The sequence below is a fragment of the Cervus canadensis genome, chromosome 2 (genome assembly GCF_019320065.1).
Source record: "Cervus canadensis isolate Bull #8, Minnesota chromosome 2, ASM1932006v1, whole genome shotgun sequence".
Classification (NCBI taxonomy): domain Eukaryota; kingdom Metazoa; phylum Chordata; class Mammalia; order Artiodactyla; family Cervidae; genus Cervus; species Cervus canadensis.
In genome coordinates, this window is record NC_057387.1 from 17,728,211 (window position 1) to 17,961,122 (window position 232,912).

A 232,912-nucleotide genomic window follows, 5' to 3' on the forward strand; every position below is an offset into this window, starting at 1 on the left:
AAATGTGGAGGAGAGACCATAAATGTAAAAAACTGTGTAAGCACAGTTACCTAAACAAAAATCTTAAAATCCAAACTTGAATCAGTAATCAAAACAGAGGGAGATTTCAATACACACATGGTGGGTAAAATAACGCTTCTCGTGTGACCCAGGATATCACAAACAGCGTCACCTGTACCTCTAACCTCACAACTGATCCCACATGCAACTCTTTTCAACCCTACACTGTAGCCCTCCATGCTCTGCCCATGGGATTTTCCAGGTAAGAAGACTGGAACGGGTTTGCCCTTTCCTACTCCAGGCGATCTTCCCGATCCAGGGATTGAACCCGAATCTCCTATGTCTCCTGCACTGCAGGCACTGTTAGGGAAGTGGTCTTTTTCAGGCTTCAGAGACAAAGAAAGCAGAGCAGGCCTCTGACTTGTCCCTGACTTGCCTGCCTTGCACATACACTGGCTGTTACCAGCCCGCTGGGCAGCATCAGAGATAAGATAGGGAGTGAGTCTTGGAATTCTCCTGAGCTCTGGAGATCCAATCTCCCAGGCCAGAGAGTATCAACACTCACAAGATAAAACATACAGCATTGTGAAAGATTAACGTGACATCAGAGCTGCAGTTTGCTCACAGATGGATGATAATATCAGTTTGCAGCCTGGGATTATAAACAGGAACCCCCAAACTGCAATTTCGAAGTCTCACCTGTGGAGTGGACACTGCCTAGCACCTTTTCCCAATTGGGGTTTCAGATTGCTGCTGTTACATGGAACTTCCCCGCGCTGTTTTGAGTCTGGATGTTGGTAAAAACCCAATTTTGTTATGTATCTGCTCTTTTGTTTCTCTTTCCTTTTAATGATTGTTTATTGAAAGTAAGTTAGATGATTCTCTATTAAATATTGAAATTATTTGTGTATGACAAGTGGTTTCTTTTGTTAACAAATCTTTCAAACCTGAGACGAAAGTTTAAACTTTGGGCAAAACACAGATTCTTTTACCACTGCACCACTTTGTATCTATCTTTTATAGCACATTTCTTTTTAAATTTTTATTACAGGTAATTTGGTATATGTGTTACATTCCTTTGTTAGTTGAGCCTTTTCTGATTCATTTTTTTCATCTCTCTCCTATCACCTGATTTCTAATTTCTCAATAAAGACATTCAATAATTAAATTAGATGGATGAATAAACAGCAAGTATTCTAAACCTTGAAGAAATTTTTCTAGAATTTAGACTTAGCAATACATTTTACTGGCACATGGCCCCCTTCAAGTATCTCATATACTTCCTCTTAGAATCTTTTCTTATTCTTGCAGTATGATTCTAGAAATTCTTTCAGGGAGGGCCTGAAAAGTCAATCCACACTTAGATGATAGTTTCGTTGGATATAGAATTTTAGTTTCAAAATTATTTTCCCTAGATTTTAAAAAATACGAATTCATTGTCTTCTTATATCCAAAGTTGTCCAAATGAGAACTCTGACATAACTTTATTTCTATTTCTTTGCAAAGAACTTTCTGTTTCTGGAATTTTCTCCTTAACTCTTGTGTTTTGACATTTTATCACCATGTCTATAGATAAAGATACTTTTACTTCATCTCTGTATACTCTGCATTTAATGGAAAACTTACAGTCTGAAGATATAAATTCTGTGAAAGTCTCCTTTTCTTTACTCAGGACCGGCACGTGTGACACTTGAGTTGTGCACTGCACTCTACTAACACACTGTACAATGGCACACTCGGAAGATTTTAAGAGTACATTATCCCACACTGTCACTTTGACATCTCTGTGCTGCTGTGGGGCCCTGCTACATGGTTATCTGACAACTCAATCTAAAAGACTCAGTCATGCTTATAATCCATGTACATACTACTATTTTCTCCTGTCAGAAAAAATAGCCACAGCTGTTTTGCTCTGTTTTGTTTTACTCTTCTAATACTTGGGACTTTACTATTTCCCATTATAAATGAATTTACATGCACTAATCCAGAAAGATTTATCTAATATGCCCCTTCTAGCCTAAGCAGATTCCACAATCATAAATACCATGAAGTTCCCTTAGCCAAATGAAAAGATTTCTTACTTTTTTTCTCTAGTCTAAGAATTGAAATTCAGATTCTGCCTTGGTTAACCTTCCTAATTCTAAAATTGTGTTCTCTAGGCATACTTGCTGTTTCTGAAAGAAATTCATTTAAGAATAATTTCCGTCACCCAGTTCCTCGATATTAATGTGAAAAAATCAAACATTTACAAGACATTACAGGAAAAGGCACCTACAAAACAGCTTGCATAAGCAAAACGATTCTTATTCGATTTTCATGTTGCAGCAGGGAGAAAAGGGAAAAGCCTATGAAAACAAGGATATGCTCCCTTGCTGGAAGCAGTCTTATGGTTGATATATATACAAGTTAATCAGTATGACTTTCTTCTGCTCATTATTCTCCATGTTATAATAGGGAGCGTGAGTAAGTGGGCATGCTAAACTAGATGAAATCTACATCTCCAGAAAGATATTCAAGTGGTTTAAGGCCCAACCCTAAAGTTGGAAATTTTGTTAAGAACATTGAACAACCTTTGCCCAGGGGTGTGGTATGTCTGAATCCTGTTTCACATTCCCTCTTGGACTAAAGAGTTTTCCTTCAATGCATTTGAAAATGATAATCCCACACAAATCTCCAACATCACTGCCAACAACAACAAAAAATAAAGCTGATAGCTTTAGGTATTTTGTCTTCCCCTGAACGTTAAAAACGCTGATTAAAAAAACAATGAGACCCAAAGGGATGGGATGGGGAGGGAGGTGGGAGGGGGGGATCAGGATGGGGAACACATGTAAATCCATGGCTGATTCATGTCAATGTATGGCAAAAACCACTACGATATTGTAATTAGCCTCCAACTAATAAAAATAAATGAAAAAAAAAAAAAGAAATCCATATTGGATTTTCAGACACTGAGCCTACCATAACCTTTTCCTGCCCACCAGAAGGGCTTCCTCAAGGAAAAAAAAAAGAATGATAAGGATTTTCCCCTACCTTCTGGCAATTTAAAATTATTGCCTTTGATCCTGTAAAACAACAGAGAGAAATTGTTCTTTATTTCATTTCACAAATCTGCATCCTCCATTTTTTTGCCACAGGAAAAAAATGGGTGGCTCGTGCTGCCTCAGTCCCAAGACCAGTTATCATCTCAGTCTGGGTCCTCTGAGGGAAAGTGGTAAAGAACTGCTCAAGCTCAATTAGTTCTGCTACTTTGCTCTCTGTTTCTGGCTTTGGCCATTCAAAGCAAAGTTCCTTGGGCTGGTTGATAATGATACTCTCTAGATTCTTATGATGCTGTTTAGTAAAACCACCTGAAATATTTATTGTATAATGAGTTCGCAGTCAAAGAAAAGAAATAATGAGGATTGGGGATTATCATCTTCTTGTCTGCCACTCCTCCGACTGCAGTTTGAATAAGAAAGTCTTGCTTATATTCTTGGGGAAACTGGGTTCAGAATAGGTGACAGGAACAGGAGGTTCATCTTGAAAATACTGAGAAGAAAAACATTGGGTACTTTAACAAGCAGAAATGAAGAACTCAGAAGTCATCAACCTGACTCCACCAAGCGAAGTTTTGAATTTCTAACTAAACATTTCCCAATTATTCACACATTCTCCTTTCAGTTATAAGGTGTGTCCTTCTCTGTGCTACCTGATAGTATGCCCTAGATCACTTCTATTCATTTGGCTTGTTCTTGTGTTAAATCCTCCAAATTCAGAGATTTCAACTCAGAAATCAGAAATAGGAAAGAAGTATTTAGAGTATTCCATTTTTTTTCCTGAAAGTACTGATGGAAAATCTGATTTATTTTTTAAAGGTATTTGTCAAAGATTATATCGGTCTTTATACAGCATTAGTAACAGACATTAGAAATAAGGACTTTTGTTATGTCATTCGTTTTTTTTTTCTATTGAGACACATAGCAGATAACTTAAAGATTCTACAGAATCATAGGCCCAACAAGTAAACTGTGGCATGGCCTTCTTGGATGTTTTTAAAATAAAGAAGTTCTTATTGCTCTAATGCAAGATGCTTAGGGAGTTGACTGGCAAGTCTCTAGGAATCTCTTAAAGCACAGCTTGTTGGGAAAGAAATGTGCTCTGGAGGTACAGGAGTGCCCACGCAAGTCCTTCCCTGTCACAATAATAAAGGGAGAAACACTGATCAAGTGTCTGCCAATGTTCCAGCTGCTGTACTACGTGCATTAAGTACATTATCTCATTTAATCTTCACAACAAGCCTGGAAGGTACATTCCATTATCTTTCTCATTTCACAGAAGAAGAAATTGAGGTTCAGAGGAGCAAAGAAACTTTCCTAAGGTCATTGAGTCCTTAGGTGGGGAAGCTGGGACTCAAAGCTAATGCCCATCACTACTACAGTACACTGCCTTTCAGCCAGTGTCTTAACTTTTATAACTGGTTTGTTATAAGGGGTCCATGGCCAGAGACCATGGCGTGGACTCTGACATAATAAATGTATATTTCGTCTCTTTCCGCAATTACTGACACAGAGTTCCTAAAACTCTTTGTGACAGTGGTGCTAAGAACATCTTTTGTTCTAATATTTGGTCTTTGATCCTAATTCCTGACACAGAGCTCCTAAACCCCTTGGGATTTTCTGGGTAATAGGAGCCTATTTTGTTCTAATGATATGACTCTTCTTGGACTCCTGGGTAGCTTCAGGAAAGGGGCTGATCACCAGAAAGGCTGGGTATAGATTAGAAGATTGAAACTGTTAACCCTACATCCTCCAGGGAAGAGAGAGGGACTGGCTGCTGCTGCTGCTAAGTCACTTCAGTCGTGTCCGACTCTGTGCGACCCCGTAGACGGCAGCCCACCAGGCTCCCCCGTCCCTGGGATTCTCCAGGCAAGAACACTGGAGTGTGTTGCCATTTCCTTCTCCAATGCATTAAAGTGAAAAGTGAAAGTGAAGTCACTCAGTCGTGTCCGACTCTTCGCGACCCCATGGACTGCAGCCTACCAGGCTCCTCCATCCATGGGATTTTCCAGGCAAGAGTACTGGAATGGGTTGCCATTGCCTTCTCCAGAGAGGCACTGGAGACTGAGTTAATAATCCATCATGCTTACTTGACAAAACCTCCATAAAAATCCCTAAATATGAGATTCAGAGAGCTTCTGGGTCAGTGAACATATCCACATGCCAGGAAGCTATGTGGACACCCCAGTTACACAGGGACAGAAGCTCCAGCACTCAGGACACTTGCAGATCTTGCCCTGTGTACGTCTTCATCTGGCTGGTAGCCTGGATCCTTTATTATATATCCTTTATAATGGTAAACATGTTTGCCTGAGTTCTGTAAACTGTTAGAGCAAATTACTGAAACAGAGGAAGGGGTTGTGGGAACTCCTGATTTGTAGCCAAGACGAACAGGGATCTACTACTTGTGATTGGCATCTGAAGTTTGTGTGTGTTCGGGGTTGGGGGGGGCAATCTCCTTGGCTGAGCCCTTAATGTGTGGGAGGTCTGAGCTAACCCCATGTAATTAAGTCAAAATTGCTTGATGTAGAAAACCCACACAACACTTGCTGACCAGAAGGATTGAAAGTAAGTAAGTAGAGGAAACAAAAATTTTCCTCTTATGCTCTTATGGCTTCTGAGTTAACTGTAGATAAGTATCCTTAAATGCCCAACAATGTACATTATGAAGCTTCTAAAGTGACTTCTGGACCATGGAGGCTGCAACTTCACCTAGACTCACTCTGTATTGTGCCATTCCCCATTCAGAGAGCAAAAGATTCTAAAAATAATTTTTTGTTAAATCCAACTCTTCAGACGTCTGCATCTCATAAATGCAATTCCTCTCCCCTCCCTTCTCAACTACTCCTTCATTCATCAATCGATTCATCCCATCAGTATTTACTGAGTGCCCACTCTATTCCAGATATAGCTTGAGAAGATAGGGATAACAGTGGCAGTGGCCACAGGACTGGAAAAGGTCCGTTTTCATTCCAATATCAAAGAAAGGCAATGATAAAGAATGTTCAAACTACCCCAACAAGCTGGGGTAATTTCACACTAATTACATGCTAGCAAAGTAATCGGAGAAGGCAATGGCAACCCACTCCAGTGTTCTTGCCTGGAAAATCCCATGGACAGTGGAGCCTGGTAGGCTGCCGTCTATGGGGTCGCACAGAGTCGGACACAACTGATGCGACTTAGCAGCAGCAGCAGCAAAGTAATGCTGAAAATTCTCCAAGCCAGGCTCCAACAGAACCAAGAACTTCCAGATGTTCAAGCTGGATTTAGAAAAAGCAGAGGAAGAAGAGATTAAATTGCCAACATCCGTTGGATCATCGAAAAAGCAAGAGAGGTCCAGAAAAATATCTACTTCTGCTTTATTGACTATGCCAAAGCCTTTGACTGTGGGGATTACAACAAACTGTGGAAAATTCTTCAAGAGATGGGAATACCAGATCACCTGACCTGCCTCCTGAGAAATCTGTATGCAGGACAAGCAGCAGCAGTTAGAACAGGACATGGAACAACAGACTGGTTCCAAATTGGGAAAGGAATAGGTCAAGGCTGTATACTGTCACTCTGCTTATTTAACTTCTATGCAGAGCACATCATGTGAAATACCAGGCTGGATGAAGCACAAGCTGGGAAGCAAGATTGCCGGGAGAAATATCAATAACCTCTGATATGCAGAGGATACCACCCTTATGGCAGAAAGCGAGAGGAACTGAAGAACTTCTTGATGAAAGTGAAAAAGGAGAGTTGTAAAAGTTGGCTTAAAACTTAACATTCAGAAAACTAAGATCATGGCATCCAGTCCCATCACTTCATGGGAAATAGATGTGGAAACAATGGAAACAGTGGGAGACTTTATTTTCTTGAGCTCCAAAATCACTGCAGATGGTGACTACAGCCATGAAATTAAACAACACTTGCTCCTTGGAAGAAAAGCCATGACCAACCTAGACAGCATATTAAAAAGCAGAGACATTACTTTCTCCACAAAGGTCTGTATAGTCAAAACTATGGTTTTTCCAGTAGTTACTTATGGATGTGAGAGACTATAAAAAAAGCTGAGCACTGAAGAATTGATGTTTTTGAACTGTGGTGTTGGAGAAGATTCTTGAGAGTCCCTTGGACTGCAAGGAGATCCAACCAGTCCATCCTAAAGGAAATCAGTCCTGAATAATCATTGGAAGAACTGATGCTGAAGCTGAAACTCCAATACTTTGGCCACCTGATGTGAAGAACTGACTCATTGGAAAAGACCTTGATGCTGGGAAAGATTGAGGGAAGGAGGAGAAGGGGAGAACAGAGGATGAGATGGTTGGATGGCATCACCAACTCAATGGACATGAGTTTGAGCAAGCTTCAGCAGTTGATGATGGATAGGGAAGCCTGGGGTGCTGCAGTCCATGGGGTCACAAAGAGTCCAACACAACTGCGTGACTGAACTGAACTGATAGGGATAGAACAGTGAATAAAGCAAAATACCTACATTCATAGGACTTACTCTGAGAAGGCAGCAGAAGAGTCAGACAACGTATTGGTCACAAAGCAGCCTAAATTATTGTACCAATTTTTTTTAATGGCTTAAACAAGATACAGATTTATTCATCTCTCATGTGATAGTCCAGGGCTAGTAGCGAAGTTCTGCCATTCTCATCACATGGCTTCCATTTCTGGGCCCAGAGTGGTTGATGTAGTTCCTGCCATCATATCTGCAACCCAGTCAGAGGAGAGGGTAAAATGGCAAGGGAAGCACATATTTACTCATTTTTAGGGCACAAACTAGAAATAATATGTATCACTTCTATTCATATCTCATTGGCTCAGAACTTTGTCTTATGGACAAACCCAGATGCAAAAAAGTGGGTAAAGTAGCCTTTAATTAAGAAGCTATGCACCCATAAAGCAGGGAGTGAAAGTAAGGAGGGCATCAGCAGATGAATGGATAAGGAAGCTGTGGTACATATACACCATGGAATATTACTCAGCCATTAAAAAGAATTCATTTGAATCAGTTCTAATGAGATGGATGAAACTGGAGCCCATTATACAGAGTGAAGTAAGCCAGAAAGATCAAGACCATTACAGTATACTAACACATATATGGAATTTAGAAAGATGGTAACGATAACCCTATGTGCAAAACAGAAGAAGAGACACAGATGTACAGAACAGACTTTTGGACTCTGTGGGAGAAGGCGAGGGTGGGATGTTTCGAGAGAACAGCATTGAAACATGTATATTATCTAGGGTGAAACAGATCACCAGCCCAGGTTGGATGCATGAGACAAGTGCTCAGGCCTGGTGCACCGGGAAGATCCAGAGGGATTGGGTAGAGAGGGAGGTGGGAGGGGGGATCAGGATGGGGAATACATGTAAATCCATGGCTAATTCATGTCAATGTATGACAAAAACCACTACAATATTGTAAAGTAATTAGCCTCCAACTAATAAAAATAAATGAAAAAAAAAAGAAAGTAAGCAGGGAAGAATAGCTTTCATGGGTAATGGTCTCCGATTCAATAATAAGTAAATATATTAATATTCAGATGGTACATGGAAGGAAATTTAGCACTTTTTTTCATCTCTGGAATGCAACTTCCACCTCCTTGTTTGAAACACTGGAAAAGCAGTACATCAAGCCAGGCTAAAAAACTTTACTCTAACCTCATCATTTTGGTTACAAAGACACATTCATCAGCTGAAGGGAAGGTATCAAATGCAGTACTTATCTTCTCTTTTAGGATTTTTAAATCTCTAACAGTCATTTTAACTGGGTCAGTAATTATTAAGAGCAATTAAAAAAGCATCCAGGTTAAAGGAGCAAGGAAAAAAAATAGGAAAAAGTAGAGGGGAAAAAAAATCTCATGGGAGCACCTGAATCTACCATCATTGCATCATTTTCTAGTGTTCTACAGTCTGGGCAGTTAGTCAACAAAATTTGAGGAGCTATTTTCTATCAGGCACTGGGATAGCCCTTGCGGAAGAAGACAAGTAGTATTTTAAAATGATAGATCCTACCCTCTAGCAGAAGATAAACACAAGAAAATGTAAAAGCAATGAAAAAAATTTAAGGACAATACTACACAGTTCACAAAGCTACACAGTTAATTGTTAATCCATTGTGCAAGGAATAGAGCCTTAAGAGTCAAAAGGAAGAAAACCTCCCCATGAAATAAAATAGGATGGAGAGGCTTCACAGAGTGGGATCTAAGTAAGAGTTTAAAGAACTGGGATAATGATAGGTTTGTGTAGTCTAGAGAATGACAGAGTACTTACTACAACTTAGAAGAGTGATACCACAAAAGCAAAAATGAAGAGAAATTTAAGATGCATTAAGTGAAGAAGAACTAAAGAGCCTCTTGATCAAAGTGAAAAAAGAGAGTGAAAAAGTTGGCTTAAAGCTCAACATTCAGAAAACCAAGATCATGGCATCCGGTCCCATCACTTCATGGGAAATAGATGGGGAAACAGTGGAAACAGTGACTGACTTTATTTTTCTGGGCTCTAAAATCACTGCAGATTGTGATTGCAGCCATGAAATTAAAAGACGCTTACTCCTTGGAAGGAAAGTTATGACCAACCTAGACAGCATATTAAAAAGCAGAAACATTGCCAACAAAGGTCCATCTAGTCAAGGCTATGGTTTTTCCAGTGGTCATGTATGGATGTGAGAGTTGGACTATAAAGAAAGCCGAGTGCCGAAGAATTGATGCTTTTGAACTGTGGTGTTGGAGAAGACTCTTGAGAGTCCCTTGGACTGCAAGGAGATCCAACCAGTCCATCCTAAAGATCAGTCCTGGGTATTCATTGGAAGGACTGATGTTGAAGCTGAAACTCCAATACTTTGGCCACCTGATGCAAAGAACTGACTCATTGGAAAAGACCCTGATGCTGGGAGGGATTGGGGGCAGGAGGAAAAGGGGATGACAGAGGATGAGATGGCTGGATGGCATCACCAACTCAATGGATATGGGTTTGGGTGGACTCTGGGAGTTGGTGATGGACAGAGAGGCCTGGCCTGCTGCGGTTCATGGGGTTGCAAAGAGTTGGACATGACTGAGCGACTGAACTGAACTGAACTGAAAGGATAGTGAGTAGAACATTTTACCTAAGCTGGAGGACTGGGGGAAACAAGTAATTGAAGAAGGTACCTTTTGGCAAGATGATAGAAGGCCTTTAGTTTCAGGATAAGGAAATGAGGTTTAATCTTTTAGTCACTGGATAAATAATGATGGCTTTTGATTAGATGAGCCAACTGCCAATGCTTTAACAACTTCAAAAGACCATAAGAAACATGGTCCCTAGTCCTCAGGGAGAAGAGAGCCCCTGAACTTTAGGATTCTAGTTGAGGAGAACAAATATACTATCTGATGGGTAGAAGACAGACCACCCTGGCCTTTAAACGTATAGTGATTTTTTCTACCATAAAATGTATTGTATAATGATTTTTTTTCTTTCAACTGGAAATTTTAGATTCTCAGTTGACTCATCTTTCCCTGGCCTCTTTGATAGTCTCTGGGGAAAGATGACTCACTGACTATATTTCTACATGAAAGAGAGAAATCACATACAGCCCACTTTATTCAACTTTTAATTAGATGTAAATTTGAACTCCTACATTATAAATTAATAAAATTCACTTTAAGCACAGTCATGTAAATTCCCCCGTTTGATTAATATAAAAACTTGACTGTCAAGTGAATTGGAAACTAAGATTTTGTCCTTTTGCCTTTGGTAAAATATCCAACCTTTGTCAGGATTAGTCTTGAGTTTTGCAAATTCTGAGAGCGCCTTAGAAATTCATCCCACGTTAACTGTGCCCTTTTATACATCATGCCCCCAAAATCCATTTAAAAAAAAAAAAAGACACCTGAGAATACCAAAATCCACCTCCCCAGTCCCCACCCCCAACCTGACTTTATCAGGGAACTTCAGGACAGGCACCTGGATGTATGTTTAGCAGGCTGGTAAGTGGTTCTTGCAACCAGGGAAGTTTGTTACAAAACTAAGACAAGGTCCTTGCCCTGGAGGAGATTATTTTCCTGTGGAAGAATGTAGGCAATCACAGTAAATTATGTGGTCAGTTTTCACCAAAAGCAGAGGACAGGTGAAAAATGTTTGATCTAAATGAGGACTAAATCCTAAAAGGGGCGGGGGGGGGGGGAATACAGTCCTGAAAGAAAGGAAGCCTTTGGGCACTGGGTCTCTCAACCTTATCACAAGGATCAACGTTACGCACAAGAGGTAACTCTTGGCTGTGGGGCGGTAAGCTGCCCTATATAGGATGTACCCACGGAACACCGGTAGCACCCTCCCAAGTGAGGTAGCACCCCTCCAAGTTCCCTGGAGTCCAAACGTCTCCAGATTTGCCAAACGTCCCATGGTTGGGGTTGGGGGGCGGCGTGCGAAAACTTATCTGGTCGAGGGTCACTAGGCTAAGAAGTTAGGGGAGGATGGCTAAGTTGGGATTTGCTGATAGGCCAACATACTAAAACACCTGGCTATGTTGGCAAAAGCTTGGGACAGATACCCGGAGATGTACGTTTAAAAAAGACTGAAATATTAGTAAACAGCGAGGATTGGGGAACTCAAGACACTATCTGTACGTTGAGAGTAAATCCCAGCTCGTTTACTAGATAAAAGAACAAATAAATTTAGCAGGTTAGCCCCCCTCCCCCCATACCTACACTCCACTGAGGACCCAGACTAGGCAGGTAGGGATCATCTTGAACACCCCTTATTACCAGCAAGACGACACTTACCATCAGGTGGCACCACTGGACCATGGGGCGTTTCGAATTTGAACGACTAGGGCAACTTTTAACACACATTGACCCAACCTAGCCCCACATGTAAACGCGATCCTAATTACGGACGCCCCAACGCAACTAATTCTTAAGTGTTTACAGCCACTTTCTCTGGTAAAGTAAGTGGCTCTGAAAAGAGCCTTTGTGTATAACGAAGATGTTCGATTTCGTCCTCTGAGCGCCCTTACTTTGAGCTGGTGTACTTGGTGACCGCCTTGGTGCCCTCGGACACGGCGTGTTTGGCCAGTTCGCCGGGCAGCAGCAGGCGCACCGCCGTCTGGATCTCTCGGGAAGTAATGGTCGAGCGCTTATTGTAATGCGCCAGGCGCGACGCTTCCCCAGCAATGCGCTCGAAGATATCATTGACGAAGGAGTTCATGATGCCCATGGCTTTGGACGAGATGCCGGTGTCCGGATGTACTTGTTTCAGCACTTTATACACGTAAACGGAATAGCTTTCCTTGCGGCTGCGCTTGCGCTTCTTGCCGTCCTTCTTCTGTACTTTCGTGACAGCTTTTTTAGAGCCTTTTTTAGGAACAGGAGCGGATTTTGCTGGATCCGGCATTTTTGCAGGAACACACACCACACGCTTGTGCTAAACGATGCCGACTACTTCAGACCTGGCCCCTTACACGTTATTTATAGAGCCTTTATGCAAATGAAGGCTAACAGAGTACTGCATTTTTATTGGTTAATATACAACAGTGTCGTCATAGAGAGGCAGAGTCCATGTAAATAAGGTTCCGCTGGCGTTTTCTTAGTGGTTCTTACAACAAATGTCTTGTTAACCAATCAAAATGTTCTGTTCCACACTAAATTAAGTAAATGTAGTTTCACCTGTTTGGGGTCTTTTGTTAAATGATTTTCACTTTTTCTCGTTGACTTGTATATAGTAGCGATCTGAAGCGCGTGCTAAAGACAAGCTAACTTTCTCTTATTTTTGCATCGTTTTACTCCTCTGTACTATTTTGTGGAAGTTTGATTCTGGTTTTCGCAACATACCTTAGCCGCCCACCCCCCCCCCCCCATTTTTTTTACTGTTTGCACCTTCTGTCTCATGCAGTTAGGAAGATGGGATCCTACATATCTCAGGGCTCTTGTCCCCATTCTTAACAGTTGAAATACCGAGGAACTACTTGGGGATCGAGGATTTATCTAACACCTGGCCTAATTCTAGTAACTGTAGAATCGAGCTGAAACCGATTACCATTCCTACAGTAACCACATAATGGCGGCCTTCTTTAGTATTCAGATTTGTGCTAACGTTTTGTACTAGCAGCTTGGAAAGCGCTACAATTGGCAGAGAATTTAGCTTCTTGCAGTTTTCTCAGAAATCTAGGTTGGAGCTCTGCGCTAAGAAATCAAACCGGCTTGTAAGCGCAGTTAACAAAAATGACCTAAACCTCGCTTCTGGGGCTCCCTCTAGCGTCTGTCAGCTTTAATTCCATAACCTCACCACTCAACGCGTGTTAAACTCCCCTACCCACTTTACCCTTAACATTCGTGCATTAAGAGCTCACCGACTAAAGTGAAAGCTGGTACAGCTGCTTTTTATGAAAACGTGGGTGGCTCTGAAAAGAGCCTTTAGATCGTCTACTTTAAAATGTACGCCTTAAGCCCGCTCCCCGCGGATGCGGCGAGCCAGCTGGATGTCTTTGGGCATGATGGTCACGCGCTTGGCGTGGATGGCGCACAGGTTCGTGTCTTCAAACAGCCCCACCAGGTAGGCCTCGCTCGCCTCCTGCAGCGCCATCACGGCCGAGCTCTGGAAGCGCAGATCGGTCTTAAAGTCCTGCGCGATCTCGCGCACCAGCCGCTGGAACGGCAGCTTCCGGATCAGCAGCTCGGTCGACTTCTGGTAGCGCCGGATCTCCCGCAGGGCCACGGTACCCGGCCGGTAGCGGTGCGGCTTCTTGACGCCGCCCGTGGCCGGCGCGCTCTTGCGAGCCGCCTTGGTAGCCAGCTGCTTCCGCGGGGCCTTGCCACCGGTGGACTTGCGGGCAGTCTGCTTCGTGCGCGCCATGGTTTCTCACAGGTTTTATTCACCGGCCCTCCTAGGCAGTCTCATTTATAGACATAGCCTCGTCTTGATTGGGCCAGAAAAGCTAGCAATTTCCGAAATTGTAATTTCATTGGCTAGAATTCAATCCTATTTGGGCAGAAGATTGTAATGCTGGTCTCTTCACTTACGACCTCCCTTTTCCAGCCCTTTTCTATAATCTTATCACAGATTTCTTTTTAAAGACCTTGTCTTTATATTGCTGTTAACTTTCGTAAGAACAATTTATGAAGTGTTTTTGCACGCTTGGGATTTATATTTTAGCAGGTTCTTTCAAAATACAAGCACGCCCTAGGTTTCAGCCTGCATTTCCGCTTACTAATTATTGTAACTCCTCTCCCGTAACTAACAAATTTATTTAGCTCCTGACAATGAGCTAAGCGACAGTTACATTGCGACTGAGGTTCAACAAAACAATATGTAGTTGAAGGAACCAGAAATTAAACTTCACCGTTACCTGGTTCGGAACTACACCCAAATTGTGTGCTGATGGTTACCAACTCAGTTAGAGCCATCTGCCTTCCCCACCCCGAAAGAGGTTTTCTCCTCAATCCATCAATGTGTAATTAGGTCCTATGGACAAACCGCTTTAAGTAAGGGAAGATAAGACCGGAAATATTCATTTCTCCCTTACAATAGTGAATAGCTTTAAATAGTCAAGTTGCTTATCAGTCATTTAACGTTAAAGGGTCAAAGCACATAAATTATTTGTTGATTACTGAGCTGCTAGCATATTTTCTTCAATAAAGTGTTTCCTAATGCTTACAGTTTCAAATCTTTTCTATTCTCTATACAGAAATTGAAGATCTTTTGCCTTTTATTTCCTGGGCTCTGAAGAATTTCTCAGAAAATTGCATGTAATAAAACAAAAGTTATGTAAGGTTACCAATGCTTAAAATTGCAATAACTAACAAACACTTTTAATGACATGCTTATTTGATTGGAAAAACATCGCATATAAAAACTCGAGAATAAAATCAGGCCCAAGAGGCTCAAAACTTAGCTCAAAGGTATGATGATCACTCTCCTGAAGTTAAAAGTAATTTTGAGAGTTTTTCCTGAACATTAAACACAAGGTAGAAACAACCCGTGACGTATGGTTGCCTTAGAAGTCACCTTTAATAACAGAATTCTGATTCATATTAGAAGTCTCCTTAGGCAGCAGCAATCTCCTCCTATAGGGAGAAGATCTAAAATGTCAGGGAGAAAGTGTTGCTGATGTGAACAACTGTTACCATCTCCTGTGGTTATTTTGTAATAATATCTTGCATATACAGAGCACCGCTCACTACTTTAAAATTTTCTACATATATTATTTAATTCCAGCTCTGTGAAATAGATGTTATTTAACTCATTTTACAGATAAACTGAGTCTCAGAGATGTTATAGCTCATCTTGGATAAGTAACAAAGCCTACATAATATTCTAAAGCACAAGAATGAAATCACAGTGGATTTCCAGTTTCTTCAGACTTGGGGTATATCTTAAAGCACTGAAGAATTTTCCCAACATACAATCGAATTACTCAACTCAGTTGTTACCGTCAGAAGAAGAAACTACCCCACGGTAGGTGTCTGGGTTACAGCCCAAAGCTGCCTACCCAAGTGTCACATTTCTTTGAAAAACATTTTTTTAAATTTGTTTTCATGTATCCACTCTAGGCCAAGCTGTATGGGATGTGTTCATTTAAATGAGAAAAAGATTCTCAAGCTGTCTGTTTATATAGAATCCAACAGTAATGGGATTTGCATTACCTTTATCAACCAAAACTTGGCACTTGCCACAGGTGCTTGCTGTCTACCTCTACAAGGATTAAGTCATGGGCTGCTGCAGCTGCTGACCTCCAACACTCCTTGAAGGAGTTCAGGGTGGAAAGCAGAAATTAGGTACTCTGTGCTCCGGAAAACTGGCAGGATGGGTCTTTAGATAGTTAGATATTCTCAGGAGCTGATTTCATGAGCCCAATTCTTATAAGAAAATATAGATATAAGATATCTAGAAAAACACTAAAATCCTTCATGGTGATAATTGTTTCTTGTGACTAGCAGAAGTTTCATAATGCCAGCAGAAACTTTCTATAAAAAATATGTGCTTGATTGCATGTGCTCCCTTTTTGCCAAAATCAAGTATATATTGTCTTTTCCCTCTACCTCTTTGGAAGTTTCTCAGAGCTATCTGAGGTGCGGTCTCCCAGGCTGCAGTCCTCATATTGCCCCAAATAACTTAACTCACAACTCTCCATTTTTTGTTTTTGTTTTTTAGTTGGTATCTTTATAACAGAGAATGAGAAAATTCTGAGAGTCTTCCTCTGGCTTAATAAAGAAGCTGAATAAGAATTTCTGCTTCTCAGAAAACAGTGATGCCAACTTAAATGTTAACTCTGAGACAACAAATCAAATAAGATAATCAGAATAGTACATTATTATGGGTCATACATAACATTTCTCTGAATATAACAATCTGTAATATATGGTCACCTTAGAAGTCATCTTTAATATGATACATGATTGTCTTAGAAGTCACCTTTAATAAGAGAATTCTGATTCATATAAGTTCAATTTCACCTAGTCTCCACATTGGACAATAGAGTAATAATCCTGTCAATGTTCTCAATATACCACTTTATCAAAAGCAAGTTTATAACAGAAGAATCTGTGCTTTGCTGCAGCGGTGAGGAAGGGGCAATCTTTTTTAATATTTCTGAAGTTTCTTTCATTAGAAATAACAAGAATCTTCAGTTTTAAGACTGGGCACTAAAATTTCATTATTTAGTACTGAGTAAATGGCAACCCACTCCAGTATTCTTGCCTGGAGAATCCCATGGATGGAGGAGCCTGGTCCTCCATGGCTTGCTGTTGGGGGAACAGGCTACAGTCCACGGGGTAGCAGAGTCAGACATGACTGATCGACTTCACTTCAGGGGAAGAAAACAGGCATGAGAAGCTTAAATTTTACCATAGGAAATAAGCAGGCAAAACATATAATGTTTTGTATGTGCATGTGTTTGTTTTTAATACAAAAGTAATGAACTAAATTATAAGTTCTAGGAAGATAGTTTGTGTCTTGTTTTTTACTTCAAGTACCCACGAGGTTTCAAGTATCTCAAATTTGAGACTAAATCTTCGTTCTGTGGGTTTCAGGCCACGTGCCTGCTTCTTTTCATCTTGAATGGTTTGCAACCCTGGACCAAATGGAGAGAAGGCAAAGGATTTGGAGTTTCCTTTCTTATCCCATTCTGAGCTAAACTCTTTCCCCCAACACTCTACTTATTGGATAAACACTTCCCCTTTCCTGCCTGACCTTAACACTGCTGCCTGTACTGGGAGGAAAAATTTTCCTTGACCCACTTAGGGTCCCTGGCTGAGTCTGAAAATTAAACAAAGACAGATAAATAAATGTGTGTGCTTTTTTCCTGTTAAAGTTTTACATGATGCAGGAACATTCATAAGGAAATGAAGATCTGAAGAAAGCAGCCTGAGCATTTTCATGCTAGATTTAATGAAGAGCAGGTGTTGTGTAGAAATATGAGCGGTCAATGAGTATGAAGTAAACGTACTAAACTGGGGGAACAGCAAGGCCTGCTTATTAGGATTCTTCTATGTGTCCCTTTGTCTTCAGAGATAAGGGTGCTCTTTTTCTCTGGGAATAGGGAGGGCACCTCTCACAGAAGAGTTTTATGACCTCTTTCAGGTGAGAAAGTCTGGGGACGGTCATAGTGACCCTCCTTCTGTCATTTTTTCAAAATTTCTTCAGCTATTCAATATGCTGAGGTGCCATATTTTGGAGCAGCATGTCTTGAAACCCATCAGTGGCAATATATGCCACCCCTAAAATATGTCATTTTGATATAAGGATTATTTTAAACTAGGGGACTTCCCTGGTGACTCAGATGGTAAAGAATCTGCCTGCAATGCAGGAGAGCTGGATTTGATCCCTGGTTCGGGAAGATCCCCTGGAGAAGGGAGTGGCAACTCACTCCAGTATTCTTGCCTAGAGAACTGCATGGACAGAGGAGCCTGGCACAGGCTACATCCAAGGGGTGGCAAAGGGAGATGTGGCTGAGCAACTTTCACTTTCATTTTTCGCTTTTTAAACTGAAGGCACTTGAAAAACAGCACATGCAAGAAGGGCCCTCTGATAACCCCTTTTCTTCCTTAAAAAAGGAGATTAACCCCCCTGCCCCATATGGTAGGTGTCTTCTCTATACAGGAGCGTGTTCCAAGACAGGGAATCCTGGGAAGCCAAGAGGAATCTGCTCAAACAAACCTTATTAAACTAACCCATATATTCCTAGTTACTTCTCTACCTAGTTAACTCCCCTAGTTAACTTCACATAGTTAGCTACCTTTGTCCAAACCCTTTGGTCTTGTCACATCTCTAGAATTCATCGGGTTTTTTATGTTTTAAAAGTTTTATATAAGCTTGGAGCCTACCTAGGTCTTCATGTTCCTTTTGAAGACTCCTGTATACACATAGAAATATGAAATTACATTCTTTTTTCCTTTTGACTGGATTTATGTCAGTTTAATTTTCAGGCCCAGTCACAAGAATCTAAGATGTAGAAGAAAGTTTTCCCTCTGCTATAAGTTTATACAATTTCTGGCTTTCTAGTATAACATGTCCCTGTGGACTGTAGTAGATTCAAGTAAAGTTACACACAGTATTTTAAAGCTATTCAAACAAGAACTTTGTTTGCTTCATTAACCATCCTCATGAGATTTGAGCTACATATTGCAGGGATTTTATGGGCTATTATTTTTAACATTTATTTGACTGTGTGGATCACAACAAACTGTGGAAAATTCTTCAAGAGAGGGAAATAGCAGACCACCTGACCTGCCTGCTGAGAAATCTGTCCTGCTTCTGTAGGACAAGAAGCAACAGTTAGAACTGGACATGGAACAGCAGACTGGTTCCAAATCAGGAAAGGAGTACATCAAGGCTGTATATTGTCACCCTGCTTAGTTAACTTATATGCAGAGTACATCATGCGAAATGTTGGGCTGGGTGAAGCACAAGCTGGAATCAAGATTGAAGGGAGAAATATCAGTAACCTCAGATACCCAGATGACACCACCCTTATGGAAGAAAGCAAAGAAGAACTAAAGAGCCTCTTGATGAAAGTGAAAGAGGAGAGTGAAAAAGTTGGCTTAAAACTCAACATTCAGAAAATTAAGATTATGGCATCTAGTCCCATCACTTCATGGCAAACAGATGGCAAACAGATGGGGAAACAATGGAAAGAGTGGGAGACTTTACTTTTGGGGGCTTCAAAATCACTGCAGATGGTGACTGCAGCCATAAAATTAAAAGACACTTGCTCCTTGGAAGAAAAGCTATGACCAACCTAGACAGCATACTAAAAAGCAGAGACATTACTTTGCCAACAAAGGTCCATCTAGTCAAAGCTACGGTTTTTCCAGTAGTCATGTATGGATGTGAGAGTTGGACTATAAAGAAAGCTGAGCACCTAAGAATTGATGCTTTTTGAACTGTGGTGTAGAAGACTCTTGAGAGTCCCTTGGGCTGCAAGGAGATCCAACCAGTCCATCCTAAAGGAGATCATTCCTGAATATTCATTGGAAGGACTAATGCTGAATCTAAAGCTCCAATACTTTGGCCACCTGATTCGAAGAACTGACTCATTTGAAAAGATCCTGATGCTGGGAAAGATTGAAGGTGGGAGGAGAAGGGACAACAGAGGATGCGATGGTTGGATGGCATCACCGACGTGATGGACATGAGTTTGAGTAGGCTCCAGGTGTTGATGATGGACAGGGAAGCCTGGCATGTGGCAGTCCATGGGGTCACAAAGAGTCAGACACGACTGAGAGAATGAACTGAACTGCAACTTAGAAAAAAAATTCAGGCTACAGTTGTTAGCAGGACACTTAATATTTCTGGTCTGTGGGGAAAATTAGAACAGAATGCTCACAAGTCAACCTACATATAGCCTGTCCAGAAAAAAAAAAAAAAGTATTTTTTAAACATATCCCCTTCCTCAACATTCCTTTCATTTAATTTTTGTAACAACAGTGTACATACATTATTTCATTTAATACAGCTGCACATGGATTGCTTTCCCAATCTGAATTTACTTGCAACAGAGAAAAAGAGAATTTATTTTGGAGAGAATTTTGTTTAGGTAATAAGTGATTAGTCCCTTCACAGGTGGATAAAGCGTACTGAAAGTTTGTACTCTCTCTGAATCTGCCTAGGGTCCTGTTCCCTCTGACATCAAAAATCATCACTTCTATCAGCCTGGGGAAGAGATACATGGACCCCAGGCTGAACAATTTCTTTCAGGAGACTGGGCTCTGCCCAGATAAGAGATAAAAGACCACATATTTCTTATTCATGAAGTTAAGGAGACCTCCCTGAATACACATATGCAGACAGGCTCCTTGGAGGTAAAAAAGGGAGGGGGCATCACCTCATAGTAATTGATGTCAACTACCTATAAGCCTGTTCACTAGAATCCATTTTGGCTAAGAGATGCATGTGCACACGTGGAAAAATCCTGAGATATACCAAATACAGACTCAGAACCAGGCAAACTGAAATGACTGGCCAAAGGAAACCTGGAAGCAATGCCCCAAAAAATGATTCAAACCACCACGAGAGTGCTACTCTCTCTCAGCCTGCCTTGTGTGTCTATCTGCACATACTGGACTCTTTTTCCTCCTAACAAATTCTGGTTTCAGTACTTTCCATCTTTGTGCAAATTCTTTTCTGCAAAGCCAGAGAGCCAGGGCCTTGTCATTGACCTCTGGTCTAGTGGCTAGGATTTGGTGCTCTCACTGCCACGACCCCAGCCTCAGCCTGGCCAGAAACCAAAGCCCCGCTTCAAGCTGCTGCAGTCTGAGAGCACTTGAGATCAAATCTTGGCTTGCGGTTGTTTCATCATGTTACACTTTGGTTGTGTCTTTCTTTCCTAGTAGTGTTTGAAGCAGTCAAACGGAGGAACTGTTCATTTTATAAACAATTATTGAGCTTGTGCTAGATACTGAACAACATGTTGGTTTACAAAGAGAAATAAAAACCACTGCCAGGCACTCAAAAGGGGGGGATATATAAGATGCAAAAGATACATAAAATAATGTGATAGATTCTATAAGAGTTGCTAAAGAGTCAGAAAAAAGCATGTGTTTCTCTGCCCTGAAGCAGCAAATGGAGAGGAAGATATTACAGGGAAGGAAAAATAATTTTCCCCCCACCCTTCTGAGTTCTCAGCTGAGACCTCTGTAATAAAAGACAGATTAACAAGAGAAAAACAAACAAATTTATTAATAGGTATACCTCAGGTTTATGTGAGAGATACAGGGCAAAATGAATAACTCCCCCAAATGGCTTAGAATACAGACTTAAATACCATCTTAAGAGGAAAGAGTGGTCAGGTAGGCCTTTAAGGGAGAGTAAATGAATTTTAGGAAAGACGAATGGGCCCCTAGAACAGATGAGTGGTGTGATCATTTGTGACATTTGTCTGAATGTGGTAGTGATGTACAGTTTCCTCTCCTGTGTTGCGCCAATCTTCCCTGATTGATAAAATCCCACAGAAATGGGATTTCTATCCACTGAGTTCCTTTCTGAGGATCTGTCTTTAGGTAGGTAAAAGAGTTCAAAGTAAGTCTATCTCTATATTAGCTGTTTTTCAAAGTATTACAGCTCAAAATAATCAATACACCAATGCCACATATTTTGAGGTAGCATGTCCAGAACACTCAGTCATATTCTGAAGTGGCATATGCTACTACCCTTCAAGATCTACTGTGAATTCCAGGTTGCTCATTTAGGCTTGTGATGCATGATAGCGCCATCCAAAGAGCAGAGTTGTTCAGTCGCTCAGTTGTGTGACTCTCTGCAACCCCATGGACTGTAGCCAGCCAGGCCCCTCGGTCCATGGGATTCTCCAGACACAAATACTGGAGTGGGTTGCCATTTCCTTCTCCAGATGAGCAGAGAGAGAACCTCAATTTTTATAGGGTGGAGGGAGAATATATTTCCTCAACCCCCACAAGAGTCACACCTTGGAGAGTTTAAACATTTTGATTTGGGGAGATTTTGAGTTTAAAATGACTGAAGAATAATCAGGAGAATCTCTGTGCCTGGAGCCTAGAAGTTTAGATAAAGATATAGATTTAAGATTCATTAGCACACAGAAGTGGAAAATCCCATAGACGGAGGAGCCTGGTAGGCTGCAGTCTATGGGGTTGCTAAGAGTTGGACAGGACTGAGCGACTTCACTTTCACTTTTCACTTTCATGCACTGGAGAAGGAAATGGCAACCCACTCCAGGGTTCTTGCCTGGAGAATCCCAGGGACGGGGGAGCCTGGTGGGCTCTATGGGGTCACACAGAGTCGGACATGACTGAGGCAACTTAGCAGCAGCAGTAGCACACAGAAGATAGAACTAAAGGAGAGATGAAAGAAGGCAGATAAGTTGTTTATTCTTTTTTTTTTTTTGGTCTGTTATGACTTATTTCCCACCAGTGACTAGGCTAATACAACATAATTTGCAAATATATTAGTTAAAATTATAATTTCTAATATTCTGGACATAAATTTTTTGCATCTTATTTAACATTGCTCTATTTAGCCATTAGCTTTTTTCTTTTTTTTCAAGTTTGTATGTTTTAGACATGAAAAAAAATAATAATAAACATATCTCAGAAAAAAGATAATTCTTTTTGAGGTAGAAACCACATCTCTTTCTATATTCTACAGAAGACCCTGGTTATGAACGTGCTATCAGTAGAACCCCAATCAATTTCATAAGGCAGTTTCTGATAATGACTCTCAATATGGAGCAGATGTCCTCTTGTGTGAAACCCAATTCAGCAAACTTTGCTAACTTCATGTCGGGCTTCAATTTAGGCACTGAATTCTCGCTGAAAACAAGGGTCAGATGTAGAGGATCTGTAGGAACTGAGGTACAGAAACTCTTCAGTCTTCTTTTTGTATGTATTGCTTCTTTCCGCAGTTTAGGACGACAGTGCGTTGGATTCACTGACTTCCACGTAAGAAGCCTTGCAGTATAGAGACCAATTTTCCTAGGATCTGATTTCTCCTGGGTGAGGTGAAACTCCATGCCTCATACGCACAAAATAGAGACGAGACTCGGGAATTACTGTGCTCTCTCTCCTTCCCGCTCCCCACGCCTGCCGGGTGCAGCTGCACTAGGGGTCGCCTCCTGGGTCTGTCCGGCTAATCGTGGAAACCGTGTCTGCTGTTTTATGTAACCGTGGTTTCGAAGCCTAGGATCTCTCTGTCGGGGTTAGATCCGGCGCTGGAGCTCGCTAACTCCTTTCTGTCTCTGGATTCCATCTGCCCTTCCCCTGGTTTTTCTCCCCATTCCTTTGTTCTTAGCCTAAATCTAATGTCTTCTGGGACCTCACAGACGGCGCGAGACAGAGGCGAAAACATCGGCAGGATCCGGAAGCTTGGATCCGAATTCTGCCGGGAATTCTGGCAAATAGATCTTTTAAAAGGGCACAGTCCACAATATTGTAAAGTATTAGCCTCCAACTAATAAAAATAAATTAAAAAAATGACTCATCCATTAAATTATAAAAAATAAATAAATAAAAGAGTACAGTCCGAGAGGAGAGGGGCAAGATAGGGGTAGAGGATTAAGGAATACAAAGTACTATGTATAAAATAAATAAACTAAAAGGGCATATTCTACAGCACAGATAATGTAGCCAATATTTTATAACTAAATGCAATCTGATTTATAAAAATATTGAATCGTTGTTGGTACACCTGAAATTAATATAAAATGTAAATATACTTCAAAAATAAATTAATAAACATGAAAGGAGAGGATCCATTAGAGGGCCCTGTGGAGGGTGGAGGAGGATAGGGAAACAGCAGAAACAGTTGAGTGGGCGGGGACAACTGGGACCGCTTCCCGCCCGCGCGCTTTCGGTTTTCAGTCAGGTCCGCTGCTCTTGTATATCTGGGGTAAAAGCAGCCCTTTCTGTCTGTAAGGTTTTCTGACCAGCTTAGTCATGTCTGGAAGAGGCAAGGGCGGCAAAGGCTTAGGCAAGGGTGGCGCCAAGCGTCATCGCAAAGTCCTGAGAGATAACATCCAAGGTATTACCAAGCCCGCCATTCGGCGCCTAGCTCGGCGTGGGGGAGTCAAACGCATTTCCGGCCTCATTTACGAGGAGACCCGAGGCGTGTTGAAGGTGTTTCTGGAGAACGTTATTCGGGACGCCGTCACCTACACGGAGCACGCCAAGCGCAAGACGGTCACTGCCATGGACGTGGTCTACGCGCTAAAGCGGCAGGGACGCACCCTGTATGGCTTCGGAGGTTGAGCTGCTGCCCCTGTGCTATGTGTGACAATCTCAAAGGCCCTTTTTAGGGCCAACCACACGGTCATCTGAAGAGCTGAATACTTAAAATATAGGTAACTTTGTATTTGACTAGAGTGGAGTCAGAAGTAGTGAATCCAAAAACTGCCAACGCTCGGAAGACAAGTCATTTACCAAAAGCTGCTCTTCACTTGTCTGCTTCGACTTGTTTGTTTTGGGGCTCGCTATCAATTGTAATCGTTGGACCAGGCTGTGGAAAGTAGTTTGTGTGGGCTTCACTGCCCAGCTATGGTGATCACACTGGGTGGTGGTAATTGCCATTACAATCTTCTCACCTGGGAAGGTGCAAAAGCACTAGCAAAGAAATAAATCCAGTAACCGGCCATTCAAAAATGAAACAAATATGGGGTTGTTAGGTGAGAGGTGGGTTTATTGAATTTTAAACATTCGGAGATTATCTGGCCAGTATATGGAAGGTATTTTGGTGTCCTGTGTTTATGCTAGAGGGGCCTCACAGCCGCTGAGAGCAGTGTGTGTGTACAACATTCAAGGGAGAATTTAAAGATTTAAGAGATGTGTTTTTCGGTGATAATATTACAAAGATACAAATGCAGAAACAACTACGAATTTTCAATAAAAGCTGAGCAGACTATAGAACTTTAATGTGAAAGCATGTCTTCAAGAAACAAAGTTCTGGTATGTGATTTTTCCATTAAGGCCTGTTGCAGCTTACAGTAGGAGACTGTCAGAAACATACCATCAATACAGAAAGCAAAGTTTAATTTTTAATAAGGCAAAAGCAAATTCTTATATATAGTCTTTCTCTATACTACCACTGCTAAATTGCCCTAATTTGAATTGAAGCGTAGGTCCACGCCTCTTGTCTAATTGTAGTTTTGCAGCTATTACGTTTGCAAGTAAAAGGGGTTTTTTTGGTGTTTCAGGCCTATGATTCTAGAGGTTTCCAACTCTTTGCAGCCCCAAGCACTAGGGGAAAAAAATAATACATAAAATACATACATATACAGCCCAAAAGTACATGGGTGTCACATATTTGGGATGATGTGAAATGTAAAAGATGATTATTATAGGAGTCCTAACAGCAGAGGTCACTGGCTGCTGGAAAATGATCAGGCTTGGCTTTAGAGATCGGGCTTGTATTGGGCTGTTAAGGAGCAGAATGCCTGGCTTCCTGATAAGATATACAGTCAAGGGGAGGGGTAGGATCAGGGAGGGAGAGGCAAGAATAACATTTGTGAAGATGTCCAAGTAAGAAGTAAACAAAAGGATTCAATGTTCAAGATGTTTCATCTTCCCTTCAAATTAAAATCTCAACAGCAACTGATGACATTTCTATTTCAAACATCACTATGATTTTTTTTTTTTTCATTTTAAAGGCAATACAGATTGAATATATGAGATCCTCTGAAGAAGGAGATTATCAAAAGCTTGAAAAGAAATCAAAGAATAAAGGAAGGAGGATGCGACATATCCATTATCTAAACTAGTGATTCCCAAAGTGTGGTATCTAGTCTAGGAGCATCAGCTTACCTGGGAATTGCTAGAAATCCAAAATCTTGGACCCAGATTTCGCAAAACCCCAGACCTGTTGCATGAGAAACTTTAGGAAGTGAGATCTAGCAATTCGTATTTTAACAAACCCTCCAGTTGATTCTGAAACACATTAAAGTTTGAGAACAACTGATTAAATAACAGTTTTTCTTTAAATCAAACAATATTTAGAATCGGAGTATATGTTGCCCTAATTTGTTTACCATATGTTAAATTTTGCATCTTTGATACCAAAAAAGAAAAAAACTTTAGGTGAATGATTCTAATAAAAAAAATTTTAGGACAAAATATTACAGGAGGAAAAGGTACAACTGCTTATTTCCTTAAAGCATTTGGGGCAAAAAAAAAGAAAAGTATGAATAAAAAATGTAGTCAGCTTCTTTTACTAAATACCATTGGTTGTGTTTTAACAGTATTTAATTTTGTTATGAAGGGATATATTTCTTTTTTTATTCTTAAATTTCTTTAAGAGCTTACAGTTTAACCATTAATTATACATCTTATTTACAGTGATTTTAATAGTGACCCCTCTTCCCAACTTGTCTACTCCACTAAATACTTAAAATAAGGCCTGACTGATACATCTTATTTACAGTGATTTTAATAGTGACCCCTCTTCCCAACTTGTCTACTCCACTAAATACTTAAAATAAGGCCTGACTGAATCTTCTGTTAGCCATATCCAGGCTCTGAATTTTGTCGAATTACAGAGTATACATTATGCATAGTTTTGTGTTAATAGTTTTGTTTTTGTCGTTCTTAACCATCTGTAACAGTGAGGAATATAATGCTATTTCACCTCTAATTTGAGAACAAAATAATTTCCTTCCCGTTTCTACCTCCTGAGTGGCTCAAGTGCTCTTGAAGCCAGCCCTGGCTGTCAGCTTGTTCCTCCCATGGCTGATTCAGGACTTTCAGTACAATACATGTGTACAAATGACTGTTTAATCTGCATGTCTACTTCCATTACCATGATGATAGAGGCACTTAAGTGTCACTGGCTAATCAGACATCACACTGGACCAGTTCGAAGACTTACCTTATCTTTCCAGACTCCCAACTTCTCTGAATAGCAGCATTATCCTCCTGAAGGCTAAATGTGCCTGTCATCTTTCACAATGTTCTTCCTCTGAAACATTCGACTCCAAACTTTATATTGTAGCAATTGATGTACATTATTTCTCTGTGTGAGCCAAAAGGATAGAATTATCATTAATACAGAATATTACCAGTATATATAAATATGTATGGATATATAGAAAACTATCAAGAAGAATGTTCACAGAAATTTGAGTGATTTATAGGTGTTGGTTTTTGTTATAATCATTGAACGTTGTAAATTGTTCCAATATCTTAAATAAGCACGTACAATTCCAGCCCCCACCCCCACCCAGATAATCAGAAGATGTGGGGTGGATGGGGAATGAGGGAGAAAGGAAAGAGATTCTGGATTATAGGGACCATGGCAAATCTTAACTTTGCCACAGTCCCATTTTCTCGTTGTAATGTTGCTGAGAATTCCTGACTTTCTTACAGAAATGATTCAAGGATCAAGTGAGAAGATCTCTGTGAAAGATTAAAGTGAAATCTTTCTATGTGAAAGTCTTGTAATGAAATAGAAACCTAAGCTGATGTATTTACTGCCTATTTCACCCAATGTAGGTCTTCTATGCTCCATAATAACTGGGGAAGCGGGAGTCAGTGTAGTCAAAATTTAAAGAGCAAAGAAGGGAGGAGGTGAGGGTGGGATGTTCTGAGAGAATAGCATTGAAACAAGTATACTATCAAGGGTAAAACAGATCACCAGCCCAGGTTGGATGCATGAGACAAGTGCTCAGGGCTGGTGCACTGGGAAGACCCAGAGGGATGGGATGGAGAGGGAGGCAGGAGGGGGGATCAGGATGGGGAACACATGTAAATCCATGGCTGATTCATGTCAATGTATGGCAAAAACCACTACAATATTGTAAAGTAATTAGCCTCCAACTAATAAAAATAAATGGAAAAAAAAATAAAGAGCAAAGAAGACAGTGGGTAAAGGTGGGTATGAACAAGTTGGCAGGTCAAGATTTTTCCGAATTAGAGCAGAAAAATGTGAAATCATCTTAAAGAATCAAACTTGCCAGCTGACTTGACTGTTAAAATGTGTATAAAGAGTAGAAAGTTATAACAAGTAGGTAACACAGCCTGTGAGAAATGTTAAATATAAATAGAGCATCTTCCTACATAGATATAGGAAAGGGTAGAAGTACCAAGTAAGCACCATATCAGATATTCATGAGATACATGAAGTGCTGAGTATTCATGGCTTCTATTAGCCATCCACTGGTGACAGCCACTGTTGCCCAAAATGTCCTCTGCATGCTAAACACAGAGAAATCCATAGCTGCTCAGCAAATTATTGGTGAATTACAATGACTGCCAGACACACTTGCCCCTGTATCTCACTGACTGAACAAGCTTAAATTAGGATCAAGCACCTTCTGTCTGCTGAGTCCCCTTGCCCAGTCTCTAGTCCTTTTAACTGCAGCATAAAGGGGAAGGCTGATGCCACAGAGCAAGACAGGACAGAAAACTGTGTAACTCAGCATTGGATACAGTGTTGTACTTCCCCCATCATTGAAGCCTGTTCTACTAATATGTATGTTAGTTTACCCTTGCTCGTCATTTTCCCTTGCTCTTTGTTTCATGTTTTAAATGGATTCAATTAACTGTGATTTGAACATCTTTATTTGGCCTTTCTGTTCAGTGAACTCTGGGATTTCTTATCTGGTAGTAGAGTAGAAGACTATGATTACAAGAAAGTAATTTCTTACCCACAACCTTATTAGAGAAGAGGGCTGGAAACGAGGGAGGAGAGGAGGGAACAAGGGGGTTGCAACCATCAAAGTACCCTCCAAGGCAGATGTACCCTGACTCTCTAGTGAGCATTTCCAGTTCTTGTCATGAGGCAGCCTTTAGAGTGAAATGGTACCCTGGTTGAGTAATGGCAGCCACTGAAGTCATCTGCCTCCAGGCTCTTCCAGTCTTTCTGATTGTAGTTTGGCTTCCCATATAGATCTGCCTGCAGGGAGCTAATGGACAGATCAGTTACACTTCTTGTTGGAAATAATTGTTCCAATTCTTGTTCCATGAGTTCTGAAACCAGATTATTCAAGTTAGGATCTTTCCTTTTGCTGTTGTTGTTATGTAACCCGCCAGAAATGCAAAAAAGGAAAATGCTGTCTGAGGCGGCCTTACAAATAGCTGAGAAAAGAGAACCTAAAGGCAAAGGAGAAAAGGAAAGATATACCCATCTGAATGCAGAGTTCCAATGGATAGCAAGGAGAAATAAAGCCTTCCTCAGTGATCAAGGCAAAGAAATAGAGGAAAACAATAGACTGGGAGACTAGAGACCTCTTCAAGAAAATTGGATATACCAAGGGAATATTTCATGCAAAGATGGGCACAATAAAGGAGAGAAACAGAATGGTCCTAACAGAAGCAGAAGATACTAATAACAGGTGGCAAGAATACACAGAAGAACTAGACAAAAAAGATGTTAATGACCCAGATAACCACAACGGTGTGATCACTCACCTCGAGCCAAACATCCTGGAATGAGAAGTCAAGCGGGCCTTGGGAAGCATCACTACAAACATCACTACACTAACTAAGCATCACTAGCTTAGTGGAGGTGATAGAATTCCAGCTAAGCTATTTCAAATCCTAAAAGATGCTGTGCAAGCGCTGCACTCAATATGCCAGCAAATCAAGTCACTCAACTGAGAATTCAAGCTGTACCTCAGAAAGCCCTATGTCTGTCTGTCCCTGAAAGTTTTACCATGAGGATGGATGAGCTGATGGGTGCAAAGGTGGTGCCCCACCACACCTTAAAAGTTACTACTTCTTAACTCAGAGTACTGACACAGGTCCTGGATCCACCCTGCATTGAGGACCTAAGCAGGTAATCAGGGTCTAGGCAGAGACCTGGAGGCATGCTCTGGAAATTGCTGTGACCCTGGAGCAGAAAGAAGTGGCAACCTTGCTCTTCTCTTTTCTGATACATTTCAAAAGTAAGTAAAGCTTAAGAAAAAAAGGAAAAAAAAGTATCTTTCCTTTTCCCTCTGTATTCTCACTGACTTCCATAACAAATGCTTTTTTATCTGTCTGTGCTGAGACAGAACAGGTCTTGGCCTCTTCCAAGTTCAGATAGATGACTGAGAAGGTTAAGAAAAGGTATCACATAAGACCTGTACAGCCTTTGTGTCTGATTATCTGTGAAGTGCTGTGCAAGACCTTGCCCCCACTCTGCTGCCCATTAGAGGCCTTGCACTTCCATCCCCCGCCACCCCGTTCACGCCCCCCACCCCCGACCCAAATGGTACAAGAATCTTCTCAGGCTTCCATTCTATTTCCTAACGGCGGGGGTGGGGGGTGGGGAGACGACGTCATCTCCCCAAAGGAAGACCATGCTCTGCCTGTTTGATCTCTTCCCCAAACTTCAGCTCAGAGCCCCGTTTCTTTCCTTTCACTTAGTAACCCAAAACCTGAGAAGAGACTTCCCACATGTCTGAGTAAAACAGGTATAGACACTACCAGAGGTTGAAGCGATAGCCTCACGGAGTCTCTTTGTGCAACTGGGCAGGAAAGCAATCCCTTTAAGACGCAGCTCACCAAAGTGGCTTTAGGATCTGTACAAGCACCCTGTCATTCATCCCCGGTTATGAGGGGAGGGAGTGAGGCCTCAAATTACTGGCACTTAGCGATAAAATGCAGCACTTTACTCGGCAGAAGTGGGCCAGGCCCCGGGTGGCGGTATCCCTCCGGAGCGGGGGAGCCAAGCGCCCGGAGGGGACCTTTCCGGCACCGGTGACGAAGTCCAATCTGTACGCGGATCTCAACCGCCTAAAACCCAAACCCCGCGCCCTTTGACCCGCGAATCCCGAGCGTCTCCAAGTAACTCCGCTGTCTCTCAACCCAGCTCCCCACACCGCCAGTCGCCCCGCACCTACTCACAGCTCATTATGCTCCCGGGAAAATTATAATGGTGGCCTAGACTGCAAGACAAAAGCGCTAGAAGAGCCCCAACCTACGAGAAAACGCAGGGCCACATCTAAGCAGCGAAGTTGGACGTTTTAGGGCGCCCAAGGAAGCGGCGGCAACCCGCCAGCCGAGACAAGCACACTGACCCAACTCTGAAGTTACTGACACCCGGGAAGGCAGCAGCAAGCAGGGGTTTAGACCGTACAACTGGCCTCTAGCCTGTTGATCTGTTGGGAGTCCAGTGCTTGGCGCGCTCTACGGTCCTCCCGTCTTGAGCGCGCCCTACGCTCGCGGAGTATGCGAAGGCCTGCCAAGAGAGGGCGGACAAGCGACACAGCCTCTTTCAAGTGTAGTCGTGGGTGGCTCTGAAAAGAGCCTTTGGATTTGATGGAACCTCGAGCCGAGCGCACACTTCTTAAGCCCGCTCCCCGCGGATGCGGCGAGCCAGCTGGATGTCTTTGGGCATGATGGTCACGCGCTTGGCGTGGATGGCGCACAGGTTCGTGTCTTCAAACAGCCCCACCAGGTAGGCCTCGCTCGCCTCCTGCAGCGCCATCACGGCCGAGCTCTGGAAGCGCAGGTCCGTCTTGAAGTCCTGCGCGATCTCGCGCACCAGCCGCTGGAACGGCAGCTTGCGGATCAGCAGCTCGGTCGACTTCTGGTAGCGCCGGATCTCCCGCAGGGCCACGGTACCCGGCCGGTAGCGGTGCGGCTTCTTGACGCCGCCCGTGGCCGGCGCGCTCTTGCGAGCCGCCTTGGTGGCCAGCTGCTTCCGCGGGGCCTTGCCACCGGTCGACTTGCGGGCAGTCTGCTTCGTACGAGCCATAGCGAACCAAGACGCGAACTTACGGGAGCAGCGCCGCGCAGGGAGAGTAACCAGGGGTGCGGCCGCTGCAGCAGTCTTTATAGGCACAGTCTTTTCCCAGTTGGGCGGGACAATACTTGAAAGTCCCGCGCTGGCTATCCATTGGCTGGGGCGTCATCCTCTTTGGCGCCACTGATTGGCTTGGGCCGACCCCTCCCTACGCCGCCCCGCCGCCCCACCCCCCCGGCCCATCCGCCTCCCTTTCTACTTTCCAGTTTGTCTAGTTTTTCCCCTCCTCGGTTTTCATTAACTTCAGGGTGAGAGTCGTCATATTTGAGAGCAGCTGTGACAATGTTCCTTCTCAGTCCCTTAGAACACACTACCTGCGATACCCTCTTCTTTTCTACGCTAACTCCCAAACTGAAGCTCGACCTTCTGTTTGCAGCACCCCCGCCCCCAGCACCCTGAACGCATTGTTACTTTTTCCAGAGGTCCCCTGGCCTGGCTGGCTGGACGGACGGATCTTGTTTTCCGCCTTTCGGTGCTTCAAAGGTCGGAAAGTTATCTCCCCCGCGGCAGGGAGCGAGATCCCGTTTCCAAAAGCCGAACTGGGGACCTGTACCTCCACCGCTAAGGCATCTTTATCCCTTTAAGACAGTAGACTAAAGTCAAAAGCCCAACCGCCATCCTTTTCAAACCTGCCCGCTTCCTTAACAGACCGGGGTGTCCCAGATGTATGCGTGTGTGACGGAACATCCCGCTGGTACGTAGACCGCCAAGTTGGGCAAAGGCCTGGGGAACAAGTGGTGTCGAGCACTAGACATCCGACTCCAAATACAAGCCATCGCGGAGCACTTAGAACTGAAGCGACCGTGGCGCGCTCAAGTCTCCTACCTTCACCTGGCTTAAGCCCTAGGTTTTACGATCGACCACAGCCCAGGCTGGGCTTCCCCGTTTACTAGCGGCATGGTTGGAATCGAGAAGTTACTGTTAACAACTCTTTATTTGAAAGCGTGGGTGGCTCTGAAAAGAGCCTTTTTGATTTTACAGATGCCTCTTCGGCAGGAGCGCTAGGTAGGGCTTCCGGAGACCGGCCTCACTTGCCCTTTGCCTTGTGGTGGCTCTCGGTCTTCTTCGGGAGCAACACGGCCTGGATGTTGGGCAACACGCCGCCCTGGGCGATGGTGACCTTGCCCAACAGCTTGTTCAGCTCCTCGTCGTTGCGGATGGCCAGCTGCAGGTGACGAGGGATGATGCGCGTCTTCTTGTTGTCTCGCGCCGCATTACCCGCCAGCTCCAGGATTTCGGCGGTCAGGTACTCCAGGACCGCCGCCATGTAGACGGGCGCGCCGGCCCCCACGCGCTCAGCGTAGTTGCCCTTGCGCAGCAGACGGTGCACCCGCCCTACCGGGAACTGCAAGCCTGCGCGGGACGAGCGCGACTTGGCCTTGGCACGGGCCTTGCCGCCTTGCTTGCCACGACCAGACATGACAGCGTCACCAACTAACAGATGCTCCCGCCAAACGCCCGACACAGTCGCCCTCCACGGCCTCGCTTCACCCTTTTATAGGCAGAACGGCGATTGTCTACGAAGCGCTTTGATTGGCCACAGCACATCCTCGGCCTCGTGACCAATAGGATAGCGCAGTCAGAATCCACTCATTTACATAACCTCGTCTCCCTCGCGAGAGAGCCACTGAAAACTCGCCAATCGCAACGGGGCGTGATCAGAACCTTAATTTGCCTGCAGCCTCTACAAGTACCGAGTCGCTGCTGGGCAGCCCGGGTGCTGCCTGTTTCCGCTAGGTTCTGCAGCTTGTGCTTGCCGTGATGCCTGAGCCGGCAAAATCCGCTCCCGCGCCCAAAAGGGGCTCCAAGAAAGCCGTCACTAAAGCCCAGAAAAAGGACGGCAAGAAGCGCAAGCGCAGCCGCAAGGAGAGCTATTCCATCTACGTGTACAAGGTGCTGAAGCAGGTGCACCCGGACACCGGCATCTCGTCCAAGGCCATGGGCATCATGAACTCGTTTGTCAACGACATCTTCGAGCGCATCGCGGGCGAAGCGTCGCGCTTGGCCCATTACAACAAGCGCTCGACCATCACGTCCCGGGAGATCCAGACGGCCGTGCGCCTGCTGCTGCCCGGCGAGCTGGCGAAGCACGCCGTGTCCGAGGGCACCAAGGCGGTCACCAAGTACACCAGCTCCAAGTGAGTCCCTGCCGGGACGCGGCGCTCGCACGAGTCGCCCAGCCACTTGACGTTCTAAAGGTTCTTTTCAGAGCCACCCACCTTCTCAGGGGAAGAAGCTGTCATCTTTTTACTTCATTTTTGTTGTCTGTTACGGTACTTTTTTGTACCGCCGATTCTTTTTCTAGTAAGAACTGGCCTTTCTCTTAGGTTGAAGAGGAAGAACTCCGGATAGGACCGAGTTTTGTCGATCGGTCCAGAACTAGCTAGAGGAACCAATCGTTCACTCATACAAGTAACTTACCTTTTCCAGTGAAACCGTGCGAGATGGGTGGTCAGTGTAAATCTACTAGGGGGAGGGGCTGGTGGAGTTAAGCATTAGTTACTTTACAGTAGATCCAGTGGGTCAACTCTTGAGCTCAAAAACCAAATTTAATGTTACTTTAAAAAGCGATATTTTGATACCATGCCCCAGCATGAATAGAAAACTGACAGTGCACCTGGTTATCTTGATTCCGTGTGTCCACTGAAAAATGCACAACCTGGGTTACTAATTGTGTTTTATTCAGTAATTTGTTGTGGACAACAACAAAAGTCCCCGTAGATGGACTTCCCTCGTGGTTTAGATGGTCAAGAATCCGCCTGCAGGGCAGGAGACCTGGGTTTGATTGCCTGGGTTGGGAAGATCCCCTGGAGAAGGGAATGGCTACCCACTCCGGTATTCTTTCTTACGGAATGCTATGGACAGAGGAGGCTGGCAGACTCCAGCCCACGGGGTGGCAAAGGCTCAGACACAACTGAGCAACTAACACTCCTAAGCCCGGGAGACAGCCTTTCAAATAGCGAGCACTGAGGGGCTGTTTGGAGGAGGTAAGGGAGGAACCAGAATATATAGCAGTTTTGCAAAAACAAACCAGGTAGTTGAATATTCATCAGAAACTTCAGCTAAAGAAAAAACCTCAATGAATTTAGCAGTTCTTTATTATGTGTATGGAAAGTTGGAAGAGCAGGCTGACTGACATCATTCCTTGATACACACTTTCACTATCTAGGACCAGTATCCTGTTTTTCTCCATCCTGAATCCCAGGATGACTAGGGTGGCTGCAGTGGCTGATGGCTTGATGGCCACATCCTTTGATTACAGACATGGCAGGTGACATTTTTCATCCATAGTTCACGTAATTTTTAATCTACACACACTTCTTGTCTCACTTTGCCGTTCCTTTCAGATGCCTACACTGAAGTCAATATTTTGCCCAAATTCTAGATATTAAGCAATACTGTCAGAATAAGGTAATACAAAAGTCACTGTTACCCATAGTAATTCCCCCCCGCCCCCCCCCCCCCCATAAGATGTTGATACCAACACAATTCCCTATAGTTGTAGTTTTGCTATTTTATAATTTGGGTAAAGAAGCAAGAAGGAAAGAGGCTTTAGAGTCCTGGATTTCAAGAACCTGGGCCTGCCAATCCTAAAATGTGCTCCAGACAGAGACTTTATCCAGCAGCTTTTTTGTTGTTGTTAAACCTACTTAGCCTTAAAAATACTTGCCCCTTCCCTGGAACCATTCCCTCCTCTGAAAACAGAGACACCAAAAATGAGAGAATAAAGGCCCTCATCTTTTTTTTAGACTAGATGGTTAAAAAGCAGTGTTTCCTAAAAACAGTTCAAAGGCCATTAGATCTTTAATTTATCTACTACCCATCAAATCCTACATACTTCCACTGAATCCAAATCTCCAGGCCTTGGTGGGGGGGGTCAGGGGTGGGGGGGGCAAGGATGAACAGTCTACGGAACACGTCAAGTAATTCAAATGTTTGATAATCACTGACAGATTAGTTAGGAGATTCCCATATTGCTTGGGAAGAACTTGTCCAGTTTGCAGTTCCCGTCCAGTTTGCAGTTCCCACCCTAGACATTTTCTTTTTTCCTAATTGTCCTTTCCCAGAATTGTTTGTAAAGCGACATGCACAACTAGTTTCATTTATTCCCTCATTAATACAGAGTACCAAATATTGCATAGAACTTAACATTTTCTGCCTTTACTAGGGTTTAAAAACACATTTTAAGGAGGTCAAATGAGAACAGAAGATAAAGTACTGCAAGGTATAAAGCTGAAACTTCCTGGGGGGCCGGGCATGTTAAGCACACTGCAAGCACCCTTTTGTTCATTTGTTCTTATGTGTGTACATAAAATCCCAAATACTGTCTTCCATCCAGCATGATTTTCATTACCTCTCATCTGTCCCACCCAATCAAAAGCAGGTAACTGGTGTCCTAGTTATTGTACTAAATCCCTACTTTCTTCCATCCCAGAAAACATTTCCTTGCTTTTGACCTGCCTTGCTTGGATCTACTGAGAGATGAGGCAGGTTGCCTGGAGCTTGAAAAGTTCAGGTAAAGCACGGCAATGTGGAGGAAAGACAGAAAGATGATAGGGGAAAGTTTGAGTTTACAGGATAAAAATAAAACAAAAATCTTCTAAGAGGCATGCAGGATGTTGGGTAGATAACCTAATTATAAGTGGGTGAGATAATGGTCAGTATTTGGTTCTGAGGACTCAAAATATGAATAGGAAAGCAGAATACAACTGGTCTGAAACATGGAGAAATCCAAGACCCAGTGCAACTTTATTGCCCATCAATCGATAGTTCCCTTTAGCACCAGCATGACACTTAACAAGTGTGAAAGCAAAACTGACACATTGTCTAGGTTCCTTTATGAGTATTTGTGCATATCACGTCTCACAATATGGGAGAGGGAAAACATTCATACTGAGATAAATATTAATAAAACAAGCGATAAAATAGCAATAAACAGAAAACGTCCCTGTCTACATAAAACTACATTCTAGTTGATGGATGCTGAGAATAAGCGAAAGAAGGAAAAGTATAATAGTATATTTAGGAGGTGATCTGTACAGCAGAATATTGAGTTTGGATGACAGATCTGATCAGTTAATATTTGAACAGAGGCCTGAATGAAAAAAAGTGAGCCATAGAGTAACTTAGAGAGATGTATTCTCAGAACAAAGGCCCTGAGGTAGGTATAAGTCTGAGAAGTTCAAAGAATAAGCAAGGCCACTGAGGCTAAAGCACAGTGAGCAAAGGAAAGACGTGCAGGGAGATAGGATCAGAAAGGTAGTTGAGGGTCAGATCGTGTGTGCCATTGAGAGGCCTCCTAGGCCATTGGGAAGATTTTGTCTTTAATTTGGAGTTAAGTTGGAGTGCCTTTGGAGAGAGTTCCATCATGAGAGAGTTCCATGACATTATTTGACTCATGCTAAAGCTCACCCCAGGATACTATGTTGAAAAACAGACTAGAGGAGAGCGAGAGTAGAGGCAGGAAGGATATCAAAGAGGCTACAGTAACAGCTCAGGAGAGAGATGGGTGGTAGCCATGGAGATAGTGAGAAGCAGTCAAGATATATATATTTTTTTCATTTATTATTATTCATGAGAGTGGTAATTTTTTTTTTCATTTATTTTTATTCATGAGAGTGGTAATCTTTCTTTACTTCTTTCATTCAAGATATATTTTAAATGAAATTGATGAATTGTATGTAGGTTATGACTGAGAGAGAGGAGTCAAGGATTAATTGCAGGTTCTTGGACTGAGCACTTGGAAAGAGCTGCAACTTACTGATAAAAGGGGCAAGTAGGTTTGGAGGGGGAAAGCCTGGAGTAATATCTTGGGCAAAATGTTGAGATTCCTGGTTGCTATCCAAGTGGCAATATCAAATAAGAAATACCAAATTCCCAAGTTGGGAATATGAAATATGAGAATCTGGAGTTCAGGGAAGAGGAAGGGGTAGATTCTAAACTCCCACTTCTTGCTCATTTATAGTGTTCTACCCTTTCTTTCCTGGAGTAGGAAATGGCAACCCACTCCACTGTTCTTGCCTGGAGAACGCCCTTGGACAGGAGCCTGGCAGGCTATATAGTCCATGGGGTCTCAAGGAGTCAGACATGACTGACCAGCTAAGCAGAGCACCCTTTCTTTCGGGATGCTTTTAGAATCAACGTAACATGTCTAGATACATTTTTTCCCTTCACATCTAACTTTGGTCTCAGTATTTCACTAAAACTTGGGCGTATTTGGGAGCCCTATTCCACCTACCCCAGCTGCTGACTGTTGTTATGGATTGAACTGTGTCTCCCTAAAAGATACCCTGGAGTCTTAACTCCCTGGTGCCTTAGAACGTGGCCTAATTTGAAAATGGGATCTTTGTAGATGTAATCAGTTAATAAGGTCCTTAAAGTGAAGTCGCTCAGTCGTGTCCAACTCTTTGAGACCCTGTGGACTGTAGCCCGCCAGGCTCCTCGGTCCATGGGATTCTCCAGGCAAGAATACTGGAGTGGGTTGCCATTTCCTTCTCCAGGGGATCTTCCCAACCCAGGGATCGAACCCGGGTCTCCTGCATTGCAGGCAGACACTTTATCCTCTGAGCCACCAGGGAAGCGGGGTCTAATCCAATATGACTGATGTCCTTGAAATGTAGAAATGCACAAGAAGAAAACTGAGACAAATGGGGTTACGCTCTTGTAAACCAAAAGATACCTGGGGCTACCAGAAGCTGAAAGACAAGGAAGGATCCTGGCCAAGAGGGAACAGGGCCCCGCCAACGTGTTGACTTTAAACTTCAGAATGATGACTGAGTACATTTCTGTTGTTTCAAGCCACTCAGTTTTGTGGGGCTTTGTTACGGCAGTCCTAAGAAACCAATGCAAACTAAAAGTTTTAGTAGTAGAACTATATTATTTAATTTTAAATAAAATTTTACATTTTTAAAAATTCCTAGACATTCCTTCTTAACGTTAGTATTAATCTCTGGCCTGGTCAAATACTGGTTTTAAAACTGGGACATTTAGTGTAAATGTATAGTTCTATTTTCCCTTATCTGCCTCATTTGGCCTCTCTGAGACCTTCCAACATAAAAGGTCTGTTGTCTTTCCTTTTGTTCTGGGGAACTATTTATTACTATTTCTCAAATGGTTCAAGATCCCAGCTAGTTTAAATAGTATGTCGTACAAACTGGCTTCACGGGATGTCCAAAAGTACAGCAGGGCTCAGAGGGTGGCTGAACTCCGTGAACGGCTCAGCTCTCCAATTCTCCCCCTCAGCAGTTGCGCTCCTGAGTGCTGTCTCCAGTTGTTCTCGCCTTCATACCCACATGACCTTCCATCTTGCTGCTGCCTCTTGAAAGCTAAGGACTTTCTTATCTTTAACAAAAGATAAGAGCAATCTACATCCCCCTACTCCAGGGTACCTCTGGGCCACTATCTTATCTGCAGTGGCATTAGATTAGAAATACAGTGCAAAATGAATGTAATGCACTTGAATCATCCCCAAACCATCCCCCCTCCACCACGGGTCTGTGGAAAGATTTTTTGTCTTCCACGAAATTGGTCTCTGGTGCTAAAAAGGTTGGGGAACCCCTGCCCTACTCAGTCCAGTTGCTGAAATGTTTGTGCTAACCAAACTGGTCTACATTTTTTGAGCTAATCAGTGTGGAAACTGGTTGGGACTATGGTTAAACGAATCAGGCCAAGGTTAAGGACTGAGATAAGATCTCTTTTGGGGGGAACACACACTGGCAGTGATTCTCAAACCTGACTGCTCATTGGAGTCACCTGGGGAGCTTTTTAAAAATTCTAATGGGTGAAAGTGAAAGTTGCTCAGTCATGTCCCACTTTTGCGACCCCATGGACTATACAGTCCATGGAATTCTCTAGGCCAGAATACTGGAGTAGGTAGCCTTTCCCTTCTCCAGAGCTCCCAACGCAGGGATCGAACCCAGGTCTCTCACATTGCTGGTGGATTCTTTACCAGCTGAGCCGCAAGGGAAGACCTAAGTGAAGTGAAAGACGCTCAGTCGTGTGCGACTCTTTGTGACTATACAGACCACGGAATTCTCCAGGCCAGAGTACTCGAGTGGGTAGCCTTTCCCTTCTCTAGGGGGTCTTCCCAACTAATGGATGGCTATATTCTAAATCACTTAAGTCAGAATTTCTGGGGATAGCACCAAAGACATCAGTGTTTCTAAGAGTCCTCCAGGTACAATGGGCAGTTGTTTTTGCCAAAAGTTTTCACTTTTGTCTCAGGTTCAAAGGATTTGTTAACAAAAAATTAGAGAACTATCTAGCTTGCTTTCTATTTTTCCTTACATTTAATGTTAGCATATTGAAAGAGCAGAGGATACACCCCCAAATTGGGTTTTGACCAACATCCAGACTTAGTCAGCGCTGGGAAGTCCTGTGTCACAGAACATCTGGAGTCCCAGTTGGGAAAAGGTCCCAGGCAGTGTGTCCACTCCGTGGGTGAGACTGCAGTTCGGGGTTCCCACTTATAATCCCAGGACAGATATCCTCATCAATCTGTGACCAAATTGCAAGCCTGGTTTCATGTTAATGCTCTTTGTTTGCTTATTTAACTTATATGCAGAGTACATCATGTGAAATGGGTCCAGGTTGGAATGGGTCCATCCATCCAGGCTGGATGAAGCACAAGCTGGAATCAAGATTGCCAGGAGACAGACAAATGGCTAAGAAAGTTGTGGTACATAGACGCAATGGAATATTTCTCAGCTATAAAAAAAAATAGTGCATTTGAGTTGGTTCTAATGAGGTGGATGAAACCGGAGCCCACCCATTTCAGAAAGAAAATCACCAATACAGCATATTAACGCATATATATGGAATTTAGAAAGATGGTAATGGCACCCTATATGCAAAAGAGATACAGATGTAAAGAACAGACTTTTGGACTCAGTCGGAGGTGAGGGTGGGATGATTTGAGAGAATAGCTTTGAAACATGTTATTCCCATATGTGAAATGGATGACCAGTCCAAGTTTGATGCATGAAGCAGGGCACGCAAAGCCAGTTCACTGGGCCAACCCAGAGGGATGGGATGGGGAGGGGGTTTGGAGGGGGGTTCCGGATGGGGGGACATATGTACACCTGTGGCTGATTCATGTCAGTGTATGGCAAAAACCACCACAATGTTGTAAAGTAATTAGCCTCCAATTAAAATAAATTAATTAAAAAAAAAAGATTGCTGGGATAATCTCAGATACCCAGATGACATCACTCTTATGGCAGAAAGTGAAGAACTAAAGAGGCTCTTGATAAAAGTGAAAAGAGGAAGAGTGAGAAAGCTGGTTTAAAACTCAACATTCAAAAAACGAAGATCATGGCATCCGGTCCCATCACTTCATGGGAAATAGATGGGCAAAGAGTGAAATCAGTGACAAACTTTCTTTTCTTGGGCTCCAAAATCACTGCAGAAGGTGACTGCAACCATGAAATTAAAAGACACTTGCTCCTTGGAAGAAAAGCTATGACAAACCTACACAGCATATTAAGAAGTAGAGACATTACTTTGCCAACAAAGGTCCATCTAGTCAAAGCTATGGTTTTTCCAGTAGTCATGTATGGATGTGAGAGTTGGACTATAAAGAAAGGTGAGCGCTGAAGAAGTGATGCTTTTGAACTGTGATGTTGGAGAAGACTCTTGAGAGTCCCTTGGACTGCAAGGAGATCCAACCAGTCCATCCTAAAGGAGATCAGTCCTGAATATTCATTGGAAGGACTGATGCTGAAGCTCCAATACTTTGGCCGCCTGATGCAAAGAACTGACTCATTTGAAAAGACCCTGACGCCAGGAAAGATTGAAGGCAGAAGAAGGGGACAACAGAGGATGAGATGGTTGCATGGAGATGAATTTGAGCAAGCTCCAGGAGTTGGTGTGCTGCAGTCCATGGGGTCACAAAGAGTCGGACAGGACTGAGCGAATGAACTGAATTGAACTAAACTCTGTCTTGTAAAAGTTGGAATGTTGTTAAGTCTGGGGCTTGATTGGCCAGGCCCCCTCAACAATCTCAAAATTCTTTCCCCATCTTATCTAAGGTGCTGCAAGTCTTGCACTCATAGCAGGCAGTCACCTCCAGTCACTCCCAGTCAGGGAAGTGTCCAGCCAGGTTAGAAGCAAGATCAAAGGCCTGCTGCTCTGCTCTTTTGCCTCTGAAGCCTGAAGAAGACTACTTCTATTTTATTTCTGTAACAGCAGTCAAATTTGGGAACTACATACATAAGGGATTAGGTGAGTTCCTTAATGAAAATCAGCATGCAACTAGAGAAACAGAAGAAAAATGCTACATAGTAGTTGACAGGCCTATAATGTATATTATTGACTAAGTTATACTTCATAATATAAGAAATCAAGTCTTGAACAATACTTTAAGGAAACACATAAGAAGAAATGAAAGTCTACAAGAATACTTTCAACTAAGAGTTTGAGTGCCACAACAAAAGATCCTGCATGCCACAACTAAGACCCTTGGCAGCCAAATAATTTTTTAAAGAAGAATACTTTGAGGTGATAGCCTTCATCTCCATTGCTGTATTTACAGCATGCACAAAGACTGTAACCTGCCATTTCAGTAAACAAAGGATGTTGTGGCCAAAAAGTCATCAGCCTCAGCAGCTGTCCCTTTAGTGCAACCTGAGGGAATTCAGGACAGAGCAAAACAAGATAATGTCCCTACAATAGTTAAGCCTTAGTGTTAGTCACTCAGTCGTTTCCAGCTCTTTGTAATGCTATGGACTGAGCCCGCCAGATTCCTCTGCCCATGGAATTCTCCAGGCAAGTATACGGGGGTGGTTAGGCATTCCTTTCTCCAGGGGATCTTGCTGAATCATGGGTCGAACCCGGGGTCTCCTGCATTGCAGGCAGATTCTTTACCATCAGACACACCAGAAAAGCCCCAAGGATATATGCCCATGTATACCCATGTATTCCTTCAACAAAAACTCCTATATATCCTGACTCCTCACTTGCCCCTTTAGAACAGTTCCTCAGAGCTGAGAGGTTTAAGTCCTCAGCTAAGTCTGCCAAATAAAATATAATTCTCAACTTTCAGGTTGTGCACTTTTTTCCCAGTCAAAAATAGGTACTCTTAAAGGCAAGTTTATGTTTTCTTCACGGAGCCCTAGATGTCTCTCTCACACTGCCAACACCATATATCCAAATGAATATCAAAAACCTTCTCAAACTTAAATCAGAATTCTGGATCTCAAACATTGTAAATCAACTATGTTCACGTCAATAAAAAATTAAATTAAAAAAAAAAAGAATTCTGGATCTCCCTTCAATCTACCAAATCAACAGCACCACTTGAGCAACCACCCAGTTGCTCAAGACAAAAACTTAGGGGTTTTGCTTCTATCCAAATCCTACTCTTCAAACAGACCTGTCACTTCTACCTCCCAAATACAATCTCAATCCCATCATCTCTCACCACCTCCACAATACTGGGCTCCCCTGAGAGCTCAGTTGGGTAAAGCTCCGCCTGCAAAACAGGAGACTGTGGTTTGATTCCTGGGTCAGGAAGATCTCCCAGAGAAGGGATCAAGCTACCCTCAGAGTATTACCAGTATTGCTGGGCTTCCCTTGTGGCTCAGCTGGTAAAGAATCTGCCTGCAATGTAGGAGATCTGGGTTTGATCCCTGGATTGGGAAGATCCCCTGGAGAAGGCTACTAACTAAAGTATTCTGGCCTGGAGAATTCCATGTATAGTCTGTATAGTCCATGGGCTCGCAAAGACTCAGACATGCATTAATATGCTGTATTGGTGTTTTTCTTTCTGACTTCATTCTGTGTAATGGGTGGGCTCCGGTTTCATCCACCTCATTAGAACCAACTCAAATGCACTATTTTTTTTTATAGCTGAGAAATATTCCATTGCGTCTATGTACCACAACTTTCTTAGCCATTTGTCTGTCTCCTGGCCATCTTGATTCCAGCTTGTGCTTCATCCAGCCTGGATGGATGGACCCATTCCAACCTGGACCCATTTCACATGATGTACTCTGCATATAAGTTAAATAAGCAAACAAAGAGCATTAACATGAAACCAGGCTTGCAATTTGGTCACAGATTGATGATGATATCTGTCCTGGGATTATAAGTGGGAACCCCGAACTGCAGTCTCACCCACGGAGTGGACACACTGCCTGGGACCTTTTCCCAACTGGGACTCCAGATGTTCTGTGACACAGGACTTCCCAGCGCTGACTAAGTCTGGATGTTGGTCAAAACCCAATTTGGGGGTGTATCCTCTGCTCTTTCAATATGCTAACATTAAATGTAAGGAAAAATAGAAAGCAAGCTAGATAGTTCTCTAATTTTTTGTTAACAAATCCTTTGAACCTGAGACAAAAGTGAAAACTTTTGGCAAAAACAACTGCCCATTGTACCTGGAGGACTCTTAGAAACACTGATGTCTTTGGTGCTATCCCCAGAAATTCTGACTTAAGTGATTTAGAATATAGCCATCCATTAGTTGGGAAGACCCCCTAGAGAAGGGAAAGGCTACCCACTCGAGTACTCTGGCCTGGAGAATTCCGTGGTCTGTATAGTCACAAAGAGTCGCACACGACTGAGCGTCTTTCACTTCACTTAGGTCTTCCCTTGCGGCTCAGCTGGTAAAGAATCCACCAGCAATGTGAGAGACCTGGGTTCGATCCCTGCGTTGGGAGCTCTGGAGAAGGGAAAGGCTACCTACTCCAGTATTCTGGCCTAGAGAATTCCATGGACTGTATAGTCCATGGGGTCGCAAAAGTGGGACATGACTGAGCAACTTTCACTTTCACCCATTAGAATTTTTAAAAAGCTCCCCAGGTGACTCCAATGAGCAGTCAGGTTTGAGAATCACTGCCAGTGTGTGTTCCCCCCAAAAGAGATCTTATCTCAGTCCTTAACCTTGGCCTGATTCGTTTAACCATAGTCCCAACCAGTTTCCACACTGATTAGCTCAAAAAATGTAGACCAGTTTGGTTAGCACAAACATTTCAGCAACTGGACTGAGTAGGGCAGGGGTTCCCCAACCTTTTTAGCACCAGAGACCAATTTCGTGGAAGACAAAAAATCTTTCCACAGACCCGTGGTGGAGGGGGGATGGTTTGGGGATGATTCAAGTGCATTACATTCATTTTGCACTGTATTTCTAATCTAATGCCACTGCAGATAAGATAGTGGCCCAGAGGTACCCTGGAGTAGGGGGATGTAGATTGCTCTTATCTTTTGTTAAAGATAAGAAAGTCCTTAGCTTTCAAGAGGCAGCAGCAAGATGGAAGGTCATGTGGGTATGAAGGCGAGAACAACTGGAGACAGCACTCAGGAGCGCAACTGCTGAGGGGGAGAATTGGAGAGCTGAGCCGTTCACGGAGTTCAGCCACCCTCTGAGCCCTGCTGTACTTTTGGACATCCCGTGAAGCCAGTTTGTACGACATACTATTTAAACTAGCTGGGATCTTGAACCATTTGAGAAATAGTAATAAATAGTTCCCCAGAACAAAAGGAAAGACAACAGACCTTTTATGTTGGAAGGTCTCAGAGAGGCCAAATGAGGCAGATAAGGGAAAATAGAACTATACATTTATACTAAATGTCCCAGTTTTAAAACCACTATTTGACCAGGCCAGAGATTAATACTACCGTTAAGAAGGAATGTCTAGGAATTTTTAAAAATGTAAAATTTTATTTAAAATTAAATAATATAGTTCTACTACTAAAACTTTTAGTTTGCATTGGTTTCTTAGGACTGCCGTAACAAAGCCCCACAAAACTGAGTGGCTTGAAACAACAGAAATGTACTCAGTCATCATTCTGAAGTTTAAAGTCAACACGTTGGCGGGGCCCTGTTCCCTCTTGGCCAGGATCCTTCCTTGTCTTTCAGCTTCTGGTAGCCCCAGGTATCTTTTGGTTTACAAGAGCGTAACCCCATTTGTCTCAGTTTTCTTCTTGTGCATTTCTACATTTCAAGGACATCAGTCATATTGGATTAGACCCCGCTTCCCTGGTGGCTCAGAGGATAAAGTGTCTGCCTGCAATGCAGGAGACCCGGGTTCGATCCCTGGGTTGGGAAGATCCCCTGGAGAAGGAAATGGCAACCCACTCCAGTATTCTTGCCTGGAGAATCCCATGGACCGAGGAGCCTGGCGGGCTACAGTCCACAGGGTCTCAAAGAGTTGGACACGACTGAGCGACTTCACTTTAAGGACCTTATTAACTGATTACATCTACAAAGATCCCATTTTCAAATTAGGCCACTGTTCTAAGGCACCAGGGAGTTAGACTCCAGGGTATCTTTTAGGGAGACACAGTTCAATCCACGACAACAGTCCGCAGCTGGGGTAGGTGGAATAGGGCTCCCAGATACGCCCAAATTTTAGTGAAATACTGAGACCAAAGTTAGATGTGAGGGGAAAAAATGTATCTAGACATGTTACGTTGATTCTAAAAGCATCCCGAAAGAAAGGGTGCTCTGCTTAGCTGGTCAGTCATGTCTGACTCCTTGAGACCCCATGGACTATATAGCCTGCCAGGCTCCTGTCCAAGGGCGTTCTCCAGGCAAGAACAGTGGAGTGGGTTGCCATTTCCTACTCCAGGAAAGAAAGGGTAGAACACTATAAATGAGCAAGAAGTGGGAGTTTAGAATCTACCCCTTCCTCTTCCCTGAACTCCAGATTCTCATATTTCATATTCCCAACTTGGGAATTTGGTATTTCTTATTTGATATTGCCACTTGGATAGCAACCAGGAATCTCAACATTTTGCCCAAGATATTACTCCAGGCTTTCCCCCTCCAAACCTACTTGCCCCTTTTATCAGTAAGTGGCCGCTCTTTCCAAGTGCTCAGTCCAAGAACCTGCAATTAATCCTTGACTCCTCTCTCTCAGTCATAACCTACATACAATTCATCAATTTCATTTAAAATATATCTTGAATGAAAGAAGTAAAGAAAGATTACCACTCTCATGAATAAAAATAAATGAAAAAAATATATATATCTTGACTGCTTCTCACTATCTCCATGGCTACCACCCATCTCTCTCCTGAGCTGTTACTGTAGCCTCTTTGATATCCTTCCTGCCTCTACTCTCGCTCTCCTCTAGTCTGTTTTTCAACATAGTATCCTGGGGTGAGCTTTAGCATGAGTCAAATAATGTCATGGAACTCTCTCATGATGGAACTCTCTCCAAAGGCACTCCAACTTAACTCCAAATTAAAGACAAAATCTTCCCAATGGCCTAGGAGGCCTCTCAATGGCACACACGATCTGACCCTCAACTACCTTTCTGATCCTATCTCCCTGCACATCTTTCCTTTGCTCACTGTGCTTTAGCCTCAGTGGCCTTGCTTATTCTTTGAACTTCTCAGACTTATACCTACCTCAGGGCCTTTGTTCTGAGAATACACCTCTCTAAGTTACCCTATGGCTCTCTTTTTTTCATTCAGGCCTCTGTTCAAATATTAACTGATCAGATCTGTCATCCAAACTCAATATTCTGCTGTACAGATCACCTCCTAAATATACTATTATACTTTTCCTTCTTTCGCTTATTCTCAGCATCCATCAACTAGAATGTAGTTTTATGTAGACAGGGACGTTTTCTGTTTATTGCTATTTTATCGCTTGTTTTATTAATATTTATCTCAGTATGAATGTTTTCCCTCTCCCATATTGTGAGACGTGATATGCACAAATACTCATAAAGGAACCTAGACAATGTGTCAGTTTTGCTTTCACACTTGTTAAGTGTCATGCTGGTGCTAAAGGGAACTATCGATTGATGGGTAATAAAGTTGCACTGGGTCTTGGATTTCTCCATGTTTCAGACCAGTTGTATTCTGCTTTCCTATTCATATTTTGAGTCCTCAGAACCAAATACTGACCATTATCTCACCCACTTATAATTAGGTTATCTACCCGACATCCTGCATGCCTCTTAGAAGATTTTTGTTTTATTTTTATCCTGTAAACTCAAACTTTCCCCTATCATCTTTCTGTCTTTCCTCCACATTGCCGTGCTTTACCTGAACTTTTCAAGCTCCAGGCAACCTGCCTCATCTCTCAGTAGATCCAAGCAAGGCAGGTCAAAAGCAAGGAAATGTTTTCTGGGATGGAAGAAAGTAGGGATTTAGTACAATAACTAGGACACCGGTTACCTGCTTTTGATTGGGTGGGACAGATGAGAGGTAATGAAAATCATGCTGGATGGAAGACAGTATTTGGGATTTTATGTACACACATAAGAACAAAGGAACAAAAGGGTGCTTGCAGTGTGCTTAACATGCCCGGCCCCCCAGGAAGTTTCAGCTTTATACCTTGCAGTACTTTATCTTCTGTTCTCATTTGACCTCCTTAAAATGTGTTTTTAAACCCTAGTAAAGGCAGAAAATGTTAAGTTCTATGCAATATTTGGTACTCTGTATTAATGAGGGAATAAATGAAACTAGTTGTGCATGTCGCTTTACAAACAATTCTGGGAAAGGACAATTAGGAAAAAAGAAAATGTCTAGGGTGGGAACTGCAAACTGGACGGGAACTGCAAACTGGACAAGTTCTTCCCAAGCAATATGGGAATCTCCTAACTAATCTGTCAGTGATTATCAAACATTTGAATTACGTGACGTGTTCCGTAGACTGTTCATCCTTGCCCCCCCACCCCTGACCCCCCCCACCAAGGCCTGGAGATTTGGATTCAGTGGAAGTATGTAGGATTTGATGGGTAGTAGATAAATTAAAGATCTAATGGCCTTTGAACTGTTTTTAGGAAACACTGCTTTTTAACCATCTAGTCTAAAAAAAAGATGAGGGCCTTTATTCTCTCATTTTTGGTGTCTCTGTTTTCAGAGGAGGGAATGGTTCCAGGGAAGGGGCAAGTATTTTTAAGGCTAAGTAGGTTTAACAACAACAAAAAAGCTGCTGGATAAAGTCTCTGTCTGGAGCACATTTTAGGATTGGCAGGCCCAGGTTCTTGAAATCCAGGACTCTAAAGCCTCTTTCCTTCTTGCTTCTTTACCCAAATTATAAAATAGCAAAACTACAACTATAGGGAATTGTGTTGGTATCAACATCTTATGGGGGGGGGGGGGGCGGGGGGGAATTACTATGGGTAACAGTGACTTTTGTATTACCTTATTCTGACAGTATTGCTTAATATCTAGAATTTGGGCAAAATATTGACTTCAGTGTAGGCATCTGAAAGGAACGGCAAAGTGAGACAAGGAGTGTGTGTAGATTAAAAATTACGTGAACTATGGATGAAAAATGTCACCTGCCATGTCTGTAATCAAAGGATGTGGCCATCAAGCCATCAGCCACTGCAGCCACCCTAGTCATCCTGGGATTCAGGATGGAGAAAAACAGGATACTGGTCCTAGATAGTGAAAGTGTGTATCAAGGAATGATGTCAGTCAGCCTGCTCTTCCAACTTTCCATACACATAATAAAGAACTGCTAAATTCATTGAGGTTTTTTTCTTTAGCTGAAGTTTCTGATGAATATTCAACTACCTGGTTTGTTTTTGCAAAACTGCTATATATTCTGGTTCCTCCCTTACCTCCTCCAAACAGCCCCTCAGTGCTCGCTATTTGAAAGGCTGTCTCCCGGGCTTAGGAGTGTTAGTTGCTCAGTTGTGTCTGAGCCTTTGCCACCCCGTGGGCTGGAGTCTGCCAGCCTCCTCTGTCCATAGCATTCCGTAAGAAAGAATACCGGAGTGGGTAGCCATTCCCTTCTCCAGGGGATCTTCCCAACCCAGGCAATCAAACCCAGGTCTCCTGCCCTGCAGGCGGATTCTTGACCATCTAAACCACGAGGGAAGTCCATCTACGGGGACTTTTGTTGTTGTCCACAACAAATTACTGAATAAAACACAATTAGTAACCCAGGTTGTGCATTTTTCAGTGGACACACGGAATCAAGATAACCAGGTGCACTGTCAGTTTTCTATTCATGCTGGGGCATGGTATCAAAATATCGCTTTTTAAAGTAACATTAAATTTGGTTTTTGAGCTCAAGAGTTGACCCACTGGATCTACTGTAAAGTAACTAATGCTTAACTCCACCAGCCCCTCCCCCTAGTAGATTTACACTGACCACCCATCTCGCACGGTTTCACTGGAAAAGGTAAGTTACTTGTATGAGTGAACGATTGATTCCTCTAGCTAGTTCTGGACCGATCGACAAAACTCGGTCCTATCCGGAGTTCTTCCTCTTCAACCTAAGAGAAAGGCCAGTTCTTACTAGAAAAAGAATCGGCGGTACAAAAAAGTACCGTAACAGACAACAAAAATGAAGTAAAAAGATGACAGCTTCTTCCCCTGAGAAGGTGGGTGGCTCTGAAAAGAACCTTTAGAACGTCAAGTGGCTGGGCGACTCGTGCGAGCGCCGCGTCCCGGCAGGGACTCACTTGGAGCTGGTGTACTTGGTGACCGCCTTGGTGCCCTCGGACACGGCGTGCTTCGCCAGCTCGCCGGGCAGCAGCAGGCGCACGGCCGTCTGGATCTCCCGGGACGTGATGGTCGAGCGCTTGTTGTAATGGGCTAAGCGCGACGCTTCGCCCGCGATGCGCTCGAAGATGTCGTTGACAAACGAGTTCATGATGCCCATGGCCTTGGACGAGATGCCGGTGTCCGGGTGCACCTGCTTCAGCACCTTGTACACGTAGATGGAATAGCTCTCCTTGCGGCTGCGCTTGCGCTTCTTGCCGTCCTTTTTCTGGGCTTTAGTGACGGCTTTCTTGGAACCCCTTTTGGGCGCGGGAGCGGATTTTGCCGGCTCAGGCATCACGGCAAGCACAAGCTGCAGAACCTAGCGGAAACAGGCAGCACCCGGGCTGCCCAGCAGCGACTCGGTACTTGTAGAGGCTGCAGGCAAATTAAGGTTCTGATCACGCCCCGTTGCGATTGGCGAGTTTTCAGTGGCTCTCTCGCGAGGGAGACGAGGTTATGTAAATGAGTGGATTCTGACTGCGCTATCCTATTGGTCACGAGGCCGAGGATGTGCTGTGGCCAATCAAAGCGCTTCGTAGACAATCGCCGTTCTGCCTATAAAAGGGTGAAGCGAGGCCGTGGAGGGCGACTGTGTCGGGCGTTTGGCGGGAGCGTCTGTTAGTTGGTGACGCTATCATGTCTGGTCGTGGCAAGCAAGGCGGCAAGGCCCGTGCCAAGGCCAAGTCGCGCTCGTCCCGCGCAGGCTTGCAGTTCCCGGTAGGGCGGGTGCACCGTCTGCTGCGCAAGGGCAACTACGCTGAGCGCGTGGGGGCCGGCGCGCCCGTCTACATGGCGGCGGTCCTGGAGTACCTGACCGCCGAAATCCTGGAGCTGGCGGGTAATGCGGCGCGAGACAACAAGAAGACGCGCATCATCCCTCGTCACCTGCAGCTGGCCATCCGCAACGACGAGGAGCTGAACAAGCTGTTGGGCAAGGTCACCATCGCCCAGGGCGGCGTGTTGCCCAACATCCAGGCCGTGTTGCTCCCGAAGAAGACCGAGAGCCACCACAAGGCAAAGGGCAAGTGAGGCCGGTCTCTGGAAGCCCTACCTAGCGCTCCTGCCGAAGAGGCATCTGTAAAATCAAAAGGCTCTTTTCAGAGCCACCCACGCTTTCAAATAAAGAGTTGTTAACAGTAACTTCTCGATTCCAACCATGTCGCTAGTAAACGGGGAAGCCCAGCCTGGGCTGTGGTCGATCGTAAAACCTAGGGCTTAAGCCAGGTGAAGGTAGGAGACTTGAGCGCGCCACGGTCGCTTCAGTTCTAAGTGCTCCGCGATGGCTTGTATTTGGAGTCGGATGTCTAGTGCTCGACACCACTTGTTCCCCAGGCCTTTGCCCAACTTGCGGTCCACGTACCAGCGGGATGTTCGTCACACACGCATACATCTGGGACACCCCGGTCTGTTAAGGAAGCGGGCAGGTTTGAAAAGGATGGCGGTTGGGCTTTTGACTTTAGTCTACTGTCTTAAAGGGATAAAGATGCCTTAGCGGTGGAGGTACAGGTCCCCAGTTCGGCTTTTGGAAACGGAATCTCGCGCCCTGACGCGGGGGAGATAACTTTCCGACCTTTGAAGCACCGAAAGGCGGAAAACAAGATCCGTCCGGCCAGCCAGCCAGGCCAGGGGACCTCTGGAAAAAGTAACAATGCGTTCAGGGTGCTGGGGGCGGGGGTGCTGCAAACAGAAGGTCGAGCTTCAGTTTGGGAGTTAGCGTAGAAAAGAAGAGGGTATCGCAGGTAGTGTGTTCCAAGGGACTGAGAAGGAACATTGTCACAGCTGCTCTCAAATATGACGACTCTCACCCTGAAGTTAATGAAAACCGAGGAGGGGAAAAACTAGACAAACTGGAAAGTAGAAAGGGAGGCGGATGGGCCGGGGGGTGGGGCGGCGGGGCGGCGTAGGGAGGGGTCGGCCCAAGCCAATCAGTGGCGCCAAAGAGGATGACGCCCCAGCCAATGGATAGCCAGCGCGGGACTTTCAAGTATTGTCCCGCCCAACTGGGAAAAGACTGTGCCTATAAAGACTGCTGCAGCGGCCGCACCCCTGGATACTCTCCCTGCGCGGCGCTGCTCCCGTAAGTTCGCGTCTTGGTTCGCTATGGCTCGTACGAAGCAGACTGCCCGCAAGTCGACCGGTGGCAAGGCCCCGCGGAAGCAGCTGGCCACCAAGGCGGCTCGCAAGAGCGCGCCGGCCACGGGCGGCGTCAAGAAGCCGCACCGCTACCGGCCGGGTACCGTGGCCCTGCGGGAGATCCGGCGCTACCAGAAGTCGACCGAGCTGCTGATCCGCAAGCTGCCGTTCCAGCGGCTGGTGCGCGAGATCGCGCAGGACTTCAAGACGGACCTGCGCTTCCAGAGCTCGGCCGTGATGGCGCTGCAGGAGGCGAGCGAGGCCTACCTGGTGGGGCTGTTTGAAGACACGAACCTGTGCGCCATCCACGCCAAGCGCGTGACCATCATGCCCAAAGACATCCAGCTGGCTCGCCGCATCCGCGGGGAGCGGGCTTAAGAAGTGTGCGCTCGGCTCGAGGTTCCATCAAATCCAAAGGCTCTTTTCAGAGCCACCCACGACTACACTTGAAAGAGGCTGTGTCGCTTGTCCGCCCTCTCTTGGCAGGCCTTCGCATACTCCGCGAGCGTAGGGCGCGCTCAAGACGGGAGGACCGTAGAGCGCGCCAAGCACTGGACTCCCAACAGATAAACAGGCTAGAGGCCAGTTGTACGGTCTAAACCCCTGCTTGCTGCTGCCTTCCCGGGTGTCAGTAACTTCAGACTTGGGTCAGTGTGCTTGTCTCGGCTGGCGGGTTGCCGCCGCTTCCTTGGGCGCTCCCAAGACGTCCGGTAGGTTCGTGCTCTTCTGGGGAGTCTTGGAGCTGGGTTGTAGCCCAGAATTGGAATTTGTCCCGGGAGCGTGGGTGGGGGCCGGGGAGGCGAGTTGAAACGAGGCGGAGTGACTCAGGATTCGCGGGCTAGAGTGGGCCGGGCTGGCTCTTTAGGCAGCTGAGAGCCGGGCGCAGATCTGACCTCTCCCGCGCCGGAAAGGGCCCCTCCCGCCGGCGTGGATCTCCCGCTTGGGAGGGAGGGAAATCGTCTCCTCGGTCCAGGCCCATTTCTGCGGCGTAAAGTGCGGCATTTCTGACCCTGGCTGCAGGTTGAATGTCAGTTATGCCAGGCCTTCCCTCAGGGAAAATATTAGCGGATGCTATTCATCCCCTTACCCCACTCTCATGATTCCCGCGCAAGCCTGAACGATTTTGCCTGGTATTTTAAGTCCTTGACCTTGCTCCTTTCAAATACCAACCCAACTCAGACAAGTACCACTAGCTTTGTGCTGGAATAGACCAAAGGATTGAGAAGGATCTTATGTCTCCGGCCGGGCATGCAGTTAAGACAGTCTAGTGGGTTTGACCTGCCCGAAGGAACAGCGGGGGGAAGAGGATGAATGGACCGGGGTTCGTGGGCCACCGTAATCTAGGTCACTACCTGACCACTCGGTCTTGTCGGTACTTTTCTCCACTCCACAGCAGGAGACTGATTCTTCCTGGAGACATCCTGAGGTGCACAGGCCTGAGCTCTGTTTAGTTATTTGAGAAGTTATTCAGCTCAAGGTTCTCGGAATTGAAGCTTACGGCAGCACTGAACCAGTGGAAGGCAGAACAGAGCCTCTCCCTTCCACCCATCCCCCGGCCCCAAGATTTGAGAGCAGAGATTTGACGTTGCCTCAGAGGAGTGGATTCCTGCACCACATGACAGCAGAAGTCTAAGGTCTCTTACTGTCTTTTAGGAACAAAGCTGTTCACCTCGGGGGGTGGAGAGCAGAGTCCATACGAGACTCAGAAGCCACCTATTTCTAACCTTGAGTATGGCCTGTTTGCACCTGAAGAGGTCAGAGTTCGGGGGTTTTGTGTCTCAGCACAGTTGGTAAAAGCATTACCAGAGATGAATGAAAATGCACTGAGGGGAATAGAAATTGAAGTAGACACACTGTTGAAAACTTTTGCCCCTTGCAAGGAGTTGGAGGGGGGCGGCGGGGGGCAAAGAAAAGCAGAGTGGACTGTAGCTTCTGACAGCAGGTACCCAGTTTTTAGCCCCAGGCTCACAAAGATTTTCAGAAAAGGCCCTGTTGTGGGCTGAATTGTGTCCCCCACCCACCCATTCATATGTCGAGGCCCTAACTCCTAGTACCTCAGATGTGACTCTACTTGGGGATAGGACCTCTAAAGTGGTGATTAAGATTAAAATGGTGTCATTAAGATAGGTGCTAATCCAATGATTGGTATCTGTATGAGAGATGGGGATCAGGACACAGCAGAGGGACAGTCTTGTGAGGACACAAGAAGGCAGCCATCTGCAAGCCAAAGAGACACATCTCAGAAGAAATCAAGCCAGCTGATCATCTTCTATTAATTTGTTCATTTATTTCATTTACTTGGTTACATTGTGTCTTAGTTGTTGCAAAGCGTGTGGGATCTTAGTTCTCCAACCAGGGATCAAACCTGTATCCCCTGCATTGCAAGGTGGATTCTTAACCACTGGATCACCAGGGAAGTCCCCCTATTGACATTTTGATCTTGGACTTCTAACCTTTTGAACTGTTAGAAAATAAAGTTAAGTTGTTTAAGGCACCCAGGCTGTGGTATTTTGTTATGGCTGCCCTAGGAAATGAATACAGACACAGGGTCTCATTCCCTGCTCAGACCAATGCTGCAAGACGGGTTCCTCGGGATCTGTAAGCAGAAGCAGCAGTGACTCGGGGCTGGGCAGGGGTGACCTGTGTGCACCCAGCATCTCATCCACTGACATTTGTTTGCAAAGTTACAGCCTGAAGTTCTCAGACAATGAGTGACTTTCCAGCACGTCTGAGCCATTAACGGCTGAGCAGACCCCTGAGTGTATAGATGTCCATGTCAGGGCTTTTCCTCCCAAGGATCATATTTCCTGAAGTAATACTATTAATATATCAGATTTTAAAGCAGGTATCTAAGATCTCCCCGTGGACCTGACATTTGGGGTCAGTCTGGGGGCATCTCTCATGGCTAAAGCAGTTCAGGGGTTCCTAGCTTCTCAGAAATGTCTGTCCTGCCTTCTTCATTTTTCTAACAACCTCTGTTACTTCTGCAACAACAGTGGAGTGCTCACTGACCAAACTCAACAGTTACAGGGTGTGAATGGAGAATGGTGAAAGAGAGAGAGAGAGGAGCACTGGTCTCTTGCTGGTGGAAAAGGGGAGGCCCTCCCTGGTTGGTGTTTCCTGGCTTCTTGTCACACACGTGAACTCCTTAAGGGCAGGGTCTTGCCTGAGTAATTGATCTCTCTTCAGGGCTGCTACATAATGGGGCTCTGGGCCTCAACTCTGGAAGTGTACTCTGTTCAGCTCTCTAAGGCCCCTGTCCTCACATAAGGCCAAGAAACAACAGGCAGTGCAAACTGATGTCTGCACACTCACTTTCTGAGAAAGCGAGACCTGTTTGACCCAATCCTTTTCACCCAGTGGAGGGTCAGGCCTCGGCAAGACACTACGGCCTCACCAATCAGCAGCCATCTTGGGGATTTGCCCCACAAGCTTATGACAACAGAATCTGGTTCTCACCGTGAGCATGTTCTAGGAGGACTGAGGAATTCTCCAGTGTCTTCAGGGCTTCCCAAACTGCCACATTTTAGTGACAGCTTTGGCTCAGTAGTAAAGAATGCACTTATCATGCAGGAGATGCAAGGGACACAGTTTCCATCCCTGGGTGAGGAAGATCCACTGGAGTAGGAAATGGCAACCTGCTCTAGTATTCTTTCCTGGGAAATTGCATGGCCAGAGGAGCCTGGCGGGCTACAGTTCATGGGGTTGCAGGACACAACAGCCACTTAGCAAACATTGATACCTTTTGGGCAGTAGGACAAAGTTGACATTCCTACCGCTATTCTGTGAAGGTCAAACTTCCTAAGCCTAATAGAAAACTTTTGGAATGTCTTCATTGTTTGCAAAACTAGGCTGAAGTAGTACCCAATATTTTTAATGGCAATATCAAAATTTGATTATTTTAGGTACTTAAATAATTTCCCAATTTCAGATGACAAAAAAGAAACTCAAGCAAAAATCAATTCACATTATTTTTAAAAGTTTCATCATGTCCAGCATGTTTTCAGAAAAAGTTGGCCATGGCATTGGCTTGTTTGTTGGACTTTGAGGCTCAGAGCTGACGGTGGCCTCAGCTAAGGCAGTGGCTAAGAGTGGACAGAGATAGCTAAGGCAGTGGCTAAGAGTGGACAGAGATAAAATGATGGACTTCAGGGAATTATAGAAAGTAAATTTGATAATATTTGGTGATAGAGGTATTTGGAGAATGCAAGAGAGGGAGGAGCCTCTCCTTGACTTGAGAAGCCAGGAGATAATGGTAGATTTCACTAAGGTGGAGAATTTAGGGAGAAGAAATTGCTTTTGGAACCAAAAAGCTGCAGTAAGTCCTATGCTGCGATTAAAGCTGAGATTCCGGTTATCCATCTAGAGTACATTCACCAGGAGTTAGGAATATTAATTTAATCAGCAAAGGGGCTCAGCTGGAGCTACTCTGGGGGAAGTCCTTAGGAGATAAATAAGGATAATAGGAGGAAGAGAATTAGATGAGATCTACATGGACAGAAATAAGGATAATAGGAGGAAGAGAATTAGATGAGATCTACATGGACAGAGGAGCCAAGTAGGCCACAGCCCATAGGGTTGTAAAGAGTCAGACTGACTTAGCACTCATGCACCCAGGAGTCAGAAGAGAAGACAGGCAAGGAGGAGCAGTGATGGGGGCTCACAGATGAAGAGAACATCAAGAGACAGAACAGCCAGAAAAACAAGAGGGCCACAGGAAGAGAGTGTCCCAAAGAGGCAAAGATGGTCATCACAGGGACTCTGACCATGCTTTATGTTTTGTATCTCTTTTAATCACCAAGACAACCCTGCAAGGGAAGTAAACAGTTTATTCTCATTTTAGACTAGGCAGCTTTGAGTATTTTGCCCAAGCTCTCACAGCTAGGGCAAGGGATTCTGACCAAGGCACTGGGGCTCCAAAGTTCACATGAAGCAAGAAACACCAAGTAAAGGGCACATACTGGAAGCTGGGAGGGGAAATGCCAGAGGGTGCATGATTGAACACCAGGTTTTTGGCCCCACTACTTCAGCGGAATCTTCTCTACCTGCTTACCCAGTCTCCACCTGTCTCCTATCATCAAGTGGAGAAAAATCTCCACTCAATGCCAGAGCTGAGCTTGTCCCTCATGTGCTGTACAGTCTTTCCATGCCCTCCACCCCATTACCTTCAGAATGGAACCCACACATCAAGAGTCAGTACAGAGAGGCAGAGGCTAAGGGCAAGGCCCCAGACGTGACTTTGAGTCCTGGTTCTACCTCTTACTACCTGCATGATTGTGGCAAGATGCTTCATCTCACCAGGCCTCAGTTCCTCATCTGTAAAATGGAGATAATGGGACTAGCCTGGTGGTGGTGGTTGGAATTATTTAAAGAAACAGTTCCCGTAAAGTGGCAAGCAGTGTGTGAGTCAAAATAAACCCTAGAAAAGATTATAATGCTATTATTAGCAATTTAGAAAATTGAAACAAAATTATAAACCACCTTATATATAGGTTTAATTAGATGTTACCTAGCTATTTGCCTAGTGAAACCAAGCAGGACCCTGTAGGGCCTTCCTGAGCCGGCCACCCCACCCCCACCCCGCCGCCCCTGACCTCTTGTTTGTAGGAAGGCTTTAGCCTCCAAGGCTTTCCCTGAGTTCCAAAAAACAGTTTTCCCTGGTTCAGTAAGCAGAAGTTGCATAAGTTTATTCTGGCCCTGTCCAGTGTCTTCAATTCCCAGCTACTTCCATGACTTGGCAAAACCCTTTCTCTGTCCAGATATGTGCCCCTCCTGTGTAAGCCTACTGTTTAGTCTGTAGACTTCAGCCTTGTGACGTTTCCCTTCTGTGCCCCGCCACCACCACCCCCAACAACAACCATCTCACTCCTTAAGCCAAAAGGCAGCATTCTCCTCGGGTTCCAATAAGCATGTAATCAAAGTCACTCAGGTGTGTCTGACTCTTTGCCATCCCATGGACTATACAGTCCATGGAATTCTCTAGGCCAGAATACTGGAGTAGGTACCTGTTCCCTTCTCCAGGGGATTTTCCCAACCCAGGGATCAAACCCAGGTCTCCCTCATTGCAGGTGGATTCTTTACCAGCTGAGCCACCAGGGAAGCAACAAGCATACAGGTTCTCCATTTTGGCAGGTCCTCTAGGATTAGTTTATCATTCTAGTTCCTCACTAGACTCTGAGTTCCTTCAGAGTGGGCATTTGGTCCTTTTCATCTGTAGGTCAGCATCCTGACAGTGCCTACATAGTCAAGAAATGTTTTGTGTCATGACGGATCTAAAACCCTGGCTTCTGAATCCTCACTCAAAAGGACCTAGTATCCTTTCGAATGCTCTAACTACCACTACAATTGCACTCACCTCACACGCTAGCAAAGTAATGCTCAAAATTCTCCAAGCCAGACTTGAACAGTATGTGAACCGTGAACTTCCAGATGTTCAAGCTAGTTTTAGAAAAGGCAGAGGAACCAGAGATCAAATTGCCAACATCCGTTGGATCATCGAAAAAGCAAGAGAGTTCCAGAAAAACATCTACTTCTGCTTTATTGACTATGCCAAAGCCTTTGACTATGTGGATCACAAAGAACTGTGGAGAATTGGGAATACCAGAGTTGGGAAGATATGGGAATACCAGATCACCTGACCTGCCTCTTGACAAATCTGTATGCAGGTCAGGGAGAAACAGTTAGAACTCGACATGGAAAAACAGACTGGTTCCAAATAGGTCAAGGCTGTATACTGTCACCCTGCTTATTTAACTTATATGGAGAGAACATCATGAGAAACGCTGGGCTGGAGGAAGCACAAGCTGGAATCAAGATTGCCGGGAGAAATATCAATAACCTCAGATACCCAGATGACACCACCCTTATGGCAGAAAGTGAAGAACAACTAAAGAGTCTCTTGATGAAAGTGAAAGAGGAGAGTGAAAAAGTTGGCTTAAAGCTCAACATTCAGAAAACTAAGATCATGGCATCTGGTCCCATCACTTCATGGCAAATAGATGGGGAAACAGTGGGTGACTTTATTTTGGGGGGGGCTGCAAAATCACAGCAGATGGTGATTGCAGCCATGAAATTAAAAGACGCTTACTCCTTGGAAGGAAAGTTATGACCAACCTAGACAGCATATTAAAAAGCAGAGACATTACTTTTGCCAACAAAGGTTCATCTAGTCAAAGCTATGGTTTTTCCAGTAGTCATGTATGGATGTGAGAGTTGGACTATAAAGAAAGCTGAGCACAGAAGAATTGATGCTTTTGAACTGTGATGTTGGAGAAGACTCTTGAGAGTCCCTTGAACTGCAAGGAGATCCAACCAGTCCATCCTAAAGATCAGTCCTAGGTGTTCATTGGAAGGACTAATGATGAAGCTGAAACTACAATACTTCGGCCACCTGATGCAAAGAACTGACTCATTGGGAAAGACCCTGATGCTGTGAAAGATTGAGGGAAGGAGGAGAAGGGGAAGGCAGAGGATGAGATTGTTGGATGGCATCACCAACTCAATGGACACAAGTTTGGGTAAGCTCCGTGAGTTGGTGATGGATAGGGAGGCCTGGCATGCTGCAGTTCATGGGGTCACAGAGAGTCTCTGCATATAAGTTAAATAAGTTAAATATGCAGGATGACAACATACAGCCTTGACCTATTTGGAACCAGTTTGTTGTTCCATGTCGAGTTCTAACTGTTGCTTCCTGACCTGCATACAGATTTCTCAAGAGGCAGGTCATGTGGTCTAGTATTCCCACCTCTTTCAGAATTTTCCAGAGTTTGTTGTGATCTATACAGTCAAAGGCTTTGGCATAGTCAATAAAGCAGAAATAGATGTTTTTCTGGAACTCTCTTGCTTTTTCGATGACCCAGTGGATGTTGGCAATTTGACCTCTGGTTCCTCTGCCTTTTCTAAAACTAGCTTGAACATCTGGAAGTTCACAGTTCATGTACTGCTGAAGCCTGGCTTGGAGAATTTTGAGCATTACTTTACTAGCATGTGAGATGAGTGCAATTGTGCAGTAGTTTAAGCATTCTATGGCATTGCCTTTCTTTGGGATTGGAATGAAAACTGACCTTTTCCAGGCTCATAGCCGCTGCTGAGTTTTCCAAATTTGCTGACATATTGAGTGCAGCACTTTCACAGCATCAGCTTTTAGGATTTGAAATAGCTCAACTGGAATTCCCTCACCTCCACTAGAGCTTTGTTCATAGTGATGCTTCCTAAGACCCACTTGACTTTACATTCCAGGATGTCTGGCTCTAGGTGAGTGATCACACAATAGTGATTATCTGGGTCGTGAAGATCTTTTTTGTACAGTTCTTCTGTGTATTCTTGCCACCTCTTTTTAACATCCTCTGCGTCTGTTGGGTCCATACCATTTCTGTCCTTTATTGAGCCCATCTTTGCATGAAATGTTCCCTTGGTATCTCTAATTTTCTTGAAGAGATCTCTAGTCTTTCCCATTCTATTGTTTTCCTCTATTTCTTTGCACTGATTGCTGTGGGCCCTAAATGTAACCATAATAGACCTTATTAGAGGGAGGCAGGAGGCTAAGTGGGGAGGAACTGATGTAATGACGGAAGCCGAGATGGGGTGATGAGGCCAGGAAGCAAGAAATGCCAGCAGCCTCTAGAAACTAGAAGAGACAAGGAATGGACTCTTTCCGCAGAGCCTCCAGAAGAAATCAGTCTTTCTGACACTTGATTTTTGGCCCCTTAAGACTCATTTTTTACTTCTGGCCTCCAGAACTACAAGAGAATAAATGCATTGTTTTAAGCCACTAAATCTGTGGTAATTTAAGAATGGGAAAATAATACACCATCCTGTCATTCATGAAAGACTAGGTTTTTTTTAATTTGTGGGAAGGGAGATTTGAGTGTGATCAGGAACAGAGTGTGCAGTACACTTAGAAGAAAGGTGGGAGGGAGGGTAGGAAGATAGTAGAGGAGAAAAACAGGCTTCTGGAATGGGAGTCTTGGTTTCCACAGCAAACAGATTGTCCTCTTCATGAACCCCTTGACCAGCTTAACCCAGAGTTCCTCAGGGCATCGCTATCTTCACAAGTGTTACCAAAGGCCCCTAGACAGTGGTTGACCTCTCCTAGCCATGGACAGCTATAGAGCTCCCTGAGGCCACGCCAGGGCGGAAAGAGCCCAGGTTGATTCTGCTGTGGTCTGTAGCAGTGGCAAGCTCTTCTTGCTCTTCAGGACAGCTCACACTCAGACTGCTGCCAGGATGCTGTACTTTTTCCCTTAGGGCTGCCAAGAATTACTAGAGAGTTGGTATCTTAAAACAATAGAAGTTGATATTCTCACAGTTCTGGAAATCAGGAGTCTGAAAACAAAGTATTAGCAGAGCCATCCTCTGTCCAGAGCTTCTAGGGGAGAATGCTTTCTTGCCCCTTTCAGCTTCCATGCTTTCTGTTCCTTGACCTCTGGCAATATAACTCCAGTTTCTCCCTTTGGCTTCCCATGACCCTCTTCCCTGAATCTCTGTGTCCAACTCTGCCTCTTCCTTTCACTTATCACATCCTCAATCCAGGATGATTTAATCTCAAGACCCTTAGTTATGTCTGCAAAGACTGAATTTCCAAATAAAGTCACAGAGTTTCTGGGTGGACTTGAACATTTTGGGGGGACACTATTCAACCCACAATTGATGCTGAGTTCTGAGCTCTATGGACCTCTGGAAGCAGGCCCATACTTCCCCTGGTTTCCCTCTCTAGGTGCCCATGAACCCTTCACCTCCAAAAGGCCCTCAGTCAGTCACTTACACCTGAGTATTAAAGCTAAGAGTGAGAGTCTGCATTTTTACTAATTCTCCCTGTGTCTATGAGTGTAGAGGCTAGAGAGAAGGCTGCATCTCCACTTGGGGAAGCCCAGGTTTGAGGGGCAGTACAGGGAGATGTCTTTGGCCCGTGGCTAAAGGCCTCTGCTAACCAGGAGATGGTCTTTGGCCCGTGGCTAAAGGCCTCTGCTAACCAGGAGATGGTCTGAACTGTCTGGGCAACAGTAGATTGTTCCCTGGATTCATTTGTCTGGGAAAAAGCTGGAAGAGAAAAGACACGAAGCTAGAATAAGAATTCAGGGCCTCAGTTTCAATATCTGTAAAATAGTGACAATAAATGTATACACGTCATAGAATTACCACAGGAATAAAATGAGATAAATACAGTTAATGCAAAATACATACAGCAGTTTCAACACAGCATTGAATTAATAATTATTACTCAATTAGCATTATGATGAACAATATTTGGAACACTAATTGATAAATATTCCCTTTGGCAAGAGTACAATCATGTTGTGGAAAGACTAATAATACATGGGAAACAATTAGTACATTAGCTCATCTCTAGATAATTAGCATCTTGAGATTCTGCTACACTGCAGCCAACATTAAGAATATTTGGGTTCTTGGGTGCCTTATGAATCACAGAAGCCATTCACTTATGTCCTTTCATTTGATTCCACAACAACCCAGGAAAGGAAGAAGAGGGTTTTTTTTTTCTTACAGAAAAGAAATTTTCTGGTGAAGACGAGACACCTAGGAATGTGAGTCACCCAGCTAAAAAACGGCCAAGATGGAATTTGAATCTAAGTTTTGTATTTTACCTTTTTCTTAGTTTTTTGTATTAGAGTCAGTGTTTCAGGGAAAAGTGATATACACAATAGCTACAAATAACATCAAAACATGTACTGTAGGGGAGGAAAGTTAATTTGCCCTTTTCAATTTTTAGGTGAGACCCCATAATAAAAGAGATTAACCAGAAAAGAGAGATTAACCAGAAAAAAGCAAACAGAAGTTTGCTAACATAGGCACAAAATAATCACCAATAGTAGCGTTGCATCTATAATGTTTGTTTGCTTTTTAAAACCTTTATTCTTGATTTCTTGTCCTGTGAACATCGAGTGCACTGAGTCTTCATCATTCCTTCCAACAGCCCTGCAGCTTGCCTTTGTAACCCCTAATGTAATGTGGAAGCACAAAGAACTTAAGCTCGTGACACCTCAAGGCCGTCTCCCACTTTTTTTGTGTATTTTCTCATCCTAAAAGCAGCCTAACTGAAAGTAATGCTCCACTAGACCAATAGAAATGGGTGTGGGAGGGTTTGTGGTATAGCAAAATACTCTTATTGTCTGTGAGGCTGCCCTGACCTCTTCTGTAATCCTTCTTTTCACTCTGTAAACATTTGTTGAGGGCCTGCTTTGCTTGTAAAGGCAAGCTGAGTTCGCTGTAGCTGAGGAGCCCTGGGAGCACAGCTGATGAATCAGGGGTGCCAGTGACGGCGACAGTCCTCCCAAGCAGAAAGATCCAGTGGATCCTGGTGATCGGCTGAGGCTTGTGGGCCTCTTGAACAAGTCTGTTCTGTTCTGGAAACCAAAAGTGCCCTTCTTCATCTTTGGAGACATTTACTGTCACATCCTCTGTTTCAGACTGTGCTGTCTCTACTGCTTTAGAGGTTGGAAATCCGATCCAAAGTCACTCTTGATTAGAATTTGGTCATCTGCATTTGTGTGAGGTGGATGTGGGGATTTCTGTGGGTGGGGAGAAAAATGGTCATCCCTCTAAAATAACCTATCATGAAGAAAACAGGACAGAAACAGGCGACAGCCTTTCCGAAAAAAGGAACAGAAGAGGTGTGAACAAGGCTCATTTATGTCAAAAAAAGTTTGCTAACATGTATATACCTCATGTATACGTATACCTCATGTATACGTAAGTACTCAGGAAAAAAAAAAATTGAGTAACACCCCAAGATGACTTAGAATTCAGACTTAAATATCATTCTTAATAGGGAAAGGGGATGGGAGATGTAGGCCTCTTAAGGGAGAATAAATGCCTTTGAGGGGAAAGGAATAGGCCACAGAATAATAGATGGGAGGTATAATGAAAGCGAAAGTCACACAGTTGTGTCTTACTTTTTGCCACCCCATAGATTGTAGCCCGTCAGGCTCCTGTGTCGATGGAATTCTCCAGGCAAGAACATTGGAGTGGGTGGCCATTTCCTTCTCCAGGGGATCTTCCTGACACAGGGATCAAACCCGGGTATCCCACATTGGGGGCAGATTCTTTACCATCTGAGCCACCAGGGAGATGTGACGGTTTGTGACAAAGTTGGTCTGGGTATGGTCTTGACTTCTAGTCTCCTCTCCTGTGATGAGTCAATCTTTCCCGATCAGTCTAATTCCTGGGGGAGGGCAGTTATGACAATCAAGTTTCTTTTGGAAAATCTGTTCTTTGGCAGCTAATGGGAGTTCAGAAAGTCGGCCTCTACATATCCTCTTTTGCAAGTGACTACAGCTCAAAATTATCAATATGCCAAAGTGGTATATTCTGGAGGGGCATTTTCTGTGACCTTTCAGTACAGTAGAAGAGACCTCTTCTAACCTCAACCCCCAGTAAGAAACACTTTTACGTTGCTTCTTAGTCACATTCACAAAAGAATATGAATTATAATAGGTTTCACAAAGTGATATTTACTATTTGTGACATACTCTGATATTTTTCTCTTCTCTTCTTAAAAAAGGGGAGGAAAAAGGTGATCTCTATCAAAAACCAATTTCATAACCCACTAATAAGTTACAACCCATAGCTAAAAAAACAATGGCTAGAGAACACTACAAAGGATAAAGTAAAAGTCATCTTATGTTTTAAAGTCAATATTTCTCTGAAACATGCCTTCTGAATTTCTCTATTCTTGTACACAACCTGATGCCTGTCTTTGTGGGGAAGTGATACCCTTGTGAACAGCAGGAGTGGAAGGCCTATTGTGGAGGATGATAAAGAGAAATGCAGGTTGAGCTTTTGGAAGCCGAGAGGGAAAGGTCAATTCCAGCTGAACAAACAAGGGAACCTATCCTGTAGGAGGTGATATTTGAGGTGCGTTCTCAAGAATATTTAGGATTTGAGACATGTTCAGATTGTGGGCTAAGGAAGGTGGTGTAATCCAGGCAGAAGGGGCGGTGAAAACAAACATGTAGCACAGACAAAAGGCAATAAGGAGAAGTGAGCTTTTCATGCTAGGGACATTAAGGACCAGTTTCAGGGACCTCAAATGCAAAATTAGGGATAGGCTAGGTTTATATAAGGGAATGAACAATGATGTTTATAACAGCATTTTTGTGATGTTGGGGAATTGGAGCAAATGTGGGTGCTTTTCACTGGGAGAGAGGGGGATAAAGTGTGCTGTTTGTACTTCTTGAAGTTTAGTGCAGTACTTCAGTCAACAGAGTGCACATTTATATCACAACATGGATAGCAAAGAGAGATGCAAATGTCTTGTGGGAGTAGAGAGGCAAAGGTCAATGTTTAAAATATAGGTTAGAAAGGGAGAAGGTAAAAAATAGAATAAAATATAAAACACAATACCACTTACATGCATTCTGAGAAAGTAAAAAATCTGTTCTGCCATTCATCAGGCTGGGATAATCTAGTCAAAGAATTAGAGGAAACACAAGTCCCAAGGACATATAACTGTAGCTACAAAGAATCAGAATCCCCTTGAGTGACCACAGCTTTCTTACTCACTGAGAAACCATGTTCTCTTAAAAATCCTAGATTAACAGAACTTTTTTTGTGTGAAATCTTATCAGTAAGCATGAAATATCCTCTTCCTGCCCAGACAACCTAAATCATTCTGATGCAGAGAAGCAGCCTTGGTTTTCAATCCAGGTTGTTGTTTACTTCCTAAGTCGTGTCGACTCTTTCGTGACCCCATAGCCCGTCAGACTCCTCTGTCCATGGGATTTCTCAGGCAAGAATACTAGAATGAGTTGCCATTTCCTTCTCCAGGGGATCTTCTCCACCCGGGGATTGAACCCAATTCTCTTGCGCCTCCTGAATTGGCAAGCAGATTCTTCACCACTGAGCCATCAGGGACTAGATAATAATTATTTATAAAATAAGCAGATACAGATTTTCAATCACCTATACTAAATGAATGATTAAACCCAGTCTCCCTAGTCACAGGGATAGTCTTTAAGCTAGAGGTCAAGTTTGCAACCCGAACAGAGCTGCCCCTCAGGCTTACTCCCTGTGCCACAGTCACTGATTAGCCATATTGTAATCAATGTTAGCCTCCTTTTTAAAGGACCAGAGTTATCCAGACTTCCTTTCTTTTTTCTTTTGAAGGCCAAACTATGGCTGTAAGGCAGGCCACTGGAGGTTTGTGAGCAGGTAGGTGATACGGTCAGGTCTGTGCTATAGTCTACGACTTTAGTCACAGGACATAAAATGGATTAGAGAGATTTTGAGCCTAGGATAACAGAAGTGAAACCCTAATACTTTGTCCTACTTGAATAGAATAGCTATTTGTGTATATGCCTTATCCCCCTTCTGAATTCCTTCCCATTTGAAGGCAGAAATTTTACTGTGGAACCATCATGACACAAAGTTGGAATGCATTAAAAAGTGGAGGAAGGTGGCTTCCCTGGCAGTCCAGTGGTTAACACTCCATGCTTTCACTGGAGTGGGCACAGGTTCCATCCCTGACTGGGGAGCTAAGATCTCACTTGCCATGTGGAGAAGCCAAGGAGGGGAGAAAAGAAAAGGTGAAGAAAGGACTGGAAACAACACAACTATCCATCAAGTGACTGAAATTATCAATTGAGGCCATAAAATGGACTACAACTCACCAATACAAAGGAATGAACTACTGATACCTGCACCTAAATATGAACGAATCTTACGCTGAGTGAAAGAAGCCAGATACAAATGATACCCACTGTATGATACAAACTATAATGATATAAAGCAAACCAGTGGTTCCCTGAGGGCAGGAACAGAGCCAAAGGAGGACACTGATGAAGTGGGCAGGAGGGAAGAATTATAAAAGGAGCATAAAGAAACCTTTTATGGAGGGTGGGGGAGGGGGGGAAATGGAATGTCCATTATGATGATTGTAGTGATGTTTTCATGGGTATATACATATGTCTAAACTTAAATTGTATTTTAAACATGTACAGTTTATTGTATGCCAATTACTGTAGTAAACAGTTTGTTACTATTTTTAAAGAAGAGATGAAGGTAGAGAAATTAATTGAGAGGTGTCATTTGGGGTGGAAGATTATGGCCTTGGCTTGAAAGAAAGCTCTGGCTTGGCCAGAAAGAAAGAGCAGTGCAGTATGGTCCCGGGAAAGAGCAAATGGGTTTAGGGGAAGGTGATAGAGCAGAAAACCTGTATGTATAGCAGTAGGAGATAAGAGCTGTGAAAGAAGGAAGAAGCAGATTATGGAGGGCCCTGAATATCAAAGTGTACATTGGGTTGTAGTTCCACCACTTACTTCTGAAATGATCCTGGACAAGTTATTTAATTTCTCTGAGATTCAATTTCCTTTACCTATAAAATAATAAGAACAGAACCTATCTTAAGTGGTGGCTGTGAAGATTAAATGAGGCAATGCATGTAAACCACTCAGCAGAGGACAACTAAACAGTTTAAGTGCTAAGTAGAAGCAAGTATTTTTATAACAAGTATTGTTACTAACTCCAACTTGGGCTTCTCTCGTGGCTCAGCTGGTAAAGAATCTGGCTGCAATGCAGGAGACCTGGTTTGATCCCTGAGTTGGGAAGATCCCCTGGAGAAGGAAATGGCAACCCACTCCAGTATTCTGGCCTGGAGAATTCCGCCGACTGTCTAGTCCACAGGGTGGCAAAGAGTTGGACACGACTGAGTGACTTTCACTTCACTAATCAAATGTATAGAGATGTTTGAGAAGGAGAAAGAAGAAATCAAAGAGGATCTTTAGGAGGATAAATCTGACCATCAATAATCACCTCCTCTCCAGAGTTAAAATATCAACTATAACACTTCTTTCCCCTTCCTCACTTTATAACTTCCTTCCTAGTAAACATCATGCCCAGGAGGAGCCTACAACCAGTTACCAAAGCTCTCTTATCTCAGTAAAAGTATTTCAGCTGGTGAGCCTTATGACTCCGCTGCTGCTGCTAAGTTGCTTCAGTCGTGTCTGACTCTGTGCGACCCCATGGACTGCAGCCTACCAGGCACCTCCATCCACGGGATTTTCCAAGCAAGAGTAATGGAGTGGGGTGCCATTGCCTTCTCCATCCTATGACTATGGGGACAAACTAAACAGAGTTGAGCTATGGCCTCTGGAATGGAAAATGAGAGCCCTCCACACAGAGACTTTCAGCCACCACTACTACCACCTCAAGTCTTTCAGCCACCACCTCCATCATAGACTTATACCCACGGTGCATCCTGAAATTAAAGTAGGTGATATAATTTTAAAGCATAAGTATTTCGCCACAAATACAGGTTTTTGGAGAGGGATCTTACTTTGGATCTTACTTTCTCAAGTCCCTGAAACATTGAACTAACTATTCTTTGAGAGTTTCTGAGAAGCCTTTCTATGCCTGTTTCCTCATCTGTAAAGTGGGAGACAATAGTGGTAACTATTTCATAAAGTTCTTGTGAGGATTAAATGAGTCAATAGGTGTGAAGGACCTAGAAAAACATCCAAGAGACACATACTAAATGTGTTTTCTAAACTTTGTTAGTAACTATTTTTTCTCTATTTATAGTGCTTGTTTGTGGTCATGACCTTTGTTTCATTTTGTGCTCATGCATTTTTCAGTTACTAAGCATTAACAGTGTCCTCCTAAAAGACTATTTCACCCCAATACCCTTCTGTAGTAAAAGCAAATTTGGTTGATGGTTTATAAATATTCACCTTCCAGGTCAGAGGCAGTCAAACATCTCTATACATTTGCTTAGACCCAGTAGTGATTTTACCTATTTAGTTAGAAAATATATTACTGATAAAAGAATACAGCCAAGCTTTTAAATTAACTGGTAAATTTATTAACAATAATAGCATATACACACATTTGAAAACACACATGTAAGAAACATTACGATTTATTTAGTCTCTGATAATGTCTGGAGTCCATTTGGATTCATGAAGCCCCTGCAATCAACTCCAGGACCCCTTATCCAAAAGCAGAGTTGAATAGCTGATTAGGCCATCAGTGCCATTATCAGCAGAATCAAGGCTTGGACAGAAAAATACAACATTCCATAATTACAATAAAATAAAACTAAAATGCAATCGTCCTTGCATCTGAGGGTACAAAGTTGGACAATGTTAGCTGCATGACCAGTGACCACTCAACTCTCAACCTGATTTTTAAAGGAATATTAACATTCTCTATTTTTTTTTCCCTCTCTGGGATCTTCCTGGATCAGGGATCGAACCTGTGTCTTATGCACTGGCAGGCGGATTCTTTACCAGAGCCACCAGGGAAGCCCCAACCTCGTCTATTTTATAGGGCCGCCTGAAGAGCAAATCAAACTGAATGTAAATGAAAAGTTCATCTCAGTGGGGAACAAAAGATCAGGATGGAAGGAGGGTGTCATAAATGAAGAAAGGAAAAGGATTTTCCAGGGAGCAATGTTCTGAATTGAATGAAAATCCAGAAGATTAGACCAAACTGAAAAGCATAAAGGAAGGACTGCCACCTCCTCCTTAGCATAAACACACACACAAATACAGCCCTCCTCCCAGCTGTTGCCCTGAGGTGACCATAGCCAACTTGGGAAAGCTCAGAAACATTTCCATTTTCATCATGTCTTCACATACATCTAATGGAAATGAACCGCATCCATCCATCCATGAAAGCGATTTTTAAAAGAGGGACAGAAAAATAAATTTAATACTAATTCAGTAAGTACTTAAGTGTCCACTGTGTGCCAAGCACTCGTTGGCGGGGACGATATAGACGAAAACTAAACCAATAAAGTTTGTTAAGGTCTTCAAGAAAATGGTAAACAAGGGGAAAAAAACCAACTATTAATAGCAAAACAATTTCTGACAGCTGCTAGGAGGAAGATAAAATAGTGAGGGACCAGAGACAGGAAGGAGAGGCGCAACTTCCCGAAGGTGTCTGAGAGGTGACGTTTGAGACCAAACTAAAATGACTAGCGCCTTGCAGTGACTTGACGCCTAAATATGTCGAGAAAAGAATTAAAAGCAAAAATGATTCACAAACCAGGAAATAACAGGAATCTCACAGCGCCAAAGTGAGCGGAGCAAACCAGAACCTATGAATTCCGGAGCGGCGGGAGATTTTGAATATTCATGTCCAATCAGGGGAAGGCTGAGACCAGGCAGCGCGGGCTCAGTACGAAGTATCCCGAACCGCGGTGTCCACAAGAAGCCTCATCGCAAGGGCCTAACTGGTGATCCGGCTCCCACGCAGCTGCCAAACTCGTGTAATTCTTCAGGGCTGTGACGCAGTGTTCGGAAGACCCGGGCTTGGTCGTGTCCTGGGGTTCTTTCTTAAACGTGGATAGCTAAAATCACTCACTTCGTTTTGGAACACCGGTGAAACGTACCCAACAGAGCCACCAGGACACAAGTCTAGGAGCAGTCTCAGTATCCTAATTTAGAACTGACTCATACGAAAGCTAAGCAGCAGTGAGGGTTAAGACGCGCCCTAGATTCAAAAGCAAAGCCAGTCACGCGCCAGGAATCTTAAGTCATAAGGGCTTAAAAAGCTCCGTGTGTCATCTTCCATTACTTTTAGCCAACTAGAGTAACTTACTTTGTGAGGAACTGAGGAAAAAACAAGTGAACAAGGCTCTTTTCTGGTGATTAGGTGGGTGGCTCTGAAAAGAGCCTTTGGAAAATCAAGCGGCTTTGCGACTCGTGCGAGCGCCGCGTCCCGGCAGGGACTCACTTGGAGCTGGTGTACTTGGTGACCGCCTTGGTGCCCTCGGACACGGCGTGCTTCGCCAGCTCGCCGGGCAGCAGCAGGCGCACGGCCGTCTGGATCTCCCGGGACGTGATGGTCGAGCGCTTGTTGTAATGCGCCAAGCGCGACGCTTCGCCCGCGATGCGCTCGAAGATGTCGTTGACAAACGAGTTCATGATGCCCATGGCCTTGGACGAGATGCCGGTGTCCGGGTGCACCTGCTTCAGCACCTTGTACACGTAGATGGAATAGCTCTCCTTGCGGCTGCGCTTGCGCTTCTTGCCGTCCTTTTTCTGGGCTTTAGTGACGGCTTTCTTGGAGCCCTTCTTGGGCGCGGGAGCGGATTTTGCCGGCTCAGGCATTGTGGAACAACACCGTTTGGCAAAAAAACAGGTATGAGGATGGGCGGGCCTGATCCATTTATAACCACCGCATGCAAATTAAGGCTCCAAAAGTCTTACGTTTCCATTGGTCCGCGGAGAGACCTTACGTTATCAGTAATAGCTACAGAACAACACCGACTCTTTAACCTTATTGGCCGTTTCAGGAGCCAATTTGGGACCAATGAAAAGCTCGTTCCTGACCCCACCCCTCGGGAAACTTATAAAGGCTTTCCAAGCGTTGATATTTTAAATCGTTTGACCAGGGGATCTGATCTTTAACTGTACTACGTTTATCTTTAGCCATGTCTGGTCGCGGAAAGCAGGGAGGCAAGGCCCGCGCAAAGGCCAAGTCGCGTTCGTCCCGCGCAGGCTTGCAGTTCCCGGTAGGGCGGGTGCACCGCCTGCTGCGCAAAGGCAACTACGCTGAGCGGGTGGGGGCCGGCGCGCCCGTCTACATGGCGGCGGTCCTGGAGTACCTGACTGCCGAGATCCTGGAGCTGGCCGGCAACGCGGCGCGAGACAACAAGAAAACGCGCATCATCCCTCGTCACCTGCAGCTGGCCATCCGCAACGACGAAGAGCTGAACAAGCTGTTGGGCAAGGTCACCATCGCCCAGGGCGGCGTTCTGCCCAACATCCAAGCCGTTCTATTACCAAAGAAAACCGAAAGCCATAAGGCCAAAAGCAAATAAAGCCTTACAAAGTAAACCAAAGAACAAAGGCTCTTTTTAGAGCCACCCAAGTTTTCAAAAAAAGAGCTAATGCGCTGTTTTGTGATCAGCCCTTTATTTTGACACTTTGGTGGTGGCTCTTAAAAGAGCCTTTGGGGTGAGTGGGGATGGTATCAAGCCTCTTAATTACTTATTCTTGCCAGGCTTGTGACTCTCCGTTTTTTTGGGCAATAAGACTGCCTGGATGTTGGGTAAGACACCGCCCTGGGCAATAGTGACACCCCCGAGTAACTTGTTGAGCTCCTCATCATTTCTCACGGCCAGTTGCAAATGGCGAGGGATGATGCGCGTCTTCTTGTTGTCTCGGGCGGCGTTGCCCGCCAGCTCCAGGATTTCCGCGGTCAGGTACTCCAGCACTGCCGCCAAGTACACCGGCGCGCCGGCCCCCACCCTTTCGGCGTAGTTGCCTTTGCGCAGCAGGCGGTGCACTCGCCCTACGGGGAACTGAAGGCCAGCGCGGGATGAGCGCGACTTAGCCTTGGCCCGAGCTTTGCCTCCCTGCTTTCCGCGGCCTGACATTACTGCTAAAACTGCAGTTACAGCTTCTTTTTCAAGGAGAAGGATATGGCAAGGATAACCAATTTGATGTAATTTATAAGAGCTACCGGGAGGGGTGAAGGGAAGTGGTTCGATTGGCTAAAAGCGGAGTCCGATCGAACAGCCAATAGGAAAGCGAAAAGCAGACTCTTCGTTTGCATCTTGCGCTACGAGGAAATGACGGCTTCTATAAGTACCTACCAATCGTTGTGAGCCACATTAAAGCCCTTTATTTGCATGCCAGTGTTTTTAAAGTGAAGGCTTTCAAACAAAACGCTCTTCTGTTTTGGTTTATTTACTGAGTGGTAATTTTTTTCTAGCTTAGGGATGGTAGGTTTTTTCCGGTTTACACCAAGGGAAATCCCAGAAAGGATCCTAAAGGGCTGCGGAGAGCCTTTAGCAGATGGCAGTTACTCCCACTCGAGGGTCCCGAATTCTGAAGCTAATTATCCCTTGAAACCTTAAGTTACTAAGTTCCTCCTTTTCTGGCTTGTCAAAGCCAGACTACCTTAAAAAATGTAGAACTACTGAGGCCTCTTCTTTCGATTTTGTTGCCTGAGGTGTGGCTTCGCCCCACCCCCACCCGTTTCTGTACCTCAGACTCCGGTTTAACCGAGGGCCATTTCCTTCTCAGGGGATCTTCCCGACCCAGAGATCGAATCCGGGTCTCCAGCATTGCAGGCAGGTGGATTCCTTACGGTCTGAGCCACTAGGGAAGCCCACAATAGGATGTCATCTTCCTCTTGATCTCCAGGAGGCGTCGCGAACCGCCCTCAACTTGAAGGCGTCTTTCCCTTGGCCTTCAAAACGTCGCCCTCCGTCTTTCCTTCTTTTCCTCTGCCCGTGTTTAAATCCCAGTGTTCAGCTCGGCTCTGCCTCCCTACTCGCCTTTTCCGCGCACCTCCATTCTTCAGTCTTCCTGAAGTCGTACCCAATTCCGTGCTTTCAACTAGTACTTGTTGCAGAAGCTCAGGCCTATATACCTGTTTACTGGATACTTCAACTTATCTGTACCAATAACTCATAACCTACCCAAAACCTAGCCAAAAGCAAACTCATCCAGTCACACACACACACCCCACCACCACCCGCCCCCCCCCGCCCAGCTCCCCTCTCTTTGTTCTTTTCCTGAATTGCACCAACAGTCTGCCCGGTACCTGAGCTAACATCTACAGTTTCCTGTATCTTACAGCATATATTCATGAATATTCCTGAGTATTCATTGGAGGGACTGATGTTGAAGGTGAAACCCCAATACTTTGGCCACCTGATGCGAAGAGCTGACTCACTGGAAAAGACCCTGATGCTGGGAAAGATTGAAGGCGAGAGGAGAAGGGGACGACAGAGGATGAGATGGTTGGATGGCATCATCAGCTCAATGGACATGAGTTTGAGTAAACTCCGGGAGTTGGTGATGGACAGGGAGGCCTGGCGTGCTGCAGTCCATGGGATCGCAAAGAGAACAGCATAATATGCACGGTTATTTCTTTAACTTCAGCCATTTCCTCCATGATCTTAGACTCAACAACAGTCCCTAGAGACTCCTTTGCCCAATCCTCCACTTAACCTTCCAGAGAAATCTTTCCTGAAAGTTCCATTTCTTCCTCCTCAGCCTCCCATGCCTGGGAGTTCTACATCTGCACACCATTTTCACTCTTTTCTAAATATCCCACAAAGTTGAAACCGCTGAAATGTCTTTGGGGCTCTGCAGAGCTTCCAAGCTTCCATTCTTTGTCTAAGTGCAGAAAGAATTCAGCAAGAGGCAAATTGATAGATTAAAAGGTGATTTATTAAAATAGGGCATTTATGAGGCTTACAAGTGGAAGGATGAGAGGGTGCCATGCCCTGAGAATTTAAGTGGGTTGCAGTTTTATAATCAAAGAAAAAGGGGGGCAGGGAGACTACCTTCTTCCTCATTCTTGAGTGGATATCAAGCTTCCATAACCAGTCCCTCCTCCACATCCGCAGGGGCGTTTTCTCTTCCCTACATGGTCAACCTGGGACTGTCACGGCATGATAAAAATGAGCAAAAAGGCAGTTCAGTTCAGTTGCTCGGTTGTGTCTGACTCTGGGACCCCATGAACTGCAGCACACCAGGCCTCTCTGTCCATCACCAACTCCCGGAGTTTACCCAAACTCATGTCCATCAAGTCGGTGATGCCATCCAGCCATCTCATCCTCTGTTGACCCCTTCTCCTGGCATCAGGGTCTTTATCAATGAGTCAACTCTTCACATGAGGTGGCCAAAGTATTGGAGCTTCAGCATCAGTCCTTCCAAAGAACACCCAGGACTGATCTCCTTTAGGATGGACTGGTTGGATCTCCTTGCAGTCTAAGGGACTCGCAAGAGTCTTCTCCAACACCATAGTTCAAAAGCCTCAGTTCTTCAGCGCTCAGCTTTCTTCACAGTCCAACTCTCACATCCTTACATGACCACTGGAAAAACCATAGCCTTGACTAGATGGACCTTTGTTGGCAAAGTAATCTCTCTGCTTTTCAATATGCTGTCTAGGTTGGTCATAACTTTCTTTCCAAGGAGTAAGCGTCTTTTAATTTCATGGCTGCAATCACCATCTGCTGTGATTTTGCAGCCCCCAAAAATAGTCAGCTGCTGTTTCCTCTGTTTCCCCATCTATTTGCCATGAAGTGGTGGGACCAGATGCCATGATCTTAGTTTTCTGAATGTTGAGCTTTAAGCCAACTTTTTCACTCTCCTCTTTCACTTTCATCAAGAGGCTTTTTAGGTCCTCTTCACTTTCTGCCATAAGGGTGGTGTCATCTGCATATCTGAGGTTATTGCTATTTCTCCCGGAAATCTTGATTCCAGCTTGTGCTTCTTCCAGCCCTGCGTTTCTCATGATGTACTCTGCATGTAAGTTAAATAAGCAAGGTGACAATATACAGCCTTGATGTGTACTCCTTTTCCTGTTTGGAAAAGACAGTAACATATACTAAAAGTGGTGAGTCATCTCAAGTTTCAGTTTAATGTCACCCTTTCCTTATATTTTTTGTTTGTTTTTAATATGTGCAGAGAAGTTTGTCCTAAGAATCAGTTTGCTGAGCTCACTGGGCAGGATGTGGGTCTCATGCCACCATTGTTTTATTGTTTGGGGGTTTTTGTTATGTGGTTTTGTTGCTAAGCAAGCCTGCTTGGTTTTGAAGTTAAGCAAACCTGAATTCTTGCATGATCATTAACTTACAGGGGTTTCCCATACATTTTTCTTTACTTACAATCCTCTAGTGGGATTAATTTGTTCCTTTACTTTGTCGCTATCAAGGCCAGAAGGTAGAATGCTATAGAGAAAAGAATAGACTTAAATTTTTACTTCCTGAGCTCTTTTATAGTGTTCCTCTTTTTATCCTCAGCTTTGCCCAACTGACATTTACTGAGTACATGCTAACTATCAGGCAATGGCTACACAGATAATTGAGACTGATACAAAGACATCTGTAATGAGATGCCTCTAGAAAATGGAGGAAAGCTGACCCTGTAAGTTAAAACAGTTAATATCAGCTATCTGTAGAGCTTACCCCTGGTAAGAATGCTAGTGTAGATTTATGAAACCACCAAGTCGAAAGTAATGGGAGTGCTTCCTCAATAGTAGGATGTAACTGAAGATAATTCTAACCAAACTGATTATAGCATTTCAGAAGATGCATATATTAATGGAAAGACATGGTCCACAGAGCATCTAATGGGGCGATTACAGTGGGAATGTGTTGCGTCTCTCTAATACTATGTGTTTGCTAGACACAAAGGTTTAGTTATTATACAGAATTCCTTGGTGAAAGCATCAGCTTGTTCTCATAGCTGGGGTGAAATATTTCCGAAGATTATTCAACTCTGTTAACTCAGATTCTGCTCTCAATTAACAACTTTCAAATTATTCTATTTCAAGGTTAAAATATGAAACTGAGAAGGGAAGAACTAGTATGGGAAGATTTATCTATCACTAAAAGTTAATTTGCATTCTGAACTCATCAACTTCTTGTGTATTTTGTTAGTGTAACTTTCTCCCCAAGAAGCCAGTCAACTCTGGAAGTTCTAATGGTGGTGGTTTACTCGCTAAGTCATGTCTGACTGTTGCAACCCCATGGACTGTAGTCTGCCAGGCTTCTCTGTCCATGGGATTCTCCAGGGAAGAATACTGGAGTGCATTGCCATTTCCTTCTCCAGAAGTTCTAACAGTGTCAGCTTTTCAGGCCTACAGAGCACAGAACGAAATAGTACAGACCCCATAACAACTCTGGTACCAGTACCTTCAAGGCCCTGCTTGAGGGGCCAGCTGACCTCCCACTCTCTTTGATCTCTGAACTGTTTTTACTTCCATTACAGTGACACTGTGCTACTTGGAAGGATGAAGGGGGAAAGAGATTACATTGAACCCTTGTTCAATAAGATAAACCCTGTGCTAGGGGCTACCTATGAAGTATTTAGATATACAGTCATACTTCGGTACCAGGACCCCGCAGGGGATACTAAAATCTGAAGATGTTCAAGTCTCTACATAAAATGGTGTGTGTGAGTTGCTAAGTTGGGCTTAGCTCATAGCTCGGTTGGTAAAGAATCTGTCTGCAATGCAGGAGACCCCGGTTTGATTCCTGGGTCAGGAAGATGTGCTGGAGAAGGGATAGGCTACCTACTCCAGTATTCTTGGGCTTCCCTTGTGGCTCAGCTGGTAAAGACTCCGCCCACAATGCGAGAGACCTGGGTTTGATCCCTGGGTTGGGAAGATCCCTGCTTTAGTCGTGTCCAACTTTGCAACCCTATGGGCTGTGGCCCGCCAGGTTCCTCTGTCCATGGGATTCTCCAGGCAAGAATACTGCAGTGGGTTGCCGTGCCCTGCTCCAAGGGATGAACCCAGGTCTCCTTCATTGCAAATTGTTTACCACTGAGCCAACAGGGAAGCCCTATAAAATGGTGTAGTATTTGCATATAACCTACACATATTCTCTCAGATAGGTATTAAAAGTAATCTAGACATACTTTAAACTAATACAACGTAAATGTTATGTAAATAGTTGTAAACAAAATGTAAAACTACATACATAGTTGCCAAGGCAGGGCAAATTCTAGTTTTGCTTTTTGAAACTTTCTGGGTTTTTTTTTTCAAATATCTTCTACCCACAGTTGGTTGAATCCTCAGATTCAGAACCCATGGATACCAAAGGCCAAACGAAATTGTTTCACAATTAAGGAAACAAAGGCTCAGAGGAATTTAAGCACTTGCTGCTGAAGGTCACACAGCCACTTACAAAGACATGATTAGAACCAAGGTCGGCCTCACTCAAAGTCTATGCTCTTCATCCCTCCAAGTCCATTGCTTCACTAACGAGATTATGGTCTTCATGAAGTCACTGTGCCCAGCCTTGCTTCCTCCCTCTGTTAGGGAGAGCTGGAGAAATAGTTTAGAAAAGTTTATTACCCTTCTAAGAACCAGGTGGAAGGAATAAAGGACTCCTGATTTAAAGGTGAAGACGACATGGTCTCACCCTTGAAGTGGTCCCAGAAAGGAAGTGAGACCAAGGTCAAAGCCCAGGACAGAATGCTTTAAGTCTATCAGCAGGACATGAACAAAGAGATGTGGATACACTGAGGCTATATGTGTGGGAGTAGGGAAGCTTCATGAAAGAGGAGGTGATATCTCATGGAACCATTAGGACGACTTTGTGGGTCAAGAGGAGACCGAAAGCATTCTTGCTAAAGGCAACTTTATGTGCAATGGCAAGGAGCTGTGGGACGGCCTGGCTGTGCCATGAATGATGTGCAGCTCAGCATGGGGGTGATAAGGGTGGAGTTGGGGAAAAGTGGAAAGGAGTATGGTTGGAATGATGGAGTGGAGCTCGAATGCACTAAATGTTTGATTAACTAGATTGCCTCCTTAGGAATTCAGTTGCTTTCAGTTAAAAATCCCAGAGGTGTTAAAGGGGCTAAGATCCAGTCTATTTGTGAAGGTGTTCGGCTTTTATAAATGGCCTACTCTGTTATATATTTTAATGGCTCTGGTAAGAATGCTGGGAAAGGAACTCCAGGGAGCAATAGATAGTAATTGAGGCTGATATAATTTGTAGGGTATTGGCCTATCTGGACTTATCTAATAAGGATTTATAGCTAGATAAAATCTAAAGTGTTAAATCTAATTCCACTCCTCTCATATGCTCTGTAGCTCTCCCTCTATTAGGGAGGAAACAAGGCTTGCTTCATGAAGCCCATAATCTCGTTAGTGAAGTAGTGTGCTTGGAGGGATGAAGAGCACAGACTTTGAGTAAGGCCGACCTTGGTTCTAATCATGTCTTTATAAGTGGCTGTGTGACCTTCAGCAGCAAGTGCCTAAATTCCTCTGAGCCTTGGTTTACTTATTTGTGAAACAATTATAGTTGGCCTTTGGTCAACAAACCACTCTCCAGATGCTAGCTATCAACAGTAGACTATGGTAGCCAGAGTGACAGAAGATACAATAGAAGTTCATCAATTAAAGAAAAATAATATACCCTACCATAATAGAGTTGTTAGAATAAATGAGAATTAAATATAAGGAGCCTAGTACAGAGCTGGAACCTGAGAGGCCAAAATGCTGGATTAGGAGGCAGAATAACTTAGTGGTTAAGAGTTCAAATTCTGCAGCCTGACTCCTGAGTTTGCTTACTAGATCTATGACCATAGACTGACTAATTAATTTGTTATCTAACCTGTAAGGGTCTCTGCTTCCTCAAAATGGTAAAGCGAGAGTAATAACAGTAGCTACTTCATGGACTTGTTGCAAGAATTGAGAGTTCATTTAGAATAGTACCTGTCACCAACGAAGCATCCTCCCACCATTCCCCACCACTGTCACTGGATTAACAAATTACAAGGCACTCACCAAAAACAAGTGCTAAAGATTCCATCTCTTTAACATCATTCTAATTGTTTTACTTCTCTCTCTAGCCCATTTCCTGTCTTCACTCAGATTATCTTTCACCAGACTACTGCTAAAGGCTCTTTTCTTTTTGCTTCAGTTCTTTTTATTCCCCTAATATAGCCACTAGCCAAAGTGTTCCTCTAAAGAAAATCTTATTTTCTCTCTTTATACCTTTTCCCAGGTGATTTCACTCCCCTCCTTCCCACTTTCCCACCTCCCCTCCACTGCCCATGATCTCATTTCAACTCTTGCTTCTCAGATGCCAAAATTAATAAACAAAATCTTAATGACAAACAGAATATTACATAGACTCAAAAATCTCCTACAATTACAAATGGAAAATATTTTACAATTTTTTCTGAGAGATACCTTAATTAACTGATCAGAATTATTAACAATAGGACAAAGCAAATTATATGCCTCCTTACTAGCTCAGTGAGAAGGATTCAATATCACTTCTGCAGTTTTCCTGCCAAAAGTGTATATACTAAATCTGAATCAGAAAGAAACATTAGAGAAACCCAAATTGAGGGATATTCAACAAAATAAATGGTCTGTGTGTGCGTGCTAAGTCACTTCAGTTGTGTCAGACTCCTTGCGATCCTATGGACTGTAGCCCACCAGGCTCCTCTGTCCGTGGACTTCTCCAGGCAAGAATACTGGAGTGGGTTACCATGCCCTCCTCCAGGGGATTTTCCCAGCCCAGGAATCAAACCCTGTGTTTCCTGCATTGACAGGTGGGTTCTTTACCACTAGCACCACCTGAAAAGCCCAGATGGTCTGTACTCCTCAAAAATGTCAATCATGAAAGACAAAGACTGAGAAACTATTCCACATTAATGGAGGCCACAGAGACATAACAACTGAATACAGCATGTGATCCTAGACTAGATCCTGGCCCAGATTTTTTTTTTTTTTTTCATTTTCTATAAAGGACGTTATGGGACAATGACAAATTTTCAGTAAAATCTGCAGTACTGTATCAATGTTAATGTCCCAAATTTGACAATTATACTGTAGTTATGTGAGAAAAAAATTTTTGTTAGAGCTCTTCAGAGAAACAGAACAAAAAGATATATATAAGAGCAAACAAGCAAAAGAGAGAGAGAGATTTATTATAAGCAGTTGGCTCACATGATAATGGAGGGTGACAAGTCCTAGATCTGCAGGGTGAGTCAGCAAGCTGGAAACCCAGGAGAGCTGATTGTGTAGTTACAGTTCAAGCCCGAAGGTCTGAGAACCAAGAGAAGCAGTGCCGTAGTGCCAGTCAAAAGCCAACAGGCTGGAGACCCAGGAAGTGCCAGTGTTTCAGTTCAAGTCTGAAGGCAGGAAAAAAGCCAGTGTCCCAGTTCAAAGGCAATCAGGCCAGAAAGAACTCTTTTTCAGAGAGGGTTAGCCTTTTCTGTTCAGGCCTTTAACTGATTGGATGAGACCCAGCCACAACAGAGAGCGCAATTATATATGTGCAGATAGAGAAGAAATAAAAGCAATCATGATAAAATGTTAGTATTTGGATAATGTGGGTATCAGGGTGAGCAGTATACAGAATTATTTGTATAATTTGTAGTTATTTGTAATTTCTGTAGCTCTGAAAGCACTTTAGAAAAAGTTAAAAATAAAATGCATACACACACACAACCATATATCCAACATGACATATCTTCTTGGATATCATAAAGACATTTTGAACTCAAGTCCAAAAAGAAATGGACACCTAGTCTTCCCCTTCCCCACCCTTCCAACCCTTCTTCTAAAGTTCTGTATCTTAGGAACAAATGCCATCCATCTTGATGCACAAAGCTGATAATTATCCTTCATACTTTCCCTCCCATAATTAGCCCATCACCACACGCTATGGGTTTTACCCTCCTAATGTATACCTTGTACCCACAATTTCTTTCCATCTCCACCTCCTCCACCACCACCACGGTCCAAGACATCAACATTCTCACCTAGACTGCTACACCAGACTCCAAACTGGTCTTCCTGCTTGTGCCATTACCTCCTTTACAGTTCTCACACTGAAGCCAAGGAGCTTTGCAAAATACAGATTTAAAGATGGCTAAATGCAATGCATGATCCTTGATTGACTTTCAAAAAATAAAGGCTCTAATGAGACAACTGGGGAGATTTGAATATCAACTGTATATTAGATAATAGTATTGAACAAATGTTAAATGTCTTAGGTGCGGTAATGGTATTGTGGTTATATAGGAAAATGTCCTTGTCTCAGAATATATATGCTTAAGTATACAGCAGTGATCCACGTGATTATCCTGGTAAGAATACTGGAGTGGGTTGCCACTTCCTACTTCAGGGTAGCTTCCCCAGCCAGGGATCGATCTACAAGATCTATTGGCAATAAAACGGATCAATCCCCATTGCGCAGGAATTCTCGTTTTCTTCACAACGTCTCAGGTTCAGAACCTCCTAGGACCCCAAGAGGGTCTTCTCCAGCTGCTCAGCGGTAAAAGAATCTGTCTGCGCTGCAATGCATAAGACTCAGGAAACCTGGATCTTCCCTATAGCTCAGATGATAAATAATCTGCCTGCAATGTAGGAGACCTGGATTCGATTCCTGGGTCAGGAAGATCCCCTGGAGAAGGGCATGGCAACCCGCTCCAATAGTCTAGCCTGGAGAATCCCATGGACAGAGGAATTTGGCGGGCTACAGTCTCCTTAGGGACGCAAAGAGTCGCAAAGACCACAAAAGTGACTGAGCCTGCACGCACGCACGACCTCAAGAGACAAGCAGAGACTACAGTTCCCGTGAGCCCTCACCTGCCTGTTCTATCGCGTAGCGAGGACTCCATTTCCCAGAGTGCCTCTGTACGCGAGATCTACATTCGCCCGGGTTGTCAGGAGTTCCGTCCCAGAGGGGGAACTGCGGTAGCCAAGCCTGAGTGCGAGGTAGAAAGGGTCCAGTTTGGGGTTCAGGGAGGGGGCACAGGGACAGTGGCTCAACCAAAAGCCCGGAGTTGCATACACCCTACTCTTGGAACCTCCAGCTCATTCTTTGCGAATCCCCTTAGAAGCGCGGGCTCTCTCTAATCATCGCCGCCCTTCAGCTGCTCTCGGCGGAGGGCACAATCCCCCACGTCACACAGAGGAAAGGGGCAGTGCCTCGCATCTCACTGTCTGTCGTCTAGACGGGCTCCCAGGGTGGACGCTGGCCGGAGGCGGGGGCTGGGGTGGTTGAGACTCTGGTAGTAAGAGCGAGGTCCTGACCCTCACTGCCCCCGTCTTTCTCTCTGCCGTAGCCGATGCTGAGTGGGCAGCTGGTCGTACGCCTGTTCTCCATGGCCAGCCGTGTCTGTATGTCCCGGGGCAGCGCGGGATCAGGGGTCATCGGTCCCGTCGAGGCTGCCATTCGCACGAAGTTGGAGCAGGCCCTGAACCCCGAAGTGCTGGAGCTGCGTAATGAGAGCGGCGGCCACGCGGTCCCACCGGGCAGTGAGACCCATTTCCGCGTGGCGGTGGTGAGCTCTCGCTTTGAGGGACTGAGCCCCCTACAAAGGCATCGGCTGGTCCATGAGGCGCTGTCAGAAGAGCTGGCTGGGCCAGTCCACGCCCTGGCCATACAGGCGCGGACCCCCGCCCAGTGGAGGGAGAACCCTCAACTGGACACAAGCCCCCCCTGCCTAGGTGGGAGCAAGAAAAGTCGAACCTAACCCTGGACCTGGAGAGAGGGAGGACCAGGATTCAAACGCGTTGCGTGAGAATAAACTACTGGGGCTTTCTTCCATTTAATACAGTCTGGTATTTGTTGGAAACGAGTAATGTAATATGCCCATTTAACTGGCATATGCGTATTCTCAGGAGAGAGTAATTCATTTCACATTAAGGTTAAGCTAAGGAGGGCAGACAAAAGCTGCCCTGTTGTTTCATTTTAAATTGTGATTAAGGAATCGCCCGACTTTATATAAGTTACTAGTAATCCTGTACGTTAAAAGAGAAATTATCATATGAGATGAATTGCAGTGGTGTTAATGGCTTGCTGTCAGTGCTACAGATGTTCTTCGGAAAAGAAAGATACTTGAAGCCTAGGCATAGTCAGAAAGAGCTTCGTTAAGCCAGAAAAGAGAGGAAAGTTGTTGCCAACAGGGTAAAGAGCCCAAGCAAGGGCAAAGAAGCTGACCTGGGCAGAGTTATTGGACAAAACAGCAGTTACGGATGCATTTGAACTTCAGACTTGGGGGATGTTTGGCTTTCTAACAACCTGTCCATTTCCAAAAGGATTTGCATTTCTTGTGAGGAAAAAAAAATCTTTAAAAAACAAGCACCAAAGCAGTGAAAAGATCATAACCTAGGAAATGAGTCTAGAAGATGGAGAAAACTTTACATAGCCCTTTTTCTTATGAGCCTTCCAAACGTTGTCATAATTCTGAGGGGAACAAGTAATGTCTAGAGAAGCAATTTTCTGATGATCTCTGTGTGGGGATAGAACTTGGTAAAGAAAAGGCTTGGTTAACATTTATCTACTGTTTCCGGCTAAAGAGTTTAGACTGCATCTGGTTAGGCAGTAGGGAGTCATCATTGAAGAGTTTTGAGAAAAGGATGGCAAAGAGCATTTTGGGGCAGTGATGTTAGTGGGTTGTCATAGGAAATTGGAGGTATGGAGAGTAACCAAATGGTGAAGGCAGAACTTTGGCCGAGAGCTTAGCTGTTAAAATGGAAAAGAAGGAGTTGATTTGAGAGCTATTATTTTTAAAAAGTCAAAAGGATTTGATTAGAACTGAAATGGACTAGTGAGAAGGGGAGTCAATGGTAACCCTCAGTGAGAAGGGGAGTCAATGGTAACCCTCAGGCAGGGTTTTTAAATTTCCTCACAGATAAGAATTCCCAATGGAGCTTGTTTAAAATATGATTCTAGGTCACCTCTTTTCCAAAAAAAGGATTCTGAATCCACAAATCAAGAATGGAATCTGGAATCTATATTTTAAAAAAAACACAGACACAAAAGGATTTGGAGTGAAGTTGGTTCTACTCTCAAGAAATATCACTCCCAAGTTATTTGTTTTCATTTGCGGAGTTTTTAGATTTTTTAAATTTGTTTTTGTAAATATTATTTCATTATGGCAAAACTTAATATGAGATGTGTATGATACATTATCACTGACAAGTACAACGTCATACAGCAGATCTCGAGTTTAATCATCTTGCTCAGCTGAAACTTAAGGCCCGTTGATTGATAATTCCCTACGTCCCTCTCCCCACCCCACCCCTGCCCCAGCAGCCAACATCCCACTGATTCTATTCAGCTATTATAGATAACTCATATAAGTAGAATCGTGCATATTTATCTTTCTGTGACTGGCTTATTTCACTTAACATAACGTCCTCATGGTTTATCACAGCGGAATTTCCTTTTTTTAAGGCTGGCAAGTATTCCATTGTATGTATATATTAATTTTTTTTCATCCAGGCATTTGTCAATGAACATTCAGGTTGTTTCTACGTCTTCGCTAATTGTGATAATGCTGCAATGAACATGAGAGTGCTAAAACTTCTCCAGGATCCTGATTTCAGTTCTTTTGGGTAAATACCCAGAAGTGGGATTGCTGGATCATATGGTAGTTCTATTTTTAATTTTGAGAAACTTCCATATTTTCCAGAGTGGTTGCACCATTTTGTATTCCCACCAACAGTGTGCAGGGGTTCCACTATCTCCCCATCTTCATCAATACTTTATATAATATATATATATATTATTTGGAGGCTTCTCTGTTGGCTCAGAGGGTAAAGCATCTGCCTGCAATCCTGGAGACCCAGGTTCAATCCCTGGGTTGGGAAGATCCCCTGGTGAAGGAAATGGCAACCCACTCCAGTACTCTTACCTGGAAAATTCCATGGACGGAGAAGCCTGGTGGGCTACAGTCCATGGGGTCTCAAAGAGTCAGACACGACTGAGCGACTTCACTCACTATATATATATATATATACACACACACACACACACACACACACACGTATATATAAAATAGCTATCCTGACAGGTATGAGGTGGTATCTCATTAAGGTTTTGATTGCACTTCCCTGATGATTAGTGACATTGAGCATTTTTTATATACATATATACCTACTGGCCACCTGATGTGAAAAGCCGACTCACTGGAAAAGACCCTGATGCTGGGAAAGATGGAGGGCGGGAGAAGAGGGAGAGAGGGTTGGATGGCATCGACTCAATGGATATGAGTTTGAGCAAACTGGGCAATAATGAAGGATGGGAAGCCTGGGTGCTGCACTGCGTGGGGTTGCAAAGAAGTCGGACACAACTGAACAATACCTATTGGTCATTTTATGTGTTTGGAAAAATGGCTACTCAAGTCTTTAGCCCATTTTTTAATCAGGTTATTAGTTGTTTTGCTATTAAGTTGTAGGACATTACCCCAAGTTTTCAAATCTAGGAAACTGTGGGGGCCCTCCATCTATAAAAGTGGAAAGGTCAGCATAGAGGCCAACGCAGGAAGTAAATGTGATGCATCGTGTTACTCTGGCCTTCAGTCTGGAGAAAGGAGTTTTCCCAGCTCACCATCTTCTGCCTCAGGAGGCAGAATAAAGGTGGATGTAGGTAGAGGCGAAGAAGCAGACTTAGCCATTTTAGGTTTTAAGGATTTGTTTCCTTTTTATTTTTCATCAGTATTTTTCATTTAATTTTTTTTACATTAACAGAGTTGGATTTAGGGTTCCCCAGGAGAGTAAGGGAGATGGATGGGTCCCTCCAGGGAGGTGCAGGGCAGAGGGCTGCGTCCAGCAAATGAAGGGTGAAGAGAGAGGGCACACACTCATACACTGGGCACTGGAGAAGGCAGTTCTTTGAGCACAGACATCAGAGTTAAACAGTCACCACCTGGTTCACTTTTACAAAATGGGAGTGACCAAAGGGTGGGGGCACCAGACGCAGCATGAGGAGGCTGAATTTGGATTTTCTTTTTTTGTTTTCACTTTTTTTCTTTTAACTTTTTAACATTTACAAACAGCTAAAAACTACAACACATCACAGCTACAGTGTGGGGGGTGGAGGACGGGGGCACCAAAGAAAGCAGCCACACGGGGTGGGGGCAGGGGGCAGGGGCAGCTTAACCTACAGGCGCTATCCTGTGGGGAGGGTGAGATGGGGAAACTGAGGCTTCTGGTCCCTGCATTAGGGGTCCCTGGCTTACTGCTGAAACTCTTCCCACTTTGCAGGAGTTGCTGGGAAAGCCCGGTTCCTGCCCCTCCCCAGCTCCTTGTGCTTTTTGATCTGCTGGTTTGACCACATACTGGTTTCTTTCCCTCCCCTGCTCCTCTGCCTCTGCGGGGACAGTCTGGAGGTGGGAGGGCAGCTGTGCTGTTCCTGTCTGTGCTATGTAGTGGGGAGAGCCTCTCACACCAGAGGAGGCCTGTGCTTCTTGAGAGAGGGGGAGGAGATGAACCTTGTCAGGTGCCCTTGGCTTTCGCTAGACTATGAGACTCTTCTCCCAGCCTGCCGAAGCTCCTCCCACCCAGGCCAGGCTCAGAAACAAGGTTAGGGGAGGTACTGTGGGAGGCAGGTACTTGTGTGTGTGTCCACTGAAATTACCCTTGGCTTGTATTTTAGGACAGTATAATGACACCCCCACCCCACAGCACACGCGCACACACACACACAAGTGTACACAAGCATTCACACACACACAGTCCTGCTGAGCTGCCTCAGAACTTAATATATAAATAAATAAGAATCAGAAAGCTAATTTCATAAAATTCAGGCTTCTTGTAGCCCAAATTGAGGGGGAACTGGAGGCCAGGGGGCTGAGGTTTATTGCTACTTCCCCAGCATCCAACAGGAGGCATGAGAGGGCACTCTAGGCCCTTCCAACTCTAAGAAGTTCTTTTGGTCCATGGTCTACATCAGGCCCTAGCCCCCGGCATAACCACCTGCTTGTGGTTTCACCAGAGCCCAGGCAGAGGGAATAAGAGGGAAGGCAGGAAGCCTGTTCTAAAGCCCCAGGAGCTGGGAAGAGCAAGGGCCTCTCACTAACACTGGGGGAGAAGGGTGGGGCCAAGCCTTCTCTTGTGCAAAGTCAGGGGTGGTAAGAGGTGGGAAATAGAGCTGCACCCCAAATCTGGGATGGAGGAGCCTTCCCTGTAGTCCCTGCCCATGGGGTCTCACACATGCACACACATACATACACACACACACTCACGCATACATGGCTAAGACACTAAACAGGAAGCGGGGAACGAGGGCTCTGGCAGCCAGGATGGCAGGGCAGGGAACGGGAAGAGGGAATTGTTGGTCTCACAGTGTGCCTGCCACCCGCAAAGCTCCAGAGATTCCCTCACTGCAGCACCTGCCCCCGGGTCTCGGGCAGCTTCAGGGCCAGAGAACTCCCGAGGGCAAGGGCAGCTGAGGCAAAGAGGATGGGGGCAGCCTTGGTGATTCCCACAAAGGACGTGAAGATGCTGATCCCCAGCACAGCTGCCAGCTTACACAGGGCATTCAGGAAGCCGAAGGCTGTGGTCCTGCTCAGGAGTCCCCCAGCGCAGCACACGGGATGGACGGGCCGGGGAGGGAGCCAAAGGGAGAGGCATGGGAGGATTTGTGGGGGAAGGGTGGGCAGTGTCCAAGAGGGAGAGGAAGGATGGAGCAATTAGAAAGGAGGGGTGCACACCAGGGAATACAGATAAATTGGGAGGCAAGGGGGAAGGGACACCAAAAAATTAGGTTAATAGTTAAGACTTCAAGGAGTGAATATAAAAGCTACCAGCTTTGGAAAAAAAAAAAAGCTACCAGCTTTTAGAAGCGAAACTCAAGGGGAATATGTACCCTTTTACCCTTAAAGATGCTTTTCCCCATCAGCCCCTTCCTCACCCCATTTCTGTCCTGCCCTCTGAGCCCTAAACCTGCTGCCCTGCCCCCACCACACGCCTGTTACCTCTTGTCCGAGGGGTAGAGTTCAACAGTCAACACGTCCAGCGCGTTCCAGGATGCGATGCTGACCCCCCCGAAAAGGCAGAGCAGAGCAATCATGGCAGACTCACTGTTCCCGAAAGACAGGAAGAAGCAGGAGACACAGGACATCACGCTGGAGCCAGCTGGAGCCAGGGAGGAAGAATGCAGCATGAGCGTGGCCACGGTGAAAGCCACCTACAGCCCACTCTGTCCCTTCGACCAGGATGAGACTCTTTGCCAGGGTACCCAAAAGGAAGGCTACTTCCTTATCTCCAACCTCACTTACATTGTCTTTTTTTTAACAGTATCACTACCAACCATTCCTCGGTGCAAGCTATGCACCACACAATTGGATGGTTTACACACATTACTAATAATTCAGCCTCCTAAGAGGTACTGTCATCACTGCCATGTTGCAGATGAGACAGCTGGGTTCGCAGAGGTGAGTAACTTAGCTAAGAAGGCAGTAGAGCTGAGATTCAGAACCCATGACCCCAAAGCCTGTACCCTAGACTTGCTATTCTGCCCACCTCCTATCCCCAGAGGAGCTTCCTCACCAGACCCCGCCTGGTCATGCAGCCCCCACCTCCCCCCACTCCCTCCAAGCAGAAGACGTGAGACCCTTCTCTGGCTAAGCTTTCCACAGACTAAGGTGAGAAGCCTGGTGACGGCCATGCCCTCCCCCCAGCTTCCTGGCCAGTTGTGACACACCACCACCCAGCCTCTCGCCCTTACCAAGCATTCGGAGCCTGCCAATCTTGTCCATGAGCAGAGCGGACACAATGTTCCCAGGAAGCACAGCCAGCGTCCCCAAGAAGCTGACAAAATACACCATGTAGGCGCCTTCACCCGTCCCCGTCACGTCCAGGGGGCAGCCCTCCTTGTTGTGCAGGAATGTGCTATTCACCAGACGGCTGTTCACAAACTTGTACTCAAACAGGTCTGGGGGCGAAGGCAAGACGGGCAGACAGTCATGGCACGTGTGAGAGGGGGGCTGCTAGTGCTCATGCCCAGGGCTGTGCCTCTGAGGGGTTTAGCAGGCGGGGCTCTCAGAATCAGTCAGGACACTATGGCAAAATATCAGATGACATCACCATAGGAGCTAGGATCCTTTTATGTCACAAAATGACCAGAAATGAAACAATGCACTTGGCTGTTTCCATATTTTCTCCTTAATGATGTCTACTGCTTTCTTGTTCATTCTTTTTGTCTGCTCTAGCTAATTACAAGTAGTAGCAGAGTCATAAGTTTAGGATGAATTACTGAGCAAAATATTAAAAAGCCTTAGAAGTCCTATCCATTATTTTTTCCTGCAAGATAGGAAAACTCATTCAGCACTCCATTTAGAGGTGGGAAACCTCAGTCTAGCTCACAAAACCAGCACTTCCTGTGCATATAGTTTGAGAATCCCTGTTAAAGCAAAGGATTAAGGCCCTGACTCCCTTTTCTCCACCAAATATCCCTTTTATTGTTTTTTCTTTCTTTTCCAAGGCTGCTCTTTTGAATGATTTTGCCCTCTTCAAAAGTGCATTAATATCACAATATTGAGTTGTTTCAATTCTAGCCAAAAGCAAACTTGATGTTTTCATCAGATGTTCTACTTATTACAGAAAAATGATCAATTACCATTAGATTTTTGTAATTGCTGGTAGTAACTAACAGGCCCCCCTATCACCTCCAAGGCTCTGAAGAGCTCAGCTTGAGAACTCTGAGTTAGGGAATGAAGAAGGTTCCCTTTCTCCAGCTCAGGGTCCACCCAATCCTTTGGTCTGTCAGCCTCTAGCCATCCCACCTTACCAGTGTTATAGAACACGGTGTTGATGAATGTGCAGTTGCGGAAAAATGTGTTGCTGGATGTGACATCCTCGAAGTAACACTCCTCAAATAGGGAGTCCTCAAAGGACACTGACTTCAGACGTAGCCCAATGAACCTGTAAAGCCAGGATGATGAAAGCCACCTTCCCTTCATTCTTATACCCTCCTCCAACACTCATGAAGTAACAGTGATGTAAGACAGGAAGCTGCAGGATTGAGAAGAACCACAGGTCTTTGCCCCCAAACACCTTGTCTCTGAACCCCCAGGCTCACAAAAAAGGCAAAGGGTAGGAGGGATGGAAGGGGTGAAGCCCAAAGATCCCCACATACTTGTCATTGAAGTACTGTCCCCCTCGGTGGATCTGATTCTCCAAGGTGAAGTTAAAAGTCACATGTTCCACGCGTTCCCCAGGAAACACTTTGGTGCGGGCTGCATAGTCCACCGCTTGGAGATGGCGGATCATGTCGGGAAACCAGACAGTCAGGCCATAGTAGCTGAAGCGTCAAGGGCAATGGAATCAGGGCTCATGGATTAGAACCACACAGTCCAGAAGGAGAAAGAAACAGAGGAGTCAGCCCATGTTAGGACCGTGCTCATCTCCCCAACCTCATCTCTCACCTCATCTCATCTTTCACCAACTGCTGTGGTTCTGGGGAACTTCATGTTTTTCTAACCTTCCCGCCTATTCTTACCTCCCAGGCATTTGCTCTACCTTCTGTTTAAATAAAACAGTCTTCCCCATCCCACCCTCAGCCTAACTCCTATTCATCCCTCAGGACTTACATCCCCTCTCCAGCCTACCAGCGATCTGGGCCGGGAAGCCCGTTCGCCTGTTCCCAGTGCACATCCCCCACCGTGGCACTCCTCATTACAGCTAGTTTGTCTGGCTCCTAGACCAAAATGTAATCTCCGTGAGGACTGAGACCACATCTATTCCATCCCAGCAGAGTACGTGGCACAGAATAGAAACTTAATACTGTTCTGCCTGTAAGTTTGTTGGATTAAGGAGTGAGGTAGATGAGCCGGGTGGAGTATCAGAGGGGATCCAAACAGCACCTTCCCTCATCATTCATCCCCTTCATTTCCATTTTCTCCACCTCTCTCCCAACCCACAGACCATCACATCCAGCACTTCCGACCCACCCCACCCAGCTCCTCACCTGAATGACATGGTGAACCACACACCCATCATCATCAGAGTGATGCGGCGGTATTCTGGGCCAAAACAAGAGAGAAAATTCCCCCAGACCTAGGTGGAATAGGACAAAGTCATACAGCGGCTGCCAGCCAGTAGTTCTAGCACCTCCAGATCCTCATTTTTCTGCCCTACCACCTCCCTCCAGTTCACCCATCACCCCCACACCCAGGCTCCAGCCCTGCCTTCCTCTCCATCTCTCCACCATCCCCTCCCCCATTACCTGCCCTCCCAGGCTCAAGGCCCGGACCCCCCAGCGCTGGTACCAGGTCCCTGTGTCTGACTGGATTTCAATCAACTCATCCTCCTGATGAATTGTCTTAATGTGGGTTACCTGGGGTCAAAAGAAGGAGTGAGCAGTCACTTAGTCTGTACTTTCCAGCCCTTCCAAGTACCCCAGTTTCTCCTGCGGTAGCAAAGTGGGAGATGGGAGGGAGACATGATACCCTAAGAGATCCCACTGAGATCTCAGTGTGGCCTAGGAAGGTGGATGTGAGTGAGGGGAGGAGTCCAGGGAGGGGCCAGGTGTGGGCACTCGGAGGACTGAGGGGAGGACTGTGGCTTACCGAGAAGACTCGCTCAGGATGCCCCTTGGCGCGCATGTTGGTGTCATGGACCTGCTTCAGTACCATCCAGGCCTCATCATGCTTCCCATTCTAGAGCCACAGAAACAATCCCCATATCCGGGTCAGCCCCTTCCTGACCCAGGGCTACAGATCCCTCTCCCACAACCTGACCTAGGGACACATCCACCAACCACTCCGAAAGAGCCCAAGGGGGAGCACAGCAAGAGATAACCAGGCTTGGGCAAGAGTCGGGGATCCCCTGGCACAATGGAAAGAGAAACTGAAAAGGGGGAAATGAAGATGCTGGGCAAGTATGTAGTCAGAGCAGGAGGAGCATCCTCACCCTGCTGGGTCAGGATAAAGTGGAGGGGCGATGAGTGGGCTGGAGGATCCTCTTTTGAACCATAACGTCAGGGCCAGGATCAGGACCCCTGCCTGCAAAACCCTAAGCCACCCGTGGTGAAGCAGGTCCTCTGGTTTTAACACCCACGGAACTCCCCTGGAAACATATTCTAAGACAAAGGAAGTGAAATCAAGGCCCCCCAGACCTTGGACCCTGAGAAAGGAAGGCTGCCACGTGGACCAGACCCAGCCCATGGTGGGTGTTTGAACGCAGGAGCCCCTGCTGCCCTTCCCCCAGCCCAGCCCCAGCCCCAATCACCTCCAGGAAGAAACGGGGGCTTTCAGGCTGTGTGGTCAGAGCCCCAATGGCAAACACAGAAGGGAAAGCGCAGACGAGGACAAAGACCCTCCAGCTGTGGAACTGGTAAGCAGACCCCATCTGAAAGCTCCATCCTGGCAAGGACAGAGTCACAGTGTCAGCAGAGAGGCTAAAGGCTGTAGGGTCCTACCATAGGGAGCACAGGAGAGGAGAGAGAGTCTGGGGTGCATCTTCTGGGGGCTGCTCACCATAGTGGGGGATGATGGCCCAGGCCATAGCAGCTGCGTACACTCCACCAATCATCCAAAACATGCAGAGCCAGCTCAAATGCTCCCCACGTTTCTCCTGTGCCAGAAACTCCGAGAAATAGGAGAAGACGATGGGGATGGACCCTCCAATCCTGGAGGGCATTGCAAGAATTTCAGCATTAGAAAATGGCCATATTCCTGATCCCATACCCCACTGCTCTGGATCCCCAAGTCCCTTTCATCTTCTGAACCTTTTAAAGAGAAACTACTCCTCACACCATGCCCTATAAGCTCCCTCACCACCAGCCATCAGGCACCCATCCTTGGGACCCTGGGAAACAGGCAGGCAGTTCTCAGGGAATGGTAACGAACAAACATTGAATCTTGAAGATGACTACAGAGTTGGAAGGGAGAGCTGATACTCACAGGAAAGAGGGAAAATCCCCAAAGGAAGAACAAGAGGATTCTGAGGAAGCAAGCCAGAAGAGAGCTGGGAGACAATGCAGAGGGTACATGCAGGTGGCAGAGGAAGTGTAGAAGTTGGGTGGCTCAAGACTTCAGAGTTCTGGCAGGTATGGGTATGAACAAGGTTTGTTGTTGAATGCAGGAAATATTTATACTCTGGGAAGGGGATAACCACAGATACCCAGGGGTGAAGTTGAGCCCCACTGGGTCTCTTGAGGGAACCAGACTCAGAATAGAACTAAAAGGTAGGGTGGCAGACTCAGGAGTGAACCAGATATGGAATGGCAATCTGGACAGACAGTAGACAGGTCCTGGACAGGGAGAAACTGGCCTGAAGGGAGGGGAGTTCATTCATTCAGCTCACACATATTTGAGGTATAGCTGGTGTGCCTGGCAGTATGCAGGGCCCTAGAGGTATAACAGCAACCAAGGCGCAGCCCTGCCTTCCAGGGGCTCATGAGGGGAACACTCACCCGACCCCAGAAAGGAGACGGCAGAAAAGGAAAGTGCCATAACCCTGGACGAAAGATGAGAAAAAGGCGAAGACACTGTTGACTGAGAGTGAGATGAGCAGACACTGTCTCCGACCCAGCCGATCAGCCAGCCCTCCCCAGAGGAAGGCTCCCACCATCATGCCCAGGTAGACAATGAGGCCTGAAGGAGAAGAACAGAGGCAGGAGGGGTATGAGCAGACACACCAAGGTTCTCCCACTCGCCAGACATTTAAATGAGCTGAAACTACAGCAGCATGGACAGAGGATCTGAAGGACTTGTAGGAGCTAAGTCTACCCAGAGATGAGATCAAGTGAGAGAGGATGCATTACGTGAGCAAAGATGGAAGGTCATCTCTGCAGCCTGGAGGTTCAAAGGCAGAGATGCAGACAGGGGACAACCCTAGAATTCTCCTTTCTTTCCCTCTCATTCCTTCTTGCTCGCTCACACTCTCTTGCTGCCTCACAGACACACACACACACACACATGCATACACAATACCCCCATCTCTAGCTTGCCTGGAATGAGAAGTGGATCTGCCTAGATTCCCAGACCCTCCCAGGATCCCCTCTAGCCTCTCTGACTTGATGCCCTCCAAGCTGCAGGAGGTGTCTCTCATGTTCCTTGGGAAAGAGGCTCCGTTCCTTCAATCCTCCCAGGAAATCACACACACACAAAAGTGAAAGTGAAAATCACTCAGTTGTGTCCAACTCTTTGCGACCCCATGGACTGTAGCCCACAGGCTCTTCTGTCCCTGAAATTCTCCAGGAAAGAACACTGGAGTGGGTTGCCATTTCCTTCTCCAGGGTAACTTCCCGACCCAGGGATCAAACCCCAGTCTCCTGCATTACAGGCAGATTCTTTACAGAGCCACCACGGAAGCCCACATATAAATCCATTTTTTATTCCTTCCAGTTCCAATACTTCTGGTCCCAAAACTCCCCTGTTCCTTTCTTCCTTCATAAAATCAGAGTTGGAATTGGTCTTAAAAGTTATCTACTCCAAACTCTGCATTTTACCCAGGCCCAAGCCCAGCCCGAGGGAGAAGGAAACTGGCCAAGATCTCGTGGCAACTTGGTGACAGAGCAAGACCTGATCCCTTCTGAGGGATTCCCTTTTAGGGAATTTCCTCCCTTGGGATCTCCATCAGGAAGGGCCATTAAAGATCACTCGCTGGCCCCTGAACATTCCCAATGCTAACCAAGAACAAGTGTGACCAGCTTCTCTGGCTGGATTCTCCCCAGCCCCCCACCACCCCAAACTGACTCTCCTCATTTAAATCAGGGAGTTTGGATACTGCCTTCTTGTACCCCCCAAAAGGGGAAGGAATCAGGATAACAAGAGGAAAGACTTGGAAGAAACACTAAATGGGGGTCCATCCCACCACAGCCGTCTCCTACAGAACTAAGCAGACCACCCCCCAACTACAGGCCCCAGCCCCAGCCCAGCTGCCTTTTCTCTTGCACAAGCAACCTCACCATGACCCAACCTCCAGAGGAGGGTGTCAGGGTCGGGGGAGGGGAGGCGGAGAGCAGGTCAGAGGAACTCTGAGCCCTCCCGGGTACATCTTGGGACCAGAGTCCCCAGGAATGCAGTGGTGAGGACAGGAGCAGTTCTCAGGTACAGAGAACTGTTTTGCAGAGTTTGGGGCGGGATGCGCCGGAGCGCAGCGTGCCTTACCCAGCATGCCTTTGTTGGAGTCAGACAGGCACATGTCTTTCTCAGCACTGGGCAGCACGAACCCCACCACAAAGACCTCGACGCCGTCGGCCATCAGCGCCAGACCAAGCACGAAGTACAGTGTCCACTGGAAGCGGCCGTGGCCGCACTCCCGCAGTATGGCTTCATACTGCTGGGCTAGCTCTTCCCGTTCTTTCCGCCGCTGTGCTTCTCCCCGCCCTCCCGGAGGACCCTCCCCATCACCCAAGCCCCCCCTCACTCCAGCCAGGGGCGCCCCATCTGCCATCCGCTCGCCTTTGCCCCCAGACTCTGCCCGGGGGATGCCCTGATATTCCCCCTCGTAGATCTCATCATCCTCATCGTGGCCCTCCGTGGCATCGCTAGATGCGCCGCCTTCCTCCTCATCCTGGGCCCCTTCCCCGCGGTAATAGCCATCAGCAGGGGCAGGGAAGTCATCATCATCGTCCTCCTCCTCAAAACGAGAGTAGGATCTCCGGGAATATTCGTCCTGGACTCTGTCCAGGCCCTTCACCACCTTCTTGGCTGCATGCTTCTTGACTTCCTTGGCAATGTCTTTGGCCCCACGGATGAAAGCTGCCCGGTCTCTGAAGCCCTCTTCCATGATGGGGCTTTGGGACTACCTCACTGAATCTCCCCCGCCTTCCTTATTTTGATTCTGCGCAAAGGCTCGTGGAGTCAGAAAGACCACTTTCCGGAGTTACTTAGATAAAGTGTGTTTGAGTAACTCTGGGCACAGAATAGAATATAGGATCTGGCCAGTGAGTGTCTAGGAGGGGAAGGGAGGGAAGAGCTTTGGCCCACACCCAGTTCAGTTGGGTGCATTGGGAAGGAAGAGGGGGACCGGGGGGACCGGGAGGGGAGGGGGAGCCAGGTTGGGGAGGCTAAGCTGGGGAGCCAGGATAACTCAGAAAAAGCTGCCACTTCTCTTCCAGGAGCCTCTGGAGATCTAGAAAAAGATAAGAGGGAGAAAAAAGGAGGTTGTGAGGTTTAAAACACTGAAGAAGGCCAATATAGAGCTCCTGCCGACCCAGAGCCCCACCTGGGCCTTGTGTTACAGAGATGGCCTGCTGGCCTCAAGCCCACCTCAGGAAAAAAGGATGACTGTCTGGGCCTGCTATGGGCCATTCAGCATACGTCCCTTACTTTGACCTTGGAGACTAGACCCATGGGATTTGCTCCAAAGTCACGATCACCTACCCGAGCCCATCTCCTGATCCCTGGCCCCACTTCAAGATCAGACCTTTGCTTTACCACCGTCTGCCAAGGATAAAAGAGGAAATAGAGAAACCAAAAGTCCCTTCTCTAGTCTGGTCTGGGTTTCTTACTGGGAGCAGAGCTTGGGGGGAACCTATAGAAGGACAACTGAATCCTTCAATCTGTTGCCTTCAGACCACTGATGGCATCTGAAGATGGGACTTTCATGGTCCTTCCTCAGGTTCCATGTTTGTAGGCTTCATAAGGTGGAATCTTCTCCCAACATAGCTCAGTGGGTGAAAGCTCAGCTTCCAGAGTCAGACAGACTTAGATTTGACTTCCTGCTTCAAAAGCTTACTAAGTGACCATGAGCATGTCTCTGATCCTCAAAGCATTAGTTCCCTCTCATTTAAGAGGGGGAAGTAAGGATTAAATAACATAATAAGTATAAGCTCTTTACCATAGTGCCTGGCACATAACAACTGATGAATAAATATTAGTTATTACTCTTCATGGTGATAGTGATGTGGTAAGATGACCTCCACTCCCTCACAAGACATTAGAACAAAAGCCACCTGTGGATGCTCTTTAGGGTGAATGGCAGAAAGGGATACTGGCAAGGAGAGCTGGTTCAGTGCAAAGCGCATGACAATCAGATGACATAAATTGAAATTCCAGCTCTGCCATTTACTAACTGATCTTGAGCAGGTTCCTGAACACCTCTAAGCCTCAGAGTCCTTATATTTAAACTGGGGATAATAATCTCTATTTCTCCAAGTTGATGTGATAATTTAATCTCACAACAGACCTTCTATTAGTTTCTTTCCTTCCTATTAGATTGAAAACTGTGAAAGAAGCAGCAAGGGCAAAGCAGGGGGGGTCACATTTGGATGCTGTTGTAACCTCCCAATACAGAGTCCCAAGACCCCTCTGTCTGTTTTCAAGCAAATGCCAGCAGCTGGACCCATATTGTCTGCTCCAGACAAACAGTGTAAGACTCGCAAAAAGGGAGACCTGGAATCTGAGATCATGCGGAAAAAGGGCAGACCAAAATCTAAAAAAGAGGTAATGACTGGCTTGCCACCTTCCTTCAGGATGTCATACATGGACCCCCTTTCACTGGCGGGGGTAGGGTTGGAAAATCAAACACATACATTTCCAACATGGGCGTCTAAGGTCTATAGTTGTACCTCCTTCCTCCATGGCCTCCCTTTCTAATCCCCCTTAATCCTTTCTGCTCCTCCTCCAGGAGTCAAGGAAAAGAGAGTCCATAAATACCGCATTGCGTAGGAGCTGATATAGAATGAAGGGGGCTTGGACCTCCCCTCCCCCACAAAAGACATCCTCCAGAGGCAAGCATGGGAGAAGCTCCTCTTCCTTCATAGAAGCAGAGGAAGCAGGACTAGATTCTGATCAGAGAGCATTCCCCTAAAAATATCCTGCTTCATTCTGTTCCCACCCATCCAGGGCCTTCATTAAATGTCACACATACACTTACACACACACGCACACACACACACAGTGGCCCAGGCAGAAAGGGTAAGTAATGCTATGTAGTTCAGAAAGAAGCACTGGCAAAGCAGAGCCCTACCCCCTCAGGTCAGATGTGAGCAGTGGACCACGATACCCAGAACCAGTGACCCCTATGTCACCTCCTTTCCTTGTGGTTCAAGGCCCAAACCATCCCCCATTAAAGAGAGGGAACAGTGGGATCCCCTTTCTGCATGCAATTTGCTTGCCTCACCTTTCCTTCCCAATTAGGATCTCCACCCAAACCCTGACGCAGGCAGATGGACCCAGCAGGAGCCATGCCCTGCGTTTGTTTACACTCTTCACCCCTGAGAGGAACGGGAAGGGTACAGAAGGGCCCCAGAGCCACAGCAGGATGTGATGGCTCAACAGCCAGCTCCCCCAGGGCCAACAAACCCAGGAGGTCAGGAGGGAGAGAAGGAACACAAATTCTTCAAGCCGGTGAGGAAGTGGTGCTATTTTTAGCCCCCAAAGCAGCACAGGGTGGCTAAGCTTGTGGGAGGGAGACAGACTCAGAGAGGTAGAGGTTAAAGGAGACAAGATTCAGGGTTACAGGGCCCTTTAAGGTCGGCTGTCTTCACCTGATGGGAAAACATGCCCGGGAGATTTTCTTCAGAGGATGGGGGGAGGCGGAAGACTCTGAGCAAAGGCTTCCTCTCAGGATAACTCAGCCCAGGATTGGTTGTGGGGTGGGGAAGTCCAGAACCCCTCACCTCCATCAAAGCCCCTGACTTTAGAAGCCACCTGGATTTCCCAACCCACCCTAGCCCAGGTGACAAGGTCGTTAGAAACAATCACTTACCAAAACATCCATGGATGTGGGGGAGAGAGGTGCTGGAGCACCCTCCCTATCACTGCTGGGTAATTGAGCCTCGATCCCCACCCCAGGACAGCCAAGGCTGCACCACCCCTGCCTTCATGCTACCCTACGGTTTGGAAGATGGAGTCTCCACACTTCTGACGGGAAAAGATCAAGGTGTCAGCCGAGAACGTCCAAGGAGGAATTCGGAGAGGCAGGAACCAGAATGCAAGGGGAGACCTTCACGCGTACAGGCATAGAGACCGCCCCTGCCAGCATCCGCGGCGACCCTCCCCATCCTGCCCTACTCTGGTATAAGAGCGGAGCCCCTAGAACTAACTGAACCCATTCTCCCAGCGCCTCCCCTCACCCTAGATTCTGCTGCTGGACTAGTGCCCATCAGCACTCAACACCCCTTCCCCCCGCCCCGGAGCGACTGCCTGCCTCCAGCCCCACCCCCAACCGTGCCCCCAAGCCTGGTTGTTCACCACCTCTATCTACCCAACACTTCCGTTCACCATTCCCTTCCTTCCCTCCTTCATCTGCCCTTCCTCCACCAACCCCCCCACACACCCCCCACAAACCCAACCGCCCCCCCCCCACCCCGCAACCCAAGTCCAGGCGCACAGACTGAGGCAGCGTACATTCTCCCGCCCCAGCCAAGGTCATCTATCACGCGGTGCGGGGGGAGGCGGGGAAGATGAGTTGGGAATTGGAGTTTGAGGGAACCCTATTCCACCTTACAAGCCCCCACCCCCGTTAAAATCTGAGGAGAGTAGTATGGACTTGGTTAAGGTAGAGAAAAACACCCCTCCTCCATACATATGTATAAATATATATATATATGTACATATACATATATATATTTCCTTCTCTGATCAGCACAGCAACCGCCATAAATGTCCATTCAAACCACCAGCAATCCCCTCACCCCTGATGAGGGACGGTCACCCTCCCCACAAGCAAAGCATCGGAGGATAAAATGGCTGCAAGGCAAGGCGAGGCTGCTTCTGCCCCGGGGCGGGGTGGAGCTGAGAAACTGAGAGAGGGGTCTCACCTGGGCTGAGTCCCCCAGATACGGGAGTCCGGGTGAGGGCGGGGGTCCCGGCAGCGGGGCAGGCGGCAGCGGCGTCTGCTCTGGGCACCGGGGGAAGCAGCAATGCAGACCTGCCCCCCCACAGGCTCCGGCCCCGCCTCCGCCCTCCCCCCGCCCTCCCCCGCCCCCCGCACAGTGAGCTTCGGGAGAGACCATTGTTGGGGGGTGGGGGGTGGAGGAAAAAAGAGGATGGGGAGGGACTCGGGGCTCCGGGGAGAGGTGGTGAGGGAGCTGGGGGGGCTGTCACAGGGGCCGCTGGAGATGACACCAGCCCCTCCTAGTTAAAGACTAAAGGATCTAAGGAAAGTAATACTGATGTCAGGAAGGCGAGTGGGAAGACAGAAAGGGAGATGGTGAACGAGGCAGCCCCTTCCTCAGCGCCTCAGTCCCAGAATGGGAAGACCCACGAATTTTAGGGACTCGCTCTGCCTTCAAATCGCGCCCCTTTCCCTTCCTCACTGTTCCCAGCCAAACTCCCAAATCTGGACTGCTCCCACTCCAAGTTTACCTGGCTGTCTCAGGAAGCAAGAATAACAACATGTGGTTTTTATCCTGAACTGCAGGAGAAGGAAACTCCTGGATCCTTGTTATCTCTTTCCAGAGATAGTCCAGACTATTTATTTCCAATCAGACCTCCTTGTCCTCCGTTCTGCTGGTGACAGCAGAGGTTGGAGAAGATGCAGGGGTTTTAGGGGCATGACCAATTGGGCATCTCCCCTTCCAATTATTTGCTTCTTATTGTTGTTGTTTAGTCCGTAAGTCATATCTACTCTTTATCACCTCCATAGACTAACTGGCCAAGCTCCTCTGTCCATGGGGTTTCCCAGGCAAGACTGGAGTGGGTTGCCATTTCCTTTTCCAGAAGATCTTCCTGACCCCAGGGATCTCCTGCATCTCCTTCATTGGCAGGTGGATTCTTTACCACTGAGCCACCAGGGAAGCCCTAGGTATTTGTTACAATGACTGAAAAAAAAAAACAAAAAACTCCCACAGTACTCTTCCCCACTTTCTCTTAACACACACACACACACACACACACACACTTCTGCTTCCAGGGCAAGAATGAGGTGAACTGGTTTTAATTCTTTCCTTTATCTTTCCTTTGCCTCTGTATCAGTAACCTGGGCTTAGAGATCCAACACATACCACTTGGTGAACATATTTGCTTCAGAGATGAGGGAAGCAGGGTGCTTTGGAGATGCTCATACTGAATGTGGGTCTACCTATTCAAGGTAAGGCCTGGGGTTATTTGGACAGAGCACTGACCAGGGTTCTCACTTCCAATAAGCTGTGGGCCCTTGGTCAAGTTTTCTGTCTCTCTGAACCCCAGTTTTCTCATCTGGAAAATGAGGGGCTTAGAGTAGATGCTGCATTGGACCTCTTTTATATTTAATAATGTGTGATTCTTTTCTGTTAAGCACAGAGGTTTCAAAATGTTGGGATACGTTACATGAAGAGGGCTGGCAGGCTGTGTGTCCCCAACCTCACAGGTGGCATTGAATTTACCACTGACAAAGATGTGGGTCTCTGGAGTTTCACAAAGCTACATCTTGGAAATACTGTTCTGTGCCAACAAGGTTTACAATTTACTAAAACATAAAGTCATAATACATAAGCGTTAATTTACAACAAGAAATTTAACTGTCACTCACACTGAAGGAAAACGCATGTCTGCATGTCCAGCACATTCTCTCCCTTTAAACCAAGTCAACAATAATGTCAACATATAAATGCACACTGATATAACCAAAGAGGAGGAGTTGTATCTTTAATGGCATCTGGCCATCCCCAGCAAGAAGTCGTGCCAATGGGTTCAGAAAACTCTTCTTGGCTACGATTCTCCACCCCCATCTCTACGCTGTGGGCAGTCTTGCCAATGCTCCTGGACTACTCTAACTCTGCTGGTTAAAGCACTCTTTCCAGGATGGCTCTTGGAAAGGCTGTGCCGACATGGGACTGAGGGACTCTCCCTTTACTAGCATTCACTGCTGACTTCTCTTCAGGTTGACATATTCTTCATTTAAATATATAAATATTTTCAATTAGGTCATAGCCAAATTCTGCTGGCAGGGAGCCATGTCTTCTCTTTAAGGTAACTGCATACTCTCTACTTATCCATTACTTATCCATTTCTAAAATAGAAATCTTGTACTCTTAGAGGGAAAGGGTGGATATATTTTTCAAGTTCTAAGGAAAGACTTTATCATTTCTCCCTAGAACCAAGGACCCATGCACCTCACCAGCTACTCCTTCATGGGCCCCTTTTCTGGGTCCATTAACATTAAGTTTCCTAGGGGCTCAGTCCAGGGCCTTTCTCTGCTTCCACCTACTCTCTTTGTGATCACCTCAAGTAGATCCTTGACCTTAATGCTGTCTGTATGATATTAATTCCCACATTTTTATCTCCAAAGGTCCAGACCTTTCCACCAAGCCCAAACTCAAAATCATCATCTGTCAGTTCAACATCTCTCAATTCAACCATATGAATATCTAACAAGCATCTCAAAACTTAACATATCCTTAAACTTCTGAATGAGTTCTTTCCCATCTCTTCACCAAGGTGCCAAAAACCTTACAGTTATCCTTGTTTCCTTTCTTTCCCTTATCCCTATATCAGCAAGTCTTGTTGGCCCTACCTTTAAAATATATTCTGTGTCAACCACATCTCCACCCCTGCCCCCTAGTCTAAGCCACCATCATCTCTTACCTCAATACTGCAACAGCCTAACTGGCTCCCCTACTTCCAATCTTGCTTACTTAAAACCCATTATTCTCAGCAGTCAGAGTGATCCTTTAAAAACAAGTCAAATCTGATCCAACAAATACTCTCCCAAGAGAAATGAGTGCATATGTCCTACAAAAAAGATAGTACAAGATTTTCCACAGCAGCTCTATCTGTAATAGTCAAAAACTTCAAATGTCTGTCAGCCAAAGAATGGTAAAACTTGGATAAACCAATTGTGGCATATTCATATAGCAAACGAGTGCATGCTCAGTCACTTCAATCATGTCCCACTCTTTGTGACCCCATGGACTGTAGCCCGCCAGGCGTCTCTCTCCATGGGATTCTCCAGGTGAAAGTACTGAAGGGGGTTGCCATCAGGAAATCTTCCCAGGGATCAAACCCATGTCTCCTGCATTGTAGGTGGATTCTTTACTGCTGAACCAGTGGGGAAGACCCATACAGGAAATACTACTTTAAAAGACTGAACTACTGTATTTGTTGTTCAGTCGCTGAGTCGTGTCTGACTCTTTGCGACCCCATGGGTATATAGCTGCATAAAGTAGTATACAGCTACATAAAAAGATCTCACAAGCACTCTCACTACTAAGCACAGAAGCCAGACTCAACCCCCCCCCCAAAAATAGAGTACACACTATATGATTCCATTTACATAAAGTTCAAGAAAAAGCAACTTAAACAGTGAAAAAAAAATAGTGGTCACATGGTGGGAATGTGCTACATTGTAATCTAAATGGCAGTGGAAAAGGTACATGTATATGTAAAAATACTTAAGAAATACTTAACAGAAATACTTAAATAATTTGTTTTGTTTGTTTATGGATCTGTGTAACTCAGACAGTAAAGAATCTGCCTGCAATGCAAGAGACCTGAAGTTTGATCCCTGGGTGGGGAAGATGCTCTGGAGAAGGGAATGGCAACCCACTCCAGTATTCTTGCTGGAGAATTAAATGGGCAGAGGAGTCTGGTGGGTTATAGTCTGTGGGGTTGCAGAGAGTCAGACACGACTGAGCGACTAACACTACTACTGCTAAGTATTTCTTAAGTAAAAATATTGAAGATTTTTGTGTGTGTCTTTCTTTTTTAATGTTTATCTCTGATTTATTTATTTAGCTGTGCCGAGTCTTATTTGCGGCATGCGGGATCTTAGATCTTCGTTGCAGCATGCGGGATCTTTAGTTGTGGCATGTGAACTTTTAGTTGCGGCATGTGGGATCTAGTTCCTGACCTGGGATTGAACCTCGGGCCCTCTGCACTGGGAGTGCAGAGTCTAAGCTACAGGACTACCAGGGAAGTCTTTTAGTCTAGACTTGTTCCTACCCCTCAGACCACTCTTCTCCACAAATGGCCTATGTTGGGTGTGGGAAATAAGACTATGGAGCAGGAGGTGATAAATGGGTGTATAGTAATGATGGCTGACATTGTTAGAGGAATTACCTGACTTGGGCACTTTTCTGACCACTTTACAACAATTAACTCACCCCTATTAACCTACGAAATGATCACCATTTACAGATGACATTGAGGCACTGATTAGTTAAGTAGTAACTTGATTAATCACACAACTCAGAAATGGCAAAACTAGGATTTGAACAAAGGCAGTATAGATGCAGAGTTCTTTGTATCCATCTTAGGTGTATAGTTCCATGTGTTTTAACAAATGTATATTTCCCTGTAAGCATCCTTCTGATCAAGATAAAGAACATTGCCCCTAAATGTTCCCTTGGGCCATTCTGAAGTTAATTTCCCTATCCTTGGCAACCACTGATCTCCTTTCTGTCACCATAGACTTGTCTGTTCTAGAGCTTCATATATGTAGGTTCACACAGTATATAGGTCTCTGGCTTGATAGCTCTGGGTTTCAGAGCTTTCCAAGGTTTTTAATCACGACCTTATACTACTTTCTTGTGTAACTTCTTTCACCACTTACCCATCAAATTGGCTCTTCTTCAGGACTTCCCTGGTGGTCCAGTGGTTAAGACTCTGCACTGCCACCGCAGGGGCCATGAATTTATCCTTGGTTGGGAACTAAAGATCCTGCATGCCAAGCACATAGCATGCCAAAAAAATATTTTTTAATATTGACTACTCCTCAACACCAGGCACCCACCTCCACTTCACACACATGAGATTGTCAGGATGGGGAGCATAAAGAGGGATATAAGAGGGTCAATAACAGCCTCTCTAAGATACCATAAAGTTCCAGTGAGAGATGCTAACAAGTGAAGCATCAAAATTCCTATCCCCAAGGAACTTTTAATCCAATTAGAGAGGGGATAGCTTATATAGAAAGCCAATAAGTCACAAGGCAAAACATTCATTCAACAAGTATTTATTCAGTAAATACAATCGTATAATGTGACTAAGCAATTGGCTACGAAGTTCAGTTCAGTTCAGTTCAGTCGCTCAGTCGTGTCCAATGCTTTGCGACCCCCTGAACCACAGCACACCAGGCCTCCCTGTCCATCACCAACTCCCGGAGTCTACCCAAACCCGTGTCCATCAAGTTGGTGATGCCATCCAACCATCTCATCCTCTGTTGTCCCCTCCTCCTCCTCCCTTCAATCTTTCCCAGCATCAGGGTCTTTTCAAATGAGTCAGCTCTTCGCATCAGGTGGCCAAAGTATTGGAGTTTCAGCTTCAACATCAGTCCTTCCAATGAACACCCAAGACTGATCTCCTTTAGGATGGACTGGTTCAATCTATTTGCAGTCCAAGGGACTCTCAAGAGTCTTCTCCAACACCATAGTTCAAAAGTATCAATTCTTCGGCATTCAGCTTTCTTTATAGTCCAACTCTCACATCCATACATGACCACTGGAAAAACCATAGCCTTGACTAGACCGACCTTTGTTGACAAAGTAATGTCTCTGCTTTTTAATATGCTGTCTAGATTGGTCATAACTTTCCTTCCAAGGAGTATCTTTTCATTTCATGGCTGCAATCACCATCTGCAGTGATTTTGGAGCCCAGAAAAAATAAAGTCAACCCACTGTTCCCCCATCTATTTGCCATGAAATGATGGGACCAGATGCCATGATCTTAGTTTTCTGAATGTTGAGCTTTAAGCCAACTTTTTCACTCTCCTCTTTCACTTTCATCAAGAGGCTCTTTAGTTCTTCTTCACTTTCTGCCATAAGGGTGATGTCATTTGGGTATCTGAGGTTATTGATATTTCTCCCGGCAATCTTGATTCCAGCTTGTGCTTCTTCCAGCCCAGCATTTCTCATGATGTACTCTGCATATAAGTTAAATAAGCAGGGTGACAATATACAGCCTTGACGTACTCCTTTTCCTATTTGGAACCAGTCTGTTCTTCCATGTCCAGTTCTAATTGTTGCTTCTTGACCTGCATACAGACAGATCTTATTTCATTTACTACATCTACCACTTCTTAGCATGTGATCTTGGTCAAGGAACTTAATGTCAGCTTCCCCATCTTAAAATTGGTGTAAAAGCAAAATCTAAAAATCGTAAAAGTAAAATCTATCTAAGGCATTGTTTTAAGGATTAATTGAGATAGTGCATATAAAACAGTTCAGTACCTGGCATGTAGTAAGAGTTCAGTAAATGTTAGCTATTATTATTCTTACAGTTGGAACTTCCCTAGTGGCTCAGTCAGTAAAGAATTTGCCTGCAATGATGGAGACTAGGGTTCAATCCCTGGATCAGGAAGATCCCCTGGAGAAGGAAATGGTAACCCACTTCAGTATTCCTGCTTGGGGAATCCCATGGAAATCCCATGGCAGGCTACAGTCCATGGGAACACAGGAGTTGGACATGAATTAACAACTAAACCACCACCACCATTTTTACAATTATTATATATATTAGGCAGCTTTCAACACTCTCAGGGGACACAGATTAATAGAATGAAAATGATTAAGAATTCTTAAGGGATTCAGTTTAGTGCAGAGATAGTTAGATTGGGATCCATGAATCTTCTGGAATTTTTGCTTCAGGATATTGGGTAAATATGCATGCATGCATTTTTTTCTTGGGTAGGGTCCAGAGTTTTTGTCATATTCTCAAAGGACTGTCCCATGGCCTACAAACATTAAGGCCCCATGGTCTAGAGCCTGCATTGTCAATGGGAGTAGTATTGCCCCCTCCCAAGAAGTCAAAAATTGATACAGGGATGAGAATCTTAGATGTTAAATTGTTTGTGTCCTTCCAAAGGGCCATAGTATGTATACAGATACAATAGCATATTGGTGATATTAAAATTTCATGCATGGGGGAGGGCAATTACAAAAAATGTCAGAGGGTGTACTAAAAGACTAAAAACTAAAAGACAAACAGATATGTGAACTGAAGTAGCAAGGCGTACTCTGTTCAGATAATTGCTGAGCACTAGAGTCTGAAAGAACCAGAGGGTGGAGAGATAAAGGAGAGTTTAGGGGAGTCAAACTTGATAACTAGAGGAGGCACTCGGGAATCATTGAATGAATAAAAGCTCAGAGATGATTCTGAGAATAAATGCCTGAGAAAACAGTGGTTTGAATAAAGACAGTAGGGAATTCAGCAAAGGCACTAATTTACTCTATGACAGTGTGAATTCATCAACATGATATCAGAAAACAGCCAGAAATGCCTCATAGGAGTTCCCTGGTGGCCTAGTGGTTAGGATTCCAGGTTTTCACTGCCACAGCCCAGGTTCAATCTCCAGTCAAGGAAGTGAGATCTCAGAAGAATCCATTCATTTGATAGGTAACCTGAAGGCAGAAAGCACACAGAGACTGAGACAAAGCTTCCCAACACCTGGGGATGCTCCAGTGTTGGCCTCTGGTGTGTGGGGCCAGGATCCAGCTGCTGGCTATGCCAGGTTCCAAGCGTTTCTGGGACCTCAGCTTATGACCACATATAGCAGAACTCTGCTTGAAATTAAGGTGGTCAGTTCGTCCCCTTGTTACTCAGAAGCCTGGCCTCCAGTCATGATGTGAAATACCATGTCTAATCTTCCCCCAAATTTTTCATTTGGTCAATGTAAGTGCTGCATGCAGGCTCTCAGTTCCAGGAGCAGGGATGAAACCTGTATACCCTGCAGGGGAAGCACAGAGTCTTAACCCCTGAACCGCCAGAGAAGTCCTTCCCTCAAACTTTTGGCATATGTAATCAGACATCCACTATATGACTCAACCTGCACAGCTTCCAACACACTTCAAAGTCAACATACCCAAAATTGTGCTTATCATTTTTATCCTGCTTCCCCAAGTTCTTCCTGCTGCATACTCTCATTTTTGATTCCGCTCTTCCCTTTATTAATTGTACCCAATCTGATACCAAGTCCTAACTTGCCTTTTAAGTATCTCCCCACCAGAGGCTTCCCAATGGTAAAGTGGCAGAGTCCACCTGCCAATGCAGGAGACACAGGAGATGCTGGTTCAATCCCTGGGTCAGGAAGATCCCCTGGAGGAGGAAATGACAACCCACTCCAGTATGCTTGCCTGGGAAATCCCATGGACAGAGGAGCCTGGCGGGCTACAGTCCATGGGGTCGCCAAGTCGGACACAACTGAGCATCTGAGCACACACACACACTCTCTCACCTGAGCTGTTGCCAGATGCATAGCCTAACAGTCTTCGTCTCCCCCAAATCTACCCTCTATGGTGCAACCATGATTCTAAAACACCAAATCTGCCATCTCCTTGCTTAAATCCCCACTGTGGCTTCCCATCATGGAGCAGCTTCCTAGCCAGCGTGTCTTGACAATGATGTTAATTCCCTCAGCATTTTGGACTGCTAGGCAGAGCCTGGGATAGCTAGAATTCTTAAGTCAATAGTCTAAAGCCTGAAGCATCCTATCTGTGTGCTGTTTGAAATGTTCTCTGTGCCACAATGTGAGAAGGGCTGAGAACTAATCTTTGGGCACTCCCTGACTGGTTCTGACCTCACCCTGCCTCCAGCACTGAACAGCTTTAGCTTTAGCACATTAAACACTGTTACTTATCGGTCTCTTACTTCTGCTCAAAAGCATCCCACAGATCTGAAATGAGCTTCCCTTCATCTTTGTCTGAGAAGCTTCTAACCTTCAAGATCATTCAACTGTCATTCTCCCAGGAAATTTTCTTGGGACTTTCAGGGCAGGTTGGATACCCTTCCTTACGCTCTCCAAGTATTTTGTTTCAAAATAATCTCTTACGTATCAGTCTACTGCCCTGGTGGCTCAGACTGGTAGAGACTGCCTGCAATGTGGGAGACCCAGGTTTGATCCCTGGATTGGGAAGATGCCCAAGAAGGAAATGGCAACCCACTCCCGTGTTCTTGCCTGGAGAATTCCATGGACGGAGAAGCCTTGTGGGCTATGATCCGTGGGGACACAAAGAGTCAGACACAACTGAGTGACTAACACTTTCACACCCCCCTGGTAATGATCAGACAGCAGAACTGCCCTGCTCATCTTTGTATCTTCAGCGGCCACCAGCAGAGCCCTTGTGTGTACTTCATTACCTGAATGAGAATGATGCAAAAGAACAAGAGGGCCAGGCTTACCTTTTCTTGCCTAGAGTGTAAGAAAGTCCGTGGTTACATAAGCCAAAAAGAGCTTTGGAGATGAGGATGATATAACAGGATTAAATGTGGCAAAGGACAGAATAGGCCACTGGATTTGATCTAGTTACTTAAAAGTCTGAGCACAGATTTAAATATGATGGAAATCAGGTTTGGAAGGATTGAGGAGAAAAGAAATAGGAATAAGATACAAATCCCTTACCCAAGATATTTGGCAGTATAAAGAACAAAAGAAAATGAAGGATTACTGAATTCCTAGTCCCATTGCAATTGCTTTGCTACCATTTAAGATAAACTGTTCCACAGTAACATAGTATGCTTGAGAAATCCAGTTTCCCTCCATATCCCTTTCCCCAGTGGGTATCAATTTCCATTAGTTTATGGTTTATCCTTCCTTTTTCTGGCTGTGTAGCATGTGGGATCTTAACTCCCCGACTAGGGACTGGATCTGTGGTCCTTGCAGTGGAAGCACAGTCTTAACCTCTGGAGCTCCAGGGCAGCCCTAGCCTTCCAGTTTTAAAATGGAGACAAATGTATAATATACATTATGTGTCACCCTTTAGATAGGAAAACATTACACACTCTGTTCTACATGCTACTTTCTTCACTTAATATAGCCTCGTGATCTCTTCAATCAGTGTGTAGTCTCCCTCATTCCTTTTTACTGCTGCTGAGTACTCTATTGTATAAATTTACCAGTTTATTCAACCAGTTCCCTACTGACTGATATGAGAATTGTTTCCAATCTGTTATTACAAATAGTGCTGCAATGAATAGCTTTGTGCATGTTACTTCCTATTTTTGCCATCTTATTTCCAGGAACTTACTTCTCTTCTCACTTAATCCTCACAATAACTCTATGCCACAGACACTGGGTCTTCATCTTATGTATAACTTTGATGTAATGAATCAAGTGCTGCAGTACAGAGCAGTCCAGCACTTGCAATAGCACATTATAGAGTAAGTCTTTAAAACTTGGAATAAACACCCTCACTCCTACCTTACCGTTCTTCTCCCAATATACTGACATCTCTTCTCAGAGAAAAAGAAGTTATTCTGTCAAGTTAAGCACCACAAACGATAAACAAGGAGTTTAGTTTAATTTTCTCTGGGTATTTGTAAAACACTTAGGGCCAACATAGAAAAAATAATAATAATGAAGCCTCCTGTGAAAAAATTACACTTACAAAAGAAAGGCCTGAGAGGGATTAGCGCCTTAGCCCCTCCGAGCTATAGCAACTCTGATTGGTCCAAGGAAGTGAATAGATATTGGGAGGCTACGACAGGAGGAAAAACAATGAGAAATCACTGAGGGAGAGGGCCTCGAAGTGGGCCTCGAGGGGGAACTGGAGGTCGGGGAGTGGGTCTGGGTGGAGGGAGAGGCCCCCGCTGGTAGCCGTAGGGTGGAGGTCGTGGAGGGCCAGTGTATCCATGAGGAGGCATCAGTGGAGGAGGTCCACGCATACCATGCGGAGGCATAGGACCTGGGTGACCTGCAGGTAAAAAAGGAAAACTTAGTAAAAACAAGGAATAGAAGACAGTTCATATTGGGACAATGTAGGGAGAGGATACACAGGGAGACAGTGAAAAGAAATAGAAGAAAGAAAAGAAAGTGCAGGGGATAAGAGGTGTGACAAAAGAAGCTGCAAGAACAAAATGTGAGGATCAGGGAGGTGGCTAAAGACTACTCACCCATGGGAGAGCCAAATGGAGGCCCTCGGGGGGGCATGCCCATTGGAGGAGGTCCAGGATGAGGCATTCCAGGTGGTGGTCGGGGTGGTGGCTGTCCCCCAGAGCCAGGGGGCCCAGCGTGGGGGTGCCCTAAGCCATGAGGGCCATGGTGGGCCAGCTGCATCTGAGACATACCTATGAGGACACAAGACACAATGAGAAAGGAGACAAAAGAAAGTTAGACAGGAGGGCAAAGAAAACAAGACAGAGAAGAAAATGAACAAAGTGACATCAGATAGAATACAGAAATTAAAGCTGGTAAAAAGTGCCCTTATCCTTGACTCCATCCCAAGAGACTAAATCAACCAACTACCCAACGCTCCCTACTCCCTGAAGCCCGTTCCCTCCTTCCATGATTTAGGCACTGTAACAGTGCTGCAGAATGGCGTGATTATTCTACTGAATAGAATCTGGGAAGACAACAGAGACACCGTCACAGCAAAGATCTAATTCTTAAGGATGAACAGGAATTTTTCAGGTGGACAACAGAGTGGGAAAAGAACATTCCAGGCAGAAAAAAATCAGCAGGTGCAAAGCATGAATGTGATCAACAGCACAGTATGTTAAAGGAAAACCAGTAAAACAGCTTGCAGTTATGGAGTAAGCTGCAGGAGCCAGATCATGCAACGCCTAGAATGCTATGATAGCGAGTTTGGGTTTCATTCTGTAAGTAAAAGGGAACAACAGGAGAATTATGAGCAAAGGTGTGTGAATATCTGTATTTAAGAAAAATTACTCTAAGATAGTCAATCAAAGTAGAGATAACTAGAGTCAAAGTGTCAGTTAGGATATTACTAAAATAAATTAGGTGTGAAATAATGAGGATAGGAGATCCTGGGCTTCTCAGGTGGCGCTAGTGGTAAAGAACCCACCTACCAATGCAGAAGAGCCTGTTGTTCTCTTTGGTAAAACTTAAACAAGAAATGAAGACAGCATGATGGTTGTTAAAATAAACAGTAAAGTAGCTTGCGTTTATTTTCATAAAAGAATGTCTGAAAGAAAGGAGAGCTTGGGCACTATCTAATATTGTTAAAGGACAAAGAACAGCAGCATTAAGTACTGACAGAGCTCTTCCACCAAGCTCTTCCCTCTCCTTCCCAGCAAAGAACACCCACCTGGATGGGGCATCCCACCCGGTGGGAATGGGTGAGGATGTGAGTGTCCGTGTCCAGGATGTCCAGCCCCTGGGGTTCCCGCTGATGGGGGGCCATGTCCTCCAGCCCCAGGAGGCATAGGTGGTGGTGGCATGGCTGGGGGTATCCCAGGAGGAAGGGCTCCAGGAGGCGGTACTGGAGGTGGAAAGGAGCCAGGAGGAGGCATGCCTATAGAGAAAACGGAAAAACAGTTAAAGATAGTGAGCAGAGAGTGCCTTTAGAAAGCCTGTTCCATCCTGGCCTCTCCAGGCAGAATGAGCTCTTTTCCCCTCCTCCCAGCTCTCTAAAGTCAGAAGCAACATTAAATGACTCGAACAACCACCTTCTGGAGAAACTCAACAACTTTCTTCCCACCACAATCATCATCCCTCAACCCCTTTCTCATCACCTAATGAGTCAATGTCCCCTCCTTGCCAGGTTCTTTTTCCTTCTTCCTGGCCCCACCCTTCCCAACCCAAGACAAACATTTTTTATCAAAAGCTTTACCTGGTGGAGGAAGCCCAGATCCCAATGATGATACCACAGGATTGGGAGCAGATGGTGGAGGGGGTGCATCTGCAAACAGCTGATGCGGGCGGTCAGCCTGGGAGAGTGGGTTCTGTGCTGCCAGAAGTCTTTCAGCGGCTGAGCCATGGCGCTCACCCTTGGAGTCCTTCTTGAATGCATAGGACACAGTGATTGGGCGGTTACAGAGGTACTGCCCATTCATGGCCTCAATCGCTGCATCCGAAGCATCAAATGAAGCAAAATTAATAAAAGCATAACCTTTGGAGTTGCCTGTGTCAGGGTCCCGCATAATCTTGGGGGTTTGTAAGATGACCCCAAAGGCGCTAAAAGTATCATAAAGCAACTTCTCATCAATCTCTGGGTCCAGGTTCCCAATAAAAATGTTGGCCCCCACATCCAGGTTTTTGTTGTGAGCTGATGCCTTGTTCACCCGGATTGGCTTCCCATAGAGTTTGATCATGTTCATGATCTTAATGGCATAGTCAGCATCTTCCTCACTCAAGAATTCCACAAAGCCATAGCCTGGGGAAATGGAAAAGAAGAAGTTAGCAACTGAAGTGATTAAAAACGAGTTTATAACTCATTTGCCTTCTAAAGCACAAAGGATAAGAAATAAGAATCCCAACTTCAATTGAGAATAGTTCCAGAAACAAAGTCTTTAGTTTGCTCACTCCAAAACAGTTAACACCACTGGGGACCTCCAGGAGCAGTCTGTCCCCTCTTATTCATAACTGCACTTTTTGCCGTGTACTCACCTTGGTGCTGACCAGTGACTCTATCTTTTGGCATGTGCGTGTTCACTACTGGCCCTGCCTGGAGAAATAGTTCCCACAGCAGTGGTTCGCTAACCTTCTCATCGAGGCCGCCCACGTACACAGTGGCATCTGGAGGACAGGATTAGGAGGTGAGGACAGAGATGAGGGGAAATAGGGAGGTAGCGGTAACATGAAGATGGAACCCAGGCAGAGGAAGTGGGGGTGGAGATGGGGTAGAAGAGCAAAGAGTAAGAAAAAAAAAAAAAGGCGTTAGATTAAGCTTTTAGAAGTTCCTCCTTTTCAGAAAATAGACATTCTTAAGTCTAATTTAGAGTTACGGTGCAAGTTCACTCTGTAACTTTTCTTTGTCTTTCTTTTTTTTTTTTTTCCTGAGTGGGAAGGCAGCAGAGGCTAGGACACAGCATCACAACTACAGGCCTCAAGCCTGTCCATCCCGTCCCCATAAGGCATCGGGACCAGTCTCGCGCCCTTCGGAAAGGTAAAATCTCCCGCCCCAGCGGAAACATTGCTACGAGGTCCCCCAAACCCCCAGAGTCCATTCTGGGTTTGTCCCCTCCAGTCACCCTGGTTTCGCTCGGAGATCGGCCCGGCCGCCATGGCGAAAGCGCTCCCGCCGTCTCCAGGCAGCGATCCCGCCCCCTGACCTCAGTCACTACCTCTACTTCCGAGGCGAAGGCTGGCGTGAGGTGGTGGGCGGGGCCGCGGCAGGGGAGGGGCCGGAAGCGGCCTCGGCCATCTTAGAAAACGCTGGGACTGGAAGCGGCTGAGGCAGTGGTGCACTTCAGTCCACGGTCCTGTGCAGAAGTGCTGCTGTGAGCGGATAGGGCGGGGAACGTGAAAAGGAAAGGTTCTGTGTCTTTTAAGGCAATGTTAGAAGTGAAAGGGTCACACTGCTCCCGAAAGTGTCACTTCAGAAGCTGGGAGAACAAAACTTTTGTTTTCATGTGTTTTGTAGCCTTTTTTCCCCTCTTAGGAGGGTGTGCAGAGGAACCCCTCAACGCAGGGCGTGGGGACAACCGTCCACTCCAGTCCGCAGTCCTTGAACAGATGCGGCCTCACAGCCCAGGCCTGGGCTTGAGGTATTTCCTTTTTCCTCAGGGAGGGAATTATGGAATGTCTGAGCTCGCCTAGTCACTGCATAGAGGGTGAGGGGAACCTGAGGCTCGGAGGTGGGGTGGTACCGAAGCTGACGGGGATTTGATACTGAAGCCCAGAGGCCTCGACCTCGACCTCTAGAGCACACCCTGAACCCCAGCAACATCTGGGTGTGCCTTTGCCCCGTCTGCACGGAAGAGAGGACCTTAAATTGTGAATCCTGCAGCGCCTCACGCAACCCAGCCCCTTACTTCCTTAGCAGTAGTATGGTCGATGCGGTCCCTTCGTGGGTCACATTCCCTTCCCTCCTCTCCCACCACTTCCTTACTTAAGGTTCCTTTAATCAGACACAAATAATGCCAGCGGCGTGTATAAATATTGTGCTTTAATGAACTCCTTAAATAGAAATGTCACCACGAAAATATATAATTGGAAGAGATGGGGTGTCCCATGTATACTCCATACCCATTGAAAACTATAATGGAAGAAATAGAAATTGGAATTAAAGCAGCAGCAAGAGGAGGTGAGAAGGAGGCCTGTAGGCCATCTTGTTAGCACTGATAAACAGTATACCTGGTTATCACAATTTACCAGCGCGATATCCAAAATTTCCATCCCAAAGGCATGGACTTGCCCTGAAAAAAGAAGTGTTCTGGATTGTTTTTGTTTCTTAATTCTTCAAATGACAAGAACTATTTAAACCAAACAAGGCAGGGTAAGAGTTGGATAAGGTTAGCACCGCTTATCTGCAATAGAAACTCAGGTCAGTGATGTTGTTTATGAAAGCCGAGGCAGCAAGACCAGGTAAGAAAAACCAAAGTGAAGTCGCTCAGTCGTGTCCGACTCTTTGCGACCTCATGGACTGTAGCCTAACAAGATCCTCCGTTCATGGGATTCTCCAGGCAAAAGTACTGCAGTGGGTTGCCATTTCCTTCTCCAGGGGATCTTCCCGACCCAGGGATGGAACCCTGGTCTCCTGCATTGTAGGCAGACCCTTTACCGTCTGAGACACCAAGAAGTCCAAGAAAAACCGAAGGATTAGACAAAACTCTCCCTCACCCCAGACCACCTTCTGTCCTGCCCCGTGAGAAAGCCAATTTCAACAGGATTGGGAGAGAATGGTATTTGGGTTTCTTTTCTTGGAGTGATCCTCGGGAGATATCCGTGGTGTCCATTTCCTTAATAACTCCTGAAGGTGGGATAGCTCCTCCTGGAGACCAGAGATTGTGGGAGCTGAGAGGCCCATCTGGGAAGAGGGTGAAGAGAGGCAGAGAGGATCCTTAATTCTTAGTTCCCTTTCCCCCTCCAACTCTGCCCTAGGTTCCACTTGATATAAGCCAGAAGCAGTTTTCCCACACTCCCAAATCTATCCACTTTGATACCAATAGGAATGGTATCTCACTTCCCAGTCCCCCAAACCCTTGCCCTTCTGCCTCCTGGAAACATCTGGTTTCTCCTAGAATATCTGGTTCAGCAGTCAGACCCCTTCTCCCACTCCCAATTTTTGTCTTCCCTTCGCACCTGGACCTCAGGCCTTCCCCTCAGGTAGCAGCGTCTCCAGAGCCTGATCTGGGGTCCCAGACATCCAGGCAGCAGCAGTCCCGGGGGTAAAGGGCAAGCACCCCAATGTGAGGGGAGCCCCCACTCCTGATCAGCCAGGCTTTCAGAAGAAATAGCAGGTCGAGGGAGCCAACGAGAAGAGACTGCCAGCAGGGAGGGACTGTCCCGCCAAGGACAGAGTTGATTCAGGGGTGTCAGGGCCCCTCTAGAGAAGAGCCACACAGAACTGGGGGGGCCCGGAACCATGAAGCTTGGCTAAGGAGGAAAGGGAAATCAACTGGCAACCTAGAAACCTGATGACCCCAGTTTCCCCAACCTGGGTCATGAAGTAATGTCCAGCTGTCATACTGCACACTGCACCGGTGATCAAAGTACAAGCCTCCCCCTGAGAACACTTTATCTGCTCTCCTGATTATACTTCAAACTAGGCCTCAGGACTGATTAAAGTTGATTTTAGGAAAACATAAAAATGTGTGCATGAGACAGGAAGACTAATAAGAATGAGGAGGATAAAAAAAGATGCCGTTTGTGATTTCTAGGATTTCTGTCTTCCTGGGGACAGTTAGGACTATAAATGGCAACTAACAGAAGGGGAATGAGGAACTCAGACACTATCACTTCTCCTCATCTAGTAGGATGAGCCTGTGAGAAAAATCAAAGGAATTTAGGAACTTTGGACACCTTACCTGCTGTCTAGGGAGCCAGGAATCTGGGCAGTGTTCTGGGTCATAGCCAGGATTATGGAATTGTAGTATTTGTTTATTGCTGTAGCGTAAATTCCAGTCCCAGACAGATAGCTGTGGGTTAATAGAGTTCCCAGCCAGGGGCTGGGAGTACCCAGCAGTATAGACTTGTGTATAGTTGTTGAACTAGATGGAGGAAACAAGAAGAGGAAGGTTAAACAAAAATATATAATCCTCCCCAGTTTAGAGATAAATCGTGAAACTCATCTGTTACTCTAAGAATCAGATGTAAGGCTTCCCTGGTGGCTCAGTGGTAAAGAATCCACCTGCCAGTACAAGAGGCACAGGTTGGATCCCTGGTCCGGAAAGATCTCATCTACCTTGGAGCAACTAAGCCTGAGCACCACGACCATTGAGCCTGTGATTTAGAGCTTGGGAGTCACAACTACTGAGCCTACATGCCACAACTGCTGAAGCCAACACACCTTAGAGCCCCATGCTCCGCAACAAGAGAAGCCACCGCAATGAGAACTCCATGCACCACACCTGGAGAATATGCCCCCACTCCCCAGTCGCTGCAACTAAAGAGCCCACTCAGCAATGAGGACCCAGCACAGCCACACACAAAGAAACAAATCAGATGTAGGGTGAAAGTCCGGTCCTGAAAGAAAGCACCAGTCTCCTTCCCCTTTCCCACCCACAGACCACTTTTCATATTCAAGAGTAAACTTCAGAGAGTAGTTCTTTTGTTGGCCATACTGCACAGCTTGTGGGATCCCAGTTCCCCGACCAGTAATTGAACCTGGGCCATGGCAGTGAATGCCCAGAATCCTAACCACTAGCCCACCAGGAGACTCCCAGAGAGTACTTAATGGGTGGGGGAAAGCCAAAAATGCAAGTCGCTGACCTGTCCACTCTGCTTTCCACGCTCCCAGGGAGTGTCTCTCAAGAATGTAAGGGTGTCAGGAACTCTGACACTGTCATGAAGAGCAAGAAGGAAGAACTCAGAAAATTCAAACTCAGCTGGAAACTGCTGGAGGAGCTGCCAGACGCAATCAAGGAAGAGGAGAAACACTGGGGCCTGAGAAGAGGGAAATTTAAGAGGTTGGAAGGGGTTGTGGGGACTTAAATGGGGAGGATGAGTGACGTGGGAATGGGGACACTAAGGTGGTCAGGGAGTGGAAATTAGTTGAGGTGGGGGGTTGTGGTCCCTCATCTGGATCTCCTTTCAAGCTCAGCCCAACCTCAGACCCAATTTGGACCTAATTCACCTCCTATGGATTTTAGTATGTCATTTCCTCATCCCTGTACTTCTTAATACCCTCCCCAAACATTCTCACCTCTTCACTGGCCCCAGATCCCCCAAGTCGGGTCAGGAAAGGATGTCCAGCTGCCACCCACTCTCGTTGCACTAGTGACTGGAAGCCAAGCAGTGTTCGGGCTTCAGGGGCTGAAAGCAGCTGGACGAGTGAAGAGAGGAGGCCATTGAAATCACGATCACCGCGCTCTGGGTGATAAAGAGGGATAAGGGACAAAGAAAGAAAGGCCAAGAAACTAGGGCAGAAGAGAGTGAGAAAAGAAAACATGGCAAGAGGAAGTAAGAGGCACAGAGGGGGAAAGTTTTGGGTAGGTAGGATTGAGAGGGCACATAAAAGTGAAGAGAAAACAAAGACCTTGAGTGATTCACTTCATATACTCCACCAAGATAGAAATACCCAGCTTCACATGTAGGAAGCAGAATCAAATGCCAAACCAGTTTTCCTCATTTTCCTTCCCCCGCCCCCAATCCCAGTCCCCATCCACTGATGGAAGGACAAGAACAGAAGGCTGAGAACCTCTTTGTTAGGAACCACAAGCTTAATGGGGAGGCAGAAGTAGCACTGAAACACGAGTGAAAGTGAAGTCGCTCAGTCGTGTCCGACTCTTTGCGACCTTGTGGACTGTAAGCCTACCAGGTTCCTCCATCCATGGGATTTTCCAGGCAAGATACTGGAGTGGGTTGCCATTTCCTTCTCCAGAGGATCTTCCCACGAGTAGTGCCTAGCAAAATGAGAGGAGGATGCCAGCACTGGAAGGGGACAAGGAAACTTTCTAGATCTCCCTTCCTGAGCAGAATCCAGTCAGGTGAGTAAAGAAAAATGGCAAGGAATGGAGTGGGTTGGCCCAAGAAACTCACCTTGAAGTACTACAGAGCGAACCCTGGATGTCACTAAGACTGAGATGTCACTGGCCTTTCGAAGACAAGACCTGGAGGGTGGGCGAGGAAGAGAAGAGAACAATAGGCCTAGAGGAAGGGAGTGATGGGTCATGGGATACTATGGAGGCGGACTCCCAATTCCTGCCGCCCTGCCCCACCTTCTAAGGAGCAACAAATAACAGTCTTCTTGGGGAACCAAGGAGAGTTAATGGAAGACTGAGGAGTCCAGGTTAACAGAAGTTTGAATTATAAATCATGCCAGAAAAAGATGGAGCACCTGGTGTAGTCCAACCATCGTGTTCCTTCCAGAGCTGAGAGCCATTTATCCTCAGCCACAGATGAATCTGAGAGAGTGCAGAGGAGTCAGAAGGGCAAAGAGATAAGGAGAACTGGGGATTCAGGGTCCAGAATTAAGGGGTAATAAGTTGGGTAGTTGTTGCTTATGGGGAAAGGAATGAGAAGTAACTATAAATGGCCATGAGGTTTCTACAATTAAGTTGTGATGGTTGTACAACATTGTAAATACAATGAAATGCATTGAATTGTACACTCAAGATGGGTGAAGGGTGAATTTTAGGGTATGTAAATTATATTTCAATAAAGCTGCCTTAAAAAAAAAATGTTGGGATCAGGAAGATAGGAAATCAATGGGTCTGTGGGAATTGGGAGTTGAGTGGAAAACGAAGGATTATTGGGCTGAAGGAGTACTCATCCATATCAGGCAAAAGGGCAAACCAGGTTAGGGTCAACAGACCTAGAGGTGGGGTGAGGGGTCAAAGTTTATCTCACCAGGCAGGCAGAGGGCCCTCAGCCTCAGGTGGGCAAGTTGGACATCTGCAAGACTAGGCAGCTCATCCATGGTGTCTACCAGGACAACGTCTGAATGCCCAGCCTGAAGCATGGACTCCACTGCTCTGGAGGGAAGGGAATCAGAAAGTAAGAGAAGGTGTCTGCCCCTCACATCTAACCCTCGATTCTGCTTATCAAACCTCCCCTCACCTGATATCCTCCTTGTTGGGGTCACTGGCTGTATAGAAGCCCCCACAACGAAGAAGATCACTGCCCCCAGGGTGATGCCAGGACAGGCGCTTCACATGGATGAGAGAAGGATCACTGAGGGAGAAACTCCTAGCCCCACCCTACCCTTGCCCCAGCACTGACCTCAAGGATCCCCTCCCTTCACAATGACCCCTAACACCCCATGACCCTCTAATCCCCCAATATTACCATCATCCCCACACTGACCGGTCCACGGCCCTGATGGAAGTGGCCAAATGCTCTCCTGACCTCACTGTCCAGAGTTCGGTTAGGGACCCAGAAGTAACGGGGGAGGCTGTGAAATTGAGAGTTATGTCACAGCCTGGCCCAGTACTTCAATACAATGCAAACCTGTCGTTACAAGGAAGTTGCTTAGGAGGCATCATTCTGAAGGACCTCAGGTTTAGAGATCTAGAAGATAAGGGGGCTGGCTTTGTGGACATCCTTGGAGGCTGGAGTTTGTGGGAAGTGCCAAGTTCTAGAAGATCAGAGTAGCGTGGGAAGATTGATGGGGCAGCACGGGGTTGGGTGGACTGGGGCATCACCTGGTGGCTACGTCGAACCTCTCATTGACAGTGCTGACTCTCCAGCCCCTGGCTGCCTGCTTTTTCCGCTCAGTCTCCCAGTCTTCTATTGTCTCCAAGAGGGGAATAGGTGGTTTTCTGGAGTCAGAACTCTGGCCTAGGGCAGGAGGTCAGCACAAGAGGAGGAGGAAGACGAACCAGAGACAGCTTAGCTCTTCTGTCTCCAGCCAGCTTCTGCTTTTCAGACTCTACCCTTTCCTTACCCCCAAAGCACCCTCACTCACCAGCCTTGCTCAGGGTTATCCCTGCATACTGTTGGGCTAGACTGTTCTGAGCTCTGGCTTGGACAATGGCCATGGTCACCTGTGGAAGAAAGGACAGCCCATCCTTTGCCTCAGACTAAAGTAAAAAGGAGGCAATAAGGCTCATATGTTGTTTCACTGTCTTGGCCACTAATAGAGAAGAAAAGTGAAGACTGTCCCTAACAAAGGGAGCCTCCACTGGTCATGAACACTGGAGTCAGGAAAACACATTTAGAACCACAAAATGACAGAATGGTAGTGCTGGGAGGAATCTTGGGAATAATCTTGTCCAACCCTCCCTGTTTTTCAAAGGAAGACACTCATCCACAGTTACACTCCTCAGGCCTTTACTCTCACCATACTCTCATTTTAGTCTTTCCTAGAGGAGAGAAGCAGAGAGAATGATGAGAGGGATCTTGAGAGATGGGACTATTGGGGATTGCGAGGGAAAGGATCCCAAGATTCTAAGGGGAGGAGGGATTCTTGGGTTGAAGACCTCTTACCTGAAAGGCCTGAGGCTCTAGTCCTCCAGCCTCAAAACCGACTCTGAGTAGCCGGAAGTCTTGGCCATGAATCAGAATCTCCTCAGGGATAAATTTAAGCAGGGACCCTGGTCGGAGGAGCTGGACTCGGGAAGGGCCATTCACTGAAGTCAAGAGTTAAAGAGTGGTATAGCCATGAATCAGGGTCCCTCTAGGAGGAACTCTTCTAGCCCATCCCACTCCATCCACTCAGTCTGTCCTCTGAGAATACAGGAAGGATGAGGAAGGGTTCCAGCACCCACAGTGAGCCCTTTCACCAAACCGCCACACTTACCAGCTTCTAATCGCCCAATGTTGGCCAGGGAAAAATCATACTCACTGCTCAGGGGAGTCTCCTAGAAGAAGCACATGACTGATGCTAAAGACATGTGAAGTCTCATTCATTGTCCTATCTTGACAGCCCTAACCTCCCTAGAGATGCTTCCCAACAACAATCCTTGATACTCTTAGAAGACAGCCCTTTAAGCATAACTCTCTCACTTCTATAATGTTTGTCTAAATCTTCTAGACTCCCTTTCCACTTGCCACTAGTTGTCCTTTCCACTGCCGTAACCTCCTCACCTGACTCCGCTGCCATCCACAGGGCTGGAAGGTGACCCTCAAGTTGCTGCAGATCAGGGTTCCAGGCATTTCAGGTTCCAGCCCCTTCCTCACCCCTGGGGCCCATGCTAGAATCCGCTCCCCTGCAGGGCAAGAAGGGAAGCCAGGTTATGACTGTTCGCAGTGTTGCCCCCACTCGTATACACACACTCCTCTCAGACATTCTGTAGCAGAAACTAGTTGAGTCACTCCATTATGTTAGCCCTTGAGTGAGTGAGTGAGTGAAGTCGCTCAGTCGTGTCCGACTCTTTTCCCCCATGGACTGTAGCCTACCAGGCTCCTCCCTCCATGGGATTCTCCAGACAAGACTACTGGAGTGGGTTGCTATTTCCATCTCCAAGGAAGAAGCCTTGGAGAAGGTTAGCCCTTAGGCAGCCCTTATTCTCTCCACTCACTCAACCTAGCCATGTTTGTTCTCCCTCTCTTTCTTGCTTAATTGCACTCTGAAAATGATTGCCTTCTGGCTACTTGATGTTTACCCCTCCAAGACAACCTTCCCTTGGAAGCTTTCCCTTTCCTTGGGAGCTTTCTTCTTTCCAGAAGGAATGTCATAGGACAATGACCTTGAGGACCACCAGAACCTGTTCTGGAATGGCCCCAAGCCAGCTCTAATGATTCCAGTGACTCCAAGAGGAGAAGAATGCAAGTCTACATCAACCCTTATCCTTATCTTCAGTCCCATTTCCCACCCTAAAACTATAAGACCTCTTCCAACTTCCCAGGAAGGGAAAGGGCACAGTCTTGAGAGCGTTAGCTTGCTGTGGCCCCGTTTGCCTGGCAAAGTAATAAAGCTACTCTTTTCTACTCTTTTTTTTTTTTTTTTCTTTTCTTTTCTACTCCTTTAAAGCTCTCTCTCCTTTAAACCTCTTTCTATTCAGTGTAGGTGAACAGAGGCCAGTTTTTCTGCAACAGGGGAATCTAAAGAGGAAAGACCAAGATTCCTCCCTAACCCCACAAGAATGAAAGCTTAGGAGGAGAGATTTTAGGCCCTCAAATATTTTTGAATAAGTTAATGAGAGGAGGAGTAACGTCAAGAAAACAGAGGGACCATCAAGCTCCTAGCCAGCCCTGGGCAGAGAATAGAGCAAACTTTAGGCAAAAGCACTTTGAGCCAGAAGAGGAATACAGAGGTATCTTTAGTGAGGTTTGAAACAGGGTTTGAGGAGTGTGAAATTTGGAACAGTCTGGAAATCAAAAGTATTGGGAAGGCATTATTACCTGGGAGGCCTCCAGAGGCCAGGCAGCTGCCCAGCTGACGACTCCTGGGCTCTGGCATCCCAGTCCCCTGCACAGACTTCGGTCCAGAGAGCTGTGAAGGGTGTAGGGTTAATCCCCAAGCTTCTCTGGTCCTGGAGTCTGGGCTTACTTCAGCAGCCACCCTGGAGGCCTACACTCAGACTCTCAGGAGACACTGCGATCAGTGGCTGTGGAGAGCTCAGGACAGGCGTCAGCAGAGAGTTAAGGAAGGGAGGGGCTGGTTAATGGATAATGAGACAATGAACTTGAGACTGCAAAAAAGACCAAGCACCATCAACCAGAGGTTGATATGAGACATACCCTCCGCCTCTAGATTCTTTTCTTTTTCTCCACATCACCCCCATTCGCACCCTCTATATGACAAACCCTTCCCCCAAGCCGTTTTCCTCTCCTTACCCCCATCTCTGGCTCCTCCTTCTGGGGGGCGATGTTGAAACTCTGGCCCCGGCCCCCCCACCACATTTTTCTGGCTCCATCCGGGGATGGAGCAGTCAAGGGTGGAAAACCTCGAGGATGCTCAAGCCCCTTGAGGAGAGGCTGAATCCTGTGGCTAGCAGGAGGGAAGTCAGGGAGAGGGGCAGGAGGAAGATTCAAGGGAAAGGAGCATTTGAGGTGCAAGGAGCACGATTTGGGGTCTTTTGAAAGGTGTGTCCAGTCCAGCTAGAGAAGGCTCCACGGAAACTTCAGTCGACTCTGGAGAGGGCGGAAGAGATGCCCAGCCCCTTAAAGGAGAAGACACACAATTTTGGAAAAGTGGAAAGTGGAGGAGCCTAAGAAAGGTGAGGGAAAATTGGGGAACTGAGAAAATAACCACATTCCCTTCTTTACTCCAAACCCAGATCCTACCCTCTTTCTGTTCATGAGCTTTGGGGACTATTTGAGTGAAGCAGTAATGACAAGTATTAAACTGAAATCATTTGGGCCACTTCCCTGGACTCTCACTGATGGCTTCCCTGGGAAGCTGTTTTTGTCTTCTTTAAGGGGATGCGAGGAATGATTAGAAGTACTTCAGGTCTCCTTACCACCTCTCCTGACAGTCTGAACTAAAGTGGTTGAGAAGAAATAAATGGAAATTGGCCGTCGGGATTTTTGCCTGGGGAAGCCCAAGAATTGGGGTGGGGGCAAGTGGAAGTGTTTTTGTATATTCTTCTCCAGAGAGCGTGAAACATATCTCATGTGAAGGGTGCAGTGGAAAAGTAGGGAGAGAAACTGAAATATCTGCAGGATGCTGACACAGGTACGGGTACATGCAAGTTCTACGGCTGGGGGTGGGAGGCCCAAAGAAACACACACACACACACACACAAGAAACACACACACACACACACCCCATCCAAACAATTGGAAACTAGAGCCCATTCCAGGTACAGGAGCCCTCCCTCCAACCCAGACATCAGATCTCCAAATTAATGATTCATGTTGAGGACTTTGAAAGCTGAGGGCTGGAACCCTCTGTTCAGTGCAACAGTCCCATCCCCCAACCCTCCCCCTTGAAACCCAAGAAGCAAAGATGGGTGGGGAAGGCTGTAGGAGAGAAGTAAAGGAACATTAACTAGGGTAGGTATGCAAAAATCTACCTTTAGATATGAAAAAGACAAGATACAAAATAAGAAATTACTGAGCTGCTGTTTTATTGATTTTGAGTTTGTACAGAGGCAGCAGTCCTTAGGTGGGGTCCCCAGTTTTCCAGAGTGACACTCAACTCTCCTCCCCCCAGCACACACACCCTTCCGGCCTCAGTTTTGAAAAGTTCCCTGTCTTGGCTGCAACTGTGGAAATAGTGAAGATATCGTGAGACAGGGAGTCCATCTGGAACAAAGAGGCATACACCTGCTAGGAAGGCGTCCCAGAAGCCTGATTCTACAAGTCCTAAGAGCTGCTACATTCCCCACCCCCACCTGCATTCCATCAGCCTCAATCCCTCGCGGGAAGAAAATATTTCCCAAGGTCTGTGGCAATAGAAAAAGGTGTGTACCACAATTTAAAAATCCATTATCCACTTTCCTTCTCCCCACCACCCTTCAGTCAAGAGCCTCATTCTATTCTTTAATACTTGAGGTGTAGAACAGCAGGAGAATAGAGAAAACATGAGGGGGGATGGGGGAAGGTCAGAGCCAGAAAAAAGACGGGTGACTTGGATCAGCATCTAACCAGGAATGCAAAGGGGACAGCAGCTGAGTGTTAAGTAACAGGAGGACCCCCACCCCACCCCGCCTCTGACCACCCCCCACACCCCCAGTGGATGTTTAGGGGATGAAAGGAATGGTGGAGAGGCAAGTGTCTGTATCAGATTTTTCCATTTTCAGAATCCTGGTCTGGTTGCAGGTTTGTGCCAGGAGTGAAGGCTGCCGGGAGGGGCAGCTAGAGGAAGGAGGTGGAGCTGAGTGACTCACAAGATGAATCATAGATCCAGTTATAAGCACAGAAAGAGGCCAAGGTCCTCCCCACCCTGCTCCTCTCTGCGCTACTGGCAGCCAGCTTCCCTTCCTCTTTTCTAGCAACCCTTACCCAAGTGGCCAGTAAAGGGAGGGATTGTGGAGAAAGTCTCCATGGAGGGTATCCTAATATTTTGTTAATCCACTTAAGTTCAGGGGGCAAAACAGCCTGTGATTTCTACAAAGCGAAAGAAACAGACTGCCTGTATGAGTCACTGAATCTGTAGTTGAAGGGCCTGGAGGGAAAAGGAAATTAGAAAAATCTGTGGTGCAGGTGATTCCAGGACGAGAAGGGACTACTAATTCTGTCTTCTCACCTGTGGTGGTGGGTCTGGGACACTGACTCCTTGGAGAAAGAAGAGAATGCAGAGTCCAGAGGTGTTGGAGTAACTTGGGGACAATTATTTTTGAAACTCCTTTATTGGGAAAGATAAAATGTGACTGGAACTTTGGACATGTGGCTGTATAGCAAGTGGTAAGAATAGCAAATGCTAGGTTCTCAGAGGTCATTCAGAACCAGCTCCATCCTTTCCAGCTCAGTATCACTCCCAAACATACACTAAAAAGTCATTGCTGATTTTTGTTTAGTTGGTCTGTGAGCTTTAGTTTCACTTGAGAAGAAACAGCTAACAGCAGAGGGAAGGAACTTCCATCTAGGCCCCAGAGAGCACTGAGTTGAACACCATCCCACTCCATAAAGAGACTGAATCTTAAAAAAAAAAAAAAACCCTTTTAATATCATCATTTTATTTTGCTGTAGAATCCAGTGTGAGGGGAAAATGTTTGGTTAAGTCTTGTAACTCTCAATCAAACATCAGCATAAATTAAAAGGAGGAATCTGGAGGCATGTCCTATAGACCTATTTGCTCCATCAGTGCTGAGATGGAGAACCTAGGGTGGGTAGAGGCGGTAGCACTGTCTGAAATCAAAAAGGGAAAAATAGGAGCCCTGAAAATCTCCCCTCTCCAATAACCACCTCAGTAGGTACCCCAGTGCCTTGGGTTAAAATAACTAAGTGCACTTATTTAAGCCTGAGAGATGATATCCCTCAATTAGGATTGAAGGGCCTGCCCCCGCCCCCCCCACCCCTTCAATCACACCCTCAACTAAGGAATTTGGCTCCCTTGGAGTGCATGTCACATACCCCTCTCCTCCCTTCCCCACAACACAGTAATTGCACGAGGTTGCCTCTTCTCCCTCCCCAAATACTGTCATTTCCCAGGCAATTTTTCACCACCTTCCCATCCTACAGCCGTCTCAAAATATAAAGCAGAACAGACTTTACTCATCCCTACGGAAAAATATCCATTGACTCAGGGTCCCTCATTTTTAGAATGGAGAGGTTATTTTTTTTTTCTTAACGCCTCAATAAAGTTACCTTCCCAAATTAAAAACAAAAAATTCTTAGTGAAAAAGCTATAGGGCCTAAATAACCTCCCCCCCCCCCCCACCGCCTTTTTTCACCATTTTCACCCCCTTGGGCACCCCTCAGAATTTCCACCTTTTTATTTGAAGAAGTCAAAAGGGATTGGGGTTGGTCAGTTTATAAATCAAAACAAAAGCAAACATGACACAAGGTTTCCATTTTTGTTCATTTGTCCTCAGTTTTTAAAAACAAAAATATTAACTAGACTAATAGATCAAATCCAAACACAGCAGTCCAGTGGAGAATTAAAAGTTTCCTGGTTTTATTCTCTGGGAAAATCCCTGGTCTGTTTCCATTCCTATTGGTCCAGGCCAAAATCCTATGATATAGATGGATGCCTACGGGAAAGCTAGGTGAGCTGTGCAAATTCTAGGTGTGAGTTTGAGTCACTTGCTGTTTGGGTGCATATTAGGGGACAGAAGTTCATATGGTGGTGGTGTCACCAGTGTTGTTCTAAGCCCAGACATGGGGTGAGGTGAGCAAGGCACTCACTTTGGGCACAAAATTTAAGGATGCCTCAAAAGCCAGTGACCAAGATGATATTTTCACACAATATATTCTGAAAATCAAAACTAATATAAAAAGAGCCACAATGAATAAAGTTATCAAAATTTTAAATGAAGACAAGATTCAACCCCTCCTTGCTCAATTCAGCTTTTCTTCCCTCACTCTAACCCCAGTTCTGATGGATCCTGTCTGTTTTAAAGATTTTGATATTTTGCTCATGATGGATTTTTTGCATTAATTTTCTTAAATGCTGCATTAAAACAGTATTTTTCTTGATTAGTGAGCTTCTGGCATCTCCTTAAGTTTTGACCCTGAAGGGAATGCTCCTCTCACACCAGCCCCAGTCCTGCCTGGGAATACAAACATACCCTCCTTTGGAACCTATCTCCTTTGATCTCATTGCTTCCTTAACACATCCATTTCCAAATAAAAGCCTAAGAATTAATAGCCATGGAAATTATTAAATCAACAGACAATCAGATTTAGAAAATAAGTGGCTTTTCGAGTTTGTTGAGGAGAAAGGAAACTTCTAAATTGTGAGAAGTTCCAATGAAGAGGACAGTCTTGGCTGACTTTGTTATCAAGGGGGAGGTGGGATGACAACCTTCCTGATTGGGCAGAAGCAACATATGGCAAACACAAGTCCCCCCAACGCACACCCCCAACCCATGTCTGCCTTGGATCAATATGAGGATTACATTCCACAGGATGGTTTAAGAGTACACACCTCAAAAGAGAAATCCAAATACAGAAAAATAGCCCCAATTAACACTCTAGACACATTTAAGTACACTTATTTCCCTTCTTCATATGCACCCAGGAGTGTATACAATTGCATAGTTGATTTTTTTTTTTCCCCCAGAAAGAAATAATTTAAAGACTAGGGAAAAGTGGCCTAGGATAGGTCCTCCAGTTTAAAGCTCTTAGAAATGGTGCTGGCCAGAGCATAGGCTGTCCAGACTTGTGCTTTGTGCAAAATGCAAAGGAGCTCCCCCACTACTGTGTCCACAGACCCACTCCCACTCCCACCCCCTGGGGAAAAGGATGGTTTGGGGAGAGGAGGAAGATCCAATGACAGATCAGCTCATTGGGAGTAATCTGTGATCTGTGGTTATAGTTCACTAAAATATATATTTCTCTAACTACCTCTTTATAAATTGCCCCTAACCCCTATCCCAAGTTTTGACATCAGTCCTATTATCAAAAATATCTCTTCTTACAAAGTATTTTTTTAATTATTTTAATAAACTAACCACAGATTAAGGTCAGCTATGGCTTAACAAAAGAAGCCGGGATGTTAAGTTCATTCTCCAAAAGTAGAGACGAAGGAGAAAGAATCACTTAAATAGGAGGGGAAAAACTAATTTTTTAAAATGTTTTTTGCTTGCTAGGGTCTTTTTGTTTCTTTTCTTAAAAAAAAAAAAAAAAATCCAAAAAATAAGTTGCTTTCTACAGAAATGCAGCAGCAGAGGATGGTAGTGCTCTATTTAGGTTTTTGGTTTTGTTTGAAACAGTCTGGCCAAAAGTCTGTCCTCCTCCCACCCCCTCCCAAGGCGCACTCAAATGTGTGGTTATTGCTAGTAGTTAAAAAAAGATCACCTCTGCACCAATTCACCTGGAAAAAATTCAACATACACAGCTGTTCTTATCATTCTCTTGCCTTCCCCAGAGGGAACATTTTTTGTGTGTTTTTTTTTTTTTTTAATAAAATTAAAGTCTTAAAAAAAATCACAACCTTCTTAATTTAGCTGAGCTCAGCCCTCAAAAAGGATGAGGAAAAGATAGGGGGCAATCGGTAATCTCCTCTCGAACTAGAAGGGATGACAGATGGCTGTTTAGAAGGAAATCAAACTTCAGAGGAAAAAGATTCCCCCTTTAAGTTCTTGCCTTTGCCATCTCACTAAACCGATTTAAGCCATCCCCCTCCTAATAAGCACCCAGAAGCACACATTTCTGCCTGTCTTTCCAGATCCTTCAAAAGGAAAAATTTATCCAACACTAAACATCTACTTTAATTCAAGTCAATAGTAAATCTAATTTCCCAGTTTCCCTCCACACTCCCAACTCCACCACCGTGTGCTTTTTTCCAACCTAAAAGAACTTTGGTCTGTTTTTTCTTTTATTGACTGAGAACCTCCTTTGCCAGTTCCTCCCCCAGACTTCTGCCCACCTACCCACCCCCACACCGAATCTTCCCTTACACTTTCCCTTAGGCCTGGGATGGACCCAAGGGGTTATGACACACAATTATCATCTTTCTCCCCTTGTACCTCCTCAGTACCATCAAGTCAAGATCGGCAAAGGACCAGTATAGCCCTCGAGGCACCATGCAGCCCTGACCTGCTCTTGCCAGCCTGGCAGCTCTTCAGAGTATATACACTTAAGAGTTTCCAGCCAGATTCACACCAACATTACTGCATTCGCCCCATCAACATGGGAGCTGGGTCTTATGAGCCAATTAATTGACTTAACATTCTTTGTTTAGCCCCCTTGCCCTCCAAGGTTTCCCGTTCAGAACCTGTGCACCAGCAGCTCCCCACCCGGTTCCCGTTCCCTTCTCCTCAGTTCTTCCCTGTAACAGCAGGAGCAGAAGTTGTTTGTCTCAGGGTGTCCGTAGAAGCTGCAGTTCGGTTGTTTGCACTTGGTCTGGGTTGGGGGAAGCCCCCGGGGACCTCCAGCCCATCCATCTGGCTCAGGGGGCTCTCTGTAGCCGTTGCTATAGGAATCAGCCACGCGGAAGTGGGGTGCTAACGGTGCACCCCTGTGAGCTCCATCCTTGGAGTGACTGCCTGGCTCCAGAGAAGGGATGCTGTCCTGGTGGGGGTAGGGTCGCCCAGGAGGGCACTGTCTGGGGAAGGTGGCATATGGTGGTAGGCCCCCCCCACATGGCCCCCCTGCCAACTGCCTCCGGGGTTCCTGGCAGTGGACTCCACCCCCAGAAGGCCGAGGGATAGTAAAGCCACCAGGGTAGCCGGTAGAGAATGCCACTGCCTTGGATTCTGCTGGAGGGGCAGTCAGCAGCTCCTCCCCACCATCTGGCTCTGGCTTTTTGGCTGGAGGCGGCCCACTCCCTACCCCTCCATTCATGATCTTCCTCTCTGCCTCCTTCTGCTTCTGCTCTGCCAGGAATCTCTCCTCAGCATCAGTGAGGTAGCGCTGGATCATCTCCTCCTGATACTGGTGGCGGTGACCCATCTTCAGGGTGCCAACAAAAATAAACTTCCCCTCCCCTTGCATTGCAATCCTCATAATGCTCAGGCTTTGCATCACCTCCTGGCTATACCTGCTCCCTCCATTACCAACAGACTCAGATGTGGGCTTCTCAGATACAGGCCCATCCCCAGCTGCCTCCTCCTTGCCACCCTTCCAACTCTTCAGTGAGTTTTTCTTCTTCTTCTCCAGCGTCTCAGTGCCACTGCTTACCCCCGACCCTGCTCCCACCCCTCCAGGCTTAGAACCCTTGCCGTGCATCAGGCCTCCCATGTTCTTCTTGAGCTTGCTGCCCAAGGTTTTGCCAAAGCTGCCCAGTTTGTTAGCCACAGAATCTGCTCTCTTCTTGTCCTTTTCCCGATCTCGCTTTGACTTCTCTTTCCTCTTGCTGCCCTCATTGCTGGCAGAGCTGCTGCCAACTGACTCTTTGTCTGATTCCCCAGACTCAGGAGTGGACCGGGGCTCATCTCCAGCTGAGGCTGTCGGGGACTCAGGCTGGGCCAGTGGAGCCTGGAAGAGACAAGATGGTTGACAGATACAGAACAGATAAACAAGGTCTTTCTGTATGGCGCAGGGAAATACATTCAATATCCTGTGATAAACCATAATGGAAAAGATCCTGTGATAAACCATAATGGAAATGAATATCTAAAAAAAGAATGTCTATATGTGTATAACTGAGTCACTCTGCTGTACAGTGGAGATTGGCACAACACTGTAAATCAACTATACTTTAATAAAAAAAATTAAATTAAAAAAAATGGCTGACAGTTATTCCATTGGCCTAGGTTGAAGGAAGCCCCCAGGAACCTCCGGCCCATCCACCTGGCTCATGGGGCCTTCTGCAGCTGTTGCTATAGGAATTAACCATGTGGAGAGGGGTGGTAACACCCCAATGAACTCCTTCCTTGGAATGACTGCCAGGTTCCAGAAAAGCGCTGCTCTCATGAGGGGAAGGATCACCCAGGAGGGCACTGTCCTTCCCCAGCTCACCAGCTCCCCCATGAACCAGGGAAAAGTGTATCTAATGTCTAGCTTTTATCTCCCCCCCTGCAACGTGATGCCCTTCTGTAATAAGGAAGCAAAATGAAGACTAGATTTTGCTCTTCTAGAACAATGTGCAACTATACAAATACATAGCCTCTGGGTAAGGTGGGAGAATATTCTGTAGACACTAGAATGGCGTTTATTATAAATTTCTCTATGCCAGATTCTGCCCAAAGTTAATCTCAAGGAAGTTTTGAATAAACACCCCAAGTCTTAACCATTCTGCATCCACTTTCAGACATTCAGCACCAGAGTCCATCAGTTGGCCCTTGCTCCTGTGTTCCTGTTCTATGGATAATGACATCCTCAGAACCTACTAGATCAGGAGCTCTTTAAGCTATTCTATCTCTTCCAGTGCCCAACACAGAGGTCTATGTACAGAGGGCTTAGAATAAAGTAATAACAATCTCAAGTTCAAGAAAACTTCTCCTGAAGAATGTGTTTAGCATCAGAAAGCAGAGCCTGGTTGGTGAGAAGATGTAGAAAACAAAGGGCACTAACAGGCAGAAAGGCAGGACAAGTCTCTTTTGGAATTTCTCTGGTATTTTCCAGTTACTCCTGATATTGAATCGTAAGCCACTATCCCGAAGAGACTCGGAAGGAGACCACCACCAAATTTCCTTGTTCTCCCTGACATGAAAAGGAGGACATGCCAGGGTGGAGTGGGAGAAGCCTCACCTGTGCATCGGAGGACACTGGGATCCACTTCACGTTCATGTAGCCATGCAGCAAATGCAATTTGACCTCTAGGGATAGGATTACACTGTGAAAAGGAGAAAAAAAAGAATTTCAAAGAACTCTGGCCTTTAAACAGCAAAGCAGTGTGATCCAGTTGGGAGGCAGGGTGGGAGAAGCCTATATGGCTGAGAACTCAGGGCTGATTTGAATTATGGCTGCACCAGTTACTAAGCTTTATAATCTTGAGCAAGTCACTTCAACCTCCCTGAAACTCAGTAGGGGTTGATAATGAGTATAGATAATAGTATCTATCCTGTAGGGCTGTTGTGAAGATTAAAATAGTATTGAGAAAGGGCCCAGCTCAGGGCCTGGAAAATAGGAAATACTTACTAAACAGTACCCACTATTATTGTTGCTTTATTACTTAGAAGGCGCTTCTGACAATTAGGTGAGAACTTACTTAAAAAGTCATAAACTCTTTTTTTTTTTTTAAACACAATCTTCCCAGTTGGCTCCAGTTTCAGGAGCCCAAAGAAGGCAGCACTGGATAAGAGGTGAGAAAGGAGCTTTTACACTCCTAAGCTCTTCACAGAAAGCTCAGGAGCTTTTACGCTCCTAAGCTCTTCACAGAAAGCTCTGGAAGTAGGAGGAAGCCAACTTCAGGGAAATCGGGGTGGTGGTGGGGAGAACATATTTTTCTTGCCATTTAAGTTCCCCCAAAAATGCAAAAGTCTAGAGCAAATGATTTTGATCAGCTATTTAAAACCCTTCTCATTTGGGCTGGGAGAAGTGTGATCTGATCATCTCGATTCCCTGACCACTGTTCTGGGGATTCTGTGAGAATGCGCCTCACGCTATAAACAGATCCCAGGATTCCCTTCCGTTTCATGGGAAGAAAAAGCAGCGGCAAGAGTCCAGGTGCCCAATATGTCTCCCACCTCTCCGTCTTCCTGAAGACACTGGAACTAGGATGTGGCCATCTCCACCCCTGAGCTGAGGAAAATCCCCGGGAGACGGACGCTGCATGTGGAAGAGATCGAAGCTACAAAGCAGATGGAAAGGCTAGGCGTGCCTCACCTCGCCAATCGGACATTGTCATTGTCATCTTTGCCCCACTCCCAGCCCTTTCCAGGGTCCACAGCAAAGTGCAAAGGCAGCAGCTTATGCTCTGAATCTGTAAGTGGGATCACAGCTGGGGAGGAAACACACATACGATCAAGGAGTCTTCTTGAGGAAAGATGAAGGCAACTGAACACAGACTGACTCCAGGAAAAAGGCAGCTGAATCATACCAAAGGTCTCTAACTGTAGTCACATCTCAGTTCTTAATGATGAATTGTCTTAGCAGAAAAAAATAACAGGCAGGGTTTCCCTTATTACTCAGAACACAATTTAGGCCACTTATCTCCATGACTTCCCACCAGTCAGCTAGCACCCATGATGTTCCTGCCAATTAAAGTGAATTCAGGGAATTCAAAGTCATTATTAAGGAAAATAGAGCAAAGCATCATTTGGAAAGTTCTTGACCTTAATGTATAAGCTTCTTTACTCCAGATCAGGGAACACAGGCTGAGTTTCCCCCCGAGCCTTTTTTTTTAAAAAACAAAACAAAACTCTGTTTATCTTAGAGCTTAAGAAAACAGCATCAACATGCTCTGTCTGGGCTTGCATGTCATTCAGTTCTTTCCTCCTCCATCCTCTCTCATTTCAGTTCTTCTAAGTGAAAATAAAGCAGACCAAAAGACACCAGAGACCCAGACACTGCATTCTGTACCTTGTTCCTTGGCATTCTCCTTCTGCTCCATGGACACAAGTGCAGAAAAGTGGGCCTGATCGTAGGCGAGCACCAGAGGGGAGCGGTGACACTGGCTGGCTGGAACCTCCAAGGGCAGGTAGATTCCCCCAAAGGGAATAGGGGCGAATGCTGCAGGAAATCACAGATTATTATTATGGCTATATTCTTGCCTAGTGGGAAATCTCTCCATCCAACTCTGTCAATTGAGCCCCCCTTTCAGTCCAACCTGTGTTTAATAATTCTTTCCTAAGAAGTTTCATCAATTAACCTCAACTGCTTTACTCGCAGAGAAGGCAATGGCAACCCACTCCAGTACTCTTGCCTGGAGAATCCCAGGGACAGCAGAGCCTGGTGGGCTGCCGTCTATGGGGTCGCACAGAGTCGGACACGACTGAAGTGACTTAGCAGCAGCAGCTTTACTCTGACTCTGTGAGAACTGTGCATTGTTCTAATTTACACTGTGTTTTTCCCCGAGGGTCATTTATCCCCGGTGCAGACAGGGCTGCTCATGGTAGAGTGAGGACTGCTTGGCTCACCTTCCCCACCAGAGTCCCTCAGCATGGTGTCCGCCACGACGACTATGGGCCTCCTAAGCACATGGGCAAGGACGAAGACGTGGAATTCTTCTAGACTCTCATACACGGGCTCTTCTGAACTCTCCACCCTAGAGTTGTAGGAGGGGAGAGAATGGAAGGGATGCAGTGGAAGGGAGAGGGAAGAAAACAAATCAAGAGACCTCTGAAGACCAGTTCTGCAAAGAGGAAAAAAAATGTCCATTTCCTGTTTTCCATTCTGAAGGCTGCCATAGACACAGCTGATTATTTTATGCTAGCGTGGCTATTTCCACCTCCATTTCACAGACTGGGAAATTCAAGAAAAGAAATGTGAAGGTTTGAGGGTTAAAGTAGTGCTCAGAATTGGGAAGTAACCCCTCTTAATAACTACCTGGTTCAACAACCTTCCCCAACTCTCTTTATCCAGTAGTTCAATATACAACTGTGTAGCCTCATTCTGCTTATTACCTGACCCACCACAACCACCCACATATCACATTCATCATGTCCTATCAAAAAAGAAAAACAAAAAAGGAAAGAGAACAAAAATCCCTTCTTGATGTTCCCTTACTTGAAGAAGAACAGCCTCACCCATCTCTTGGCTAATACTTAGTAGCTTAATCAGAAATCTGTGAAATATTTACTGTTCTTTATATCGCATCTTCAGTTAATCACCTGGCCCGACCAATCCCATCTTTTAAGTGTCTCCCCTGGCACATCTGCAGCCGCCCCTCGTGCTCACACCCGCGTCCCCTCTTTCCTGGATCACTACTACCCCCCTCCACTTCATCAGCCATTTGGCTGCCACTGTGCTCAAATACATCAATTTGCTCCTGTCACTCACACACTCACAATTGAGTGGCTTCCTGCCCCCAAAACCAATCTCATTCAACATTGGGTGCTTGCTACAAATGCAGATTTCTGGGCAACGCAACCATACTTCCCTAGGGTGGAGGTCCAAAATTCTGCATTTTAAATAGACTGCCCAAATTACGCTTATACACAATAAAGTTTGGATAGGTTATATTTTTTAACTTTTTACTTTAGAAAAATTTTTTAATTTTAAACATACTCAAACTAGAAGGAATAGTACACTAAACTCTCATATATCCATCATTCAACCTCAATAATCATAAATACGTGGTCAATCTTGTTCAACACCTAGACCTTGATATATTTCCCTAGGGATCAGCCCCTACACCCACTCCACCCCACCAGATTATTCTGGAGCAAATCCTAGATGTCACATAATTTCATCCGTGAATATTTCAGCTTCAATCTCTAAAAAATAAAGACTATTTTTAAAGATGTCCACAATACCATCAATATCACAATTTAAAAACTACCATAATCCCATCAATATCACACTTTAAAAACCTAACAGTAATGTAGACATTATTCACATTTCCCCAATTGTCTTATACATATCCATACATTCCAACAGGTTGATGCGACTCTTAGGTGTCTTTAAACTTAGGTTCTTTCTCTTTTCTTTGCCTTTGTTTACTGAGGAAACCAAGTCACTTGTCCTGCAGTTTCCCAAAGTCTGGATACAGTACAATTTCAATTCCTCAGTATGGCACACAAAAATCTGGACTGCCTAGTTCATCAATCATTCAGCATCACATATTCTGTATTCTGGCAATACTGAACTACCTGTGGTTCCTAGAGCATACCATGCTGTCACACCCTTCTTTGTCCTTGTCATGGCTTCTCTCCTGTCTTTCTGTTTAACACCCTCTTAGGACAGAACTCTCTGGACACTGAGGACTCAGCAAAGATTACTTTCTCCTCCTCCAGTTAGATATACTTACCCACCACAGTTGGCTCCATTGGTACCCAGATGCATGCGGGGTTCACTTGAGGCTAGCTTGATCAGTTCATTCCATTCCTTCTGCCACTCGTCCTCTGTGTATACCAGCCCTGACTGTGTGAAAGACAGGCAAGGTATATTAAGCAGTTAGAGGCTAAGTTCAAAAGGAAATAGCCACTCCAACTCACTCATGTTATTCCACTCTATGCTCCTGTCTTATAATTTGTAAGCACTTTTCTTACAATTTGTACTACAAAGTCCAGTCTCTTCTCCCTTTTATAGTCAAGATTCATGAAAGAATAGTCTATGATCACCCTCACGCTTCTTCCATTCTTTTCCAACCCACTGTAATCCAGCTTGTTTCTGCCCTCCAGCCTATGCCCCTTACCCCTACACACTACTTCCCCTAACTGACTCTAGCTAAAGACAGTGACCTTCTAATTGGCCAAATTCAGTGAACTCTTCAGTTCTCATCTTTCTCAGCATTCATGTGCATTTATCTCCCCCTTAAACCTTCTTTTCCTTCAGCTCACAAAACACTACTTTCTGAACTCTGTCTTAAAAATATTGATGTTGTGTCAAATAATTTTAGCCCTGTTCTATCCAGGTTATCTCTTCTACTATTATAATCTCATCTACTTCTATCTACATGCTCAGGACTCAGCTGTCCTCCTCTCCAGCCCAGACTTCCTGTTCATTTCTATGTTCACATCCAGCAGCCTACTGAAGGCTGTCACCTGCCCATGACTACCTTACACTCTGGAACTTCTACCTCTTCTAAAACTTACTCTTCCTGTTTTCCAACCTTTGTAAGCAACACTATCACTCAAACACCCAATTAGAACTACCAGGGAGTTACTGATGACTCCTCTCCTTTCACCCATCCCACACCTGGATCCCTTTAGTCAGTAATTATTAAGCATGAGCTATTGTAATAGATGCTGGTTTCACTACTTCTAGTCATACATTGTTATGATCCATTTTCTACAATGCTACCAGAAAGATTTTTCTAAAATTAAAATCTGATGATGTTTGCTTCCTGCTACAAATTCTTTTAAGAATTGTTATTATCTATTAGATAATAGTGCAAACTCTTCTGTTTATAATAGCCAGGACATGGAAGCAACCTAGATGCCCATCAGCAGATGAATGGATAAGGAAGCTGTGGTACATATACACCATGGAATATTACTCAGCCGTTAAAAAGAATTCATTTGAACCAGTCCTAATGAGATGGATGAAACTGGAGCCCCTTATACAGAGTGAAGTAAGCCAGAAAGATAAAGAACATTACAGCATACTAATACATACATATGGAATTTAGAAAGATGGTAACGATAACCCTATATGCAAAACAGAAAAAGAGACAAAGAAATACAAAACAGACTTTTGAACTCTGTGGGAGAATGTGAGGGTGGGATATTTCAAAAGAACAGCATGTATACTATCTATGGTGAAACAGATCACCAGCCCAGGTGGGATGCATGAGACAAGTGCTCGGGCCTGGTGCACTGGGAAGACCCAGAGGAATCGGGTGGAGAGGGAGGTGGGAGGGGGGATCGGGATGGGGAATACGTGTAAATCTATGGCTGATTCATATCAATGTATGACAAAACCCACTAAAAAAAAAAAAAAAAAAGAATCTATCACTGAGAGACACAATAAAATGTAATAGATATTAAAAAAAAAAAAATAGTGCAAACTCTTTAAGCACAGCATAAAGACTCCACTTCCTGGGCTGTGACCTACCCCTCTAACATCATTTAATTAGTTATACTTCCTTGAATGCACCATGTCCTTTTATACTTCTGAGCTTTTGTCTACGTTTTGCCTCGACAGCCTTCTGCCAGAGACAGCCCACTCCATATCCACCTGGTGAATAATCTCTCAACTGTCAGGAAAGAACTCAAGTACCATTCCTCTATGAAGCCTTTCCTAAATCGCCCTGGTCCATCAACCACTCACTTCTTCCTTTGTGCCCTCCCTGCTGGACTGCTACATAGACTTCTATCACAGAAGTCATAACCGGTTACTTTGCTGTAATCATATACTTACATGTCCATCTCCCACTACCACTCTGAAAAGCCAGGACCATGTTTTAAGCAATATGCTTAGTACTTACCATGTGATCAATAATCAATAAATACATGCTCAGTAAAACTATAATTTTTATCAAAGGAGTGGAAGAAATAGCACAAATAATCTTAAAATATTATATTGGCTTTAGGATGTATATGATGGTTTGGAAGAAAGTCTATCTTGTTAATTGTATTTGGCCAAGTGTTTAAAAAAGTTTATACTATTTTTAAAAAATATTTATTTATTTATATTTGGCTACACTGGGTCTTAGTTGCAGCACTCAAGATCTTTGATCTTCATTGCAGCATGCAGACTCTTGGTTGGGGCACATGGGATCTAGTTCCCTGACCTGGGATCAAACCCGGGGCCCCTGCATTGTGAGCTCGAAGTCTTAGCCACTGCACCACCAGAGAAGTCCCAAGTTTACGCTTTAAACACACATTGACAGAGTAGAAATAATGACACTAGAAACATGAGAAGTATCAGAACAAATGTAAAAGGAATTAAAGAGCTATTGTGAGCATACGTTAATAATAAAAACAACAACAAAAACACAACAAAGCTATTTTCAATTTGTATAATTCTGTAACTTTTTCTTTCAACTCAAAGTAAGAAGAATGCACAGTTTATATATATGGGGTGCTCTATTCACTCTGATAAGAGGTCCCTGATACACATTCATGAGACTGTCTCCTTCTTCCTCTCACCTATTCTCGCTTGCTGTTTTTATACACACAGCCACTAGGTGGTGTATCCTTCTAGGCTGAAAATGTTCTTACTGGGTTTTACCACCATTTTCAACAACAAAACAGGGAGGCCTAGGAAATCAAAACCAATTTAATTTGTTTGGTGTTTGGTACTGGCTAAAAGTAGCTCCCCAGCCCATCTCCATTTCCCCACCCCCACTATAGTGCTATAAATCGTCTGAGCTAAAAGAATTAGCTCATTTCCATATGGAACTTTCAACGTGCTGAGCAAAAGGAGTAAAAAGACTACTCTTTCAATATCTACTATTCACGAGGCATGTATTTCCATTTGGAGACTTTGAGAGGGAAAAGGTGGCTGACCAAGAAGAGAATTTCGGAATTTCTGAGGCTCCTGGCTAACTATAATCATCATCTAAACCCACCTTTATTTTATTTTTTTGCCTGTGCTGGGTCTCTGATGCTGTGTGGGCCTTCTCTAGTTGCAGTGACGGGGGCTACTCTCTAGTTGTGGTACACAGGTTTCTCACGGTGGTGGCTTCTCTTGTTGCAAAGCACTGACTCAAGGGCACGTGGGCTTCAGTAGTTGCTGCTCCTGGGCTCTAGAGTGCTGGCTTAGTAGTTGTGGCTCATGAACTCAGTTGCTCTGAGGCATGTGGACTCTTCCCAGAGCAGGGATCGAACCTGTGTCTCCTGCATTGGCAGGCAGATTCTTTACCACCGAGCCACCAGGGAAGCTCCTAACCCCACCTTTAAAATAATAACTATAAATAGCTTAATATAGCTGGAATTGGTATCTATTCTCTGACTGTGGCTGTCTGCTTAACTAAACGGCAGGATCTGGTTTGGCCTTTTCCTGTCTGAAGTAGTCAAATCTAAGGTTCAGGTATAGTGTGAATTCAACAGTGAAGACGACAAACTCAAGACTGGCTCTAGCTCAGACAAAAAAAAAAAAACCAAACAAACTCCACAAAGTCCCGCTCAGCTCACCAGAAAGCCAGGGGGTTTGGTGTCAATAAAGAATGCTGTTTACTTGGCCTTGACCCTGCACATTCATTTCCCTCAGGAATCTTCTGGGGCAGACTGGCTGATCAAAGACCAGATTCTGATCTTAATAGCATCTTAATTTTAACAATTGAGTTCATTTTTGAGAAACATAAGACATTCTATTTCCATGTTTTAAATCTTCAGAACATGAAATTCTAATAATAATAAAACATTCAAACTCATCCTTTTACAGTTTTTTAACAAGTAAACTGAATTTACAAAAAACAAATGGTATATACAGCCCCAAATTTTTTTACACATTTATATTAATAAGAGTTGAAAACATAAGTCCTTAAAAATTGGTCTAGTCTTATTATAAGTAAAAAACCAAAACAATACAAAAATCCTACAAGCTTGTATTTCATTTTGCAAAAGACAGTCACTAAAGGCTTACTGAGTGCCTTATCAGGAAAAGCACAGCATTAGATACCTCCTCTACAGGTCCCCACTTCGCCACACCAGTTCTCGTAACTCTTATCAGAAGGCATGTACCCTCTGGTGGTATCTGAATTCTCAAAAGGATTAAGAGTAACACTGATCTAAGAGCACCTAAACAGGAGACATTTCCTATGGCAGGCACTGAGCATTCCCTTACATAACTTTGGGAAACAAGGTGCTCCCACCCAAGCTTCCTGACCTCTTTATTCTGCTGAGTTTGCTGCCACCTCCAGCGCCGTTTTAATGCTTCCTTCTCAGCTCCCTTATCCATCAGTGCATACAAAGCTTTCCGCAACACCAAGTCCCGATCATGGAAACCCCACATCCCTATGGCAAGAAAACATAATGGTTAAGACACCTTTTGCATTGCTTCCCTGGTGGCTCAGTTGGTAAAGAGTCGGCCTGCAATGCGGGAGACATGGATTCAATCCCTGAGACGGGAAGATCCCCTGGAGAAGGAAATGGCAATCCACTCAAGTATTCTTGCCTGGAGAAATCCATGGACAGAAGAGCCTGGTGGGCTATAGTCCATGGGGTCACAAAGAGTCGGACACAATTGAGTGACAAACACTTTCACTTTCAAGACACCTTACCTTGACTCAACTCCACTTATTAATTATGATATACAGATTCTGGCATGAAGGATATCAGGCCTGCAGCCCAGGTTCAAAGAAACTCCCTATAACTCAGGAGAAAGGTGATCAGGAAAGAAAAGATGTTCCTACTCTAGAGGCTCAGAAACTTTTGAGAGCCTAAAAGCAGAGGATAGACCACATCCTACAAACTCCTGACAAGAAGACTTTTTTAAGTCTTTATTGAACTCACTACAACATTGCTTCTGTTTTGTTTTGGTTTTTTGGCCATGATGCATGTGGGATCTTAGCTCCCCAACCAGGGATCGAACCTGCACCCCCTGCAATGGGAGGGGAAGTCTTTAACCACTGGGCCAACAGGAAGTCCCAGAAAGCCTTTACTCTTGATACCAAGTCTAACAAATTAAAATACAGAGTAGGAATTCCCTGGCAGTCCAGTGGTTAAGAACTCCATATTCTCACTGCCCCACACTCTCATTGCTGAGAGCCTGGGTTCAATTCCTTGATGGGGAACTAAAATCTTGTAAGCCACATGGCTCAGACAATTTTTTTAAAAAGCTAAAAAATAAATAAAACACAGAGTAGCAGCAGACAAGATGGGTCTGGCACATGGCAATCAGCATCAAAGCTTGAGGAATGGCTGGAAAATGGGGACACTTTTTTAAAAAACGAAGGCAATTTTAAACAGACATAACAATTTAAAGTAAACAAGTCAATAACAATGCAATATCTTTGTATGGTGACAGACGGTAACTAGACTTAACACAGTGATTATTTTGAAATGTATAGAAATATTTGAATCGCCACACTGTGTGCCAGGATACAAGTGTTATAGGTCAATTATACTTCAAAAACAAACTCACAGAAAAAGACATCAGATTTGTGGTTACCAAGGGCAGGGGGTGGGAGCAGGGAGAATTGGATGAAGGTAGTTAAAAGGTACAAAGTTCCATATATACAAGACTAAGGCTACTAAGTACTAAGGATGTAATGTACAACATGATACATACAATTAACACTGCTGTACATTATACATGAAAGTTAAGACAGTAAATCCTAAAAGTTGTCATCATGAGGAAAAAATAATTTTCTTTTCTATTTCTTTAATTTTGTATGAGATGATGGATGTTCACTAAATTTACTGTAATCATCTCATGATGTGTGCAGGTCAAATCACTATACTGTATATCTTAAAACTTATACAGTGCTGTATGTCAATTACATCAGTACAGCTGGAAGTGAAAAAAAAAGAAAGAAAAAGAAAAATACATTATTCCAGATTAGACATACACAACCTAGAGGGCTGGGATGGGGTGGCAAGTGGGAGGGAGGTTCAAGAGGGAGGAGACATACATATACCTATGGCTGATTCATGTTGATGTACAGCAGAAACCAATACAATATTGTAAAGCAATTATCCTCTAAGTAAAAATTAAAAATAAAAGGTACATTAAATAAAGGTTAATTAAAAATAATATTAAAATAAACAAGTTTCATAGGGGTCTGATGAAAACATATCTTTTTTATATACCAAAAGAATGAATATTAAGTAGAATTATATCCATACACAAACAGTATACTACTTGCTTTCTGCTGTTCATTACTTTTAGGGGTCAGTTCTCTGAGTGGGACTTACGCTAAATCCTGTGCTCTCCATACAATTTCTCAACAAGACTGAACAACCAGGACAGGGCTCTCTTTTCTCTTCTCCTGTACCAGCACACACACACACACACACACACACACAACCTTGCTCTGAGCCATCATTTCTAAGATCAAGGTTGGTTGGTTCAAGTCCTTCACATGCGATTTAACTATTGCTTCCTTTCTGTGAGGGAATCAAGGGCCATTCTCATAACTCACCAAGAGAGGCTGCGTGCAGGAGGCAGTTTCCATCTCCAGTAGTTGCCAAAGGAAGGAGCCTTTGACAGGTGGGGTCCACACTCACCCACCAGTTCAAACGCCCTACAGAAACATGAGGAAAGGGAGATGAGCAGATTATCCATAAAGCTCTCTACTTTTTTACTTCTAATACAAGACTCCAAGCTTGCCTCTTCTAGAAAGCCTACCTAGAATCAAACCACCACTCTATTACTCTGTGTATCTTCTTCACTTATATCTGGTTCATCAGAATCTGGTGGGTATAATTGGTTAGATTAGAGGTTCTTAAGTGGGGCCAATTTTGTCCCCAAAGGGATATATGGCAACATCCTGAAATAGGTTTGGTTGTCCCAATTGGTGAGGGGTATGTTACTGACATCGAGTAAACAGAGGCCAGAAAGGCTGCTAAACATAATACACAAGGCAGCTCACACAACAAAGAATCATCTGGTCTTAGAGGTCAATAGTGCTAAGATTGAACAACCCTGGGATGGATGATGAGGCCAAGGTCATAGACTGAAATTTGTGTTGGCTACCTAGTTTGGCTCTGATTCCTTCACTCTGGTCAGAAGACCAGCAAACACTGCAGCGATAAAGATCAGCACAAATCAATCATCAGTAAAAGAAAATCAACCCAACACATATATTCAAAGTGTCATGCAAGTATCATCTGCATATATCACAGTAAGCATGTCAGCATGCATGTGGTATGATTTTAAAGACAGAAGCAATAAGAAGAAGTACTTAAAACACCTAAGAAAATGAGTCTCAGTTCTGCAGTCATCCTACAATTGTCAATCTGTTACTTACATAAGGAAAATATTGTATGAATGATGCTTAAAAATGTTCTTCAATTACTGAAAAGTCTACTGAAAGAAAAACTGGCCTATAATCATACCAGACAAATGGCTAACTACTTAAAAATTATAAATAGATGTGCATGATTAGTATGGAAGGGCACAAAATGAAAAATAACAGCTTCCTTTCCATGCCCCCAACTCCCATCCCCCAGTCCTTCTTCCATGGGAGTTAATACCTGACTAGGTTTCCCAGAAATCTCAGCTGCCTCATCCATTATACCAACTAATTTTAACAATAATTTAAGACAAACATAATTGTAAAGGTAAATAAATCTTTTGGGAAAGGTTTATATAAATAAATGTGACTTAGTTAATCACCACTGTGTATCGTCTACAACACTGGTTCTTTCTGTTCACATGGTGCTCCAGAGCCAATTATAATTCACTTGTTTTTTTTTTTTTAATGTATTGATTTTTAGGTATTGATTCCTAGGCCTTTCACATGTGTATCTGGTTTCCCTTCCATCAAACAGGAAATTTCCAGAGCCAAGTATCCTGTTTGTGTCCTTTCTTTAACTTGAAGAAGTGCCTAGCTCAGCACATGTCTCTCTGACTGACCACTGAGTGTGACTGCCATCAATCAGATCACAGGCTTAGACTGGAAGCTGCTGGTCAAGCCCGGCCCCTCGGCAGAGGGGTGGAGGAGCACGGGGAAGGAAGCGCTCACTGACCTGCCTGCTCCAAGGCAACCAGCATGGACTGCTCGATGAGGTCTCTCTCTATGAAGCTGCGAAAGTCTTCATTGTACACAGTGAGATCTGGAAGCTGGAAGGCACAGATGGGCATTTCCAGGGGGTGCTCACTGCTCCCCCCACCCCCACCATTGGAGGAGACATGGGACCGGGCCAGGGAAACAAGGCTGGAGCTGGCGTGGGAGATGCCCCTAGACAGGCGTTTTTCTGCAATGAGAAATGGGAGTCACCTTAGAACATACAAAACCCACTCAAAGAACTTTCCGCTCATGTGGTGATGGTTACCTCTTGACAAGGCTTCCACTCAGGGAAAAACTGTAAGTCTAACTGGCTACCAAATTTCACGACCCTCTTTCTCATGCCAAATATAATTGTTTAATATACAAAGTGGCATTTTCTCAGGCACTCACATTAGCACCAAATATACATTCCTCTTTCTACCCTTTTTGGAATTTGTCTGAACTTCTTCTCCCCATGACACTGTCTTCTTCCGTTTCCATTTCACAACATAATAGGGACCTATTCATTTGGCAACTTGGTCATTGTTTGGTGAGAGGAAGAAGGAATAAGAGAAACAGAATTCCATTTGGCTATCAACAGACTGAGTCAAATAATCTTGCTGATAATTTTCAAGGTCTTGGAGAATGTAGAAAAAGGATTTCCATTATAGAAAATTAATGACATATGTATACTTATAGCTGATTCACATTGTACAGCAAAACCCAACACAACATTGTAAAGCAATTATTCTCCAATTAAAAATAAATGAAAAAAATTTTTAAATAAATAAATTTTATTTAAAAAATTAAATAAATTTTAAAAATTAAATAAATTTTTAAAAACAAAAAATTAATGACAAATCTTACACATTCAGGAACTTTCTTATCTACCATCAGTAACATTTACTTACACTATTTACTACAACTTTTCTTGATACATTTATCAGAAATTTACAGGTATAGTCATTTCTTACTTAACAGAGGAAGGCAGTAATACAGACAGTGCCCCCCAAATTATTTGTTTTGAATACATGGCACTTATAATTCTCCAGCAGATATTCCATTGTGATTGTAACTTGCTCAGTATAGTATTACAATTCATTTGCATGGCCTAAGTTATATAAAGACTATCAAAAGACCTAAAAATCATATTGCATAGCAGATTTTAATCTAGTATTTGCCAGGGATGATGCACAAAGTAAGTAAGGAGTCAATCTAATGCTATTCTATAGTGATGTTGTTTTTTAAGCTCTTTTTTAAGGTGTTTTAAAAGTACCGCATGCCCATGTAAAAAATAAAAAATACTACCAAAAGGTTTAAAGTGTTAAAAAGAAATCTCCCTGTCATTCAAAATTCCTGATCCCCTCCCTAAAGGGGACTTTCTGTATCCTTGTACAATTTTTTTATGCACATAGAAGTGCACATAGCTTTTATAATAATTTTTAAAACATAAACAGGAATATACTATACTGTTCTGCATCTTACCTTTCTCAATAGATTAAAGAGATTTTTCTAAACAGGTTCCATCACGTTCTACTTAATTCTTTCTAATGGCTGCAAAGTATTCCACAATATGGATGATTACCATTTATTTAACCACTCCTTTACTAATGGGTATTAAAAGTTGTTTTCAGGCTTTAACTTTCAAGCTTTACACTACATGTCTTTGTGTCTACTTATGAATTATGTATGTATTTATTTAAAAGGATACACACACACAGATACACACACATACACATGATAAAATCTTCCTAGAAACAAAATTGCTGAGACAGAGTATACATGCATTTAAAAATTTTGACAGATACTAATAAATATTAACAAAATGCCCTCCAAAAGGGTAGGTGATAGTGATCCTTTGAATTCTATCTTTCTGTGTACTTTATCTTGACAATGAGATTGTTACCCTTCTTCTCTCTCTCTCATAGTATCTGAAGAAAGCTTTTATCCTGGACAGTACTCCAGATACAAACAATGAGGGGTTCCAGCAGCTGGAGGACTGAGGTCACCTCTGATCATTTGACTGGGGAGATGGAAGAAGAAAGGAATCATTTCCAAAGATCACAAAATTCTGACTGGTTAGCAGCTGTCTCCCTTCCTTCCTACTCCATATAAGAAACAGCCCTCGGTACCCCAATACCTTGAATGATGTCATCCTGCCGCTGTAGGGTGGGCCGGGGAGGGCGAGTAGACTCTCGATCAGAAAACCCTTTCTCAGGGGTCCTGGAGCCACCACTCCCTTCACTAAAGGGTGGGGGCAGGTTCCCAGCATGGACCTGACGTAGCTGCTCGAAATCACTGAGGGCGGCACTCACATCCCAATTCTTTCCTGTCAGGACACAAAACAAAAAGTGAATTGGGTGCTGAGAGTACAGGAAAATTGAGGAAAGACACAGAACCATCATTCTAAGCATCTTACCGAAACTAGCAAGCATACATTCATGCACACTCCGGTCTTCCTTTTCCTTCCCCTACTCTAATTGCCTTCAACACACTTCAGTCTGAAATACCGCAATTTCTTTATTTACTTGCTGTTTGTTTCCTAAGAAAGCTCCATGAGCACAGAACATTGGTCTCTCTGAACTGAAAAGGCCCTTGGAGACCTAGTAATGTCATTTTACAGACAAAGCAAGTCTTAAGAAGTAGAGTTACTTGCCCTAAGTCACAGCTAGTTTGCACCAGGGCCTCAGCAGGACACAAGCCCAGGTCTCCTAGTTCTGAGATCCAGAGAGTTCTGAGCTTAGATGTGCTCTGGGGTGTCCTAAGTCACCTGAAGTTGTACACAAAGTTACAGGTATGTGTATTTTTCTAAAGAAAGAGCTGATAGCTGCCATCAGGCTATCCAAGGGAATTGTTAATTCCCCTCAAACTTAAGAATCACTAATCTTTTTCCTTTGAAAGTTAACTCTGGTTGTAGTGTAAAGAACAAATTATAGAGGGGAGGGACTATCAGTAGACTCAAATGATAGATCTGTTACCACTGACTTTTAAAATTGCTTTCTCCAGTTAAACTAGCCAATAAACAAGTAACTATTCACACCTCTTTCTGCTCTATTTCACTCGTCACCACCTTAATTCAATTCCTGTGTCACCTACTGCCCACCTCCAATCTATTCTGAAGGATCCCATGAGATTAATCTTTCTATAGAACAATTCTGATCATTTCAGTTCCATAATCAAATTTTTTTAGTGGCATACACCACTGCCTACAGAATAAAGCTCAGGCTCTTTTGTTTGACATTCAAGGCTTTCTATGACCTGGCCTACTTTTCTAATCTTTCCTCTGTGCTTCAAGTTCCCTGGCTATGAAAGTGGAGATGATTCCACATAGAGCTGTTATTAAGATTAAATTAATTGAAAGCACTTAAAACAATGTTTGGCACACGGAAAGCACTATACATGTATTTACTGACATTGCTGTTATGCTTCTTGTAATTATAATTCTCCAGTTAAGCCGTATTAATCATCCATGCTGGATGAATTTACTTCTGAACCTTCAGATTCACCATCTGCTCCAACTCCTTTCGCTCACTCTGCATCAGTCATACTGGCCTCTTTGCTGGTCCCAGAAACTTGCTAAGACTGCTCCCACTTACAGCCTTTCACCAACTATCCCCACTGTCTAGAAGGCTCTATCTCCATTATATCTACACAGTCAATTCCTTAACTCCTTTAGGTATTTGCTCAAATGTCACACTCTTAATAAGTTAATAAGGCCTACCCTGACTACCCAATTAAAAATCACAACCTGCCTCACCATTCCCGACCATTTTCCATAGCACCTAACACTTTATAATATAGTAAATTAAAAGACGCTTACTCCTTGGAAGGAAAGTTATGACCAACCTAGATAGCATATTAAAAAGCAGAGACATTACTTTGCCAACAAAGGTCCATCTAGTCAAGGCTATGGTTTTTCCAGTGGTCATGTATATCCATACATGTGAAGAAAGCTGAGCGCCGAAGAACTGATGCTTTTGAACTGTGGTGTTGGAGATGACTCTTGAGAGTTCCTTGGACTGCAAGGAGATCCAACCAGTCCATCCTAAAGGAGATCAGTCCTGGGTGTTCATTGGAAGGACTGATGCTGAAGCTGAAACTCCATTACTTTGGCCACCTCATGCGAAGAGTTGACTCATTGGAAAAGACCCTGAAGCTGGGAGGGATTGGGAGCAGGAGGAGAAGGGGACGACAGAGGATGAGATGGCTGGATGGCATCACCGAAGTTGATGGGCATGAGTCTGGGTAAACTCCAGGAGTTGGTAATGGACAGGGAGGCCTGGCGTGCTGCGATTCACAGGGTCACAAAGAGTCGGACACAACTGAGCTACTGAACTGAACTGAACTGAACTTTACAATTTACTTGGTTATCAAGTTTATTGTTTACTGACTCTTGTTCTAGAATGTAAAGGCAGAGATTTTTGTTTTGTTTTATTCAAGCATCTAGAACTTGGCACATAATAGGTACTCAAAAAATATCTGTTGAAGAATGGAGGACTTTTGTCCTCCATTGAATGAATGAATAAATGAATGAATAAATGATCTGTCTTGAGCAATGGATCATTATTTCCAACTGCCTGCTAAACTGCTTAAAATCAAGTCCTCCTAACAGTCAGTATGACTAAACCTGAATGTCCATCATCTTCCTTCCTAAAGCGTGCTTCTTCTCCTATATTCCCTGAATCAGGAATGGCATCTCAACCCCTCCAGGCCAGAAACTAGAGTCATTTTAGCTCTTCACCATTCCTCAGACCCTACTTTTCCTCTTCCCTCACTATCTATTCAATTCTCAGGGTTGTTTGTACCCCTAAAATATCTCTCAAATCTATTCTTTCTTGTCCATTTTTATCATCACTGCCCCAATTCAAGTCCTCATATTGTCACCCAGTCTTTGGTCTTCTGGGAGGTGGCTCTCTGGTCTCTCTACTGCTAGTCCCTCCCCACTATAAATTGTTCTTTACACTATAACCGGAGTTAACTTCAAAAGAAAAAGTGAAAGACAGGAAGAGACAGAAAATGAGGATCAGGTCCTTTGGTTCCCTTTCTAAATTATATCTTAAATCCACCCACTTCTCACTTTGCTATTACCACTGTAGTCCAAGTCACCATCACCACTCACCTTAATTATGACAATATTCTTAACTGATTTTACCACTTCATTTCTGGCCACCTTCCAGTCAGTTCCATTATCTTTAATCAGTATCCTGTTCAAAAACTTAAATCCAGTCATTTCACTCCCCTGATTAAAATTTTCCACAAGCTTCCCACTGAACATACACTGAAATGCACAACCCTTACCTTAGCCTACAAAGGCTCTCTGTATTCTGCTTTCCACTTATCTAACCAGCTACCTACCACCTTCTTGTACTACTCTTCCTACTTCAATCACTATCAGTGCCAAACTCTTTCACTTTAGGGTCCCTGTATAAGCTACTTTGTCTTGCTATTCCTATGCATCCTTTTGGGTTCAGTTCACATGTCACTTCTTAAGAAAAAGCCTTTCTGCACTCTCTATCTAAATTAGGTTTCTCTCTTAAACTTCCACAGCACCCTCAACTTTTCTTTCAACCCTCAACTTTTCTTTCACAGCATGAATGTGCGTGTACATGGATGTATGGATGTGTATGCAACAGAAAGAGAGACAGCATGCAAACATTAACTTGTAACATACTTGTTAAGAGCCCAACTCTGAAACCAGATCACATAGGTTCAAACTCTCCTTCACTTCTTGGACCTCAGGTTTTTTAAAACTGGAATACTGGAAAAATAAAACCTATTTTGCAGAATGGTTGTGAAAATAAAATATTTCAAGTAGCTCACACATACTAAACACATAGAAGTGTTCAACACATGCTACAAGTAGAAGAGAAGGCATATGAGTTGAATCCAGAAGGATGAGAATTTCAGGAGAATAATGAATGAAGGGACACTGCAGACTTAGGAGACAATTTAATATGATCAGGAAAAGGTGACAAGTCAGGCCTGGCTGGAGCACGGGCACTGTAGCAAACAGTAGCAGGAGATGAAACTGCAAATGTAAATTAAGGGCAAAGCCATTTAAACCCTGATCTTCCATTTCCAAATCAACACTAGTCTCACAGGTAGCTACGTAAATGTCAAACTGCCACACCTTACTAAGGACTGACAATCTAAAAAATTACCTGTGTATACTAAGAACTGGCCCATCCTCCAACATGTTTACCTAACTGTGTCACTATGTATTTTCATCATCAAAAAGCATCTTTTAACTATGACTCCAAACAAAGAATCCTGCTGACACGATGCCAAGCTTAAATGATCTTAAAATTTAGAATATTCACACTTCGTGTATATACAGATATAAGTAAACAAAAGCAGCAAAACGAAAACATTAAATTAATCCACTCTATATAGAATGATCCATATAAGTTAGGGAAGGAAAGAAAAAAACAAATATGGATGATCCCAAATATGAAAATCCAAAGTCATTTATATACAAAAAGGAAGTCTTACAGACCTAAAATTAAGCTTTTAGTGAACTAATCTCAAATTTCACTTGTATTACCTAAGCATAAATTGACAGTGGTGAAAAGCTACCTAAAAATTCAAGGTGAAAAAGGAATTTTGCATTTTAAAATTATGGGGGGGGGTCACACAAAAACAGATTATTAGAAGTAACTTAAATGTAAGGCCTACCATACACAAAGTATCTTTCTGATCATGTTACATTCCAAATTATCCTAACAATAAATATCACATTTTACTTTCTCTCTTCTCATTCTCCCCCAGACTCCTTACCTTCCAGAAGATCTCGGGCCAATCCTGGTTCTGCTCCTGTGGAACGGACAAAATCCGACAGGACAGCATCCATGTCCAGGGTCATGTGATCATTCAGTACTTTCAGGCAGCTGATGTAGGGAGGACATAGATCAAAAGTCAAGCCTCCACCTGAGGAGGGAATAAACACATAAGGCCTAACTCACAGTGGAACGGGATGATCATAGCCCAGTATCAGCAGCTTCCTAACCAAATGGGGAAACTATTCCAGCTCATTCATATCAGCTGAATTTACTATAAAGAGTAATATGGTTTCCTAATTCCTTATTAACGTTAGTTGTTTTCCCTTTTATTACATAAGTTTCAAGTGCCCAGCAATATAGTTCAACATCTATAAACACTACAGTGATCACCATCACAAGTCTAGTTATCATCCATTCATTACATACAGTTCACCATTCCCCCTATATAATGCTCCTCTGCCATTCTAGAGTATTCCATCTCTATTCCTCAGTTTGCTTGTCCAAACTAATGGAAGGCAGCAGCAAACTCCCATCCTAAAGAATTTCCCACCTGCATTATTCCCTAACATAGCACCTGGTTTATTTCTTTCCAGGCACTCAATATACTTTGAAATTATTTTAATTAGTTGCTGTCTAGCCTCCTCCTCCAATACACAAGTTTCTTGAAAGTACAGAGCTTGTGTGTCTTATTCACTAATGGATCCCCAGCATGTACCCCTTGGCACAGTCCTTGGCACCCAGCCCTCAGTAAACATTTGCTGAATCAATGAACACTACACACTGAGTAACTTTCGAGTTGACTGGTATTCTCATGCTAGCTGAGGAAATGGGAGGAGCAAACAGATACCTGAAACCACTCAAAATAAAGCACTCTGCAATTACGCAAAGCAGGGTAGAGATGCCAAGAGTTCGTAACAAAGGTCAATCTTTGTCCACTAACTTCATGAACCCAGGAAACATGCTTTTCTCCATTCAGGACAAATGACTGCCAAGTAAGTTCACCTGAAAAAGGTCTCTTCTTCAGACTTGACTTTGGCAGGAACTATGTCCTCGACCCGTCAGCCTGGCACCAATCCACATTCCTCTAAAGTTAGCAGTCCCAGCTGAGAAAGCATAACCAAGAGAAGAACAACTTCTCACCAAAAGTTGCCGCTTCCGACAGTTTCCAGTTCTCTGCAGAAGAGGGCTTGTTCACAAAGCCACCAGGCACACACCTGCCCCAGCACACCCACCAGCCCTGCTCTGGGGGAATGCCAAAGTGGAGTTCCCAAGGCTAGCAGCGGGGGCTCGGCGGACTCTCTCTCCAGAAACAACTCCTTCTAAACAACCTAAACGCCAAGGATGATTCTCAGGTACTTTCTCATCACACCTCCCCAGACCCCAAGACACAACTTACTTATTGGTGTGATCAGATCCTAATTTTCTGCATTCCATAGAAATAGTAAGGCAAAGAAACAGCAGTGATTTGTATAACCAAGTAGGTTGTTTTTTTTTTGAGAGGGAGAGACAAGACAAAATAGAAAGTATTCTTTCTGGTTCTATTCCAGGAGGACAAGAAGTCCAGGAGTAGAAGGACATGTTTAATTCATATCTGTAGCCCCAATATCTAGCTAAGAATCTACAATATTGAAGACAGTCAATAAATGCCTGATGAATAAATGATTAAATGACTAACTGAACCTCCACATCAGCCACCACCAAACCAATCAATTAAAGGTTTAAAATTCAGATCAGAAATTCAAAAGTAATTGATCTTTCACATCACCCCTCTATTTCTAATGGTCTGTTCCAGTCTCAATCCATCTCTCAAAGTTTTACAAGGTCTCCTATCTAAAGAGATATTAACATATTGTCATTATTTCTACTACCCTCATATCATATGACTTTACTTACACCTATATATATTAGCTGGGTGACTTTGGTCAAATTACTTACAGGGTCTCAGTTGCCTCCTGTATGTCCTAGACTTGGATTTGATGACTTCCAAGATGATTTCCAGGTTTAAAGAAATAACTTCAGTTCCCTAAAGCGTCATAAATTATGATCCTTACATTCTCTTTTGCTCTGCTTATTATCAATGTCTAATTTACTTCCATTTCAATATCACAATTGTCAGAAAAGTCTACCAATACATAAAGAACTTTTGGCCGTGAAAAGGAGAGAAGCGAAAAGCATAGGAGAAAAGGAAAGATATACCCATTTGAATGCAGAGTTCCAAATAACAAGGAGAGATAAGAAAGCCTTCCTCAGTGATCAGTGCAAGAAATAGAGGAAAATAATAGAATGGGAAAGACTAGAGATCTCTTCAAGAAAATCAGAGATACCAAGGGAACATTTCACACAAAGATGGGTTCAATAAAGGATAGAAATGGTATGGACCTAACAGAAGCAAAAGATATTAAGAAGAGGTGGCAAGAATACACAGAAGAACTGTACGGAAAAGATCTTCATGACCCAGATAATCATGATGGTGTGATCACTCAGCTAGAGCCAGACATCCTGGAATGTGAAGTCAAGTGGGCCTTAGGAAGCATCACTACAAACAAAGCTAGTGGAGGTGATGGAATTCCAGTTGAGCTATTTCAAATCCTAAAAGCTGATGCTGTGAAAGTGCTGCACTCAATATGCCAGCAAATTTGGAAAACTCAGCAGTGGCCATGGAACTGGAAAAGGTCAGTTTTCATTCCAATCCCAAGGAAAGGCAATGCCAAAGAATGCTCAAACTACCACACAATTGCACTCATCTCACAAGCTAGCAAAGTAATGCTCAAAATTCTCCAAGCCAGGCTTCAACAATACATGAACCGTGAACTTCCAGATGCTCAGGCTAGATTTAGAAAAGGCAGAGGAACCAGAGATCAAATTGCCAACATCAGCTGGATTATCAAAAAAGCAAGAGAGTTCCAGAAAAATATCTATTCCTGCTTTATGCTAAAGCCTTTGACTCTGTGGATCACAATAAACTATGGAAAATTCTGAAGGAGATGGGAATACCAGACCACCTGACCTGCCTCCTAAGAAATGTGTATGCAGGTCAGGAAGCAACAGTTAGAACTGGACATGGAACAACAGACTGGTTCCAAATAGGAAAAGGAGCACGTCAAGGCTGTATATTGTCACCCTGCTTATTTAACTTCTGTGTAGAGCACATCATGAGAAACGCTGGGCTGGAGGAAGCACAAGCTGGAACCAAGATTGCTGGGAGAAATATCAATAACCTCAGATATGCAGATGACACCACCCTTATGGCAGAAACTGAAGAAGAACCAAAGAGCCTCTTGATGAAAGTGAAAGAGGAGAGTGAAAAAATTGGCTTAAAGCTCAACATTCAGAAAACTAAGGTCATGGCATCTGGTCCCATTGCTTCATGGCAAATAGATGGGGAAACAATGGAAACAGTGAGAGACTTCATTTTTTTGGGCTCCAAAATCACTGCAGATGGTGACTGCTGCCATGAAATTAAAAGACACTTACTCCTTGGAAGGAAAGTTATGATCAACCTGACAGCATATTAAAAAGCAGAGACATTACTTTGCCAATAAAGGTCCATCTAGTCAAGGCTATGGTTTTTCCAGTAGTCATGTATGGATGTGAGAGTTGGACTGTAAAGAAAGCTGAGCACTAAAGAATTGATGCTTTGGAACTGTGGTGTTGGAGAAGACTCTTGAGAGTCCCTTGGACTGCAAGGAGATCCAACCAGTCCATCCTAAAGGAGATCAGTCCTGGGTGTTCATTGGAAGGACTGATGTTGAAGCTGAAACTCTAAGTTCATTGGAAGGACTGATGTTGAAGCTGAAACTCTAAGTTCATTGGAAGGACTGATGTTGAAGCTGAAACTCTAATACTTTGGCCACCTGATGCGAAGAGCTGACTCATTTGAAAAGACCCTGATGCTGGGAAAGATTGAAGGGAGGAGCAGAAGAGGATGACAGAGGATGAGATGGTTGGATGGCATCACTGACTCAATGGACATGAGTTTGGGTAAACTCTGGGAGTTGGTGATGGACAGGGAGGCCTGGCGTGTTGCAGTCCATTGGGTTACAAAGAGTCGGATATGATTGAGCGACTGAACTGAACTGAACTGAACCTCAAATTCAAAATGCTAAGTTATTAAATAAATTAGTTCCTTAGATTAAATGCTTAAGAATTGAATTACTTCAAAATTCACAGGTGAATGAGTGGTTTCCCCCTCTTCTAATTCAGACAAGATTCCTTCCCCAAGCCCATTTTAGACACCATCTTAGGTCCCAGGAGATGCTGGCAGTCCAAATAACTTAAAACACATGAATAATCCAAAACCAAGAGCATAGCTGCTAAATGAATCTCAACCTTCTCTCTTAAAAAAAAAAAAAAAAAAGTAAAGGAACTAGGTAAAGCCACTTTAATAACTTTCTGAAACAATGTGGGAAATACACAACAGGCACACAAATGGTGGTGGTGGTTTAGTCACCAAGTCATGTCTGACTCTTGCAACCCTATGGACAGTAGCCTGCCAGGCTTCTCTGCTCAATGGATTCTCCAGGCAAGAATACTGGAGTGAGATGCCATTTCCTTAACAATCAACAAAAAGGTGCTCAGCAGAAGAGAGAAGCTGATTAAGCCACAGGCTCATAGGCAATTTCCAAGCCAGCCAGAGGCTTCTGAGAGAAGCCAATGAAAACCATCAACATCATGGCATCTCAGACCTCACATGCCAACACAGTATGTCATTCTTTTCCAAACAGTTTTTAAGAATAATTTCAAGGTCCAACATTATCTAGAATGACTTGCTCAAAGATTCAAAGCACTAAACCAAACTTTCTTGGCAGCACATTCTTACATTTGATGTCTCCAAGGTGCATGCCATGGACTCCACCCTCTCCCTACCCAACAGGTGAGGACTGCAGCCTTTTTTTTCACCACTACCAACACCTGGCTTGAGCTTCTCAAATTCCAACTGGGACTATCCAAGGTGATGACAAAGACTCACAGTCCTTGGTTCTCAGCACACAGGAAGGAAAAAAAGAAAACACTGGCTTTCAAACTTTCAAATGAAACAGAAGAGGCACTCAAATATTAGTTGACTGAATGGTGTTTAGACAAATCTAAATTGGAGTCCAATCCTCCAATCTTCCAATCAGAGGGACTTGGTGTGTGCGTGCTGTCACTCAGTCATGTCCACCTCTTTATGACCCCATGGGCTGCAGCCCGCCAGGTTCCTCTGTCCATGGAATTTTTCAGGCAAGAATACTGGAGCAGGTTGCCATTTCCTACTCCAGGGAATCTTCCTGACCCAAAGATCGAAACTGCATCTCTTCCATCTCCTGCATTGGCAGGCAGATTCTTTATCACTGTGCCACCTACGAAGCCAATTCTTGGATATTCACTTCAGTTCAGTCACTCAGTTGTGTCTGACTCTTTGCGACCCCATGAACCAGCACGCCAGGCCTCCCTGTCCATCACCAACTCCCGGAGTCCACCCAAATCCATGTCCATTGAGTCAGTGATGCCATCCAACCATTTCATCCTCTGTCGTCCCCTTCTCCTCCCGCCCTCAATCTTTCCCAGCATCGAGGTCTTTTTAAATGAGTCAGCTCTTCACATTAGGCGGCGAAAGTACTGGAGTTTCAGCTTCAACATCAGTCCTTCCAATGAACACCCAGGACTGTGAATCTCCCATAGTTTTTAAACCACTAATCTGGACTGGTAAGCAACTCTTCTAACTTTTCCCGCTAGTGTAGAAATCACTAACATTTACTGCAAGTTACAGGAAGTTTTCAAGTTGAAACATGAAGTTGAACTTCTTCAGCAAAAAGGGACTGAAGCAATAATTTAATAAATGTCAGCCTCCACACAAGAATACTTCTACTGCCTCTTTGACAGATAAATCATCCAGTCTCCACAAGAATACAAGTTCTGATGAAGACTCAGTTCTTTGCTACAATGTCCATTTTATTGTTGGACAGCTCTAATTGTTAAAAAATGCTTTTCTTAACTAAATCACCAGCCCCCCTCTCTCTTTTGCATAATGGTGCTTGATTTCTTCTCATAATAATGGTGCTTGATCTACTTCCAGGAATGATGGAATTTCCATGGAAAATGATTATATAAAGCATTTCTTTCCATAAAAATTTGTGGTAGGTCAACACTGCAATGTTATCATGAGCCAGCCAGTGGCCTCTTTTTTTCTTTTACAAAATTCTTCCTTATATCAGTACTTGCCATTACCTGTATTCATGCATAAATGTTTATGCTGACCCTATATTACAAACTCAACAAGTAGAATAAATGAAGACGTGTACTCCTTGTTCAAAGTTCACTTCTGCTACTATCTTTGCTTCTCATCCCTACTGCCAATTCCATGCTCTCTTGAAGTGAGGATAGTAATCAAGAAAATAAGTCAGGGCTTCCCTGGTGGTCTAGTGGTTAAGAATTTGCCTATCAGTGCAGGGGACATGGGTTTAATCCCTGATCCGGGAAGATCCCACATGCTCTAGAGCAACTAGGCTTGTGTGCCACAACTACTGAGCCCAAACTCTAGAATCTGCAAGCCGCAACTACTGAAGCCTGTGCTTTTCAACCAGAGAAGTCACCACAATGAGAAGCCCGTGCAACAAAACCAAAGAGTAGCCCCAACTTGACACAACTAGAGAGAGAAGCCTGCATGTAGGTAAAAATAAATGAATAATTTAAAAAGAATAACAAGTTAATAATAAGCACTTTCAAAAACACTTCTTATTCATTAACAACAAAACTCCTGCAGCAGGCTTATTATTCTCAGTTTACACAGAAAGGAATACGGCTTGAAAAGTCAGGTGGGTTACCTAAAATCTGAACCCAGACACTTTGAACACATGCTCTCTCTACTGTACCATACTGCTTCCAAGTGTGTCTGCTAAGTCCCTTCAGTCGTGTCCGACTGTAGGGTCAAAGACTGTAGCCCACCAAGCTCTTCTCTCCAAGGGATTTTTCAGGCAAGAATACTAGAGTTGGTTGGCATTTCCTCCTCCAGGGGATCTTCCCAACCCAGGGATCAAACCCCAGTCTCTTATGTCTCCTGCATTGGCAGGTGGGTTCTTTACCACTAGTGCCACCTCTAGGGACAGTCATTACTGGTTTCCAGAACTGCACTGATTTTTAGCCATTTAATTCTTTTGCCACAGGAAAGGGCTCTGCCCATCTCTCATGTTTATTAATGATTCATGACTCTGCCTTATATTTTCCTCAGTTCAAATCCTATCACCTTCCTGAACAATTTCAACACCCACCTGCATAATCTATCCAACATTTCTGCCTTAAAGTTTCATAAACTCATCAAATTCCAAGACCTCCATCTCTACCTCAGCAACTCAGACCCACCATGCCCTGAAACCGTTCTACCTCTAAATCTTCAACTCCCAACATCTTACTCTGGCTACAACCTCATCTCCCTCCAGCTGTTTCTCTCTACTACTAAACCTGCTATCTCACCTCAGGACATTTTTACCTCAAGACTAAGCCATCCAATTCTTTAATCATCTTATTCATTAATTCAACAAAAATTAATGGAGTGCCTACTCTGGGCTAGACCCTATGGTCAGGAATAGGAACATAACCATGAACTAGACATAATCTCTATCTTCATAAAGCTTCTAGTATAGAGTAAAAAACACAAAATTTCACAAACAACTGTGATTACAATAGGGGGAGGGGCATTATAGCATATGGGGAACCAAGAAAAGCTTTCCCAAGGAAGTGATATTACATCTAAGAACTGAAAAATGAGTAGGAACTGGAGACAAATTGGGAAAGAAAGAATGCTCTGAGCGGAGGAAACATATCAATGTTCTGTGGCAAGGAGGTACAGACAGGTGAAAATGGTGAAAAATGAGGACAAAGGGAGGGCCCAGTGGACCCTATTGAAGACTGAGATCTTATTAACATCCTAAAAGTAAGGAGAAGCCTTTGAAGAGTTATAGGCAGGGACAGGACAGAATCAGGTTGAAAATATTACAAGATCACTCCAGCTGCAGTGGGAAGAATGCTTTACAAGGAGCACAAGTGGATTTAGGGAGAACTGTTTAGAAAACCACAGTAAAATGAGATGACAGTGAGCTAGACTAGGATGAGAGCAGAGAAGACGAGAAAAATCGTTAAGATTCCACTTTATCCTTTCTTGCCTACCTAAACATAAACATAATGAATGATCACTTTATGTTCCCGCAAAAACCTAGTTCCCTTATCCTTTCATCTGCCCAATCTGGATAGACCTCACATTTAACTTCTCCACTACTAAATGAGGCTATTGTACAAGACAAGAGCCCACAATAATACAGAGTAATATGACCACAGATATATCATGTTCTGTCTCATTCCTTTCAATGAGACACTGCTGTCTTTTGCTTGACTTTAGTACCTAACCAGTCTTCTCAGCTGCTATCCTATCCCTTCACCATTCACCCTGAGCCTCCCACCAAATCCTTATCATCTCCCTTGCTCCCAGTAGATGACCTTTCCTCCGACTTCACAGAAAAAATTATGAAACAAAGCAAGAGGTGTTCCTTCAGATTTTCCTCCTGCCTTATCGGTTGGCTGTTATTCTCATCTTCCCTGCAAAATTCTTTAAATTAGACTATATGCACTGATGGTACTTTCTCACCTGATGGTCAGCCCTCGACAGACTAAAACTGGCTTCAACAGAAAGACAATGACACCATTGTCTTAAACAGAAGACCATCACCATCCTGCTTACTGCTTATCTAGAGTGTCTCTTTATAGCATTTGAGACACACGAACCACTCTTCCTGCCTCTCTCGTTCTGTGCCTTGGTCACCTTGGTGAATTTTTCTTTCTGTGCCTGCACCAAAGGTTAGTTCACCCACAGTTCTAACCTCAAGCCTTCCACTTTCTCATTTTATATCATCCCCTTGAAGAACTTCATTCATGCCCCTGAGCACCCAAATGTCAATGACTCAAAAGGCATCTGCTGTCCCCAACTCTTTCCAACTCAACCAGGAATCCCACAGGCACTTCAGACTCAGCACTATCCCTCCACCTGTTCAAGCTATTTTTCTTCTAGAATTGCCTTTTCTAGCAAGTAGCACCATCATCCCTCCTATCACTTAAGTCACAAGCCTGGGAGCCACCCTGGATTTCTCTCTTGCCTTATCCTCACTCACAAATTGTCCTTTACTAAAGTTTAGTAATTTTAATCTTAAAGAATTCTCAGATCCATCCAACATCTTCTACAGGCTACATCTCTTTTATCTTCTCTCAGGTGTTCAAAACCTGGACCCCAGGAAATCACTTCCTAATTTCTCCCTCTTCCTTTTTCCAGCCATTTTTCACAGTGGTTGCTTGTAGAGGCTGATCAATCTAAAACACAGATATGATAGTATTATATCCCACTGCTCAATGGATCCTCAGTGACTAGAGCTTAATATATAAATTCCTACTCAAGACAAATGAGGCCCTTCATGATTCAGCTCTACCCAATCCTCTGGCCTTATCTACATCCCACCTTTCCCCTCCTTGTACTGATAGTTCCCCAAGTATATTACAGGCTTCAAATTTCAGTTCCTTTGTGAATGTTGTTCCCTCTGGCTCCTGGTCTAGCAAGCGAATTCCTATTTCGTCTTTAAGGCTACTGTAAGTACTACCTCATCTGCAAAACCTCCCCTGGCTTCCCAAGTTAAAGTGCCCACTTCCTCCTTGGTGTTTCATCTTGTACTCTTCCTCTAGCATATTATACTGCACAGTATTTGTGTTTATTTACATGTCTGTCTCCCCACTAAACCATGAACAATTTGAGGGCAGGAATCCTGTTTTGTTCGTCCTGTATTCCTAGCATCCAAGCACCTGGTAAGTACTTAGTTTTCATTCAGATAAACTGAATTCTATTTGTACAGTATCCCACTACACACACACCCCTCTAGTATTGACAATAACCAGATATTCAGTGTTATAAACAGGCATCTGAAAGTGTTCACCATCTTTTAAACAGTGGGCATCTCAAATACATTTGCTTAAGATTGTTATATGATCTTATTTGCAACAGATTTCTCTCCCGAAACGCTGTTTAGCTCAGACTAATATTAAAATCAGTCTTCATGAGTGCCCAACTGTTTAGTAACAGAGAAAAGTGACTCAAAATTAAATAGTAACTGATATTTAACATAGCTACAGATAATACATAGCTGTAGATAATACAGTTATGTTGAAATGCGTGAGAAACTACTGACCCTACATTCTCTCATCTAAAATATCCCCCAAAGTGTCCACATTCTCACACTATACCCACTCTCCTGGTCCACTGATGCATTACAGCTGTGTCTGAGTACTCTCCAACTCCTCCCCAAACTCACTGGAAAACCACAACATTCAAGACCGTCAAGAATTTTCAAAGGTCAGTGACTCCTCCATGTCTGTGATGTCAGTTCCAAGGAATCCAGACAAGGAAAAAGAGAAAGGACGGAAACCCTTAGAATTTCACACAGTTGATGACTAGGTGGGTGGGAGAGATGAAAGACTATCTTGGCAGATTGTTTTTAGTTAATGTGTGTCCTTCCAAGTGAAAGAAACAGAATATTACCTTCTTAGAAAAAAAAAAGAAAAATTTGACTAAATTCTATGCTAAAAAGACCTATGTACCACTAAATGTTACAGTGTTAGTCACTCAGTCAAGTCTGACTGTTTGCAACTCCATGGACTATATATCACCAGGCTTCTCTGTCCATGGGATTCTCCAGGTAAGAATACTGGTGTGGGTAGTCACTTCCTTCTCCAGGGGATCTTCCCGACCCAGGGACCAAACCTGCATCCCTTATGTTTCCTGCACTGGCAGGCGGTTCTTTGCCCTCTGAGCCACTAGGGAAGCCTGATGTATCACTAAATGCTATAATCCACAGTAAAAAGTGGTAGGACCAGGATTTTTCTAAGTCCAGCCAATCTGACTCCCAAGTACTAAACCCCACTTAGTCCAGGGAGGAAAACTGAGGAAACATGGGCAGTCTGCCATGTGCAAGTCCACCCTCACTGCCTCAACTCCTTTCAACTCCACCTGGAGAGACAGAATAGGCTCTGGATTCAGACAGATCTAGGTTCGAATCCCTTATCTACTACTAACAGCTATGCAATCATGGGTAAGCAATAAGGCTGTTTAGTGCCTCTGTTCCTTCATGTATAAACTGGGGGAATTATCTACACTTCAGACTTCCTGTTAGGATTAAATAATGTAAGATATGAAAAGCTTTTAGGACAGTGCCTAGCATTCAGTAAGTCCTCAAAACATGTCAGTTGCCTTCTTTGCACCTAAGTCCCTCCCACAAGCTCTGCCTCACTCCACTGGTGTCCAACACAGCCTTTGTCTCTCTCCTTCAGAAGCTCCCTCTACTCTTGCAAACAAACCCTCCAGTCCTACAACCATTTCTTGGCACAGTCTTGACACATAAACACAGTACCTATTCTATCACTCCCATTCCAGTGTCTTCCAAGTCCTCAAGAAAATGTCATAAAGAGAGTCCCTTAGTTGTATCTTCTCCCAGATAGTCCCTCAAAAAAAAGCAAAAAAAAAAAGTCTGTCCTCTCCCAGAGGTACATGCATAGCTCACTGTGTGTGTGCTCGGCCTCTCAGTGGTGTTCGACTCCTTACAACCCCATGGACTGTAGGCTGCCAGGCTCCTCTGTCCATGGGATTTTCCAGGCAAGAATTCTAGAGTGGGTTGCCATTTGCTCCTCCAGGGGATCGTTCCAACCCAAGGATTGAACCCGTGTCTATTGCGTCTCCTGCACTGGCACAATTAAATAGTTCATTTATCCCCAGATCTCCAGGAACAGCAATTTCCCACATATTGACCAAAATTCTCATGCCTTAATCTACCAGCCCTACTTCCCTACCCTTAACCCTTACTATCCTACTCATTCCAAATGTCTATTTTCTCCCCCAGAAACAAACTTAAGACAAAAAAACTGAACCCGATCATATAATTTACCACCCCCAAAACAATTTATCAGTATATCATAGGCTATTGTGGAAACACACTAGTGAAGATTCAAGAATTGGCCCTCTGGCTTTATCACTACCACTGGTATGTGTCAGAACAAGATTTAACTATTTTTTTTTCCAAAAGTTTCTAGTTTATTTTTTTTTAAATCAGGCTACAAACAGCAAAATGAATTCCTAAAGGACAAATCCCATCAACAGCCAAATGCTAATATACAGATGAGGGAGAAGCTCACAGAGAACTCCTTATGAACTGGCATGTCTATTCAGTGCTACTGATAAAAGGCTCCCTGGGTTATAGTTATTTGGGAAATTTAATAATTTGGAAGGCTTGTACAATGGAAGTGACCTTTGGAAAAATAAGGGTAGAGTCACAAAGAAGGTCTATTATTATATTATTGGCACAACAAGAGTAACTTGAATAGAAACAGAAACCATGTTAGTGTTTACTTTTTTTTTTTTAGATCCAGACCAGTATGCCTATTTGCCCACACAATGATTTTTTTTTTTTTTCTTTCAGCTAGGGTCAAGGGTAGACCAAGGTTCAACTACCAATAAGTTCAACTTTTAGAAGAAAAACCTGTAAAACAAACAAACAAAAGTTCTACGAGCCCTTAAAAATATTCTGATTACTGAACTTTTGACATGAGAGAAAAATAAATACTATGAAACCACACAGGCTAGTTTAATAACACACCATTTCTCTAGAATCAACCCTCAAATATTCAGTAGTTGACAACCTTCTCTCCCCTTATTGATTCCTAATTAATGGTCATTTCACTGTCAATTACAGAACTTCCATTTAAGGGAAGAAATAGCAGAAGGAAAAAAAATTACAAAGACTATCCCATCTGAGATTAGTTACCCACATGAAATTAATTCACTTTGTAAATTTCTTCTGATAAATTAACTTCCTTCGCCATACGATTACTAATTTTTATAAAAGCCTCAAACAACTGGAAAAAGAAATTTTTCTTTTTTTAAATTATATAATTCAGTTCAAAGAAAGATACTTTAATCACTATTATTTTTTTTAATTCTTCAAATGCAGTTCCATGGAACCACCTTTCCTGGCTATATCTAAACCTCATTTGAACCCCTATAGGTACAATGTGTGAAACGCTCACTGGCACTTGCTGATACCATATACTACCTTGTCATATTAGTTGGCCTTCCTGACATTTATCTCACCAATCTATCAGTCACTCATTCAAAATTTACCAAGCTGGGTCCACCACAGCCTGAGGATACAAAGGGAGAAGCCACAGTCCTACCTTCAAGGGACTCCAGTTTGGTGTGAGAAATCTAAACATGTTTCTAGTGCCCAGTGGGGTAAGAAGTATAAGAAGCAACTAGTTTACCTGGATGGGTTAGGGAAGTTTCTCAAACTGAGGCTTTAGGATGTGTAAGAGCTCATGAGACGGAAAAACAAGATGCATTCTAGGTAGGACTAAGATCCTTGAGGTTGGCACCTTTATTTTGTACTTTAAAAAATTCTAAACAGGCCTAATAAATTGCCTGGCAGATAGCAGATGCCTAACAAATATTTGTGGTTCTAAATTATTCATGCTAGTACATGTATGTGGATAATCGAGAGCTAATCTATACCTAAAAAAATACCTAAAATAGTCTTCTGAATTATTAAATGTCACCATTCAACCCACAGATATGCATAATCAAGATCTAAATGAATAAATGTATTTGTACAGCTTCCTGTTCACGAGAATAGCTTCTCTTTTGCTGTAATTTATTTGTTTTAAAAGCATTTTCACAAATATGGCCTCATTTAATAAAAATTTTAAAAATACCCATTGAGACTTTTATCCCCCGTTTTCTGATGGAAAACACATACACACAGAGCAGCTTACAAAGCTTAAGTGCTACCCAGACAGCAAGGAGCCTGGACCTACGTATTCTGAATTTGAATACAACACAGGGTTCATATCAGTTCCCCAGGGATTTATAGCACAGTCAAATCAGTCTAGCCATGTAAAGTCCACAGGTTGGAGAACTCTTGAATATTTTGCTTTTATAACTACTATCCACATTCACCCACACTGTCTGCTAGCCACCACAACCCTCTCCTGCCCTCCACCAAGCATGCCAACACAAACATATTCCTATTTCCAGGTTACAGGTAAGAAGCAGAAACTCCAACCCAGGGTATCTTGAGCATTATTGGGGTCCCTTTCATTTGTATGCATGTGCATGCTAAGTTGCTTCAGCTGTGTTCGATTTTTTGTGACCCCATCGACTGTAGCCTGGCAGGCTCCTCTGTCCATGGATTTCCCAGGGAAGAATAATGGAGTGGGTTGCTATTTCCTTCTGCAGGGTCTCTTCCCAACCCAGGGATCAAACCCGCAGCTCTATGTCTCCTGCATTGGCAGGCGGGTGCTTGACCACTAGCACCTCCTAGGTTGTGCCTTTTGTGGTAATAATTGCTCCTTTAAAAGCAAGCAAGCCTCTTATATTTATGCACATAAAATCAATTATGAGCATATAACACAATCTGACAAGTCTAGTCTACCTGGGAATATAGGTTATACACTTCTATTATTTACAGAATCAGCATGTCACATTCAGAACTTATGTGGAACAAGGCTGGTGGTAAGGGACCAAAAGTCAGTCTATTTTCTTTATTTGGCCCTTTAGAATTACGGACTTTAGAACCAGGGTATCAGAGATCATTTCATTCCATACCCTCAAGTGACAGATTAGAACAATGAGAACCAGGTGAGTGAGATTAATTGACTAGCAAGATTAAGTGACTTGCCCAAAGCTAACTAGTGAGAAAACTGTGTAGAACATAAGTTGGTTAACTCCTATTCCAGAAATCTTCACTTGACTTCACATATACTGCTAACTTTCAATTCTCCATGTAATCCACTTTGTGGATTTATCTATGAAAATTCCATCTCCTCCTGCTACCCAGCTAAATCTCTTACTTCTACAGATGTATATCAAAGAAAAAAATGTGTACCTGGGAAATTTAATTACTTAAGTAAACCATATTAAAAAAGGAAAGTCATTTATAAAGAAAATCACAAAGACACATTCAAATCAAATCATCATTTTTGTTTTGCTCAACAACACTAAAAATATAAATTGGATTTGAGATACTATATTCTTCTAGACTTACATTCCTCAGGTCTGAAGTTTTATAAAATTATGTGTGAGATAGAGATTTTTCTTTTTCTTTTCTATTGATAGTATGAAGCTATGCTTCTCATACATTATTAAAATATCATAGCAATAATTAAACTTTGAATAGAATAAAACACAAAAATCAACAGAGAAAGCACAAACCGTTAACATATTACTTCTCCTTGTCCAAAAATGTAAAATGCCTGCAAATATCAAAGCAAAAACTTTCCTCGCATTCACATTTATTTTCAAGAAAGCTACATTGCTTCGTCCTCTTAGAAAGGGCCATTATCAGCACAGTAGCACTGAGAGTCATACAGTTCTCCCCAATGAAAACCTTAGCCTCCGGACTCGGTCATTCAGTAAGCACTTATTAAGGACCCACTCAATGCCAGGCAGCCTGCTGAGTGAAGAGAACACACCATGCATCAACTGAAAGTGAAAGTCATTCAGTCAGGTCGGACTCTTTGCTACCTCATGGACTATATACAGTCCACGGAATTCTCCGGGCCAGAATACTGGAGTGGATACTCTTTCCCTTCTCAAGGAGGTCTTCCCAACCCAGGGATTGAACCCAGGTCTCCCACATTGCAGATGGATTCTTTATGAGCTGAGCCACAAGGGAAGCCCAGGAATACAGGAGTGGGTAGCCTATCCCTTCTCCAGTGGATCTTCCCAACCCAGGAATCGAACCAGGGTCTCCTGCATTGGAGGCAGATTCTTTACTAACTGAGCTATGAGACAGTATCCCTGCTTTCTATATGTTCATCTAATGGGCTGGTTCCACAGAAAACGCCAGATATGTATCAGCGAAATTCCTTTATTGGACAAAGATTTACTAAGGGAGAGGGACAAAAGATGGAAAAAGATGAAAAGGAAATTTTGAAAAGTAAGTAGTCTTTTCAAAATTTACCAAATAACTTATTTTGGATTATAAAAATCACATGTTCTCCAAAAATGCCAGTCATCAGAAGTTGACTGCAAAGGCTTTTGATGATAACAGCTAACCAAATATTTTGGCCAATGGCACTGTCTCCTCAATCTTCCTACACTGTGAGGCCAGGCAGATACTACCCCGGACTGACCAACTTAACTTTGTTATTCATTATAAGGTCTGTAATGTAGGAATGCAGTTGATCTTACCAACAAACTGGGATGAACTGTTTCCTGTGTAGACAGATGCTTCCAGTAAAATGTACTATAAGCTTCTAACAGACAATAAATCCTGCTTAATTTTCTTGCCACTACAGAGCACAGCAAAGTAGTATAAGGCAACCCTTCACAATGACAGACCACCAGGCCAAGTTTTCAGGGTGACAAGTCTCTGCTTCTCCTTCTCCCTTCCACAAAAAGTACAAAAGGTATCATCAATTAGTACACAAATCATATGGCAAATATCCCATTGTCCTCTGAGTTTTTCTCCTTGAAATTAATCATGGAAACTAACCCCTGTTAAGAATGAATCCTATTCATTACTAATCCGTAACATTAGTACTGGCAGTTGTGGAGATAACAACCACTAGCTTTGCAATTCACAATACATTTTTCAAATATATTGTCTTATTTACTGAAAAAAATGAAGAAAGGATAAAAGGAAACATCATAGGCAACTATCTCAAATATCAAAAAAATCAAACCCAGTTTAACTGGAATTAAAAAGCAAGCATTTTTAACTCCACCAAAGAGTCAAGAAGTTATTTCTATCAAAAAAGCAAAGGACTGACTCTAGCAAAGTAAAATCACAAATTCCCCATTAAACACTAGGCCTAACTGATTCAATTTATAAATGTTAAGATCACAGACTCAGTAAGAATCTGCTATTATAAATCTGTCCCAAATGCTTTACCCACAGTTAAAGGCTCAACAAATATTCTTCAAAAGAAGGAATACTTAATGATGAAGAAGCTGCTCTAGAAAAACAAACTGACAACACTCCGTATTCAAGTATCTTTTAAAGATTTAACTAACATTTATTGTGCACCAAATAAGTAGCAAGCACTAGGCTAGACACATGCACATAAATCACCTCATTAACCTCATGAGTCATGCCCAGAAATTCCTGGAATCAAAATGCTAAATTGACTGGATCCCCAATACTAGTTTTAACACTTACAACCTTGATCCCACCTTATTAGTTCTTAGAATACAGTTCCTACTGGAATTCAGCACATCACTCTCACAGATTTAAGCATCTTTTAATGCTTTCTACTATGTAATGCTCATGAAAAAAAAAACCTGTGCCTATTTTTAAGCTCCTAACTCCAGAACACTGCTCATTCCAAATATGGCACATGGTAATAATGGCCTTAATCTAACAAGTACTCTCTTGGATCACACTTGCTAAAGAATAAACCCAAAATGCTAACAAAATTGAATTTCAGCTGGGCAGAAGACACTGAATTTTAATAGTCCTCCCAATCTTGAGACTATTTTCTAGTCCTCTGAATACAGAAAGTCTTCTCTGTTTGAATGAGCTGTAGAAAGCAAGTTTGACCCAAGAGTCACACACTCATCAGAAAGAACCAAGGGAAAAAGAAAAAAAAAAAAAATTCCAACTGGCATGACCACATTACAATGTTAACAACATATTACTCATCATTGTGCTACAAGAAAGAACTTGCAAGTGGGCAAGGAAGTCAAAGAAACAAAGTCCTCAAAGCACAAACACATCCAAATGCCAAAGCAGGTCAGGCTGTCCAGTTTAAAGCCAGGTATGAGTGGGTTCAGACAGAGTGGGGAGAGGTGGGGGAAGAGAGGAAAAGAACTGTGCAGCTGCGCTTAGCAGCACCAAGGCAGATTTCTCTCTTGGACTCATCAAGAGCCCTTTAAAAAGGAAATACTGGGGGAACTCACCTGTTTTTACAACTTGATATGTGCAGTTACAGAGAACATGTAATATATGTAAATGGCAGCATATTATAATAACTGTTGCAGACATTCCCTTTGGAATCCATCAGATCTATATTTAAATCCTAGCTCTGCCACTTTCTTGCTATGTCACCTTGCGCAAGCTATTTAACTTCTCTATGCCTTAGCAGGGACCTTATCTGATATTCACTGTGATATCCCTCAGCACCTTACACTGTGCCGAAATATCCTGGTGAATTAATATTACCATAGTAATAAATGCTCTGGATGAATTATCTGCAAGCAGGTATAAGAATATCTAACCTACGGAATTGTTATTAGTACTAAATAAGGTGGTAATATAAAGCCCTTAGTATAACTCAGCGTAGGGTCTTCACTAATAAATAGTAAAGTTTTCTCCCCTTTATTCCCTAGCCAGGGCAAAAGTTATAAAAGAAGGGCTTCCCTTTTTTTATAAAAGAAGGGCTCAGTAATCTGCCTGCCAACGTAGAATACAAGGCAGATCCTGATCTGGGAAAACCCCACGTACTGTGGAGCAACCAAGCCTATGCACAACTCCTGAGCCCACAGCCACAGCTCCCGAAGCCTGCGCGCCCTAGAGCCCATGCTCTGCAACCAGAGAGGCCACCGCGATGAGAAGCCGCGCACCGCAGCTAGAGCAGACCCTGCTCTCCACAACTAGAGGAAGGCGGCAACGAAGACCCAGCACAGCCTGAATAATAAATAAATAAAATTACATACCAAGAAAAAGTTACAGAAGCAGCGTCATGGCAAGGATTAAGATAGGATAAGAATTGTAGAAGCCAAACATTGGAATACACTGGCTAGTAGGGACTTAGCATAAAATCTAGAAATAGTTAATCTTGGCTAATGAAATTACATAACAGTGTTAGACCCTTACAGCAGATATATAGTAAGTGTTAGCTGATCCAGAAAATGCTATTTTGAGTCTGCAGGTATCTGTTACCACACCTGGTAAAACCCTGGAAGAAAGGGAAAGAAAAGAAAAGGAAAAAAGGTGTAAGAAAGAGTCCCACCTTAAATATACCTGACTACATATTTAAAAACAAAATATAAATGATTTTTCACAAGGCCATTTGATTCTCTAAAAACATACCATTAGCAAAAATACCATATTGATCCATACAATTTACAGCCCTTTTTAGGTAATAAGATCTGTGTAAGGAGACTGTTCCTAACTGCTGACAGAGTAAATAAGCTTGAAAGATTTGGGTCCAGAACTCTCCTCACTTTACTCCAAAAAGACTAAGGTGGCCTTTGAGGTTACTTCATCCATAGTTTGTAAGCAAAGCAACCGACCTACAAGTAGGGGAAAGGACTATTTTATCTTCAAAACTGGGGGTCAGAGAGTATATGCAATTAAGTCCAAAATCTAAAGGGAAGTTTTTTCCTTGACTGTGAGGAAGTGAAACTCAGAAGATAGTTCTAAGAAACCCAGGTCATTGTAACATTGTGAGCCTGAGAGAACTATACACATTTACAAGGAAAACCTATGTAGAACTGAAACAACTTGTGGTTAAACCTCATCATAATGTGGTCTTCAACTTCCCATTTCACTTCTAGGCTCTGTGTTTTTAACCACTTGACCCACCCCCTTGTAAGCTGTATATAATAGAAATAGCACTGGACAACAGTCAAAAGCATGGGCTTACACCAAGTTCCAATACTTACGAGGCATGCAAACCAGTCACTTAAACTCTGTGCTCAGTATTATCTGAATGTTGGGCTAGACTCTGCTTTTTTCCACCAAGGCATTCCTTTGGAGAATAAATGTATTAGAAACCAACCAGCTCCCCTACTGCTATAACCCAGATTAAAAACATGTGCATTGTTCTTATCTATCCCTTTCCTATAAAAGCAGTTACCAAATGGTGTTTAGTTTTCTTCAAATCACTTGAATCTCTCCCCTTTCTCCATTCCCATCGGCCCTGTAAAGACTCCTTTCCCAGAATTTAATAGTCTTCTAACTGCTCTCTCTTCTTTCATTTCATACCACATGGCTGAAACAATTTTCCGAAAATGCTGATTTACATACATAATTCCCTGTTCAAGGATTTTTTGTTGTAAAGATAAACTGAAATCCTCTACATGGGATTTAAGGTCCTCTCCAATTCATCTAACCCTCCAGCTTTATTAACCTCATTGCTCTCCTAGATGAAACACTGTGTCTACTTGTTCTGCCCCCCGCAAACAAGACAGGCTCAGCCCCCTGTTCTCACACCTTGAATGTTTCCCCTCTACACTTACCCAGTCTTCTCTCCTCTCTGAGGCCTAGATTATCCTAAGGGTACAAATTTTCCCTATCCACTCTCTCTAGACTTCTGTATAACTATATATCTTTATCCCTTTACCCCAAAAAGACTAATGCAGCCTTTGAGGCTACTTCACCTATAGTTTGTAACCAGAGCAACCTACCTACAAGCAGGGGGAAGGACTATTTTATCTTCAAAACTGGGGGTTGGAGAGTATATGCAGTGTCAATGGGTACTGACACTTAATACCCATGACTTTGTATTACTAGTTATCTTTTTATGCAAACATTCAGTCTTCATAACTAATTATTAAGTTCTTGATGACTTTAATCTTTCTATACCTGAGGCCTAACTTTTCAGAGGGCAGATATCCAATAAAATGTTTGTTGGTAAGGGTAACTACCTTGAACAAGTCATTTAAATATTCTGGGCCTCATTTTCCTCACCTAGAAAATGATGACAATATGTAAATTCCTTTTCCATTCTAAAATACTATGTGAGATTATACATAATACTATGCAGTCTGTTTTTCTTTTTTCTAAATGTGTCTTTGTGTGTGTATCCTATTTTAACCCAGAATATAAATTCCCAAGGAGCCAATTCTCCTAATACTTGTTTAGTTTATTTAGTAGGTAACATAACCTTGGCATCTCCTTAGAGCATCTTGTCCAAATTCCAGTACACAGCACGTGTTCAGTAAAAAGGAATCTATCATCTCAGCCAGGAAGCAAACATCAAGGGAATTCTGCACATGACTTTTTTCAATCTAAATTTCCATCATGAACTAGAATACTACAAACAATTACAAAGATGTGTGACAGAAGGAACTTAACGTTAAAATGAGAGGTCACCTTGTGTCAAATAGCTAGGAATCTACTTTAGGCATCCAAAGAAGTTAGGATGCAGCAAATCTTAAGTCTAACTCTCAAATTCTATTTGCAGACTTCTGAGGAATCTGGGAAGTCTTTATCCCAGGTCAGTAAACAGGGACCAAGTATTCCTCATATTAGATAATCTTGCCCCTAGTACTAAGGGAAATTTTCAGAAAATGAAGAGTCTAAACACTCAGCCAGGTGAGCTCCCAGTTCAACAATGAAAGCAAATACCCACAAAGAAACTCAAAAGAGCAGGAAAGTTTTTAAAAGAAATGAGAGCATACTAAAATATTTTTGTTAGCATTATTATATGTTCCCATTATCTTGCCTCAGTTCCTCACATGGGACTATCTTCATGTAAATATCAAGACTGATTAGTTCTAAAGCCTCAGATGAATTCTTTTCTTTTAAAGTTGGCTATTAATGATTCCAAAGGCGCTACTAGACCACCTCATTTAAAGTGACCTGACGTTTCAAAGAATGATTTTAGAACACAAAGATGATGCTTTCAAAGCTGATGTGGCCTCCTCGATACACCTTTGGTATAGTTAAGGTACAAGGTTTATAAAGAATTCTAAGCCAGGTTTGGAATGACAGGAGGAAATAGAACCTCTTTAAATTTGTATGCATATCCCCTGTTCCTCAGTCCTATTCTATGATATCTGTTAACTCCCGCTCTCTACACTGTTTCTTTGCTCTTTCCCCTGACATCTGCATTCCTCTTCCCTTTTAACCTAAGAACTGTTGGGGGAACCACAGGTAGGAATCTGGTGCCAGGAGTTAGGGCTCTTACACTCTTCCCTGTTAAGTCTCCAGATAAAGTCAATGGTGACAAGAAATTTTCTCTTCCATGGTTTTCCCCACCACTCCAGATCTCCCTTATCAAGACTAGAGAAAAGACATGAGAGGGTGGCAGGAAACGATAGTGGGGGAGTCATTTACTCAAAGGTTGTAAGTTCATTAAAATCAACTCAATCAATTACATGTATTATAGCTACTGACAGCAAGAGTTTTCATCTCAGGCTCATTTTCCTGAGGTGAGGTTGTGTGCCCTAAAACCCTCACACATTCCCCCACAACCTTCCCAAATATACTAAACATCTGCTGAGAAATAAGAACGTTTTATCAAAAATTGGAGCTAAAGATAACTACAAAAAGAAAATCTGTTGCAAAGTTCAGAAGTGCATTTTAGAATTATAAATAGAGTTGGAATTATTCACTTCAAAAAGGTCTATGATAATGTTCTTTAGAACTCCAACAGGAAATCAAGACCTGACCTATTAAGTTTAACCACAGTTTAAGCAATGACCATTAAATACAAGCTTAAGCAATAACCATTTAACACAATAACCATTAAACCTAACAACCTAAATATAAGTTTAAAGAATAACCATTGGTAATATGACTTATTTTATCTATAAAATTGCAATTTCATTATAGTTCAACTTAACATTTAATTTCTTCCTGGCTGGGGAGGGAAGGGCTTTGGGGAGGCCTAAACAACGTTATGTTGGTACTACACATTCCAGAATTAAAAGCTTAAGAATATTTTGCTGAGGTACAATCTGGTCTCGTTGATTAAAATGGTGCTGTTAAAAATACATGTACATATACACACAAATGTGTACATTTATTAGGCTTTCTTTTTTAGAGGCCAAAGAATTCCTGTTTCTCAGCAGTATTTATTAAGTGAACAGATAGGCTGCTTTTTCTCACCACCAATGTAAATCTCCAGTGAAGGTATCAAGACCTTGATGACAATAGCAGAATTTGATAGCTAGTGAAATGAGTCTGGCCACAGAAGTACACTGCCTCAAATGCCATCAGGATCAATTCCCAGGAGTTTCCTCACTGGGATGATATCACCAATCAATTTTCATTTCATTTCTCAGGAATGTTTGCTCTCATCTCCCACAGGAAGTCAGTCTTGAATGTACTCAACATTTATGTACATTTTTATATAATTTCCAGTGCTGTTTCTTTATAAGCTTTATTTTCATAAAGGCCACACTATATTGCTCATAATTACACAGCTCACCAACTCAGAGGACTGTTTTTATTGTTTTATTCATTAATTAACCATTTAGTAACTAATAGTGACTAAATGCCTAATATGTTTATGTTACTGTGGCAAGTGCCATGAGGGATACAAAGATAAAAGAAACTTATCTGCTTTCAAGGAGCGGCAAGCCAAGGGCATAAATAAACTAAAACACAAAAATTCATAACTACGACCAGATCAGTATCAATAAAATGATAGGCAGCTTCAGAAATAGGAAAGATCACGGCTTGCAGGAGAAAAAAAAATCAGCAAAGTTTTCATGGAAGATAGGGTTTAAACTGGGACTTTGATGGTAGACTATTTCACAAGGCAAGTGGGGAGAGCAGTAGAGGAAACACGCTTAAAGATTCGGTGGTTAAATGAACTAGATCTACATGAAAATAATTCTGAAAAACACCACTGAGAGACAGGGTTGCAAAAAATACCTGCAGTATGATTCTATTTATGATTTCAAAAGAAAACTATATGTTGCTTGTGCCTACATTACACATTTTTTTAAAAGTATAAAAGATAAAATGCAATGATACATACCAATTTAGGCCAGTATTCATTTCCCAGGAAAGAGGAAGGGGATAAGGATGCAGAGTAGGACTTTGGCTATATCTAATACTTAACAGTTTATATCTTAAAGACAGTGAGAAATCTAAAATAAACCTGACAAAATGTTAATAACCATTAAATCTGGGTTGTGGGCTCAAAATCATGTTAGGATTTTTTCCCCTGAACTTATCAAAATATTTAAAATATCTTATTATTCAAAATGTTAAAATTAAGAAAGGGCCGGGAGACTGGAAGAATAGGGGAGTCATTCACACAAGAATAATCAGGAGCTGGTTTAGGTTCCCCTAAACTTGAAGAGGACCCTTGATAAGCTCAGCTGAGACTGAAGAGGACCCTTCACATCCCTCAGCCAATGTGCACAAAAGGCACTGGGAGCAAAGTCGGGGGCGGGGGGCTGACAAATATGGACAAGAAAGAAGTATTTATTGCCATCCTAGATCAGATAACTGAAGGGAGTGAGAACCACCTTCCCACGTAACTTAAATGCCGGCGTAACCAAGTCATCTCCCCTAAAACAAAGCCAAGGAAACTTCCAGTTACATAGGAATTCAGATAAAGACTCACTATGAGTAGCTATTCTGTGCCTCCTCTCTCTCCACCCCTCCCCCAAACACTCACAAACAAAAACAAAATGTACCCTTGCCCACTTGAGAAAGAATTAAGAATTGGCAGCTCTGCTAAAGTGGACAGTATCCAATCCAAGGCCCTTCTCTAGAGAAGATGTTGACAGAGCCCAGAGGAAGGAGTAAGGAGCTCATAAATCAGTTAAGTTTTGATGAAGGCTTGTCAATGGAAGATATCCATCCTTCCACATCCCCCTCATGTTCCAACTTTCCCAGGGGAACCCAAGGACCTCTAAGAGGTCTTCTATCCTATTCTGTTCTCCAGCAAAAAAAGACGTAAAACACAAAATCCAAACTCTTACTTTGCACTTTAAACCCAAACAATTTACCTTCACAAAAACCCAATGACATTAAAAACATGGGGAAGAAAGAGGTAGAATCCAAGAATAATGACAAATCTTTTTTTTTTAGATATACTTTTTGCTGGTACCCAATTTATCTTAACTTATTTCTTTTATCAAAGTTTCATTGATACAGCTTAAAACTAAGTTTAAAAGAAAACTAGAAGGGAACTTAGCAGGAGAGATAAATACATCTGCACACACAATAAAACAAATACCTTGACATCCCTCCACATCTGAATCTCTTGAATCACTGAAGAACTCTAACACCCTAGTCACTCCACTCCAGGGCATCCAACTGCCCCAGGCCAAAGCCCCAAATCCCCATGGCACTCTTGGGGCAAATATTCCTCAGTCAGACCCGGGAAAATAGCACTGTTCACTCTCAACTAGAAAAAAGGACGATGGAATGAAATGACAGAAGTCCTTCTGTCTTCAAGCACAATGCAGCGTGGCAGAATGGAACAAACATTGCAACAGGACTTGTGAGGGAATTAGAGAGGTGAGCTAACATTTATTAATCACCCACTACATTATAGCCATGAATACTGAATTTCAGACTAAGCCATCACTTCACTACTTCTGTGATCCAGAGTAAATCTCAGGTATTCTATCTGAAAATCAATGAAGGAGACAAAGAAAGGGGAACAGTCCCTCTTGTTCTCTGATTCTATTTCTACAAACATGATAACTCGACAAAAAATGTATTAGTAAGTTATTTCAAAAGTCTTTTGCTCTGTTCCTCTCCAATCTACTCTATACCACTGACAAAATAATCTTTCTAGAACATGAAACTTTATCAACCAATGTTTAAAAACCCTTAAATGGCTTATCATTTCATGCAGCACAAGATAAAACTGTCCATGATCAGCCTTACCTACTTCTCCAGCCTCATCCCTGACCTCCAACCCTATCCTCCAACCATAATATTAATAAGTACTTAAACGTTACCTGGAGAAGTCTGGCCGTTTCGTGCCTTTAAGCATTTACTCATGCTGTTTTCTCGGCCTCAAGTGTATGTCTCTCTCATCTGTAGGGTACATCCTTAACTCATCTTTCAAGACTCAGCTCAAATATCATCTCCTCTGGGAGGCACTTCCCAACCTCTGAACGTCCAAGGCAGAACTGCCCCCTACATACCTTTATCATAACATCAATCACACTTCACTTCATCTATATATTGACACATCTATCTCCCACTAGACCCATAACCTCCCTGGAGGCAGAGACCTTGTCTAACTTATCCGCTTCCTCAGTGCCTAAGACAGTGCTTACAAGGTAAGACCCATTCAAAGGATATTTGATGGGGTAGGGAAGACAGGAATGGAAAAGATGAAAAGAGAAGGAAAAACTTGATTAAAATGGCCTGAAGAGTAGACAATAGTAGTGCTTATCAGTACCACTATCTGTGGCCTTCCACTCTTTTCCTAAGCTCTAGTCTTTAGAGAGCTTATTCATTTTCTTGGCTACAGCTGTAACAGTAATGTTAATGAACTCCAAAACCATACTTTCAAGCATTATTTACCCCCACCTCTCCACCAGCTAAGGCTCATCTCTAACAACTGGAACAGCTTTCATTTGGACATTTCGTTGCCACTTTTTAAGTCCAAAACATTTACAATTGAGCTCATATTTCCCTAAGAAATGAGGAAACCTCCCTGACTTCTTTACTCCAGTCAATGTCTCAGAAACCCAGGCTTAAAATGCCATATTCACGTTTGATCAATCACCCTCCCTCATCTTCCACATCCAGTCCTCCCTGATTTTGATTTTCCCTTCATAATCTTTTTTTTCACTCTTTCCCCTCCACAACCCTAACTCAGGTCTCATCACCGCAAACACCCCAGGTGCTCGCTTCCCTTCCCTCCAAACAAATCTATTTCCTGTTATCATCATATTATCATCCTAATAAAAAATTCTCAGTGGTTAGCTGTTTTCCATTATTTAAAATCTAAACTTACAAGCCTGACTTTTAAGACCCTCTAAAAACCACAGCTCCAAACCAACCTAACCACCTTTGTTTTATGACTATTCACTTCAACTCAGGTCAGTCTCATCACTGCCCCAAGAACACCCCAAGTACATTCCTGTTTCCAAGTTTTTGCTTGATCTCTCCAAGCTCCAAAATGAAATGATTTTTTTTTGTTATTTGCTTCATCTTCATTTCCTGCACCTAATACAATTTTCTAAAGATCTGTAGTAAACTACAATTCCTCTGTGAGATCACTCATAATTACCTGAGTATTCTTCTCCCAAAATACTTATGGTTTGAGATCTGTATTATGCAATTGATAATATACTTTCACATTTTAAAATTTTCTCTGGTATAAAGAGGCTCAATAGGTATTCACCTCTTCGAAGCAACTCCCCTTACTCCCAACTGGACTGTAAATTCCTCAAGGGCACAAAACTGTCATTTTTCCTGATCCTCCATACCACCTGATAGAACCAAATTCACAGCAAGTCACAAAAAATAATAGTTTAGTGGTCTCTCCTATGCAAAACTATTTCTTAAAGTCTAAGGTATAAGACATAATTCTAAAAAACACAGTTACAAATAATCCTGGACTAAACTGCATAAATGAAAATGCCTGATTTTTCCACCTCTGAATTTTAGCTCAGAAATACAATCTCCTGACTTCAGTGGTAAATAATAATCCTGTGCCCATGACATCACAAGCACATAGTCTGGTAATGATTATGAGAAGGCTGGGGGAGGCAAGGATGAAGGAAAACAAGCCAACTGAAAGGACAAGGATGGAAGAACAGCTGTGTGAGTTTTTTGTTTGTTTGTTTACTTCTTAAGTGTGGACACATCTCCTTCCTTTTTCTCTTTTTTCTTAAATTGGCCATATTTTCAACAAGTTTACTTCAGGAGGAAAAATCTAATAGATTTTTCAAAGGAGCTAATACCTGCAGAGCCTCTAGCTCAAATCCTTTGAAAAGGCCAGCTTAATCTTCAACAATGTAGTATGATGCAACAGGACTCCTCCAGATACTGTGCGTAAAGACTTATTCAGAATGCAACATAGGCATCTTCTACCAATCGCTCTTAGGAATAAAGCAGACAGCCTGAGGCCGCATTGGACCCACACAGATTTTGAAAAGAAACTGGTTTTCATTAACAGACTCAGTGTAGCCCAGTCTTAATTATCCTCATATGGACTGTTCATTTTATGGATTTCTGAGGCAAAATTTTTAATTCAAGACTGATGTTTCTTGACTATCAGTATATTTTCCTATCAGGTAATTCAGGTTTAGAAACAGAACTGCAGCTTTTTGTCCCTTTCCGGCCTTCAAGATGTCGAAGCGAGGACGTGGTGGGTCCTCTGGTGCGAAATTCCGGATTTCCTTAGGTCTTCCGGTTGGAGCCGTGATCAACTGTGCTGACAACACAGGAGCCAAAAATCTGTATATCATCTCTGTAAAGGGGATCAAGGGACGATTGAATAGACTTCCTGCTGCTGGTGTGGGTGACATGGTGATGGCCACAGTCAAGAAAGGCAAACCAGAGCTCAGAAAGAAGGTACATCCAGCGGTGGTAATTCGACAACGAAAGTCATACCGGAGAAAAGATGGTGTGTTTCTTTATTTTGAAGATAATGCAGGGGTCATAGTAAACAATAAAGGCGAGATGAAAGGTTCTGCCATCACAGGACCAGTTGCAAAGGAATGTGCAGACTTGTGGCCCAGGATTGCATCCAATGCTGGCAGCATTGCATGATTCTTTCGTGTATTTGTAAAAAATAAAAATTATTTGCTCCCAAAAAAAAAAAAAAGAAACAGAACTGCAAATTCATTCCATCAGTATGATCCCCAAACACTAAAGTAAGTATGATTTTTAAAACAAGAAATTTCTTAAGCTCTGAATTACCTAAACTAGTGCTCCCTACAATAGCAGAGGTAACTGAAAGTCAAAGGCACTTGAAACACAACACTGTCCTTACCATAAGCTTGAAGAGAATCCAACCACAGTCGCACGACTGCCTCACAGGCTGGTACAATGTGAGACAGTAACAAGCAGAGTTCAACATAGTGAGTAAGGTGCGTGAATACAAAGACTTCTACAAGGAATCTTAGGTCTCCTGGCTGACCTCTTTAGGCCTGGATAGTCCAGAAAAGAAGGAGAGTCACAATGTATTGGTGCTTCACTCCTTGTCCCTGAGTTCCTGGACCAGAGGGCTCACTTCTCACTAAATCCATCCTTTGTTCAAGGACCTACAATGACTCTATTGACCCTTTCTTCAACACCCAACAGAGTCTGGCCTCTGAGTCCCCTCCACCCTCTCCCCTGCTCTACCCATGACTTGAGCAACCCACATTTTCTCTAGTCATTCTTATTTATTCTCCCCACAAACACAACTTAGTCATTCATACCATAACTGCACACTGTACATTCTATACTTTCTGCCCAGAAGATCTATTTCCTTTTACTCCCAACACAAAATAACTATTTCACTTACTTGCTCACATATATTATATAAAGATGGAGAAGTAAATTGTCCAAGGTCACAGAAGAACCACAATTTGAACCAAGATCCACCTAATTTCATACCCCACGCATCATTATGACTCTAATCCATAACTTCCCAAGTCCATTTCAAATTTTCCTAATTCAAATCTTCTCTAATTTACCTCATTCATACTTTACTTAAAATTTTCTAGTCTTCACATATCCCATTTGTAGCACATTAAACATGGTTTTGCTTACATGCTTTTTCCTAAATGTTAAAGCTTATAATAACAGTCTGCCTTCTCACTTATATACTGCCTTCCCCAACATCACCCTTCTCCCAAGGGCAAGAACACCTGTTTTTTACATCTTTTGTATCTCCCCAAAGCCTGTCACTGAAGCTTGGAGACTGTCTTATCCATAGGAGTGTTCAATCATTATTCAGTAAGGATTTATTACTTTAAAAAAATCAACTTCCTTCTATCATACTGAAAAATCAACTAATTTCAAGCATTCATGAAAAAGCTGTTCTGCATCTATATTCTAGTTACACCATCTATATTCTAGTTACACCATCTATATTCTAGTTACACAGATTTTAATTATCTCACTTATCAGGCGCTGCTGAGTGGATTCCAGGCTGCCACTCCACAGCTCCTAAGCTTGCATAGGAAAGATACTGCTGAAGTCATACTTCAAAGCATTGTTTCAGGATTTTTTCCCTGGTGGGATGAGTGTCTGGAGTAAGGAGAAAGAGTGCTCCCTTACAATGCCCTCTTCCAGCATACTTAGCATGCTTGAGACATTCAGGAGCTCTAAAACTTTAACAAGTGGCCCCATGACAATCTGAAAACTTATTTTTAATACTGAGTTATTCCATCATAATTCATTTGGTAACGTATATTGACACTCCAAATTACCAACAAAGCCTGCTGAGAACTGAAAATAGTGATGGGCTGTTGGGTTGCCCTACACTTATTCTTAAATTTTATTCACCCCTTCAATCCCCACCCCTAACCCTAACCCTGGGAATAACACAGGCAGTTCAACTAGGGGAAGTTGCTAAATACAGATATAAGCTGAATTTGCCACATATCATCACTAATAATGGCACCAACTAACTCACAAATTAAAACAATTATTGATAGTCAAAAGATTCCGGGACTGTGTGTGTAATTTTGAAAAATTAGATATTACCCTCCAAATTAAATCATTTCAATAGGAGCCCCAAACAAAGAGATTAAGGGAAAAAAGTGTCAGGAAAATTTCCAAGTTACTGGCAACATAACTGCATCAAAGTCCAACTAATAATTAAAATCCATTACTGGTCAGCCTGCCTTATACAAGTCAGTATATAGACCTTCCTTTAGCAAAGGTTCACCCTTTTTTTTTTTACAAGGAAGTCTTTGGCATTAAATGAAAGGGATAAGTCAAAGTAGGCATCAACAACAACAACAAAAATGATAGTTTGGAAACTATTTTCCTTCTTTCTTTCCTGCTTCAATGCGTACTGTCCAAAGTGGGTATCTGTTCAATTCTAAATTATTCATTCATGTTAATGGACGACTATCAGTAGAAAGGTGCTGATAATCCAAAATGGAAAAAAATCAAAAAATAATCTATTTCCGTTTTGGAAAATCTTTTCAGTACGTTTAACTTCTCAATTACTCCTAGCATGACCTAATATGTGTATTCATTTCTAATCTCTAAGTACATAGTAACTGGCCACCAACTTAGGCAAGTGCTCCGAGGCACGCCGAGTAGCCAGTAGAAATTAGAACAGACTGGTATTCGGCTTCCCTGTGAACATCATCAATTTCATTTATTTTACAGTTCTGTCCAGCCTTCAAAATATCAATAGACTAGCACAGCAGGTTGGTTATTAACCTTCAAAAGAAAAGCTGGGAAAAACAATGAGGACAAAGAGTATAATTGTTTGCCCATAATGTATTCATTTGTAAATTATGCACAGCAAATGTTCAATTACAAGTCTGATTCTCCCTAGCCACCCAACCTAAGTCCCTACTGTCTTCTCCATCAAGAATGCAACCTCATTTATTAGGAAGGAAATTTTCTCTCTTTTTAAAGTTACGTAGTATAGAAAATGTTTTTAAAAGATTTAAGACTAGCTACCCTTATGGACCCACCTTCCTACTACTTCTTCCCTCTGTCTTTTCTCACTTTAGAAATAGGTTGAAAGACAAAGGGTTCCAGCGTCCTCTAACATCTAAATACACAGGATGATGAGTCAAAGACTAAACAATTACCCGTTTCTGATTTTATAGAAAGTATTTTATACATATATGAACTACAAGTCAACTAATTTTTGCCTTTGCATTCATGAAAACTCCCTCAAGAGCTGGGGAGAATCTTTTATATAAAAGCTATTTTAGTTTAATTTTTATATTTATTGTGCCCAGAGAGGCCACCTAGGTTCCAGAGACAGACTACCTATACACAGAGGGAGAGAAGAGTGAGAAAAAGAGAGGAAGAGGGACAGAGAGGGGGAGAGAGAGACTCAGAGCGCTGCTCCTTGTGAGCCGAGAAGCTAAAAATACGCCGGCCCAGTAAACAAATCCCATTCCATCCAGACCGGAGCCACACCGTTAACCTAGTAATTATGAGAAGAGGAGTGAGATCACGCAGCCCCCGGCTTACTCATCATCAGCTTCTAAAGTTTCCATCGGCTCATGGCAACTTTTCTTTTTTCCAAAGTTCATAAGCCTACCATAGAATCAATCTCTCTATCACTCTTTCTCATATACACATTTCTTTTTCGCTCCCTTCCTCCATTACTGGACGCACCTCAGTTTAACTACCGATATGGCAGAACAGTTTGGTTTCTGCTCATTTTACTTTTGAGACTTTAAAATGAACTTTATCGTACTATGAGAGTAGTAGCCGGCACTCCTGGCCACCTTAAAATTCCACCATCCCTCCCCGAAAGTCTAGCTGATAAGGAGAACCGTCCAAACTGCCCAGCACAGCTGAGGAAGGGAGGCCACGAACGGGGAAGGGGGCTGGGAAGGTGGGACGCAGGTGAAAGGGAGGAGTAACGGGAGAAAGGTTGGGACCAAGCAAGGAACAGTCAGGGCGAGGAGGGGGTGCCGAGAAGAGACGGCTCCGGGTGAAATACAATCAGAAAGGAGAAGAGGGACAGTGGCGATCAGAGGGTCAGAGTTTGGGAGTCTGAAGAGGCGGGAGGGGCGGGAACAGACGGGGGAGGGTGACAATGCGGGGGCTCCGTTACCCTCGCGGCTCCTGGGGCAAGGCCCTAGGCCGGGGCGGAGCGCGGGGCCCGGCTGCCTCTCCTCATTCCTCGGCTGTGACCCAGGGGTCCGGCCGGCCCCTCCCCCGTCGACGATGGAGGCGGAGGCGTTGGCTGAGACTGAGACCGCGGCTGTTGCTCCGCACAGGATCAGGAGCTGGAGCCAGACAGGACTGATCTAGACTGGCTTCCCGAGTGGCTTTTTGCCTGCTCCCCACTCGGTCGCCACTCGGACTCCCGGCTGCTGGTTCAGGATCGGTGGTTTTCGGCCGTCCGGCCGGAAACAAGCGCCAGTTTCCGGCCGGAGCTGGTTGGTGGTGACACCCAAGCGGCCCCAGAGGCTCCTCCCGCCCCGCCCGGCCCGGCCCGGCCCGGCCCGGCCCCGCCCCGTAACAGCCCCGCCCTGAGCGCCGCTCCCCTGGCTGCGACCAGTTTGGCGCTTGCCCTGCTCGTGAACCCGTGTTTTCCTGGCTGGTGTTCCTAAAATCCCTGGTCTGGAGAGTTCTTGAGCCGGAGCTAGATGGGCACTGGGTGGACTCTTGAGACTTTGAGGTGTAGTCAGTTGGACACAGCCCTTTGGGAAGAAGCAGAAAGAGGCGGGATAGTTCTAGAGAGGTGAGAGGGATGAAAATTCTCAGAGAACCAGAAGACTGAAATTCTAGTTACCCTACTCGGTCATTCTGGACTAACTGGAGGAAAATTAACAACGCTTCTTCTAGATCTGTCTCCACCCAGTTATCCACTCTCTCTCCTTCACTCATGTAGTGAACATGCTTTTCTCTGTAAACACTCAATATTTATTTACTTGCATAACAATTATACCCTCTTGACATATCTACTTTAGACAGCGTAATCAAAACAAGTTTTGTTGTGCTTTTTTGGTAATGCCTTTTAAACTATGGTAATGCCTTTAAACTATGCTATCGCATTGTTCAATTCACAAATACTGACTCCCTGCTGTGTACAAGGCATTGTGCTCATTGATAATCAGGATCACAAAAATGAATAAGACGTAATTCCAGGCATCAAGGGCCTTACACTTTAGTAAAACACATAAAGTGAAAGTGTTAGTCACTCAGTGATGTCCAGCTTTTTGCAATGCCATGGACTGTAGCTCACCAGGCCCCTCTGTCCATGGAACGCTCCAGGCAAGTGAGTAGCCATTCCCTTCTCCAGGGGAAATCTTCTCCACCCAGGGATTGAACCGTGTTGCAGGCAGATTCTTTACGATCTGAGCCACAAAAGAAGCCCATATTATATAAAGCAGAACTCACGTTAAGTGCTGTGTGAGTTAGGAGGACCTATGGCTATGAGAACATAAGCCTTGCCTGGCACATAGCAGACTTTTCATATTTGTTGAGTGAATAAAATATTAGACAAACGTTGACTGTTTTAAGTAAGAAGAGCCGTTTAAAAACAACCTGTTTATGACAAACACAAAATAGGGCCAAAGAAATGGTGAATTTTAATTCAGATTCCTAACATTGTGGCAACTGGTTTGCATTTTCAAAATGTTGTGCCCATTAGGCCTATTTAAAAACAAATAGTTGACTTTTCTGTCCCCTGACTACTTTCTGAAGTCCTCAGATTCTAAAGGAAAGGAGAGGAGCATAGACACTTGAGAATTATCCAACTCAAGACCAGAAAATTGACACCTGAAACAGGAAACTTCCTAGACAGCTATATCTCTTGGTAATACCCTGAGTTTAGAGTTGAAGATTTTGAGCCTGGGACCAGACTAAGGTCACACCCACCCTCTTTGCCAGCTAAACCTGAAGTAGGAGGAAAGGTCCACAGATGAGCAGTCAAAAATCTAAAGCTGTCTTGTTTCACTAAGGCCCTCCCAGGACCAGATTATGCCCATCTGTTAACTATGTCTTTCTAGTCTTGACTCCACTACTACAGACTTATTAGGATCAGGTATGACATTCAAAGGCACGCTCCACCCTCAGTACAAGGCCTAATTTTACTTTTTGGCAGTGACTATGAAAAGTTTCCAAACTTGAAAGCTGGGCCAAGTTGCTGGTCAAACTCATTTAAGTGACCACACTTTACAGGCTTGTCTGGAAATGTAGGGGCCAGGAAGTGAGGGAGCTGCAGTTGCTGTGTGCCTGTTTCTTGCTCTGACCATCCATCACTCATTGTTTGTGCAGTTGCTCAATGGACTGCTTGTTTTGGGCTAGCCCAGGCTGTGTGGGTAGCAGTGTGGTCAGCTGGGCTGGGAGCCAGGCCACCTGGGTTCTGGTCCCAGCTCAGCCAGCCCCTGATCCATTAAGGGACTCCCTATTCTTACGTGTCAGTTTCTCTGCCTAGGATCAGGGGACCTCTTTTGTAGTGATGTGGTCCCTCAGGCTGCCACTGTGCTAAACTCTCCGAAGCAGCTGTCCGGTGTCATTGTCAGCAGCCAGAACACAGTTGGTTATTTTTTCTGACAGAAGAATAGCAAGGAAAGAAAGTAAAAAACAGCAGAGAAAGCCCTACCTGTGTTCCCAGGGCCACACACCCTTATCTGCCATTCAGTACAAAGTTCTTCTCCTCCCTAAAGGCTTGTTTCTGTGATTCTAAGGGCTGCTCCAAGGAGTTAAAAGAGCTTTCACTTCACTTTATGCAGGAACAGAAAAAAAGAGCTTTGCCTTTTCTGCGGAGGAACTAAAAGGAGAAATTATTTCAACACTGGGGCTAATGGATAGACTAGAGGGAAATGTTCAGAGAAAGCTATTTTGCAGCTAACCAGGAAAAAAAAAAAAAAACAGCAATTGTTTGCATTTATATGGTTTTGTGGTAGAAAAGAAAACCAAACCAAAATAACTTCCTTTTCACTACTATCACTATAATTTAGCCAGTGGTTATGTGGAGTTTTAAAAACTACATATTGTTTGTGCCTGGGAACCTCAGAGGACTAACTCAGAACTCTTGGGACTGAGGACCATGAATCTATATTTTTAAAAAATATCCACAGTTCTTATAAAGTGAAATGTTTTCCTACCCTGCGGTGACTGGCGGTTTAGTCACTGAATCGTGTCCAACTCTTGTGACCCCCATGGACTGTAGCCCACCTTGCTCCTCTGTCCATGGGATTTCCCAGGCAAGAATACTAGAGTAGGTTGCCATTTCCTTCTCCAGGGGATCTTCTCAAACTAGGTGTCAAACGCACGTCTCCTGAATTGCAGGCAGATTCTTTACCACTGAGCCACCAGGGAAGCAAATGACCGAGCAATTCCACTCCTAGGTATTTACTCAATAGAAATGAAAACATGTTCACAAAAAGCTTTTATGTAAATGTTCATAACAGCATTATTCGTAACAGGTCCAAACAGGAAATATTTCAGATGTCTACCAATGGAAAAATGACAAATACACTAGTCAAAAAACGGAATGCAATCTTTAAAAAATGAACCCCATTTAAACACCACCAAATGGATAAATCTCAAAATCATTTGTTGAGGGAAAAGGAGCCATTTATATGAATTCGAGAACAGGCGAAAGTAACCTTGATGACAGAAATCAGAGTTATAGTTGCATATTGGTGGAGGTAGGGATTGAATAGAAAGGGGACACAAGAGAACTTTTTGAGCTGATAGACATGTTCTGTATCTTGACAGTGATCGCTGTTACACATGTATGTCAAATTGTGTACTGAAGATCTGCACATTTCACAGTGTGAACGTTACCTCAATTTAAAAAAATAGAAAAAAATCTTGGGTTCCTTCATAACAATTAAATTATAAATTTACATTTTTTCATCCATTAGATTGCAAATGTTCACCATTTTTTAATTATAGTACCTGGCATACTGCTTAAGCCATGGCAGTGTTTCATTAGATATCTATTGAGTGAATGAATGAATGAATGAAGAAACTGACAGCTGAGACCCATTGCTTTGGTAGCAAATATCAGACTCTATTTATACTAGAGTCACATCTAGACTTAGAATAATATAACTGGGTCTATTTCCTGGCCTTCTATTTGCTTGCATACCTTAGCTAGATTATGCTTCCTAAAATGTTTCATCGCTATTTTCCTTTCTTTTCAAAAGCTGTAGCAGCATGTTGGCCACTTAACCAGTATCCATTCCCCTTCTCTCTCGTTGCTTATAGAATCCTGATCACGTTTAAGCAGCCGTCGTTTTCAGTGTGGCCATGGACTTCAGGGAGGTTGACTCCAGTGGAGGGTGGGGACTAAGTGGGAGGGAGATGGGTGAAACACTGATGGATCTAAACCAATCACGGGGATCATTGCCCTTGCCAGTGCCTGGCTTAAGAATATGATAACATTCTTTCCAAAGTGAGATCTGAGGAAGTCGACTAGACTTCCTTGCTCTTACAAAGAGACAAAGAAAGAGAAATAAGAAATGATTCTTTTCTGCTGCTGAGTGTGGCTGGATTTGGAGCTGCTGTTCTGTTTGGAGGACAAGGTTACATACTAAGGATGGCAGAGCAAAAAAATGCAAAGAATCTGGGTCTTGGGTGAACTGCTAAATTAGCCAACCCTCAACCATCCTCCTTGAAATTCTTATTATGTAAGAATACATCCTCCTTATTGTTTAAGCCACATTGAACTTAGTTTTTCTATTGCTTGCAATGAAAAGCATCTCAGCTAATATAGCCATCAACAACTCCTTAGTATCTATAAAATGAAGCCAGAGTTCCTCAGTCTGCCCTGTAAGATCCTATATAACCTGATCCCAGTGTAGTACTAACTCCAGAAAGTGGCTTGTTAACTTCCATCTCTCCATTTGTGTTCTGCTTTCTTTACCACCAGTGGTAAATATTAACAACCAGCTCTCCAGGTGGAAAAGGCCCTGATTTATAGCATTTACCAATTTCCATGGTGTAAATATTCCTGCTCTGATTAATTTCATGCTGCTAATGTGATATCACTGAACACAGACTTGGGGAGAGACACGCAACCAACTAGCCAACTAGCAAGCAAGTAAGAGCACTCTACCACGCTACTACCCACCTTCCTCTCCTCTGTCTATAAGTTTTCTCACTGGAGTTCAAGGCTTAACCTGTATCATGCACTTTTAAAGACATCCTATAAAATCTTAAATTATAAATGTCTTCACTAGTCAACACCAGTCAACTGGAATCCAGTAATTGCCTTGAACTGTTAGTCTTCACAAGCATTTACTCATCTGTCAACTATTTAGTCAATTAAGTTAAGAACCTAGGAGTGGGCTTCCCTGGTGGTTCAGTGGTTAAGAATTTGCAATGCAAGGGACACCAGTCTGATCCCTGGTCCAGGAAGATCTCACATGCTGCAGAGCAACTAAGCCCGTGCACAACTCTCTAGAGCCCCTTGAGCTGAAACTTCTGAGCCTATGGGCGGCAACTACTGAAGTCCACATATCTAGAGCCTGTGCTCCACAAGACAGGTCACAGCAATAGAAGCCTGTGCACCACAACGAAGAATAGCCCCTGCTCACCGCAACTAGAGAAAGCCTAAGTGTAGCAGTGAAGACGCGCCACAGCCAAAAAATTAAATAAATAAATCTTAAAAATAAGAAAGAACCTAGGAGTAACAAAACAGCAAGAGGGAAGAGTTCAGTGATAGCATTCACTTTCCCACATCTTCTAGGGGGTTCCTAAGGTTAGGCATTAAGGGAACTGTGCTGTGCTAAGTCGCTCAGTCATGTCTGACTCTTTGTGACTATATGGACTGTAGCCTGCCAGCCTCCTCTGTCCATGGGTATTCTCCAGGCAAGAATACTGAAGTGGTTTCCATGCCCTCCTCTGGGGGATCTTCCCGACCCAGGGATCAAACTCATGTCTGCCACAGTGCAGGCAGATTTTTTTGTGGTCTGAGCCACCAGGGAAGCCCATTAAGGGAAATACTAAACAGAAAATCCTGCCTCCAGGCCCTAGGAGTGCTAAAGATCACTGGAAGGAATGTTGTAAATAGGACTTATCAGTTCTCCATTATTTCAAGTGCTGGTCCCCAGGAGAGCTATGTTAGGACATTAGCTACAGCGCTGTTGGCAAGATTTGGGCTTGTTCCTCTTCTGATCCTGACAAATCCCCTGAGGAGGAAAGAATGGGCATTTAAGGCCATCAGGGACCTAGCAACAGGTAGATAAAGAAAGAGAAGCCAGTTCCTGAGGCTTTGAAGATAGTAAGTGCTACCTTACCTGATTGGAATGCCATTCATGTCAGCTTCATCTCCACTTCACAGGTGACACACCCTCATATTTGGAGGAAAAGCAAATATTTCAACTGCTAACACATTGACCGACACAATGAGGAGAGGTCAGGGAACAGAGTGACTACCCCTGACTAGGTCAGCACTGGGAGGCAGGCCAAATTCAGGCTACTGGAAACTGATAGAGCATTCAGGGAACAGGAGATGTGAGACTGTACCAAACTCTTTTTTTAATGTGACAAATGGCCCACATTGAGCTCTATGGGTACTGCACATTAGGAATGTTTTCTAAATTAGAAATACGTGCTTCTATCCTGCCTTGGAGAGCTACCATCCAGCTATAAGTGGTACAGTTGAGTGACTCTATGTAATTGGCATCCACTAGAACCTCTCTTGTGATGTGCCCTCTGACTGTCGCTTTCCAGGTTACTGAGCTAATCAGTATTAGGTTTGTTCCCATGTTGCTCGTGGTCTGTAGACAAGCCTGCCGATCATAGCAACTCCTCATAGAGAGGTAAACAGATGATAGTTCTTCCAGCTGGGAAAAACAAAATCTGGGTCTGAAAAAATATCACAAGATTACCTTAGGTTACACTTCCCCTAGCATGTCAGGTAAACTTCCTAGTTTAAGAAGAGATCAAACCCTGAGATTAGAAGAAATTAGAACAAGACCAAGAACTAGGGAGATCCATGAGTGAGTAAATTACTCCAGGAACACCCAAGAGAAAAGTGTAAGACCAGAGGGACCTTGACTATGAGAAAGTATTGACTATGGGAAAATAAAGGAAAGAAAACTGAGGGGCTGATAATTGAGGCCTGCTTGAAGGAGGTAGGCTTCACTGGTGGCTCAGTGGTAAAGAATCCACCTGCCAATGAAGGAGATGTGGGTTTGATTCCTGGGTCAGGAAGATCCCTGTGAGAAGGAAATGACAACTCAACTCTAGCACTTTTGCCTGGGAAACCCTGTGGACAGAGGAGCCTGGTGAGTTATAGTCCATATGGTCACAAGAGTTGGACACAACTCAGCGACTGAACAACAACAAAGAAGAAGGTTACAAATGCTAAACAGAGGTGCTGCCCCTGCAGCCACGTTTAAATGGGCCAGTTTCCCCTAAGCAGTGACCTTAGGCTCCTCCCCTGGGCGGGAGATCACACACAAGTGGCCGCTCTGCTCTTACGGGCCAATAAATGATACTGAATATAGCACGAGAATGCTTGCCTCCTTATTTAGATCCTCTACAGGAGCAGCAAAATGGGAATTAATACCACCCATGAATTCTGTTGATATTTTTAGGCACCCACCGTGTGTAAGGAATGCAAAAACACAATCATAGCCCTTAAGGAGATTTCATGAGCAAGACCAGGCACTGGAAGTCCAAATCCTTTTCTGTTTAACGTATATCCTTCACCTAATCCAGAAAAAAAAAGAAAAGAAAAGAAAAAAAGGAAGGTGATGTAGACTATGGAAGGACAATATGGCCTTTGATTACAGACATCCATTCCTAAAAGAAGCTGAAAGGGCCAATTCTCACTGCCCATACAGTACATTCTGTCATTTATTATCTGCTTCCTATAAGACTTTCCTTTTGATCTTTAGTTTCCTCTTCCCCTCCTTCTCTAGAGAATAGTATTTATATGGCCCTTTCGTGGCAAACTCCTTCTAATATCCAGAGCATGTTACTTCTTTTTTTTTTTTTTAACATTTATCTATTTATTTATTTGGCTGCCCCAGATTTTAGTGCAGTACTCAGAACCTGGGATCTTCCATCGTCATTGCAGCATGTGGGATCTACTTCCCTGACCACATGTTGAACCCAGACCCCCTGCATTGGGAGCGGGGAGTTTTAGCCACTGGACCACCAGGGAGATCCCATAGTGGTTACTTCTTAACACTGAAGCACAGCCCAGCGAGTTGGTGTCATTCTGCCTATTCTGAGGGGTAGCCCTAGTGCTGGACATACAAAAATCTACAGTGATTTTTACTGTAGATTTACTGTAGAAATACACAGACTCTGTGTCCCTGCTTAAAACCCAGGTGAGTTTTCTTTTAATGTCTGAATCTATTGTCAGTACCTCTACATCAAATCATTAAATCTATTCCTTTCTCCCAATTCCTACTGCCATAATCCTAGCCCCTTACCTCTGACCTAAACCAATGTACAAAACCCCATAGTTAGTCTCTTGTCTTTAATCTCTCTTCTCCTATTATCCTTCATGCTCTGTCTGAACCTAAGGTCTAGTCACATCATTCCCCTGTTCAAAAGCCTTCAATTGTCCTCAAAGAAAATAATAATAATGATAATAATTATTATTATAGATATAAAATTAAATATTATAACTATATTACATATATTATATTATTATCTTATACTTAGAGTAAGTTTTTTTGGTCAATGTGGTTGGCACTATACATCCCTGAAGGGCTAAAGGAATTCAAAGAGCTTGTAGACTGCTTTGGGATAATTGTGTAAACTGAGAAAGAAAATATGTAATGTTACTTAAAACCAAAATTGACTACAACTGCTGCCTTTTAAAGGCAGTGATGTAATTCATATAGCAAAGAAAAACTTAATTCACACTGCCTGTTTCCCTCACAGAACTATAAGAAGGGAGTGGTGGCCTTTGCCAGCCTCAGTTAGTCCTTCTGATTCTCAGGATGGGAACTGGAACAGGTGATTCACAAATTAGCACAACACATTACTGAGTCCTTGCGTATATGCATGCTAAGTTGCTTCCGTCGTGTCCGACTCTTTGTGACACTATGGACTGTAGGCCACGAGTCTCCTCTGTTGGGGATCTTCCTGACCCAGGGATCAAATCTAAATCTCTTATGTCTCCTGCATTGGCAGACAGATTCTTTGCCACTAGTGCCACCTGGGAAGCCCACTAAGTCCTTGGCTATAACTCATCAAAGAAAATAAAATTATCTAAAGGGAGCCCCATGGAAGGGGGTCAAGAAAATAAGGAGTCTTTTAAAGGAAGAGAAAGGACTGAGCAATATAAAACTTCTTTATTGCCTCCAATCTCCAGCAAAGCTTAACACATACACAAATACCCTGTGTGAGGAGTATTTTGGGGGAAAAATGAAAGTGGGTATTGCACATCTTGGGGCTATGCGGTACAAAACAGCAACAGCAATTAGAGATGGTGAACCGATCCATCCATTGAACCAATCAGTACCCAGGAAAGCCATAAGACACCCCCCCACACACACCCTGGTCTTAATTGCAGGGGAGACTGAAGGCTCTTATTGTGCAGGAGAATGAGCTTAAGGCAGTTTCATCTGAATCTCCCTGCCACCTGTACAAAAGCACTGGACGCTTCGCAGAGATGTGGGTTACGACGTGATGAGCAGTGTGTACTGCCCTTTACCCCTGTTCTTTGTGGGGCTCTGTGCCCACCACCCCTCTGTGCTCAGTCCTTCCGTTGTGTCCGACTCTGCGACCCCACGGACTGAAGCCCGCCAGGCTCCTCTGTCCGTAGGATTTCCCAGTCAAGAATACTGGAGTGGGCTGCCACATCCTGCTCCAGGGAATCTTCCCGACCCAAAGATGGAACCCCAGTCTTCCGTGTCTCCTGCATTGCAGGGGGATTCGTCACCTGCTGAGCCATCAGGGAAGCCTACATGAGTACTGAATAGATACCTATCTGATAATAGTGTTGACATTTCTGTTTCATTGTCCTTTTGTGTAAAATGGTTTGCTCAGAGGCCTGGTCCATCATGCACTTTCTGCTCCTCCATCTGTGTTCACAAGAAGGGTTCCCTCCCTCCCATGTGAGTGCTGCTGAGGCCACTGCCCCTCTCCCCAGGGGTGAAATCTGCCACGGACCCTGAAAACGGCAATATTCTTAAGGCCTTCTCCTCAGTGAGAAGAAAACTCCAAAAAAAAAAAAAGAAGAAAACTCCATGTCTCTTCCCCAGGCTTACTGCCACCCACACTCTTTCTTCCTGGAGAGGCCTCCAGGTAAATTTTGCTAATAAGAAAGGTCCCAGATATTTGGTAAAGGGAATTGGAATCAAAGAGAAAAATAGTGGAAGATACCATCCTTGTGTCCTATTTAGTAAAACTAGGATCTAAGTAGAATAATCGGTAGCTTCTGTGTGTTTGGAAAGAAGACAGTAGACAAGAGAAGAAGCAAAAGACAGAGGCTTTGCAGTAGAGTGGGAATTATAAAGGGGTTTCCCTGGTGGCTCAGACCGTAAAGAATCCACCTGCAATGCTGGAGACCTGGGTTTGATACCTCGGTCGGGAAGATCCCCTGGTAGCATGGCTACCCACTGCATGGACATTCTTGCCTGGAAAATCCCTTGGACAGAGGAGCCTGGTGGGCTACAGTCCATAGGGTCACAAAGAGTTGGACACGACTGAAATGAGTTAGCACACACACAGAAATTATAAAGGGTGGTTTCCAGGTGACAAATCACACCAACCATCAGGCCCATGCAAGGGGTTTCTGCTTTGAGACCTGAACTTGAAAAGGTATTTCAGCCTTTCTCTGGCTAGAATGGATGAGCGGATGAGGAGTCTGTAGAATCAGGAGACATAGATATCAGGACCCTGGGACCCACTTCTGGGTGCCTGGGAATTCGGAATTCTCAGCCCACATGTCCTGAGTCTGCTTCCAGGGACTGTGTGGGCCTCTTTTCTGGGTCCAGATTCTTAAGGATGATCACCAATTGGCTAACTCCACCCACCCTGCTACATCCCAGGCCATAACCCCAAGAGTCCAGTAATTTTAAATTGGAACCTGGCCTTCCAAGTTATAATGAAAATATATTTGTGGAGTTAGGAGCATAAAACATATTTTATCTAAAAACTTGTTAGTTTTATGTTTTAAATATTTAGACATATAGTATATGGGCCTCTACTGATATTCTTGCCCCATGCCTACAAATGTTAAGGGTGACCCTATTTAAAATGCAGTGCTAGGACTTCCTTGGTGGTCCAGTGGTAAAGAATCTGCCTGCTAATGCAGGGGACATGGGTTTGATCCCTGGTCTGAAAGATTCCATATGCTGTAGGGAATCTAAGCCTGGGCGGCACAACTACTGAGCCTGTGTTCTGGAGCCGGCAAGCTGCAACTATTGAAACCATTTTCTGCAACAAGAGAAGCCACTGCAATGAGAAGCTTGGGTACTGAAACTAGAGAGTAGCCCCTGCTTGCTGCTAAGACCCAGTGCAGCAAAGACTAAAAAATAAGAAAAAAAAAATTTTTAAATAAAGTGCTTGGGACTGAAAACTGTGTATTTAAGAGAAAATATTTAAGAGAAAATTTAAGAGCATATTTTCTTCCCTGCTATTGATTAAAAGCTTAGCTACAAACCTAGATTTTTATTTACAGCTACTGACTGATTTATCTGGAAATTTTCCTCTAAAGTGAAGTAGACCCCTATCAAATAATTTCTGTATCTAAATATTACCTTTTCACTAAACATGTTTGGGGTAACAAAATAATTATGGGCACTTGTTGATTTCTTAGTTTCCAAACAAGGGCTTGGATCTCTAGTCTGCCTACTCTGACCCTGCTGGGGTCTCTCCTGGGGAAGCCCCTCCACTTCTTCTCATCTGCTTGGGCTTAGTCCCCCTCCTTCCACTTCCATCAGCCTCCGAATGAAACAAAAGTCACATATTTTTAAAGTACATAGATTAAAAGACTTTTTAGTCAATAGTAAATGAATAGACTTTTATATTCCTTTCTCTCAAAAGAAAAAATAATTTGCAATCTTTTTAAGTGAGTCAGGTTTTTCCCCCTTTGGGTCATATACTTTTAGTAGGAAGCACTCTATTTTGCTGTATCTAATAAGGTACTGTAAGTGTTTTGATGTCTGATTTCTTTCCAGTTGGGTTAAGGAGGAAGGCAGGCAGCCTTGGGCAAGGTCCCAGAGGCTTGGAGGACTTGAGTAAGGTATTTACTCACAGCAGCTGGGAGGGAATGAAGCCAGAGGGTAAGTGTAAAACTATACTAGGGAGGTCTGGCAGGGGTTAATTATTAATCTGGAGAAGCCAAACCTTGTCATCAAGTCCAAGGGGCAAATTGAGAGCCAAAAATAGAAGATGAAGTCAGAGATCAAGAACTCGGTAAACTTAAGTTCCATGATTAAGGCAGGTATGAGGTGAAAGAGTCCACTATAGAATGAAACAGACTGAGCCCCAGAGCTCCCTGTTGTGGAGAAAACAAGGGCTAAGCCCAGGTCCGGCTTAGTGAAAAAGACGTAACAGCAGCAGCCCAAAGGAATCCAGGCTCTGGTATTCAGTGAATATTTTTCAGATGATGAAATTGCTTATTAACTAGTCAATAATATGTATGAAGAATATATAAGTTGTATGAGAATATGCTTATGTAAGTCCGTAGCTTTCCTGAAGAGAGGCGGAAGGGAAAAAACAGGTATGAACGTGGACATTTAAAGTTCGCTAACATTGCAGACACAGTGGCTACTCTCGACTTTCTCTTGCCACCAAATGCAACATCTAACCCAGGCATTTCAACAGTTTCAACTGTTGTTAAAAAAAAAAGAAAAAACAGCTTCTTCTTCCAAAATGAAGAACAATCTAGCAGATCTGTCTCTTTTTAAAAAAAAGGATTCTTCCTGCTTCCCTACCCAAGCGTCTGGAACTTGGAATGGAAGCAGTGATGAGTCAGGGTTAGTTCCACAGTCTTCATCTGTAACAAATACCATAAACTCTCCTGCCTAATTCCAAAGCAGCTGATCTGACTGAGGGAGCAATTCCAGCCCTTGGTCCCTGTCCACACGTGCTCATGTGACTAGAGCGTGTACTTCATGTGGTTCTCAGACTGGTCTGACCTGGAAATTCATTTGAAATAGACCTGTGGGCATAGAGAGATTTCACAGGCCATATAATGACAGCTTATCACCATGTCTCTAAAACAGGCTCTGCAAATCACAAACAGCACATGGGAGTCTATCCCCTGGGCAGGTCAGTGAGGAGTCGCTCTCCATTTACCTTCAGTTTTTTTGTTTGTTTGTTTTTTTACCTTCAGTTTTATTAAGCCCTCTATTATCTCACTGGATGCATCTTAAGTTCAATAGTAGCTATGTTTTTAAGACCCAAGAGAAAAAAAAAATCTCAAAGCACCCAATTACTATAAACTTTGAAGAATCTCTTTCCTAAAAGGCCAGAACATTATCCTCAGGATCAGCAGCCTCAGCTAAAGAATTTTCATTGCTGTTCAGTTGCGAAGTCGTGTCCAACTCTTTGTGATCCCGTGGACTGCAGCACGCCAGGCTTCCCTGTCCTTCACTGTCTATTGGAGTTTGCTCAGATTCATGTCCATTAAGTTGGTGATGCCATTCAATCATCTCATGCTCTGCCTCCCCCTTCTGCTGCCTTCAGTCTTTCCCAGCATCACGGTCTTTTCCTCCAGCTAAGGAATATTAGAATCCAATAAGATTTTATTATTTGCCATTTTTGTGGCAAGAGGTTTATCACGGTTAAATGATAGCTGGCAGTGGGAAACTAGACAGTAGAAAAGACAAAGAGATGCCTCTTACCTGGTGTATAGTCTAAAAGCAGAATCAGGAGGGACTATTGACAGAAATACAGAAAGGTGCAGTGACCTGACCTAATGACAGCCATGCTTCCTGCTTATTCCTACAGATGTCAGTGACTGATGATAGGATTTAACTTTTAGCCGAGAACTACCTCCTTCCTAGTTGGAACACATCAGTTACAGCAGTTCTAGGGACACGAAAGGTAATAATTTCTCAATGGAGCACCACACTTAGCATAAAATGAACACACAATAAAATACTTTCCAAGCATTTATTTGCATAAGGCAATGGAATAAGTATTCCTTTCCACAAGTCAAATCTAGTCCTTGCTTAGTTTTTCTAAGCACCTATGATCTATTTTAGATCACAAATTATGTGTCCCTTCAAACAGCCATTTTCATTTTTGTTGTCAAGGATGAGACCATAGCAAACAATAATGTCTGAGGTAACAGTATTTCTGCTAGGAGCTTGTCGCTGATTATTGCCTCTGCACACTGGGGAATAAAGGATCTCACAGGCTTATGAGGGAACATTAGCTTAAATAGGAGGGGAATGATAAAGAGGATAAGGGATTTGAGTACAAGGTGATAAAGCCTAGGAACAGATGGCTTGATGAAGAACACTGAAGAAGACTAAAGATATCAATTCCTATGCTGCTTTCCATGTTCTTCACAATAACTAGAAAAATTATTTTTGATCTTTTAGGAGCTTAGCCTGAGAGACATTATATGACAAGAATTGTACTGACATAAATATAGCTGTTGAGAACAAATATCTCAATAAATAGCAATAATTGCAGTTATCATTTTAGAGTGTATTACATGCCAGGCATAGAAAGCTAAAGGACTGATGATGCTTTTCTTACTTAATCCTCTTAGCAATTCTTCTTTTAATTATGAGTCTTCAGTGAAGTTTTATAAGACACCACGACCTGATCTGAGCTGAGGTGTGGACAGTACACTATATGTGTGACCTCAAGAAGAACTGACTGGAATCAGGGACTCACATGTCTTCAGGACTGTCTACAGCCTTTGTTACGAATGAAGAAAATAGGGAAAACCACTAGACCATTCCAGTGTGACCTAAATCAAATCCCTTACCATTATACACTGGAAGTGAGAACTAGATTTAAGGGACTAGATCTGGTAGACAGAGTGCCTGATGGAGGGAGGTTCGTGACATTGTACAGGAGACAGGGGTCAAGACCATCCCCAAGAAACAGAAATGCAAAAAAGCAAAATGGTTGTCTGAAGAGGCCTTACAAATAGCTGTGAAAAGAAGAGAAGTGAAAAGCAAAGGAGAAAAGGACATACCCATCTGAATGCAGAATTCCAAAGAATAGCAAGGAAAGATAAGAAAGCCTTCCTCAGTGGTCAGTGCAAAGAAATAGAGGAAAGCAACAGAATGGGAAAGACTAGAGATCTATTCAAGAAAATTAGAGATTCCAAGGGAACATTTCATGCAAAGATGGGCACAATAAAGGACAGAAATGGTATAGACCTAAAGAAGCAGAAGATATTAAGAAGAGGTGGCAAGAATACACAGAAGAACTATACAAAAAAGATCTTCATGACCCAGATAACCACGATGGTGTGATCACTCACCTAGAGCCAGACATCCTGGAATGTGAAGTCAAGTGGGTCTTAGGAAGCATCACTATGAACAAAGCTAGTGGAGGTGAGGGAATTCCAGTTGAGCTATTTCAAATCCTAAAAGCTGATGCTGTGAAAGTGCTGCACTCAATATGCCAGCAAATTTGGAAAACTCACCAGTGACCACAGGACTGGAAAAGGTCAGTTTTCATTCCAATCCCAGAGAAAGGCAATGCCAAAGACTGTTCTAACTACCACACAATTGCACTCATCTCACATGGTAGTAAAGTAGTGCTTAAAATTCTCCAAGCCAGGCTTCAACAGTACATGAACCATGAACTTCCAAATGTTCAAGCTGGTTTTAGAAAAGGCAGAGGAACCAGAGATCAAATTGCCAGCATCTGCTAGATCATCAAAGAAGCAAGAGTTCCAGAAAAACATCTATTTTTGCTTTATTGACTATGCCAAAGCCTTTGACTCTGTGGATCACAACAAACTGTGGAAAATTCTGAAGGAGATGGGAATACCAGACCACCTGACCTGCCTCTTGAGAAATTTGTATGCAGGTCAGAAAGCAATAGTTAGAACCGGACATGGAACAACAGAATGGATCCAAATAGGAAAAGGAGTATGTCAAGGCTGTATATTGTCACCCTGCTTATTTAACTTCTGTGCAGAGTACATCATGAGAAACGCTGGGCTGGATGAAACACAAGCTGGAATCAAGATTGCTGGGAGAAATATAAATAACCTCAGATATGCGGATGACACCACCCTTATGGCAGAAAGTGAAGAAGAACTAAAGAGCCTCTTGATGAAAGTGAAAGAGGAGAGTGAAAAAGTTGGCTTAAAACTCAACATTCAGAAAACTAAGATCATGGCATCTGGTCCCACCACTTCATGGCAAATAGATGGGGAAACAATGGAAACAGTGAGAGACTTCATTTTTTTGGGCTCCAAAATCACTGCGGATGGTGACTGCAGCCATGAAATTAAAAGATGCTTGCTCCTTGGAAGAGAAGTTATGACCAACCTAGATGGCATATTGAAAAGCAGAGACATTACTTTGCCAGCAAATGTCCATCTAGTCAAAGCTATGGTTTTTCCAGTAGTCATGTATGGATGTGAGAGTTGGACTATAAAGAAATCTGAGTGCCGAAGAATTGATGCTTTTGAACTGTGGTGTTGGAGAAGACTCTTGAGAGTCCCTTGGACTGCAAGGAGATCCAACCAGTCCATCCTAAAGGAGATCAGTCCTGGGTGTTCATTGGAAGGACTGATGCTGAAGCTAAAACTCCAATACTTTGGCCACCTGATGCGAAGAGCTGACTCATTTGAAAAGACACTGATGCTGGGAAAGATTGAAGGCAGGAGGAGAAGGGGATGATAGAGGATGAGATGGTTGGGTGGCATCACCAACTCAATGGACATGAGTTTGGGTAGACTCCAGGAGTTGGTGATGGACAGGCAGGCCTGGCGTGCCACAGTCCATGGAGTTGCAAAGAGTCGGACACAACTGAGCAACTGAACTGAACTAAACTGAAATTTCTTTCTTCATTTGAGCTTTATTCTATCCCAGCACAGACTGACTTCTTTCACCCAAGAGGGAATAACAACTCCAAAGCCTCATGTCTCACAGTGCTCACCACCAGAGAAGGTGGAGACCAGCTTTCTCTGTCCAAGTTAAAAAAAAATCTGGGCAAATAGTTCTTCTTGAAGCATGCAGTGGGTCTGGTGCCCATCATCAGATCAATGAATTATGTCTATTGTTGGGGATGGTGAAATATGTTTGCGTCACATGTCCGGCCTAGACCAGAGTGTGGCCAGTGATATGGAGTCATATAAGAATATGGAAGGCAACTTCCCTGTTGGTCCAATGGTTAGGACTCTGAGCTTCCACTGCAGGGGAATGACGGCTCCATCTCTGATCAGAAACAAAGATCCTGCAGCACACCACTCAGCCCAGCCCAAAAAGCAAGCAAGAAAGAACATGGAAGCCTCCTTTAGAATTACATGACTAGTAGAGGAAAACGAACAGAACAATGTTTGACATTAATCATGCAAGATCTTTTTTGGATCCACCTCCTAAAGTAATGAAAAATTAAATAAATAAACTGGATCTAATTAAACTTAAAAGCTTTTGCATAGCAAAGGAAACCAGAAACAAAACAAAATGACAGCCCTCAGAATGGGAGCAGATATTTGCAAACAAAGCAACTGACAAGGGATTAATTTCCAAAATACACAAACAGCTCACCCAACTCAATATCAGAAAACAAATAACTCAGTCAAAAAATGGGGGAGATGTAAATAGACATTTCTCCAAAGAAGACATACAGAAATGGCCAAAAAACACATGGAAAGATGCTCAACATCACTAATTATCAGAGAAATGCAAATGAAAACTACAGCGAAGTATCACCTCAAACCAGTCAGTATGGCCTTCATCAAAAAATCTACAACAATAAATCCTGGAGAGCGTGTGGAGAAAAGGGAACCCTCCTACATTGTTGATGGGAATGTAAATTGGTACTGCCAGTATAGAAAACAGTATGGAAGTTCATTTAAAAAACTAAAAATGGAACTACTATGTGACCCAGCAATACCACTCCTGGGCACATATCCAGAGGAAACTATAATTTGAAAAGGGGTATTCACCCTGATGTTCATTCAGTTCACTCAGTGCAGTCACTCAGTCATGTCTGACTCTTTGCGACCCCGTGGACTGCAGCATGCCAAGCTTCCCTGTCCGTCTACAGCTCAAGGAGCTTACCGAAACTCATTTCCATTGAGTTGGTGATGCCATCCAACCATCTCATCCTCTGTCGCTCCCTTCTCCCACCTTCGATCTTTCCCAGCATCAGAATCTTTTCCAATGAGTGAGACCTTCACATCAGGTGGCAAAAAAACTGGAGTTTTAGCTTCAGCATCAGTTCTTCCAATGAATATTCAGGGTTGATTTCCTTTGGGATTCACTGGTTGGATCTCCTTGCAGTCCAAGAGACTCTCAAGAGTCTTCTCCAACACCATAGTTCAAAAGCATCAATTCTTCGGCACTCAGATTTCTTTATAGTCCAACTCTCACATCCACACATGACTACCAGAAAAATCATAGCTTTGACTAGATGGACATTTGCTGGCAAAGTAATGTCTCTGCTTTTTAATATGCTATCTAGGTTGGTCATAGCTTCTCTTCCAAGGAGCAAGCATCTTTTAATTTCATGGTTTTCAGTCACCATCAGCAGTGATTTTGGAGCCCAAAAAAATGAAGTCTCTCACTGTTTCCATTGTTTCCCCATCTATTTGCCATGAAGTGGTGGGACCAGATGCCATGATCTTAGTTTTCTGAATGTTGAGTTTTAAGCCAACTTTTTCACTCTCCTCTTTCACTTTCATCAAGAGGCTCTTTAGTTCTTCTTCACTTTCTGCCATAAGGGTGGTGTCATCCGCATATCTGAGGTTATTTATATTTCTCCCAGCAATCTTGATTCCAGCTTGTGTTTCATCCAGCCCAGCGTTTCTCATGATGTACTCTGCACAGAAGTTAAATAAGCAGGGTGACAATATACAGCCTTGACATACTCCTTTTCCTATTTGGATCCATTCTGTTGTTCCATGTCCGGTTCTAACTATTGCTTTCTGACCTGCATACAAATTTCTCAAGAGGCAGGTCAGGTGGTCTGGTATTCCCATCTCCTTCAGAATTTTCCACAGTTTGTTGTGATCCACAGAGTCAAAGGCTTTGGCATAGTCAATAAAGCAAAAATAGATGTTTTTCTGGAACTCTTGCTTCTTTGATGATCTAGCAGATGCTGGCAATTTGATCTCTGGTTCCTCTGCCTTTTCTAAAACCAGCTTGAACATTTGGAAGTTCATGGTTCATGTACTGTTGAAGCCTGGCTTGGAGAATTTTAAGCACTACTTTACTACCATGTGAGATGAGTGCAATTGTGTGGTAGTTAGAACAGTCTTTGGCATTGCCTTTCTCTGGGATTGGAATGAAAACTGACCTTTTCCAGTCCTGTGGTCACTGGTGAGTTTTCCAAATTTGCTGGCATATTGAATGCAGCACTTTCACAGCATCATCTTTCAGGATTTGAATAGCTCAACTGGAATTCCATCACCTCCACTAGCTTTGTTCGTACTGATGCTTCGTAAGGCCCACTTGACTTCACATTCCAGGATGTCTGGCTCTAGGTGAGTGATCACACCATCGTGGTTATCTGGGTCATGAAGATCTTTTTTGTATAGTTCTTCTGTGTATTCTTGCCACCTCTTCTTAATATCTTCTGCTTCTTTAGGTCTATACCATTTCTGTCCTTTATTGTGCCCATCTTTGCATGAAATGTTCCCTTGGAATCTCTAATTTTCTTGAATAGATCTCTAGTCTTTCCCATTCTGTTGCTTTCCTCTATTTCTTTGCACTGACCACTGAGGAAGGCTTTCTTATCTTTCCTTGCTATTCTTTGGAATTCTGCATTCAGATGGGTATGTCCTTTTCTCCTTTGCTTTTCACTTCTCTTCTTTTCACAGCTATTTGTAAGGCCTCTTCAGACAACCATTTTGCTTTTTTGCATTTCTGTTTCTTTGGGATGGTCTTGATCACTGCCTCCTATATGATGACATGAACCTCCATCCATGGTTTTTCAGGCACTCTGTCTACCAGATCTAGTCCCTTAAATCTAGTTCTCACTTCCACTGTATAATTGTAAGGGATTTGATTTAGCTCATACCTGAATGGTCCAGTGGTTTTTGTTACTTTCTTCAATTTAAGTCTGAATTTGGTAATAAGGAGTTCATGATCTTGTTATAGCCATGCTTTCCGGGAAACAAACTCATTCAGAAGGACAATGCAGATAGTGGAGTGCAGTTTATTACACCGGCGGGCCCAAGGCAGAGTCTCCTCTTAGCCAAGGACCCTGACCAGCATTTGTGAAAATCTTTTATACCCCATGTGTACATGTCCAAACCCACCAGCCCAAATCCCTTGAGGCTTACAAAGGAAGGGTAAATACAATCACAACAACCCCATCATTCACGTGTTATGTGTTCAAACAGTTAATAATCAATAAGCCCGCAGTTACATTCCAACCAGTTAATAACTGATAAGCCTGTGGTTACATTCCGATAGATACTGTCTGGAGGCAGGGGTGATTAGTGATGTGATCTTCAAGATTCCCCTGCCCAGAGGGGGTTTTATCCTTCCATTGCCATTCCCACAGGTGCTAAGCACAGAGTTCAGAGTCCACTGGAGAGGTGGCCGCGCACGACCAGCACGGACAGGCCTGAGATGGAGTCCAGGCCCTATGAATTCCTTCTTCATTTCCCCCTCTTGATGCTCTTAGTTTCCATAATGAGCATCATTCATAGGAATATATTGTACCTTAGCCCTCCTGCCACCCACATGAGAGAATGCTATCAACCTCTGGGTTACAAAATTCACAAGGCATTGTAGGAAGCAGGGCCCACAGAGCAGTGTGATTAAGAGTACTATAACAACAGTCACAATGGTTTTTTACCAGTCTCCCTTTACCCAGGAGAGGACTGAAGTCCAAAAGGGAATATTTTCATTAGACATGGCTTTCACTTGATTTTGCATGTTCTCCAAGGCAGTAGATACATTTTCAGACAGGTCAGGGATGTACACACAACATTTGACTTTAATTATGGCGCAAGTCCCTCCTTGGGCTGCTGTGAGTATGTCTAATGCCATCCTATTTTGAATTACTGCCTTCCTCATCTGAATCTGTTCATTCAAAGCTTGAATGGCTTTAGTACTGTCTAAGAGGGCCTGTTTAGTGAAATTAGTTAAGGCCTCTACCTTAACCATGATATCCGTTGTCCCTACAGAGGGTACAAACAAGGCAGCAAGATAGTGATACCATTGGAACATGGATCATGTCCATCTTGCATGCAGATAAGACAGGTTTACTGGAAGCTGGTGTAGGCTAGTCTTAATACTGCCATGGGCGAAAGCAAATCCTAATGTGCAACGCCCCACCCAGCCAACTGGTAACCATGGCCATAAATTAAGCCCACAGAGCCAATGGGTCCCATTGGGGGCTACCCAGTGGATTCCAGGATTATATTTCCAGTCGGAACCGGGCCACTGAGCAGACTGATTGGGGTGATAGGTAACTTCCAAGATTTGTTTACATTGTTCAGGGGACAAATAACCCATATATTTTAATTCTTTTGAGTCTAGGGGACAGTCTCCAAATCCAACTTTCTGTTCTTTTTGCTCCCAGCAAATAGTAGCAGGGGCAATCAACTGTCCTTTCTCAGGAGTCATCCAGAAATATTCATCCCAAACCTGGCAGTATTGCTCAAGGTACCGGGAGGCCTGTCCCCCTTTTGTAAGAGAGCCCTTTTCCTCTTTAATTTAAATATATGAGGTATAAGCCTTTGTTATCTCTGTAAGGCTGGTGTTCATGTTAAATGTAACCCTATGTCCCTGGCCCATTGATGGCTTCTTCTTACAGCAGGAGAGCAAAGAAAGGTTATGGTCGGTGAGAGAGAGGAACAGAGTGGCGATACCCACCAGGGGAGTCTGTCCGTTACTGACAAGGGCATAGCCCCACATACCCAACAGTTGGAGTTGTGGAAGTTCGCGTAAGAATGTGCCCATGAGATGAAGACGTTGTCCTGTGCAGGAGCAGTGGTCAGGTTCAGAACTGCATTGGTGAGGCTGAGCAGCAGGAGTCGTTTACCCAGCTCCATCCTGTAGAGGGCTCGTCCGGGACCTCGTTTTCTTCTTCCTCCTCAGAATGATCTTGGTTTCCCGTGGGTCGGTGGGGCCCTTCTGGGTGGTCCACTCGGCGTCCTCCGGGTCAGCGTGGTATGCCTTCTTCGCTCTGGTGTGATGGATCAAGGGACAATACCTGCAACTTTAACTGCAGTAGGGGTAGTTAGAATAACGTAAGGGCTCTTTCACCAAAGGGCTAGCAAATCATGTTTCCAGTCTTTACATTTGGTCACCAAGTGTAAACTCATGAATCTGTTCCCCAAGGGGAACGGCACCCTTTCTTGTACAAACTTAAGTTACCTGATTTATTACCTTACCCAGTTCCATCTGCTGTGAAATCCTATCCCCCCTTACCTGAGGCAAATTTGTTGACGCCTGTTTTATTATGGGAGGAGGCCTCCCATACACAATTTCGTATGGAGAATAGCCTTGGGACTGTGGGGTCATCCTGAGTCTGAGCAGAGCCATTGGAAGCAAGTCCACTCAGGAGCAGTCAGTCTCTCTGATCCACTTGGAGAGTCTCTTTAAGTGTCCGGTTGGTTCATTCCACCATCTCAGAACTCTGGGCCTATATGCAGAGTGCAGTTTCCATTTTAAAGTTTTGCTTACTTGTTGTACTAAATCAGGTACAAAAGCTGGGCCATTGCCTGATCCAATGCTGGTAGGACTATTTCCCTAAGCAGGCACCGGGCTACTTCTGATGCTCTTTCAGTCCAGGTAGGAAAAGCTTTTACCCATCTCAAGAATGTACATACCATGACCAGCAGGTAAAGGTAGTGTCGGTGAGGTTTCATTTCAGTGAAGTCCACTCCCAGGTGTTCAACGGGCAGTGTGCCTTTCAGCTGAATACCCAGAGGTTTTTGTCTGAATACCCGAGAGGCAGCATTAACCTGTGAGCAGGCAGCATGGCCTAGGTGGGTCGCTCCACTTGGCAATTCCCACCATCTCTTTTCAGTCTTGGCCCCTTCCTCTTTGGCTAACCTGACAGCAGTTGTCCCTGTTTTATCAGGCTAGTGCCATCAGTATATAGGATCCAGTTAGGGTCTGGAACCTTGAGCCCTTCTTTAAAACAAACCCCAGATACCTTACCTCCTCTTTGTAGATCTGTGCCTTCTTCTTCGACACCGGGTAACCTGCTTCCATCAACAGCTGGAGCAGTGCATTTGTTCCTTTCCAGCATTTTTCCTTGGTCTCAGGCAGCCAGCAGCAGGTCATCCCCGTATTGTAGGAGCTGACATCCATGCTCTACCGGATGGAATGAGTCCAGATCAGAAGCCAAGGCTTCCCCAAAGATGGCTGTGGAGTTTAAGAACCCTTGTAGGGGAGTCCAGATGAGCTGTTGTTTGGTGCTCCCCACTGGATCTTCCCATTCAAAGACAATGATGGGCTGTGACGCTGGGGCGAGGCGTATGCAGAAGAAGGCATCCTTGAGATCTAGGCAAGTGTAAACTTTAGTCCTCAGCGGGAGGAGGCTAAGTAAGGTATAGGGGTTTGGAACAGTGGAGTGTAAAGTCACAGTAGCCTGGTTGACTAGCCTGAGATCTTGTACAGTCCTATAGTCCTGTCCTCCTTCCCTTTTGACTGGCAGGATTGGCATATTCCAAGCCCACTGGCACTCTACTAGAATGCCTGCTTGTTTCAATTGATTGATGTCGGGCAATATGCTGGTTCAGGTCTCCATCCATAGCGGGTACTGGCGCCCTCTAACCGGGATGGTGCCTGGTTTGAGTTCCATTATCACTGGGGCGTGATGTTCAGCCAGCCTGGGGGGAGGGGGGGTTGTCTTCCACCCAGACCTCAGGGAATAGTTGAGTTAGCTCTCTCTTGCTTTTTTGGCCCACCCGGTTCTGCCTTCAGAGGCTCATGCAACCTCCACTCATCTTGGATTGGCACTGAGAGAGAGGGCAAATAAGTCATAGTCCATCCAGAAGGTGGGCCTCTCCTCAGGGGAGAAAGTCACTTGTGCTCCTAGTTTGGAGAGCAAGTCTCTTCCCAACAGGGGTACTGGGCACTCAGGAATGTTCATGAATCACTTGGTGCCCTCCACCCCCATCTGACATTTTCTGGGCTGGCAAAACGATTTAATCATCTCTTCTCCTGATACCCCAGTTACGTCAGTAGTCTTTTGGACAGTGGTGCCACAGGTTTTGTTACTACCGACAGTTCTGCTCCTGTATCCACCATGAAGTCAATGTTTTGGTCCCCCACTTTTACGGTTACCATGGGCTCTCAGGGACCTGATATCTCTGAGCCCTGGCAGCCCTAGTTAATTTCCAAGTCAGCAAGCCCCACAATTGCGGGAGCTTCCTCTTCCTTCCTTGCCTTAGGGCATTCATTCTTCCAGTGGCCAAAACCTCGGCACACTGGTTTGGCTGTAACAGGCTGGGGCCTCCCTTGGGACCGGTTGAAGGACTGTCCTGTCCCCGGGGCAGATGAGGTTTTCCGGAGGGCCCGAGATAGACTTTCCCAGGGCAGCAGCTTGCACTGTAAGTCTCTTGTCTGTTCTCTTTCATTCCCTCCGTTGTCAGTACTCACCGGGAGAGGCGGGTATAGCTTGGGCGGTTTGGTTGGAGCTGGATCCTGGAAGTGTTGGCCAGAGGCTTCTGTCACCGGGATCGGAGCCTGCCCAAATGGCGGCTCTACGAACTCCGGGAAAGCTGGCGGAGGAGCAGTGGCTGTTGCAGAAACTTCACCTGGCCCTGGATCGGGCATTAAGGCGGCCTCCGATCCTGGTGAAGCACTGGGAGGCAGGCATGTCCTGTAGAATTTCCTTTTTTATCATCAGTCAATTTTTGTGCCATTAATATTTTTCCCTTTCCCTTCTGGATCCAGAACCTTGTCCAAGTAGGAGGGTCTCAAGCTAACCCTAGCCATGAGTCAATAGATGGATATTGATCCAGGTGTCCTGGCTCTCCTGTGTTTAAGTTCACGGTGTTCTCTGGTGGCCATCCTGCTCCCATAGGGGTCCATTCGACCTCACAGAGTTTGTGGAGGCAGTTAGGCTTCATCTTCACCCCATAGTCTCCCCCTAATCCCTTCTTTAAATTTTTAATCATGTTGCTTAGATTCACTTCCCCCCATCTTGCTTACCTTCTCAGACCTTCTTCTACTTTTCCTTTTCGTTCTGTCTACGAAGTTCTCAGTACCCTATGTACTTCTGATATTTCCACTCAGTGACACTTAAATTGCCATCCTGCCTCCTTCCTAATTGGGGTGAGAAGAGCCTTACCTGCCAGATCCCAGAGGGAGAAGGGGGATCCGCGTGTCCACCTGCCGGTCAGCACAGCTGAACCAGAACATCACATGGTCCAAGACTGTTTCTCCCTTAAAGTCCGTTCTGCCTTGGTGGGCTTGATCAGGTGCGGATGAAAACACAGATGGGTTAAATATCCCATGTCCCAGGCCATCTCCAGAAAAGCCAATTCATACTCACTTCTGTATCCCCCTCCTTCTAGCTTAACAATTCCGAGGGGGTCAAGAATTTCACAGCAGACAGGACACCTCCTGGGGGAGGGCAGAATACGAGCATACAAGGACCAGTTTCCTATCCTAAAAATCCCCTGGCGATCGCTTGGTAATAATTTTCCCCGAGACGGCGTGGACACACCTCCTAAATGACCTTCACAAATTTCCTTCCTAAACCCTAGCATGCTTGTCGACCTGTGTACCAAGCAATCGCCGCCTGCCTATTCCAGGCTCCGGTGGGTCCCTGCTCCTTCTAGTCCCTCCCAGGGGGGTGATCAGGCCCCCTCTTCCACCCTGCTGGGTGGGTTCCTCCTCACCTGAGCGCTCAGTTCCCCTGCTGCCCTCCACTACCTGCTGATGTGAAAGGTCCGGGCGTTGAGAAGCAGAATCCTTACAGAGGGGCAAGGTGCCTTCCCCCCCTAGGATATTCAAGCTACAAAGCCTCGGGGTGGCCTCAAATGAGACCTGTCTCCTCAAAGTGAGGAGTTTCCCGGCCCATGCACCAAATGTTATAGATACGCTTTCCGGGAAACAAACTCATTCAGAAGGACAATGCAGATAGTGGAGTGCAGTTTATTACACCGGCGGGCCCAAGGCAGAGTCTCCTCTTAGCCAAGGACCCCGTCCAGCATTTGTGAAAATCTTTTATACCCTATGTGTACATGTCCAAACCCACCAGCCCAAATCCCTTGAGGCTTACAAAGGAAGGGTAAATACAATCACAATAACCCCATCATTCACGTGTTATGTGTTCAAACAGTTAATAATCAATAAGCCCGCGGTTACATTCCAACCAGTTAATAACCGATAAGCCTGTGGTTACATTCCGATAGATACTGTCTGGAGGCAGGGGTGATTAGTGATGTGATCTTCAAGAGTCCCCTGCCCAGAGTGGGTTTTATCCTTCTATTGCCATTCCCACAGGTGCTAAGCACAGAGTTCAGAGTCCACTGGAGAGGTGGCCGCGCACAACCAGCATGGACAGGCCTGAGATGGAGTCCAGGCCCTGTGAATTCCTTCTTCAATCTGAGCCACAGTCAACTGTCAGTCTTGTTTTTGCTGACTGTAAGAGCTTCTCCATCCTTCGCTGCAAAGAATATAATCAATCTGATTTCTATATTGACCATCTATTGACCATACATTGATGTCCATGTATAGAATCTTCTCTTGTGTTGTTGGAAGAAGGTGTTTGCTATGACCCAGTGCATTCTCTTGGCAAAATGCTGCTGACCTTTGCCCTACTTCATTTTGTAGGCCAAATTTGCCTGTTACTCCAGGAATCTCTTGACTTCCTACCTTTGCATTCCAGTCCCAAAAGGACATCTTTTTTGGCTGTTAGTTCCAGAAGGTCTTGTGTGCACCAGGACCCAGGAGAAAGGAGTATTGACCCCACAAGAGACTGATCCAGACTCGCCCATTTTGTCAAACTGATCACATGGACCACATCCTTGTCTAACTCAATGAAAGAAACTATGAGCCATGCTGTGTAGGGCCACCCAAGACAGACAGGTCATGGTGGAGAGTTCTGACAAAATGTGGTCCACCGGAGAAGGGAATGGCAAGCCACTTCAGTACTCTTGCCTTGAGAACCCCATGAAGAGTATGATGTTCATTACAGCACTATTTACAATAGGCAGGACAGGGAAGCAACCTAAATATCTATTGACAGAGGAATGGATAAAGAAGAAGTGGTACATATATTCAATGGTATACTGGTGGTGGTTTAGTCTCTAAATCATGTCCGACTCTTGCGACCCCATGCCCGGTAGCCCACCAGGCTCCTCTGTCCATGGGATTCTCCAGGCAAGAATACTGGAGTGGGTTGCCATTTCCTTCTCCAGGTGATCTTCCCAACCAAGCAACTGAACCCAGGTCTCCTGCATTGCAGGCAGATTCTTTACCAACTGAGCTACAAGGGAAGCTTCTTAGTGGTATGTTACTCAGCCATAAACAGAAATAATATAGTGCTATTTGCAGAGATGTGACTGGACCTAGAGACTATCATACAGAGTGAAGTAAGTCAGAAAGAGAAAAACAAACATCATATAATGTTGCTGATATGTGGAATCTAGAAAAATGAAACAGATGAACTTACTGGCAAAGCAGAAATAGAGTCACAGATACAGAGAACAAACTTACAATTATCAAGGCAGTAAGAAGGAGTGGGATGAATTGGGAGATTAGAATTGACATATATACACCACTATGTATAAAATAGGTAACTAATGAGAACCTACTGTTTAGCACAGGAAACTCGACTTGATGATCTGTAGTGACCTAAATGGGAAATCTAAAAAAGAGTGGATATATACTATATATTTATAACTGATTGACTTTACTGTATAGCAGAAACTAACACAATATTGTAAAGCAACTAAACTCCAATAAAAAATTACCAAAAAATTAATTCTATATCAAAGGGAGTTAGTATAGTACTACCCTCTTCATTAAATTTGTGATATTCAATGCAGTCAAAATACAAGTACTGACAAATGTGATGTCAGCTAAATTATTAATTTTAAGTCTTATTTTTACTATATTGTAGTATTTATGTTATAGTTTCAAAGATCATTTTAATCTTCTAGATGCTACTTGTTAATATGATTAAAATAACTTATTTGGTCGAAAAACATTATGTGATTGGAAAAGGAGATGTGGTCAGGGGTTTGTGTTCATATATGGAACAAACCAATATAGGGGAAGCAGAGTGGGGAGAGTTCCATAGGGCTGCAAGGGGATCTGGAGAGTTCTGGAGCAATGTGACCTTGTGTGAAAGCTTTCCTGTGTTCCTCAAAGAAAGAAAGATCGTGCCAAGTCGTGTCTGACTCTTGCGATCCCATGAACTGTAGCCTGGCAGGCTTCTCTGTCCCTGGGATTCTCCAGACAAGAACATTGGAGAGGGTTGCCATTTCCTTCTCCAAAGGGAGGAGGAAAAAAATGAAGAAGCACACGTTCCATACGTTTAGAACATTTCTTAGGCATTGCACGCAACTATGGGCTTTCCAGGGAAGGGAAACAAGGGACGCAGATTTGATCCCTGAGCTGGGAAGATCACTTGGAGGAGGACAAGGCAACCCACTCCAACATTCTTGCCTGGAGAATCCCATGGACAGAGGAGCTACAGTCCATAAGGTCGGCAAGAGTCGGACACAACTGAATCGACTTAGCAGGCATGCATGCACAGTATTTCAGCTTACATTATTGGCCAGACCTGGTCACTTGACCACACCTAGCTGCAAAGAAAGTTCATAAATGTAAATGTATTATTTATTCTAGATGACCATTTGCCAACTTAAAATGAGAAACTCTTTTACTAAGGAAGAAGATCAGAAGGAATAGTGGAAGAAAAGTATGTCATAGACCATGCAATGAATATTTACTCTTTTGTCTGAATATAGCAGTACTTATCTTCATTGAGAAACCTTTTCTTTCCAACTGCAACCAAGTGATATTGGAAGGACTTGCCAATAATAGTATTTCACTTTGCTGGCCGTAGAAACGAGCTCCTGATCCAAGTTGTTTCAAACATAACATCACATACCCCTTGACCTCAGTGATTAACACAAAGTGGACACAACCCAAATTCCCTCCCTAGAATTTTTTAGTTGGATTTTTCACAGGTTATGAGGTCATAAAGGCTACTTAAGGCAATGTTTGAAATATGGTGACAGCAACTTAAAAGATTAAAGACAACCCAAAGAAAGAAGCAGAGGTAAAAAAGTGAAGAGAAAGAAACAAGGAGATTCTGGATGATATCCAAGCTCTTGGAGCCAGTCAGCTATGAGAACAACTCAACTCCTGCCCTTTCTTCATTTTGGCAGTATGAGCCAACACATCCTCCTATCTTGCTCAACTTCATTCCATTTGGGTTTCTGCAAATTGTAGTCAAAAGTATATTCATATTCAAATGTTATCTACATTTAAAATATTTTATAATTTTTATAAAATTATAAAAAAGCTATAGTGTATGCATATACAGTGTGTGCCATTAATGATGTGATGTGTTCCTGCTAAAATAATCTTTTAACTTTCAGGCTTCAGATAATGTAAATCAAATATATTGTGTTGTATCATAAATCAAATGTATTGTACTGTACTGAATGCCTTCTATATGTGATAGGCACCCTGTTAGGTTGGTTCTGGGAATATAATAGTATGTCATTATTCTTATCCTCTGTAGGGGAGGCAGAGGAAATAAATAGTTGTGATAGCATGTGATAGTATAGAGATATGTAAAAGGTAGGCAGTGGTACAAAGGAAGGAGTGATCAGCTGGACATTTCCAATTTCATCAAAGAAGATTCTTTGTAATTGGTGGGCTTCCCTGGTGGCTCAGAGGTTAAAGCATCTGCCTGCAGCGCGGGAGACCTGGGTTCGATCCCTGGGTTGGGAAGATCCCCTGGAGATGGAAATGGCAACCCACTTCAGTGTTCTTGCCTGGAGAATCCCATGGACGGAGGAGCCTGGTAGGTCCACAGGGTTGCAAAGAGTCGAACATGACTGAGTGACTTCACTCACTCACTCACTCTACTAGTATACTCCAGTGCTGAAAGAATAAGTGCTAAGAAGAAGTGCATTTTCTTAAAATTTCAAATTATAAGTATTTATTTTCCTTATCTCTTCCCAATGGGCTTCCTTTGTGGCTCAGCTGATAAAGAATCCATTTGCAATGTGGGAGACCTGAGTTCAATGCCTGGGTTGGGAAGATCCCCTAGAGAAGGGAAAGGCTCCCCATTCCAGTATTCTGGCCTGGAGAATTCCAAGGACTGTATAATCCATGGGGTTGCAAAGAGTTAGACACGACTGAATGACTTTTTCTTTCACTATGAAATATATAAATTCTATTCTATCATGAGAGATTTCAGTAGCGAAGAAACTTCTTCAACTAATTTGGTGAATTCAAATTATTAAAATGGTTAATAATAATATAAGCCAATTAATATAAACCAAGACAGGAGAATTTCTCAGACATTTTTAATACAGGGAAAAATACTAGAAAAAAAAGCTGTCTGAAGCAGCCAAAATAATATGTAAACATCCAAATAATTGAATCATAAATTTAACTTGAATTCCTTTAGATTAAAAAATTAAGTTTTTAGATAATAGGTAATATTCAATGATACTCATGTTTTCATTAGATGATTGTACATAAGCATTCTGCTCAAAGAGTTATTTGTTTAAATCAAACAGGTTTGGCAAGACTCTAGGATTCAGTTTTCAACTGTGTCCCTGATTCAACAGACACTGTGAGACTAAGCACAAGGAACTAAGCAGGCAGCAGCAAGTTCTAAAGAGCCCAGCTTGCACTATAGTAACCACCAGAGTAAATCCTAACAAGATCATCTGGCCTAGTGTAAAGTTTTGTGATTCCCAGGAGTACCTGGGTGAAGCCACATTAGGAGAAAGAGCCATTGAATATAGTGTTTACTGCACACTTAAAATTATTATGTTATATAGATTTAGTTTATTTGATTAGATTTTTATATATTAAATACCTTTATTTCTGGTGTGAAAGGAATTTTGTTTCTTATTTAATTTTTGAAGTGGTTGCTACTTGTTTAGAGGAACATTTATTATTTTTGCATGTTTGATCTTGTCAGCCAGCTCTGATTCGTTTCAGTAGTTTGCCTATTTAAGTACTACTCAGCCATAAAAAGGAATGAAATAATGCCATTTGCAGCAACATGGATAGACCTAGAGATTATCATAGTAAATGAAGGAAGTCAGAAAGAGAAAGACAAATATCACATGATATCACCTACATGTGGAATCTAAAATATGATACAAAAAACTTATCTATGAAACAGAAACAGACTCATAAAGAAAACAGACTTGCGACTGACAAGGGGGAGGAAGAGGTGGGAGAGATAAATTGGGAATTCGGAATTAGCAGATGCAAACTAATAAACAAGATCCTACTATATAACACAGGGAACTATATTCAATATCCTGTGATAAACTATATGGAAAAGAACAAGAAAAAGAATGTGTGTATATATATACATGCTGCTGCTGCGTTGCTTCAGTCGTGTCCAACTGTGCAACCCCACAGACGGCAGCCCACCAGGCTCCCCCGTCCCTGGGATTCTCCAGGCAAGAACACTGGAGTGGGTTGTCATTTCTTCCTCCAATGCATGAAAGTGAAAAGTGAAAGTGAAGTCGCTCAGTCGTGTCTGACTCTTAATGACCCCATGGACTGCAGCCTACCAGGCTCCTCCATCCGTGGGATTTTCCAGGCAAGAGTACTGGAGTGGGGTGCCATTGCCTTCTGTGAGACATATATATATATGTATGTATGTATGTATGTATATGTGTATATATATATATATATATATATATATATATATATATATATATAAAACTGAATAACTTACTATATAGCAGCAAACACAACATTGTAAATCCACTATACCTCAAGAAGAGAAGGGGGCGACAGAGGATGAGATGGTTGGATGGCATCACTGACTCGATGGACATGAGTTTGAGGAAACTCAGGGAGATGGTAATGGACAGAGAAGCCTGGTGTGCTGCAGTTCATTGGGTTGCAAAGAGTAGGATATGACTTAGTGACTAAACAACAACAATACTTGAATAAAATAAATTTTTTAATAGTTTGCCCATTTACTTTCTTGTCTATGTGGATCATCATATCATCTTCAAATAAAAACAATTTTTTTTACAGGTTGTATCCCTCGTATTATTCTCACATTATCGTATTTGTCTTCCAATGAATGTTGAACAGTAGCGATGAATTCCCTTGTCTGGAAATTCTTCTGAAGTTGCACTATTAAGTATAATGTCTCTGCATGTACTAAGAACTCTTTATCAAGTTAAGAATTTTTCTCTCTATTCCACAGACTTATGAACATAATGGGGACAGGAGAGGGTGGGACAAATTGAGAGTGGCATTGAAACATATATGTTACCTTATGTAAAATAGATCGCTAATGCCAAGTTGCTATATAACACAGGGAGCTCAGCCTGGTGCTCTGTGACAACCTAGAGTGGTGGGATGGGGTGGGAGGTGGGAGGGAGATTCAAAAGGGAGAGGACATATGTGTACCTATGATACGATTCATGTTGATGTATGGCAGAAACCAACACAATATTGTAAAGCAATTATCCTGCATTAAAATAAATAAGCTTTTTTAAAAAGAATTTTTCTCTCAATTCCCATTTTGCTAAGAATTTTTATTATTTATTCAGAAATCGCTGTTAAATTTTATCAAATCTTTTTTATCCATCTATTGAATAGATACATATTTAGCATGTTAATCTAGTGAATTATATTTATAGATGTCCTAATATTGAATTATTCTATATACTTGGAATAAATCCTACTTGGTCATAATGGATTATTCTTTTAATACACTATTGGCTTTATTTGCTAATATTTAAGATTTTGCACTATGTTAATAAGTAAAAATGATCGATACTATTCCTTTCTGGTGGTAGTTTATATGTTTTTTATATCCTGACTTGCCAGGTTATAATGTGAGCTAGAGCATTTTCTCTCATTTTCTGTGCCTTTATATATTAGGCTGTTACAATTATTTTTGTCTTCAACGTGGAAATGTAAGCTGAGCGAGAGCAGGAACTGGCTTTTTCTCACCATTTACAATCTTCCCAGTACCAAGAACAGTGCTTAACAGCTCACAGAGGCCCTAAAAGATTTTGAAAAATAAAGGTCTCCCTGCAGATCTAATGTACAGCTCTATAGCCTGGTGACTATGGTTAACAATACCGTATTGTACGCGTAAAAGTTGCTAAGAGAGTAGATCTTAAGTGTTCTCACCACACAAATGGTAATTAAATGAGGTGATGGAGGTGTTAACTAGCTTCATTGTGGTAAATATTTTGCAACATTTAAGTGTATCAAGTCATCAGCTTGTACTCCTTAAATTTACATGAATATATATCAATTATACCTCAATAAAGCTAGAAAAATATGATAAAACTCTCCCCACTTTGACCTCTCAAGGTTCATAGTGTCTAAACTATAATGACCATTTTCTAGTACTATATGCCTTAATCTCCCTTACCAAGCTATAGATTCCTTATGCATTCTTTTTGTTTATTTATTATTTTATTTTTGGTTGCACTGGGTTTTTGTTGGCATGTGCAGGCTTTCTCTAGTTGTGGTGAGTGGGGACTACTCTTCCTTGGGGTACTCAGGCGTCTTACTGCAGTGGCTTCTCTTGTGAAGGAGCTCAGGCTGTAGGTGTCCGGGGTTCAGCAGTTGCAGCATGTGGGCTTGGTAGTTGGGACTCTTGGGCCCTAGAGCACAGACACAGTAGTTGGGGTGAGCCAGCTTAGATGCACCGAAGCATGTGGAATCTTCCTGGATCACAGATAGAACCGGTATCCCCTGAATTGGCGGGCAGATTCTTATCCACTGTGCCACCAGGAAGTCCTCTTTATATGCTTTTTGTGCCTAGCAAGAAAGGATCTAATGACTTCCTGTTAAATACATCAATGAAAATTTCAAGTGATATGGAAGAGCACTGTAACATCTCTTGTTTATCCTTTCGCCCTGTGGCAGGGAGTGTGGGGATCTCACTTCCCTGTCCCAGGATTAAACCCATGCCCCCTGCAGTGGAGCTCCGAGTCTCAACCACTGGACCATCAGGGAATTCCCCATGTAACATCATGTTTTAGATGAGGTAACAGGGGCAGGCCCAAGCAAAATTTTCCTCCAGCAATAGCCACCTGCATTGCACTCCTTGTTAACCTAATCTTACTCTTTCTTGCTCAATGCTCTTCTGTTGCCCCGTAGAACCTGTTATTGACATGCTTTTCCTTTCACCTCCATAAAATTTACCTGTCCTATTTTTTATTTCCTCAGGGCCTAAGCTTTCAGCCAGCAAGTCAAACAGACTAATTTTCATTAGTAGAGAACAGTAATTGGAGAAGCCAGAAGGAGCACACGCATAGGCAGTAAAGGTATACTTTCAATAAAATATTGTGCTTTTTCTGATTATAAAATACATATTTATTATGGAAGAAATTTTAACTACCAAAAAATAAAATAAAAACCACACACAAATCTCAGAGAAGTGATAACTTTTTTGTGTTAATAGAGCATAGCAGTTAAGAGCCCAAATTCTATTGCTTCAGCTTGAATCCCACCTCTACTACTTTCTAACTGTGTGACCTTGAACAGGTTACTTAATCTCTCTGTGCCTCAGCATTATCATCTGTAAAACAGGAGTAGTGATAGGACCTATTTTTGCTCTGAAGATTAAACGAGTTAAACATGCACAAGGTACTCAAAACAATCACTGGCACATTGTAAGGTCTATGTAACTGTTTGCTATTGTTGTTCTGGCAAATATTCTTCCAGATAGATGAGCCCAACCAACAGACAGGAAAGCGATATGTCTATAAAAACACATGTTTTTAAAAGAAATTGGAATCATCCTTATCGACACTATTTTTCTTATTTGTTTTTGCCTAAAATTATACCATGCATTGAAATAATGCCATTTGCAGCAACATGGATGTACCTAGAGATGATCATACTAAATGAAGTAAGTCAGAAAAAGACAAATACCATATAATACCACTTTATGTGGAATCTAAAATATGACACAAATGAACTTATCTAGGAAACAGAAACACACTCACAGACATAGAGAACAGAATAGTGGTTGCCAAAGGGGAGGCAGGGTATGAATGGGATTGAGAGTTTGAGACTAGCAGATGCAAACTATTACATAAAGATGGGATAAACAACAAGGTCCTACTGTACAACACAGGGAACTATATCCAATATCCTGTGATAAACTGTAATGGTAAAGAATATGAAAAAAGTATATATATATATACATACACACACACACACACACATATATACATGTACAACTGAATCACTTTGCCGTTTAGCAGATGTTAACACAGCGTTGTAAATCAATGATACTTGAATATAACAAAAGGTTTTTTAAACTATATCATGAATATTTTCCCACATTTTGATATTCTTCAACTATAGGTGTCTCAAGCTGGTAAATGTATGGGCAGAATTTTTTTTTTTAAACCAAATAGTGTTGTTTTATTATTTGAATTTTAATGCTATAGAGTAGTATACAAAATTTCCAGTTTATCACAGTCCTCACCACTTGATAGTATTCTACTCAGAAGGTTCACACATTTAGTTTACTGGCTAAGCTTTTTGTACCCAACATGATTTTTAGTAGTTGAATATCCTTTCATTCTATAACTAGGCCATACTGTACTTAAGCAGTTTCTATTGTTAAGCTTTTGTTTCTAACTCACTATTGTATTAAAAAAATAATGCTGTGACAAACATCCATAAACACAAATCTTTTTATAGATCCCTATATCTTTTCCTTAGAAAAATTTCCTAAAAAATAGAAATGCTGGGTTAAAGATTGAATATTTTCAAGATCTTTAATATATATTGCTGAATTGCCTGACAAAAAAATTGTACCAGTTTACATTTCCACTGGCTCATTTCCTTGAATAGCTGCTGACACTGCCCAGAAAAGGTTTACTAAACAAAAATAAGCATCTTTTAAATATGGCCTTTTGAGGACACAATATTTTTCCCTCCAGCTGTCCAACCTCATTCTTTTCCTTGCTGTTCAGACAACTAACTGAAATGGTCAAGAGAAGACAAGAATCTTATCTATGTCCTTAAATGATACCAACATTACCCAAGTGTCTCTATGCCTCAAAGAACTTGCTAGTAAATGGGACTAAGATATAGGATAGCTTCAGTCTCTCCTAACTTCTATCATTAAGGTATAAAATTACCATCAGTGTAATTATTATTGTAATTGTTAATAACAGCAGCTATCATCTACTGCATACTTATTATGTTAAGGTGCTGTAATAAGCTCTTTACTTTCAGTAATCCTCATGGTAGCCCAGGAGATAAGTATTATTTTAAGTATTACCACAGATAAAACTGAGGGTCACACAGGTTAAAGAAACTCATTTCAAGTTAACATGATCATCAGCAGCAAAGCCAGAATTGAAGCCTGGACTAGTCTAACTCCAAAACCACTATACTAAAATGTCTCTAAGAATATGGTTATAAAAAAGTAAATCTAATTAAATACTTTTAATTTCTCCAAAGAATTTCATACATGTAGTCTGGTGCTGATGACAATAAGTTTGTGGAACATAATGAAGTAGCCTTGTGATCGGTTCTCAGATTAGGTAACTGAGGCTGGCTGTTGCAGGAAAGAAGAAACAAAACATCTTACATGGTCATTGCTCTCCAACAAGATCATAATCAGGGCTTCCCAGGTGGTGCTAGTGGTAAAGAATTTGCCTGCCAATGCAGGAGACATAAGAGACGCGTGTTAGATCCCTGGGTCAGAAGATCCCCTGGAAGAGGGCATGGCAACCCACTCCAGTATTCTTGCCTGAAGAATCCCGTGGACAGAGGAGCCTGGTGGGCTACAGTCCATGGGGTCACACAGATTTGGACACGACTGAAGAGATTTAGCACACAGACAAGGTCATAACCAGCCCCATACTTGCACTGGAACTTAAAAATGACTCACATCAGCACTTTGAATTAGATGTAGATGACAGCCCTATAGATCTCACACACAATTAGGCTTCTCCTAGCTGCAGCAGGAATGCCAATTACAGAATTATGACAGGAGTTTCAAACCATCCTCATTCAGCAAGTTTGTTCTTTTTCTGTTCTCCCGCTGACAGAGCTACTTTTAAAAAAGAAATCATTTCTGCAAACATTTGAAGCAGCTCAGCCCTCTGGCGTTCAGCATAATAAGACTCTGTCAGAACAATCTGGAAATCTGTTTTCCAGTGCTTGTCTAAAAGTTCCTGAGCTTTTTCACTATAAATTTTGGGGCTGTTATGGCATTAGATTAGGCCAAAAATATAAACATAAACACAGGCTTTGACTTGTCCAAAATGGCATATTTTGAATACCACAGTTCTGTTACTTTATATTACTTAGGGGGCCTTTAAAAAATGTCAATATGATCTAAAATAATAACAAGGTTCATTGCATCCTTAATGTTAGCAACTTTCTTCATAAGATCAACACACAATAAAATGATTATACTAAGCGTCTGTTTCAGTGTTCTCAATCTTTTTGGTCCCAGGAACCCTTTACACTAAAAAATTATTAAGGACTTCAAAGAGCTTTTTTTAATTATGTGAGTTATAGCTATTGATACTTGCCATATTAAAAATTAAATCTGAGTTTCTTTTTTTTTTGCTGCACAATGTCTTAGTTGCAGCGCACGAACTCTTAGTTGAGATCCAGGCCCTTGCATCGGGAGCATAGACTCTTAGCAAATGCACCACCAGGGAAGTCCCAAAACTGAGATATTTTCAAACTGTTTATTAATTCATTTAAAAATAAACCCATTATATACTAAATATACAACAAGTTTTAAGAAAAATAACTTTATTTTTCAAAATAAGAAATTAGTAAGAAGATGGCATTGTTTTGTTGTTGTTTAGTTGCTAAGGCATTGCTTAACATTTTTGCAAATCTCTTTAATATATGGCATTAAGCCATATATTAAGAAGACAACTGGATTCTTTCTCATATCTGCTTCTCCATTCAATTTTTTTTCCTCCATTCAATTTTAAAAGATTGAAATAGTTGAAGAAAATCCAGCTTCACACAGATGCATAATTATAAAAAAGAGGAATATTTCAAAGCCTTCTTCAAATAATTGTGGATATTTTTCTTTGATACTATACCCAAACTCACCAAGTAGCAGTTTCTAAAAGATTAGTTGCAAAATATGGATTCTGACAGCATATCAATGAATTTTTCATACTCTGTTACATTAAAATTCGTTACTTTATCTTGAACTTATCTTGTACTGGTCATTTGAGAAATACTGAGCCACTGTATTATGCAGGCTTTCTGAATGTTAACACACTTCATTGTTTAATATCAATATATTATGTTTACGAATACAACCTCATTAGAATATCTTTAAGTGTGGGAAGTTGTCAAGTTCACAAAGGCAGATATAATTCTCCCAGAATTCTTATGTTTGTTTGAAAGCCCAGAGTTGATCAATGGCAACAAATTTGGTCAATTGTTTTCCTTGAAGTGTTAGACTCACTTTGCTCATTTTTGAGAAAACCCCTGCCATTTACCTATGTCTCAATATCCACAGATTGTCGTTCTTTCAAGTAAAATGGTGTTCCATGACAAAAAAAATGGCTAGTTCAACTCACAATTCAAACAATTCCACAAATGCTTTTCCACAAAACAACCTTCATACCTTGGAATACAACAGGAGTGATTATGTGTACCAACTTCATCACCCAGCATATCAAAAACAAATGTACTCAGGAGTCAACATTTAATAAAATTAATTTTCCTGCTTCATCAATATAAGTGAAACTAGCATTTCCTTCTTTCCCTTTCTTTCTTCCCCTCTCCTTTCTTTCCTCCTTTCTCTCTCCCTCCCGTCCTTCTTTCTCTTTCCTTTTTCTTCTTTCTCACCCTCCTTTCCTTGCTCTTCCCCTCCTCTCCTCCCCTCTCTCCTCCTTATTTCTGCAATTGCCTGGCAGTGAAAAATACAGTCCCTACCAATAGTATATTAATAGTTTGGTGTCACTGCTTAATTTGTGCTAAGGGACTAGCATTTTATTCACAATTGCTTTTGCACTATCAGTATAACATTAACAGAAGGGGGAAAGGTAAATCATGTCTAAAATTTTTTGAAAATAGTTTAACCTTGCAACTCCTATAGGTACCAATATACTACACTACTATGTTGTGCTGTGCTTCGTCACTCAGTAGGGTCCAAATCTGCAACTCCATGGACTGGAGCCCACCAGGCTCCTCTGTCCATGGGGATTCTCCAGGCAAGAATACTGGAGAGGGATCAAACCCAGGTCTCCTGTATTGCAAGCTGATTCTTTACCACCAGGGGAGCACAAGAATACTGGAGTGGGTAGCCTACCCCTCCTCCGGGTGATCTTCCTGACCCAGGAATTGAACCAGGCTCTCCTACACAGCAGGCAGATTCTTTACCAGCTGAGCTACGAGGGAAGCCCACTACACTACTATCGTAGTCACCAAGTATGTGTGTGTGCTAAGTCACTTCAGTCGTGTCTGACTCTTAGTGATCCTATGGACTGTAGACCACCATGCTCCTCTGTCCATGGAATTCTCCAGGCAAGAATACTGGAGTGGGTTGCCATGCCCTCCTCCAGAGTCATCAACTATAATTGTTAGCAATGCTCTTGCTAACTTAAGTTCTGCTGATTAGCAACCTTAATTCTTTCTGCAACATTAATGTCCCTTTGCCATCTAACATGGCCTATTCACAGGTTCCAAGGATCCTAATCCTAATGAGGATGTCTTTTGGAGGGGGTCAGCTTACTCTAGTGAGCTCCACACTTGAGTTACCACCTCACAGAGAGGCATACCATAGCGTAATACCACTATTAAAAGACTTTCATGTATCTTGCAATTCCCCACTGTTTGCTCTTTGTGACTCCCGAAAGTGGTCCATAATAAAAAATTTTTAGTGAAAAAGACCTGGGAGGAATGATAAATTGGGTTAACAGTCTTCCAATCCAGAGCTAGGCTTGGAAGAGATTGAGCCCAGTGATGTTGTATCAGGAAAGGAAAAGGCAGCCTGAGTCCCCGAGGCCAGAACCTCAAGAGAAAGGAACACAGGGTGCAGATGATATGAGTGCCCTTACTTACAAAATGCAGTGACATTTAGAAAATCTATGTCCTCTTACATAGAACTGTCAACTGTCTGGGTTTCAGTTTCTAGCAAAGAGAAAACAACATGTCAACCATATCACTAGTACTGGGGTTACCATATATGTACGATTCTACTATCTCCCTTAGGGTTAAGTCTTTTTTCATGGTTGCAGTAGTAGTTGGTGCTCAATTAATATTACCACTGTGTACCAAGGACCAGCGCTAAGTAGGGGTTTAATTCTCATCTTCATAAAAAACGTGCAGACTAGCTAATTATATCCCATTGGATAGACAGTGACACAGGTCCAGGGAGCCAAGCCACACAACTGGTGAGGGGGTTAAGCTGAAATTGAGAACCTGTTTGCTTTGAGTTCAAAGTCAGTGTCTTTTCATGACATCACATTGCCTCTCCCATGAACTATCTTTGCCTGCTACTTGCTCACACACTGTTCTCTTGTGAGAATTTACTGTGTTACTATGTTCTTCATCATAACTTTTATGACTCTTTAGTATCCCAAGGCAGTCATCATTATGCAATCAATCATTTTTCCATTGTTGAAATTTTTATGATCATAGATAAAGCTATGGTACATATAAGAAAAATTGTTTTCATGAAATGATCCACAAGGGAATGAATCCAGAAAGAAATATTGTGAAATTAAGATATATTTTAAGGTGATTTTCATATTGATTAAAATAGTTCTCATATCTTATTTAACAAAAAACAGTGCAACAACAAGAGCCATAAAATTGAATTATTTGAGCTCATGTATGTATCTTTAAATTCATTCCTAAAATTGAATTATTCATCATGCAGATTTATACTAAAGCAACAAAAATGCTCTATTGTTCAGGCCTTTAAAAAATAATGGTAAACTGCTCTTCCACTGCTCTTATTCATCCTGAAGACACAAAATACATTAGTTAACATTTAAATTAGGTATTTTCTTTATTTACAAGTATTTTCAAGCATATATGAGAAAATAAGAGCTAGCAAAAATTAGATCAGCACACAGTGCCAATTGGCACACAATGGTAACATTAATTAAGCACCTACTATTATTGCAATATGGTCCAATCAACTCAACATTTTATCTAATGAAAGTGATATTAAAAGATCAATTCCAAAGAAAATGTGCTAGTTGTCTTGGTAGAATGTGTGTGTGTTAGTTGTTCAGTTGTGTCCAACTCTTTTGTGACCCCATGGACTATAGCTGGCCAGGTTCCTCTGTCCATGGAATTCTCCAGGAAAGAATACTGAAGTGGGTTGCCATTTCCTTCTGCAGGGGATTTTCCTGAACCAGGGTTTCCTGCATTGCAGGCAGAAGCTTTACCATCTGAGCTACTAGGGAAGCCTGTCTTGGTGGAATAGCTCTCAAAATTTTCAGTTAGTAGTACAAAATACTATCACTCCCCTTTTAAAATAAAGGCTTCTTATCTTACTGCTCATTTTTCAATCTGGAGAAAAAGATTGTTTACAGACAGTGGACTCAACAAGTATTTATCTTGTGTAAACCCCACTAAAATGGCAATAAAAACATATGCCTTCCAGAACAAATAGAATAAAGGCAAAGATAACAGCAACAAAATCTTGAAAAGCTGGATAATAAGTATCTATTTTAACAGACTTAATCTTATTTCACAAACTTCAGACCTTTTTCTAGTTAAAAACTTACATGACTATTTGTTAATTATAAAAACTCAGCACTCTGGGTATAATCTGGACGGTATGGAGGTTTTTTTTAATATAATTTTCTAAATGTATTCATTTTGACTGTGCTGGGTCTTCACTGCTGCTCGGGCTTTTCTCTAGCTGAAATGAACGGGGTCTACTCTCCAGCTGCCTTGCCATTGCTGCCCTTCTTGTGGAGCGTGGGCTCTAGGGCACCCAGCCTCCAGAGTTGCAGCTCAGTTCTAGCGCATCAGCTCAGTGGTTGTGGCACACGGGCTTAGTTGCTCCCCAGCACATGGAATCTTCCCAAATCAGGGATGGAACCTGTGTCTCCTGCCTTCACAAGCAGATACTTGACCACCGAGCCCCCAGGGAAACTCACACAGCATATAGCTCCTCTTCGAATCTCATAAAACAACATGGTTTAAAACTAGTGCATTTAATGCACTTATACTGATTATCATGAATACTGCTATATTTAGGTTATTTTCCGCCACCTTATTTTTTTGCTCTTTAGATTTCTTTTCCATGTCTTTTCTTCCTCATTTCCTGCTCTCTATTGGATTGGCTGGGCTTTTTTTTTTCCTTCTTCCTCTCAGTTTTTAGTTTCTAAGTTATACATTCATTTTCCATTCTTAAAAATTGTTATTCTTAATTATTTTATTATGCATAAATTGGGAAGATTATGTTTTAGTATACATTTATTATGCATACTTAATTTACAAAGTTAACATTATGGTGCTTTATGGTTTTTGAATTTTACATTTTGCTTAGAAAGCCTATTATTAAAGAATAAAAATGTTCTTTATTTTCTTGTAGCAATTTTATAGTTTTTTATATTCTGGTTGTTAATTCATCTACAGTTCTTTCCGTGTAGAGCTTCAGGGAGGGAATCTACCTTTATTTGTTTTCCAAATGGATAGCTAATAGTCTCAACACTTCTTACACTGTTCATCTTTTCCGTGTTAATTTAAAATATGATCTTTCTCACAAAGTACATTTCCATTTAAATGTGGGTCTATTTCTGTGCATTTTACTCTATTCCAATATGTTTATCTCTCCAGATATATTATCAAACTATCTGAACTACTCTTAATGGTCTAATATTTAATAGGGCAAATCCTTCCACTACCCATCGCTCTGTAAAAGGAAAAAAAATAAATTTCTCAATTGTCTATTCTTGTCCATATCCTCTTCTCATGTGTCAAGTCCTTACTGTCTGAAAAAATCCCATTGGGGTTTTGACTGAGGTTATGCTGAATTGAGAGATTAATAGGAGATATACAGTGACAGACTTTATTTTGGGGGGCTCCAAAATCAAAGCAGATAGTTACTGCAGCCATGAAATTAAAAGATGCTTGCTCCTTGGAAGAAAAGCTATGACCAAACGAGATAGCATATTAAAAATCAGAAACATTACTTTGCCAACAAAGTTCCGTCTAGTCAAAGCCATGGTTTTTCCAGTAGTCATGTATAGATGTGAGAGTTGAACTATAAAGAAAGCTGAGCACTGAAGAATTGATGCTTTTGAACTGTGGTGTTGGAGAAGACTCTTGAGAGTCTCTTGGATAGTAAGGAGATCCAACCAGTCCATCCTAAAGGAAATCAACCTTGAATATTCATTGCAAGGACTGATGCTGAAGCTAAAACTCCTATACTTTGGCCATCTGATTTGAAGAACTGACTCACTTGAAAAGACCCTGATGCTAGGAAAGATTGAATGCCAGAGAAGGGGACGACAGAGGATGAGATGGTTGGATGGCATCACTGACTTAATGGACATGAGTTTGAGTAAACTCCGGGAGTTGGTGATGGACAGGGAGGCCTGATGTGCTACAGTCCATGGCATCACAAAGAGTCAGACACGACTGAGTGACTGAAGTGAGACCGAAACTGATGACATCGTTATCATATTTACTTCCCCACCCAAGATTTTATTCTTTCTTTACTTATTCAACATGTTTTGAGTTATCTCTCCAGAAATATTTATAATTTTTTTCCATATAAGCCATGTATTTCATATTGGGTTTATATTCTTGTTATTTTTATAAATGAGATTTTTTTCCATTATAATTTTTCATTAGTTATTATTGGCATACAGGTAGATATTGATTTTGTTTATCTTTTACTGAGCCATTTTATTGCACTCTCTTATTAATTCTAGTTAGTGTTTCATTGGTTGTCTCAAGATTACCTAAATAGGCAACCATTTTGTCTGCATGTAATTCTTGTCTCCTCCTTTCCAGTACTTAGCTCTCTTCTTCCATTGATACATTGGCTAAGACATCTAGAACACTGTTGAATAGCAGCAGTTATAACAGATAGTATTATTGTTTTATTCACAAAAAAGTTTCTAATGTTTCATAAGGTGTGATGGTCAATTAAGTTTTTTAATAGATGACCTTCATCAAATTAATGCAATTTCCTTTTCTTAGCTTATAATAACTTTTATCAGAAATGAGAGTTGATTTAATAAAAGTGTTTCAGTATTTTACAAGATTACCTTTTTATTAATATAATTTAGTCTTTCAGTATAGGAACATATTCCCTAATATCAACCACACTTGCGTTACTGGAATTAACCCTATTAGCTAACTCAATTCATTTAACACAATAAAAATGTATGTATCTAATATATATCAAGCACTTTTCTGGGCACTTGGCATGTTTTAGAAAACTGACAATAATTCCTCAGGAAACTAAGATGTCTATGACCTATTTTTCTTTTAACCTATTGCTGAACTTAAATTGTTAATATTTGATTAAGTATTTAATATTTATAAGTGAGGTTGATGTTAATTTTTCTTTTTTGTGCTATACTTTTTGCTTTCCTTGTCAAAGTTAGATTATAGAAATATATTGCAAGTATTTCACTATTTGCCATGCCATAGAATCGCATACTTAACAAATGAATTTATCTCTTCCTTAAAGGTTTTCTATAACCATACAATCACCTTGACCTGGCGTCTTCCTCTTAAAAAATTATTCTTATTGTGATGAAAAACATGAAATTTACTGTCTTAACCATCTTAAAGTGTACATTTCAATAGAGGTAGGTATATTCACATTATTTTGTTCTTTTCCTTTTTAAATATATTTACTACCTTTTCAGTTGCTTCTATGGTTATTGGGCTATTAAGTTCTCCATCTCTTATCAAGTCATTTTGGTTTGTATTTCCCTAGAAATTCTTTTGTTTCACTTAGATTTTAAATTTATTGCTATAATGTAGTACACAATACATTCTTATGCTTTTTAGACATTCACTTTTTCTGTGATTATGTCCCCTGTTCATTCCCAGTGTTGCTTGTTGCTTTTTTGTATTTCCTCCATCTTTCTTTTTATCGGACTTACCAAGGATTGTCCATTTTATTGGTCTTTTGTTCAAAGAATCAGTTTTTGGGTATATTAGTCAAGTGTAATTTTTTATTGTTCATTTTCAACTCCATTATCTCTTAATTCCATCCTTCTGCTTTTTTTTAGGGTTGTTGTTGATGTTCTTTGTCTAGCTTACTGAGTTTAACATTTCAATTTTCAACCTTTCATGTTTTCTAAGTGCATTTCTAAAGCTATATGTTTTCTTTTCTAATACTATTTCTGCGTGCTATAGGTTTTGCTATGTTTTGCAATATTGTCTTCAATTTCAATTTTTTTCAATCCAAAAGTTATTTATTACAAGAGCTTTTATTAACCTACAAACAGATAGTTATTTTTTAGCTACTTGTTGGCAGTATATATTTTTCCCTCCCACCCCTACCCTCATACATATCCACCCAGAGAACCAGCACCCTCTTCAGTGAAGACTGCCCTCAAGACTGGCCCCATTAATTTGGGTAAAGATCAGCAAGCTTTCTCCAGCCTGTGATCCCCACCAGTCATTTCACCCTGCTCTGTCTTGTGAGGGTCATTTGACACATTCACATTTCTTACCAGCGGAGGCCTTTAGGTAAGGAATTCAGAGATCTCTCTGCACTACATTTTGAAACAGTATTTCTCAAAGGGAGGCCCAGAGACCTTGAATATCAGAATTACCAGGTGATACTAATTAAACATAGAGTTTCTAGATCCCTATCTCAGATCCATTAAGTCAGAATCTCTGGGAAAGGGGTCCAGGAATCTACATTTTTAACAAACACCCCATGTGAGTCTATTCTAGCACACTGAAGTTCAACTTTACAGGATACCCTGATAAGCTTCAATAAGTTCAGAGCAAGTCTGCTAGATAGGAAGGTCTTAGGAACCACGCATATAAAGAATTTTGAAGAAACCTAGGATGTTTAAAGCTAGGGGAAAAAAAGAACTTGATGGAGAGAACAAGAGAGGTGGCTCTCATATGAAAGATACTTTAAATATATTCTGTACTGCTTTCAGTGGATAAATCCAAAGGACAAAAATTAGAGGGAGACAGATCTCTAACAACTTGAACTTTTCAAAAATGGAATACCCTTCTTGAGAATTAGTAAACTCACTGCTATTTGGACATGTTCAAGCAGATTAGATTATTTTGTACCTGAGATGTTGAATATATATATAGATATATAATATAGATATATATATAATGTATATATATATAATATAGGTATATATAATATACATATATAATATATATATATATAATATAGATATATATATATGTTGCAGATTCATATATAAAATGGCTAATCCCAACCTAAGAGCTAAAACTACAAAACTCTTATCAAAATTGGGTGTGCAATGACCAAATAAACTCATTCACTGCTTACCTGAAAGTCAAGGAAATGTGGCTAAGAAACTATTTATAACAAACATACTACTATATTTATGTAGTAGTTGTAGCCAAGGCCCCTAAACAGAAGTGGTGTCCAGTGGTGCCAAGGGGATCCATAACAGTATCAAGCATTAATAGATTCAGATTTCAAGTTCTAGTTGAAAAAAAGGTAACATTTTATTTGTTTTTAAACTAAGCTAAGCTTTTAAACTAAGCTCTTAAAATCAGAAGTATTATTCAACAGTCACCCTACGGAGTTGAGGGAAGTTTTTGGACAAAGAAGGCAAAAATGCATCAAGAAAGATCACTTATTTTCTAGAGAACTCTGCTAATATTAGAATTAAACGGTTTAGTTAGATAGTAATTTACTTGCTTTCCTGTACCTTATATCATATTCTCTAGCTTATGCTGTTATAGTTCTGCATGTGAAAAAAAAAACATATCATATAGCATAACATAACAAAAATTGATCATATTTTACTTAATTGGGCTTCTCTTGTGGCTCAGCTGGTAAAGAATCCGCATCAGTGTGGGAGACCTGGGTTTGATCCCTGGGTTGGGAAGATCCCCTGGAGAAGGGGAAGGCTACCCACTCCAGTATTCTAGCCTGGAGAATTCCATGGACTATAGTCCACCTGGTCCCAAAGAGTCAGCTACAACTGAGCGGCTTTCACTTTCACTTTACAAGATTGGTATGTCACAACATTAAGATCAAACTAATAACGCACATCCACTCCACTGCCAATTTTTTAACTCCTTGCAATCTTACAGCAAGTCCTCGAGAATGTTAAAATGTAAACAAAAGTCTTTATATTTATCTTACAGAAGATCTAAACATCAATTATAAATAAGAGATACAAGGCTTTTTTAGTTAAAACATAATTAACATGATCACAAAGCATCTGTAATAAAGCAGAGTCAACAATTATATTGCTTGTAATTCTATTCAGAGGTCACTGAGCTATTGAAAACAACTTCAAAAACAAAGGCAAATCCTTATTATAGAAACAAAATAAATGCATTAGATACTGACTCAGCGTTTGCTTTTCTCCAATCTAAACAACCTAATCTTAATTCCTGCGGCATGCGGGGTGGATTGAAAAAGGAAGAAGCTAAAATTTGGTTGTTGCAGAGTTCCCAGTGTGTGGCATGTGAATGATATAGTAACAGCGAAATCAACGGGAGAAATTCTTCTCTCACAAAACCTGCCTTTCCTCCATCTCACTTCATGGCAGCTTCATCCTGCTAGTTGTTCAGGCTGAAAAACCTAGTATCTTGCTGGAATTCCTCTCTGTCTTACATATCCTTCATCCAAATCATCAGCTATTTCTGTCAGTCTCCAGAAACCAACCACTTCCTCACCATTTCCATCTCCCTGGTTAAGACCTCCCACTTTTCACCTGGGTTACTGTAAATGGGGACTAACTATTCTCCCTGCTTTCTGCCTTTGCTCTCTGCAGTTTATTCTCAACTCAGCAGCTGGATTGATCTACTCCCTAAAGCTCTCCAGTGACTTCCCATCTCATTCAAAATAAAAGTCAAGGCCCTCACGATAGGGTCCGACACACACTGTTCCCCATTATTCATCTTTCCCCCTCCCTGCCTCAATTCCAACTACACTAGCTACTTTGCTCTTTTTTTCCCTGAATGATTTTATTTTTTATTCTTTTAAAAAACTTTTTATTTTATATTGGAGTATAACTGATTATGATGGTTTCAGGGCACAGTAAAGTGACTCAGCTATACATATGCAATTATTCATTCTCCCCCAAACTTCCCTCCACTTTGCTCTTTTATGAACAGGATTTTGCAATTGTTCTACCTGGGTTTCTTTCTTTCCTCTTTTTTTTTTTTTTTTAGAATTCTATACTTAGTAAAAAATATCTTCTTAAAAAATTGTTATTGGAGTATAGTTGATTTATACCTGGAACTTTCTTTCTTTGGA

At 43.3% G+C, this 232,912-nt stretch overlaps 18 protein-coding genes across 23 annotated transcripts; 7 read left to right on the forward strand and 11 right to left on the reverse strand.

The window, feature by feature from the left end:
• Positions 1 to 11,953: 11,953 nt before the first annotated feature.
• Positions 11,954 to 12,443, reverse strand: LOC122427231 (histone H2B type 2-F). Its single transcript, XM_043446541.1, has one exon. It carries the CDS (start codon positions 12,399 to 12,401, stop codon positions 12,021 to 12,023), a length of 381 nt encoding a protein of 126 aa, XP_043302476.1. The 5' UTR covers positions 12,402 to 12,443; the 3' UTR covers positions 11,954 to 12,020.
• Positions 12,444 to 13,406: 963 nt separating this feature from the next.
• On the reverse strand, positions 13,407 to 13,863 carry LOC122433941 (histone H3). The gene has a single exon (XM_043457041.1). It carries the CDS (start codon positions 13,857 to 13,859, stop codon positions 13,449 to 13,451), a length of 411 nt encoding a protein of 136 aa, XP_043312976.1. The 5' UTR covers positions 13,860 to 13,863; the 3' UTR covers positions 13,407 to 13,448.
• Positions 13,864 to 23,869: 10,006 nt separating this feature from the next.
• LOC122433962 (histone H4) lies at positions 23,870 to 24,609 on the forward strand. Its single transcript, XM_043457076.1, has one exon. It carries the CDS (start codon positions 23,909 to 23,911, stop codon positions 24,218 to 24,220), a length of 312 nt encoding a protein of 103 aa, XP_043313011.1. The 5' UTR covers positions 23,870 to 23,908; the 3' UTR covers positions 24,221 to 24,609.
• Positions 24,610 to 31,166: 6,557 nt separating this feature from the next.
• On the reverse strand, positions 31,167 to 31,696 carry LOC122433936 (histone H3). Its single transcript, XM_043457027.1, has one exon. The coding sequence runs from the start codon at positions 31,638 to 31,640 to the stop codon at positions 31,230 to 31,232; it is 411 nt and encodes a 136-aa protein (XP_043312962.1). The 5' UTR covers positions 31,641 to 31,696; the 3' UTR covers positions 31,167 to 31,229.
• A 908-nt stretch (positions 31,697 to 32,604) lies between these two features.
• On the reverse strand, positions 32,605 to 33,180 carry LOC122433948 (histone H2A type 2-A). The gene has a single exon (XM_043457054.1). It carries the CDS (start codon positions 33,106 to 33,108, stop codon positions 32,716 to 32,718), a length of 393 nt encoding a protein of 130 aa, XP_043312989.1. The 5' UTR covers positions 33,109 to 33,180; the 3' UTR covers positions 32,605 to 32,715.
• Positions 33,181 to 33,348: 168 nt separating this feature from the next.
• Positions 33,349 to 34,020, forward strand: LOC122433957 (histone H2B type 2-E-like). The gene has a single exon (XM_043457064.1). It carries the CDS (start codon positions 33,450 to 33,452, stop codon positions 33,828 to 33,830), a length of 381 nt encoding a protein of 126 aa, XP_043312999.1. The 5' UTR covers positions 33,349 to 33,449; the 3' UTR covers positions 33,831 to 34,020.
• Positions 34,021 to 49,468: 15,448 nt separating this feature from the next.
• Positions 49,469 to 50,496, reverse strand: LOC122433974 (histone H2B type 2-E-like). The gene has a single exon (XM_043457100.1). The coding sequence runs from the start codon at positions 50,440 to 50,442 to the stop codon at positions 50,062 to 50,064; it is 381 nt and encodes a 126-aa protein (XP_043313035.1). The 5' UTR covers positions 50,443 to 50,496; the 3' UTR covers positions 49,469 to 50,061.
• Positions 50,497 to 50,720: 224 nt separating this feature from the next.
• LOC122433970 (histone H2A type 2-A) lies at positions 50,721 to 51,287 on the forward strand. Its single transcript, XM_043457090.1, has one exon. The coding sequence runs from the start codon at positions 50,784 to 50,786 to the stop codon at positions 51,174 to 51,176; it is 393 nt and encodes a 130-aa protein (XP_043313025.1). The 5' UTR covers positions 50,721 to 50,783; the 3' UTR covers positions 51,177 to 51,287.
• A 919-nt stretch (positions 51,288 to 52,206) lies between these two features.
• On the forward strand, positions 52,207 to 52,715 carry LOC122433985 (histone H3). The gene has a single exon (XM_043457103.1). It carries the CDS (start codon positions 52,248 to 52,250, stop codon positions 52,656 to 52,658), a length of 411 nt encoding a protein of 136 aa, XP_043313038.1. The 5' UTR covers positions 52,207 to 52,247; the 3' UTR covers positions 52,659 to 52,715.
• A 16,358-nt stretch (positions 52,716 to 69,073) lies between these two features.
• Positions 69,074 to 71,387, reverse strand: LOC122434005 (histone H2B type 2-E). The gene has a single exon (XM_043457120.1). It carries the CDS (start codon positions 71,348 to 71,350, stop codon positions 70,970 to 70,972), a length of 381 nt encoding a protein of 126 aa, XP_043313055.1. The 5' UTR covers positions 71,351 to 71,387; the 3' UTR covers positions 69,074 to 70,969.
• A 223-nt stretch (positions 71,388 to 71,610) lies between these two features.
• On the forward strand, positions 71,611 to 72,084 carry LOC122433995 (histone H2A type 2-C). The gene has a single exon (XM_043457107.1). It carries the CDS (start codon positions 71,674 to 71,676, stop codon positions 72,061 to 72,063), a length of 390 nt encoding a protein of 129 aa, XP_043313042.1. The 5' UTR covers positions 71,611 to 71,673; the 3' UTR covers positions 72,064 to 72,084.
• Positions 72,085 to 72,143: 59 nt separating this feature from the next.
• Positions 72,144 to 72,681, reverse strand: LOC122434011 (histone H2A type 2-B). Its single transcript, XM_043457132.1, has one exon. The coding sequence runs from the start codon at positions 72,619 to 72,621 to the stop codon at positions 72,229 to 72,231; it is 393 nt and encodes a 130-aa protein (XP_043313067.1). The 5' UTR covers positions 72,622 to 72,681; the 3' UTR covers positions 72,144 to 72,228.
• A 9,635-nt stretch (positions 72,682 to 82,316) lies between these two features.
• BOLA1 (bolA family member 1) lies at positions 82,317 to 83,291 on the forward strand. The gene is made up of 2 exons (XM_043457144.1): positions 82,317 to 82,451; positions 82,802 to 83,291. Exon 2 carries the CDS (start codon positions 82,805 to 82,807, stop codon positions 83,210 to 83,212), a length of 408 nt encoding a protein of 135 aa, XP_043313079.1. The 5' UTR covers positions 82,317 to 82,451; positions 82,802 to 82,804; the 3' UTR covers positions 83,213 to 83,291.
• Positions 83,292 to 86,139: 2,848 nt separating this feature from the next.
• On the reverse strand, positions 86,140 to 100,337 carry SV2A (synaptic vesicle glycoprotein 2A). Of its 4 annotated transcripts, none has more exons than XM_043457159.1 (13): positions 100,183 to 100,337; positions 95,582 to 96,548; positions 93,883 to 94,063; positions 92,945 to 93,096; positions 92,697 to 92,830; positions 92,036 to 92,125; positions 91,693 to 91,803; positions 91,435 to 91,523; positions 90,604 to 90,768; positions 90,256 to 90,389; positions 89,194 to 89,400; positions 88,442 to 88,601; positions 86,140 to 88,028 (listed from the first exon to the last, which is right to left on the reverse strand). In XM_043457159.1, the coding sequence occupies exons 2-13, from the start codon at positions 96,201 to 96,203 to the stop codon at positions 87,845 to 87,847; spliced, it is 2,229 nt and encodes a 742-aa protein (XP_043313094.1). In that variant the 5' UTR covers positions 96,204 to 96,548; positions 100,183 to 100,337; the 3' UTR covers positions 86,140 to 87,844. The 4 variants fall into 4 exon arrangements, with proteins under 4 accessions (XP_043313094.1, XP_043313100.1, XP_043313107.1 ...); XM_043457165.1 differs by lacking the exon at positions 100,183 to 100,337 and adding an exon at positions 99,129 to 99,264; XM_043457172.1 differs by lacking the exons at positions 93,883 to 94,063; positions 100,183 to 100,337 and having other exon boundaries at positions 95,582 to 95,719.
• Positions 100,338 to 110,555: 10,218 nt separating this feature from the next.
• SF3B4 (splicing factor 3b subunit 4) lies at positions 110,556 to 114,347 on the reverse strand. Its single transcript, XM_043457229.1, has 6 exons — positions 114,206 to 114,347; positions 113,622 to 113,750; positions 112,846 to 113,388; positions 112,321 to 112,527; positions 111,167 to 111,340; positions 110,556 to 110,967 (listed from the first exon to the last, which is right to left on the reverse strand). Exons 1-6 carry the CDS (start codon positions 114,237 to 114,239, stop codon positions 110,780 to 110,782), a joined length of 1,275 nt encoding a protein of 424 aa, XP_043313164.1. The 5' UTR covers positions 114,240 to 114,347; the 3' UTR covers positions 110,556 to 110,779.
• Positions 114,348 to 115,102: 755 nt separating this feature from the next.
• On the reverse strand, positions 115,103 to 124,165 carry MTMR11 (myotubularin related protein 11). 2 transcript variants are annotated; one of them, XM_043457212.1, is made up of 17 exons: positions 123,837 to 124,156; positions 123,402 to 123,492; positions 122,145 to 122,266; positions 121,858 to 121,918; positions 121,545 to 121,687; positions 121,024 to 121,102; positions 120,761 to 120,896; positions 120,423 to 120,510; positions 120,177 to 120,265; positions 119,967 to 120,091; positions 119,455 to 119,521; positions 119,157 to 119,227; positions 118,321 to 118,487; positions 117,888 to 118,061; positions 116,984 to 117,166; positions 116,259 to 116,552; positions 115,103 to 115,983 (listed from the first exon to the last, which is right to left on the reverse strand). In XM_043457212.1, the coding sequence occupies exons 1-17, from the start codon at positions 123,900 to 123,902 to the stop codon at positions 115,837 to 115,839; spliced, it is 2,103 nt and encodes a 700-aa protein (XP_043313147.1). In that variant the 5' UTR covers positions 123,903 to 124,156; the 3' UTR covers positions 115,103 to 115,836. The 2 variants fall into 2 exon arrangements, with proteins under 2 accessions (XP_043313147.1, XP_043313156.1); XM_043457221.1 differs by lacking the exon at positions 117,888 to 118,061 and having other exon boundaries at positions 123,837 to 124,165.
• A 3,283-nt stretch (positions 124,166 to 127,448) lies between these two features.
• On the reverse strand, positions 127,449 to 184,692 carry OTUD7B (OTU deubiquitinase 7B). Of its 2 annotated transcripts, XM_043457189.1 has the most exons (12): positions 184,386 to 184,692; positions 151,975 to 152,124; positions 147,338 to 147,526; positions 145,178 to 145,405; positions 143,629 to 143,730; positions 141,372 to 141,499; positions 136,906 to 137,018; positions 135,074 to 135,201; positions 134,517 to 134,666; positions 133,821 to 133,935; positions 132,744 to 132,828; positions 127,449 to 131,528 (listed from the first exon to the last, which is right to left on the reverse strand). In XM_043457189.1, exons 2-12 carry the CDS (start codon positions 152,057 to 152,059, stop codon positions 130,320 to 130,322), a joined length of 2,532 nt encoding a protein of 843 aa, XP_043313124.1. In that variant the 5' UTR covers positions 152,060 to 152,124; positions 184,386 to 184,692; the 3' UTR covers positions 127,449 to 130,319. The 2 variants fall into 2 exon arrangements, with proteins under 2 accessions (XP_043313124.1, XP_043313135.1); XM_043457200.1 differs by lacking the exon at positions 184,386 to 184,692 and having other exon boundaries at positions 145,178 to 145,271; positions 151,975 to 152,111.
• LOC122434069 (60S ribosomal protein L23) lies at positions 179,954 to 180,461 on the forward strand. The gene has a single exon (XM_043457231.1). The coding sequence runs from the start codon at positions 179,984 to 179,986 to the stop codon at positions 180,404 to 180,406; it is 423 nt and encodes a 140-aa protein (XP_043313166.1). The 5' UTR covers positions 179,954 to 179,983; the 3' UTR covers positions 180,407 to 180,461.
• Positions 184,693 to 232,912: the final 48,220 nt, after the last annotated feature.

Coding starts and splice junctions, on each gene's coding strand:
- LOC122427231 (XM_043446541.1), bottom strand. CDS start 12,401: ATGCCGGATCCAGCAAAATCCGCTCCTGTTCCTAAAAAAGGCTCTAAA.
- LOC122433941 (XM_043457041.1), bottom strand. CDS start 13,859: ATGGCGCGCACGAAGCAGACTGCCCGCAAGTCCACCGGTGGCAAGGCC.
- LOC122433962 (XM_043457076.1), top strand. CDS start 23,909: ATGTCTGGAAGAGGCAAGGGCGGCAAAGGCTTAGGCAAGGGTGGCGCC.
- LOC122433936 (XM_043457027.1), bottom strand. CDS start 31,640: ATGGCTCGTACGAAGCAGACTGCCCGCAAGTCGACCGGTGGCAAGGCC.
- LOC122433948 (XM_043457054.1), bottom strand. CDS start 33,108: ATGTCTGGTCGTGGCAAGCAAGGCGGCAAGGCCCGTGCCAAGGCCAAG.
- LOC122433957 (XM_043457064.1), top strand. CDS start 33,450: ATGCCTGAGCCGGCAAAATCCGCTCCCGCGCCCAAAAGGGGCTCCAAG.
- LOC122433974 (XM_043457100.1), bottom strand. CDS start 50,442: ATGCCTGAGCCGGCAAAATCCGCTCCCGCGCCCAAAAGGGGTTCCAAG.
- LOC122433970 (XM_043457090.1), top strand. CDS start 50,784: ATGTCTGGTCGTGGCAAGCAAGGCGGCAAGGCCCGTGCCAAGGCCAAG.
- LOC122433985 (XM_043457103.1), top strand. CDS start 52,248: ATGGCTCGTACGAAGCAGACTGCCCGCAAGTCGACCGGTGGCAAGGCC.
- LOC122434005 (XM_043457120.1), bottom strand. CDS start 71,350: ATGCCTGAGCCGGCAAAATCCGCTCCCGCGCCCAAGAAGGGCTCCAAG.
- LOC122433995 (XM_043457107.1), top strand. CDS start 71,674: ATGTCTGGTCGCGGAAAGCAGGGAGGCAAGGCCCGCGCAAAGGCCAAG.
- LOC122434011 (XM_043457132.1), bottom strand. CDS start 72,621: ATGTCAGGCCGCGGAAAGCAGGGAGGCAAAGCTCGGGCCAAGGCTAAG.
- BOLA1 (XM_043457144.1), top strand. CDS start 82,805: ATGCTGAGTGGGCAGCTGGTCGTACGCCTGTTCTCCATGGCCAGCCGT.
- SV2A (XM_043457159.1), bottom strand. CDS start 96,203: ATGGAAGAGGGCTTCAGAGACCGGGCAGCTTTCATCCGTGGGGCCAAA. Junction 92,126..92,696: donor GCCCCCGTTTCTTCCTGGAG/GTGATTGGGGCT, acceptor CTGTGGCTCTAG/AATGGGAAGCATGATGAGGC. Junction 88,602..89,193: donor TGGCAGGCTCCGAATGCTTG/GTAAGGGCGAGA, acceptor CCCTGGCTCCAG/CTGGCTCCAGCGTGATGTCC.
- SF3B4 (XM_043457229.1), bottom strand. CDS start 114,239: ATGGCGGCCGGGCCGATCTCCGAGCGAAACCAGG. Junction 113,751..114,205: donor GATCTCCGAGCGAAACCAGG/GTGACTGGAGGG, acceptor CCTGTCCTCCAG/ATGCCACTGTGTACGTGGGC. Junction 111,341..112,320: donor GGGTGGGATGCCCCATCCAG/GTGGGTGTTCTT, acceptor GTGTCCTCATAG/GTATGTCTCAGATGCAGCTG.
- MTMR11 (XM_043457212.1), bottom strand. CDS start 123,902: ATGTGGTGGGGGGGCCGGGGCCAGAGTTTCAACATCGCCCCCCAGAAG. Junction 122,267..123,401: donor GGCCTCTGGAGGCCTCCCAG/GTAATAATGCCT, acceptor CTTGCCCTGCAG/GGGAGCGGATTCTAGCATGG. Junction 121,688..121,857: donor CATTGGGCGATTAGAAGCTG/GTAAGTGTGGCG, acceptor TCTTGACTTCAG/TGAATGGCCCTTCCCGAGTC.
- OTUD7B (XM_043457189.1), bottom strand. CDS start 152,059: ATGACCCTGGACATGGATGCTGTCCTGTCGGATTTTGTCCGTTCCACA. Junction 145,406..147,337: donor GCAGGATGACATCATTCAAG/GTATTGGGGTAC, acceptor TTCTCATTGCAG/AAAAACGCCTGTCTAGGGGC. Junction 134,667..135,073: donor GAGGGACTCTGGTGGGGAAG/GTGAGCCAAGCA, acceptor GATTTCCTGCAG/CATTCGCCCCTATTCCCTTT.
- LOC122434069 (XM_043457231.1), top strand. CDS start 179,984: ATGTCGAAGCGAGGACGTGGTGGGTCCTCTGGTGCGAAATTCCGGATT.